The 288,358-nt window shown below is 41.5% G+C and overlaps 4 protein-coding genes and 2 long non-coding RNA genes across 8 annotated transcripts; 4 read left to right on the top strand and 2 right to left on the bottom strand.

Moving 5' to 3' along the window:
- Positions 1–13,131: 13,131 nt before the first annotated feature.
- Positions 13,132–29,762, bottom strand: BMP2 (bone morphogenetic protein 2). Its single transcript, XM_054061684.1, has 3 exons — positions 29,099–29,762; positions 27,861–28,219; positions 13,132–25,672 (listed from the first exon to the last, which is right to left on the bottom strand). Exons 2-3 carry the CDS (start codon positions 28,213–28,215, stop codon positions 24,828–24,830), a joined length of 1,200 nt encoding a protein of 399 aa, XP_053917659.1. The 5' UTR covers positions 28,216–28,219; positions 29,099–29,762; the 3' UTR covers positions 13,132–24,827.
- Positions 29,763–57,888: 28,126 nt separating this feature from the next.
- LOC128851763 (uncharacterized) lies at positions 57,889–229,815 on the bottom strand. The gene is made up of 3 exons (XR_008449195.1): positions 229,613–229,815; positions 133,513–133,627; positions 57,889–57,987 (listed from the first exon to the last, which is right to left on the bottom strand). It is a non-coding gene; the product is annotated as an uncharacterized LOC128851763 (long non-coding RNA).
- On the top strand, positions 64,905–74,392 carry LOC128851762 (uncharacterized). Its single transcript, XR_008449194.1, has 3 exons — positions 64,905–65,199; positions 70,441–70,584; positions 73,181–74,392. It is a non-coding gene; the product is annotated as an uncharacterized LOC128851762 (long non-coding RNA).
- Positions 229,816–232,053: 2,238 nt separating the features above from the next.
- Positions 232,054–253,536, top strand: FERMT1 (FERM domain containing kindlin 1). 2 transcript variants are annotated; one of them, XM_009556483.2, is made up of 15 exons: positions 232,054–232,165; positions 235,817–235,989; positions 237,246–237,479; positions 238,966–239,112; positions 239,690–239,903; positions 240,890–240,992; positions 242,570–242,677; positions 243,573–243,704; positions 243,851–243,900; positions 246,435–246,559; positions 247,855–247,961; positions 248,545–248,766; positions 249,415–249,539; positions 251,516–251,657; positions 252,922–253,536. In XM_009556483.2, exons 2-15 carry the CDS (start codon positions 235,839–235,841, stop codon positions 253,093–253,095), a joined length of 2,034 nt encoding a protein of 677 aa, XP_009554778.2. In that variant the 5' UTR covers positions 232,054–232,165; positions 235,817–235,838; the 3' UTR covers positions 253,096–253,536. The 2 variants fall into 2 exon arrangements, with proteins under 2 accessions (XP_009554778.2, XP_053918975.1); XM_054063000.1 differs by having other exon boundaries at positions 232,141–232,165; positions 235,817–235,910; positions 252,922–253,535.
- A 4,173-nt stretch (positions 253,537–257,709) lies between these two features.
- On the top strand, positions 257,710–267,276 carry LRRN4 (leucine rich repeat neuronal 4). 2 transcript variants are annotated; one of them, XM_009556482.2, is made up of 5 exons: positions 257,710–258,154; positions 259,483–260,206; positions 261,779–261,983; positions 263,439–263,576; positions 264,738–267,276. In XM_009556482.2, exons 2-5 carry the CDS (start codon positions 259,519–259,521, stop codon positions 266,059–266,061), a joined length of 2,355 nt encoding a protein of 784 aa, XP_009554777.2. In that variant the 5' UTR covers positions 257,710–258,154; positions 259,483–259,518; the 3' UTR covers positions 266,062–267,276. The 2 variants fall into 2 exon arrangements, with proteins under 2 accessions (XP_009554777.2, XP_053919913.1); XM_054063938.1 differs by having other exon boundaries at positions 259,479–260,206.
- Positions 267,277–279,595: 12,319 nt separating this feature from the next.
- Positions 279,596–287,291, top strand: CCT4 (chaperonin containing TCP1 subunit 4). Its single transcript, XM_054063734.1, has 14 exons — positions 279,596–279,835; positions 280,678–280,730; positions 280,984–281,073; positions 281,683–281,791; positions 283,016–283,158; positions 283,809–283,930; positions 284,017–284,149; positions 284,480–284,619; positions 284,915–285,011; positions 285,320–285,430; positions 285,683–285,813; positions 285,911–286,145; positions 286,717–286,830; positions 287,125–287,291. The coding sequence occupies exons 1-14, from the start codon at positions 279,718–279,720 to the stop codon at positions 287,137–287,139; spliced, it is 1,611 nt and encodes a 536-aa protein (XP_053919709.1). The 5' UTR covers positions 279,596–279,717; the 3' UTR covers positions 287,140–287,291.
- The last annotated feature ends 1,067 nt before the right edge of the window (positions 287,292–288,358 follow it).

The following is a 288,358-nucleotide window of genomic DNA, read 5'->3' as shown; positions in this document are numbered from 1 at the left end:
TGCATGAAGAAAATAATGCCATTACTCAGACACTAAGCTACTAATTTCAACGACTCCACATACTCATTTGGCTTGGATAACTTTCCTAACAGAAGATATGCTACTTTGAAAGACTAGCAGCCCAGCAGTGGCTTCTCTTTCTCTGTGCTCCACCTATTATTTAGTTTATAAGCCAGAAAAAGGAATTCACCTGCCATTAGCAATCAAAAGGAGAAGTCATTTAGAAATCACAATGTGGAAAGCAGAGGAAATGTAACTGAAATACCCCAAAAGACCAGAGACAGGGCAAGACAGATCCTGTTAAGCATTTCTCTTAGCAAACCCTGAATCCAAATCCTGGTCACTAATCTGGGAGAGGAATTGCTCCAAACTGAGTGAAAAAGAGTTCTCGCATAACCTGGAGAAAATAATTCCTAGAATAAACACGTAAATCCATTCTAACAGTCTGCAGGCCTGTCCTAAAACTGAGAATCTCTGCTTTTGTTGTGGCCAGATGATTCCAGCTGGCATGCCCATAGAACACCTCAAGCACTCAGACCAAATGAGCATTGCCATCATCTATTAATACATATGAACTGTGATTAAGTACTTGTAAAACAGGATGGGCTTCATTCTGTCCTAAGTGACCCGTATCCACCAGGAATAGCTTTACCAAAACCACTGGAGTCACCTCTCTTGAAACTGAGATTAGAATCTAACTCAATACCTCTGAAGGTTTTCTTTGTTGCTCTCCATTCTATACGAGCTAATGAGTAGCTTTGCCTCTACCATAAACTCTGAAAAATGCGTAACCTAAGGAACTGTGTTCTCGTTTCTACCTATTCTAGATCTATTGGGTCAAAATTGGTGAGTTTGACTTTACAACTACGCACAGTTCAGTTTTCCAAAAGAGGGAAGAATTACATTGAAAAGTGCTAAAAAAATGCTATTTCTAGGATTTTTTTCATCGGCTCTGTAGTGGCTGTTTATCACACTTTCTGTGGGAACAGTGGTAATAAATGCAATCTGAATTCAAAAAGTTGTGTTTTACTCGTACTTTGCTCTTACTCTGTAATGTGAGGTTACACAGGTAAGAGGACAGGACAAGATGAGGCTGTGTTCCTCGCTACCAGTCCTGCAAACCCACCCACATCAGAATACGTGACTGAGCAGGCAGGAAACAGAACTTATCAACCCTGTTCCTGAAGAGAGAGGGAATGTGTTACAGCGTAAAGAATCTCTTGTTCTCAATGCTATCATGCCCTTCAAACCAAGATCTTGAATAGGTTTTATTGGACCTTCGATCATCTCTTCAAGGCTGCGCTGATGAATCACAGCTAACGCTAGAGGAATTGGCAGAAAACTTGTCAATCTGCTTCATATTTTGTTCTCTTGCCATGAATTTGGGGGAAAAAGAATAAAAATTGAATAGTGCATGCAAAGGTCTTTCCATAGTTTCGGAAATTCATATAACACTCTTCACCCAGCCAGGCCTGTCAGAGCTTTGCAATAATTACATTAAACAAATCCTCAGTGGACCTCATCCGCAGCAAAGTTTGCTTAGCCAAGCTCACCCCTGGAACTGTGACTGAGAGCTGTCCCAGCATCCCTGAGCGTGCTGTCCTTGGAATCAAGGCCAAAGGAATCAGCACTGCCATGGCCAATGTTGGTGCTCTGGGGAGGAAGTAGGAGTTTGACACTTTCCCATTTACTGCAGCTGGGCAAATCAAACCACACAGAGAAATCTGAAGAAGGGACACAGTAAGTCAGGAGAAATGGCATCCAGCCGCCAAGGACAAGAGCTTAGGCAAAGCTTCACCTTCCCTCTCATCTCAGTTCTCAAGATGGCTTTCTGTTCCCCGACATCTCCATGGTTTGCCATCAATGTGCACTATACAGCAGGCTGTGCTTTCCACTGTGGGTGCTCCCACTGATCCAGAGGTCTCCATAGCCCAGCTCAGCCACCCTTCTCACCCAACAGTATCATTTACTTAAGCTATGATTCTCCTGACAGGAGCAAAATGATTAAGTCTAGGAATACCACCTGAACAGAGCTCCTTGGCATTTGCAGCTTTGGTAGCCAAATGTGCCAGTGAAAAAATCTAGTACAAAAACTCAGCCACAGCAGTAGTGTTCTACCTCTAGCTTGTACTGTCACTGACAAGCTGCAGTGCAGGAGAATCAAAAGCTAAGCTGTCCAAATTTAGGAATTCAGCAGAGAATGAGGTTTAAACAGTACACATTTCAAGGGCACCCACAAGCTAGCACAGCAGTAGAAATACACTAGTATTCATTACATCACTTAAAGCCCTGTCCTGACCCACTGTTGGCACAGGCAAGCTAGGCAGGAAGAACACAGGTACATTTGATCCCAGGAGCCAGGTTGTGCCTGATGGTCGCAAAGTAAACCAGGGAGGGCCCTCTACTTCAGCAAAAATAGCCACCTCTTGTGGATATAATTCCCTTCCTATCCACAGTAAGCTAATTGGGGAATGACTAATTAAGATCACATAGTTTGCATCTGGAGCAAAACTAAAGTTAAAAAACATGCAGGGCCAGATATATGCAGCTGGGGAAAAAAACCAAACCAATCCTCAAACCAAACCAAAAACACCCATGAGCCAACCACCCCAAGATCCGCAGTTGTCTCGAGAGCATTTCAAAAGCCCACCCAGTTACAGAGGATTTGAAAATCTCAGGTCAAAAGAGCAGAACTAGTTGCCTTTGCAGTGACTTTAGGCTCCCGATCTACACGGTGGCCCATAAAAAATGCTGCAGCAGCAAAGTCTGTTCCTTTAACCTTTTTTTCATCACACAATATGCCAGAATATAGGTATAGTTTGAAATAAGCCCACATTCACCAGGCTGTTGATAGAGTAGGCAACTGTGTTGAGCTCTGTAGCTATATTATATCTGGAAATATTTGGGTGCTGCTTTTGGGAAGAGAGGTTGAAGAGTTGTTTGTTTTTAAGCCGAGTGAAAAAACACTAAGAGAAGGGAGAGAAATCAAGCAGGCAGGCAAGTGATGAACTCATCAATAAACAGAATTGGTAAAAAAAAAATGGCCGAAGACTGACCCAGAGTTATCCTCAGCAACAGCAGATGAATCCAAACATCATCTCAGCATGTTTACATCAGCAGAGAAAAAAAGACACTAATGGTGTGGCACCTTTGTGGCACCTTTCTTAAACTGAATTCCTACTGGCTCCCTGCACCTGTGTGAAAAAGGCACGTTGAAAAGCACCACTTACTCAGAAGTATTCATTACATCAACGGAAGACCCCAGCATCTCCTACAAAGAATGATAGCAACTCGAGGTCCTCAGGCAATTGGAAAAGCAGGATGCTGTATGGTAAGGGAGACAAAGTGCAACCTTGCAGCTACCCTATAATGCTCTTTGGCCCTCTCTACACCACATCTGGTCCAATCTCCGTTTCTCCAGCACACAGTCATCTCATTACCCCTCTCCCAGTTTCTCAAAAACATTGAACATAAATTCCACCTGTTTCAGTCTTAGGAGGAGAGAGAATTCACAGTCTTCTACATAATTTTGTAGAAAAACAGCACAAAACCCAGCAGCGTAGGTCTTCCCACATTGCTGCAGGACAGCCCCACTATCGCGAATCAGCTTTCAAAAGGCTCATAATACAGGACAGGCTTGCACCTACACTGGCTGAGCCTCACACCCTGCATGCACCTCCTGCACAGATCCCCATGCTGTGATCATCGCACCTCCTCGAGGCCATAGCTCCTTCTTCCTTTGCCACTCCTCAGCTAAACTTCACATCTAGTCTCATATCCTCTCCAGCTGGAACACTGCTATCAGGATTAAGGCCTCCCTGAGGGTCCTGGTTTTTACCTGGGGACAGAAGCAGCCCAGGGCCAGCCTGGGGAGCAGCCTATTGGCAGCTCCCCAAGGAAGAAGACTGCTGGCATGGCAGAGAAGCCTGCCCTGGGGGGACTGTTCTCAATCAAAATTGCAGTGGTGCCAGAAAGTGCCAATCCTTTCTTTGGGGATTTTTCTTCCTCCCTTCACTATGGGCCTTTTTTTCATCTATTTATTCCAGGGAACTTTTATTTTTGTAAAGAACTCTGATATCATTCCTATTGGATGATAAACATTTATAAGCCAAAGCATAATTCCAAACACTTAGCCCTTAGGTAAACACTAGAAAGTAAAGGTCAAGCTGTAAGCATCAGTATTTTTGTAAAGATTATGCACATTCATGTTTTGAATTCTTGTTTTCCTTAAGTAAACCCCAGGCAAGAGATAACAGATGCCTAATTTCAAAGATCTTGAAAAGTTATAATTTGGCACGCAATGGCATGCGTTGTAATGAAGTTTACAGAAGTACTCTCTGAAGCATTCACACATGAAAAACTAAAGTGGAGATAGTAGTTTTATTTAAATCAAACCTATTTTCAGAAGCCTTTTATCCAGCCATAAATTGCTGTGCAGTAAAAGATCAACATTTGTGCCTCCAAGTTTTCTTCCTAATAACAAGCCACTATAGCAGCAAATTCCACCTTGAAAGACCATTAGGAAAGCATTTCTTTGCAGAGGGGTGTGTAGGGATGTTTGTTACTGACGAAACAGATAAAGAAAACATAATGTTCTTGCTAGGTTGAGCAGTCAAAAGTGAGAAAAAGCCAGAATTACCATAAATGAAGCAATTTTACTTCCCCTCATGCATGTGCATGATGACACAGCCTGTAGCGATATGACCACACTCCTATTTTCACTGCAGGGTGCCTGCTCTGGCCTCAGCGAGGAAGAGACAGGTCTGACCCTGTAAAGCAATTCAATCAATGTGAGCCTCACCACAAGCTGCATGCTCGCAGACCCACTCCGCTGCACATGACTCAAACCCAGCTGCAGTGGCAGAATTAGCAACGTCCTCATCTGTTTTGTTATGGTGCTCTTGACATTACTACTCAGGCACGTCACAAACTTCAATTCATCTTTAGGAACCAAAGAAGGGAAGGGATGACCTTTCCTCCATTTCAAGGGCTGGGAAGCAAGGAAAGAAAAGGGGAGCTGAAGAATCCATGGCTGTGAGAACAGTGCAACTGAGCACATCAAGGGCTTTTCGTTTTCCAGAGTGCTACAATGACGGTTTCTCTACTGCAGCTCTCCTGGAGCTTCTGTTGCAATCGTGACTGCTCAAGATGTCAGGTCAGACCCCTGGGTCTCAAGTCAGATACCCAGAATATGAGGAACACTTAATTAGTGACCACCCATGAAGAGTTTGGTTTCAGTAACTTGCCCGGAATCACTCTGGCAGAAGCACTGAAAGTGCTAATTCTCTAGGGTACATCTGAACAGCCTTTAATACTTTTTCCTCTTTCCACAAACCCTCGCCTCATTCACCATTCATCTTTCCACTCCTGCCAGAAGTGGGTCAGAGATCCTTGGACACAACCCTGATTCATTCCCTAAGCAGGTCTGTAATTGTAGTGGTCTAATTAAAGACTGTATCATAACACAGAAGATGGGAGCACGGCTGGGAAGAGAATTAAAGTTGTAAGATAATTTTGGTATATCCTAAGCATTTTTAAGTACAGCTTGCACACACACACGTGTGTGATGTCCTTAACTTCAAAAAAGAAAAAAAAAAATCAAAATGAATCTACAAAAATCCACTGCATAGCTGGAAGCAAATTCCAGTAGGGCTGGGACTCTTGGAGCTACTGAGGAGACCTCCAGTAGTTAAAGCTAAGTACCTGTGTGTAGGAGAGCACGTTGCCTTCTGCTGTGCAGACAAGAGGGAGCTGAGAACACACTTTGTCTGGGGACTTTGCAGACACTTACCAAGAGGGCAAAATGCAGGAATCGCCAGTTCCATTTCAGGTTTCTGGAAGGAAGCACCCTGAACACAAACTTTTCTACCACCTCTCCAAATTACAGAAGTCTCCTCTGTTTTGTACTCTATTCCATATGTATCTATGCATCAGGGGGACAGAGGAGCTCTTTGCAAGCATCTGCTCCCCTCCGATGAGTACAGAGGGAGGTACTCAACCAGACATGCAGGCTTTCCTGAGATTACTCCCATCCTGAAAAATACAGCTGCAATTACAGAGCAATTCCTCTCTCACCCATGCTCCCCTCCATCTCCCTGAGGGACAGACCCATCATGGGTGGGGGCTGTGGGAGAGCAGCCCCCACGCAGCAGCGAGAAGCCTGAGCCGGCTTTGCAAAGATGAGATTTTTCCCTCAAACATCAGCTGAGCACATGCAAGCTGAGAGGCTTGAAATGTTCATTAAGTGGCCAAGTTTGGCAGGAAAGCAAAGTGAAAGTCACTCTCCTGCCAAATCTCAACAGCACGGTGGTGCTAGAGCTGCTCAAATTGGCAGATATCTTAATGTTTCAAGGCATGCAAAACTTTCCTCCTTTTTCCAAAGAAACTGGTGGTGTCAGTCCCACACCAACCACATGCCATACACGCATACGTGCATAAACACACACACACGTACAGAGCTGCACTGTCACTGATACTTCTACATTGTTGAGTGAAGAGATGGGTTTGTCCTGATTTACAGTGAATGTCTGGGAAGTTTTATATTTCAGATCCACCCATCGTAATAACAGAAAACCCCATGATGGCTTAAAATCCTTCCTGTAATAGTTTAAAACGTTCCACTGTATTTGCCCATGTATCACCAATAAAGAAGACTTTTTGTACCAGTCTGGTCATGGATGTGTGTTTGATTTGGGTTTTTAAAATTATCACTTTAGATCAGCTGTCAGGCAAGAGCTTATTTCTTACTTTTCCTTCACTTGACGATGGTTGAGCAGCTCATCACCTGTCTACCTCAAGCTGAGAACTTTGATTTTAGACTCACCAAGTTGCATGTGTTTTCTTTGCAGACCTGCTGTTTGTAATAGGCAAATAATAAATGTGCTAAAATAAACTGCAAGTGGATTAACTGAGAATAAACACAGTAGACAAGAGTATACACCTTTGAATTTAAGCTGTTAGGAATAAATATCCATCTGGTTAAGTAGGATGTACATCCAAAAGCAAATTAACTACCCATATTTGGTTCTACAAAAGGAAACCATCTTGGAGACTGGGCCTACCAGCAAAATCTGGTTTTACTGGTCTCATGTTGGACAGTAAAGTTGGCAGCAGCTGCAAAAGCTGGAACTTCAAAGAACAGAGGATTTGCTGGAAAAGATTCAATCAAGTTCATCCCAGAAGCTCTTCCCTGACCCTACGCAGCACCAGATATGTGAGAGAAGAGGAGAAAAAATGTTAATCTTCCTGTCTGCTATACACACTTTTGGGGCTTGAGAGTCCCACAGAACTGCAATTGTTTTCTCAAATAAAGTTCATTATTAATATATGCACTTTTATTAATTCAGACTAATCAGTTTTCATAGTTATGCTTAAGCTCTGAAAGAACGCTGCCCATAAGGGTCTGCTTTCTCTTTGGGATACAACTGAAGAACAAAGAAACTGAACCAAATATAATGAAACAAAGGCTAAGGAGTACATAGTTTCACCAGATAGAAACATTAATAAATAATAGTATTTATCCCTCTCTTTTCTGTCAAGGGAATTTTTTAGGAGCAGGCAGAAACTAGTTATTTTTCTGAAAGCTCTAAAAAAACTCAGGTCATTTTCACCTCAACTGCCATCCAGATATTACAGATACATCCAGAAAGTCACAAAGCTTTTAACTTTGGTGGGTGGTTAAACAACTCAGTAGAGCAACACCAAACAGAAATGCTTCTAGAAAAAAGACAAACTGACAAGAAACAGAAAAGAAAACATAGGGGTTTCTAAATAAAATACAGCATCCATTGAAAACAATTCCAGGGGAAAATTTTCTTTCAGTTCTCCCAGCATCTTCCTCCTTTCTCAAAACAAGTATTTCAACTTCAAGCAAAGGTAAAACTGAAAACAAGAGGCAACATAAAGTAATACGATTTTCCAGAAGATCCCAATCACGGCAATCCTAAGAAACTACTCTTCAGGTGTCTAGATGAATGTGGCTCAAGCAATGAAACACTCAATATTGCTATTCAGGTCTGAAGTGTTTGCCAAAGTTTTCATTTGACTGGACAATTATTATTCCAAGGCAACAAAATACAACCACCTGGAAACCCATGGTCCCCGCTGGCTTGAGAGTCCAACTGAGAGATGGAAGCAACCAAGCTTTGCGATAACATTTTCTCAAGTTTATGAATCTTCCATCAAAACTCTGAGGGGAAACATTTGACTGTTTGCTCAAGCATGCACTGTTTCAAGATGGTTTTGCAAATAAAAGCCGATAACGTTATGCATCTGAGATGTCTTGCAGGCTGCAGTGAAACCTTCAAAAACTCTGCTCAGTTACATGTTCACTACACGAACAATGACGAGTTAGTTTGGATATCACCATATTTGGTCTGAATGAACCGAAACCAATACAAAATCTACCTGGTGTGAGCCAGTACTAGCCAGATTCTCAGCACTTCAGCAACTAATGTTTCCCATCAACGTCACTGAAGTTTGGGAAGTTTGCTTTGGTGACCTGTGGCCTTTCTTTCTTCCCACCCACCTCATTCTTTCTTTCTTTGCTATGTATGTTAATTTGTGGAAAATCATAGCCTAGGGCAACACACCTGACGGCTTCCCACCTCAAAATCATTTACCATTTAATGCACGGTTACATTCATTCTTCTGCCTTTACAGTTCCCTAATGAGCTTGAACTGCAATTAACAAAATGATTGTGTTCACTTTAGTACAATGCACCTGCAAATACCAGGATGGGAAGTCATATTTAAAACATAAAAATACATTCAATAACTAAAAATATTTCAGTAGAAGCTTCGTATTCCAGCATGGGCTTGAATTTTAACAGGTGTCAGTGACTGCAAACAGTTTGTTGTCTTGTTTTAATTTTTATTCTAATTGGTCAAAGATGTCCTTATAGCATCTTCTTATCCACACTGCAATGATTTTGTGAGCAAAAATACAAAATACTTCATTTTTCTACTGAAATCATTAACTATCCTGTGCTCAACAATTTTTGTTGTAAAAGTTCAGATCAAAGGTAGTATCATAGATTCTTTTGCCTGCATGAAGAGCTTTTTAAACCCACTGTGAGGATTCATTCAAAATCAGTATTTATGAGAAAAAAAATGCATGCTGGAAATAAATGATCAGCACTTTCTTACCTTTTTTTCATTTATATTCGACTCAGTGTTTCAGTAAATGTGACATTCTAATCTGCATACTGCAGCAGATCTCCTGCCTACAAATTTTTGATTATTTAGTGGGGGCAGGGAAGCATATTTTCTCTTTTTCTCTGCATGTTAAATGGAACACAAACTAGAAACAATGTGGTATACTGGGAAACAAGAACTTGCTACATTCATATTGCTCCATTTCTTGCTCAATGTTTTTTCTCCGTGTCACAAAATCAGAAATATTGAGGTTGGAAGGGACCTCTGGAGGTCATCTCATCCAATCCCCTGCTCATGTAGAGCAGATACACCTTCAGGTTACACCAGGTTGCTCAGGGTCTTGACTAGCCCAGTTCAGGAAACCTCCAAAAGTGGTAGTTTTAAAACTTCTTGGGGCTGAAGTCCTAAACCACTGTTGTTGTGAAGATTTTTCCTTATATTTAGCCAGATTCCCCCTTGCTATTATCTGTGACAACTGCACCCTGCTATTCCACTGTGCACCTCTCAGAAGAGTCTGGCTTCATCCTCTCTATAACCTGCTTTTGGGTCATGGAACAGTGCAATTATATTCCCCTTAGCTAAATTAACTGAAGTTCCCTCACCTCTCCTCACATGTTACATAGCGGCCTAACCACCACAGCTGCTGTCAGCTCTCCGATTTGCCAGTATTCCTACCAAAGATCCCAAACTGGACACAGTACTCCAGTTGCATCCTAACCAGCGCAAGCAGAGGGTAACAGTCAGTCCTCCCCAAGCAACCTGGCATGCAGTTGGATTCATTTCTGCAGAAGTCACTTTGCTGACAAGTGTCGGATGTGCTGTCTGCTAGGACTCCCAGCTCTCTGGGTGCAGAGATGGTATCCCCGTACCTGGTCATGAGGTGTTTCTGTCCCAGACACAGGACCTTGAATCCGTCTTTGTTCAATTTCAGGAGATTCCTGCTGGCCCATTCTTCCAGCTCATCTCTCACATGGTTCCTCTGGCCAGCAGATTCTCTTTCTAGCATGTGAACCGCTTCTCCTGGGTTGGTGTCACCTGCAAACTCACTAAGGATGCTTTCCACCTTTCTGATCAGGTTGTTGATGGAGATGTTAAACGGTACCAGCCCTTCAGCATCTTCTGATACATCCTGTCCAGCGCATGGGCTTATATGTGCCAGATTTACCTACGTGGTCTTTAATTCTTTAATGCAGGTATCACCACTTCCCCCCAAATTCTGCCATTATACATAAAGGCCTGAAAGCAGATCTTGCCAATAAAGACAAAGACAAGACATAGAAAACTTTTTCCCATGTCTTTATATCACCTGCCACGTTCAGCAGGAAGCCCACACCTTCCTTCATCTCCCTTGTTTTGCTGACGTACATGCAGAAGTGATCTGCTTACACTTCACAAGCCTCATCAGTTTCAACTCCAGCTGAGCTTTGACTTTCCTAACTCTGTTCCTACATGCCCAGGTAACATTTCTGTATTCCTTTTTGGTTGCTTGTCCCTGCTTCCACCTCCATACTTTTCTTTTTTGCATATGAAATCAGTCAGGAGCTCCCTGTTCAGCCAAGCTGGCCTCTTGCTATACCTGCTCAGCATCCTGAACATCAGGACGGACTGTTCTTGTGCTTTGATGAGACTGTCCTTGAAGATCAAGCAACTTTCATAGGTCTCAGCCCTCTAGGGCAGACTCCCAGGAGATTCTGCCTACCAGTTCCTTGAACAAGCCAAAGTCCGCATGCTTGAAGTCTTGAGTGATTATTATACTACTTGCCTTTCCCACTTTCCTCAGTTTCTTAAACAACCATCCCATGATACCGAAGGCAGGTCATCCCAAAACAGTTCTTCCTCATTTGTGAGCAGAAGGTCCAACACATTGCTTCCATCAGTCAACTTGTCCAGCACCAGCATCAAAAGGTTGTCCTTCATGCACTCCATAAGTCTCCTGAATTGCTTATGCCTCAACACCCTGCCCTTCCAGTTCTCCTGAAAGGGTTTAGCCTAGCTTCAGGAAAATGAGCCCACTTTTGATAAAAAGACTTTTGAATCTGTTAACAGCTGAACGGGTCCAGAGGAGGGCTACAAGGATGATCAGAGGGCTGAAGGACCTCCCATACGAGGACAGAGAGTTGGGGTTGTTCATCCTGGAGAAGAGAAAGTTCTGAGGAGACCTTACAGTGACCTTCCAGTACCTTTAAAGGGGACATACCAGAAAGCTGGAGAGGGACTTTGTAAAAAGGCATGTACTGACAGGACTAGAGGGAATGGCTATAAACTGGAGAGGGGCAGATTTAGACTAGACATACGGACAAAATTCTTTACAATGAGGGTGGTGAGGCACTGGAATGGATTGCCCAGAGAAGTTATGGATGCCCCATCCCTGGAAGTGTTCAAGGCCAGGTTAGATGGGGCCTTGGACAGCCTGGTCTAGTGGGAGGTATCCCTTCCCATCACAGCAGGGATGGAATTATATGATCTTTAAGGTCCTTTCCAACCCAAACCATTCTATGATTTTTTGAAAATTCCCATCGTAACGTTATAAGCTGAGGTAAGTACATTGTAGGATAACAGTCAGAATCCTTACCACCTAAATGCAACAATCATGAGCAACTTTGAAAGAAGTCCATTCAGTCAAATCCACTCCTAGCCTCACTTGTGCGGGATCCCTGGAATTCTTTACACAGTGTAGAAGAAGAGGCAGCACAACAAAGAATTAATGAATGAAGTGGTCACTCATAGCCAGTTTGGGCTTGCAGGTGAACAACATAGGCTTGTTTCAGGACCTGATAGGAAGAGGCATGACATGACCTACCTGAATGATGAAAGCTCCAAAGCCAGCCAGTCTGCCCACTGTCCAGATGGCAAGGCCAGGAAATGAGTAAATGAAGAAATATTTCTGTACTTTGTGGGTCCAGCCCTCCACATCAGTCAATTCCAATGACTGCCAGAGACTTTGATTTTTATGAAAAGAACAAGATCTGCAGAACTGCATCTGAATAACATTAGGAAACTGACAATCTCTTTCTAATGAACTTGGATACTGGCTGCAGGCAGCACCTTTGCTGGTTTATAAAACAGGCAGATTTTTAGATCTTCGGCCAAATTCCCACTCATAAGCTTTCAAACTCCACTGAAAGCAGAGCAGGCAAAAGGCAAAACTGGCCTTCCATATGGACTGGAGCATGCAGTTTGTCCAGGCTCTGAAAAAGTCTGGTGATGTAAACGAGTGCCTGATTTGACTGTGATTCACTTAGCCTGTCAGACAGCCCTAACGACCAGCCTGCCCTGGCTCTTTAGCAAGTAGAAACTCAGAGGAACTTTTCCTATCCATAAACCAACAATTAAGACATTCATATCTCCCCGTCATTGACCTTCATCCTACATGTCAGAAGTCCTTAACTCCCCACCCAACACCACCACTGCCACCATCTCTATTTGAACACCGTAAGCTGTACTGAATTTATCTTCATAGCAGCCATTCAGGATGGATTTCCCACGTATTAATGATCAGGCATTGATGAGACAGTAAGGGCCAGATACTTTTACATGGAATTTAGTTCAAGTTCAAGCAAGTTTCAATAAACATTTACTTTGCCTCTGAACTGGTTGAGCCTCATAGGCCTTGATTTTGCTTAATGCTCCTGGAGTCGTCAGGGTTCAGGCCATGTGAAAGTGCCAAGTTTCACACTGTTTTGCACATGAAACCATAAATCCTTCTCCAGAACCCCAGGGGCATAAGTGGGCCTGCTGTTCAAAAGGTTCATGAACTTGGATAAAGTTGGGCAGATATCAGTGTTTGTAACAAGGTACTAAATTAAGTTCTGTCTAAAAGTTTTTCATGGGCCTAGAAAACAAAATAGCTAATAGGAACATGAAGATTTTGCAGAATTGGGCCATTGATAAAAAAACCCAAACGTCACTATAATTTGTTCCTGGCTTTATCTTTTTCTTTTTCTTTTAATTCAATGCATTACTTTCTCCTGGAAAATCCAGAGGCAGTTTTCTTTATCTAAGGGCATGATCCTTTCCTGCTTTGTTTGCTTCTATTTTAAAACTATGCACCTACCAAACAGAGAAATGATCATATTCTACAAGGTGAGAGTGTCTGAAAATGTTTACTTAATCATAAATTATTCTTCTGCAAAATCTTTAGAGATTATATTTCCTTGTACACAATACAAAGTAATAATGTCAGTACTTCTTACCCGCTCACTTCAGTAAAACTAAACCAAAGTAACAGGAAAATCTTGAGTAATAAGGGCTACCACTCTAAATCCTTTAAGTCTGACAGAAAACTACAGCCAGAGTTTTCACTCTCTTATTTCACTGAAGTTTTACAGTAAAATTTGCCAGTCCATACTGAGGATACTTGTAATACAGTCTTCAGAATAAAACGGAGAAACACTTGGTCACCTCTCCTGAAAGCATACAGGTCAGCACATTAAAAAAGCACTGATTCATGGTTGCTTTGAAAATCAAATTTCAAGAGAAAAGCGTATCTTGACAGCCAGATTTGAGACTTCCTTATGATAAATAACAATTTACTCCATTGACATCCTAGCGTGATGCTAACAAGAAGTGAGAGAGTCAGTTTTTCTTGTCTACAGAGCAGTCATTATAGTAAGTCAATGGACAGAGCAATGAAAAGGACTCTGATTTGATTCCTACTGAAGTCACAGATGCAACTGTGGATTCAGTGGAAGCTGTTCAGAGCAACAGCTGTCTCTTTCCTTCATATTTAAATAGTGAAACCTCAATTCAACAAATATTTAGCACTGACATACCAATAACTTTTGTAATAAGCAGGATCAGAAGTTCCTACAGAGTTTAACACTGTAGTGTTTTGCATGCAGTCAAAGGCGCTGGGTGACAGTCATCTCAAAGGCCAGCGAATACCCCAAGTCCTAGGTCCTTTGAAGCATTTCTCTAACCGGACAGACATTCTTTTGGGAAAGACAGCCTCCTATGGACAGGCATCTCCCAAACATTCATCACTCAGCTCTGAGAGTAGCACAATGGTTACTGTGGACAGCTTTTCATTTCCTGCGTACCTAGCACACAAAACTGACGTGACTAAAGAGAGTAGTGAAAAAATGTAAAATCTGAAGGAACCTTTAATCTCTTAAGTTAAAAAGAAAAAAATGCAACTACTTACTAATGGAATGTTAAGATTGTGTGTTAAACCCACAAAAGTCAGAAAAAGAAGGAATTAAAGGCTCCCTTGGCTCTTTTAACCCTTCCCTCTGCCTGTGTGCATTACAGGCTTTTCATTACACAATCACGTAACACCGGGCAAAGGGACATAACCGTAGGTGATGTTAAAGGGGGGAATATGGCTTGTTATGAAGTAAAGCTACAGAAATGGAAATGTTAATAACTAGTCATTTTATCTTGTAAAAGTTTAATATTCCCTATTAAAGAATGGCAAGACTCTAAAGGAACTGCAAGATGTTGTTATGGAGCTAAATGAAATATTGAATAAATGAGTTGCTCCACTCAGTAAATATTTTGATTGCAGTTTACTTGCAGTGGTATTTATCTCCCATGAACCAATATGATGGTAATATATCATGGTAAGTAACTATCCCCCTGTTTATACCCACACATAAACAAATCTCACTGGAACAGGCTGTCTGTCCTGTGTGTAGCACCCACACATGTTTTTGAGACCCACACCTGCAAAACTCAGCACGCTTCCCTCACTAAACTCCCTGCAAGCTCTGCATCTGCTGCATTTTGGGCAGCTGCACACTTCCCAAACATTAACGCACGCATCCTCTTCGTGTGCAAGGAAATATCATTATCCTAGTTTTACAAATGAGAATCCTAACCATGGAGAGATTAAAGCTGAGCATTTCAAAGCATCCCAGTTAATTAAAATGACTGGAAAATAGGTGTCCAAATTGTTTAGATACCTTTGAAGTCTCAGAATAATTACATTGCTCAAGGTCACACAGGGAGTTTATGGCTGACCCACAACTTGAACCCAGATTTCCAGCGTCCCACTCCAGCACCTTAATCACAAAGCCATCTTTGCTTTCCAATTTAATACTGGCCAGACCTGGCCCACATGCAAACAGGTTACCAATGGACGAAACCTGTTATTATGCCATATAATGTAGTTATCTATCTCTACCCTACAGGATAAACAGCAGTGCATTCAGGCATCTCCAAATTCTTTAAGGTACATATCATTACAAATCACTTACAAGGCAAGAGAAAAGCTATTTGAGAATTAGTGCACAAGGACAGTGAGGGACTTTTCTACTGGCATGCTCCAGGTCTGTGGCAGAATAAAGTTTGCTGTCTCTCCTGTACTTGGTCTGGTAGACCTGCTTTTTCCCTGATGCAGTATTTGACTAGCAGCATTTCCTTTTAGCAGGCTTAGCCACCAAAAGCCATCTTGTTGCTGTCAGTTTAGCTGTGAATTCCACTGCCTTTTATGACTGGGCCCACCTGACACTGCAGCCACCAGTGATGCTATGCTTGTCGCCACCAGGCTTCCTAGACTACAGTACAAAATAATCCCTTAAAGTTATTCAGAGGGGTTCTGAGACTTCAGCAATGGAGCATACGGAGTAAAAGTCCTCACACAACAAAAAAAGCTCTGAAAGGATCTGTGGGAGAGGTCTCCACATCAGAGACAGAAGAGGTTCAGCACATAGCACTACCAGACATTAGCTCTGTATGACTCTCATTGGCCTTTCTCATGCTTCTGGGGTCTTCACGTGGAAGAGGGCTGTGCTTAACAAGCCAGTTTTGATATCCATTAATAAACCTGATCTCAACTTACTTTCTCTTGAGCACACACTCCCATTACACACTCCTCTCATTTAGAGCTGCAAGTCAGAAAGCTATGTTTTCTGAAGGTCCATTCCTACTGTTGGCACAAAGCCATCAGGCCTTGGTATGAGCTGATGTAGCTACATAAAATAAAACTTCCCAGATGGGATTCAGCCTCAGGTTTTCCCTAGGTACACCAACATCCTTTAGGTTGGGGAATGTAATGGAAGACAGATCAACAGAGAAAACACACACACACAGAGTTAACACACTGACTTTTTATCACTGAGGTTGTTCTTTTCCCATGCTAAGAACAACCTCTGGAAATGAAATGAATCATGTGTCTCATTCTGAGTGCATCAAAGAGTAGACATCCTTTTTACAGGAGTCAAGATCACCTCAGCTATGCTTTTGTTATCTAGCCCAAGGTGAAGGGTTTGGCCTTGGGCTAACAATTGGCTCAGAAAGCCAGGATCATGGAATGAGAGTTCCAGGAAGACAGAAAAACCAAAGCTTGGTAAAGGCATACTCTTCAAAGTGTCCCAGTATTTGACCCTTTTTTTCCCACTCCCTTCTCACATGAATGGGGTAAAGAGAGGAAAGGAGCCCCAAACCCTCAAGGAAGTACTTGCCTACAAGAGGAGCTGGAAAGACCTTCCCAGATGCTTAAGCTCACAGAGAATGTCCTGACAACAAATTTTTTCTTACCGGTTGGACTGAAAAGCTGGCAGCAATCCACTACACAGCTCAGATCTCAAGAGGAGAAGGCTCCAAGGAAGGGTAGAACCCGGTTTATTTTCTTTGATAGCACAAGTTAAGTTGCTTCTATTTGAAAATTAAATCTAACCTTCAAAAAAAGGCTAAGACCCTCCACCAGGCAAGAGCTGCAATAGCTACCTGTCAGCAGAATGACCTGCTGAGTTATATGGAGTTGTTCAACTACTGGGTTTTTTTAATGGTTTTCAGTTGGTTGGTTTGTGAGGTTTTCATCAGAACCTGCACAGAGCACAGTCACGGACCACTTTCTCAGCTTTTGCTGCTGACGAAAAACAGAAGGCTTCACCCATGCTCTCAACACCATTTTCCCAGGGCTTGGTCCCTTTCAATGAGGAATTCTGCAGTGGGCATGAATCAGTAACTCAGCAGGTGTGCACGATCTCTCTCTAAATGACTCTGCCCTCTAGGGTACATTTGGGTTATATTTTCAAAGATGAAAATCTTTTCATCTGCAAACCTGGGAGACTTCTTTGCCCAGCATGTCAAGAAGTAGTTAACAATTAACTTTTTTAAAAAAGAAAACTATTAAAAAAAGTCACCATGGCGGGAAATATGAATCAATTAGTCTTTGATCCTCCTCTCAGTAATAATATCTAGAACAAGTGTCTAATCGTAAGTAACCAAAACTGACAGTATTGTTTAAAACTACCACTGGTTAAGAAGATAACTTCAGTTCCCTTTCCTTCTGATTTGAGTCTCAAGGTGGCATTCTGAGGCTTCTCCACAGAGAGTGTGAGGAAAATTTCTTTTTAAGAATCTCAGGCCCCATGGCATCCTCACAAAATTCCAGCAGGGGAAGTTTTAAAGCAACTCTGCAAGATGCAAATAATCTGTGCACTGAAAGCAGTAAAATGACAACATACTTGCCATTCCAGTAACCAAGGTTTTGAACAAAAAGGATAAAAGAGTATCAATACCACCAGTATTTTGCAGAACATAATTGCTCATTTTTCACTTAAAGCTATTGGGCCCATCTTTTATTTACAGTGCTAGGGCTGGGAAAACAATCTCCATGTGCATTAGGACCTGGTCCAACAGTAACAGTTTGTGTCATCATAACTGCCTTCATGTTAACATTATGATGTCATCTACAAGATGAGGATTCTTCATGAAAATGGACAAAAAAGCTGGGCTTTTAAAACGAGAGACTGCTTTAAGTAAATGATCTTTTCATTCAAACAAAGAGAGAAAATGCAAGAAGAAAAAAAATCTTAAAACTGTCCTTAAAATAGAATATTTTAAAACAACAGCCAGAGCGATGTTTATAAGAAATAATACATACCCTGTCTCTCTTCCTAATTCCTAAGGAGTCAATAACTCCTTTGGTCTATGAAGTCCCATACGAAGTTATTGATAAGTCATGAGAAAAATGCAAAAGTCAAGATTATAATGAAATGAATCATTGTTTCTGACTGTAAAGCAGAGGCATTCTGCTCAGCCGGCGTGTTTGGAGCGGCCGCAGTCAGATATCCCTTCCCCCTCTCATCACCATTGGCCTTGCAATTAAGCTTCAGTACGCCTGTCTGTATATTATTGATGTGGAAACAGCCATTTCCATCATGCCACAGACATTCTATACTTTTAAAGTCTGTGGTTACAGAGTCATTATTCCATACAACACTTTCCCATCACTAGGGTGTGCAGGATGCCATAAAAAATGGTTTTCTGCAAGTGCAAAGCTACTACAGTTAGGTCAATAGTTACCTTAAATACATCATATTTTATACGTGGTGACCCTGCCTTCTAAGGTTTTGCTTTAATAAAAGAGACCAGATCATCTGAGAACGAAGTCCATAGAGTTGTACCAATTTGCAGATCTGGTTGATTATTTCCATCTTTTAATCTACAGGTTGTTTCCAGGATGATGGCAACAATAGTAATAATAGTAGCAGTAATATTAATAATAATACGTTCGGTTCCATTTGTAGTGAAACACTCCTGGAGTTGAATGCTCTGTTTTAATGAGACACACTGAATGAAACAGTATCCTGCAGTGCAAGAAGTACATGTCAGCTCTCCACTGCCTTGGCATTACAACTCAAGCTACAGTACAATATTCATAATTTTCTTGGTGATCTCCCAGAAAAACCTTCTTAATTTAATCTCTAATAGGATTATCAGCCTCATTAAATTGTAAATCTACCACAGTCCAGCTGTTGTGGGAACCTGAACTTTCAGAATGTTATCAATTCACTGCTCTGATCTCTCTACCTGAAGTCCCTCTAGAAACTTTTAACACTTTCAGCTTCAAGAGCCGTGGGGCCCTTTCCCACTTCCCTCCCTTACAACTTGTGCTCATAAAAAAACCCTGCCTTTTTTTAAACTACAAAACCACAGATATGCTGCTTCTCTGGAGCTAAGCCAATATACCCAACTGCAGACTTAACCCAGTGGCTCTGGTCTGATTTCCGTACAGGCAGCCAAGCACATTTTGCAGAAGCCCCCACTAGAATAAAGTAGGAAGAGTAAAATTATACCTCATCCCTATCCTGCCTTATGAGCTGAGAACCAAGCTGACCCACTGCAAGTTTCATACCCCTGGAGGAGCCAAACAGCTTTCAGCCTCTGTTCATCTATCGAGGGCAATACAAGCCTGGACACGAATTACAGCTGAGTGCCTTCACAGCACTATGTAAATACAGATGCAAATCATCTTTGGCCCTCAGACTTCTAGCAAGTTTCAAACATGGTCCCTGCTGTTACAAGGTGCCTCCTGCTGCACACAGTGGGTGCAAACCTTCAGACCCTTCCCAAACCATGATTCTTGCCGGAGGCAGAGACAAGTTCACCTTTGTGAAGGGCACAGAACAGGACAAAAATCAGTGTACCTGCTTTTCTAAGCGAGCATTGTACAAGGCTTGCAGACAGAAGGTTGCTAAATCCTGGAGGGCACTGACAGGTGACTAGATTCCAAAAAGAGAGGAAACTCCACCTTAGGAAACCATAACTGCTTCTTGCAGACAAGGCTGTCAGGAATACAGGTAACAAAGGATTAGTATTTAAGAGACAGTAAAGAAGAAAACTTAAAATAATTTTTGAATTCTTTTTGTGCCCAAGCAAAGCATATGTAGAGGACACACACACAGAGTTACTTTCTCATACACCTGCAAAACCTCTTAGAAGAAGTAAACAAAAGTATATGGAGTACAGCAGACTAAGGATATGAGCTGGATTTTTTTCCTTGTACATAACAGTCTGAAAATAAAAGACTGATGCTTTCATGCAACACTCTCCTTACAGGAATAATATGTAAACTCCAAGCGTCCTTCTGAACCTAGCTTCTTTTTTATTTCCTATGTAACTAAAAAAAAACAAAGTGGCTTGTGCCTGTAACAACCATTTATAACATTTTTAAAAATATATTTTAATGCCTTTGGCTTTTCATCATTATTTTCAGCAGCTTAGGTCAACTGGGAACAAGATTCAGGGTTCAAATGTTCTCATGTTGTAAGAACACAACAAATCAAGTTCTCATAGCAGCAGTCTGCCCTACCAAAAGGGGTAGCCTTAATATAAATGGGAAGAAAAATATTCTATATCCATAATTAGATAAATAATACTCCAGGCAAGATATGGCACCTTTAAAAGTGCCTTTTCAGTCTTGAATTTTTCTCTGCTTGTTACTACAGAAACCATCTAGCAACCAGAATCTAAGACAGACTCCACCCAAAACAGAGAAAAACAATACAGAGTAGGCTTTTCCTCCTTTTTTTTTTTTTCTTTTTAACTCTTTTCTTCTCTCCCTCCCCTTTTTTACAAAATGTGGGTGAGTGCTAAGGAAGAGTATCTTACTGCACAAAGGACAGGAGCATTTTGCATGCAGTTGAAACAGTAAAGCTCTGATTACAGATGGCAGAAATGAAACAGGGAATGAGTAATGAGCAATGAGAAATGCGTAATGTGGGATGAGGATATAATTTCCACACATCGGCTAAAGAAAGGTTTACACTCTTAAGCAATAAAAACAAACCATTAAGCCAGACCTGCACTGTCAGGAAGTATAAAACAGTTTTTGAAACTTTGCAGTTACTATACAAAAGCTTTTCATAAACTTTTGTTTCCTGATCTTCATAAAACATTAACATCAAGCTGCCATATGGCAATTAGCTGCCTCCTGAAATCAATAAAAAAAAACCCCTCAAAATCAACAATTTAGGAATAGCTGTACAATAAAATAGTTCAATAATTATGCTCTTCTAATAGCATAGCAAAGTGAGTCTAACATAAATGCAGTCCAGATGAGCTCCTTCTTCAAAACTGAGAGTACAGTAAATCACGTTCCTCTCCATGCCTCATCAGTACCGATCACATGAGTGAGACCTCTATCTGCCTAGCAGGGGGGATGCAGGTGATAAGCCTGTGGACACCCAAACTCAATTATCATATGAGCAGGAAAGGTCTCAACGCCTGGTTATGACAAGCCCAGATGAGCACAGTGGAGCAGATCCTGCTTGATGAAAATGGCCACTGCTCTCAGGAGAGCTTACCTCAACCGAAGATCTTCCCATGTCATTTTTACATGCTGCTGACCACAGAAGTCCAACTGAATTTTGCGCAAAAATTATCAAGCCATTCGACAAAGCTGTTACTGAGTCTCAAAAGGACAAGGAGAGATGCTGATCACATTTGTGTTTAGAGAGATGCTTATCTGAAATGCACAAAGGGTGACATTATCTATCACAATCTCTGCCTATATAGATTATATAAGTGCCTAGAAGCAATATGTTTAGGGGAAGCAGGCTATAGGATAATAAAGGCAGTATTGACTTCCAGGTCTTCTGCTTTTTCTCCTCTCAAGAGTAAAAAAATTTCATTTCTTCTTGTAGAGCACTATTATGCTAATAAATACTAAAGAACTAAAATAAGTACTGGAGTTCTGTGTTAACAGCATACCTTCAGTATTTACATTATTTAGCATCATTACCAGACTTAACGGATGTCAGAACGCTCAAATCTTTCGGAAGGACTGTCTGATCAGCAACCCTATTTAGCAGAGTTCAAGAACTCAACTGATCTCTAAGAGAATTTTCTACTACTTACATATGAAAGTCTGTTTTGTTTCTTTTCTTATAATCCTAAACAAACTATGCAGTGCAGAACTCTCACACCTCCAATCTAGAGAGGTTAAAGATGTAAAGATACATTATGAAACCAATTCTGCAGAAATTATTGATGTGCTGAGCTTGACACATGCGTATTTCCTCCTCAAAATCAGTATGAAATTGATGATTCTGCGACTAACACTAAGCAGGTATAAAAATACTTACAAGAGGGGATCTCAATAGGTTTACAATTATGCATTGGTCTCACAGTGTAATTTCACTAAGGATGCAATTCCTCGTCAAGCAATGGGAGGTTTGCCTTTACAAGGAATGCGGCATCATGCCATGAGCCAGTTACTGCTCTTGCTTAGACAAGCACTGTAGCCAATTTTTTTTGAAACAAGATTAGCCTCAGCGTGCTGTCATGCCTTAGAGAAGTAAAGCAGTCACCACTCTGTAAAAAGCCTCCCTCAATCTATTTACACACAAAGGGCTAGAAGATGCAAAACTTAAGCCTTGCAACACTGGCATTTAGAAACTGGTTAGAAGTGCCATGAGGACTTTACCGATTTTGCTAGGTTTGGGATCATACCTTTCCTGGTCACAAAAATGGTGCAATCTTCAATTTTTCAGCATTTCATGTCCAGATTTTGCAAGCTTGAGTTATAGAGTACGCTAGGACTGCTGTGACTTGACTAGCACAACCACACATTGCAATCAATCAATGAATTCTTGAAGAATCTTCATGGTGGCATATCCTGTGACTGATAGCCTTCCAAAAGCAACAGCCATAAACTTACTCATCACCAATAAAGCTTGCAACGTGCAAAAGGCAAACTAAATTTCTGCTCCTCCTTGAAACATTAGCCAACAGAACAGCAGTGGACTTTGGAAAAAACAAAGAAAGGCTGTCCACCCAGTGAACTATGTAGTATCAGCATGACCAACATCATGTACCTCTCAAAAATAAGCAGAACCAAACTGCAGAGAGGTGGATTGTTCTCCACCAGCTATTAAAAATACTGCTGGTACAAAGACATACGTAAGTTTTTTTCTTGCCACAGAAACTTACAGCTAGCCTAAGACATTGAAGCTCTCAAGAAACAATTGGAAGCATCCAACAGGAAACCAGTTTTTCTCTCCTACCCTTGGTACCCATTGCTTTTTGTGATGATTAGCAGTAATGAATTGTTCTATAAGACCTGTAAGACATCATCGAGTTTGCCTTTCTGATCAACAAACCTATTTAGTACCACCACTGTAACCCAGATGAGTCTAGTGATAGAGGAGTTTGGGGAGGGCTATAAAAAAGAAGTTCCTGTTAATAAAGTTAGGTTCATAGGAGGCCCAAATCAGAGATTCCTGAAGTTGACTTAAAGAAGTCTCTAATGGGCCAACTGTACACACGGCTTTAGGAAGTGCTGCCTCAGAAATGTATCCATGGAGCGCAAGGGAGTTCTGACATGTCTGGAGGTATCAGCACAGAGTCCTTATATATCCACTAAAGACATCAGAGAAACTCCTGAAACAGGCAGGAACTTGCCACTAGCAGTCTAACACAATCTCATCCTCTTCCCAGGATGAACAGGACTTTGCAGTGGGTCACCAAGAAGCCAATTTTAATTATTCTCCCGCTCTACTATTTCAGCACAGCATTCACAAGTGACCCAGTCTCTGCATGCTTGTCCCGGGTTCTATAGCTGTAACCCGACTGACATACCAGACTCCTACTCTACAACAGGAACAGTAAGTATTAGCTCTAAAGCTGTGTTTGCCTACTGCAAATCATGCTTTCGCATGAAGGATTTAAAAGTAAGAAGATGTAAGCCCAAGTTATCCTTGTGATGACTGCACAAGTGAATAATTTTTTCTTACAGACTGGACTTTTCGGAAAGTAATATCTGAGTTCTGTGATTTATTATCTAAAACAGATTTAAACATTGGGGGAGGTAGAGGGGAAGAAGCTTTTGAGCACAAAACCCTGGAAAGGAAGAAAGACAAGCTGATCTGCAAAACAGCAGGACCATCAGCTGAGTTTAGATAGGAGGCTGCATACAACAACAGCTTGTTGTACATAAACAAAGAAGAACGAAGCAAAAGAACGAAGATTAATTTCACTGTAACACTGCACAGAAGTGAGCTCACCTGAGGTGAGAAAATATGCAACACTTTTCCGACTGTTCAAGACAAGGGCCAGTACAAATAAGATAAGTATTCCTTTTTAGTATACATAATCACAAAAAAAAAAAGGATGACATTTTAGTTTTTATTATTTTATATTTGGCCAGGACTTTTAAAGGAAGGACTCTTAAAGGAAACATCAAACATTCACTTTTCTGTAGGTCTAGAAAGGATTCATTCCTCCCCCACCCCTGCCTCCCGTAGGATTTCTATTGTCCTTCTTATATTCACACTGCAAATTAGTTGGGAATAGCAGTATTTATACTAGATCAGCAACGTCTGGTTCTTATCCAAATGTTCCACCTAAAGAGGATGCCAGTTCTCATGGATTGGACAGCCCACCCTGCAGCATTCCTGAGAATTGTACAAAATAATAATCTTGAAAGTCAGCAGAGTGGATTATCCACTTTTTTCTGGACTTGAACTTGTGACCTTAACAGTAGCACAGCAGAAAGCAAATGTGCTATGCACTTTGCCATAGAAACCTTCCATGTATTCTTTTCAACTTAAATACACACAATTGAAACAGCTACAATTTTGGAAAATTATGTACAAACCCTATATTTTTTCTTTTTGATTACATATAAATACAAATTAGCTATTCTTCTAAAAAGTGGTTATAATAGTAAATAAATACAAAATAAGAATCTGACCATTATACTTCATGTGCTGGGGTTAAACCCATATAAAATGTACAACTAAAATACATTTAAAATCTTTAAAGGAATATTTCTCTGATTAAAATATTTGTTTTCCCAACTTTTTCGTAGACATAAATATATTTTCAAAATAGTTGTGTTTTTTTTCTTTCCATTTCATTACATAAATAAAGTCTTCATTGGGAAATATTAAAGTGTCAGCTTTTTTTTTTTTTTGCATTTGTCTAATATATTTGCTGGGTTAGCGGCACCCACAACCCTCCACAACCATATCTTGATAGTTCTTTAATACAACTTTTTCATTCTCATCAAGGTAGAGCATGGAAATAGCACTCAGTTCTGTCGGCACACAGCAAGCCTTGGGGATTTTGGAATTAACTGAATTGACCAAAGTCTGAACAATGGCATGGTTTGTTGAGTTTAGATGATCTGCCAGCGGAAAAGGACATTCCCCGTGGCAGTAAAAGGCACTATACCCCGGTGGGGCAACAATCCAGTCATTCCACCCCACATCATTGAAGTCCACATATAACGGATGCCTTTTGCAACTGTATTTGTGGCGTTTACGCTGTTTGTGTTTTGCTTGACGCTTTTCTCTTTTATGAAGCGGGTGTCCCTTGCCATCATGCCCAAACGTTACTAATAATGGCCTGAGCTGAGACCAGCTATCTTCATCCTCATGTAAAGACCTGCTAATCCTAACGTGCCTCTTGGAGGCACTGTTCGCTTTGTCCAAGTGAACCACCTCTACCACAAACCCATGATTAGGATGTCCATGTGCAATCCACCTCAAAACAGCTGGCGTTACATCAAAACTTTCCCATTTACTTGCATTATGATGCACCAACCTGGTGTCCAAAAGTCTTGTGACAGGGTCCTTAGAGGTGGCTGTGGCTGGCTTTATAATTTCATAAATATTAATACGGTGATGGTAGCTGCTGTTGTTCTCAGAGGCTCCATGCACCTGTTTCCGAAAAATCTGGAGTTCAGCTGAGGTGATAGACTCCTCATTAGGGATGGAAGTTAAATTAAAGAAGAAACGCCGTGCTGTTTTCCCACTTGTTTCTGGCAGTTCTTCCAAAACTTCTAATTTGATTAAATAGGGAAAATAAAAAAAGAGAAAGAGAAAAAAAAAACATCAGGAACTGAGACAAGCAACCAAACTGCGCAGATAGTCTGCTGCTGGCAACTTTCAAATGACAGTTAAAACATGTGACACAGAAGATCTAAAAGACTTTGAGGCAGAAAATAACGTCTCTCTTGTCCTAAAGTTTATTTGTGCAAACATGTAGAACAAAGTTAAAAATACTTCATTCGTTGTTATGCATTTTCATCGAACACTAGTGCCCTTTGCATTCCAAGTGCTTATAAGTGGCAAGAAACACACAGCATTACTTTGGAATCGAAGGACATTAATGAGAAAACTCAAGTGCTATGGTTAGCAGGGGTCTGATGAGAATCATTAAAACTGATTGAGGATGTAGGGCAACTATTGCATTTCTGCTTTTTTCAAGACTATGGCTATAACAATAATCCCTTAAACTCCATTCTGAAAAAAATATTACTCCACAATTTAGGTGACTTACAAATCTTAAGGTAAGGATTTTTGTGTCTTAGAGACGGTGAACTCATCATCCATAACAGGACATTAGGAAGCACAGGCTATGTATTACCCTAAATGGGCCATAAAAAGGGTCCAACTGCTAAAAAGGGGTGGATGGTAAAGGAATAATGAAACAAAGTTGCTTCTGAAGAACAGATTTCCAAAACCAGTTTGAGTTACCAAACAACTGAATGGAGCTTCAGAGGGAATAAAATACATCTAGAGTTGCTAAGAAGTACACTGTTGATACAGACATTGAAGAAATTAATAGTATTTGCCAAAACAAATCTCTCACAAATCACAGTTTTTATTTTTTGTCCTAAGCATCCTGGAGAAATACTCACTTTCTAAGGGAAAGCCATAACTGCTCTAAGCAGTTCTTAGTCTAAATCTACTAAGACTTTTTGGATAAGGTAAGGTACAGCTTTACAATATTTCATGACCAGACCAATATATGTAAATATGCACGTTTTGAGTGGTCACAAGACAAACTTCTACTTCTGAGAAGCCACTAATGCAGAGTTAGAAGTCTGTGAAAAGAATGGCGTCACACTGATTTTCTTCTAAATTTTGAGAAAATTATAGAATAACTTTTATGTCAAAGAGAATCTTTGCTGTAATAGTACAACTACTTCAAACTGCAGATTTTTACATTTGCCTAAAAGTTATAAACTTTGCCCTTTCTTGCAAAAACTCTCTTGCTCAGCTCCTTGCCTATCACACTCAGGTTCAACATGAATGACCCACACGCTGGCTTTTCCCCATTCACTGCTAAGTGTTTACTTTCCACGCAAGGAAACGCATATGATGAGAGGTTACGTTTCATCATTCATCTCCTTTCTCACAATAAGGCTTTCCACCAAACAGCACATTTGCTTCTCCAGGGCCACCTCCTTTACCCATCAGAAACACTAAATGCTAAGAAACTCCTTTTCTCAACAGAGCTTCGTACTAAAAGCATGGGGAAACTGCACGTTCGCTACTTCTACAGTACGGTTGCTGCGTACCAGCACCAGAGACTAGGAGCCAGGAATGATTACAACCTGGGGAAACACTTCCCAAAGAGCACACGAGCAGCACGTGCCACCGGCTCCACGGGCCTACCTGTGCTGTGGCTACCAGCACAGCGACCATTTGGGCTGGATAAGGCAGGAAACGCATCCAGGTGCTCAGTAAGAGCCTGTCCCAGAGGGTCCACTGAGTAGGGTGCAGGAGAGGAGAAGCGGAGGTGCTGCTGGACCCCTCGCTCTGCATTCGGCCGGGTTCCCTGCAAGGTGACACCTGGCCGCGGGGCTTCTACCACCCCGGGCACTGGGGATGGGGAGGTGCAGAACGGGTCCCGGCTGCATCGCTCCCCGACGGCGGGGCGACAGGGGAGGGCCAGGATTGATGGTTTCATCCATCTCTCACGGGGATTAGATAAGGATTAGAAACCTCCCCGTGTTAGGGAGACTTTCCTGCTCTTCAGCCTGTGGGAACGCCGCCCGCCGTGAACGAAGCGGGAGCGTCCCGTGGGATGCGGGAGGAGCAGCGCGGAGGGCGAAGCGGCAGAACCCATTCAACAACCCCCGCGCTCCCGGGGCGGAATCCTCTGGGACGCTCCTCCTCCAGCCCTCCTCCCCTCCCCGTCCCGCAGCACCGCGCCCGCTCCCGGCCCCGCACCGCCCCTACCTTCGTGGTGGAAGCTGCGCACGGTGTTGGCGCGGCTGGCCGCCCGCTCCAGCGGGTACCCGAGCGCCGACGGCTGCCCCGAGCGCTGCCCGGCGTGCAGGCGGTAGAGGTCCAGCATGTAGGGGGGGATGACGACGTCCTTGCCGGGGCTCGGCCGCCGCTTCAGCCCGAACATGTGGAGCAGGCGGAGCTCGAACTCGCCGAGGAGATCCTCGGGGCGCTGCGCGGGCGAGGCGGCGCGGCCGGGCTCGCTGAAGCGCCGCCTGCCCACCTCCGGCATCAGCCCGGCCGCGCCGCCCAGCAGCACCTGGCAGAGCAGCAGCGCCAGGAGGGAGCGGGTCGCGGCAACCATCATCAACCTGCGCGGAGGAGGAGGAGGCGATGGGAGCCAGTCGGCAGCCGGGACACCGCGCCGGGGGGGAGGGAAGGGGGGCGAGGACGGGGATGCCCCGCGGGTGGCTCCTACCCCGGTGCTTCGAGCTGGCCCCCGCGGTGGGGCGAGGTGCGGGGCACGGCGAGCATCCCCCCTACCCATCGCCGCGGGGTTATGGCAAGCATCCCCCCACCACGGCGGTAGGGCGACGTGCGGGGCACGGCAAGCATCCCCCCTACCCATCGCCGCGGTTATGGCAAGCATCCCCCCACCACCACGGCGGTGGCGTGAGGTGCGGGGCACGGCGAGCATCCCCCCCGCGGGACCCTGTGGGGCCGCTTGAAGTGCTCGGCGGCGGAGCGAGGCACGAAAATCCCCGCGGCAGGAGATCAAAGGGAGCGGGACGGGACGTGGGGATCCGCAAAGGAGCGCGGAGGTGAAGAGGAGGAGGGGGCGGCCGTGGGGACCGCTCCCTCGGCGGGGCACAGGTGTGCGCGCCCGGCCGGGCTCCGAGAGGGAAGGGGCGGCTGCCCGGGTTGCTGCGCCGAGCCGCCTCCCCGCTGCGCTCCCGTCCCGGTCCCTCTGCTCCCCCCTGCTCCGGCTCCGCTTCCCCCTGGCCGGGGCAGTGGCTTCCCCCAAGGGGAGAAAGAGCCGCTTTCCCTCGGCGGAGTGGAAACGCAAATCCTGATATGTCCTCAGCCAAACCCACAGGATATTCTTCTGCCCCGTGAAACTTTACGATGGATTATTATTATTATTGTTAGGATTAGTGTCCCGTCCCCCCTCTCTCTGCACCTCCGCCGTGGCCCACGGAGTCATCCTGCGGAGAAGGCTTTCAGCGGATCTGCGACCGCCGGAGTTATACCTGTGTGCAGCAGCAGGGGTTGTGTCTGCAGGAGGGTGTTCTGCTCTCGGGGTGTTTTTCCCGCATCACTTGGTGTTACTCCAAACTTCGCTGCTGCTCCTTTACAGCTGCCGAGCAGAAAATAGAAGTTCCCTGAAGTACAGTCCGCCTCAGAAACATACTTTTAGCAGCTGGTTGAGGAGGCAGAAGGCAAGTCCCGGCCAGGGAAGGGCTTCTCCCTTTTAAAAGCAGCGATCGAAAAGTTGTTGCTTCTTCTTCTTCTTCTTCCTCCTCCTCGCGTGTGTGCGCGTGTGCCTGCCCGTGAATGGGTCCCTATGTGTCTATGGAGTTTAAAGGCTCCGCTTAAAAAATGTCCTTTGCATCACCCGCATCAGACAGATGGGCATTTACTGAGACTCTCGCAGCAAACATGAAGCTTGACTTTTCTCCGCTCCCTTAAAAAAGAAAGAAGAAAGGAGGGAGGAGGGAAAAGAGGAGGGAAGAAGGGAGGGAAAAAAAAAAAAAAAGGGTGGGGAGTAGCTGCTGCCGCCGGAGCGTTCGGGTGCCCCGCCAGCCTCCCGCCTCCCGCACCGCACCGCACGATCGCCGGGGGTGGCCGCCGGCCGCCAGGGCTTTTTGTTGCTCGGCGATGTCACGACCCCGGAGGCTCGCGGGCCCGCGCCAATCACAGCCGCCCTGTGGGAGCGGGCTGCGGCCCCGCACGGCTTTTAAAGGAGACGCCGCCTCCCTCCCTTCGCTTCCCTCCTCCCTCGCTCCGCTCCCTCCCTCGCGCTGCTGCGGCTCCTGCCCGCCCGCGGGAAGAGGGATGGCACCGCCGGCTTGTCCCGTTAAACCCTGGCACCGGACCCCGTGGGAAGCCGAGCCGGCCCGGTCCCGCGTCCCGTTCCGGGCCGATCTCCCGGAACGGGACGCGGGACCGGGCCGGTGGGAATAATGACCCATTGTAGAGCCCCGAGCGCTCCCGGGCTGCGCCGCCGCTCAGCGCCGGGGTAGCAAGGTGTGAAGGTCACGTAAGGTACCGGGAGAACCCCGGTGCTTTAAAAGCAGTTCGAAGATATAAATACACTCTGTTTGCAGCTCTCTGCCCGGGCTGGAAAGCAGGGAGTTCCCTCGCTCTCCGAAAGGCGAGCATCCAGGCTCGGGAGGAGGCTCCCTCCCGACCGTGGGTTCGGGATTGTGGTGTTTTTATTTTATTTTAAGATGTGGCTGCCCTCCAGTGGTGGAAATGCGGCGGTCCCCGTCCCAAACACGGCAGCAGACCCATCGCAAAAGTCCTTGCTCGGCTCCCGCCGGCACCTGCCCGGGGAGCGGGGCTCAGCCCCGGCGCTCCAAGGCTTCGCCGCTGCCTCTCGCGGGTCCCGCATCGCGTTCGGGCACGGAGGAGGAGGACGGTGTCCACCCGCAGTGGGGTTGGACTCCCGGTCCCAGCTCCGTCCCTCGCTCCCTTCGCAAATCCCCTAATCGCAATGCGGTTCAGTAACGCGCGGGTAGGGGTGTCTCGGCTCTTGTTTGTGTGCCTGGGCTCTGCGGTGGGGCCTGGCCCTTCTTGCACAGCTCTGCCGTCCCTAGCAATTTAGGGCCCCCATCAAAGCCAAAGCCACCGGCACACCGTCATTATCCAAGGTCCCGGTGCTCGCCCAGGCTCCTTCCCAGTGCCCTGCGCTGCACCTCGTCTTCCAAATACCTCTCAGGGGCTTCATTTGCAAAAGGCACAGACAGCCTTTGACACCTTGAATTACTGCGGAGGAGGATTTAAAGCAATAGCGACTGAGACAGCTCCATTACCACCTCCTCCTTTGGGAGCGGCCTTTTGCCTCCATCTCACGACTTTTCAGAGTAGGAAACCCGTCAATTTGAGGCAGGGATTCAGCACATTTGGACCGGTCTCCTGTGGACCTTCTTCTCTTGACTTCTCTGGTCACCTTAGAGTGATTTCAGCTATAGTAGCAAAAGGTCACTGCAGGATGAGGTGCTCGCATACCCGTGTAACCACCCACTGTAGAACTACACCAGCGTAATTAAAGAGCTGGTAAAGTTCCTTCATACCATCAGCTCCCAACACTTGTTAACCTGATTTTTACTCGCTGCTGCGCATACAGAGACGTGAGAGAGAGGTGACACAGAGTGAGGTGAAATCCTTCGAAAGTTTTGCTAATTCTCCATTGCATTCCAAAGCAGATAATGTTTAATTTTATGACTTCCTGCAAGTCTTTAGCATGAACTGAAAGTGCAGTGTGACTTCAGGGTATGCCAATTATGTACATCGGCACTAAAATAACAATGGCAATGTAGTTTACATATCACTGACATTAAATGAGCACTTCAACTCCAAATTGCCATTGCAGTTCAATCTGTAGTGGGTCATGCCAGGAAAAAGTCATTTCTTGCCTCAACACTTACTCCTTGTGCCTGAAGCATAGACTGTACTGTATGCCCAGCTTCACGTTATCTCCAGGAGCTTTCTATATTGGGATGATGAGCCTTGTAAGGGAGAAATGTATTTGTGGTTGTTCTGAAAGCCTGCATATACTCTGATCTGATATCAAGAGGACCTTGTAGGTTTGCCTCTCTCTGATTTCAAACATAAATAGGCTTTCACCATCTTCTGTTCTCTTGGCCATAAAAGACAACATTTCGCCTTCTGGTTTGTCATCTCTCAGTCTGTTTAGATCAGGAGCTGCTGGGGCAGTGACTCTGCCTTTCCATTTATTTCTACGAGGTCCCAAGAGTCAACGCCAAAGCACTTTGAACACATTCTCTGAATGCCCTGGCACCCACACCTGAACGGCAGCCATGCCTCAGCACCTTGCCGATGCTGCCTGCCCTACGTGGAGGTTTCTCACCAGGGCAGATCTCATTCCCTTCCCTATATGTTGGATAAGGCTCTCAAGTGCCATCCATGAAGGTCCAGTTACAGTTCATGCCTCATCAGCACAACAATTGACTAAATACCCCTCTGCAGAGCCCATTGCCTTTGAGTACCCTACTCAGGCCTGCTCAGCTGCATCTCTAGCATCACCACACCTGAGGTTACAAGCTGAGAAGCATCTTTATCATGACAGAAAGTATTAGAGAGGGGTGCATTTAGGTATAATAAATGCAGCACTTGGTCTGTGGAGTGCAAACACACCAGGATGTGCCCACACCAGGGAAAATGCTTGGGGGGGGGGGGGGGGAGAGATTTTCTTCTTTCTCTCTCTGGTCTTAAAAAGGACTGTCCCGTGTTGTAAAACCTATCCTTATTTGGATACTTTTCTATAATTTTACTAAGAAAACGCAAGAATACCCAAAGTTCATAGCTATGATCTGTGTTTGGTGCCTGAAAGGAACATCTGGATCTGAAACCTTAGCAACAGGTGCTGCTAGCTGAGTATTTACTGGCTCAACACCTCTCTAAAAAAACACTATATCAAAGGGAAAAAAACCCCAAACCAACCAAACCTGGGAAAAAAAAAAAAAAAAAAAAAAACAGAAAAAAAAGACAGTGCACACAGGAAAAAATCAAGAAATTAATCAGTGCAGTTAACTCCACAAAGTTCAGGAGTGGGGAAATCAACTTTCACAAAGGAGATTAATAATATGCATGGTCAAGTTCCTAAAACCCCACATCTGTACTAGATCTTTTCAGTGTAAATGGGCGTCTTTTTCTCTGACAGGAGTTTAGCTGAAGAGCAAGCTTGATCTGAAAAATAACTCTGTAAAATGGAATGACATTGTGCGACCCCACCATGATGGGTGTGGATCTTCAGCTGATATACCACTCAACTCCACAGTATCACAGAGCTTGTGAGGAATTGCAGAACCAGGAAACACGATCGTTTGAGCTTCAGTTTCTTTATCCCAGGTGCACGGCTGCACTGCTGGTGGAGGTGAGAAGGAGACTAGGCTGTTATGACTCCTGCAAAGCCTCATACAGGGAGCTGGAAGCCGAGCTCCCCCCCCCCCCAAGCATTTTCGCCTTACAAATACTACATCAAATCACATTTATGTACTATCATGATATAGTAACTTTTTTCCAACATGGTTAAATTGCGATCGTCGTTGTCAATGGCTACGGGAAAAAGACTTCAGCTGGAAGACCTAGATGAGAAATATTGACCAGGGTCTCTGACCGTAATTTGTAATCCTTCACAAACTGGCCTAATTTCTGGTGTAGTTAGAGATGCAGGTCTGCAGAAACGCTTGCATTGCTCTATGCATGTTGATAGTCACCAGCTTTACTACTGACTTCAGCAGACCAGTTAGACCAATGCTGAGCATTTTTTTTAAAACTCCCACTTCAGACCACTGTCCCTGGATATGGTAAGTGAGATGTGAAATATGAATAGTAGTGAGATTTTTATACATTTTGCACATTTTAATGAATAAACCTCTTGATAAAAATCTGTGCTGAAGTACGAAACATATACATGGTATGGCATCAAATGCTAGAGGGGTGACTTCTGAAAATGAGTTAAGATGTGTTAGTGATGTTGAGGTTTTGGTTTCATAAAGTGTGGAGATTATCTGAAAGCTTTTCTGTTCCTGAACTGTGCTTCCTGTTGGCATCTGTGTGAATGTGATATGTGGCCATTCTTTAAAATATTACTTAGTGCTGTTTTCTGAAGACATATTTGTCTTTTGGTGGTTTGTCTTCTAACATCTATCAATTGTTTCCGCAGTGCAATCTGTCTCCTGTTCCATGAAGAATGGATTCTCACCCAAGAAGATAATATACAAGATGGTGGTTTGTTTTTGAAGAGGGAGCAGTTTATTCAGAAATGTCTATTTCTTTCATATACACCTTTGCTGAAATCTGGCAGCTTTTCAAAGCTGTTGCTCTGTTTCACAGTAAGCCTCAATTTTATTCATCAAATCTCAGTTTTCCTTCCATCATAGTGGCAGGGAAACTGGAATTTGTCAGGAAATACAATGCAGACTCAATATTTTATACATTTCCAGTATGTTTCCATTGCTAGTGAACAATAACCGTTGCTATTTGCAAATACAGGCTGCAGTTATCAGTTCACATAGCTGTGCAACTTGTATATTGTAAGGCAATTTCCTACAATTTGCGATCCATTTTGAGGGGAAAGAGGAAAAAGGGAGGCAAACATGAGAACCTTTTTTTTCTCTTTTCCCCTTGATGCTACAAACTTTCAAACTTCAAAATCCAGTATTTGGCCTGCGGCTTTTATCATTAAGAGGTGAAAAAATACTCTAACACCTCTATAGAGCCTGGAGAACAACTGAGCCGCCACCAGCCAGATTCCTAGGCACTGCCACCACTTATGTAAAATTTAATTACATGCAGTATGAATAGTCACAGACTATGGAGGTTCGGTACACAATGAACCGACTAAGGAGACATCAATCTCTTCCCAACACTAGAAGCATCCTTTTTCTTCCCTTTGTGCCTCAGTTTTCTCTCCATTGAAATAGGGATGATGATGTTGACCCCCACTTGTAAGACCCTGCAGGACCATCTAGTAAAAGCAATAAGAGTTAAGCATTGCTATAGTTTGGGGCTAGATGCTAGGATAATGCCATTAGTAATTTCAAATATCTGAAATCCCAGGGCTCAGTTTTGTCCTAAAGTCAGTAGCAAGATTTCTCCTAGTTTTGGTGGTACAGGTTCACATGTTTAAGCAGTATATAGACAGGGATGCTGACTATTCTCTTCAGAAGATTCAGAGCAAAGGGAGATTTTATAATTATGTAAGTTTTGTTAGGAAGATAATGAGGTGAGGGTGATCTCCCCACACAAAAGGGAAACAGCTGCGTCATGCATGGTCCACTTCAGAAGCTTATGATTTCCTCACTGCAGAGATATTGACGTCAAGTAAAATGGAGGATAATATAGTTACGCATATTGCCTTAAGAAGTGCATGTTTTAGCAGTGAAACTGGATAATGTTTTGCAATTAAAATAAAATAAAGGCAAGCGTGACGTTCTGTTTAAGCAGATTGTCTGTATGAAGGCTTCATTGTAGCTGCAGATTTAGGGCATATGAAAAGGTTTTCTGTACTTAGTTTCAGGATGAAAACCATTGCATCATCAGGCATTCTTGTTCTCTAACACTTCTTTGCCAGTATGCCTTTGATAATGAATGCTTGCAATTTTATTTTCTGGTGCAAAGTCATGTTTTCTCAGGTCATTATCATTCCAATTTTTAAATATCCTCTTAAAACTAGACAGAACTATGGAAAGTAATAGTAAAGCTTTGTCCCTGCCCTGTGGCATGTGCTCAGCACAAGCCATCAGCTGGCTGCACCTGCTTCACACTGGGAGTAAAGCTATTTGCAAGTTGCTTTCAATTATGACCCTTGTTCCCTGCACTGCCTAGTTTCCAGAGAAGCTCTCATGAGCTCTGATGGGTCTCAGTTCATCTGCCGCCCTGTAACTTTATGTGGTAGCTTGATTGCTTATGTGCAGCAAAATTTACTGACTAGAGGTGTTTTAGGAGAACAGAGTCTTTTGACTGTTCCCAGGCTGTTGTCTACTCCAGTGCTGCAGCACTCCCTCTATGGCATTCCAGAAAAACGCACTCTAAAGTGGAGAAACTAATTATTAGTGGCACACATTGAACTGCTTCATGGTATCGTTTATCCCCAGAACACCTGTAGCCCCAAAGTCATAGTACTCGTCCTGTATTTGGCATACTCATTCCTCTCCAAGCAGAGGAAGAAACGCTGCCTCTGTTTTACAGAAGGGGAAGAGGGGCAGAGAGCAGTAAACGGTTGCTTTTGTGAGAGTTATGCAGGGGCACGAAGATCTACATTGGTTAAACTGAGATTTTTCAACGATGTATAATCAGGTTAGACATAATTTTGGGGTTAAACTCCCAAAACTTCAATGAGACCTAAGTAGTCAGCTCACATAGACATTTTTGAAAGTCCCAGTACATAACCTATTACCCAATAGTTTCCTGACAAATTCCTGCAGTGCCTTGTCCACAGTTCTTATTGCAACCAGTAAATCCTAGCAGGAATATAATTATCTCCTTCAGCTATGGAGAAAATCTCTAAATTTGTAATTGTCTGTCTGCACTGAAGGGAGAGGGATTTTACAACCCTGGACAGGACAATAAAGATATTGGTCAGGATATTCACATACAGATTTGTTCCCAAATGAGATCAGTCTCTGTAGCAGAAGTGTGCGGTGCATCCCCTTGCCTGCTGTGACGTAACCTCCTCCCTTTTGCTTTACCTCAGTTCCCACTGCAAGATGGGTGTTGTATAGCCAATCTTCTTAGCACTTTAGGAAAGCCTGGGCCAACCTTTATGTTCCATAATGCCTTTAACTCCCTTCCCTTGCCACACCTGGGCTTTCTGCTGTATTCTGAAATTTGAATGACCCATCTACCTTCAGTTTACATGCTTGTAAAACTGTGTCCTTCAGCCTGTTCAGGATTAGGCTGAAAAAGCAGTACCATGAAACATGCATGATGTGCATCGTTGTACAATCACTAATTCCATTTTTCCCACCAAGTCTGCATTCTCTAACTGGACCTATGCCACCTTTGTGTTGTATTGGTGTGGGAGTTTGCCGTTTCTTACATGTTCTATTCTCTTTACAGTATTCAAAGAATACAGACTTGGTAAACGTTCACCTCTATTTAACAGAGGGATGCTAAACATCAAATACGTTCTGCCAGTCAGCCATAGAATAAAATCCCTTCAAATAAATCAAAATACTAAACAAACAAACAAATTGAGGAACCATGGAATCAACACCCTTTATTTTGCATCTTTGAGCTTTTCGCTTGCTCTCTGTTCCCTGCTGCACACCCCAAGCCTCTTCATACAGCCATGACAGCCATTGGACTTGAAAAAGAAAAAGGAGCTTCCCCAAATTTCTCCTGCTCCTCTTCATTTGCTAGAAAAAGCATCCAATACATGAGTCAGGGAAGAAGTAAGATCAAGGCAAGTCCAAAATTGCTACCTCAAATAATTTTAAACAGACTGACGGATTTTGGAAGTTCTGGTTCAGATGCTCACACAGCCTAGAAATAACCCTGAGGATCTAAAATATAATAATAAATCCTTGCAAAATCAGGGCCACTCTCTCTATACCAGTGGAAAACTGAAATTCCAAGTTATGCAATTGAATGTGACATTCATTTCTGCAGCTGGTGGGAAAACAGTTTCCTTACAAAATAAATCTAATAAAAGTAGACTGTTTTTTATCTATTTTTCCCCTAAGCAACTCCTAAAATGTCAGACATTAATATTAAGGAATTTTGATAGGTTAAAAAAATGCAGTACTTTAATAATATGCAAGTATTGTTATTTTTTCTTTCCTTCCATTCACTTACAATATTGGACAGGTTCTGATAAAACCAGCTGAGTTTACCCAAGCCAAAACTTTGAAAAAGCATTTCTACAAACTCTCCAAATTAATACATACACATATGATAAAATAAAGGTTTATTTTCCTTAAGCTGAAGGGATTTCACAACTAGCCTGGCTGAATGCTGTTTGTACCACATAGTCATGTGTGTCGAAACAGCTGTACACATATTATACATGTTTGCTTTCATTAGAAATAATGAATTCTAATTCAATTAGAAATACTAAATTCCTCTACACTGGATCATGATGATAGCTTCTACATGAAATATTTCTCCTGTATTTAACAAACCTTTTAGGTTTTCGGTTCTCATTCTCTTCAACGTATGCAAGAACTAGGGTAGCTCCCATTCACCACAGCCATAAAATTTGGCCAAAGTAGCACATGGGCCTTATGCTGGTCTGCTTTGTGTGTGAGAATTTTAATGACTGCACATCTCAGACATGTTACTGCAACAAGCTGTTTGTGTGCCTACATAGACTTACTACAAGAACTGATTGCTTTTGCTACTAATTCCGAAGCAATAACAAAGGGCAGGAATTGAAGACTTCGCTGATATCCTTGGTTTAACTGCCTGCAGAAAGTTTCCCCAGTGCATTAAGCTGTCTGATTTATCCATTCTGCAGGTAAATGGATGTGTACAAGCTACCTAAGTAACTCAAACACATGCTGCTGACATTATGGGGCATTGTCAGTCCCATCACATTTGGTATCAGCTGTTGCAGCAGTCAGCTTTAGGGTCTAAAGTCTATCTCTTCTGCTTTTGATCTGCTCCATGGCTTTCCCAAAACCCCATGTGGAAAGGAGGCTCCTGAGCTGCCACATGGTGATCATTTAAATGAAGCATTTAAATTAAGCAGTGGATTAGCAGGAGGAATATCCCCATTGTGGTCAGAGAGGGAGTATGAGTATTTTTTAATGTCTCGCAAGAGGGGTGTAACTGCTCTGGCAATCCCTTCAGTGTCTCTGCCACTGACAAAGAGGTTTGTCATATCACTACTTTGATAGAAATTATGTAATAAAACCAGGAGAGGCTAAATAACCCAGCCAAATGAGGAGGCTGTAGAGCTTTTCTCTAACTGTAATATTTCACATCCCAAAAGCAGAACAAACCTCTATTGGATTCCATCTTAAAGGGGGAAAAATGAAACCACAAGATAACTGTGGGGAAGTGAATCGCTATCCTACCCTTACTAGGCCAGTAGCCATGTAGCACGGACATTTGGAAGTTGGCATCTACAGCTTGGAAGGCTTCAGTCACCATGCTGGTCTTGCAAAGCCGACACGGGGCAAGGCTCTCAGGCCAGAAACTGTGGTTCAGTGGGCAGAGTGTGTCTAGTTTCTCCTCAGTTTATTGAAATTGCAACTCTTCCTTCACTTGTGTGGAAGGCACCATCGATATCGTTGTTAGAGCATTGACTAGAAATTCAGGCCCAGCAATACCGAAGCAACCTGTCATATCACTACCTGCATGACAGCTCAAACACATGACAAGAAATGCATCATATTTCCCTTCCCTTCCCTTCCCTTCCCTTCCCTTCCCTTCCCTTCCCTTCCCTTCCCTTCCCTTCCCTTCCCTTCCCTTCCCTTCCCTTCCCTTCCCTTCCCTTCCCTTCCCTTCCCTTCCCTTCCCTTCAACAGCACATCACTCTACATTCCTCCTGGGCATTTCCAGAGAAGAAAAATCCTCTCCTTCCAGAGCCCAGGGCAAAATTCCATGGGAGCAAGCTAGACGCACAGCCCTGTTTGTAACTCTTCCTCTAAGGCTACATCTCTACTGGTAAATTAAGTGCGCCTGGGAACATTCTTGGGCACGGAGGCCAGCTGGCACGGAAAAGCCTGCTTCACTGCTAGCTTCTGCACCAGGGTGGCTGCATGCAAACTGCTGCTTGGGGATGGTCCCAGGAATGTTAGAACAAACCACGGCTGGAAATCGTTTGGGAGAGAGCTTCTTGGCCAGGCCTAGAAGCATACCGGAGTCATCCTGACAGTACAACCCATCACTGGCTTTTGGCTAGACCCAAAAGCATTCCCAGGCACTGCTTTATTCACCTGTGCTGTACAGGTGTAGCCCAAGGCCATGCCTCCCTCTGCCTGCCCAGGTAGCATGGGGAGGGCACAGGACCTAGATTAACACTGTCATCACTTCAGCCAGCTGACAGTGATTTCATACACTTGTTGAATGCACCTTTTATCTGTACAGAAGTTGTTGATAAGGGAGTGTTTAAAGCAGCCTAGAGGGAAAACCACTTGAAAGCGAAGTTGCCGTGATCCAGAGAGCAGCTCTGGGGCAGGCCCGGGTGGAAACAGGGTGGGATCCCAGGGTGCTACTGGGCTGCGGTGAGGCAAGAGAACTCCTGAGGACTCCTGCGGGGCCATGGCCTTTGCTCGGCTGTTCCCACAGAGAGGCTGAAGGATATTTGCCATGGATTGTGCGCAGGCTTGCCAGCATCTATGGAGCTCTACATTGGCACGCTAATGGCATGTACCACGATGTAGTTTTGCATTGTATTTCATCCACAAACTGGCACCCAACTTGTGACTGGCTTCCTCTTTATCATGGTGTCATGCTACAGCCATAAATCCTGTTCTGGCTGCAGGGAACAGGGAGAGGGATCACCTTTTTCTCCCACATCCTCAGCAAGGGTTAGTGCCTCCTCCGCTTCACACACACACAACAACTCTCCGACTCAGTACTTGCCATATGTTCCAAGTTAGGATAAAACTTCATGCATTTAAGCTAACTCTGACTATTTTCTCTGGACCAGGCTAGGGAGTGCTTGTATGTGCTGTTCTCCTGGCATGTAAAAGGGGAGAGGCAGCTTTGGAAGGAGGCAGAGGAGAGGGGATGAGCAGCTGGCTTGGCAGAAAGCACTGATGCCATGTAAGGATGTGTGACCACCCTCTCTTTGGGTAGGTTTTTCTACCATTTTCTTCTACCAGGTTGTTCTTTAAAACAGCTCAGTGATGGGAGTGAATATGTTTTTATTCAGTTCACCAGGCAAACACACGGTCCCAAATCCCTTCCCCCAAAGCAATCTGACCACTAGAAACAGTTACTCAGTCAAACCTCATTCAAGTTTTATTCCTTCACTATCAAGCCATAACCTGAGCAGAATGTATCTGTGATCTCCACTCAAGCACTACCTGTGCCCGAGGCTTCTGCGCAACCACCGCAAAGCCACTTCTCTCATATATGCTGCAGCTTGATAGCACCTTGTCTGAGTTCAGGCTTTGCATTCCCAATGGCCAGTCTACCCCAGAGATGAAGGACCTTTCCTTTCTCTCTCCGTCTGCCCTCTATTCTACACAGGAACTTTCTGAAGCAAGCCCCACTACCAAGAATGCAGTCCCAAATAATTCAACTGCTCAAAGCACAGCCTGCCATGGTCCCTCCCTTCAGACACTTCGTTCCCAGCCCCAGCAACCCAGCCCTGCTCCATCACTTCTGCCAAACCAGTGCTCCTGCAGTGAACAGGTTCAAAAAGCTGGTTTGTCTGAGAAGTAATCCTTTCTTTGAGCGAGTGCACAGGCACTTCGCTTAGTGGGGTCCTGATCTCAGCTGGAACTTCAACATTACATTCTTTACTTTTATATTAAAATTAAATGTAAATTCATTAAATAATTACATGTCAGTTAAAGTCTTTAACTTGTAAACCAGGATTTAAAAATCTGTAGGAGCCACAGTCCCTTCTCTGTCACAGCTGAAGGTACAGGAGCTAATATTTCAGCTAACATTGTTTTGTTCAAAATCAAATGAGGTTCATATTAAGCCTACAAAAGGAAATCATGATTGATGATCTGTCCTGCCCAACTACAATTCCTTTAGTAACAAATATATTTTGTAAGTTCATTTATTATTGAGATCAAGCAATGACTCTGGAGGTACATAAAATGGTTCCAATTAGATTCAAGTAATTGCCATTTTGAGTGCACATAAGCTTTTCTGGATTAAAAAAAAAAGGGCAATAAAAGCCCAAGTAAGCTCACATCTGAGATTTAAGCCTTCAAAGCTTTTTTTTTTTTGCTTTTTTTTCCCGCTTTTATGATTTTTTTTGTGTGTGTGTGAGAGAGAGACACGCAAACACGGGCAGATGGGGGGAGGAGGAACAAGGATGTATGAAAAAAGGAGGAGTGATTTTCCCAAGCTGATTTCTTCTTCTGGGTGACCCAGTCTCCCTGGGAATGCCGCCCATGTGATCTGCACCAACTGGATCAGCAACAGCACGAGAATGAAGAGCTTCAACAGCATCATTAAAGTAAGTGGCAAAAGAGGGAAAACCCAGCAAAGCACAAGTTTAATAACCTCACTGAAACCCTCCTGCAGATGATGGAAAAGTGTCTTCTCTTGCAGCAGCAGCTTTCAGAGCAAACATTAGAGCATGTAGTAAATGAAAACAATTTCAGTGCAGTGCCAGCTGGATCCCTACCGCAGCTGAATTAGTCAACCAGAGAGAAAACTTCCGAATGTTGATGAAGGCACTTCCTCAGAGGCACCAAGACCCACACCAGGGCAGAAAGCACTTGACACTGAGATTTAAGATCCTAATTCAGAGTTAAATGACGGGCCTTTGCGCATCTTTCATGCTATACTGCGTGCTGAAATGTAGCTTGAAACAATTTTCAAACCACTGAAGGAGGGGGCAGGGCTGAAGCTGCCCTTCCACACTGTGAGGAATATCTTCCATCCATGGATGTAGGGATGCAAAAAGAAAAGGATGGGATAATATTTCCACACTCCATGAGCATCAGCCACACAGACTTACCTCATAGAGGCGTTTCATAGAGCACAGTGTCATCACCCACTATATTACCCGTCTCTCGCTGTAAATCTTTATCTTCAGTAAGGTATTTCACCGTAAGATTGTGAGTGACCAAGGAGTTATTAGTGAGGGAAAGAAGATGGATTATTTCTGATTTTAATACATTTGTTTCTTCTATTATTGCTTAGATGTCATCACCAGATAATTTTCTGTGCCCACCCAAAAGTCTTCAAAAGTTCTCTTCTGCTTCTGAGAATGGATTAATCTCTAGTGTGTGATTTTCTAATAATGACAATCAGCTCATAAATACAGATTCACATTTATATATAGCTTCTTTCAGGTCTGAATATGTATCAATACAAAACAGGGCATTCTTTAGCTCAGCTTTGGTTTGCAACTTCTATTATTCTTGTTTAAGTCTGGGAAAGCAATATGAAGTCTAAGTCTAGTGAACCTGTATAGCTCACCTGAAACTGTGCTGACTCAAAGCAGCTGAAGTCCTAGTCCATTTTCAAATGGTTGTTATAATATCTTGGTATTTCTGGAACAAATCTCTATTAAATATGACAAGAAATTAGTATCTTTTCCTTAAAGTCAGTCTCCCATGATTCCCACAGGCACTCTAGCTCCATATTTTGTTCTGAGATTGTAAATATTTTTCTTTAACAATGGTTAAAGAACAAAAAGTTTTGATAGGCAGGAAATGACAATATTTTATTTTGATGAGAAGCAAGTTCCTTCTTTCTCTTGCTTTTAATAGATTTCTTTCCCCCAGAGCAGTTCTCCCAAGAAAGCAGAGGAGTACCTATGTGCCAAGGCAGGTAAATACAGCCACCCAAAGCACTGCTCTAGGCACTTCCAGCTACAGCCCTATCTCCCTCACATGGTTGCTTCCCAAGGCTGAGGGAATGAACTTAGGTGTGGCATCACACCAGTTTCCATCCTCTGCCAGAAACACAGTGATACATGTCAATCTAGTCTGGGTCATGGCTTGTTCTACAGAGCCTTCTGGTGAACACATACAGAAGTAGCTGCAAGGTTTAGCGCCCGATCAGATTAACTCCTAATCTAGCCCTGGAAACCAAGACCAACAGTTCAGCTCCTGTGGTTTGATTTTCCTTCTGTTATGGGAGATTTAGGCTCTATTTCCTTGCCATTCTGCTACTTGCAAACATGAGCTGCAATTCCACAAGACCAGAGCTGCTAAATCCCTCTACATTAAAGGTAAGGACTGAGCTAGGATCATCCAGGAATTCACAAACCCTGTAATTCTAAGCCCACGGGCAGCACCATGGGTCTAGTGTACTGGACCACTCTCTAAATACTATTTTTCACTACAGCAACTTATAACACTTCATTCAGTGAATCCTTCCCAAGACCTGAGAGTCCCAAATTCACGTTACCATCTGGATTACCTACAATGACATAGACATACTCTAAGGTGTGCTGAACAGAACCGATCCACAAATTTCAAATAAGATTGATGACTTTCGGGGTTTTTTTGAGATTTAAAAAAAAAATAAGATTGAGAAAACCACACATGTTTTCTGCTCAAAAGAATTCAGTACCTTAAATAGAGAGTGTGCGGTGAGTGGAAAGTTCATTACCTCCAGTTAAGTGGGAACTGAGGCACAGGGAGGTTTAAGTCACACTGTCCAGCCACGGCCCAGGAAGGCTGTTTTTTGCTTCTAGGTTAGTGGCCTTTTGTTCTCCCTATTATCCAGGAAAAAAGAAAATTCTAAATGCAGTTGGCTGTCTGCTTCACCGAAGTTACAGTCAATTGACTGCACTGGGGAGTCTCAAATGTTTTCTTTCCTCATAAATTTTCTCCATGTAAACATCTCTATGTAAACAGAACCCTAATGAGATACTAATTGGTTGTTAAGATGCATGTTTTGGGTTCTTTTGCCAATGTGAAGGCATGTGCTATCAATTTGCAAATAACACACCACTCCTATACTGGCTTCTGTTGCTGCTGTGTACTGTGCACATGCTTCTCAGGGTTTTTAGCTACGTAGAGAAGATGGTCAGGTTTTGATCAATACCTGCAGCCTTATCCTCAAGGTAGTCTGGCTGCTACTAAAGTATATGTCAGTCTACATACTCAGATGAGATCATTTGCCCTTGCTTCTCAGGCATCAGGAAGCCTTCCTCATAGTCATTTTATTAGAAAAACTCAATCAGGACTAAGCACAAGGAGTTTGCAGACCGCCTAAAGGAGAATTTCACCAGTAACAACACAAACAAAATTAGTCAAATGAGAGATCCTCTGCAGGAGCTGACATTGATGTCTATCTAACTAAAATGAAGTATCAATAACCTAGCTCACATTTGATGAAAGAGCCTTTCTGAATTATTTACTGTATGTCATACTTCAGGTTTTAATTTCAATATATTGTGAGATGTACAATAAATTATTTAGAAGTGTGACAAATTAAAATGCAGTTTCAAATCTCCTTGCATTTTCTAGGTTGTTTCAAACAGTCCATTTTGCAACAATGATTTGCTAATCTACTTTTGCAAATAGTTTTTCAGATAGAGAAGCATAGAAGCATACAAGTTTTTCTTTGCAGCAAATCTTATTTAGTTTGAATCATTTAACATCCCAACTTCCTTGAGATGTACAAATGAAATACAGCTTAGGCAAAAGGGTCAAATGTACCTGCAGCAGGTTAACACGGGAGCTTGCAGTTTGTTTTTTTCCAGCTTTACCCCGGGGCATGAAAATGGTGGGAGGGCTCTCTTCCTCTCAAATTATTTTTCTGTGTGTGTGTGTTCAATAGCCTCACAGGAAGAGATGTTTTACTTTACTTTAACATTTTGTAGGAAGATCTGGAAAATATAGCTGGTGTTTTAACACAATCAGGCACATGTTCCTGTGCATTGGAATGGCAGGGAAGAATGCTGTCTTCTTCTAACTCTGAGCAGTCATGAGTTCAATAAAGGAGTTGCTTGTCTTGCAACTATTCATGTCCACTTGAAAAGATATTTTTCATCCACCTTATGGGAAATACAGTAAGGAAACAGATTCCATATACTCCAATATATTCCTCCTTGGGACCACCTTGGAGACATCTCTTTAGACATAAGCCCAGATGACACTGATTCAAGCTTTCTACCTCAATGGTTAACACTTCTGCAAAATTGCAGTCTGCTGAGCAACAGAATACACAATATTCAGTCTTGCAAGAGTGATAAGTTTAAGATCCAATATTTCCTGACTCATCAGAGCTCACAATGGAAAGCTTTGTACTGTCTTAGGGGAGAAATTCCAAGTTTCTGTCCATGAAAGAACCCAAGTCTTTAAAAATCATGACATGTTTATGCAGAGTGAAACAATTTTAGGTCAATTTAGGACATTCTGTCTCTCTAAATTCTGTACTGCTGAACTTGTGTCTAGATGATAGGAAATCTATATATTGTAATGAGAATTTTTACAATACTGAACTACATTTAAAACAAAAACCTTCAAAGCCTTTGACAGACACACAATGCTTTTTACAATGGTCTGTAGACAAAACCTTGCTTGCAGTTTTGTTTACATCTGACTCACAGCTTGTCTATTCTGCAATCATGGGTCTTCCCCAGAGGTACGATGATGAAAAACGGCTCCCGGTCAAAAGGCTCTCTAGGGAAACAAAGTTCCATCAGACATGATGGTTCATGGAGCCCCAAAATGTTTCATTTGAAATATCCTACATTCGATTCACTTTTACCCTATCAAAGGCAAAGCTACGGTTTAGAAAGAGCCCTGTCTATATTGCTGGCATACATGGACACAGCAGACGACGTCACCCTGAAGGGAGCACCCTTAGTCTTGCTCCCCAGCAGGGAAACAGCAGAAATCCCCTGCAGCTCCCCAGCGTGCAGGGATCAGCAGCAAGTTCGCGTCAGCCTGTTCATAGCACAGCCACTCAGCTAACAGCGACTACACAGTGGAAAGGCTGTAGAGTTGCTGTGCAGGGATGGAGCAAGGAGCCAAAGGGCAGTTGGGGGACCAGGAGTACAGAAACATTTTCCTCAGAGGCAGAAAAGCATCAAAGTACAGCCTCTACAGAATTGATACAAAAGGAAGATCCCGCAGGTACCAAATTCAAGAGCTGCTGCTTTACCTGAAGTTAAAAAGGGAAAGAAAATGTAGTTTCTTTTGCGTTATTGAGAATCAGAAACCTTGGATTTCTACCAGCCTTCAGAGAACCCTGTACTTATATCCTTATCTATAGATAATGTATCTCTATGGGTACCTTATCTCTGAGAACTCTCCAGCTGAAAATGCCTGGCTGAAAGGTGCCATATTCATTTTAATATTGGTCCCCAAGGTGAGTCAAACAGAGATCAGTTTGTTACTTCCTTAGGAAAACTAAGGCTGCAGCAAAGAGGAGTATGAGATGGCTGGACTTTTTCTAGTTCAGTGAAACATCTCATCAGACTGGGATCCAGTTATGTACTAAGTCTACGACAGGTTGCATTTAGGACCACGAGTAAATCATTCTTCACAACGTGCCTCAGTTTCTGCACCTGAAATACTAAGTTAAATAGCTACCAGGCATTGCAAAACCCAATGTATATATTTTAGGATGTGCAGGCATGCCATATTGCCTGAGTACATGGTCAGGAAAAATAACAAACACTACTGATATTACAATGATGCTAGCAAATTACAGATGTCTGAAATTACATTAAATTAAAACCTGGTGTGGTTCACAATAGTCACAATAGATGGGGTAGCATGAAACAGGAACTGTATTACAATCAAACAGTTTCAGATTAAATATTTGAGGTTTGGGGCATTTTGGAGTTCAAAATATAAAGCTCAGATTTATAAAGAGACCTCAGATAGTTCAGTTGAAACAAATCTTTAGTTTGTCAGACTAATTTTCCTGCTACTTCTGGTGTTTACTTTTGAACAGAGTTCAGATTTTGAATCTGATTCCTTCCTGTCCAGCAATCATCCATTAGAGTACATATATTTTTTTCCAATCAAAGGTAGGATTGCACCATGAACCAAATGTGTTGGCTGAAACACTTTACATGCAAGAAATAAACACAGTGGCATATGCCTGAAGTTACTGCTCAGAGCTTAATTAATACCAGGGCTTTTCACCCTGGTATTAATACTTTCCTTTTGAATTGAATGAGACTTGACCTTGTCACAACAAGATCAGGGCAAGTCTATGAAAATGATGTTATGACATCAAAGCCAAAACAAAGAAATGTCATCACATGTGTCGAGGAGGATATGATGAGGTCCTCTTACAGTAGCAAAATAATGTCAGTGTGACTCCTGAGAAAACTCTCAGCTACCAAGTCTCCCTTTAGAAGGGGAGTGCCTTGAGAAAACCTGGCAGATGACAATTTCTTTAAATACCAGAAGATGTGGATGCAGTCTCTAGCTGGAGTAAAGAGGCTGTAATGACTTTAATGGAGCTGGAAAGATTCACATCTGCTGGAGATCTGGTCCACTGCAACCAAACTGAGGAAAGGATGTATAAATTAAAATACCACCTCACTGAAGGGCATATAAATTCATCATCAGCATGCTTGGGCATTGCTCCCCATCCCTCATCATGTAAATAAGGCCACATCATTTTCACTTGTGGGTTAGAGCTCTCAGTTACTTGTGCCCCTCTCCAGTATGAAAACCCCCACTTACGGCTGGTTACTTTTCCGCCTGATGCTTAAGCTGGAAGGGCCACACTGTGAAATCCCTGTTCCCGGCAGCTACTGCTTCATCCAGGGGGAGTTCCCCTGTGCCCCCTACCCTCCCCTCTAAGACTTAACAGTACAGCCTTAGAAAGGGGATTTTCCAGTATAAACAGTGCTAAGCCAAACTCTTCTCCTGGCCTCTCTGTGCCCCAGCCCATATTTGCCCCACATATAATTACCTGTGGATTTCACCTAGAAGACAGAGGATTTCACTTATAACCCCAAATAGGCAGGCTCTGACGTAATGGCAGTCTGAGGAATATAGGTCAGGGAGGTGGCCTGGCCACTGGAAATGAATTTTTGAAGCAGAATGAGCAACCTTGTTAGAGGGGAAGATAGTAACCAGCAGTGGTCCTTGGATCTAAACATTTCACCTCCAGCACTCTTGCAGCTACAGCGCTCATCTGTTTCACTTTCCTATTTTAAGTTCCTGACTCACATCCTAAATATTGACTTCTATTTTTCTATTAGCACTGGATTTTCAGCCTCCATATTGACTTTGACTGTACCTATGGTTGATACTAAGCCTCTCAAGTCAACAAACTTTTATAGCTGTTAGCTGCTTAAACCACACTGGGCAGGAACTGGCACTATAGAGCAGTAGCTAGAAGCAATATTATTGGGAATTATAAATTATTCCTCTGCCTGAACTTTTCCTCTTATTCACATAGCTACATTCATTTTTAAACATGTGGCAAATTAATCGCACAGGGAGGACAATTGAGACTCTGTGATTTTGGGAGCACCCGCCACCACTAACAGGGATGGATTCTTCTCTGGGAACAGTGGAGTAATGCAGAAGAAGTTATAGTAGGGGTACAACAGTGTAATCCAGGCTGGTAATAACTACGAGGACAGACAACACCCAGCCAGAGGATCAGAAGCCCCAGATCCATCTTAGTTGCACACACAGACTCTTAATCATCTCCTTTGGCTAACATTTTAGCTGTACATGTAACTGAGCTGTTGCAAGCAAACATCAGAGAGACCTGACGATCCATCATCTGTAAAACACTTTATGTATACGAGAAACAATAACAACATTAAAAGAGCATTATGGCAGTGACATAGCCAAGCCTAAAAAGTGAGGAAATACAGCAATTAAGATTAACTTATGCCTCACAGTATAATATTTTTCTGCAGACCACATACTATTTTTTGGAATGGGACTCATGCTCAGGAGTGGCGACATGGAAGGTCCACATAGCCAAAACCTATGTCTACTATTTTACAGACACAGTACGACTGCAGCATTTAGATTTGAGAGGAATTGTGTATTGGTGCATCCCTTAAAACGTTCTCCTTTGGGTGCTGATGACCCTGGGGACTCATCAATCACAGGTCCCTGCACAAAGACCTCACAGAAATGGCTTGTTTCCTGCCATACCACCACCACCACTCAACCTCACAGACAGCCAAAATGTGACCCAGATTTATCTTAAATTTTAAGTCCATGCCATGTTCAGTTTAATGCTTTCTAAAACGTGGTTATCACTAAGGAAATGATTAGTGGGATGATAAGCTATGAATGACTTATTCATGCAGTATTTTCAGTCCTTCATCAGTCTACTAGATCTTGTGCTAATGTTCCAGTCCTTCACATACTGATTAATTTTTCATGTGGTACCAGGCCTTTTCCAAGCAAAGACTGCCAAACTGATGCAATCTGGCCATTTAGTAAGCTGTTTCTTTCCTTTTTTTGTTTTTCTTACCCCATACCTTGAGTACAAGCCTGTGGAAGGAAGGAAGGGTCTGTCAAAGAGCTTGTATGATATTTGTGATTTATTATTAATTGCTGGCACAGAAGTCCCTACAGGTCACAGGACTCTGCCTGTGCTAGGCAACACATTGATGCTGGGCTAGGCAATGTATTGACTAGGAAAAGGGCGTCCTTTTTCCAGGCCTTTTAACTAGGCAGAGGTAGTTATACCCCTCCTAAGTAATGGGAAGGGCAATAAAGGTGCTGGCTGATCAAGTACACGGGGGGAGTGGGGACATGGAATGCTACAACAGAAACCGTCAAGGCTCTCGAGCTCAAGCCAGATCTGCAATGCCTCTCCTCCTTCCAGATGACATGTTCCCACTCCTCCCAGCTCTCAGTGCAAACCTGAGAAACATGCTTTTCCCTTTCCTAAAGTCTGCAGAATTACAGTTTTCAAGGATTTACCACTTAATGGCAAAATTCCGGCCCACAATTATGCTGTGTTCTCTCTGCCAAAGCACATACATGAGTTGTAATCAGAGAGTGGTTTTTCCCTCCAGTTTTGCCATGAGGTGGAAGAAACTGTGTTGAGTTGCACTCACTTTCCCCTGCTGTGCCAGGAATGATGCATGCCTCATCCCAGAAAGCTGTAACTCAAATCCCATTGCAGAGAAAGCACTGGGTTTGCAGCATGCAGCCCATGGCCCCTCCAAAACCAATGGGCATTCTTCCACCCATATCTTGTGGCAGAATCAGGGCCACAAAGTACAGGCCATGCAAAGCAAGCAACACCTTAAATATTTTACGTTTGTCTTTGTCAGATAAAGGCTATCCCTCACCACCTCCTTGATGTAGAGGTGCTTTGGGCTTCTTAGATTGATGACAAATCGGTATAATAAGTAACATTTTTTCTACTCTTAACGGTTTGTTTTCATTTGTAATCCCAAATATGGTGTCTTGAACATGATCATTACATATTTTGTCACTTGCAGGAGGTCTGAACTCTTCTCCCAATGTTTTTGTGAGAATATGCTGGTGTCAGTGGCAACACAGACCATGCAAACGTAAATAATGTTAAGGAACATGGCCAGCACCAGCACTTAGAGTGAAAACCTACCTCTGTTTTGACAGAGGTTCACCGTACAACTTTAGCCAAGTCTCTCAGGTGTTTGATAGTTTGATTTCTCACCTACACAACAGGAAATAGGTAATCCTGCCTTCAGCAGAGCACTCTGAGGAAGACTGCACTAGGTTTTGGGCAGATTGGCAGATACCTAAACCTAATCCTTCTGATGGAAAGATTTATAGCCCTTTAGTTCCAGATATACATTACCACACCAGCAAGATGGAATAAGATAAGTCTCTTGTCTTAACCAGATCTCTACTAGCTGATCAGTTAACATTTTCACTGTGCTAAGCCAGCACACTTGCTTCTGCGCTGCTTCCCCCTATTCTGTAAGTGATGCAATTATCAGGCATTTGAAAAGAAAAGACACTCACACACAAAGTCAGCGCTTTGTGAACTGCCTGCTGCCATCATGGTCCCAAATGACCCAGCCCAGCCCTGTTGTGTGCCTGCTATCAGCATCCCCTGTGTGCTCTGAACAGCTTGTCCTTACCCCATCACTCCACACATGGGAGACTATCCCCTTATTACCCTCACCCAGGGCCCTGACCTCAATTATTAACTGCATTTAGCAAGGACATTATTAAACCTGACTCTGTGCTCCCAGATGAGCTATCATATGTCTCTCTTTAACCCAGCAGGAACCTTTTTCTCACCCCATGCCCTTCTTATTACCCTTTAATGTGCCCTGAAGCCTCTGGAGCAACCCCATCCATCCCAGATCATATCATTTCTAGGAGGAGAGTGAAAAAAAAAAAAAAAACCAGAGAAGTCCATTCCCAAAGAATTTTTCCTATCTGGCTCCAAAACATCTTTCCATTTCATTTCTGTTTCAACCATCCATCTCTAATAACAAATTCTAAAAACCAATAGGTCTCTCCAGTCACAGAAAACTGTTCAGCTGTGGATTAAAACACGTTACAGTTTTCAGCAGGACAATTTTTCTTTATACCTGTGAAAACTGATCACAACTGTCTATTATGATTAAAATCAAGTAGATATTAATAGCTAACTACTAATTAGCTTATATTTTAACCACAGCTTTTATGCCAAACTGAAACAGGAGTGTCACTGAAATGTAATACAAAATGTAAGCAAATGTTTCCACTTCTGTGCTTGGCAAATGGGAGGTTGCAACCTGCTCATGACATCAGGGCACAGGAAGGCATTGGGCAATGCTCCTTACTCCTCTTGGGCTTTGGCACAGGAACAGCTCCGCACCAGGCTGAGGCTGGGGCATAACCCCGGGTGTAAGTTAGAGCAGTCTTAAGTCAGCTTTACTTCATAAGCAGCAGTGAAAGCCCACTGGATTCTGTTCCAGTGGCTGAACTGAGGAGACCTCAGCAGCCTCTAATCCTATTTTCTCCTTCCTTGCTTCTCTTTTATACACTGGGTTTTATACACTGGGATCTGTCAGGGCTCATCTCATGTTGGCAAGGGAATGCCTCTCAAAACCCACAAGTGTGTGGGAGACCCTGGGTTAATTAGTAACCTTGGTCGGTTACAGATATCTTAGTGTGTCTGCATCTCGTAGCAAGGCTGCAGCCTTTGCATAACCTATACAGCAGCAAGGGTGGCTGCCCTGCCAGCAGTGCGTCTCTCCCATCTCCTTCATTTCCAGTACCAGACATTATAACCACAGCCCTCATTGCAGTTCCTCATGCCTTCACTCAATCACAACTCACACTAGCGCCGTCTACCTTGCTCCATCCACCTAGCCGGGCAATCTCACATCCCTACCTACACTTCCTTGTGTGAGAAAAAACTACTCTGGGACTGCACTTCTGATAACCAGCATGATTTTTAAATTTCTACTACCGTCCTCTACTAAACATTCACACAGTGCCCAGCATTCCAAGGCCCTCATCTCCTTCAAAGCCCCTAGGGGCTGCTATATTGCAAAAAATACATACCGGTGAAGAGACGGAGAGCAAACATTCATCAAACTTGTCTTTTGACTTATGGCAAGCAGCTAAGAAACGCAGCAGCCTTCAAATAAAACACTGTAACTGAATATTGCAAGCACGACAAACATTTTGTGGATAAGAATGCTCCCTTCCCTCAAAATATTTGTTTTCAATACCCACAAAGTAGTATAATGTCATTTAGTGAGGAAAATTCTGGCAGTCAATGCACAATCTGGCAGAGCTACAAGTACTGTAGGTGTTATGATACACACACAACATGTTTTACAAATAGAAAGTGGTTTCCAGAGTTCTTTAATATATTCTAATTTCCCCCACCTCTGCCTAAAAAAGCTGCAGTTATGAAAATACTGTTGCATACTGAAATATTAAACTAGAAATCTGAAGAGAGTTGGGTTTTTTTTAAAAGCTCTCTTTTCAGCTATTCCTTCTTCTCTTTTTTTTTTAAGTCAGGTATGTTTTTAGCAACTTAAACAGGTTGGGTTACCCACAAGAAGTAGTAATTTTTCCACCTAGCAGATTGAGGTATTCATACCCTCTTTAAACATTTCTAAATTTATTCTCCAGTATTATTCAAATAGTAATATTTGCATGTACACCCTGAATCGGATAAAACCCTTTCAGTACTAACCCATGGGTAGAAACCACACAAATGAAGATTAACAAAATGCACCTTCTTTGAATCCAAAGAGCCTTTGGAAGAAATTCTTTCAAAAATCCATCCTGTCTTAATTAGTTATTACTATTTTTTTTTCATTTTACAGGAGAATCCTGCTCAAGAGCAAACCTAGTACCTATACAACATGCAATGAGATCTACCCCTTTCCTGAAGAACTTGCTGGCTAATAGCCAGCTGGGTAAAGAGTTATTAGCCTAATTTACAGGTAGGACACCAAAAAAAAAAAAAAAAAAAAAATAAGAGGCCAAATGAACCGCTCAAGGCCACATAAGACACCTGTGTCAGCACCATGAGCTGTGGTTTTTTGCACACTGGTCCCATGCCTCAGTTACAATGAAAGGCTTCCTTCCCAAGAAATCATATCAGCTGCTTCTTGTGAATTTCCAAGGTGCAGAAATGCTGAGTTTGAATTTTTTTCAGGTCTCTGAGGTCACTAGCTGCCCTCTCAGGTGAAGTGACCACACTCACTTTCGGGAACAAAAACCCCTTGCAGAGCATTCCAGCGTGAGCAATGAGTCACACTGCTATTTGTCAATGACTGCCCTATCCAACCTACTCACCCAAAGAAAAGCACATCTACTCTTTGTGAGTGGGTACTTCCACACCAGACATTCACAGAGTGGAAAAAAAAAAATCACAGAGTGGAGACACCAACCTGAGCCCACAAGGAGCATTCTAGCGACATATTATGCAGTGCTAACAGTAACATGAGCACTGTACTAGCATCCTATGCTAGAACCAAGAGGCAGAAGTGGTGAACCTTAGTTTCTCTGGGCAGTACCACTGCAGGTTCATAACAGAGTAGGTCAGCACAGAACTAAGTCTTTCTGCTTTGGTCAGCACTAACTACGCAGCACATCTGCACAGTGACGATATGTCAGAAGTTTCTGAGTACCCGAACTGCTGGGCAGAATTTGGCTGGTGACATCCAACACCACTGTCTCAACAGTTTTGTAGGTATTTCCATGATCCTAATGAAGACATCTCATATTACTATCTCCAGGAAATACACTGTTTTCTGTTCACTTTCTTGAGATCGGGGACTAGCAAAGAGGCAATGGGTTCCCCTACAGGGAGAACAAGGTGGAGGAAAACTGCAATCGACTGTTGGTTTTGTCAGGCTGTGCTACCCCACACAGAGGAGGACCTCAAGGAGCAGGACCTGGAAACTACTGGGGTTTCTCAGGCTTCATGACTTGTTTATTCCCACAGCCTACAAACCTACCATGTTCAATCTGGTACATCTGTTCCACAAAAAAGAGCAGCCTTTCCAATTACAAATGCCTGTGCTGCCAGAATGGAACATCTTCTGGACATATTTTAATTGCTACACATGAGGCAACCATGGGATTTCACACAGGTTGTGATGAGGGAGAAGCTCTCATGCTGCACTGCTACTGAAGAGAGGATGGCATAATGCTGAGAACAGGGCTAGCAGTGCAGTACCTGTGCATCAGCTGCAGATCATGACCACAAGGCTTCTCTGTAGCCTGAGGACAAAAGCTAAGGGAATAAATTGGTGCAAATATCATGAATTACCTAAATAATGTTTGCTAAAAAATGACATCCCAATTTTGCCATCCATCACTCTGCAAGTAGCTCCACAGACAGCAGAGAAACTAATACTAAAATAAAATATTACTCAGCAAAAAGTAGGCTGAGTGATTGTGCCTTTAGCATTTCTTATCTTTTTGCAAGTAGCCTCCCATCTTTACAACTCTATTTATTGAGCCAGATCCTCACCTGTCCAGCTCCTGTGAGGTGAACACAACAATGCTGATTTAAGCTAGCTCTGAATTAATGATTTACAAGAATTTTCTGATAGTTACTGCAGCCTGTTTTCTGTCTCAAGGTTGTTTGTTAAAAATCAGTAGTATTGTTTTCCACCTTCCGCTCCTGCACAGGTGCCTCAAGTCATTGGATTACGAATGGTGAGCCCAGCTTCGCAGCACCCATCAAGTAATTTGTGCAAGACATTTTAACCTGGCTCTTTCCCTTGAAAATTTGACCTGGAGATGTGACCCTGACTGTCACTCCAGTCTCCAATAAAGCTGAGTCCCAACCCAGCAGACCATGTGGTTAAGTCCTGAGGGACTTAAGCATGTGCTTAAGTTCTCTGCTCGATCAGTACCTTCACAACCAGTCTGACTGCTTTGTTAGCAGTGCTGAGCACCAGGGCTGAGCTCCAACAGGAAATAGCAGCTTCCCTTTGAAGTCCTGCCACTGATGTTCACGTAGGTGGGACTTCAAAGGGGAGCCACCGCTTCCCCTCCCAGTATCAGAGGCCTCAGTATCGGAGAAGCAGTACTGCTGGTTTTAATTGCAGTAAGGGATGCTTTAGGGCGGACGATTCAGCCCTTCTCAGAAAAAGGACAACTTTAAAAGGTTCTCACCTGCTGGCAAGAGACCTAAGGAAAGATTAACTAGCACCCCAAAACACCCTTTAAAACAAAAGTCTGTGGAAAGAATTCCCTTTCCCTTCTGTTAACTGTTTTCCCCAGCACCACTGAAAACTCATTGTGTACCTTGTGAGCATCCAGTTTACTCTGAAGCTGTACTCCTGGCCATTGTAAAGGCCCCTCACCAATTGGGATGTGGATGAGGAATCGCCAATCTCAGCTCCCATAATAGAGATCACTGGAAAAAATGCCCTCAACAACAGCTAAACAGAGCCAACATGAAGAAATACCCCCACGGGCAACTTACACAGTTGATTCTGCTGCTGACTGACTGCACAATCATACAGAGGATCTCCTTTGACTTCTCTATATCTCTTTTCATTGAGGGAAAACAAAGCAGAAAAGTCCACATTTTAATAGGCGTAAATAAACTCTGCTGAAGTCAAAACATGGCTCCACCTTTTCTCTTTCCAGTTCTGCAGATTACCACTATCTAGCTCTTTAATTCTTGAACCAGGAGCAAGACCCAGTTGGATGGGAGAGGGAGCAGACCCCTAACAGAGAAAAACCTGAGAACCATTGAGTACTGAATGCATTAAAGAAGCAGCCAACATGCCCAAGGAATAAGAAACAGTGCAGAGTTTATATGGATTTCCAAAGTTCTTCCATGTTCATATTGTTTATTTTTCTCTTCCCTGGAATTCACTTAATATATCCAGATGCCACATACTTCTACATTCAAAAGTTAGCTACATAAGTAGGCATGGATTTTGAAGGAAGATGGGTAATTTTGTATTAAATGATGATGGAGTACTTTGTGATTTCATTACACAGAGTTCAGCTGAGCTTTGCTGTTCAGGTCACTGACTTGCCATAACCTGGTCATCACACTTGGTCATTTTGTATTTTGTACCACCACACACAACACTTGAACATTGTAGAACAAACTCGAGTCAGCAGTAAAGCAGTGTATGCCAGTGGGTAGTAATGAGAGGAGGACTTTTGCCCCAGTAAAACCAGCTAGGCAAAGATGTGCCCCAGAAGCGCAGAGAGAGCTTGATGCTAGACCCTGAGGCTGACAGCAGCAACAGCATCAGTACACTGTGACAAGACTGCACTTGTCCACTCAAATGATCCCAGCCCAAACCCTGATGTCTGCTCTGGTGTGAGGAATGACCAAAAAGGCGAACTGAAACAATTTCTGCCTCAAGAACTAAAAATTAGTATGGAAAGTCACCGGTTTGCCTTTCAGTGCACAGCTATGTGGCTATGGCTTTGCTTAACCAACTCAACTGCTGAACAGCTTGCATAGAAATGCTTAAAAAAATATGTTCTTATCAACAGAAAAGGGATTTTTTTAAGGCATTTTTCTTCAAGGTTAAAATTTCTATCAAAAAAAATCCAGTGTGCATTTTCTACCAAAATTATGCAACTATGCCATATTCAGCAGTTTCCCACTGAAGATTCTTGGGATTTGGGAGTCTGGAGGGTCTAATTGCTATTTTTTTCTCAATACTTAATCAACATTTTCCATCGAGGGAGAAAAAATATTCTGGCCAAGTGTAGGGTTCCTTGCAAGGTTGAGAAGGGCAAGGAAGAGGAGGAATCACTGTATTTTTCCTTAAAGACACAAACATTCTCTTATAACTTAAGTTACCACTGCACTTGTGAGCCTGACAAATTTAGAGAAATTAAAATCAATCAATAAAAAAAGAGCGTGACCACAAAGGAAGTTCTGGTCAACCCTTCAGCTTTGCATCATAGACAACATTTATTTTATCACAGCCTTAAAAAATTAAAATAGAAAAACGCATCTTCTTGGAAAACAGCAGTTATTTTCTTCCTCTGCTCAGATATTTTTATAAGCTCAGTTCCACTAGCCTCACTTATGTTGAGAATCACCTTACCCTGCAGGGCAGACCATTTATTTAGAGGTAAGATATTATGTCCTAAGCAGAACACTAAGATGCCTCCACCCAACAAAAACTCTACTGTGCAGCTGAGCTGGACCAGCCTACATCTCAGGTCCAAGTCTGGTTTGAAGCATTACCCATACTGCCTGGATACTTGCCTCTATAAATAAACAGGCAAGAAGGTTTGGAGAAGAGGTGAAGCCTTTCTCATTAGTTGTGGAAGGAAGTTGTGCCTTACCAAAGACTGCGGGAACTCACAGCTCCCTCTTCCCTTTCTGCTGGAGGCAGAGAGCAGCAGGGCAGAGCAGCCTTACAGGGATAGTCCAGAGAAATAGCCAAGACAACCTGTGAAATCAAATACTGCATATGAGTAAGGGCAGCAGAACTTGCCTGACAGATACCTTTCTTGCTGTTTAGTCATAACCACAATTTATAGCTCTTTCCATTAAATCTTAGCAAAAACACACAATGGCACAGAGAGTAATCTGAATCACTGGCAAACATATTTGTTCAGAGAGTTGGTTCTGATAGTTTGTCATCTCCCCTCAATATGTTTTTTTGGGGGGTTGTTTATACATATCCACTTCAGCAGAACTTCCAATGGGAAAAGGTTTCTCTAGTCCAAGGAGGGAACTTGCGGTCAAAACACACATAAACAAACCTGCCCAGAGCAGCCAATGGCTGGAGCACTCAGCTGCAGCACAGATGACATGCATTGGAAGGTCTGATACAGATGAGGGAGTTGAACTTGGACCTCCTGTATCCAAGAGGGATATCTTAAAACCCAGGCAAGAGGCCATTCTTGGATATTGCTTTCCTGTAGCAGTCATTTCATATTGGATATAAGTCATGAAATATTTACTGGTAACAGCAAGACCAGTTCTGCAGTCCAGAGGCCAGAACACTGAACCAGAAAGAGCAGGAACATGATGCAGGGTCTCCCATACACCAAGCGAGTGACTTGGCTACCTACTGGTTTATTGCGGTAAGGAGAAAAAAAACAAACCCTTTATGTATCCTGTGTCTTTCAAGCGGAATGGAAAAAACTTGAAATCTCACAACATCTTGTGCAACAGGAGAACCATTTCCTACCCACTGTTACAGGGGGTTAGAACTGCAGCGTTTATCACCACTTGTCGCCAAAATCAGAATCTGGCCTGCTGCCTTCCACCCTAATTCAGAATGCACTTTCATCTCTAGTATAAACACCGAGAAATATCAAAAGCCGTGTTGACAGTACTGCTCTCATTTTCTGCTTTAAGAAGTTGCCAAAATGTACAAAATTAGACTCTCCGAGTCACAGTAGGCTGTTTTGTCAGTTTATCCAAACGGTAACATAATACTATCGAAACCTTTATCATTCCAGTGATTTTCTTTTTTTCTTTCCCCACCCCCTTCCTTTCCTCCTTTCTTTCTTAAACAAGAATTTCCCCTTGAAGGGAACACAGTTCCTCCAAAAAATTAAATCACAGCATCAAATTTCAAACTCACAATATAAATCAAATATCATTCTGTTGACACTGAGGAATATTAATTTGCGTGAGGCATGCTGCTGAAGTATTGTCCAGGCCACAGTACGTAGCCTATGGATATTACCATGCTAAAGGAGTTTCTCTGGGAATTTTCCCTGAAATCACAGCAGTCAGAAAGAGGCTTGCTTCACTGTCTTTTACCTATGACCTCGAAGAGCACATTTGAGGCCTGGCCCTGTATTTTTTCTTTTTTTTCTTGTTCCTTTCAAAACTAATGGGAAATTCTGGGCCTCAAAAAATACAGAATTAGGTCCTTTCTTATTTCACTAATGAAAACAAGGCTAAAATAAGTAGCAATTTGTGGAAAACTTCTAGGAAAACAGGAGTAATGCCAAATGTTTCTCTAGCACCGAAGTTCCTAAGCAGGGACATATATCCCCATAGTAAGGCATGCATGACATTTGCAAATGACCTTCACTTGAAATCAATGCGTAACACACATTACCTCAGTACATAATTCATTCTTAATCTATTAATGATATGACTCATTAACATATTAGTAGCAGCAGCAATGTTAATACAGTAATACTAATAATAATGTCATTGTAGTGCTAACAGGTTTCAGCATGCTATTTCTTCTACATGCATATACCAAAGGAATTCGTGACCCAGCATTGCAAAGGTGGTGAGGGAGAAGTGTGATAGCCCTACCAGTTATGTCATGAGATGTGTGCTATTATCTCTTGTTATCTTCCCGAAGTATCACAGAAGAGTTAAACATGCAATCATAAGGGAAGTGGTATCTTTGCTGGACATGGGATGAAATCCTAAAGAATGGGGTTTTTTTTCATATTCCTTGAATGTTGCTATTAACACCCAATCAGGCGTGAAACGCCTTGTAGGACATACTGAGGTCTTGTAGAGATTTCTGCCTCTCCAAGTTGCAAGAATACTCTCACCTCAGGGAAAGGTTTTATGAAGGCATTTTGCAGAACTTGTCAAGAACTACTAGGGAAGAATAACACACAGCCTAAGAAAAGGTGTTGTACATCTCATTTGCTACCCTTGACTTCCCAGCTTGGAAATCTCACCTGAAAGGACCTGAGGAATCAACCTGCTAGTTGGGGATTTCTAGAAGCCTAGTCCCCTTGATCTTGAGGGAATATCCTCATACACCTGAGCCCACCTGCAAGGCTCAACCAGCACTGCCGCACAGCCAGAAAACCCACAGAGCACAACAAATGCACAACCCACAGCCCAGCTCTTCTAGAGAAGTGCTAGATTTGTGGTGGTTGTATTCTGCAAAAGGAAGATTCTCGCACAGGACAACTGAATGTTATTGAGTGATTTCTGATTTAACAAAAGTGTGAATATTGCTTGTAAGGTTTCGGGTGAAATCCAGGTTCAGGTTTCAAGCATGCTTAAAAATCTGCAGCTTTAAGAATCCAGCATTGGGGTCAGGATCTAGAAACCTGGCTATGGAAAGAACACTGGATGTTATCCCTGGCTTCACACAAAGGCAAAACCTGTAAACAGAAGTTTGCCTCTGTACCTGCATGGTCATGAGGCAGGTATAAATGAGCCATTCTGTGATATCTTGCCATGTATCCCTGAATCTGTGGGATCCAAAGTCCATACTGAAACAGGAAGACTGGGCAGGCTGGGAGCCACAGCTGAGGTGGAAAATATCCAGAGTAGCATTATATAAGAACAATAAAAAGCAAGACTATAATTACCATCCTGCTCACCCTTACTGCTCTGCAATTAACATCTTATCTACATACAAAGGAAGTACATCTTTGAGTGTGTTAGAATAGTGAAGGCACTACAGCTCTTGCCAGAAAGAAAAATTGCATGATGTATGTCACTTTGACACCGAAATAATGGCATTCACATGAGGTCTTGTCCCACTATAACTAGTGATAAAAAAAAAAAAAAAGTAATACAGAATTATTTCCCAACAGAAAAAAAAATTGTACCTAGGCAATTTTTCATGTCACATAAAAATGGCTCTTAAAGTAGCTGCCAGGAAAAATGCCTAATATTCCAACTCTTCCCCAAGTTTCATGGTACCCAGTACAGCTTTTAAAACCCCTGTCCCTGCAATGGCACCAGCTGGCCTTGGGGTCTGCCCAGAGACGCACAAGAACATAAACGCTGAAGGTGCAAATCCTGGGCACAAATGCAGGCTCTAAATCCACAGTTTCAAAAGAAGAAAAACACCATGATCATAGCCTATTTACCCATCAGGTGTGAGAGGGTAAAGGACACCCATTGAGGCTAATGAATTATCATGAGGTTGCACTGGTGCTGTCTCAAAGGAGTTCTGTGGTCCTGAGAACAGCTGGACACAGGTCTTTAGCCCCACAGCCAGTGCTGCTGCAGCCTTGCTGGAGATGGCTGGGGCCATCCAAGGAGTTGTCAATGTATACCTTTACAACTGGTTTATCTGGCTCTCACCTGCTGGCTTTTCAGAACCCCTGAACTGTTATTATCAAGGAAATTGTATTAACTACTATATGCCCAAGTGAGTAAGTAGACAGGTTCACCCACTGGGAACGGGAAAACAAATTCCCAAAGGCAGATCTCTCCTCCTCCCTTTCCTCAGGCTTACCCTTATTTTTAAAGACAGAATCAAAACCAGCCAAGGTCACCCCATGCCAGGCAGGAGGGACAAGGCCCCAGGATGCTCCTTACCTGTTTTAGCCTCTTTCATAGCTTCATCCAGATCACCAAGATAACGGGCAGAAACCTGCTAACTGTGCGCTTGCTGAAGTAACCTTGCAACCTTGCCACAGCTGTCTGCCTTCCTCCTCCAAGTTAAACAAGACCCTGCAGTCTCCACTGGGGTGAAAGATAGCAAGTGGTTTCCCCCTTCCTCACCATCCCAAAAAGAGGAAAAGCTTCTTGAAGACTCTCTCTCACTGTACTGCTGACTCTTGATAATTTGTCCTGTGCAAAGAATATACGAAAGATCCATGTTTCAACAGAGGGAATACACTACTTGGATCACACAGTGACTCCAACAACCTTTTGTGAGATCTGTAGAGTTGTGAACTTTACTTTTAGAGCACTTCCATGAAGCCTCCGCTGCTGAATCTTAATCTTCTCTAGAGGTGGGGGCAGTCTTTCCAATGCTTCTGAGCTATAAGAATGTGGGCTTTTACATTCAGGCTTCCCTTATGGAGTCTTTTGAGAGGAGGGCTCATAAATTGAAATGACATTGCCCAGTCTCAGCAACAGCCTGCTGCATGAGCCCTGTTTACTTCTCATATCTTTCCAGTGCTGTTCACTTCCCAGCGAGAGCAAGGAACAGTGGGGCTTACAGCTCCCATGAATCTGCCAGCACGGAAACAGTACTTGAGTAACAGCTTCCAAACTTCCACAAGAGCTCTGGGATGCTTTTTTGTATTTCCAGGGTCTTTGTAGGTGCAAAGTGGTCTGAACAGCAGTTTGCGTCAGTAGCTGCTGCAAGAGAAACACCCTTCCTCCTTTTTTCAAAAGAGAAGCTGTTGGGACGCACTCACCATCTCGCTCTGTTCTGATAACCATTTCAGCATCCTTCCGTTTTCTGGTTATTCATTTGTTACCCCTGAAATCTGATTCCTGATCTCAGCCTGCTCTTATCACCCCCTTTCACTGAGGAGTTCCAAAGCAACGGGTTAGTTTTAATCTTTGCACTCTCTCTCTGTCCCCGAGGCTTCATTTTGCTGGGGGAGGAGGTGAGTGATAGGACTCATGTTTGTTGGGGGAAGGGGCTGCCATCCATTAACTCACTGTTATCTATCTATTCATCTGCCCAGCAAAACAAAGGTATGATTGTTGCTCCAGCTCACAGACCTGCACTGGCTTCACTCCAGCTATCATGGGTCATAGGAGCAGAGGAGATATGGAGGCATAGCCTGAGCATAGCTCACCAGTATGGAAGGCCTCCTATATGTTCTGAGGTTTATATCACCACATCCTTCCCAACAGCTAGTACCCAAGCTGTGTTGCTGAAGCGAGCAGGAGGTGAGCTCATTCTGGCCATAAGCTTCCTCCATTTGGGTTTATAAACGTGCCTGTAAAATGCGGGATTGATTCTGCATCACCCCAGCATCTGGCAAACCTGTTTGGGGCTGTGCTCTTATTTAAGCAATTATATGGGATATAGGCTGCTACAACATGAGTTCCTTTATCTCTGTTTCCCACATTACGCCCTTTCCTAGGGCAAATTGATGCAGCCCCATTGAAGCCGAAGCACTGATTGACACTAGCTGAAGATCTGGCCCTGATCCTGTCGTGCTTTGCCTCTGGGTAGTCATTCACCTGTTCAGAATGCAAAGGACAACCAGTAGCGATTGCTGGAACTACAAAGCAGTGAAGTCCCATCCCATTGACTTTGGAGTCCGACATGCCATACACTGATCTGTGGCACAGGGCCCAGTTCCCCTTACATCTAAGTTGGTTTTGGCATCTCATATAGGCATCCACTCTTCAGTTTCTAGTAAACCTTGAGATCACTGCCAAGTCTCAAGAAAGAAAAAATTGTGACCCAGTTCCTGGAGGGTGTCTTAGTGTAAATAACTTTCAGTGGCATGATGACACCCTCTTGAAATCTAGCAGTGCATTGTCAGTCCATAAAATACAGAGCCAAGAACCAGTCCTGATTTAACATTACATGGTGCATATCCTTTCTTTTCCTTGCACATGCAAAATCTCTGGCAATTTCCAGAAGAACTGCCATTGTGTAAGCAAAATGAGGGGTGGCTTATTTTATGAACCATTAAAATAGTGTCAGTTTACATGGACAACATTAGCTTTTGAGCAAAGCTTGCCAATGCTGAAAAAAACCATCATGTCTGAATCAGACCCCAGTTCACTGCAGCTAACTGGCTTTCCTGGGCTGTCTCTTCAGCCAGCATTAATCTTGTGGCCAAATAGTATTCCAGGGACCAGGCAGACCATTCACTGCTTTCAACTCACTCCATTCACTGCTTGAAATACACCTGCAAGAGTTGAGGCTGAACTTTTCTTTGTCATTTTACTGATATCTGTGACAACCTGACTAGCCTGGCACTATTTGGTGGCCACAGAAGAGCCTGTGCAAACAATGTTAAAGCTGGATAGCTGTCAACAAGCATCTTCATGACCTCTATTTTTCTTGGAGACTTCCAGGCATGACAGTCACTATGGTTTTTTCCATTGCCATCCAAAATCCAGTAAAACTATTGGAAGGCCTCCGGAACCAATTTCAAATGAAATGTATCCAGTGTTTAGATCTAAGGTATCATGTTTAGGTCTGTGGGTTGCTTTGGGCTTCTAATTTCCATGGGGATTTGCATAATAAAATACAGTAATAGCATGGGCAAGTACATCGAACAGTGGCTGTGAGCCAGGAACTAATGAGCTCCATTGCAGACTGTTTAGCTATGGACGAGTCACTTGACCTTCCAAAGTCACATCATCCCCACTTGTGAAATGGAGATAGTAATACTTGCCTCACAGGGGTGTTGTGAGGATTAATTAGTTGCTGCTTGTACATCGCTTTGATGATGTTAAGAACTACATGCCTGTTAAGTATTGTTATTGTATCATGGCTGGGAAGAGATTGCAGTTAGGGCTAATTCCTGCCCTTGGATAAAGATGTGTCTTTCCCCACGTCTTGTAAAATCAGCTTGCACAACTTGCATTTATATAACATTGGTACCAAACATCAACATCCACCTTGTACCTTTGACATTGCCAAATCCCTGGAACAAGAGCCTGCTGGGAGTCACGTGATGCACCATCCTGGTGCAAACAGCCTTGGGCAGGAACCCAACTGCAAACTCTTTCTCTCTCTTCCCCCACGAACTGAAATTACTAAATGTTTCCATCAGGCATTTCAGCTGTGACCTCAGGTCTGGACCTCGGTGTGCCATACAAAGCCCATGGACACACCAGCCCACATAATACATGCTACACACTGCTGAAAGGACAGCCTGCATGGGATGAGGCGCCTGGGACAGCTGAGCACACTCCTGCACATGGCAAAGCCGCATCGGTTGCAGTGAGATGAGATGGCTGAGGAAAACATGGATATATGCACAAGCAGACAGAAAAGGTAAGCTCCCCTTGCCTAAACCCCAACCTTTAGGTGGGCGCTTCCTCTTCCATATGCTCCCCTAAGAGCAAAGCCCTTCTGCCTCTGTGGTATTTGGGCCTAAATAATGCAAAATAGTGAACAAAGAAAAGAATTCCACTGACTGCAACGGGCCACAGCTCGGGATCATTAATAGCCTCAAACCACAGTATCTAGCCTACTCAAGGAACACATAGGAGTTATGCATCCAAATTTCAGTGACATTTAGTGGAAGTTAGCCAAATGGCTCCCTTTGATTCCTTTGAAATTTGAGCCATAACTGTCGTTGTATCTTAGACGTGTGAACTGCTCTGAGAAGTCTCTCATATAGATTAGACTGCGATCAAAGAGTTTCACTAAACTGAATTTTATGAGGACAGAGGGTTGAGGTGAGGCTGATCGGCAGCAATATTATCTGATAAAAAAAACAACAAACCTCCAACCTAGCAAGTTTGAAAGGGTTAAAGAAGAAAGTTGTTTGGGTAGACGGTGTACATTAACTATCATTTTCAGTCAGCATGCAATGACTAGTTAGCAGGGCTTATCATCCCCAGCTATGCGAGGAATTACAATAAATGCCTGAAATGCAAGAAGGTTTCCGGCTTAGGCAGGTAAATAATGGAAGTCACTATTTTTGTCTGAGTTGCAAGAATTCCCCACGCACACAGGCTCCCCACCCCCTCCCCACTGTAACACAGCTAACTCTACTCCCTGCTGTTTGGCAAAATGAAGTCCTTTCATGCATCCTCGGGACTTTTGCTTTGTCTTCAGAAGTAGCCGAATCATTATTTCCCTTTTGGTGGAAAGTGGGAGGTTATGTTTTCTCCATTCATTTGTGCTAAATACTTCCAGAATGTAATGACCTAAGGATGAGCGGGAGGAGATACAAGCTGCTCTGAGACAAGGACTGCATGATTTGTAGGGAAAAAGTAACAAAACAAGCAACCAAAGCATAATTCTGGTGCTGTCAAAGCCTGGTAGTAATCCTCCCATTGTCTTCAGTGACATTAGGCTTCCCCTCTGCAGCACTAACCTCTGCAGAAAATACTCTCAAACTATTCAATGATTCAGCTGCTGTTTCAAGAGCCACTGAAGAAAAACTCTGGCTGCCTCTGCAGGATATAAACAGGATAAACTTTGGGTAGCACTTAGTAGTAAATAGGGAATAAAGTCATTACAGCTGCGGAGTTTATTCTTATTTAGCCCAAGGCCCTTTTCCCTGCCCTGGCATCCCTAAGCACGTGCCTGAGTTGGCCCCTCTGAGAGGCTCCTTTGAGGTTTGTGCCACACAGCCTTCACACACCAGCTAGAGAAAACACCGGGCTCCAGACACAGGAGGGAAATCAGGGTGGGATCCTGAGCTTTGCACAGTCCCAGGTTGATTTTGCCAGGCTGCAGGTAAGCCCTTGAGAGCCTCAGCCCCTTTTACTGGTGATTGCACATATGGTTTGTGAACCTTGGGGAAGCCTGGCAGAGGCATGCGGATACACGGTGGTGCCAAGGAAGAGTTAACCAGTGCCACAGCTGGAAGAGCATCCTCCCTCCCTGCTTCACACATGCTGAATTTCTTAGCAAAGTGAACATATTAACACTGGCATGCTCCCACACACCACCTTGGCTCTTCTCCAGGAAATCATAACCCAGCTATTTGGTGCACAAGGCCACAATTTTATTTACACAATCAACTTCTTGATAAACATAAAACTTACAAAATATACCACACCCTTAAAAGAAAAAAAAAAGGAAAAAGTGTGGGTAGAGAACTGCAGTAACCTGACCTTCTCAGACAGAAGGACGGAGTTGCTTTGATTTGAAACCCCCATCCCCAAAGAAGTCACCTCTGGATCATGAGGGTTTGCTCTGGCTTTAAGGCAGGGTCCTGCTCAGGGGACACGTGGAGGGGACTGGGAGCTGCCAGAGGGATTTGAGCTGACTCAGGCAGGTTTCCTCCCGTGCACCAGGGAGTGGAGGCAGGGCTGCCAGCACCTGCGACACCTATGACCACAGGTCCCTCATCCTCACCTCTTCACCTGATGCCACCACTCCTCCTTGCCAGCATAACTGTCCCCTCGGGAAAGGAAGAGGGCCCCACACTACCAGTAACCCCAAAACCATGGGAGCTGGCTTTCTTTACTGCTCTTATCCTCTTCTTGATGTGAATCTTGGCAGAGGAATCGGTGTGTCCTATGAACATTATAATTTTCAATTCTATGTTCCTTAGTCAATCTAACAACTGGAAGTGGAAGTTGTAGTTTTTATTTTGGGAGGAAAACATTATTCATCTCATGTGGCAACCCAATTTTCTGGAGACATGCTTCACTTCACCAGAGCACCAGTCAATTCATCCAGGAAGCAGGGAAACAGGGAAGCCTAAACCTTCAGCAGCTCTCCAGGGCAGCCACTGCCTGGAGTGAAGTTCAGCCTAAACATCAGATAAAACTGCACCAGCCTTGCAATGAATTGAGAGGCACACATATGCATGCTGCTTATATCTGGAACTACCTGAGCCCAGCTCCACAACTTCCTTCTTCACCTTTTGAGTTTGTATTTCTCCACCAATCCTTCAAAGCAATTGTCTTGCTTGGCTACATGACAAAAGACTCACAACCTCATTCCATTGTCTCTGTAGGCATTGGAGACCAGAGTGGAATTCGGTGAAGCTCTCCAAGAGCCAGAGCTAATGGTTCTTCTGCTAAGTTTCAAACTTGACACATGAAGACAAGAAGATGCTTAAACCGCCTAAATCCCACATGAGAAAAACTGCATGAGAAAAAATTATGGGCCAAGAGCATTAAACTAATTTATACTGGCTGGGGATCTGGACATATCTGCTTTATTCCTTGCAGATAAAAAGATCTGCCCGAGGCTAATAAGCTTTTGATAGTTTGGGAAACAAAGATTGATTCTTTTTTAAATTTTTTTTCTTTTTCCCACAAATAGGAAGAACCACCTTCAAATACCGGAGAAACACTGCAGTAATTTAGACAGATAAAAATCTTGATTCCTAAAGATAACAAGAGCTGAATGATTGGCCTCAAAACCAAGCATTTGTGACAATTCTTGAAACAAGAACATCATTACTGTTCATTTCCATAACAATTTACGTACAACTGCAGAGAAAATCTTTTCCCTTTTGCAGCTGCAAAATGTACTGTAAACACACTATCCAAAGTCTTGCTACAGTTCCTGAACACCCAGAGGTGGGTGGGTGGGTGGGTGAGCACGTCCCCTGGGCCATTCTCCTGGGCACAGCTCAGGGTCTACATCAGAGCCTGAGACACTGTTTCTTTTGGATGAACACCTGACTGATCTCAGTATAAACATCTGAGATATGAGAGAAGACCCCATCTCAGGAAAGGACAGGAACACTGGAAATGTGATCCAAGTCCAAGGGAAGAAAGTCTGCAGGACTGGGTAGACTTGTATCATGGTAAAAAGCACTTCCTTGAAAGGAAAGCAAAGAGTTTCTGAAATAATCTAGTTGTTGCCTGCCGGACTTTTTGTTTCTCTTCATGGACTGCAAAAAGAGAACATAAGTCCACCTAAGCAGATTGCAATTGTGATAGAAATTTCTCAGGCTGTCCATTACAAAACAACTACCATGCATTCGCTCCTCTCTCTTGCATTGCAAAAAGAAGCAGCTGAAGAGACCCAGTAACATCTCCCAGAGACCTTGCCTTCCAGGGACAGCACCTTGGCTCATGTGGTCAAGTCACAGAGGGATTCTGAGGACACTGCAGGAGGCTACTATAGCCAAAGAGCTTGTGAGTGCCTTCATATTTTTGTAGCATCCGCCCCATAAAGGCCTTGCACCCACCACTATAACAAAATATTTGCAAAGAGTAATTTAGAGCCATCGCTATATGTTCAGCTGCACATGAACAAAAGGCTCTCCTTGCATTGTGAATAATTTCTTCAAATATCCAGTCTTGCCCAATTTCTCCAGAATGACCAGCTCCTACAATTTTATAGTGAGTAGTACTACACATAGTGACTTTCCGCTAAAATAATTTTACTACCTAAGAACCTCATCTCTGATTTAAAGTTAATTTTTATCCTTTGTGAATGCAAGGACTTGAGTACCTCTGATGCAAAAGCTAGAAGGCATCTTTAGCCCAGCTCTAGATGTGAAAATCTCAGGATTTCTTAAGCCAATCTTAAGATTACACTTTTTTGGATGCTAACATGACTATTCTCATATAAACAAGAAACAAGTCTCTGTATGCAGGTCACTCATATAAGAGGTGCTATAAACTGGCAAACCAATGAACTTGCTTGCTGAAAGTATGTTCTATAAAGAGCTTCCTTAGTCCATCTGTTAATCTTACATAGTATGTATTATCTTCAAAACCTAAATGTCTTGTCAGGAATAACACTTAGATACCAACTATTTCCAGCTGAATATAACCACTTAGCACATTTCTGTCACTGTCCTTTCAGCCCAGGCATGTAGAAGTATGTTCCATCTGCAGAGAAATAGCTCATGGTCTAAGCTGTTGGCTGTGTGCAGACTCCTGTGTAGCTGCAGCAGAATCAGCAGCTTTTCTACAGGACAAAGGTGGGCTGAGGAGAGCCTACAGCTATCAGTCAAACCACCTCATCTAATGCAACCCATCCCAGAAGGGTAATACCACCAGCAAACAGCCTAGAGCAGCTCCTATACCACAGCTCTTTCTGTTGATAAACGTAGGGAGATGACACCAGCAGGATCAAAAGCAGAGAGTAGTCAGAGCTCCTTTGAGATTCCCATGTCCTCACCACCATTTGCAAAGTTAACGGGTTTGAGAAACTAAGCAGGCATCGGGAGAGCAGAATTTGGACTGGCAATCACTGCCCCTGCAGAGTAATGCTGGGATAAGCATAAAATATAAGAGATCTTCTTACCACCTGACCTTCACACCTCACAACTCACGCTGTGTTTTCCTCCTCTCCTTCTGCACTTCTGTCCACTAAAACTGAGAAAGAAAGACTAGAGGGAGTGAGGGCCCAAATCAGAAGCATTACGGTTCTGAAAAAAAAAAAAAAAAAAAAAAAAAAAAAAAGCAGGGGTCTTCAAGTTGAGGGACATTTCTAACAGAAACACTAAAGATTTCTCAGAAATGGGCTCCAAATTAGCTTTGTCAAGCCTATTTTAGAGCCACAGGAGGGCAAAATGTGGAGGAGGACTTCAAGGGTGCTTTCAAATGAACTGAATCAGAGGTTTACCCAACCCCACTCTTTCAGAAGTTTCTGAATAACGCACCAGCTTGAACCACTGGAAAGAAACAAATAAATGAGCTGGCAGCTTTCACAGGGAGGAGCCTTGAAGCCCAGTTCCCAAGACCACGCCAACCAGCTCCATGTGACAGCATACAGGAATGAAAATAGGTAGGTAACATTAACAGAAATACACTGAAACTTAATAACAGCAGCTTGTCAGGACATGCACCAAAGAGAAATGGCTCATAATAGCTACAGCTTGTATTATGCATGTTTCATAGCCATCTGGCTAACAGAGCTGCCTAAACTCAGCTGATGTTTTGTGCCTGCTGTGGTAACACATGGTGCAGGCTCTGGAAGGCGACTATCAAACTAAATCCTAACATCTGTATTAAAAAGAGATACCATTTCTCTTGTCAGATGAAAATACCTTAGAATAACAATGCAGCAACAAAGAGAGTCCCTGGTGAGGAAAGGCTGTGTCCTCCTTTGGCGTAAATTAGCATGGTTTGCTCAGGACAAATGGAGTTATCCCAACTTACACCAAACATAAGATCCAGTCCCATTGTATGAACCTCTCCTTGCTTCAGTCATGACTTTCGTGTGTCTATCAGTAGTATATAGCAAAGGCACAGTTTAAAAGAAAAAGTAATCCCCTGCCTTTCCTCTCCTGATCTGATTCGCATACAAAATGGGCTTATGAACTCAAAATTATGGGAGGGATTCAGGGAGGAGGAAAGGGAGACACAAGAGCCCTTTTATTTTGCATCTTATTCACAATGAAAATTGGCACAGAAGCCAACCACATACATTAACATAGTTTGGGCAAGTTTAACTCTCATGAATACATTTCTGTGGAAGAACTATGTGACTATGGAAAAACCCCCTCTTTTTTGCCATTTGAAAAGATAACAGGCTTCTATGTGGAACATACCCAGAACCTGCCTGAATCAGAGACATGGAAATACAAAGATGAATAAGGCTGAGTTTCCCATGCTAGGGGCCCATGGAAACTGAGAGGGGAGGAAGAAGTAAGGAGGCCCATTGACTTATGAGAAGGACTTTCATCCTACAGGTGAAGGAAGTATTTGAAGGCACCAGTAACATTGCAGACCTGTTCCAGAGTCCATTTAAGTCACTGGCAAACATCTCATTGACTTCACTGGGATGCGGGTCAGGGCTAAACAGTTTTAAAACACAATCCAAGGCTATTTCTACATCATTGTGTAATGAGTGGGATTCAAAACAGTTCAAGTGTGCACAACCCTGTGACTTACCTGCTTTCTGTCCACATTTCCAGCAGCTAAGCTGGCCACTGCTTGGGCTCAAAGACTTGGTATTGCACTGAGGAAGAGCTGAGCTTAGGACATTTTCGGAGGACTGTCTTAGACTAAAGTACACACTAGACTGTATGCATGTCTGAGTCAGGCAACCTGAAGGAAGGAAAGCTTTGCCCAAATATATTGTGGCATTAGTTGTACTTCTCTCCCCTCCTCCCTTCCTGAATCTCCATCGCCCCTCTCCAAATGCTGGCTGAGGAGACCTTTCAGTATGAGCTGGAGAGTTTGCAAAGAGCAGTGGGCATATCTGCTGGACAATGTGGGCATTCCTTTGTCTGATGATATAAGTGCACCTGGCACCCAAAATCTGGAATTTAAAGCTAGCCCCGCCACAGAAATTTGTGCTGGGATCCTCTGACCCAACTTCAGTCCAGATGTAGCCCTGAGAGTTCTGCAGAATTTCAGCTACACAAAAATAGTGGTCCTGCCTCATATGTCCCTAATTGTGACATACAAACTGTTGCCATTCCCATCAAAAAACCTTTGCCTTCACATACTGATGTCATACAGTGCTAAGCCCTGCTACAGTGCTGAATTTATGTCAGAGGACGGTAACCGCAGAATAACTATATTCTTTTGAATGAACCAGTTTGCTTTATTACCAACCTATCTGATACAATACTTTGCATTACAAGTCCTTCATCAGATCACTTCAGAAGCATGTCACTGCACTAGGGCTTTAATATCTTGCTAATTAGTTTCATAAATTACTAATTGAAGTCTTCAAGTGACTCATATTGGTATGGTGAGTCTCACCATACAAAAAACTCAGTGATCTCAGAAGAACATACCTCATAGAATCATTCTCTTCTGCTAGGTAACACTCAATGACACAATGAGGTAGGAGCAGGACAGGGAATTTTCCTCCATGATTAGCGGTTCAGAGCTCTTATCACCGTGATGCATCCAAGTACCACATATTTTGCACCCATCTAAGTGTGGAGTTTCCACTGATGTCAGTGTGTGGAAGAAACGAGGTATACACATCCACAAATTGACAACAAAGGATCTGCAGAACAGATCAAAAGGGAACATTCTCCCTCTGGGACAAGTCTATCCATATAGTGTAGTACACTTAAACACATAATCACTTAAAGCACATCACCGCTGATGACACTGCTAAATTTGGCTTTGCTGGAGGGACAGGGTTTGGCAGGGATCAGTGAACAGGATTTTTCACAAATTGTCCAATGCTGACTATTTCTAGCTTTTTCCCCACTCAACTCTCGACAAATGCAACCTAGAAACAATGCCACACCTGGTACTAGCTGGGCAGCTGGCGAAAGGTAACTGAGTATTTCGGTATCAGTTCTTCAAACACACAATTCTGTTGCTTACTGGACTAGGCTAGAGAGAGGTCAGCAGCACTTCAAGCAGATTTGTCTGACTGACCCTGCGCTCATTGACCTGTTGTTTTTCCCTAGGAACCATCCTGATCACCACTCGCCTTGCAGCAAAGGATGTTTTTTTTCTCACCTAACTCCCAACAATGTTGGTATCTACATCTGCTCAGCCACATTCAACTCCCACCAGAGTTAATGGAGTGAGTAGGCACTTCTGAGGAGCAAATCGCCTGGCCTACAGCAGATGCCTTCCTGAGGATAAGATCAGTATCACCCCCTGACAGCTGTGAAGACCATTTAGCTCTAGGTCAGCCGTACATGTACACATACAGCCAGATGAATCCTATCCCAAGTGAGCTGCTGCAACAAATCAAAACCACAGTTGTTTTACACACAGAATTGGCCTTGGGTGCATCCTTTTCTCCTTGTTCATCTGTTTTGCACTGTTCTAAGATGCTTTTTATGGCTGACCCTAAGACAGGGAACCCACTGCTGTTTCTACACCTCCAACAAGCAACAAGAACATGAAGACCTCCACGTGTGCACAGGCGGTGCTGCTTTAGCACAAAGGTTTGAAGCAGAACTGGTTAGCCAAGTTCTTACATGTAGACATAAAGCCCCAGCAGAGACCTTTGCAAACATCTCTGCTGGTCCCCTGCGTTACTGGTCAGTGTTTCACCCAGCAGATCTCTGAACTTAGAAAGTTACTTGGTTCACTGGTATAATTACAGGTATATTCCCGTTGGATTTGGCAGCATTTGCTAACCAAACATCATGCATTAGCTCCTAAGAGAAAGACATTATTTATTTTACCCACACAAGGTTTATCTTGTGGTAGCCATCAACTTTCCATGGAAAGATCACACTCTAATGCTATACATCAGTCATTAGAGGCAGCTTCTAAACTTTAATATCTCCAAAGGAACAATAATTGCAACCCTTTCAATATTTAATATTTGCAGACAAGCGGAATGAACTCACTGGAATCAGCAGGTGGTGTATGTTCAGCTGCTCAGAGCAACATTCGGCCTGCTTATTCCCAGCGAGGGCAGCTGACACCCGAGAAGCAATGCCCTGTGAATGTACCATTCAGCGGGTAGGAGAGCCCAGAGTTTGTATGGTAGACATCAAAGTGTTTTGTAACATGCAGATGTTTTCCATGCAGAGCGGAAAAAAAAGTGATGGACAAGATTTTGTAAATTCTGTGCTGTGCTTTTTTCTTCATTTTCTCCTTGACCTACCCCCATTTCCTTGTATTTTCTTGTATGTAAGAATGATACTATTAAAAATGATTTGTTGTATCCTTAGCTGCTATAATTTGGTGTGATTTCAGTAACTTCACAGCTACATCTTTTTACAGAAGCTGCAAATTTCTCCTACCAATTTAAATCTATACCCCTTTATATCATGAGGTATAGTGCTACATTTTTTTCCATAGATAATAAAAAAAAAATAAAACTGAAACACATAACCCTTGACATCTATTAAACTTGTATTGGGAGATAAAGATCTCAGAGGACATCTTCTCCCACTCTATCTCATGTCCTTCATCCTGCTCCTCTTTTTACCAGAGGGTCTTCCCAGTGCCATGTGAGCCAGGGGTGAGCTGAGTTGCTGAGGACAGTGCCCATGGATGAACCTATGGCTGGATTTGCTTGCTGACACATAGTTCTGTTCCCTTTCTATCCCCCCAAGTAATGGTGTGAATACCGCCCATCCCAAATGTCCCCAAGTTCTGCCAAGGACAGAGTCCTCTTCACTGCCACCCAGGCTCACACACAGGATGTAGGTAAAAATTCCTGCTCCGTTTGATAGAGGGCACCAAGTTCTACGTACAGCTCCCTCTGCCCAGGTGAATTCCTTAACCAGCAAACTAATAGTTATTTTAAAAAAGTTATCCTTCTCTTTCATTTTCATTTCATGAAATATTTCAAGAGGGATTGCTTTCATCTTCCTATGGAATAAAAACACATTCCGAAACCTCACCGTTTGCTATTAAATTAAATTCTTGTGTTCCCACTCGCCCTAAGCAGAAGCACTGTACCACCACGTCTGCAAAACATACCGTGCTGTGCTATGATCTTGTGCCATTCTGCAGAGAAATACAATGAGGTTTCACATGACATTAACAACTGACCTCATGCAAAACTTCCCTCCCGTAAATGAGTGTCAATCTATATATACAGCACACATGAAGACAGACACTTCCCATTAGGAAGCAGTTTGCTGAGCTGGCTAGAGAGCTTAAACACTTCTGAAAACTCAAGAGCAAAAAGTCTTCTGCTAGACAATGTGCTGACTGAGCCTGATTTTGGGATACACTGAATTACTCTGAAGACCCAGGTGACTCACATTTCAAATTCCTTACCACATTTACTGATTTAATTTGACCACTGAAGATCTCCAGGCTTTTTTTTGGAAGCCCCAGATGTGATTTCAGGAACCAGTATGTCCAAGACAATCCCACAGCTTGAACACCATCATTAAAAGCATGACCTGTTCCTGCTTGAGGCAAATGATGAAGTCCCTGCTAAAGTGGTAGTGAATTAAGTGGCTGTATCATCTATCTCAGAAGTAGCTCTGTACTATCAAGGAAGACCCAAGATGGCTGTAGATCTCTGAGGCCATGGTTAAAGTCTTGCATTTCTTCCAATAAAAGCTGAGTTTTACACCACCTGGGGACCTGCAAGAAATGTTAGATCAAGGAGACAGTAACCAAGATGATTAGGAGCAGGAGGTCACAATGACCAAGGAGACACTGAGAGAATTAGATTTGCTCAGCCTGAGGAGAAGGCGAAGGAGAGAACCCATTCCTGTCTCAGCTATCTCAGAAACAGTACCAAGAAGACATGGACAGGCTCTTCTTGAAGGTGCACAGCTCTGCTGGTCATTGCACTGACAATTCGCATCTCCTAGAAAGCACCCCAGTAAGGTTTCCCTGTAACCAAGCTTCTCCAGTGTTATGTGTACATTACGCTGCTTTCCATCTGATCTCCTTTTCTGAGATCGACATTCCCATCCTGTTCCTTTTTCCACAAGACTGATAACTTGCTAGAGGTTAAGCTGCCTTTTAAACAGCCTCCATCCCACTTAGCCTGTATCCCAGGATTTTCTTTCATGAAAAAGGCACTGTAAAGACTCTGGACCCTGTGCTATGATTTACACTTTTTCATCTCCTGTAGAAAGCCTGCTGTGTATGTGATGATACCATTCAGCTCCGTTTACCTGAGAACTTAAAAAAATACCATCAGAGGTTGTTTTTTCCATATGGGTAAATAGTAGGAGTGGGAGTATTCCTTATGGGAAACCTGGAACAGTCGCACTCTGTCGGCCTGACATTTCCTGCTGTAATTGAAACTTTTGATGTTAAAAATTCCATTTACACAGTGTGTCTCTAAGCCAGGCAGGGAGAAGGGCAGAGGTGGGTGCAGCATTAGCACACAGTTTCCCCAACTCCCTCACGGCAGCCAGTTAAACTATAGCAGGTGAGATGCGTAGATGTAAGGGAAGGAATATGAGGAAGGAAATACCAGCTGAGTTAGGTAATTTGGGTCAGAGGAAGCCAGGCATAGTTACAGAGGCAGGTACAGATTAAATCAGCTTGAGGCTCTAGGTCTCCACATCTGCCCATACCCCTGCCCAGGAGGGCAGGGAAAGGTGCACCCACGTGGTCCAGTGCTCACAGGGGATATGCATCTTGGACATCCAGGTTCTGCCTTAAGAGGACAGAAAAATAACTCCCTTAGAAGTTATGGGGACCAATGGGGAGAAATAATTTTGCACTCTTGCAAATTAAAAGACATCTGAGTGTCAGTAAAAAATTCAACCCTATGCTATACAACCTATATATTTTCCTCAATGAAAACAAACAAACAGCCAAATTCTAAACCCAATCCCAGCTGGCCTCAGATAGAAAGCCAGGGAGAGGAGTCCACTGTTGCCAAACACGAGCTTATTCCAGAACCATTTCCAGATTCCACCATATCCTTATGCGTGAGGACAAGCACAAACCTGCTCCCCACTCAAGACACCTAGAAGCCCTAGCCAGTATTGATTCAGTTTATTCACAGGGCTCCTTCCAGCTAGTGACACAGCTCACGAGTCCACGGGGCTTTCACCCAGTACAACTCACCCAGCTCAGCAGCCACCGCCAGCTCAAATCCTACCTCTACATCCAGCTCTACCCTACCCCGGGAGCTCCTGTCATTCCCAGTGCTCAAGTGAGCCAGATGCCTGTTGTCTTCCTCCATGAAACCAACAGCAGACTCTTCAGGGGTGAACAGCATCAACAAGAAGCATCTGAATAGTGATATCAACGCTGGCCCCAGCTCGTCCTAGCAGTAAATACATTAATAAGACAAAGCACAGGACAAAGTGGAATCCCTGTGAGTAATCGACATAATTACATTAGCCAGTCAAAGTAACTTTATGTTAAGAAATATTTTTGGCATGCAATGAAAAGTTTAAATCTTGTCACACCCCAAAAGTTACAAAAGTCAAAAGCAACATAACATGAGCTTTAACTGTTACATGCATTTGCATAAAAATGCTTTTTCAGAACGATAATGCACCAGTGCTTACCTGTTAAGTTTTTTGCTGTTTTCCCTTTTGATGCAACTTTCTTGCACCCTCAAAGGCATAAAGTAGAACAGGAAACAGTTCTGCCTGTGAAGCCTTTCTCAGGCACCTTAAAAAAACTAAGGCTCAGTGCTTTGGGCTTCTTTCACATATCCAAAGACAAGATGGTGAAAAAAAAAAACAAGTATCCAGACTCATGAATAATTTCTGAAAATTAGAGTTTTCATTCTCAAATATGAAATCTTACCCTCCAGCCATGAGACTGACAGGCACAATAACAGGTAAATTACATTAATTATTATTCCTCTTTGCAGTCCTTACAAGCAATGGGCAGCATGGACTGAGAAAACCAAAGCTGGATGTACAGAAACAGACATTTCAGAGGGAAAACAAATGAGTTATTTGAACAGATTAATTCTCATTTCTAACCCTGTAACTTAAATGATATTTGACTACAAACTCATTCTATTCCTTGGCGTTTCACAAAAAGTTCATTCAGGAATGGAAGTCAGGAAAGCTTCCAGGTCTCAAAAATACTAAAACACATTTTATGCTACAGACATTCTCAAACTCTGTCACCAAAGTGGGCAAAACAAAAACCTGAAATTACCTTTTGATGCTAACTCTAATATATAGATGCTCATTTTTATTTAAATATTGTAGATATTTCTGCAGAAACGTCTGAATTTCTGCATTCAAAACACTGCTCACTTTTTAAATTTACTTTATTTTTTGAAATAAATAAATTGAAAGTTTGAAAACCTAATATAGGAAGATCTTTGCTTCAGATTGTGCGATACTTTTTCTTACAGATGACTTTTTTTCAGTTTTTGACAGAATGACAGAATTTCAGTTTTTGACAGAATGAATATCTTGGACAAAAGTCATTTAGGAAGACCTAAAGAAACAGCATTACCAAATATCCCAATGCCTACCAGTTGTTCTTATGTCTCCCACCAAGGAATCTTTCACAAGAAATAAGCATTGTATATTCCCAAGCAAAGTTGGGATGATGAATTGCACAAAGATAATTTTCATACTACGGTGGCATCAAGAAGTCTCCTAAGACTGTTGCTTGTGCTCCATTATGCAAAAGACTGCCCCTTACTTGAGGGGCTCACAATTAAAAGAGAAACAAAGATGAGAAACCAAAAATAAAGATAATGCCCAGTGCCATAGAGCAGACTGATGGCACTGGTGCAAAAAGAGCCTGGTTCACCTTGACTCTTCCTATCTGATAGTGACCTATCAGTGGAAAATTATGTGAGATGGGCCAGAACTAAGTCATGATTGATGAGCCTTGGAAGAGCAGGACCTGGCTCTCCAGTGTTGGTTTTGCAACCTTTGATCTGATAGTGACCTATCAGATAGAGGGTATGGTCAGATTTGATGAATAAAGCCTTTACTTTGGTTTCTCCTGCTTTATTTTTAACTCACAGGCTGGCAGAGGGATGCAGAACCTCAGCAAGTGCAAATGTAGTGGTCTTCAGCAGATACCTAGGGGGAATCAAGGGAGATCTTTATCCTGATCTTATATATTGATCTTGATTTTTGCCCACCTGGAAGAAAGAAGAACTCCCAGTGTGCCACTAGTAGAAGCCATATACTTCAAATTATCTACTGCGAGATAAACAAAAAAGAACTGAGAAGGAAAAAGAGATACCAAGTAAACAGAAAAAGAGAAGTGCTGTCAGAAATTGATGGCAATACTTAGCGTAAGGGCTGTGGGAGTCTCTGGTCTACTGCTATGAGTAAACATTTGTCTGAATGACAGCACATGGTGGAAAATTATGTGAGATGGGCCAGAACTAAGTCATGATTGATGAGCCTTGGAAGAGCAGGACCTGGCTCTCCAGTGTTGGTTTTGCAACCTTTGATCTTTATAGCCACGCATTATAAAGCGGTTTCAACTTGTAACTAAATTCCTAACATACTCAGCTGTAAAATCCAGACATATCCTGAGTAATAAAACAAATACATAAACTGGAACTTAAGTGAGAGTCATCTTTTACTGTCACTTAATGCTGAGAACACCTAGAGCTTGTTAGACTAGACTCGATAGGGAAACACAATTTTAAGAGGAGCGTGAAGAGATTTTGGCTGGAAACAAATTAATTGGGCTGTACAGCCTATATCATTAATCCCATCTGGATCACCAGTTTACAGTGCCTCTGAAGAGCATCACAGAACAGGCACCTTTCAAACTGTTACACGTACTGTAACTATGCCACATGATTTTCATGAAATATGACTTCTATCGCTCCATGTATCAGAGCCACAGGCCTTCTGCAAAAACGTCATTCTACAAACTGTGGATACGACCAATAAATCAAGGCAGTTGCACAAGCCACAACTTAGGTGGCATTAATTAGATCAGTGGAAGTTATGATCCAACATAATTATCACTGCTACCCCACCTACGTTTAATTTCAGTGTTTCTTCCTATCTTTCCCCCAGAGGGTCAATAGGAGAGTTAAACTACATGCTTCAACAGTATCAGTCTCCAGAGGCAGCACAGAAGAGCCATGTTTGATAATTATGAGAGCAAGTAAGAGGAAAAGGACTATCGTGAGATGTGATCAGATGTCATACAACAATGGAAGAACGAAAGAAATTCACCCTTTGCCCCTTACACACCTTGAAGATTTGCAACTGTAAGAGAGGTTGATGTTTGGTGCTGCCTGATCTGACCTACCACCCATTCAGCAAGGTATTTATGGACAGAAATCACTGTAAGCATACGGAGAGTCTTGTCAAAGGAAAACTCATTTCCCAAAGTCTTACCTACATATTGAAAATGGCCTGAATGGCGTGGCCCAAAAAAGAGGAAGGGTCAATGTACTGAGTTTGGACTTCCAGTATCTCTGACCATATCTATAGTAGCAAGTAGTGCAGGAATGGACACACAGAGAGAAACAACTGGTGCCAAGGACCTGACACCCACACTGTGCATTTCCATTCTAGATGTACTTTACTTCAACCTATCTGCAATCTAGTGGCAGTAGCAGCACAAGCAGCCCCATGCCAGGTGCTGTCCTGAAGCACATCCACCAGCTTAGCGTCATCCCCAAGGAATCCAATTAATGTCTTCCATGACTGCTCTGCGTCATAAATGTGCAGTTAAGTGGAGATCACTAGGAGACTCATTTCAGAAGTACACCGTTGATCTCAAATCTAATGCTAATGACAGCCTACCCCTTGGAGGCACCTCCCTGCTGGGCATGGGACAGTTAGTGTGACACCATGCCCAGGATATTTTGTCTTGCTGAAACAGCCCACCATAACACAATCCTGATGTAGGTTTGCACTGGACCGACATGAGTGTCCCCAGACAGCAGTGCACTGTGTGACTGTACCAACACACGGGCAGCCAGGTGCCCTGTGCGGTGTGTGTTCTTTGTCTCCCTCACTCTCTGTCAATAAGGACAATTTTACAAGCCTGTGTCTCTTAAGAGTGTTCTTCAGGAAGTGAGAGTCATACAAGTACAAATACAAATGGGAAACGAAGTGTTTGCAGGACTGAACCCTGAATCACAGTCCAGGAAACAGTTGTAATGACAGTACATGGCTGAAGAAGAACTACTGCATTTGAATTGTCTGGAAGGACTTTATACGAAAAGGAATCGTATCTTTCAGGTCACAGCAGTTCTTTCCGATTGAAGGTTGCACCATCACAGAGATCAGAAGACAAAGAGGTTTTCTGCTAAAAATCCCCAAAAGATGCTCTGTTTTAGCAGGTTAATTGGTTCTCCTCTTCTTTGACCTTTCTTCTATGCATCTGCTCTTCCTTACACTTACAATTTGACACTTACTTTCCTTTGACAGTGTGCAGGGCTCTCCTTAAAAAGAGCTTGGTGTAATCAGGTGTGTTCCTAGTGAACTGCAGCCTGCAGCACAAAGACACCACTGCTTTTCATAAGGCTGTTCAGTAATGTTCACTCAACAGAAGAGACCAACAGTGTGGCAACATCCATCAGCCCCCTGTATTTGTTTGTCATTAAAGAAAGGTCAGTAGCTGTGACTTTCTGAGAATCACACTCACCTTTACAAAGTCAAAAACCAAACATACACAAATTTCACAACAGAAACTTCATTAGCATCCAGAATCATGAAACCTAAGACATGAAAAAATATGAAACAGCCAGATGAGCTAATCTAACAAGGTTTGTGAACCAGTTTGCCCCCGTGGTTGGTTACAGAACTGTTGGGCTAATATTTGGTACCTATCCACAAAAGCTGTTGTTTTCCAGTTTTTTCATGCCTCGCTGCTAGAGAAAGGCCCTGATTCACACCACTTCATTATCTTTCCTCATTTTTATAGGCAGCCAGAAGGCATGCTGGATCTTCAGTTTGTTTGTCTGGATCCACTCATTAGTAAATTACACATAGTGAGAAATGACATTCATCTGGACGTTTCGTCAGAGTAGATTCTTTAACATTCAAATTGGTTGTGCTACTTTGGCAAAAAGAAAAGCAACAGAGCTTTCTGAAATGTGATTTTTTGATTTCTGCTTCTATATTTCTAAGAGCCATATCATCAGCGGAGCAGAAGTACCAAAAAGCAAGAAAGAAAGAGAAGAAAGAAAAGCACAAGACTTCTCCATATGAAAGACTGTGAACAACCAGTTTGCTATGAACGCACAGATCCTGTGGCCAAGACCACAGCCAGATTATGGTGACAATCTGAGTGGCAGTACACTTTTGCTGTATAGCTACAAAAGGAATACTAAACAGGAACACATATATGTAGAGATTCAGCAGGGAAATTTGCAGTGATGTTGAATGCAAGCCTAACATGTTGCTCTGGAAATGGGGGAACAACTTAGAAATTTACTTTTAGGGACCAAGCCTTTAACCCCTCCCTGCTTCCCCTGGTGTTATCACTGCCTATGATTTACTAATGTAATTAATCGAACAGGATTAGAGATGGATAAATACAGGGTACAGACAAGGCATGAGGTATTCCAGCAAAATCCTTCTGACATGCAACCCTTGGAGGACACAGACAACTGGTGCAAGAATCAGAGACACAATCCAACAAATTCCCTGCTCTACTTTTCCCATCATTAGCTGGGCACCACAGAGAATGTAGTTAAAAATGTCTTCTAAAATAGCTTTAAGGATTGGAAATCTGATAAGGCAAATACAAGTGGCAAAGCTCCACTGACGTCAGTGAGACTTATATAAGGGACGATTTTGTAATGGTAAAAGTAATACTGGAACTGAAAAGTCCTGCACACTGAACAAGGAAGTTTTTCACGTTAACCTCAACACAAGCCACAGATTTGTCCTCAAAACTATTTTCCCCCTCGCCCTGCAAATAAAAACTGAACTTGAACTATTTCTGCAAAAATTGTCACTTTGTATGTACAATCACACAAGCATAATTTACTGCAAGCCTACTTTTTAGTAAGCTACTGAGATATTAATATTTAATGATATTTTTAAAGGTAAATTTTTAATTTATACATAATAAGGGTTTTAATGAAAAGATGTGACTGTAAATGCAGTACATTTAGCCAGTCCTGGGACAATATGGTGCAGGAGTCATTATTCCTTCATACAATTCTTCTTTTCAGGACCATCTAGTAAGATAACACTAGTCATTTGAAATCAACTGAAAAAAATGGAGCTACGCCAAATTACATCAGTGAAGGATCCAGCCTTTTGACTTCAAGTTATCCTCAGTTAACACTGGCGTAATCAGAAAAAGGCGACATTTACTTCTCTGCCCAATGAAAATAGCCTGGGTATTGGCTACTTTCAGAGAACTGCCTGAAAACATTCCACAAGCCATGAATTATTCACAGTATTAAACAAATAATTGTGACTAGTAAATAAATATTTGAAAGTAATGGCTAGTTCATACGCCATTCAAACCTAGCGTAAGGGGGAGATATTCGTCATATGAATTACCCATTAAGAATTATTGTCTCAGTTCTAGTTCTAACTGATAAACAGTCATGTGGATAACAAGGCAAGCGTTTGGCAACCCTCCTGATTTCATTCTCAGCAATATGGCTTCCTTTTCAACAAACACATAAAATCAACTATTTATCCCTCTTCTACCAGAGAAACTGACTTCAGCGCACCTGAAAGGCAAGAGCTGGCGCACGGCTTCCCCAAGCTCTACTTGTCTGGTTAAATTCCAGGTCAGGCAACAGCCCTCTGACAGAACCACATTCCTGCTGTAGTTTCAATTACCTAAATTATTCTTCACCTCCTGTCCTAAGCATGGGCATATTTTTGATGGCCCGAGCTGGGAAATGTGAACGCAAACTGCTACCAGATGTAGAGAGGAAGAATGATTTCATATCAGAGGCACTAGCCTCCAAGTCAAAATATCTGAGCCTCTGCTGTGCCACAGGCTTTCTGTAAGCCACTTAGGCCCAAATCCCCAAAGGTATTTAGGCTTTTAACTCTTGTTCATTTCAGTGAGAATTAAATGCCTAAATACCTCGATGGATCTGGTTAGCCTCTGTGGTTATGTCTACACAGCACAAGGGTATCCATAGTACCGAGTGGGCACATCAGAGCTAACTCTTAACAACCTGGCTCATGCAGAAGAGCAATATTCCAGTATTGGTCTTCTCTTTAGCCAAGAGTGGAATATAATCGGATTGTGGATAGCTCTCACCACAGCATTACCAGCTACAGCACTCTCAGAGTTAGCCTGGGTACCTCCATACAGTACTGCGTTCCGCTGAGTGGGTACAACCCACATACCTCAAAATTACACTGCAATTTGGGTAACAGTCTGCCTTGTTGGGATGCAGAAAGAAAGAGAGCATCCCAAAAGACTTGCATGGTGCCTGGGCATTCTGCTAGTGGGCAGCACGTAAAACGCCGAGAGCCAGCAGGCTTGGTTCAGCTGAGCAATCCTGCAAATTCCATTTTAATTCAACTTTTCAGAAAGCAACTTCCACTGGCCACCGAAAGGCAGCAGGGGGCTGTGCAACATGCTCCTAGTTAAATAGCTGGCATCCTTCACTGATAACACCAGCACAGTATCTGATTGTCTCTCCAAAAAGCAAATGGTTAATATGCAGTTATGGTAGTTAAAAAAAGAAATGCTTTGCTGCTATTCTATTGTCAGTATTGGCAAGCAGTACTGGGGAAGCGAAGCACAGATAACATTGCTTTATTGTTCATGTAGGTCCCAACCTTAACATGCTACATCTGTATCTTCTGTCTCAAGAAGTTGCTTTCTTTTCATCAAACACATTCCAGAAGTCAACAGTAAAAGCACTGACAAGAGACAGCAGATTGATCCATTAACTCTCACTCACTGCTAACAGTTCCTTGGCTGAAACCGGACCCTGCATTCCACTGGGGAAGATTTGGTAAGTTCAAAATGTAAACATGCTTGCAGGATTTGGTTACTGCTCTCATGTACTGCAGTGCCTGCCTCAGCTTAACAGGAGGTGCTGGGAATTTTTACAGGTGCTGTGCTTCTTACTTTATACATGCGTAATTAAATAACAAACAGGACAGGCCAAACAAGTCCTATGTGCCTCATGTTAATATTATGCTACATTGTCAGTTAGTGCTAATCAATGTGGTTGCAATGAAGGATATTACAGTGTAAAGCTCTTTCTAATATGTCTAACAATAATAATTAATAATAATGCACTCTCTCTTTGCCAGAGAAGATGCAATTAAATAAGCACATATTTTCCCTTTGGAGACAGGCCCTTAAGCATCTTCCTTTTAGAGGCAGATAAAATGAAAAGTCTTGCCCGTCATGGCTTTGAATTTGCCTTGCAAAACCAGCCTTTATTTTAAGTTAGATTTATCTAACAATGCTCCTTTGTTGAACTATTAATTCTCCATCTGTATTACCAAAGCATATAGGGTCTCTGCTCACATATCAACACCCCAGTGCATCAGTCACTGTAAAAACAATGCCATTTCTTACACATCTGCTAGCAAAAGCTGTAAAGCCCAGTACGACCTCATCTTCTAGTGTGGCACTCTGTCCCCCTCTACTGACTACAACAGTCGGTCCCGGGTCCAATTCCTGCATCCAGAGACTCAGGCTGGGATGCTGTTACCCTTGGAGAGGTGACAATACACCTTCTGAGAGGAGGCAAGATGCTGGTTCATCCTGGGAAGAAGCTGATTTTTCCTGTGCAGCAGCTGGAAAAACAGGAGTTTGTCCAACCGTGCCTCCAAGTTTAGCTTCTTAATTGCTCACAAAACAGAACAGGTTTTTGTGCTGAAAAATTTGACGTGGAGGTAAATCAGCACTGCAATATTATAGCAAATCCCTCAGTATTGTGACTTGAGATGGTGTCTTTAATGTCCCATTGGAAATGAAGTTGTGCTTCCTTTTGACTCCACAGGTCAGGTTCTTGAGACAAATGGCATTTTCCAGTACAGTCATCTACTTCAGCTGAAAACTTACTGCTTTTTTTTTCTTTTCTTTTCATTTTTTTGATGTGACTGTAGCAATTCTCAAAGAAAGTAAGCACTTTGCAAAAGAAACACACCTAATCAAAAAGCCATCTTTCTCTCTCAGTATACACGTGAATTTACTTATCACTAACCTTTGCTTTTCTTGCAGACTACAATACCACATACAATCCCACAGCTCATAAGCAGAAACAGTAGAGATTGCTGTGGCTGAATGCCAGAAGCTGCTACACTGACATCACCGGGAGTTTTGCCACTGATTTCAGTAGAGTCATGATTTCATGCAGAGCTTTGCTGCCATTGGACTTGAGGATTAATTAATCTTTACTACCTGTCTCTTTAGGTTTCTACAATGTTGATTTCCCTCCAATCTCCCCCCAAGGGTTAGATCTGACTTGTTACAGTGGCCTGTCTAAGAGCTTCATGGTCCTTATGCTTCTCCTCTTGCTTTGGTAGTGTACAATCACAGACACAGTTCCTTATTGCACATGTATCTGTGTACACATCATCCATATTCACATCTTACCACTTCAGTTTCCTCTCCTTTGTTGTCTCAAGTTTCAAATGTCTTTTGTCCTTCCCCTGCTTTTCTCCGCTCCATGATCAGGTCTTCTGTATTTAATATTCTTTTGTATCATAGGTCTATAAACAGATCCTAGCTCTCAGTGAATGACTTAGGGAAAAATATTTGTTGTTATTATTATCGGTCTTAATTGACAATTTGGTCTAAGTTTCCAGATAATTTTGGCCTTCTGGCATAGAATCATTGAATCACAGAATACTTTGGGTTGGAAGGGACCTTAAAGATCATCCAGTTCCAACCCCCCTGCCATGGGCGGGGACATCCCACTGGATCAGGCTACCCAAGGCCCCATCCAACCTGGCCTTGAACACCTCCAGGGATGGGGCAGCCACAGCTTCCCTGGGAAACCTGTTCCAGTGCCTCACCATTCTCATAGTGAAGAAATTCCTCCTTATGTCTACCCTAAATCTGTCCCTTTCCAGTTTATACCAATTTCCCCTAGTCCTATCATCACAAGCCTTTGCAACAAGCCTTTGTAAAACGGCATGACCATTAAGAAGTCACTCCACTATCAGATCCACGTCTGCCTCTACAGAGAGACACCCTGCACATTCAGACTGCAAGTTTTGAACCAGTGCTAGTTTTGCTGTCAGTCTGCGCAGTAGCAAAAGCAACAGTTTTGTACAGAACTAGGAGCATCTCCATAGTAATTCTGGATAAAGAATACCTATTGCTCAAGTTACTTTACAACACATTAATATGCAGCTGTGATTTTGTCTGCCTTGCAGTCGGAGGCACAACAGCAACATGTTGACCATCTTCGATCTAGCTACCTTGGATACCTTAAGCAGTGAAGACACAGTGTTCAGGCACCAGCTCTTGAACATGCATGCCACATCCCAGGCAGGCTTGTCCAGCCTGCCCTAAACCCTCTGAAGATTAAAGCTAGTTATTATTTATCTGCACTGTAATCACACCTACCAATTGCATTGTGGATGCACAGTTGGTGACCAGGAGCCCTTTCCTTTCTCTGTGCTGTATTGTGAGAAGTACGCACTAGCTGTGCCAGAAGTAAGGGGCTGGAAGGCTGCACTCAGGTGGCCTTCCCTGCCTGCAGCCTGCCTGTTTTGTTCCAGAGGAGCCCTAGTTTTGTTAGCAGTGCACAAACACTGTGGGATTTCAGTCTGTCCCTTTCTTCCCCACGCCCTGGAAGAGAAGGTAGACTTAGGACTAGAATAGCCTAAATTTATTATAACTGCTTTCTCAGTAACTTAACTGTTAAAGAGAGAAAAACACAATTCTGTGTGAAGTTGCTATTTGCATGATATATTTCAAATCTTGGAATGAGCACAAGATAAGCTTTCATGGAGATTTACAGAAATTTAATTACCACCTTTCTTGTGCCAGTTCAGAGTTTACAATGTGTTCCCACTTACAGAAGTGATGCAAATATCTTCAGTGATATCTTTATGATTTCTGACAGATTTGCCTTACTATTTTACCTGGTTCAGATCCTGTGGAGGATGCTCAGGTCCTGGAACCAGATGCTGAAAATCACGGCACTACTATCTGATGCGAAGAAGAATGCCACCAGCTGCAGCTGAGTTACGTGTAAGCATAATAAACGGGAAATAAGAATAAAGGCTGTAAGCGTCTAAGTCTGCAACTATGCTCTAGCAGAGCTAGAGCTTCTGCAAATTCAGATCCATAGATATGGTTATGTATCCTATTTGTACACAGAAGTGAAATAATAAGCAAAAGAAAGGCAAGAGCAATTTGGACTCTTCAGTTCTTAGGGGTTACGCTGAAACGGCCTCTTCCTTCTGAGGAAATTTCAGGTCCCAGACAGAGAACTTCAAAGTGCAAACCATTTCTAATAATCTTTGCCTAAATTTGCACAAGTCAAGACAGGGCTATCACTGACAGAAAACCAGCTTCCCTAACATCTGGATCTGATTATTCAGACACATTTTCAAAGTGAGAACTACGAAAAAATTAAGTCCAAGCACTTGTGAATGTGTCCCATATTCAAAATTGTCCAACAATGTACGCGTTAGCAGGGCTGCATCGAAAGCTTCAGTGTCTGATTTTGGCTAAGCAAGCTTAAGTCTAGTTACTTATTTAAAACTTGTTTGTACCTGTTGGTCTACAAAGCCAGGGTGAAAATTTTTTTGAATAATCCTTCTCATGAGGTCTCCAATAATACCTGTATCCAGCTGGGCTAGAAAAACACTTGGAGCAACCTTTCAGAAACTTTACTCTTTTCACCTTCCAGTTCCAGCTGATACCCGGAGGAGCAAAGTTTGGTAAGCAGGGCCAGCGACAGGAGAAAGAAAAGTTTGCTAAGTCTTGGTAAATACCTGTATGAGCCAGTGCTGAGTGTCTGCATCTGCGCATACCGAAAGTCCAGTATCAGGGAGAACCACAGGCAAGTGTACCTGGCTACACAAATACAGTCTCTTGGTAGAAAAATACAGTTGCCTGCGTGCTTGAGCCTCTGCACTAATGTAATTGAGGAAAGTCACTTTTAATTTTAAAAAGCTTTCAGCTCTGTCCTTAGTAATTAAGATAGCATGGATACAATAAATCAGTCCATGTGCCAACCCACAGAGGTCAAATATAATCAGGCAGTAAATTATAGTAAACATTTACGAACCCCTTGTATATGGCACATGACCCCACCCACTCCTTCTGGCACAGAAGTTTGCTGTTGATTGCACTGGTCCTTCTGGCATTTCACGTCTTCATGCAAGTCACACCAAGTAGCCTCCCTGAAACATTGTACTTGAACATGATCAGACCCATTTTAATCATTGTGTGTATTTTAAATTATGACTAACACTCCAAGAGGATGAGAGAAACCAAAATGGTCAAGCAGCTTTTTTGAAAAGAAGAACAAGGAAAATGTAAATTGAAGTTTCTATTTAAGCAACAAGAAACTCGATGCATCCTTCTGCAAAGGAAGGATTGTCTTGTGGTGGAGGCTAGAGTGTAAGACCCTACTAACCCACAGCATGTCTCCAGGATATCACAGAAAACCTGTGGCAGACTCCCCGTGTGATCAGAGGTCCTCAGCTCCCATCTGTGACATGGGGATAATTATGTTTTCTTACTTACATCCTTTATCTGTCTTGCCCATCTATACCAGAAAAACACTTCATTGAAAGGGACTGTTTTTAATCAGGTGTCTGAGTGTCCTCAGTACAATAAGGTACCAGTTTTAGCCAAGGTCCCTTAGTGCTCCTAGCTGGCAAGTGAAACAGGCATTTACTGCAGGGTTAATGACCAACTGAGATTACTTGATATTATTATTTCATATGTACTGCTGTCACACCTAAGAGCACCAGCCACAGACCTAAACCTGATCTGTGTTTGCATTTAATGCATACAGAACATAACAACAGTGCCTCTCCCAAACATCTTAAAATTAAGTCTTACTCTCCCTTCCTCCATCACCAACTCGCACGGTGTTTGTTCCAGGGAGTGTTTTTCAAATACACCTGCCAATGTGACAGCTTCAAGTATCTCCCTGTGCCTGTTCAGATTAGATACAGGGAACACCTGGGAAGTGCAGATGAAATTCTGATCACAACTATAAAGAAAGTGAGAAATATTTTCTACCAAAAGGTTTAAAGAAACAAAACTGTTTCCTGTGGTTTTAAATGCAGCAACATCCTGCTGATATTTTTTTTGATGAAGTGATAAAGAAAACTAAAATAAGAAAGACTTCAGATATAATCTGATATTTTATCTTCAGAAAAGCAATGCATATTGATGGGATTTCAGAGTTTTCACAGAGGACTGTCTTGAGAAAATTTTATTTCCCTGTGCAAAGCTTTGACCTCAAAATGTCCATTCACTGCTGCTATGAGTCTTGCCAGCAAAACAGAGACTTCTACCCAAGCACAGTGGGTTTGGGGTATGATAATCCACCACCTAATCATTATCTTGACTAAATATCTTGAAGCTCCTCTTGCATCACAGTATCCAGGGAAGCCTAATACAAGATCGCACATGCTGTATTTGAGGATATTTCAGGTGCTGAAGTACAGTAGATCTTCTGGTAGGGGATGAAAGAGATGGAGGTGTGAGCTGTCTTGTGTTATGATCCATTTCCTTTCCCTGTGGTGGCACTAAACCTTGAGAGAGAGGTTCTTTCTTCTACTAAAGAAATTTTTCAAAGGAGGTTCCTTACCAAATTCAGATGAAAGGACAAGAGCTGGCATGAATATCTCTTCAGCATCAGTGCCTCTTTTATACTTTACACACACCTGGAGAGTTCTGGAATACAAGAGAAACCACCTGTACATCTTTGGTTACCAGAGAAGTCCCCAGAGCAAGTCTCTTCAAGAACTGTCATTTTATCAATAAGTCACATGCAGATGGAATTCTGTACTTTCTCCATTGCCTTCTTTAAACTGGAAAGAGACCTTGCTGATTCATTTAGTTTATGTAGGTACCTCATCTTGCGCAGAGGTGCACAACAGAGGGAGCAGGGACTGAAGAGGATACTCATCTCAATACTATTCAGCTTTTCATAACTATCAAATAATGATAGTTTCTGAAAAGCAAACCGCTTTTATTTAAACAGTCAGCAACAAGAAGAGAAAATAATGATGTGGCCTTCCATTCTGCCTGGCATTAGTACCTCCCTACTGTAAAAACTGCCTTTCAGGCAGAACAACTTCCTGAATATCAAAGTGGATAAGAGCTGGGAAAAAGGAAGACCTGTGAGAAAGGCAAAGAATCCCTTTTAGGCGGGACATCATAGTGCCTATTATATTACAGGATGTTCTTCTACAGGTGTCACCACTTGCTATTCCTCACTAATGGTCACCAAAACCCAGATTCGATGAACTTGGAATATTACACAAGACCATACCTACTCAGACGTCCTTTTTGAAATGGTCAGCCCCTTAAACTGAGAGATGTGTGTAATTCATGAAGTATTCACTGCAGGACATACTCACGCACAGATGTGCTCACCCATTGGAAAATCTCCAAGCTCTTCAAGGGGTCCCCTCCACATGCCTCACTCAGACAAAACTTCTGTTGAATATGGTCTGACTAAGAAGTGATTAAAAAGATTTACAGATATAGGCTCTGAGAGGTAATATTGTAAGACATCCGATATCTTCTTAACATGGGTTGCTCAACGTTGCTCATCTAAAATATGTATCTGTAGATACACAGCAAATTATCTAACAGAAATGCTGGATGTGCCCCATGAAGATTCACATTCTCCTCATTGCCTTCACTGGGAGCACGATCTGGCAATGATGCATTTTAAGAAAGCATGACAGGCTTTATTGGCATGCTTAAAGGGGATGATACACCAGACCATATAATCTTCACAAGAATAGATAATTTCCTAGACTGTAATTTCTATCCCATGCCACACGAACCAAGTTAGAATGATATGGAAGTGCCAGCCCATAACCTGGAAATGTCTAAGCCAAGTATCTCGCCAGTTATCCCAGAAGCTTGTCTTAAAATTTTCAGGGCAAGGTGTGCTCAAGGCTGGAGTAAAGTTTGAGAAACCAGAAGGCGGAGGCCTCTCTGCCAATTTTTTATTTATGACTTTTAAGAAGACCCCATTAATGCAGACATGGCAGGGAATGATGACCAGAGCTGCTATAAGCAAAAAATCCAAAATAGTAAAACAGTAATTCCCACACCTGAAGAGAATGAAATACAGAAACATGAACCCAAATAATCACCAGTCAACTAAAACCCTAGAAGGCATTATTTACAAAATCTCATCATTCTTAACCAGTGGTAGGATTTGAGAGGCTTGACTCATGACTTCTTAATGCTTTGGGTTAGCAACACTAGATGACAGTTCTAGTGAGCTGTACTTACTATAAATTCAATCATGTGTCTACCTGGCAATTAGCCCAGAATCCTAAAATTAACAGCTCATTAGAAACTTGTCTCTGACATATTATTCACATGGACAAGCCCTTGCTCAGAAAAATCCCTCTGAACCCAGCTCAGGGAATGAGGGAGAGGACTAGTAATCCAGCACACACGCTTCCACAGTGGGGTCTGCTTCTTCCAGTAGTGTGGAGAACAGCATTTCAGCATGCAAGCAGGTTACAAATGGGTCTTACTCATGCTATAGCTCTCTCCTCCAAAGAAGAACTAGATTTAGGATTTGTGAAATGTTTCTCAGTTGTCTTGAGATGTTTTTCTGTAAATCAACCCCATGTCTGCAGACATTGCTGTTACCAATGCTGGCTCTGTTCCATCAATGCTATAATGCACCACCAGCAACCTTGACCCTACATTGAGGAAGGTTTGTTCTCAGCAGGATCCTTTGATAGAGCACCAGCAATGTTGGCCACAGTTACACAAAGAGCAGCAAGTCCAGAGCTGATTATTTCTTTTTATTGATTGAAGGGAAATTCTGCAGGATAGTTTTCTAGCATTGCTTATTAGAACCAGGCGAGATTTGAAGGATGCTGACTTCTTTAACTAACACAATTCAACTGTTGACAAAATTCTGAAGTTTTCATTGAAAACTCAATTTCAGTGAAAATTCCAAATGAAACATTTTGTGGATCAGAAAGTATTTTTGATTTTAAAATAACATATTATTTCAGATGTTGAAAATCCCCTTTATATTAGTTCTTGGTCTTGTTTCTTGTTGCAACACTCTCACAAAAAAAATTGGATAGAATGTTCATCAAAAATAGCAGATGAAGGGATTTTTTAATTGTATATTTCCACATGTAAAAGACATTTCTAAAGCAGTCCTATTGCTAATACATGTGGAGAACAAAGAAGTATTGTTAATGTTGTTAACATTTAGGAGACACGGGTATCATTTATCTCAGGATCTTGGAAAACATGCTTTTTACAGATATTAAAAGAACTTTAGCTGTGGGACAGCAATCTTCAGAACATATCCACAAAAACTAGATGAAATTTAAAGAAGGGAAATACTGGAAAAGTAATACATAATTAGAATCCATTGGACTTGACTTCAGGACTCAGTTTGAATATTCTTACCCACATGGAATGGCATTTTGATTTCAAGCCTCTGCACTAGTGAGATGTGGGTGCTGTTTGGGAAGAGTAAAGGTATTACAGCCTGGCCTACTGCTATTTAGAAATAGAATTGTAATTGTGTATTGAGTTCTTATCTTCGGATGAGGTAATCTACAGTATGCTGATGAACGTTTATCAACTGGGCTGGTAAAGCCCCAGGGAATGACAAAGGGAAGAAAGAATAGGAAGGAGACACATTGGCTATGAAACACTCCTTGCTAGAACAAGAAACAATAGTGCGCTGCAACTGAAAAAGAGAGAGACACTTCCTGGGACAAGATAGCTTGCCGAAGTACATTACTAAAAAGAGATAAGCACATTTGCAATAACAGGTTAGGGCATCAAAAACACAGCAATTCCTGCAGTGAGACACAAAGGTCTTTCTAAGGTTTACGTTTAAGGTTTCTAAGGTCAAGTGACTCTTGCTTCAGAGCAGCAAAGTATTTGTTTCTCAGGTAAAAATGTTTAAAACAACTTGTTATAGAAAGTAAGTACTGAGCAACTCTTGAACACCAAAGACCTGCAAAATCTCTTAAAATAGACACTCAAAATAGCGCACTACTTCAGATTTGTCCACATTTTTTCTATATAGTTTAATCAGTAATTTTCCAGACAGAAGCTTATCAAAACATTACACATCAACAGCTCTTATTTTTCTGCTGGCTACTCTTAAGTGACTAATGATAATCTCAATATTAAAAAGCAAAATTTCTTCAGATCTGCTGCTGGAGTCGAGCTCTCCATAGGAAGGCAGTCCAAATTCCAAACTCAGAGAAGGAATAAACCAATCAAGCATGCCATCAAGCATGCCCAAAATGGGCTTGGGATAGAAAGTGCTGCAAATCCACAGGGAAAACATGTGAGCATTACAGAGAAAAGTTAAAAGCAAGGCAAGAGTTTCACACACAAAGTATTTCTTTTTTAAAAAAACTTCAGCCAGTGCTGGTTAGATTTTTCAGGAAGCATCACCAAACAGAATGAGAACTCTGATAACATCTAGAAAGCACACATGCTGCTTGTACCGCTGCCCATCCCCTTTCAGAAGGAATTTTGCTTACTACTCCACACCACCAAATTTGAAAACCTTTGCTTTGATCTTTAACGTGGTTTCTGTCCAATTTTTGTAACCTCTAGACAGCCTTCCTGTCGACCCAAATAAGAACCAGGGTCCTGGTATAAACATCATTTCCAAAGAGGAAGATGGACGTCACACATATTAATAAAGTGCACAGAATGAAGATGCAGAAGAGAATTCTTTCCACACTTTTACCTACAGAGCAGCGTGCTGTCATATAAGATTAAAGTTCTTCATTGGTCTCATCACACATGGTGCAAAGCACGTGTAGTCCAGGTATGTTATCCATGATAAGAGGAAAACCCTCAGCCAACATTTTGCTGCAAATCCTGCCCTTAAGCAAGGGTGAGGCTCACTGAGAACTTAGTTGCTGACGTACCATGAATTTCAATTCTTGGGTGCCTGACACAATATAGTTTAAAGAGGTCTGAATTTTTATACTCCAATTGTCCTGCATTAGGCATCCAGACTCAAGACCTACTATTTCACCAGTGCTAATCTCTTTCAAAAATCTGTTCCCTCATTTCCAGACCTAATTTTCTGCCAGATAACAGGCTACAAAACCAACATCAGCCTCTGCCAGCTGGTTGAGTAACTCTACAGAAATATGTTCATGAAGTTCTCTCAAATCCCATACTTCACAACAAATAATTGATTCCTCTCGTGATGTTTAGGTCTCTTTGTCAGCATGACAGCTCTTCTACAGGCCTAACAAGAGGGACAATAAAGAACTTAGCAAAACTTGTGCTTCTTGTGCATCCAGGTCACCAATGTGACAGTCACCCAGCCACAAACTCCTGCACACATTAACATCTCTTCCTACTCCTGATCTGGACTGCCAGCTAGTGACAAAGTGAGCTATATTGACACTCAAAGACCTTGCTGAATACCACCATCTACTGGCATAACATGTAGAGGAAGGAAAGGAGTGGGGACAGCAAGGAAGCAAGGAGGGGAAAGTGACTGAAGAAAAAATAGCACAGTGAAGATAAAACCAAAGCCACCTGTCGTAAAACAACAGGCCATTTATATGAGTATTAAAGGAGCAAGAGGCAGGGGCTGGGAGTACAGTGGGCACAGAAGAAAGAAAAATGGTGGGAGCTCTTTTCCTGACAAATTGCTACAGGCACCATGCATTTAGCTGAGTGCTGGGCAGAAGCCTGTCGACACAGCACCAGAGCCTGGCTAATGGGAACCAACGCAGCTGCACCACAACAGGTGCAGGTAGGTCAGTCCGTACCAGGCAGGCTTCTCCAGAGCCTGCAGACCCTTAGATCATGCAAGCTGATGTTCTGCATATCATAGGCCATTACATCTCAAAATCCTTCTTTATTTTAGGCTGAAATCTTGTGTTTGCTTCAGGTACCTAAAATGTGTCTGGCCTTAAATGAAAGCCACCAAGACAAGTCTGGAGTTAGTCTGAATGAGCGGTTACTTCTTCTTCGCTGCAATTCCCATCTGTGCCAGTATCTCAACAGGAAGCTATTGTCCATGGAATCTCCTTGCTCAGGCCTGGCTTCCTGCCTTTGGCTGCTCCTGGACCTAGCAGTTCTGTGGCCAGCACCTCCCAATATAAAACATCCTCTGGATGTCTCTGTGTCACAGAGCTTCTCCACAAGCAATAACGTTCACCCCACTCTTGGTATAAACTAGTGATGAGGCACTGGATCAGGTTGCCCAGGGAAGTTGTGGATGCCCCATCCCTGGAGGTGTTCAAGCCAGGCTGTATGGTGCCTTGGGCAGCCTGATCAAGTGAGATGTCCCTGGCCATGGCAAGGAGGTTGGAACTAGATAATCTTTGAGGTCCCTTCCAACCTAAACTATTCTATGATTCTATGATTACTGTACTGCTCACGTCATCCACCCACCTCAATCTGCAAGGATGTTATCACACTGACTGCTGTATGTACACCTTCCAGGAGTGACTTTACAGAGTCATCTACACACTCAGGGTCATAATTTGAGACAGGAATGTACTATTGCAAAAGAGATTTAATATTAATTTGAATCCTCAACATTAACTTGCCTCAGCTGTTTGCCAGCCCCCTTTCCATATTTGCTTTTGACAAATATTTTAACAAACTAATTTTCTGGCAGGAATATTTGTAGGAATGGTACATTTTAAATCAGTACTGGGGAACGCTACTGGGAGAGAAAGTTAGTGTTCATAATTGTGCATATTCTCAACAGAAACTAAATATTAAGTGTTCTGCTTATCCAGTCCCACGTGCTGGGCTGCAGTTCAAGAGGCCTCCACACAGTCCCTTCATCTGCCAGACTCCCTGTCTGATCCTAGGCAACTCAAGGAATGTCTCCATTTTGGTCTGCTCCTGGGCCAGCACAGATATGCACAAGAGCTCAGGGCTTGCAGCACAGCCAAAGTCTAACTCTCCGATGGTGACTGTACAGAGATGCTTCCCAGAGCCAATAAGAGCATGGGTATGACTGCCTAGCACAGGGCAAGACTACAAATATGCACTCTTAATTGGGGCTGGCCAATTCAGGTTAAAATAACAGTGAGTGCTCTCAAATTGCTTTGGTTTATCTGATTTAATCTGAATTATCTAGCCCAGGTAAGCAAATTCAAATTAAGAACACACCTGTACTTTTTTGCTGTACAAATATCCATCAACCCTCATCTTTCCCGTCACATTCAGGTCACAGAAACTATAGGAAAGCATTTACCTCTTCTTCTCATCCCTAATTACATCACAATCTATTCCCTTTCTAGAGTACTATCAGCCCTGAAAGTCTACCCCTTTGCCCACAGAAGACCAAATGCAAAGTTAAAAAAAAAGGTATCTCAAACCGCTGTCTTACAGCTCCCTTCCAAGGAAAGGGCTCAGCCACACAAATCAGAAATTTCATCAGTTGTCTCTGCAAATGCTGGTTTTTCCCTCTATATGAGAGAGGATGGGAATTAAGGAAATAATTTTCCACTTGAACTTTCTGCTGCTATGATTCTTTCCTCTCTCCCTCTCTGTTACCACTTTCCTCATTCAGCCTAGCAGCATACACTTTCCTTTTTTTTCTATATTAGCATATTTTTTGCCCTGTGTTTCCCTCATTCCTTTTTAGTCAGCCGCGTGTCATCCTCATAGCGATTCAAGAAGAGATGGTAGTAAACTATCCAATTATTCCTTTGCAGTGATATGTCAGACATCACTGGCTGTGGCAACCTGCCCTCTGGCTTTTCATTCTCCTACACCAAGTCCCAGGGTGGAATATGACCTTCAGTCTGTGCCATCACATCATCTGTCCGTACATTGCCACTACTCCTCCACCTCCACAGCTGCCAACTTTCTGCTTTCTGTCCTTTGCTTCTCTGTTCTCATCACTCTTTCTGGTTTTCCCACTTCTGTCAGACTCCTGCTCTCTCCTCCTCATTTCTATTTTTCTCCCCAGGCTGTAAGCCAAGTGCCTCCAGTCTGATAGACCACAATGAAAAAAAAAAAAAAAGAGAGAGAGAGAGAGTAAAAGAAAAAAAAAGAAGGTCTGCATAGGATTAAACCCCATTTATCCCAGATGATTTGGAGACAAGAAAAAAAATAATTCAGACACAACAAGGACTAGATAGTCAGAATTTCTGAGTAAGCAAGTAAAGTCAGAAAACACACTGGGCTAATTTCATTCACATTGTACCAATGCAAATCAGTGGTGGTGGGGATCAAGGCTGGGATTTTCAAAAGGGCTAAAGCTCATGTTTTTGAAAGCTCTTTATGGACTTACGAGTCAAAGTCCCATTTTCAAGAGGAAGTTAAAAGTGAAAACCCCCTTCTGAAGCCAGTCCTAATACTACCAGTCAGACTGGCATTCCCAGGTCCTAACTTTGCCACCGCCTCATTTTCATTGGGAAAGTCCCCAAGACTCTCTGTGGGTTGGCATAGGCTGTGTCTTGGCAGAAGCCAGCAGCTCAGCGTCCAGCTTCTGCCTAAATCCCAGGCTGAATCAGAAAACAGGTGATTGCCCACTGGGTTTGGCTGGTAGACGGTGAATACACTAAAGCCTCATCATATCCTATGCTTTGTGTTGCCCCTCATGACAGGGCTTAATGGCAGTGGTTAGCTGTCCCTCAAACACCTCATTCAAACTTCATCATTGGCCAAACATGGAGCAAGATTTAAATGTCCACTCCCCCACTTTTAGGAGAGACCATTTTCTCTGGATGCAAGGCATACTGAAAGGTCTCTTCCTGCTGAAGACCCTTTGCTTTTCATAAAACACTGAAAGATTTACTGGGGCCAAGAGAAACCCAGAATGATCCCATAGCCTAGAGATCAATGTTCCCCCATAGGTTTCAAAACTCAGCCTTGAGACTTGGAGAAAGTTTTGGAAGAGGAAAATGCATCCGATCTCTTCTAGTTCACTTGTGGTTTAGTCGGTTGGTTTTTATATGAGATAGGACCTAAGACTTATTTCTAAGAGAGGATTAAAAGCAAGGTGAGGGAAGAGTCATATCCAGAGGTATTCACCCACCTCGCTTCAGCAATGCAAGGCAGGACAGGAAAGTCCTGTCCTTCCCTCTCACCATGTATGTGTTGGTCTGGGCATGCCTGAGATAACTTAAGAACTCTGGTGGCTATGCGTACTGTTCTATAGCTGCCTATAACTCCCTCATCAAAGCAAGTGGTACTTTCTGCCTCCTAAGTCATTTGGGGTATAAATTTCAGAGGTATCTTAGGGCCACACAATTACAGATATTTACATCTTCAAACTGCACTCAAATAAAATATTCCTCAGTTAACTTGGAACACAGTCTATCGATTTTCAATTGAATTTGTGCCTTTGAATCCTAGAGATGCTTTCTGAAAATCATAGTCTTAGAAGTACAGTTAGCAATTAGCATGAAGAAACTAATTTTGAAAGAGTTCACCATCTACACTCAAAGACACATTCTCACATGCACCCAGTTCCCTGGCTAATACATCAACAGAATGCCCAGACTTTCAAATGTGCCAAACACATCCAACCATTCTTCAACACCCTGTATTCTCTTTATGAAGGACAGAATTCATCGCTGTGTTTCTGAAGTGAGCTTGTGTTGAGTTTTTTTGAAAACCATGTTCTACTTTTTGATGCTCCTCTGAACAGCTCCAATCTTTTAGTATTTGCTGGTAGAAACTGTACCTTTGTCTCCAAAGTAGTCTCATCTTCCTTCCCAGATATCCTATCTCACTTCTGTAGCAGTAAAGGTAGATCAATCAGATATTTTGAAAATCCCACCCTGTAAACCATATCAGAGCAATTCAACACCAATTAAACTTTGGATCTCTACTCTTTTCAACAAACTGGCAGTTAATGATCTATAGGCAAAGACTGTATGACAAGCATGGCTGAAATATAAAACCATATGTGAAAATCACCATTCTTTCACACACAACTTCTGAGGAGAAAAAGGAAAATATGAATCAAATTAGCTATCATTACAAATAGTGGTCTGGAAATGAATCACAGATGTTTTGATGGAGAATGGGTTTTGTCGTAACACAATTCTTCTGAAAAGTGCCCATTCTGCATGAAAAGGATCCTTTCTTCCCCTGAAGAAACTGATTGTTCAAAATATTGAAGTATTCCAACCATGCACAAAGACATTTCTGCATGCCTTTGCAATGTTCCATGGGAGCTGGATTTTGTTCTATGGTGTTCATCTAAGCCAAACTCCTTAAATGAATTACATTTCAAATGTCATATATCTATCATCTTTAAGGGAGGAGACCACAGAGGATCAGTCCAAATAGAAGCCAGGTTTGAAGAATCTTAAAGAAAGAAGTTTAAAGCCAGGCACTTCAGCAGCTTTTCCAAACAGAAATATTCTGGTCTTTCACCTTACATTTTCTTGCTAATCATATTCTTTTTTTCTTCACTGTAGTTACAATTCTTTTCCTTACTCAGTATTTACTCTATACATGAGTAAGTAACACTCATGTGATAAGCAGAAAAGTAATTTGATAAAAGTCAACTATAACATGTACATTTGGCCAGAAGTGCTTGGACCCATGTCCGTCCATCTCTATGGCATAATTCTCTTATGCGCAATTCAAGTAAGAGCTAAGAGCCGGTGAAATCTGCAGGATGTATCCACATGTCCAGGAATACATATCTCCAGCCAGACAAGTGCTTTCTTCGTTCTCCTAAAAGACAGAGGGTTTTCACTTTTGTGGCCCATTCTTCCCACACCTGCCTCCTTCACAAAGCCATAGCTACTATCTGAGAAGAATCACACTTAACTGAGATTCAGGACCAATACATTCCACACCCACAACCACTAAAAAGTCTACTAGCTTGTCTCTTATCCTAGCCAGCAAGATGTTGTTTGGAGGTGGAAGGTATTTCCCTTATTAGACCAACTGCCATTATTTGAAAAAGCAGTTGAGCCCACTAGCCTTTCTTCCAGACCTAAAACATAAGCAGCAGAATTCAAAACTAAAGCAAATTGAGAAAAAAATTGCCTGGAGTTTAATTTAACCTGTACCAGTGAGGTCACCGTTCTAAGAAACTCTAACTGCTACGCATGGGGGATGTTAGCAGTATAAAATTAAGAGTGGATTGGGGAGAAGAAAGAATTTATAGCCAATGGAATACAAAGTTGCTGTAGGTAGGGTAGGAAATTCAAGTGTACCTTAAAACCTTTGATGTTGAACACTTATAGATTTTAGTTCCCGGGTATGACAATAGAAAGTGTGGTTTTTCAGTACAAAAAAACTCTGATGATTGAGCTGGGAACACTCCACAAGATAAATTACCAGAATAGACCAGCAAATTTGCATGTCTCATTTTTGGGGGACACATAGAGGTACTCTGAAATGCAGGCACCAGTAAAATTGATAGCAGAGTGCAGACTTGCCAAAATTCCCTTGGTGACATGTGGAAGAAGATGTCTACTTTCCTCTGACAAGCCATGTGGCTATAGCATGAAAAATCCTTGTGGCTCCTGATTCCTCTATATGAGCAACACTGTCTGTATAGCCACTCCAAAATGTGGCATGATTCCTTCCAAAGATTTTCTAAATCAAGTAAAACGGAGAAGTGGTCAAGTCCAGAATACAGCTAAGCTTAATATATTTTAATACAAAACAAAGAAAGCACTGTTTTGTACTGTATTGTTCAGGCTTGCCTTTAGGCACATGTGGAAAAATGTTTACTAAATAACTGAAATATTTAGCAGTGAGATAAGTTTTGTTTCAAACTGAATTTTCTGCAAGCGTACACATGCCAAAAGGGAAGCAAAAGGTCATCAAATTATTCTGTGTACCAAGTTGTCAGTGCTGTTCTGCAAATGCAAACCCTTCTATTTCACCACAAACGAGCCACAAAAAAAATGCAAACTAAACAGATTCTTCTCTTCAAAACAAAAAAGGTGTAACATCCTCTGTTATGAGCAGGAACGGCACAGACATGACTCAGTTGTGTGCGTGATAACCATGTATTAAGGGAATGCCTCTTTAAAACGCAACCAGACTTCTTGATCTGAGTTCAACCCTCATTCTGCCAGGTGAGTAAGACATTTTAAAAGTGTGTGACCAGAAGAACTGGAAGAAGAATACCTCTCTCTGGCCTAAATTAATTTTCTGAATATACTCCAAGCAACAAACTTCAGCACATTCAATCTTAAGCCAGTCCCAAAAACAAAGGAAAAATAGGACACAAATGCCCTCTCATCTCCTCCCCACTCCTTGCCAAATCAGTTATGGTGTTTATAGCTGACTTAGCTGACTTTTCTTTAAAAAATATATAAAAAAATAAGTAAAACAATACATCAAAACTGGCCACTGTAAAAGATTTTAGCTTCAAGTAAATGTTTCATTCTTTTGGAAAAACACCTCTCAAAAAAATGTCTAATCTTCTTTGCATAGGTCTCTACATCTTGCCAATCAGACTGAAATACTTGCATCTCTAAGTCACTTTAAGAAATAGAAGTAAGGTGCTTTTTTAAATACTGTTCTTGCATATCAGATCCCCAACCATAATGACATGGTTGGAGTTTGAATCTAATGCCAGGTAAACCTCAGGCAGGGCTGAAAACATCTATAAAGTACAACATGTACCTGCCAATTGCACTATTTCCAGCTGAAGTCTACAGCTCTTTTAAGTTATCTACTGCCTTAGTCATCTACTACCTGTACTTTCCCATTTTTGTACCAGCCGCAGCTAATTCTTAAACACTTTAAAAAAAGGTAGTACTTAGAGTACAAAATCTCTAAACCACATGTTGCTGAAAAATTTGCTTCCAGTTTAAGTAGAATGGTTAAACATACAAGCTTCTAAGATAAACACAACCATGTTGAGGTGACGTTTTTCAAAATCTCGTATTGTTTGGAATAATCACTTTCTGAGAAGAAAGCAGGGATCCAAATCCCTGCTAGTAATAAGCAGGAATGCTGCCTGAGTATTACCAGTGATCCTGCAGTCACCATCCTAAGATATCTATAATTAATTACTGCCAAAACCAACATCACTTACCCATTCACAGAATATTCCCAACAACTGCAAGTTTGTTCCTGGCTTCAATATCCCTTTTGTTCTGAAAAGAAATTACCACACTAATTTATTCAAAAGATGTGCTTCCTGTGGGTAATCAGTCTTTATAAGCATCTGCAGTTTCAATTGCTTCATTTCTACTGCTGTTAGCACTGCAGAAGGCACGTGTATATAAAGGAGCCAGCTGGATTCTTCTGGGTTTTTGAGCATCCTCGTCAAGAATCTTTCCCATCAGTTACAGCTATACTGTTCTATACCATGCTAGGCCCTTGGGGTACCAGGCAAGACCACAGCACTGTACAAGCATGCAGCAAAAGACAGTCCCTGCCCTGAAGAGTTCATAGTCTACACACACAAGGAACGCCAGAGGTAGCAAGGCATAGTGACTCACGAAACATCTGGCAGTAGCAAGCCAAGAACGGAGATTTTCTTGTGAGGCAGTTCTGTAACTTTGATCAGTTGCAAATAGCCTCTTCCCCACGTAGGTTGAAAGCCACTGCTCTAGATCCTAAGATCTCTCCTTCTGCAGAAATCATTGCAAATCATGACACAACACTTATATTGGGGAATATAAGTAATATATATGGGGAATATTGTAGGAGAAAATCCAAAGTAAGATTAATTGCAACTGGCAGAGCAAGGACATCCAGCTGATGAGCAGCTCCCATGGGACCGCTCTGTCTAGTTGAAACTAGACAACCTGATGTTTCAGCCCTTCAGCAGATACAAAGCAGAAGGACTGCTTCTGCATATGTGATTTGCAAAGACAGGACACAATAAAGCTGCCCTCATTGATGTGGTCTAGATACGAAGAAAAATGCCAGTGAGAGCCACTCCATTCCTTATGGGGATTTGAATTAGAACAATTCAGAAGAACAATTTAGAAAGATCATTGCTTTTCTCCAGCCACAAGACTATATATTGTCTTTTAACACCACTTCCCTTAATTCTTCTGCAAAGGTTGCTACCTTTTCTGAGTTAACAGGAGCTGTGCACTCAGATGCTTTTCTGTACATGAAACTCACTCTAAATCAAATGGGAGGACATTTGCACATGAGCTTCTGGGAGGCAGTATTTGCCATTCTCACGTCTCTTGACACGAAGAAATATTGATTTATCCGCAAATGAGAGAAAACAGCATTTTGCGTATATTAGTACAGAACAATTCAAATAGTGAGGAAAAGGGAGGTGTTCTTTCACAGTCTAGAGGCAAAACAAATATCATTTGAATACAATGGCATCTGGGGGACACTGTCAACTGTTCAATATGGGACTATGCCTGCTAACTGTTTATGCCTTTTAATGCTCAGGCCTGCAATCAAAGACACCATCTACCTACCATTCTTGAAGAAAAAATACTCTTTTTTTCATTTAAATATCTATGAGAGGTTTTTCCCACCTACTGACTTGCTGAAATGAGATGGATTTATTTATCAAATATGAAATGGGTTTGTATTTCCAGGATTACACACTTAAGCTTCCAGTGAAGATGGGAGCTTAGGACAACCAGTTGTGGAACTCCACAAAAAGGAAGCTTCAACGAGCTTCTCAGATCTCTCTTCAACTTCTACTCAACTATAAAGAACAACAAAATTACAGAAGCAGGAAACAATGCTTCCTACTCTTTAGTGAAAATCCTTTGAAACTCCTCCACTAAAGCAAAGATTTAAATAGCTTCCTAGTTACAAAATAATCTTTGCTTGTTTTCATCAGCATGCCAGTTTCAGCCTCTTGGAAAAACTCTTCTCTCACCTCAAGCAGATACATACCCACATACAGTTATTGAGATTCATTAGCTAGTTACCTAGATTCATTAGCTTTTGTTTGCCACAGGAAGCACTTCTAGTGCTGCCCAGATGGGTAGAAACGGAACCGCAGGATATCTGAGTCAATGAGTGAATAAGACTCAAGAGATGCAAATGTGGGGTTTGATTCTTTCTCAGGGTACCTGTGTAATCCTGACAGATCATGGGGAACCTTGCTCTGCTGTAGTTCTCCAGCTACAAAACAGAGTGGTAATTCTCTGCCTCAAAAGAATCCTACGGTGCTGAAATCATGAAGGCTCAGCTATTATGGGGCTGCAGTGCTCATAAATATTTAAAGAGAATGAAATCAGGAGGGAAGAAAAGACAGAGGGTTTTAGTCCACTTCAGATTTACTTTTCTCATTGTGAGTACAAGCATAAATTGTTAAAACCAAGCAAATTGATCTTACTGCAACAATGCCACAAAAGGCAATGGTAATCATAACATAAAGGCAGCTGCATGTAGAAATGTGTTTCTTTTTGGCCCTGTCTGTTCTGTTGGTTGTCACACACCCCAAGGAGCTGAATGAGTCAAGAGACAGAAAAAAAAATATCCCATCAGTACAACAACACTCAGTTTGCCTGCTGCTTCCATGAACTCTTCAGGTAAGTCCCAGTTTTCTAACTCTTTAAGGTGTGGACATAATGTGTTTGCAGATACTTCCTCTTTGTTCACAGTAGAGTTGGAACTTGACACCTGGTGGCATAAGTAACAGAAGGCCAGAAATATCTGAAATGAAGCTTGATTCTTACATGTATCAGTATTGACTACGTGACACACCCCATCCTGTAATAGACCCTGAAGAGGATCACACCTTCCATTTCTAGCATTGAAATTAGCAGTAAAACCCAACTCTAACACCATCCAGATGTTTTGGGAAGCCAGTTGCAGGTGCAGACAGTTACATCCCTTTTGTCATATCCTCAAGTGATGTGAACTAGTGCTGAACTTCCAGGAGTTACAACCCTTAGCTACGGAGTGGCCAGGAGGCATTTCCATGCCGCAAAGGGTAGGAGTGGGGAACATTAATTGTGACAGGCAGTTCAAGCCAAGGCTAGTACGGATCTTACTGCCCAGGCACTACTCCCAGTTGCCTTGTGGCAGCGGATTTCTCTTTGCTGATGGCAACCAGACAAGGGATGATAAATCTGCAACCACCTTTCACTGAAGTGTGACTTGGAAGGACACTGGCACTCACAAATGTGTACCCAAGAGGTGTAAGACTGTCTTTTTTCCACAGACTTCTTGGAGGATTACTCAGTACCATGTCAAAAAGCAAATACTAACCTTTTTTTTTTTTTGGAAAGGAAGACAAAAAATCAACGGATATAAGCATACACAGGGAGTCAATGAAGACTAGCATGCAGTTTGGCCCATATATGAAGTGACCGGTGATAAGGCAACAGGAGAAAAGACTTTTACATACTAGGACTAAGATACTTAGTGCACTGGAAGACAAAATGTTTGGTAATTCGATATACAAGACTTTCAGTGGTGAAGCTGAGATCAGAAATGCAAACCACCTTGATACAAGGTCAAGTTGATTTAACTGCTGGCACTTCAGCTTCTGAGTTTTCCCAGACTCAGATTTTGGTTCTCCCAAATAAATCTCTTTGGGACGAGGCAGCAGTGTGCCCTGGTGGCCAAGAAGGCCTGGATTATATGAGAAATGGTGTGGCCAGCAGGAGTAGGGAAGTGATTGTGTGCCAAGACTTGGCACTGGTGAGGCCACACCTCAAATACTGTGTTCACTTTTGGCCCGCCCACTACAATAAGAACATTAAGATGCTGGCGCGTGTCCAGAGAAGGGCAACGAAGCTGGTGAAGGGTCTGGAGAACAAGTCTTATGAAGAGTGGCTAAGGGAACCAAGGTTGTTTAGTCTGGAGAAGAGGAGGCTGAGGGGAGACCTTATCACTGCCTGCAACTAACTGAAAGTAAATTGTAGCAAGGAGGGTGTTGGTCTCTTTTCCCAAGTGACAGGTGATAGGACAAGAGGAAATTGCCTCAGGTTGTGTCAGGGGAGGTTTAGGCTGGATATTAGGAAAATTTCTTTATTGAAAGAGTGGTGGAGCATTGGAACAGGCTTCCCAGAGAAGTGGTAGAGTCACCATCCCTGGAAGTGTTCAAAAAACATGCAGATGTGGCACTTCAGGATATGGATTAATAGGCATGGTGGTATTGTCTGACTATTGGAGTTGATGATCTTAGAAGTTTTTTCCAACCTTAATGGCTCTATGATTCTAACTCCAGTAAGAGCAAATTCATTAACCTGATGCCACATAAAGTGCCGTGCTGCACTCTACAAATGCAGTCTTTGTAGCAGTTCAATATGGCAAGTTCAATGCCGCTTCAGTGACAGGCACTAAATACTGTATACTCACCGGGCTGCTCAGTGGTTATTAAGCACATCTTGTCTTGCAGAAAGCATAAAGCTAACAAATATAATGGATATTTTTGGGAAAGACATGGTACAACTGCTTTTTCACCCAGTGCCATATGCTCAGATCTTTTCTTTATGGCAGTACAATACCCAGCATTTCAAGCCCATAGAGTCACAATGTTTATTGTGATGGACTGCCAGATGGACTTTTTTTGCATGAGTGGAAGCACAAGGAACACATTATTGCATGGAACTACACATATTAACTATGATCACGTACCTGTATTTCTCAGCGTCCCAGAAATAATGAATAATATATGACAATGCAGTTACTATGAGTTACAGCTGTTAGCCTCAGTGCAAGAAACAACTACCTTTCTGGAAAACACCTAAGTTTGGGTATATGCTTGCAGTTCCTGAAGACGATAAAATTGTGCTTAAATGTTTATCTGAACTGCAAATTGTGCAGCTCACCTAATCCTCACATTACGATATTTTTTTTGTAATTATTGACATTCCCAAGGATTTGATGGGTTTTAAATACAGACAGCCTTCCAAATTAGCTGATTCCTCATCACTTCACGGTCAATGCTGCATCAGATTTTCATATTCCTCCAATCAACCATTCTGCCAGTCACCAAGAAACCATGACTGCACAAATAAACGTACATACCTTAAAAAGCAAGACTCAGCATGACTACTGCTGTTCCTCAAGTAATATCCACTGATGTCACCCATATATCAAAGGTCTGCCGATTTCACACCCATCCCTTTGTCATCCTCATCACTGAATCCTGATAGGAAGAGATTTTGAAATCCACCCACACTTCATCCACCAGCAAACACAGGGATACGTCTTTAGTGCCATGAGTGCCAGTAAGGGTAGATCTATTTCTTACACTGCACTCCTCGGTTTCTTGAGAGATAATGGTTTATGTGATTAATCTCTGAGGCTGGTTCTAACTTACAAAATTGAGTGTTGTTTGGAAATCAGTGCTTTGGAGTCTTCCAACTGCCAAAGCTCACCAAAGAAAAGATTAGAAGCCCCAATGATTGCCAATGGATTTAGATCCAGTTTCAGGAATCATTTATCTCCTTGCACTATCACAGCTGCAGAAATTAGCTAATGCTCTCACTACAATTTTCCAGATTCAAGCTCTATCCTCTGCAAGACACTCCTGGCAACACCTGCAACATACCCTTTCAGTATGAAAAATCCCTCAAGCTTTGAGCTTCAAGGCATGCCAGAAGTCAAGGATGTTGGTTGCAACTTTCAATATGCTATATTATTTTTTTAATTACCTATAGTTTGAACTAAGCTTATTCACACTAATGCAGCATCAGTCTGAAGGTCAAAGTGTTGGAAAGCCTCACTCACACATAGAACTAACATGGCATTCCTAAAGAAGTGTGAATGAACTTTAAAATGGTACACAACAGACATTTTTTATCAGTAACTCTGAATCAAACAAGCAATGTAAACTCTTTCCCCTCACTCTCCCATGAAGAATCACAACTCGGATTCACCCACAGGTGGCAGTACTTCAGTGGCAAACACAATCACACAATTACCACACTGGAATCCTTCAGAGCAAAATCAGTTGCAAAAGAACCTACCTACCTATATTGGTGTTAATGGTCCCTTAGTCAAAGCAGCTGTAAAATGAGTGGGAAAAAAAGAGTGAGTTTCTATGGGCTAAAGATATTACAAGGCAGAACAGGAATGAATAGTGGCCTGTAGCCACTTTTAGCAAGGTAAAATGTGGAATATTACCTGATTTAAAATCATGAAACTGAAGAGAATTAACTGATAGACCTTTTCCGGTTCCTGTCCAACTAAAAGGAACTAAAGGATTTGATAAGCTATGGAAATTCACTTACAAAAACCACAGCATTAATTCTCATGATAAGCAAGCAGTTATTTTTCTTGAAAGAGTTCATTGTTCATAAGTAATCTAAGGACAAATTCCAATTCAGGAAAATATATTTCATACCAAAATTTTATACAACATCCAAGAGTGACAGGAAATTCAGGGCAGCAGGATTATTTTATTTTTTAGGTCCAATTCTTGATGTCTATTTTTAATGTTGATTCATGAAAGTGTTGCTTTAGTCAAACATTTTTGAAGCTGTGATTTGCAAGTGGTTTGGCTCTTTTAGGGAGGGAGAGAACTTGAAAACATTCTTGGCTTGCCCAGAAGGTATGAACTTATTCTTGCATTTGACCTCCTCTGTACAGCATGGACTTAAATATTGGTGTAGCGGAAGTTCCCTAGAAATCCATTTGAGCAAGGCTCTGCCATGTCACATGTTGCAGAACGGTGTTGAGTACTTTGTGTTGGCAATAATCAGAACATCTCCACCTTTTTTTCTCTGCCACGTTCTCCAAATAGTGCTCCGGACTTTTTAAGATGTTGATTTTATGTCTTTTTATTTCCTTCTGAGAGAGCTTTAAAAAGTCTTGTTTTCCAGGTTTCCGTTACAACCATTTAAAATTGGAAAGTTAAATTCTGCTTTAACTCCTGGAGTTCATGTGTTAACACTATAACAACTGGGAAAGCATCAAATAAGAAATGTAAGGCAGATGCATTTGTGTTTTATTCTATTATAATCTGCACGCTAAAGAATTGTTTGGGTCCTGGTCAGTTGGAGGTAGTCAATTGAAGAAATGTGCAACATAGCAGAATCACAGTCACTAGTTGTAGAGCGCGACTGGCACTGCCAGGAGAAGAAGACTCACCATGCTTAGCTCAGTGCACAAAGCACCTCCCTTAAACAGGATGTCAACACCCTGAGTAATGGCTGCCACCACCTCAGCTTCTTCCCATTGCACTGCTATTTGGCAGGGGTCTCTTGGAGCTACATAATCAAGCCCTTATTTTCCTGCTAGCTTCATGATGACTATGTTTCTCCCAGACCACTCCCTTACTTTCTCATTTTGCCTCTCTGTTTTCTACCACTCCTTTAGTAAATTTAAGCCAATTCAGAGCTTTCAATGGGCAATAGCCAGTCACCCGGGAGCCTGATCACATCTGCTTGTCCTCAGAATGGGCACAGAAAGGGCACCAGCAATGGAAGCTTTACCATGTACTGTTCCATCCAGGATGCCAAGCACTACCTTGACATGCAGGTCTCCTCCCACAGGGACATGGGGATACTTCTCTATCTTGTAGCATCATTAGGTTGCTTGGCAAGAGCTACGGTGTCAAACAAGGGTGGGTCTTTCAAATGCTGCCAGAGAATGGAATGAGATCATCTGGCCAACAAGACAGCGCAGAGGCCATTTGCTTTTACCTAGACTTCAAAGGTCATATCGCTTCCAGCCATACGCAAAGTCTACTTGATTCTTGTAAATGATCTACAGATGAGGTACTTCACATTTCATTATTGCACCTCTGACTCACCCAATGTCCAGTCCCTATTTTCCCCCTAAACTGCCCAATTGGATACACCAAATTAGTACAGCATAGTGCCGAAGAATCTTAAAGTGTTGGCTTTCAGCTGTTCTAAAAGACAAATCCTGCACTCATATAAATATTTCTAAGCTCCAACTCAATACACAGGTATTCATGAGAGTATAAAAATGACTGAACCATGCTCTAGGACCTTTCACATTGCTGGAGAGGTGCAAAGAGTGTGCAGTGTAAATAAGAATCAGGTTCACAATTTCTATGCATGGTTTTGTTTTCAATTACACTTAGATTTGTTTCAGCTTTAAAACAAAGCTTGAACTGATGCCACACTTCTTTTTCTTAAATCCCAACACATTCCAGATTAGCTGTGAACAACAGTCACTCATTCCCACTCTCAGCCTATCACTTTTAAAAGGACAGAAGATGAGCTTAGGTTTGGGGTTGGGTCTAGAGGAGAGGACCTGATCTCTTGCGATGAGCACAGGTGCTTCTGTATTGAAGTATTAATCAACCAAAGTCCCAAATGACCACTTTATTACGTTGGTATGGCAAGGAGTCAGCTGTGGGGTTTCTTTGGAAGCTCATGAGGTCACTCCACCTCTTTAAAGCAAAAATAATGACTCTCCAACAAACAGTAAGAGTTGGCAGCTGTGGTGTTGAGATGATGTAATTGTATGCAGTGATGATGTGAGATTTTTCTTGGTTCCTAGAAGCCAATATTGCAGAGGTAATCATAATAACAACAGTATTTGCTTAAAAATTTTGGACAAGAAAGGAGACCAAGTTTCTCACAAAAACGAACAGTGATCATAGAGACTGAAAGGTCAGAAATTGGCTGTCAGAATTGGAAGCAGTTAGGGCCAAGCTCTGGTGCTGAAAATACAAGGTAGCAAGCAGTGCAAAGACACTGACTGTTTCTCCTGCACTAACACACATATCTTTATATTCTGAGTACCCTGGGCTACTTCCTTCTCCACATCTCTCCTGTCAACAGCTGGTTATCTTCTTAGTTTTGCCATGGGAAAAATGACAGTAGGGAATTATATACTACTAGTAGGCTTCTCTAGAGTAAATACATGGCACTGTATACCTTGGCAAAATGGGATGGACACCAATGCTTAATACTGAATCAGTGACTCAAAGAACCAGCCTTATTAGTTTGATTGCTGTTGGTGAATTTACTGAAAAATAGTTACTAAAAAAAGAACCATGTTTCTTTTTCTACAGCAGAAGAGAATGGACTTCAAAGACCAGGCAGGCTGAACAACTGGATAATGAAAGATCTGGTCAACTTAGCTTGTGAGGCTTCAGGAGGTTTGCATCTAGTACCCACATGATTCTTTATGTCTTAGGTTTGAAACATAAGGAGAACAACATTCAACTGAAACAGATGATGCTTGTAAGAAAATGCTGGGCCCCACAAGTCTGGCCGAACCGCTTTTGCAAGATGGCCCATTCCATTAAAGCTCCTAATTACTGCTGCACAGATGCTGCTATTTATAAGTGGTAGTAGTAGGCACTCTGCAGCTCTACTGTAAATTTCCTGGCCTGCTCTGCTGGTGGAGTTTGAAATAGTGAAAAGGTGCACTCAGCAACTCAGCGAACAAAAAACCCAACCAAACGAAAAAAGTAAACAAAGGTTACTTTACTAACAATTAATAAAGTAATCAGGAAATTTGTGTATTTTCTGCAATGATGGCCAGTCTGAGTGGCAAATAAAAATTCATTCACTGGGTTACTGTCTCCCCCTGTTTCTTGTGCTTTAAGTGGCATGCGAGGGCAAATTGTCGTGTAGGTATATAAAATTTTGGTTATTCAAAACTCTGCTTGCTTAGATTCACAGGGACCGAAAGTTATGCCTTATGTCATCCAAGAGGCCAGGGAGACAGAAGGGAGGCTGCGAGGGGAGAGGTAGGCAATCATTTTTTATTCAGATTAGGAAGAACTGGATTCATTAGAAACCTTTTGTTTTGTTTAAAATCTGAGATATTATCTGCAAATGATGACAAGAATGTTTTAAACTTTTTTCAAATTTGCTTTCAGTTGTTTTTAGATTTTGTATGGTTTTATTTTCCCAACATTAAATTTAGCTTAGTAATTGCTAAAGTTAGCTTTAATGATTGTAGAAGTATTGAAGTGCAGGAAACATTGCCACTAAGAGGAAAGGTTAATTTAAAATCTTTTGGGTTTGGTTTACTTTTACGGATCAGGTCCTCTCAACTTGACCAGATCCTACACCTGAGCTCCTCTTCTGAGGCCTTTCAAAAAGCCTACTTTTATGGTTTACAAGGATGCCTAGTGGTTCTGATAAAGATCTGTTAAAGAGGTTTTTTTTCCATTCAGTTACTTTATCAAGAGCTCTTGATGTACACATGTAAATATTTATTTATAAATATATTTAAGTAAATAAAAAGTATAACCTCTGTGTCTATTTCAAAGCTGGACGATAGAAGGATTAAATATTTGCAATATAAAAAAAAAAGCAAAAATCACACTTGATAGTAGTCTTTCCAGCTGTCTTTAAACATCATGCAGAAGCAAAGATGACATAAATAATTTTTTGCAGAAGGAACTTTTAAAAAACCAGCTGATTCTGGTGTCACTGGCTTTTAGTTTTGACAGGACTGTTCTGGCCAAAATTTCAACTCTTTCTGTTAGAAAACGTTGGCTGAAGAGAAATTGCCTTGTTGTTCTGTTTTAGTTGTCTTGTGATTCCACTCTCCTCTCTGGGCCAGGCTCTGCCGTGTTTCCCAGAATGCGGCAGGAGACTGGACCTCAGAGCTGTCCTCACCATCTCTCCGATGGCCTAACTGAGCAGGATATTCTGGTTCAGATAGGAGAAGACATCCAACTATTCAAAGGGCAAAGCAATATCTTTGCATAATGCTAGTTATTTTAGGCTAATTATTCTAATTTTACCACTAACACAAGTACTTAAAATTAAATTAGACATTAGGAAGAAATTTTTAACTGTGAGGGTGCCGAGGCACTGGCACAGCTGCCCAGAGAAGTTGTGGATGCCCCATCCATGGTGGTGTTCAAGGCCAGACTGGATGAGGCTTTGAGTAACCTGACGGAGTGGAAGGTGTCTCAGCTCATGGCAGGGGTGTTGGAATGGAGTGATCTCTGAGGTGCCTTCTGACCCAAGCCATTCTCTGATTCTATGATTCAACTTGTCTCAAAAACTGACCTAATGCAGTGGAAGTGAATCAGCTACTAAAATTCAATAAAATTTAAGAGTGAAAGATCAACTTTTCTGGGTTGCGAATCTCCTCTAGCAATTGCCTTTCCCACTCCAATCTGTCACATAGAAGGAGCACGGCAGCACCTCTCCCTTCAGAAAGGGAAAATCCAAAGGTCACATTATCTCTGTTCTTAAGATTACAAAAGAAAGAGTGCTGGAAAAAAACAATATATGTAGATATTTCATGTTAGATCTCAGAACACTACCGCTACATTGCTGCATCACGTAAACAGAAGAGTTGTATGGGTTATTGACCACCGCATTTTTTCCCACTGAATCATAATTATAGATTCTCCTTTACTGTTGTTGCTAAGCACTTCTGTTATTAATTGGACTCACTGTGCAAACACAGCATTCACCAGACCTGAAAGTGTCTTGCGTCTTAACAGTGCCAGCCTGGTGCACATACTGGCTCACAGTAACTAGTGGCACATGTCTTAGACTCACAAAATCCATTGGCAAGGTCTAGCTCTGGGGAGAACGCTGCATCAGAACGTGGTTACACGTCACAGACACCTACAGGTATTTGCTGAAATCTCTTACATACTGGTTCCCATATGGGTTATGTGAACAAGAAGATACTGCCTTGATACCACAGGACTTGCAAAATAGTGAGTACCAGCCACTAAAAAAACATCTAAAAAGGAAACACAATTTCACATCCATTTTTTTTTATCAAAAGGCCACTAAAAACCTCTATTTCCAGGAGGCTCCTGCTTCCAAATGCCTACAGAGGGAGGCATTTTGCATAGGGCCAGGCTTGTGCACTTCCTACTGCCCAAGTCAAAGTGCACAGCACACTGACATGTGTCACTCCTAGGGCACACACAGGGAGCCCACTCTCCTAATCTGAGCCTGCAGATGCCCTAATCCTTTTCCAGAGTCAAGTTGCTTAAGGAAATTTTCCCATTACTTCACAAGCTAAATCAAGTGAATGAGTACGCCTCAGAGTTGCTTTTCTCCAGTTTCCCTCTCCACCACAGGGACTCCTGAGCTGGCACAGGCCAGTCTCATTCCACTGAGGTCAATGGAACGATGCCCATTTGTATCAGCTGATGATTTAAACCCCTAGACTTTCTCTCTGGCACACATTTCTTTTCCACAGAGCCTGGATAGAAAGCAGAGTCCAGACCATATGGAGGTGAAGAAGCCCACAGCTGGTTTAAACTCACGCCTCCACCCTTGCAGCTGTATCACAACAGTAGGAGTTTTGCAGACACTACTTCAACTTAGACGTGTCTCCAATGGCAAGGACAAAAGCCCAGCACATATGTCAATGGTCAATAGATACTAGCAAGCAGTGACAGCACAACTGGCATCAAGGTGAGGTCCTGCCTAACTCCCAACTTTTCCAACTTTGCATTTTTTGCACAAGTAAGCACTAGAACAGCTACAAGGAAGATTCGGCATGCAGAAGCGGGGAAGAGACTCTCTGCAGGGACCTACCTTATAAAGAGAAGCTACGCTGTGGAAAAGTCCTGAGAACTATTGGCTGAAATAACTGTGTAATGCTGTAGCATGTTTGAGGAGGAATTCCAGCCTGATTTCTGCAATGATTGTTTTATGCCCGCAAGCATGAGATCTTATTACCCTTATCTTGGCTAGCATGACATTTACTTATTGGCCACAGCCTTACTCCAGGGAGGGACGACTGGCTTGCTACCATTCCCAGCCTGGTAGCTGCTAAGTCAACTGTCCCAAAAGCTGGAGGGAGAAGAGAGAATGTTGATGAGATCATGCCTCAGCTCATCCACTTCCAGCTCAGTCACAAAGAGGCAGTCTGAAAAGGAATAATTATCCAGCAAACCCAAGTGACCAGGCATCTCCTGCATTTGGAAACCAGTCACCTGGCTGGTAAACAACTGAGAGGGACTTTCTCATCAAAAGGAGTAATCCAAGGCCAATTCTGAGATCCTGTTTCTGGAAGGTTAAACTTCTGAATTCTATAACAAAATGGAAAGTTCATCCTGCCCTGCTGCTCACATAAATACTGCTTAAATTACATTTGACCATGGAGCGATAGTGACAAAGTGGCCTGGTGAGTTAATCACAGGCAGAAGGTGGGAGCATTTCCCAGGAGACCAGGCAGTATCTTACAATGTTATTCTAGTGTGGCATGCTATAAGAAAACAAGCCACAAGTACTACCTTCTTCTTTACAGAAGGGACAGCAAAGCCCTCCACATCTGGTAATGGTAAATAGCACAGGATCGCCTGGGTGGAGATATCTGAAACACTACCTGCTGCTTTTCACAGCTGGGCTTGCAAAACAAGAGAGGCAAGTAGAAAAATGCAGGTATAAATACATGGGAAAATATGAAAAGTTGTGACAATATTATATTCCACCTAGACGTCTGGTTCTCTGAAAACAAACAATATGAACAAAAAGTACCATTTCAGTCCACATGTCCACAACCTGACAGCCAACTGACACCTTAGAGATCAGCAGATCAGCACATGTAAAGCATATCTTCAGAGTGATGTGAGTGAAACGAAGGAAAACATTAAAGGATCGTTCAACTCCTGACCATCCTGTCAGGACCACCTGACCAGTTTAAATTGTCTGCAAATATCGATCAGTATCTCAACATTCAATGACATTATTAAACATCAGCAGAGACTTGCCAAATTTTCACAAGGGTCCTTCGCTGACTATTGTGTCTCTATGGGTTTATTATTTGTGTGGTTTTCATTCTAATTCTTACAGGAATAGATCTGTCCACAGGCACCATACAGTGCACAAGACAGAATGATCCTTATGTCAGTTAGGGTTTCCTCAGGATAATTTGACACAGGGAAAGCAATGTGCTTTATAAAATATAACTTAAGATTTGTTTTATAGATTAAAGCCAATCATTATTTAGCAGTAATAGTCTCAAAAAAATTTTCTGTAATTACAGTATGAAAATGATTAGTAATCCAGGCTGGAATTAAGTGTCTTGGATTTATTATCCAAACTGATAAGGAAAGAGCTACTCTATTAAACCACAGTTCTCTGGGTGTTTCCTCTCTGACTATAAAGGATAATAACTGGGTCCTTGAAGGCTTCAGAACAGTTCAATGCAAGTAGTATCACTTGTATATTAACAGCATCATGAGAGTTCACTGTTGATGCTGGTTAGAATGATAGGATAGCAGGCAATTTTGAGGATTTGGAGGAGATGATTTCAGAAAAAATCAAATATTTTAACATGATTTTCTTGTCAGAGCTTACTTTGCTTACTTCTTTACAAATTTCTACTGTGTTACATATTGTTTAGGCAGCACACACTACAACTGCAAGCATACATACAAGGAAGCATCTCTTCCTGATATAAAATAAGCATAAATGATTTTTAGCTAATATGAGTACTGAGGTGCACATGAAAGTGCTCATTGTTTGCTTCTGGATATCTCTAGATTTAGAAAACAAAGAACAATGCCAGAAATATAAATCAACAATTAATATTGGTGACTTGTAACTAAAAAGCAAAATTATAATTCCAACAACCAGAATTGGAGCATAAAGAGAGAACACTGCAAGAAGCAGTTTCACAAAAAGTTTTATTTGTTTTTTTTTTTCTTCTGAAATTTCCATATTGGTAGGGGTTAAAACAGAACATGCAAAAATGAAACATTTTCCTTCTCATTCTTTCTTTCCCCTTCCTTTTGTTTTATGGAGAAGAAAGATTCTGTTTCTTCGCTACACAAAGACTCTTTCATTTTCTTGGATCCTGAACTATTAAGCTAGTTACTCTGCCATGCTATCTATTCACACTGTCAAGAACTACCTAAAATAATCCAGTGTAAACAGGGCCCATACGTCCAAACGGTTGGAAATGGTGCATATGTAGGAGAGCAACATGAGTGAACCAGAGTTTAGGCAGATCTACCTTGACCTTGTAGGAAGCCCCCCAAGTAAGATTCAAAAAGCCAAGTTTGATTTCAGCAGAAACTGATTTTTTTCATAGTGAAAACTCCGGGCAAGTAGGAGACAACAGGGAAGGACATATAATGTCTGATTCGAGAGTTATAACTAACTGCCTGCCTCTGTCTCTTCATCCTTGGCCACAACAGCCTTCAGAGCTACAGCAAATCTTGCCCCACAGACTAGGGACTCACCCATTTCCTTCTGTTCCCTTGGGGCCTGACTCACAGCTCCGTGCTCCTCAATGTATCATCTTCTTCCATCTACTCCTTTACCAATGTTTCTTTCTTAGTGTGCATCTGACGACACCACGAGCAAACATAGCCCATATCACATGTCACAACAAACAACTCAGAGAATACTAGTGTCCCTTTGGGATCCACTGGTGCTGTTAAATGAAGACCTACAAAGAGCAGGGCGTAGGATCCTTGTGGTGTAAAAGCACCAAGATCAAGGCCATGAAAAGTCATCTAGTTTTTCCTATTACGTCACCTGCAGAACATGGGCATATAGATCTAAGTGTGGAAAGATGTGTCATGCTTTTGGTCCTGAGCAGAACTCTATCAGAGCCGTGCCCAACAGAAAATGACTTAATTTCAGACAATATCCGTCCACTGAGGTTACAAAAGCAAGCTGATCCCTCAAATACACAAATACGTAGAGAAGCCATTAAACAGGATTGGATAGCAATACAAATCACCGCTATGATCCATAGGTTTAGAGGCATGAACTGGTTGCAATTAGAGGCTTGATGCAGTTTTGACTAGAGAAATGATTACATCACAGCTAAGAGGGAAAAACCCACAAAGCACAACATCTCCCTAACCAAAACCCCAACATTTTTTCCTGTTTCCTCAGCAGAACATCCAAAATTCCTTGTTCTACATTGCAACAAGTCTAACTCCAAAGAGCCTGGACAGCAGAAATAATGACACAGGTTTAAGGAGGTAAAAAATCCTTCCTGCTCTTTGATTAACTGGGCTTCTTGATGGAGTTAAGTGCAAACAGCTGCCTGGACTTCCACTGAAAAGCCTAAATCTAAACACTCAGTGTTTACATAACCCAAACTTCTAATCAGGCAGCTGGATAATCCACCCATTTAAAGTATCCCTAAGAGTTTCAGGGAAATGTGATTTTCTTACAACTAAGCCAATCAACAACCACTTTAAAAAACTCTAGCTACCGAGTTACTACTTTGGAACAGCAGTCTCAGCGGGATGGGGTCACGACCCCACAGTGAATCACAAAGCAATTTTGGTGGAATCCTTCCCCCTTTCTTTTTCTTTTCTTTTCTCTTTCTTTTTTCTTTCTCTGTCTTTTTTTTATTCTTTGAGAAGTATAAACCTGAATCTCTAATTTCCTCTGTATTCAGATGCTGCAAGGTATTATAATAAATTAGAGAAGGAGAAAAGCATACAGCACAGCTTACATCCACGCTGGCATTTACTCACAGGACCTTAATCTAAAATCTCATGAAATCCTGACCATATCCATCCGGAACCAAGGCACTTGGGAAAAGTAAAGTACAATCACCACCAGCAGAGTCCATCATTTCTTAGGGGAAAAAAAAGAGAAAGATAAGCAGGACCTTGGAATGAGAACATTTCACAGAAGAAGAAAGTACACATATATACAGGACCACTTATAGGATTCAATAGTCCTTAAATTGACAGACAGGTTCGTAGTGACTTTAACTGTCCATAGCACTCCATGTTTAGGGCTCTATCTCATCACACAGTAGTGTTTTACCACCATAATTCATTATAAGGTCAGGCATTCATTTCTGGGTTTATGCTTGGCCAGAATTTTTTTCATAGTATCATAATTTATGTTTACTTAGCAGACTACTTACCAAGTCCCTATGCTAAATCCCATCCAGTTACACCTGTTAGGTGATGAGAACCTGAACACAAATATTTCCCCTGGCCAATACCAGTCCATATTCTGCTCATCCACACAATTACTAACAATTTGTCTCATAATTCAAATAAACTTTAAGTGTCCCCACAAAAAGTTGATGCATTTTAGACTAAGCATAGAAACATAGGTTTTAATTCTTAGTCTACTGCTGAGCTACAGGGTGATCCTGAACTGATACTTTGATATTTCTACACCTCCATGTTCCTACCTGTAGAAGGTGGACGGTGATGTTTAGCTTTCAATCTGAGACATAGTAAAGCAATTACTTAGTTTTAGTAATTATCCCTAATGCTCAAGACTGTAAGTAAAATTGTGGTTTAAAACTAGTGAAATAAATTGAAAACCAAAAAGGGTTTAACTTTTTCCAAGGAGTAAGTGATCCTTTTAGAATGCATGGTGACAAAAAAAAAAAAAAAAAAAAAAAAAGATATGCTTTTAAACAGAGCTGACACAATCTGGACATATAAGAAATAAATTTCATTCAGTGATTCTTCATTTTCCCAAGACCCCATCAGTGCAGCAGAGATATAGCACTGAAGACCCAACAATGGAGAAACAGCACCATATGATCCCTTTCAGATTATGTGCCAAATATTTTAATTACTAGCCAAAGAATTTGAAAGGTTTAGGGCTAAAGGTGAGAAAGAGCTTTTTAATTTTTAAGATTTGATAGAAACTTAGAAGTTTGGTAGAAAAACTTCACATCCTCCAAGTTCTTACTAAGAAGCCAGCTGCTGTATCTGCTCTCATCTCTGCCTGGTTCCTATTGGGACTACACAGCAAATTAGCTGCCCCCAACTGAATTGAGAGTTGGGATACCTGCATCCCTAGCAAATTGTTATGCCTTTTTTTAGGAGTCCATACCTCCTTTTATCTTTCCAGCTTCTTTTTCACTTTTGGGCTGATCAGCACAGAAAGTAGAAAGTTCAGCAAAAAGTTTAGTAGAACTAACCCCATGAGAGATAAAGTGGCAAGTGAAAGGAAATTGGAAAATTATTTATAAAACACCAAAATTACTTCAGTTCCTCCAAGTTGCAATCCTGGTTTTCATCTTTAGGACCTGACCATCTTTATTAGGCGTTTTGGAGATGTGTTTGAGTTTAAGGTTCTCATTTAATTATTTTTAAAAAGCTGAGAGGAAGGTTGGAGAGCTCTGAGCCACAGAAACAAAAGCTGTCTACACTCTCCTCTGTGTGAAGCTTTAACACCACACACTCTACAAGGTGAGCGAGCAGTTTGTCCCTAAGTCTGGCTATTGCATTGAGAAGGGACAGCAGAAGGTGACATCTAGCTCACAGACCAGCCAGTAAAACACAGCATCAGACACCACTTTCAGCCTTTGCTGGGAACACATCTGGCACTGAAAGCCCACAACACAAGGCAAATGCGCACAGCACAACACAATGGAAGTCATAGTCCCAGTCTGGTCCCTCCACCTCTAGTCCATCACCACTGTGCACTACCCTTCAGTCATAGACCTCTGGCAATGCTGTCAAGGAGCTCTGTTTTTATTAACATCACAAACTGCAGCACTTCCTTCTTCTGCTGAACAGCACAAAATAGTTTCATGAAGAACACTTGCAGCATTTGTGTCCAGTTTCTCTTGAACATCTTTCTAATGAGGTGGCATTCAAGATAAAATGTCTCAATTAAGCAACTAATTATTTTTATTAGGAATTCAGTTTGGCTTGCTTCCCAACAGCTTTCCTGACAGCCAAAATAATAGAAGTATTGCAATTCAAATAACTATGTTCTAAAACATAAAAATGTCTGCAGTGTTTGCTGTTGAACAAGCAGCCAAGTCCAAATATTATCTAGCAATTTTGAGAAATAAAATAAAATATAATGAATTTCAAATGACATACTCCTTTTGCTCTCAGATCTTTCCAGTGTCTCCATTTTCTGTATCTTGAAAATGCAAATAAAGTTTTATAACATGAATAAAATATAACTTTTTCAGCAACAAATATATTAAATCAGACTCATGTGACCATATAAGACTACAGTATACTCTGTGAAGCAAGACTAAGTTTCCAGTGTCTTAGTGTGGTCAAAGCCTGTACCTACCAGCCTTATATGTGAGAATGTGAATAATAAAGCCCATTCAAAATGAGCCTATTTAAATCTTTTCTAAACCTTATTTAAACCTGTGAAAGACAGTGTAAAACAGTAACATTAGTCTGTATGTGAGAACAGGAGCCACAACACTATTACAACTATTTATATGTATTCACCAATAACCATTGAATGGTGTCATGGCAGACAGCGTAGTTTGAGTTCTTCTTCTTGTCCTGCTACTTCTTAGCTGTGTTAAACTTAGACAAAACATTTCACTTTTCCCCTCTCTGGTAAGCAGTAACTTGTCATTAAAAAACTCAAAAAAAACCTGTCTTGCTTATGCTGCTGTATAATAGCTAACCTACAAACAGCTCTAGTTAAGATTGGAAATGTAGACAACGCGAGAAGTAATAGCAGTAGTTCTGTCTGCAGGAAATGAGGTGCAGAATACCTGGATGTTTTAAGACAGAAGCTTACCAGGTCTCAACTGTCAGTCTCAGCCCTGTAAACTAACATATAGCCCTGCAGTCTGCTTACAGCTGCTTCAGCCCCAAGTTGTTCATACACAGATCCAAACCCCATTTAACTTGACTGTTTATCTCTGTATTCACACCAGCATGTAAACAGCCCCTAGCCAGGGTTATGGTGCAGAACCAGATCCTATCTGCTCACTGAATTTATGCAGCACCAGTCACAACTGCAATGCAAGTACTGCTTTTGTTCTGTGGGGGTGTCTAAGAAAATCTATTTGAACTCTGAAAGCAATAAAGGGTCATTATTCTACATAGTAAACAATTCTCTATAGTAAACAACTACATATTCCACATCTGCTTATCATTTTCAAAAAGATGCTTCTTAAAATAAAAACATAATAAGAACCATACATACAGATTCAAAACTCAGAAATTTTTCAACAAGGTCTGCTTATGGAAGTTGGTCATTTTTTTCTAAAAGGATATGTAATTTTATAGAATTGCAAGCATCTCTACTCAACGTTTGTTTGTGGTTTTGTGTAACTGGAAAGAAAATGGTAGCGAAAGAACAGCCTCGCAAACAAAGAATCTCACCACCAAGGTTAGGTATAGCTTGCTCACAGTTTCAGTGGGTACGCCATAAGACTTCTGGAGGCCATAAAACATACTCTGATCCAGGCTCTCTAAAAACAAACCAGTGTATCAAGCCACAGCCACTGAAAATAAAACCCAAAAAACAAAGGCAGAATTTTTAGAACATGTAAAAATACCATCCAACTATTTCACATGTGCAGCACATCCATGACAGAGTCTTCCGAACAACCAGTAACAATAGGAAAATGAAAAGAAAAACGTAACTGTTTGATGTGCATAAAATAGTTTTTTACAAAATAGGAAAAAAACAGGTTTGTCACAAGGATTCAAAGTTAAGCTATCTACTATCCAAAGGAAAACTAGCTACTGTCTGTCATCAGTGCACTACTAACAGTTTATTAGTCTGCTGACATCTCCATCTAGAAAAAAACGGTAAATTGCCTCAGGATGAGAGGCAACAGTGAGTGAAAAGGACTTGCTGTGATGTGGTGGTGGCAAGCAGGATTTTTTAGACATCTACACTTGCTTTGTGATAAAATGCTTCTACGATGGTGTCACTTCCCTCCCAGACAGCCCAGCTTTTCTTAGCACCTGATACTGAATCAGTGACCTTCTGTGAATCAGAGCTAATCTCAGGATATGTCACATCTGTAGCAGGAGGAACAGCTGAGCAACACTTGTCCAGGCATAATTGAGCCTTAAGATTGCAGAGCAGTGCATGATTAATTGGCTGAAGGATTCTTGATAAAAAGGAAGAGGATAATGACCTGCCTGGGTCAATGGGTGGTGCTCTGCTTATCTGGAAGCATAACAGGCATTAGAAGAAATGCTCCTGAGCAAGGTCACAGGGAACAGTGAAAGATTCCGTGTGAGTGTGAATTTGAGGCATTTCAAAATCACATTCCATAGATGTGCTTGAGGGTAAGTGTACTTAGGAAGAGTATTTTAAAGCCTTTTATGGTTCTGGTTCCACCATCATTATTCACAAAGGTACTATCAGGAACCTAATCTTAAAAAGATCTACTAATCAGTTTTGCCACTACTTCCACATAAACTTGGAAAAAATAAGCCTAAACCGAGGTGATTCTCACTTGATTTTCATGTGGACATTCTAGTTTGTTCCAAGGTCCTCTTGTAAGAAAACGTGCAACGGAAAGTGCCACCTGGAACTACTTCTGTGGGCAAAAGCAGTAGTGACATACACATGACCTGGCTAGAGAACTACTTTGGCCCCCTAGGACTGCTTAGCTAAGCTGAAGAGTGGGTATCATTTCTACTCCACACATCTGGCTTGCCAGCAACCATGACAACCTCCCTGCTGCACTCTCAGCAAAGGGAAGCCTTAAACATTTCTAACAATGGACTTCAGAGCAAGTACTGATTGTAGGTGCATTGCAGTCTTGTGCTTCTGTCCACCAGGATGCCTTATGCAGATGAACTACATCTTGTGCAATCAGTCTGCAGCAGCAGAGTTGCAATAAATATCAGCTGGGTAAGTTCACATAAGTGTAACCAAAAGATGTTAAATATTGATTTAAAATAATAAAGCCAACAAAAGATACCTCTTCATAACACAGCAGCAGTCTGTTCTGCTGTCCAGAAGACTCCTTGTGTCTTCTGGAAAGTGCAACTTCTGGTACCTCTCCCTCAACATCCTTAGCAAATTTGACTGTCCAGGTGGAAATATCCCAGGGAGTTCACAGCTGGCTGATCTAGCCAGACGTCTTCATAGGGAAGAGTAACTCTTCCCTTCCTTAGTCTTTGGATGTACAAGCAATTTGTTTAGTCAAACAGCTCTCTTTTCTGGTTTGACAGGAATTCCGCCTCCATCAAACAGTTGAGTAGTTTTTTTCTCTTAAATTCTAAATATTCAGATTCTGTGGGAGCTGGACTTTTTACACTTCGTGACTGCACTCCAGCTGCTTCTAGTCTAATGATGTTTTTTTTATCTGCCACACAGATTTTCGTACACTGAGGTTACTGCTCAATTATACTTTTGTTTGTGGAAAAATGAAAGCATGGCAGTTTAGTGGAAATAAGTGTGAAGTAGGGTCCAATAGGGAGGAAAGTCACTCTTTGAAGCTTCAGTCAGCATTGGTTTATAGAGGCCACACAAGAGAAGGTGTGGTGGGTCACCAGCTGACATATGCTCAGAAGACATCAAAAGTCATACTGGCTTTGGCACAAATACAAATGGGCAAAACATCAACTAGAGCAGGATTTTTAGTCCTTAATGGAAAGTTTTCTACTTCAAACAACCACAACAAGTAGGAAAAATGAGCTTAGAAGTCATTAGGACTGAAATAGAGCAAGAAAATTAACAACGAAGTTTGCAACCTACAGCATTTTCACACTTTCTATATTCCCTCCCTGCTCAAACATGCCCATTCCAAGAAATGAACTGTATGCTGCTATTTGTATAAACCAGGCAAATGGGAGTTTATGGATTCACACAGTTGTCCCATCCCTTGGCAGGCCCATATAGCAGCATGTATCTTCTGAGCAAGCTGGAAATGGCCAAGTTGCCATGAGCAATCCATAGCCTCACCCAGGGAAATAAAACAGAATTCAGACTGGTCTGCCCTTGAACAATGGCATGAGTATTACCAGTCTCCAGAGAGAAAGGATTTGTCTACTTCCTGTTTTGCTCAAAGATTTATAGCTGATCATCATACAATAAGTGCTGGGTAAGGGTTATTAATCCTCCCAAACCCACTTCACATTAGTGACTAATCCAAAATTATTTGGTGCATAAATCACAGGGTACTAAAGCATTATGTTTTCCCTCCTCTTTGTCTGTAAATCTGAATCCTTGAAGGTGTTCTTTTGCAAACTCCTAATCTATTTATGTGGCTCCAAATGTGCTGAGCTGAATTCTAACTTATAATCTCACATTTTGCTCATGCAGCCCTGTCCCCAGGACCTACCTTTCAAGTGTCCCACTTTGTAGTGTGCTGCCCTCTTATGAGTTCTCAATAATAGAGCCCAAATCCAGCTCTAAAAGCAGGTCCCCTGCCAAAGCTCACTTACTGCTACAAAACACTACAGACCCCTCATATACTACTGAAGTACAGAGCTGAGAAAATTAACTAAGGGAATCTGCAAGGCAGGACACACACAGAAAAGTTCAGCAATATGCTGAGCAAACACGGATGCATTAAAAATACAAAACAGGTTATAGAGGACATTTGTCTTTGTGTCCTGAGGGCTTCGGTGTGCTCTAAAATAGAAAATGATGAAGTGCACAGAAATGGCCTTCTCCCTTAGACATGGCTGTTCCCTTTCACACTGAAACAACCCACATGGCCAGAGCCATTCACAAGAGTAAAATGCTTCTTCCAATGTGTGGTTTAAATGTTAGCACAGCAGGGGATGTCTGTTACTACTCATTTGCACAGCAAGTGCTTCCTGAGTTTGTTTGGTGAATCTAGATGTTACTTTAATGTATTTTCTTAAAATCTTATTATGGTTTTACCTCTTTTCATCCATTCTCTGCATTGATAAACCTAGTGTGGCCAACGCAGTACATGTAAAACATACGAGTTTCATTTTCTCAGAGTTAATCAAGTTTTTACTTTTAGACATGCAGATTGCTAATATTCTGATGCTGCCATTTTAATTCATGTCAACCTATGCATAAACTGTACGGCCACGAGAAAGGTCCTTCCTGCAGCAACTAGCTGCCACTCTTAGAAACTCATAAAAACACACATAATTTGGCCTCCCATTATACCAACAAGCTGTTCACTTTCCTCTAGAGCAGCACTTGGGTTTTCACATCTGGGCGTACTGTTACAATTCACCAATCTAATCTATACTTAGAATACAGTCATCAATCAATTCAGCCTGCAACTCTGATTCAAAGGTTTTATATGATAGATTCTCTCCACTATTAAAAATTTGGTACATTTTACTTATACTTTCTTCTATGCTCTGTATTTGTAATGCCTTTGCTTCTATTTGAGCTTCTCCATTAGATAAAAAAAAAATTTCTGCCTACCTTACTATCTTTCCATTTTCTCTTAGATAGATCAAAGTGAGTTGAAGCATAGGTGTGAAAGAAACTCCCAGCTTTTCACCACATCTAACAAGTAGAAAGCCAGCCGCCACTGCTCACTGCAAACCAAGGCAGCTGTTTACTCAAACAGCCGTGTGAAACATACTAGGACCTTTTGTTACAACTCTATGGCAAGATCCAGGTATTCGCAGTAAATTGTGCGCACTGGAGAGAACAGGTATTCTAAAAAGGGCCTTGACTCACTCTCTGAAATTCTCCTTGTTCAGTAAAACAGGAGACCAGGATAAGTAACGCAGGTGGAGATACCAGTACTGTAGCTATTTCCAGCACCTTCCATCCAGACGCTGTATGTATAAACCATCTACAGTCTTCATTTGCCTAGAATAAAGAGGCAAAGCCACAGCCTACTCAGGTTTTGAGAACCTCCAGTGGGAGAAGGGATACGTTGTTCTTCCTTACACTTAGAACAAGAAACATCCAGGAAAAGCCTGTCTGTAGATTAATACCTCTCTTTTCTCTGATATTTTTCATCTGTGGATCTCAAAGTATCTCACAAAGTAAATAGATGTTATGAATCCTGTTTTACCTTTCCAGGGTCATCCAGCATAGACTTAAGCTGAACTCTAGTCCTCTGAAATGCTGTACCACACAAGCCACACATTATCCCTTAAACAAGCATTAGAGTAATGTTATCTCCAGAAATATGGAAATCTGGGATTCACAGCATGAATCTAAAACTAAGTTTCTAAGATAAATGAAAATAAAACAAGCAACTATAAATGTAAATTAAATAAGAAGCAACTTATCTGGACTGATTTTAGGCATCTACCTTGAGATTTGAAGTGCAGAAATAACATCTCTATGACATCACAGGTATGTACTTCTGTGCATTGAGAAAATCCTATTGTTTATTTGGATCTTTTGAAGTCTAGTAGCAATATAGCTTCTTAGTCCCCAGGGTGTCCTTTAGGTCTGAGATGTGGATTTTTAACTTCTAAACTTACTGACATTCCATTCATGCTATTTGGCCGTTCTCCCCATCAGGGCTTCATCAGGTATTGCTCTCATTTTGGCACCACTGGGATTATTTGCTTTACAATTTCCTGAATGTCTGTGTGAAGAGGTGTGCCCTGCTACATCAGTTAGTTCACCTACAGAAAAACTGTGTTAACTGAAGAGCTAAAGCTCTTTGAGTGCATTCTCCTAGCCACATTATCAACACAAAACAAGGAAAACATCAGTTAAGTACTGATGCTCAGGCCAGTTGTACACACCATGTATTATAATACATGTCTTGTTGCTCATGAACTGCAATACCTACAGGCTCTCACTGACTCCACTTCCACACAACAAGCTTACCCTCATCTCCAGAATTCAGCCACCCACAATGTATTTGTTTGGTCCCTGAAGCACACGCACACACCATGGAAGGAAGTGGAAGCAGCAGGAGGGATAAAGCCCCTGGGGACAGCATGAAGTGGTAGCTCAGTGTAGGCAGGCATAGGGAGGAGAGGCACCCTGCCATTTGCTTGCAGTGCATTGCATCCTTCTCAGAGATGTACTCCTGCAGAGCTCAGAGTATATAAAGACTGCTGTTTGATTCCACTTTAAACAATTTTATTTGTACCTAAACAACAGACTCACTTAAGCCTTAAACAATTCTTTAAAAAATTCCTTTGTATCGCTCAATTTTTTTTGTTGAATTTTTCAAATCATACTGAAAACAAAAGGGAAAAAAATTAATTGATAAATTTGATTGTTGAAAAAGCCAACACACTTTAGTCTGAAACTACAATATTTTAGAAAGCTTATAAAACAAGGTGATGCAGAAGGAGGATAGAAAGTGCTTCATTCATAATTTATACTAATATTGAATTTCAAGAGTGTCATCGGGGAAGTATGGGTAGTGCCTGTCAAATTACAGGTCATCATTTGGTTTTAGTTAAGCAAAGAAGATTCAGAGTTTTCAGGGCCTTGCATTTTACGCTCCCATCAGAAATCAGATGCAGCCAGGAGACAGCAATCCTCAAGATAGCCCTGCTTGAGTCCTCTGTGTTTCACACCTTGATGGAGCATGGGACAGGAAGATTATGACCACATGAAATTTGAATTCAGTCTCATTAGCCACAGTCTTGATGACAAATAACTATTTTCCCAGCTGTATGACATTACTTACAATATACCCACCCTGACATTATGGTAAAGTGCAGACACAAGTAAGGTCTTATCTGGGTGGGGGTAACTACCCAGGAATAAACACAGTTTAGAAGTCAGCACTGTCCAAGTCATTGCATGTTGTCCTTACAAAGCAAAATGTAAAGAAGAAAAGCAAGCTGGACACACGAACCAAGTTGGCAGGAGCACAAGAATTTTTTTTAGTTGCCATAAAGACCTACTGAAACAAGAGCTTCCCAAAACTCTGCAGGTATGTCTGTGACTTTTCCATCATCAGTAGCCTGCTGCTTAGGGAAGCAGAGCATTAGGCTTTCTTTAAAGGAGTTTTAAAAGCCCCTCTGTTCACTTTCAACTATTCATCACAGTCATTTGAAGTTCTCTTTTGCACCCCTCCCTCTTCTTACATCTGGTGCTGCATGTTACTACACTGCAACCATAAATAATGAAGGAATGATATGGAGATACTGGATTCTCTGTTCCCATGTCCTCGGAGCCAAGCATTCAATAAAGTCCTTACATTTCCCCTACAATAAATATATAGGAAAAGGGGGTGGAGGTACAAAGTGCCTCATTCTAGAATGCATCTTTCAAATAGCTCTTTATTAGCAGAGTCAGCAAGCACACAGGCTAAAAAATAAATAGTGTGTTTTAAAAAGAGTATTTTCTTCAACAGTGAATACATTTGCATTGAAAACTCCAGAACAGACAAGATTTAGCAAAAGCATTTCAGGAAGGGATGATCTCTGCCAATAGTTGGTCTCCTGTCAAAATCTTGCATTTACATCTCCTACGTTCAAGAGGCTGAAGTGGGAGAAAGCCGTTTCTAATTGTCTTTGCTCCAGATAAATGATACCACAGTACTTGTCAAAACACATGAACTTGTTACAAGGTGACACTGATCATATCAGATAGTGCTCTGCACTTTCTGTAGGCGTGTGATATTCCACTGTTCTCGATCTCCACTGTGCAAGCATATCCAATTCCATGACTGATTTGCCTGACTATGGAGAAGGGGGGAAAACTGCAATCATTCTGCAATTTTTCCAAATGACAACTGAAATTACACTGACAGTATTAGGGTCCATTACCTTCCATTTCCATCTTCACGAGAAGCCCTTTACTACTGGTGTACAAATTTCTCTGGAAAAGAGGCCTCTTTAAGTGGAGACTTAAAGAAATAGGGTTTGGTCAATAGTCATTATATGGTTCTTTAAATGCAGAGTTATGGAAGAGGGCGTTTTCACTGGTGTATGTAAATCAGCCAGGTACAAGCACCTCAAAGTCTAGATTGGAGCTGTGGAAACTATATTAAAATCCCTTTTAAACTCTCCTTCCTGTACATTTATGGTCAAAAAAAAAATATTTCCTGAGGATAAATACATTAGGGCCTATCTCCTCTGTAAAAGCTATTTTTAGTTTACCATAAAGGGTAAATATATTGATTCTGGGTATTTTCTGAAGATTTTTTAGAATTTCAGAGTCTTGAGGATAATCATCACTGTAGAATTCATGTACTGGTGAGAACTGATCACAGAAAAAAATGTTCCAGTTCTATGATTCACAACCCCGTAAAAACCACGTCTTGCTCACAGCTTAAAAGAAATTAATCTCAAGAACTTGTCATCACCTCTACAGTTCCCAGGGAAATCATGAGAAATCTTTTTAATTGTCTCAGTGGACATTAGGCCCTCACCTTTCTTGATTACTCATCTTAATTTCTCAACCTTGTTTTAGTGAATACCTGTTTTCAAAAATTACTTGCATCCACATATGGGAAGTTGCCTGTGCACTCAGGCAGCAAATAGAATAAATGAAACTCAAGAAAAAGGCAAAAGCTGTAGCAATATAAGACAGTGAAGAATTTGGGGCTGCCTCTGAGCAGGGAGGCATTCATGAGTTAAACTGGACTACAGTGAAAGAAATCACTGGTGAAGGGTTCATTTATTTACATTCTCATTACAGGAGTCTACAAAGACATACATCAACAGAAACAAACGATTTTAGTACATTCATTGACTGAACATCCATCAGTGAACACAATCTATGCCAGCATGTCCTAGGATTGACAAGATATTATTATTGTAGTGCCAAAGGAGGAGGGGGGCAGGAGAATGAACAAAAGGGAGTGCTGATCCTGGCCTTAACAATGAGCCCCTATTCTCTTTCGCTGCACCTGAGCTTCAAGGCTTCAAAACCAATGAGCTTTTTTCATTGGCCACTAACAGATATGCAGTGGTTTGCTTCATGCCTGGTGGTATACTGGTCGTGGGCAGCATGCTATCCTGTTTCTTGAAAAGAAGGCCTTCCCCTCATAGCACCTCTCGACTACTGTATCACCTCTGATAAATAAAGGACACCATACTGCGCATTAGCCACTTGCAGCTTTACTCCGTCTCCCTCCCTTCCCACTGTTTGCACTGACTTTTTTTTTTTTCACTTTTTTCACTTTATTTTTTTAAGCACCTAAACCTCTATTATTTCACCAGACAGTACAAACGACCTATTTGTGAGAGACACAGATTAGAGCTGTAAGCACTCAATTTTTCTGTGAAATACCTGTTTCATTCAAATAACCAGAGAAAAAAAGCAGGAAGCAGGACAAACTGCTAGTGGAAATGGAGCTGGGGGAAAACTCCTAGTGTGACCAGAGCTACCAGACTTGGACAGCAGTCTTCTTGCCTACTTCGATCAGTAAGTAAAAAAAACACAAACAGCATCTACAATACCAAACTCATAAGCCTCTGACACTGATATGCTCATTATTGACCATGACACTGTCCGTCAACACTTAGAAGAGTGAAGAAATATGTAAACTACTTAACTGAAATACCTTCTGCAGTTATTTTCTTTATTATTATTTCCCTTTGCCTGAAATTTAAATTAAAAAGTTTTGCACTGTGTTAAAATCACAAATATTTCAACCATCTCCATTTCTGAAACATCCTCAGCACCAAAACTGGACCATTCCTTTGTCCCAGGTTTTCCATTTCTAATTCTAACAGCACCAAATGTGTGTTACAATTTCAAAAAATGAGTTCTTTAAGAGAGCATGAACATGGCTTTGAACATTCGTCACCATGTTGGTCAGTCATATAAATACACGTGTAGCCTTTGTATACATAAACATGCACAGAAAGAGTCAGTAATTAGATGGCTGTTGTATTTATCTTCTTTGAATACAAAGGTAGGTGACAATATGCAAACAAAAATACCAAGTGGCATAGCATGGCTCTGAGTCATTCCCTCCCTTTTATGAAACAAGAGAAAATTATACACCAGATTGAATAAGCACCACAGGTAATAACTAAAGCTGGAGGAAGGCCAAGCTACATTAATAGCTGCTATTTGATCTAGTTCAAGGCCCCTAAACACCCAATACCTGATGAAGTCAGTGGAAACGCTCCTATCAGTTTCAAGAGGTGCTGTATTGAAACCAACACAGTCGGCAAACAATAGTGCATGGAACAACGAACAGAACTGATGCTACAGCGATTAAGTTCATTGCCACACTGGGAAGTAGGCTGTGGTAATATTCCCAGTAACCATATTTCAAGACTGATCAGCTTTTCCTCTACCCAGAAGAATTTGTGCTCTTAAGTAAATTTAAGTCCTGAAATCATCAGGATAACTAAAGGAATAATGCACCACAGGACCTGAATATTTATGGCAAATCTACCACAGCAGTTTCTGTGTACTGTGATCCAAGAATTCTGAATAAAACATCAACAATGCAAAGACAGATCTTGAACTGATATAAATCAGCTGTTCCCTTTTCAAAGCAATGGAGCTGCAACAATTTGTAACCAAGAAAACCACAGCTTACGATTTTCAAATTAAAATAATTTTTGCAGTATTTACAGCTAAGAGCAGACCTTTGTGTTTGTTACTGTATAATAATAGCTCGTTTCTTGTAAAATAATAGATCGTTTCTGTTGCCTTGAATTGCAATTCTTTTTGCTTATTGGAAAAGTGCAGGCATTGTAGGAAACTTTGGATTCCAGTTGGTTTCTCTTAAGTTGCACTACTTATACATCAGTAACTTCTTCAAGAAGTCCCAAGAGGAAATGAAGCGTGTACTACATAAGGAGACGCGTACACATAAATGCTATACAACATACCTTTCCTTCTTTTTTCTAATAATTTTTGAAACCAGTTCTTTTAATACAATATAGAAAGAAATACATATATGTGTGTGCGTGTAATGAGTATATACGTATGTGGATACATAGGTATATCTATCAGCATCCATGGTTGTAGCAATAGCCATCCTTTCATACAGCTCATCAACAGCAGATTTTACTCACCTGATGGGCAATTTGCCATCGAGGCCATCCTGTCTGTCAGCGCACCTTATCTGCTATCGTGCCTTTCTTCAGATCCGGAGTTACAAGTAAGAAACGGTTGGATTTCTGTCTCCTCCTAAACACAATAAAATTAAAGCTGTAATTAGCAGCCTGGCCTTGACAATCAGGTTCCATTCCACTCCACGTGTATAGCCATGCAGAAGTGACAGGCCCCTGGGGATAACACATGATCCAAAAGGAGAAAGTTAGTGTAAATGTGTTCAAACTTGGAACCAGACAAAAAATAAATGAGAGCTAAGCTCCTTCCTTCAGGAATCTGAATTATAGAATGCTGTTCATGTTTGGATGGCACCAGGACTATCACAGAATCATTAAGGCTGGAAAAAACCTCTAAGATCATCAAGTCCAGCCATCAACCCAACACCACCCTGTCTACTAAACCATGTCCTGATGTGCCACATCCACATGGGTTTTTTGAGCACATCCAGGGATGGTGACTCCACCACTTCCCTGGGCAGCCTGTGCCAGTGCTTCACCACTCTTTTGGTAAACAAATTTTCCTAATATCCAATCTAAACCTCCTCTGGTGCAACTTGAGGCCATTTCATCTTATCCTATCACTTGTTATCTGGGAGAAGAGTTCAGCACCCACCTCACTACAACTTCCTTTCAGGTAGCTGTAAAGACCAATAAGATGCCCGTTCAGCTTCCTCTTCTCCAGAATAAACAATCAGGTCCCTCAGCCACTCCTCACAAGACTTGTTCTCCAGACCCTTCACCAGCTTTGTTGCCCTCCTCTGGACACGCTCAGGCCCTCAATGTCCATGTACTGAGGGGCCCAAAACTGGACACAGTATTCAAGGTGCAGCCTCGCCTGCACTGAGTACAGGAGGACAATCATTTCTGTACTCATCCTGATTCCCACAAAGTAGGCCAGTATAAAGAAACCGGCTTTCAGAAAAACAAGCTCACAGGGAGTATTTTCCTTTTAATACCAACTGGTTCTATTAAGATAAAAAATTACAAACAAAAAGAAAACAAGCAAAATATTATCAGCTTTCTGAAACAGGAGATTTCAATAACTTCCCCCAAACTGAAGGAATTATTTCAAGCATTATGAATTCTGTTAACCCTGTGTATGGATGTTATGCATCTGTGCCCTGTGGTGGAGCTGCTGCAGACAGCCAAAATCCGCTGGAACCAGCCGCGCCCAGTGGGGTCAGCCTCTGCCTCTCCTCACAGCATGGTCAATGCCCAGGCACCCACAGCCAGAGAGGGACCAGCACTGCTGCCATTCAAAAATGCAAAAATATTGGCCACAAATGGGTCCTGCAAACTTTCAGAGAAACCAGGCTCCTGTGGTGATTGAAACCTGCCCCATTCCACAATAGCAGTAAATCTGCTGTGCATCACCCAGCCCTGCTACACAGACCACAGCCTGCAGCGTTGCAGTTACTCCAGACTCCCAGCATCCCAGGAAACACTGCAATTTAAAACTTCTGGCAGAGATTTAGAATCATAGAATGGTTTAGATTGGAAAATACCTTCAAGATCAACCAGTTCCAACTCCTCTGCCATAGCCAGGGACACTTTCCACTGGATCAGGTTGCTCAAAGCCAAATCTAGCCTGGTCTCAAGCACCTCCAGGGATGGGGGCATCCACAACTTCTCTGGGCAACCCATGCCTCACCACCCTCAAAGTAAAAAAATTCTTCCTAAGATCTTATCTAAATCTTCCCTCTTTCAGCTTAAAACCTTGTCCTATCCCTGCATTCCCTGACAAAGAGCCCCTTCCCGACTTTCCTATAGGCCCCCTTTCAGTACTAGAACACTGCTATAAGGTTTCTCCAGAGCCTTCTCTTCTCCAGGGTGAACAAGCCCAACGCTCTCCGCCTTTCCTCATATGGCAGGTGCTCCAGCCCTCTGATCATCCCTCTAGCCCTTCTCTGGACTTGATCTAACAGATCCATGTCCTTATTGTGCTGAGGACTCCAGAACTGAATGCAGTACTTCATTTGTGTTCAATGATGCCACTTCTCAGCCAACAGACATCATTCACCTTAATTAACCAAACTCAAGTAAGCAGCTGTGTCAAAAGAATTAGCAACATGCACATAATCCTATCAGGTATAGGCTCATTAGAGTGTCTGTGCTTCAGCTGACAGATCTGCCATTAATGCAAACATACTTTAGTTCTGCTTATAATTGAAGCCTTACTTCTGGCCAGCCATTTGGCTGGGAGAGCCAGGAGAACTACTTTTTTCCATGTTCACAAACATCTCCGCTACTCCTTGGTGTCACCACCTGATTAGATCTCTGGCACCGCACACTTCTCTTTGGCAACAAGGAGAGCATCATCTCACCAAGCCTGCGTTGAAACCTGGACGTGAGGTTGAAGGCCAAACAGAAAGAATGGCAGGTTTCCCGTGTAACAAATCCACTTTTCTGCAGATCAGCTGGTTTTATCTTAGTAAAAAAGAATAATTAACTACTGTGGTAAACCAAGAATACATGGTACCTGAAAGTACTGTTCCTTCCACACCCTACCTACATATCTGAACAGTAAAAGTGATATAAAAAAAAACAGACAGAAGTCCCTGGTTCCACCAAACTCTCCTTGAGCCAACAGAGTTTAGCTGCTGAGCTCTAACACAGAGTGTGAACACTACAGAAGTTCATACCTTGGCCAAAGCAGGGTAGACACATGGGAAGCAAAAAGTGCATCCCAGAGTCATACTGATTTCCACTCTTCTAAGACTCTTCTCTGAAACAGCTGTAATGTATTTTAATGTAAGCAAAATAATGTATTCTTCCCCATGCTCAGTCTAAGAAATTGATGCAGCATTTCTGCTGATCATTTCCAAAGAAATTCAGCCTGAAGCAGACCTCAGCATGTATGATTTCAGCACGCATGGTAAAAGTTTAACAACATTATATGCTGCCACAATGGAAATTGTTGGCCATCACTGGTTTCACTTATAATAATGAAACTTGGTTGAAAGCTAGGAGCAGTTTGATGCAGTAGTTTTATATAATAAATACCATTTTTTCAAAACTAAATTGTTTTACAGAAACTGACTTCAGCTAAATGTTTTAACTTTCTGAGTTAATTTTGACTCATATATTTTATTCTCACAATATCACTGTACTTTGTTGTTTCAACTTATACATACATTACATGAAAACAAATGGTAACACATACCATGTGTGCATACTGTTATGCCCTCTTCAGTATTACACTGTTATACTATACAACAATATAAAATCACTACTATCATATACCATATTTTCATATTTAATAATCAAAATGTTTTAATGCTTTCAAAATGAAGCTTCTCAGAATATTCCCTGCACAGTGAGTGCCTAACTCACTCCAAACTCAACAAGTGCCTGATATCCTGACAGGGTGTGCGAACTCATTTTGAAACTTCAAATTTTACTTCAATAGACAAAGTTCTAGTTTCAAATCAATTCTACCAACAAGGCATAACAGCTAAACAACTACTTTGAGATTCCAAAGTATTCAAGTAAACAGAAGGTCAGTATCTGTGAAAAGAAGACATCTGGTCAATGAGAAGAAAAAAAAAAAAAAAAACGGGTTTCCTTCCTCCAATACTCAAAATTGTGAGGTTTTAGTTAGGTTTTCTTTAATACTGAAAATTTTTGGCCAGAAAAAAAAAAGGATTTAATTAGCAATGCTACCACGGGCAGTTTGTACCTGTGTTCCTGTCATTCATCTGGATGTTTTGCAGAGCTTAATTTATTGAAGGTTTGCAACTTATGTAACTTGATCATAAACAAAATTGGAGCAATCATAACACTAAGCTGGCAAGATTTCTTGTTTTGTTATTAAACACTAGCAAATGCCTCCCACATATCCATGGCCTTCCCCAAGGTTCTCATTATTGACTGTATCCTTGTTATCAATCTCCATCATCTAATTAAGATTCATAAAAGACAAACCATGACCACAAAACTGAGACCCAAAGCACGTTACAAGACATGCAGGGTTCTGCTGAAAATCAAACGTACTCAGAGGAGTAAGCCAGAAACTCAGTCTTGTGAAGCACGTCTAGAGGTCATATTGACATGTAAGGAGGCTGAGGCCATCACTGCAGTTGCTCAAGAGGGTTGTCAAGGTTTGGAACAGGTTGCCTAGGGAAGTGCTTGACTTACCATCCCTGGAGGTGTTTAAAAGACACATGTAGATGTGCCACTTAGGAACATGGTTTAGTGGTGAACTTGGCAGTTCACTTGAAATTACCCTGGCTTTATCTTGTCCTGCTGTTCCATCAAGTTCTTGGTTATCTTCTCACATCTGTCGCCTACACTGCATGGACAAGTCTGCTCCTCCCTGCCATTCCTTGTGCCATAGCGTCCATGGTAACAGTGCAAGGCAGGAACCAGCTCTAACTGATTGGTTTTTAACACAGTGAGTCTCTTGGGGCACTTCACTAATATAAGCTACAGTTCATGCAAAGCACCCCGCTATCTTCGGCATGCTGTTGATCAGGCCTTAATATCACATTTAATTCAACCCCATAAAGAAATATTTTGATTCAAACTCATAATGAAATACAGAGCTCACATTTGAGTACTAGTGTAAGGTAGTAATGCACATATAAGTGCTCATAAATACATTTATTACTTTAATATTTTACAGACGTCTTCCTTATGTGCAGGTTCTTCGATACGCAGCTCCATACAGTGCCTGCTGGTAACATTCACTGCTTCTGCTAACAATTCATGAGCTGAACAACTATCTGCATATTCTCCTTCAGGCTGCTAACAAGGTCCTCTGGTGCTCATTCTTCTACTATTACCACACAACTAGTTCCCTTTAGAATTAAAAAAAATAATAATCTGGAAGAAATAAAAACCATATGGGATAGCTCTGCAGCTGGCATGAATCATCCTAACTCCACTGCAGTCAGTGGGACAGATCTTAACATTGCGTAAATGGTCACACTGCCAATGAAACCAAAACTTTTCTCCAGGGTCGAACCTACTGACACCCTACTTCCCCGCTCAAACTCCTTTTTTTCATCTAATATCAAGAGCTATAGTCCATCCAGTCCTCTGGGATGGCAATTACGGTTATTAGCATGAGACTGTGGTCATCTTGGAATAAACTTCTATCTGCAACTGCTTTTGTAAACACTTCCTTGGAAGTGCAGCTCCTCTCTCCTTCTTTCTAGCGAGATGAGAATTGTCTATTCTGAGCTGCATCTGCTGCAACAGAGATTACAGCTCCCTTGGACTTCTGTGTCAGCTTCTCCCATCTGGGTAAATCACACAATACTTAGATCTTTTCATCACTTTCTACGTGTTTGCTACATGCCTTTTTGTTTGTCTTTGAGGCTTTCCATGGGCAGACCTGTCGAACACCTCTGTTGGAGAATGGTTTATATTAGCAACTCCCTATGTATTGCGGTGGTAGACAGTGTCTTAAACTTAGCATAGACTGCTGTTTCAGAAAACTTAATAAACTCAACTGAACAAGTGTAAAAAGGGAAATAAAAGTTTTAACGGTCTGGAATTTCTAATCCCTTCTGCTTTCTAAGAAAGATAAAATAAAAAACAAACAGTGGCTCAAACTGGAGTGCACACATAGATCTCCCCAAGAATACTTCCCCATTATCACAGTGTTTGTCTGTGTTACTTGTGAACCAACATGGTTTCAATTTAGCTTCTTATTTATCTTGTGCATTTTTTTTAAATAGAAATTCTTTTAAAAATAGAAATTTCATGTTGAACATTTCAATAGCATAAAGTTTTAAAGGCAACAAGGTGTTGTACTGAGTTTTTTTTCCAAAAACTTTATTGCCAGGTGTAAGTATGTGGATTTATTGATATTCTTTGCTTTTCCACAGGTTTCTCTTTTCTTTACTAAACAACAAATCTGTAGTTAAGAAACTCCATGAAAGTTTAGTGAGGTCCATGAGAAATCACTAATCACCAGCCCACAAATCCATACCACCTAACTTCAGGCACTTCAGTCAATTAGGAGTTTGCCTATACTTAATTGCCCCTACGGTCAGTAGAAACAACCACAGGACCACAAAGACTGTAGGTATAGGTACTTCCATCCAATCTAAATTTCTGAATTGCTTCCTGGAAGGAACTACTTTTTTCTCCACTGATTACATAGGGCTCCCAGGCCCACAGATGACCTGGATCTCCAACTTAAGCAATTAACTAAGAATCTAAGGCAAACTAGGATGAATCCAAACTCTGGGGTCTTGAGCAGTGTCAGCAAACAAGCAGATGACCTGCCAGAAGCAAGTTCTAGTTTCTAGCCCATGTATAGAGCTTTAAATAAAGATAGTGGCTATGCTGCAGCTGGAGTAGACTACCTCATCTAAAGGACAATTTCAGTCGTCTATGGATAAGACCAAAAGCCAAACACAGTCAACAGAAGTACATGTAAAACGTTGGTAGATTTTGGTACACATCAGCTTTGGATTTGTCTCTGCTCAGCATTCTCCCTCTCTCACAGAGAAAACCTAATGAAACCACACAGAAGCCACTGGGAATGTAGCCATTGATTTCATAAAGAACAGAATCAAATTCTTCATGAATGGACACAAGTCTGCTAAGAAAAATGGGTATTAGCTCACATGGGAAAATATGGGAAGGTAAAAAAAGCTGTGAATTCCCACCAATCGTTTTTGCAGTTTGGGGAGATGGCAGTAGACAGTACTGACCCTGGGGAACTAAAGGAGATCTTCACATACAGCTGTTAAATACTAACTGTGTGATAAGCGATCACACTATAACATTTTATTAGCAGTTGAAGATATTATTTCCAATCAACATCTGACAGTTCCCATCTCTTCAAAGAGACTGCAGCCACACAAACAGTGAATGCGGCATCCAGCACAGCTTCTTCCATCAGCAGTAGCCCTACTTCAAGGCTCTGGCCTTATTCTCATCACCTCCAATAACTCATTCCCACCACCCTGCCAGGCATTTCTATTCCTTCCCTTGTGCTAAATGCCAAATCAGCTATTTATGTAGCTGTGCTCTGAGGGAGCAGAAATTTCCAGTGAGGAGATTGGAGCAATAATCTTGGTTTCTATCTGTGTTTTCAAACAGTTGCTAGGGATCCTTACAAAATAAAAATAAACAACCTTAATTTCAAATTGTATAGCTTCCCTAGTAAACAACTGGGACAGGTAAAGGGAGCACTCAAAGACAGATCTGTTCTTTCTAGTGAGTAGGAAAAAAGCACCTAATGAGGCTGATCCAAAGCCTGCTGGAAATCAGTAAGTGGACTCCCACTGATTTCAGTGAGCTTCGGATCTGCTCTACAAAGCCAGCCAGCTGCAAAAGCTGCTACAGTCAAAGGAAAATACACTATGGAGGAACAGTGGCCTTGTGGTTGAGGTATTGGCGTGATTTCAAGAGATTTGGATTCAGTCTTCAGCTCTACCACTCCTGACCTTGTGCAAATCACTTCATTGCTCTGCACATCAGCTTCCCTTTCATAAGTCCAGGCTTGTTACGTAAGAAGTCCAATTATGGAGAAATGCAGGGAATACCTGAGACGGGAGACAAATGCATGGAGACACTTACCAGCACCATCTCAGTGGTTGTAACTCTTCTTCTATGGGTCCAACAACATCTGTTACCCCCATAACAGGATACAAAAGTGAGAATCAAGCCAATATCTTTGTTTACACCAAGCTCACTGAGCACCCCTGAAGGCTAATTTTTTTCCAACATATCCTTACCTAGCTGGCTGGACGCTGAGATGCATGGCTAGTGCAGCATGGAACGCAGTGCAGGTTAGACACATTCTGGTACCGTGTGCCAAGCTCCAAGTTCATGTGTGTCCATATTAAGAGCAATGCCCAAGAGACTCCATGTAAAGATAGCGTGAGCGTGTTTACAACGAGCTGCAGCCCAAAGCAGCACAGACATAGCTGTGTGACTCCAATCTAGCCAAGCAGATGAGCATTTATGGGTTGGATAAGGCTTTGCGCAACCTGATCTAGTGGAAGGTGTCACTGCCTGTGGCAGAGGAGTTGGAATTGGATGATTTTTAAAGTCCCTTTTGATCCAAACCATTCTATGTTTCTATTATTCTAAGATTTATCTAACTCTTGAGTACCTATATAGACCTAAAAAAGTCAAGGTAATACAAATTTAACTGTTTTCCTGGACTAGAGGCCTGGGAAAAGGTAAGCTATGTTTTCATGCAGATTCAAGGAAGCCTGTCAGTCTTCACATTATTTACACATTTGCTCAGAATATCCTCCTACCAACAGCTGGGGCTTCTGGCAGCCAAATGCAAACCATCTATTGTAATATTATTCTTTTGTTGCAGGAAATAAACTCTTCCAAGCAGAAAAAAAAATCTTTAAAAAATTATCCAAGCAAAGTCATAAATTAAGCCGCAGAAATTAAATACCGAAATCATTTTTATGGGATAGAAAGATCAAACTGCAAACAAGCTGCAAAAGCCATTACTAATTTAACATTCCATTATTCCTTTTCCCCAAAGTGAGATTCTTTTCTTCAAGCCAAGCATACTTTGCTGGGACCAAACCTTCACATTAGATTTCCTGTGCTGTGGACTTGATCAGATAAAGCAGTTACTTAGGACCAACAAATCACTTCATTAAAGAACCCCATTTGTAAATATTCTCAACAGCAATTAACATCCTGACATACAGGACTCATTTTATGATGCATTCCTCAATCAGGTAAGATCTCCTCTCTAATGCCATGACTGCAGGAGAGGGTCCTAATTTTTAAGGAAAGAAAGAAATCATCCTAGTTCTTGCTGCTGCCTCTGTGTTCGCTATTTTGGTTCTCCTAGGCAGGAAAAAGCAGTCAAAGGTCCAAGAGAGACGCTCCTCATCATTTCTTAAGCTGCATGAAAAAAGTATTCTCACTCCTGAAAGATGGAGGAGGTAGAAAGATTGGATGAAAAAATTGAAATGGAAAAGTTTTTTTTCACATCCCTTCACCTCATGTAAGGGCCTGTCCAGGGAGTGTAACAATAGACTGACTGGTAGGATATTAGTCAGCCCTAATAGATCTCTCAAGGCTGTACAAATTCCCAGAGTCAGTGTGGTCCCTGGTGAACAAAGGTCTAAAGCAGAAACTCAAGACTTATTAAAGAAGATTACTTTGTGGTTTTGTCTGCAGATATTAAACAAATACATCCCATTAAGATGCAGCATAATTCTTTCTTTTGACAGGAATACACAGAACCATTTTGAAATTGCTACATTAAAAGACAATATGTAATATTCTTCAAAAAGTCCCAGCTTTAGTCCTGCTCTTGCTGAAATGAGCATTCTCGTCTTGAGTAATCCAATATTACAATGCACTAAAAAAATACAATACATTGGAAGAGAAACTAAACAAAGCATTAGGATTCAGCAATTTATTTCAAGCCAGCGTTACCTTACCAGTTAAATTACTTCTGAATACATTATGGGGCTCTAACCTTGTAAACAAATCTATGAATAACCATATAGTTGCAATTCTTTAAGTTATTTCCACCTTTGAAATCACACCCCATTTCTGTAAGTAAAATCATTTCTCTGCCTTTTAGAATAGGAAACTAAATAAATGTGAGTATATGAACTGATTATAAAAGGCCTACTGAACTGGAGTAACAATAACGCCTCAGTCTTGAAAACATAGAAAGTAAATGCAATTTTACATTAAAGATCTGAAAACAAACTCAAGGCTAATATTTTAAGGGAAAAAAAAACTTTGATCTCTTTTTCTTTCGGGGGGGGGAGCCAACATCAACATGAGTGATTTTGTACTTTATTCAGGAGTCTTTATGTGGGTTAATAATGTTAAAGTTCTTCCACTGCTTTTTCAAACATCTCTGGAATCAGCTCCTTGGTGAAACAGGGCCCTATTGAAGACTCCTGAATTTGCATAGCATATGCAAGACATTTAGGTTTATATTCCATGTTAGGCTTGCGTGTTTAGAGTTTACTCAGGCATGTGCAATTCATTGGCTGTATTGTTATCTTCACAACGAACAAGAACACTCACTTCATCTGCAAGAAATACAGCCTTAAATGTAGAAAATTAAATTTCCATGAGAAAACGTGTTCCACAAAAATTTCCATCAATAAAGGCTTAGCTCAGATGTACTGAGGTCGAAAGAGTTTGATTTGAATTCATCAGGGTACGGTGTGACTTAGCTGGCAAAATGATACCATCATTTGAAAATTACTACTTTGAAAGTGCTCCTGTAATGACAATTACTCACGTTACAGTTATCTCTCTAAAAACATTTGCTTGTCATAATTCTGTTGTGGCCAGTGAATAATTTGTCCACAGAAACTGGCAGATTCTGCCTTGAAGACTTTACAAACTCAATAGGTAAAGGAATCATAATTATCTTGAAAGCACAGAGAATGGTGACCCCCTGAAATACAGACACCAGTAACCACAGAAATGAGCCATCCACTCAGTTTCCACTCAAACCAGATCCTGAGCCCTGTGTCAATGGTGTAGCCCACAATTAACCTTCCCGGAAGCTGGGAGAGCAAGATGATGCATTATGCAAAAAATCACGTGCAAAAGCAATGTATTTCACAATGTCCATATGGCAGGGTTTCTCTGGAAATTTTAGTGCTGGACAAAAAAAGTCATCTAAACAAACATGTAGTCAATGGTTGGATATTTGTGAGGCACCACAATTCATAGAATGTATCCAGTATATAAACTGGGGGGAGTTGGCCAGGAATTGTTTCTTGGGGACGGGATGGGCATTAGTCATTGGGTAATGAGTAATCACATCATGTGCATTACTTGTTTGGCATATTCTATTATTGTTATTCTTCACTCTGCCTTTTGCTATTCCATCAAATTGTCTTTACTTCAACCCATGATTTTTACCTATTTTTATTCTGTCTTCTGCATCAGACTGCATGGATGAGGTGAGCAAGTGGCTGCATAGTGCTTAGTTGCCAGCTGGGTTAAACCACGCCAGGCTGGCAATGAAAAGCAAGGGAGGGTAGCCACTGTTGCCATGTATGTCAGAAGGATGTATAGCAAAAAGGAGATCCATGCAAACTAAAGAACAACTTTGGCTCAAGAACAAAGCAGCATCTACAGACATGAATTAATTTGGGCAAAAAATGAGAAGAAGGTGATTCACTAGAAAAGCATGCCAAGGGCAGCTGCGAGGATAAAGAAATCTGACAATCAGTGATAGAAGTTTGAAAAGTTTATAGAAGTGATTTTTTGGTGCAGAGCCCCTGATAGTAGAAGGCTGGATTTATGTCTCAGCAGGTCTCATCTACTTCTGTTCCCAGTTTCCTTCCCAAATTCCTGATCCTGCACTATGATACTGAACAAAAGATTTGCCAACAGTTTCAACAGGATCAGTCCAACTACTGCAGAACACATGTGCTTTCTGCAGGGCAAGAGAAAGAATTCACGGATCATAAAGTACTGGCTACTGTGTGCTTTTCATTTTCATTTCTTTCATTAAGAACTTAATATTTGTTTTCTTACTGTTTCATTAAATCATAAAACTTTCCTTCAGGCCATTGGCCTTTTCTTCTCAAGGAGGTGGCTAATTTTGCTGTGGAGCTGGTGGTCTAGAGGAGAATAAAATGCATTCCTCAATAAGATACGAGAGATGTGAATTGCAGCATGCTTGGTAACTGCTTATGTCTTTGCTGAGGAGAGGTAGCCATCAAAACATATTTGAAGGATCAAAATAGGCATATGTGGATATGTATTATAGTGTGAGAAATACCATGAATTTAAAACAAGAGTAATGCACCTATTCTGAGCTACTGCCATCGTGGATCCAACTGAAACTGCTCAGATGAAGCAGTCAGAGTTTTTAATACCATAAGCATTTCAGGTGTTCAGCTCCCAGCAAGAAATCGGGAAGCAGCTTTACCTTCAAAACCACAGCCTCTCATCAATAACGATAGTATCGGAGGGCTAATTGCTCCTTTATTTACTGCAAAACCACTCCAGATCTGTTATTTGCATGTCAGTCACTCGCATCATTCTGAGCGGCTCTTCTGTGAATAAAAGGCTTTGTGACTATTTTCCAGCTACACAAAATCAATCAACAGAGAGCATATGGGAATAGATATGCCTGTTCTGACAGATTTGGACTATGGGAAGAAGGTGGTAGCTCTGTGTCTAGGGGGCTGCCACCATGTATGTACCTGTTTATTTTTTTAATCCCAAGCCGTAAGATGTATCTCAGAGGTCTATAAAAAGTTTGGGGTTTTTTATTCTTAAAGAATAAAGCCAATAATATTTAGCATAAGTATTGACCGGCCCAACTCACTCACTCCCTCTACATTTGGAGAAAGTGGCTACCCCAACATTACCTACAGATGATGTCATTATGCAGGTTACAAAAATAAACAAAGAAATTCTACGATTAAACTATAATGAACCAAAATACCTTGTTTGCCTTGGCTTAGAGACAGAGGTCTCCAGCAAAGCCTAATTACAGACACCTAATAAAGAATATACAGAATATCACCGTGGTTCCCACATCACAAAATCTGGTGACTATCTCAGCTATGACTAACAGGTTACTATAAATTTAATGCCATATCATTGAAGCAGGTACTAATCTCTTTGGTCTTTGAATAGAAAGCATATGCCAATCCTAAAATATATTCTGTTTTCTTCCACATCATTCATGAAGAAATCGTACCCAACTAGGCACCTTGACATCTGGCTCACCGCTACCAATCCAAAGGAGACATTGTCATGCAAAAATTCTATTTTTTCACTAGACCTGTTATTTTTTGTGATCTTACCTAAACTTTTGTAAATACAGTTTCAGTAACTTTATCACAAATGCAGAAAAGACCTTTTACATAAGGAAATGGATTGGAGATGCAGAGAGAAAAAGAACTGTAGATGGCAAAGAAGGAAGAGAAATTATACAGTGTGACTCAGATGAGTGAGAAATATCTGAAGAAAATAACTAGAAAGAATACAAGAAATGCTCTAACATAAAGTAACCAGTAATATATAGAGTTGATGGATATAGGAAATTGCAGAAAAGTCCTATCCCTGTAGAATCAGTGAGAATTTTCGACTCAGTTTGTTTGGGTTGGGGTTCTTCCTTTCGAAAGCAACAATTCCAAATTAAGCGTAATGTTAATGAGAGGTAAATAAGAAAATGTGGCATGGCAACATAAACTGCTGATGAACTGAAAGGAGTTACCATAAAGGAGGGACACACTGCTGTAGGCCCAGAAGCAGCATTGCTTGGAGCCCTCACAACATGAGCATATCCAGGATTAAGCTGTTTCGGTGTCAGGGTTCTTAGTGAAGACACCTTGACCTCATTTCAAATGTGCACAACAAGAGCCTGAACACCCCATGTAGCAGAAGGCAGTGCTGAAAAAAAACTTGTGTACAAGCAGCACCGTACTAGTTCAGCCCAGTGATGTGAGATTCAGGGACAGATGATAACTGTTAACATTAGGTTATATGTATACAAGTAAATTAAGTGTGCCTGGGAACATTCTTGGGCACGCAGGCCAGCTGGCACGGAATAGCCTGAGTCTCCGCCAGTAAACACCCTCAACCTTCAAAACAGGGAGGCTGCATGCAAACAGTCGACTGGGGACGGTCCCAGGAACACACTTGCTGCCAAACCATGCTTGAAAACTACCCGGGGCAGCGCTGGTTGGCACACGTCAAAACCTTGCCAGGGACTGTTCTAACAGTTTACCAGGGCAGGCAGTCACGCTCCCAGCCCGGGAACATTCCTGCACATTGTTTAATTTATTAGCAGAGTTACAGCTAGCTCCCTCCTTCCTCCTCCTTGCCTAGGTGAACCATTTCTCTCACACAAACACATTTCAGGAGCCTTTCTCATAGATGCACCCCTTCTCCCACCCCAAATAATCTCTCTTCCTGTTCCCACATGCAAAACATAAATGGGAAGGGCCAGTTAAGGCAATGGTTCAACTTGAACTGCTAGTGGCTTGCCTGTTCTCTGGTTCACAGAGAGTGCTGAAGGGTATACCCGCATCATGAGTAAGGAGCGGTTATACAGGTCAAGAGTATGAAATATTTCCAAACCTGCCCCACCTCCTGGTCACACAGGGGCCTCACTGCACAAAGGTGTCCAGGGATGCTTCATGATTTTTTAAGGTCATTTAAGTACTACTAGTATCAGGAGCACTCCGAAACACAACCTACCTCATATTCTTGGAGCTACGGATGGGCTCATCCATCAGCCTCACTGTCTGGACTGTTTTTCAACAGACAAAGAAATGATCCACAAAGCACATCTTGAGACTGTTGGCTGCAGACAGAATGCCTATTTTTCTAATGGCCATTACCTTGACGTTCAAATCAATGACGCTCAAACAATTTTTCCTGAAAATATATTTTGATTAGTAAAAGGAAAAATTCATTCCTTTGTCTAATTCACTAGAAAAGATAGTAATATTGGCTTATACACATAAGGGCAAGAACTTGAACAAGAATCTTATACAAATTGTGTCTGAAATGTGTGTTTACACAGATCCTTCGTCAGTTTAAATTCTATTTTCTGTTGCGGAGATCATTTACCTTCTAATAAACCCTAATCAGATCATGACTTCCAAGCCTAGTGAGAATAAATGTGCATTGACAAGTGTATTGAGTGCTGGGAATTCACAAGACTCCTACTTACAGATTGGGATATGTTGATACACGTTGCATGTGTAGGTTAACAATACAAGTAGTGCCTAACCTCTCACTGGTTTGCAACAATGCACAGTGGCTTGCTAGGCTTCATTACCAGGAAGTTTTTGGAAATGGGAGAGGAACGTAAGATGACATGTGCCAGTGACTCACAGATAAAAACTATGCGTTTCAGAGCTGTTCTTGGTGCCTTAAATTTAAAGGAACGCTCTCCCTTGCTGAAAGTCTTTGGATGTCTTCGTGGTAGGACTCCAGTTCACCCACAGTCATACTGATGGCCAGCTCATTTTGCACAGCCTCCCCATGTTGCTGCTCTGAAGCTTGGTAAAATCCCTGAGGTAAAGACTGAACAGTCTGAGCTACCTAGACACTGGAGATGACTCTGACATAGACCTGAGACCTGTGTTAGCTGGACATTCATCTCTTTGTGAAAGACTTGCTAGAACTACCCTAGTTCTCTACAAGGGCAGCAGGTTCACAGTACCGCTGCCCTCCCTAATGTCTTGCTGCCCTCTTGAGGAGAGATGAACCTACCGGCCCAAGATGGTTCAAAGACCTGGGATCAAAGCAAAGGTTTGATGTGCTCTCATGTGTAAGAGAGTGTCCCGTGTCCCCCCAAGGAAAAATCTTCGTTGGCCACCTCCCTGATACCAGCTGACATTCACCTTATCCTGCAGGAATGTACCTGTTTATATCACTGTAAGCCCAGGGGGAGGTGCTACCACTGCAGCTTCGCAATCTGAGAACCACCATGTGTGTACTGCTGTGAAACATCACACATGGTGCAAGAGAAGGGAGGGGTGAAGCCAGCATTTCTGAGTTGTTCAAGTCTGTACCCCTATTTAAGAAACATAATTTGGAAGTTCTTGGGTTCTTTCCTTCTTGCTTTCTAATTTTGTGAAGATTTCTCACAGTATACAATAGGTGAAGTTGGTTTGAAGTACATCTGAAAACACACAATATTTTAAAAAGAACACTAGGCATTAGGTAGCCTGAGAGCCATCATTAAGGCTACATTTACAACAGCAGATCCTGTGGAGGGATACAAGAGGGTCTAGGAAAAAATGACAGTGTTGAGACCTGCCCTATCCCTAAATGTAACCCATGAACTGAATAGCTGTCAATATTTAGAGTATGCTATGTGCATGTGTTCCAGCTTAGCCTCACCCAAAAGCAGCCCAGCACAACCCTGAGATGTTAACTTAAGTATTGTGGTAAAAAGGTTCACTTCAAAAGCTTAAGCATAATCCAAACTGAAGCACAGATGCAGATTCCCTCCTGGCACCTGTACAGGAGGCCCTTGGCAGATCTTGCGGGCAAGCTCCATTTGCCCAGCCAGGCATGCTGAAAAGATTCCCTGCACGGCCAAAAAGCAGAGAGGAGTTTCCAGACTCAAGATCTTGGGTCTAGACCTATAGCTCAGCCACAGCCATAGTCCAGGAGATGCAGCGATCTACTCCCTCATTCTCTGATGATTGCACAGAAGGAAAAGTGTGCACAGGCCCAGGTGGGAGCTAAACAGGCTGCCATTTCCTGTCAGTCTGGATGATCAGCGTGCCTGAGGCTGCAGTGGAGACATAGTTTATGTGACAATCACCTGTGTTCCACAGACAAGCACAGGGACTGGGGGGGGTGGGGGTGGGGGGGTGCTCAGACAGAGCAGTGAAGGTAGCACAACCATTACCAGTCAGGCTGGCACATAAAAATAAGCCAAGAAACCTGGCTGCAGGTAAACTTTAGCATGCCAGGCTGTAAATGGCAGCAATTTTCAAGCAGGGCAGACATCACTGTCTCAGAACAATAACATCCATCAGAGGAGCAGGGCAGACATCTGAGGGTAGTAATAACTTCAGCTGCCTAATTTTAACTGGCCATCATATGTCAGTCAGAATATATAGACTCCCAAATCATGCAGACACTTATGAAATAGTTTACCCCCAATGCCTACACCAGCACCAGGTGCAACGGGCTCCTACACTCTAGGAAAACAGTGCTTGCCACAGCAGAACAGCCCTTTAAAAATGTCACACCTTGTTCCCACATCTGTCCAGAATTGGAAGCTTTGGGGTTAAAATATTGCCAGGACACAACTTGAGGTCAAACACTGAGCACTGTATTTCCTCTGCTATGCAGTTACTTTCACAGTGGTCCCACTGGCTTCTTCTGTACTACCCAGGAAAATAACTCAGTCATCGTCAACAAAGGTTTATGGTTGATCCCCCTGAGGGAGACCGGTCTCTCAGACGTAGGTCTGTGTAACAGTCTCTTTGAACTTTCAAGTCATTCACACAAGAAAGCAAGTCTGACAAAAGCTGCGGAGTCTTCTGAACACCTCTTCAGACAGCAAAACTGAAAGACAGACTTCCTTTCCTGTGTTATTACACATACACACACACCCTGCCCCAGAATCGGGGTTTAAATCGAGTTCTTTGGCACACATCAGAAACCTTCAGTGTAGAATTTCTGAGAGACAACAAAATCCTTAAAGACAGACCTAACACAGACAACCATCTTCAAATTGTCTAATTGCTTTCATCAATTGAAAGTATCTTTTGATTCAAGAACAAATGCTTAGCAAAAACTTGGTGAAAATAGACATAACCTTAGGGCTGAAAAGCAGAGCAACATCTATAATTTTTTTCCTTTACAGATAAACAGAACTGCTTTTTAAGTAGCTCCTGAGAAGGACATCTAAGCATTGCTCCTGTGAATAAAGCAGACAGTTCACATGACGACCAGTTCCTGCCTGCATGGAAAAGCTGCATGCCAGCAAATCTAATTGAAAATAATCTGTGATCTACACTTAGCATTCCTCAGGAAAGTGCTTTTATCCCATATTTGCCCGTATCTCTTCTTCCCCTCCAATCTTAAATGAATCACATATTGAATCACCACAGCATGGATGTATTTGATCATGATTTATAGGGCACCGTCTGCCTTACTCCGTATGCAGTCTTCGTAGGGAGGAGGTATTTTGGACAGGGAAGAACAGGCTGTCAGCACTCAATAAATTATTAGTAACAGCCACTTCCTGAAGTAAAGACCAATATAAGATCATCCTTCTAAGTGGACAGGTGCACAGAGGTGTCTTACATCAACAGCTTGCCTGGCACTTAATCCAAGTTCTTAGTAACTATATTAAAATGTGGCACTGAGAAGCAGAAGGTTTTACAGACAGTCGTTAATAAATAAATGGAGGATCTACAGGCACGGCAGAACCCGTTCAGGGAGCAGACCCCACTGTGCTGTGTTGTACTGCACTGCTGCAGGTAACATAGATTAGTGTCTCTAGCTTCCTGTAGGCAATTACACAAGGCAGACTTTTTAAGACAAACCTTCCGCTCTCGTCTGATGGAGGTGTGCAATATTATGAGGACTGAAACTTCCAAATCTGCAAACTCAACATAAAGTTGCATGCAAGACACATTGATGTAATTTTTTATCATCTCTTCTCAGTCATCAGCATTCCCTTGACTATTGTTTCCCTGCTTTCAACCTTCAGTTATCTCCATCACAAACAAGTCTATAAGCAGCAGCATGCACAGACTTCATTGTACGCTAACATATTCGTACTTGAACATACCGATCTGGAACAGTTGTGCTTAAATCGGTTGTGCACCGTAAGAAAGAAATAATTGTAGGTAACCATCCTCAAATAGGACCAGTGTAGGATTATATAGCTGGCTTTTATCAAAAAGAATGGTAGTGAATCTGGTTTGTCTGTTAGATTAGATATTGGGAAGATATTTTTACTGTTAGGGCAGTGAGACACTGGCACAGGTTGCCCAGAGAAGTTGTGGGTGCCCCATCCCTGGAGGTGTTCAAGGCCAGGTTGGATGAGGCTTTGAGCAGCCTGATGTAATGGAAGATGTCCCTGGTCATGGCAGGGGGGTTGGAACTGGATGATCTTTAAGATCCCTTCTGACCCAAACCATTCTATAATTCTATGATAATGCAGGGTAAAGCAATGACAGTAGATCAAATACTCAGAGCTAAGAAGTAGCATCAGACCAACTACATGGCAGCTGTGTTACAGCTATAAAGCTGTTCAAAGCTTCTGGTGTTTTCTTCATGTACTGGACGAGGAACAATATTAGGAGAGGGGAAACAATGGGTCTGTTTTCTCTTCCTCAATACAGTCTTCCTATGCCCAAGCTATTGTTTGAGACGCAGCATACCCAGGTCCTTCCAGGCACAAGAGAAGGCTAGTTTCGCACTTGTTTCTAAGAGGGACAAGTCATTCTTGATGCATCCTGAATAGCCCCAAGGCCATTACACCAGAGATTAATTTGGCTGACTCTTACAAAGACTCTGCACTGTGGTTTTTGTTTGCTGAACACCACCAGAGGGCTCAGCACAGTACTTTATACAAAAATAAAGGTCCTGACCTGAAAAACCCTACTTAGAAACAATGATTTTTTGCCAAACCCTCTGATTATATCTCTACAAATTAGAGTTATTTTTAAAATACACTCAGTTTTCAAGAGACGTTACTGGTTTCACAGCAGAATCACCTGGGAAAAATTATTCCTTACTGTTATTTAGAAAGTCAAAGCAGATAATCAAGTGGCTTTAAACTATTTATAAAGTAAAAGTACATGTAGCATATTTCTAAGAAATATACTTTCCATCAGAATACAATGACTGAGAGATGGTAACTCTTGCAAATTACTGATAAAACTACAATCTGTTCTACTTCTACCATATACAGTTAATGTTTACAGACTAAGATCTTCCTCCCTGGAGCTATAAATCTGGCCATTACTTACCTGTGCTAAATGTCCCTAATTCTATCTATTTCATTGCATCTATGATTTCTGACAAATCTTTCTTACAAGTGAATTTTTCTTCCTGACTTCCGAGTACTGTGTGATGTATCTGACACTAACGAGACAAAAGCTGGCCCCTTGGGGTCTTGTCAAAAGGCTAATGTAAGCCGAAATGCTTGTAAGCTTTGATTGAAATACTTCCTCTCCACTAGCACTAGGTAATGATTCAGAATTATTTTGTTAAGTGTATATTTCACTACCTTGAAACAGACATTGTGTCAAGTAGGATTTATAGGTGATTTAACTCAATCATGCCTTCAAAGAAGCTTCAGCAAGCAATGAACATTGTATAAAGAGCAGGAAATATTCAGAGGTTGAGCCAGGGTTAAAGAGAGCATCTCTGATCACCAAAGCAATGAAAAGTGGTCAAGAATGGAAATCACTGCAACTACTTGTCCTAAGCTATTGTCTTTCATATTGGAATTGCCAGAACATGTAGGATTTAGGGATGGAAAAGACAGCTTACTATTCTGATTCATCAGCTGGTGCTTGGAGAAAGGTAGAATTTGAATCAAAGCTTTTAAGTGTTTTTGGTTTACAACAGTATCTTCATTAAAGGATGGGGAGGAGTGAAGAAATTGCCCACTGCACAGGACAACAGGCTAAAGATAAAAAAACCTGAATTCCATACTTGGCTGTGCCAAGAACCACTTTGTGATGGCAGGTAAATCCCTTCACTCCTGTTTTCATTTGTTTTCTTTCCCACTGTGTATCTGCCTTGCCTGTTGGGAAAGAGAGATTTATGAGTGTCTTAAGGACTTTGTGGAGCAAGCACTTCTCCTCTCAATTCTTCAAATGAAGATGAAAACCCCACCCTTTGGCTCAAAGCCTGTTGTTGCAGAGACACGTATAGCACCTGGTACAGACCTCAGTGGGGACTGCAGGAGCAGATCATAAAAATAAAAATAATGACCGTAACACTATCATCACCATCTATATACAAGTATTTACAGGAAAACAGAATACCATGAGTGTCCTCTCAAACACAACGTGAAGGTTGAAGCAGATTTCAGCATGAGAATAGTGTAACAAGTCTCAGCAAAAGTCCATCTAACCCCTGATTCTGTTTCTGACCATTAGCAAGTACCTAGAGAACAATAAAACAGCCAAGGTACACATGCTGTGGTATTTATCCAGAATACTCTCCCCTGCATCTGTTGATTTCGTGATTTGTGAATATCCTGAGCCACAGATGTTGTCTTTACATTAAACAGTCTTGGTGGATTTTTATTCTTGAACTTTCCAGTCTCTTGAGACAAGTCAACATGACTTCTTCTAAAGAAAGCACTGAAATAACATCTAGTGAGGTAATGTAATGCAGTACAAAACAGGGACCAGATCAATAGATTATATTTTCTGATTAACAAGTATTCTAGGTGGTGTTTCAACATCTTCGCATAAAACACAAGTAAAAGAAACAGCTTCAGAAATCTGAAGGCAATTAACTCCTTTAGAAAACACTTGGAAGTTCACAGGTACCACAGCCCCCTAGTATCGGCCGTTTGCATTCACTGGAATACTTCTGGCCCCAACATGATTTCTCTGAAGCCAGGAAGGAGTTTGGCTCAAATGAATATAAAGGGGGGAAAAGCCTTCTCTTTCCTAACACGATACACTTACTGTTGTGGAATTTTAGGCAGATATTCTCCTGAGACAATGGCAATCACAACTAATAAGAGCTCTAAGAGGTACACACATCACCTCAGATTTCCTCTTCCCATACTCTCATTCTTTTGTATGTTCAACAAACACACTGCGAGAGACTGTCTACTCTGTCCAAAAGAGCTAAAATATTCATAGATGTGGTAGACAATTTCTCCTAAATTTTAACATCATTTGGGCTGGAATAACATCTCTCACATCACATGAGAAGTTTATGACAGAAAGGCAATTTGAACTTTAAGCTCTGGTAGAAAAACCTTATACTGTCAAACATGCCCAAGTACACCAATACCACAGTGGAGCCAGCACTCACATTAGATTCAAAGGGTGTAGACCATGCAGTGTCATGACTAGCTAGAACTTTTAACCACCCTGTGTTAGTGCCCCTTTGCTGTGCTTCTGTCCTTTATTTAACAAGTATGCTTCCAGCAGAAGATTTCTTTCCCTAAAAAATATATATATACATAGTAAGACCAACAACTCGTGTGGTCTAAATCGTGCTCAGTAAAAAATCGAATTTACCTCTTCGGCATTCCTGGAGAATGAAGACAACATTCTATCAACATTCATCCTCCTAATCATAAGCCAAGATGAAATGTTAAGCCCTGAAGTAAGAAATTTCATCCAAACTGAAAGGCATCCAATTTAATGCATTCTGCATTTGACATAACAGTCATCTAGGAGATAAAGGACAGAGTTATCATCGCCAAGAAGAGATAAGAAAACATTCAGGCTGGTAGGCAGACCCTGAAAGGCACAAGCAGGGTTATCATGACCACAGAATTGTCTGCGTGGGGACAATTTGAGGAAATTATTTTGAAGTATAATTTGAACATAGGAAAGAATTTTTTAAATAATGCTAAATCCTCATGAGAATAGACTGGGTTTGAGTTTGTCACCTCAAATGGATTTTTTTTTCTTTTACTTCCAAACTTAAGCTGAATTGAATTAAGTGTCTTTTATTGCTGAAATAGATTGTTCTCCAGTGGCTCAAGGAAGACCACCTACCTCATTTTGAATCCAAACCTACAACTACTAACTTTTTGCCTTCTTACGTACGAAGACAAATTTTTACTTTCCAAATTTATTAAAGTGTATTTCTTCTATTAATAATTATTATACCACGAAGTCACAGCTGAGCTCAAAAACTCATTGTGCCAGGATTTATATAAACATATAGTAAGATTCATAGGCCAGATTAAGGGTGAGGAGAGATTATTTATATCATTTAGTCCTGACCTTTTGTTTAACACACACCACTTTTTCTTTATGGATTCCACTAATTTCTGTCTGACTACAGCACATTTAAAAAAAAAAAAAAATCCTTCATTCTTGAAGAAGAGACCATTTCACATGGAAAATCCACTCGTCCCCTTGACAGTGTGCTATACCTCCCTCTAGTTAAGATTATATTTTAACAAAATGCTACCTCTCATTTTAATTTGCTGAGGTCAATTCTAAATCCCAGTGGCTCCCTGTTACACTTTCTTCTCAGAAATTACAGCACTTTCAACATTGGTATTTTCTGCTTAAGAAGTCTCTATGTTGAGCAGCTTTAACTATTTCTCCTCCCCCCTCAATTTATTTTAGGTTCTTGTCAAAACATAAAACACAGCAGGGCTTGTGCTGTAAATAGAAACAGTCCACCCTCAGCTAATATCCATCACTGAATTTAATGGATATCACTGATTTAAATCATGTGAAACTCTGGCCTGTATAAACATATATCTAGAGATGGACAGGGTCTGATACACTGCAGTTCTTTCTATAAACTATATCTACTGCTACCAGGCAAAAGAGGGTAGCGGGCTTACATAAGAGTGTGCATGCATGCCATTTAAATGAAGATGTAGTAAACCGGGTTATTGTCAGATATCTTAATTCATAACTGCTTACTAGCGGCCACAGAATGACCCAGTCTGGATCCCATTGCAGTTAAAAGGAGATCTGTAATTTGCTGCAGATTTTTGAACAGAAATCTTTTCTCCATATTCTTTCTCCTGCATTCAGCAATGTGGAAGCTCTCTCACCTCAGACATACTGTGAGCCTTGGCCATTGGTAACTAAGCACAAAGTAACGGGGAAGTGGGTGTCTCAGACATACAGGGAGAGCTTGGTGAGACAGGCTGCCTCATGTGGGACATTTTCAAGATGAATTTTGTGCTAAGCTTTTCTCCTCCAGGTCAGAAGTGAGAAGGGAAATCATAGTAGATCATCAAGCCATTTCTCCTCTCACATAGACCCACAAATATAAATGAAATAAATCCCACACACATCAACTAAACCACAATTTTCATTAAACTGTGAAAAACACAGAGTTGCCAAAATTGAAGGCACTCAGCTTCAGCTCACGCTATTTTCCAGTGCATGCCTCATCATCCTCACAGCTGGGAGAATGACCATCCAGACAGCAAAACCCATTCAACTGTAAGATATCCAACTTAAAATGTCCCCTGAACTTAGGATTCATAGAAGATTTCAGAAGAACTGAAATGGTGGCATAGTACACCCCCAGATTAGGCTGAGATGTTTAAAAAGCTACTCACACAGTGAGCAGGGAATTTTGGTTGGCAGAAGTCCCAGAACAAGCTGAGGGCAGGCACAGAAAGGCTGCACAAGACCAGCGTTGACCTTGATCCAAAGGTCTCCCTGTTGTGCTCAGTATCATCACAGATTTCTGCCTTTGCTGCAATAATCAGAGGGCATTTGGCTCCTGACTCTAGCTTGTGGGCCCTGGAACTGGACTCCATCCTTCTGATCCGAGTAAGGGCAACTGTGTAATATACATATAGTCCACTTCTCTCTTTCACATGTGGACACAAATATTTTCAGACCTCGACAGCAGTATTCCAGGTAAGTACAATTTCCAGTGGAAAAGTAGAGAGGTTTAAAATGCCACCAGAGGTTAAATTGCAAGGCTTCTTATGAGACTTCTGGCCCCTGAAATTAGTTCTGCTGCAAGGGGCTGGAAAAGGTTGTAATGCACAAAATGTGGGGTTTTCAGAAAAACACTATGCTTGCTGTGGGCCCTGCCTTGGAGCAACCCCCATGGTCTGGCTCTGCCTCCCAACCATCACCAGCAATGAGCTCCGCTTGGAAAGCTGGGTATGGTGGCACTTTCACCCAAATTTCCTCTTTTTTGGTGTACTCCTTCCCATGTTGTGGTTTTAGTTGTTGTGGTGATTGATTTGCGTCTAATGAGCTCATGTTATTGGTTGAGATTTTTCTAGGGTGAGTCATGGAGGTTTCATTTGGTAAAATTCACAAGGAGATATTGCCATCTAGATCAGCACCAGATAGCTGAGAACTCCAGCTTCAACTCACCTATTTTAACATTCCCAGGTGAAGTCAGCTTTCTGATGAGGAAGATAATTGTCTCCAAAGTAAATATTCAGTTAATAATGTACCTATTGTACTGCTGATGGTGATGACGCAGCAGCAGCAGCCAGTTTTAATTTAACATGACTTAACTATCAAGCGATTCCAATGATATTACAGGAGCTTGTTAAGTGAAAATAACACCATTCACATTTGCATGTACATGTGCAAAGAGAAAAAAAAAAAAAACCTCAGCTGCTCCTGGGCTGAGAGCAACTGGAATGATGTCTTGTTTGAGTTGGAGACATTTAAATGCACCAGTTGAGCTACTACACTGTGAAAATGCAAACTCCATGGAGTGCAACCCAATGGTTCTGGTCCAAAGGACCAAACATTTGACTGGGAAATCAAGATACCTATTTCCGAGTCCAAATCTTTTCACTCTCCTGACAGATTATTTCACTTCTTTCTGCTTCAGTCTGTCCGTCTGTTGCAAGTGGATAACAATATTGAACTGCTCTGCATAGTGCTTTGAAAACTGGTTGCGAAGGGAAATACGTGAGCTAGATTTTTTTAAATTTTTTTGTTTAGAGCTTTTCACAACTTTTGATTTACTTTCAGTGTCTGGGCCAGATTAACTGCTTGTCCTTATGGTTTAGATATTGTTTTAAGTAAACCAAATAGCCCAAACTGCAGGGGAGGCAGAACATGGTTTCACATTAAAATGCCATTAAGTTAAGCAGATGTTTGATTGGCCAAAGTTGACGCTTTCCATAGGGAACCACATACTTAAAGCACATCTGTCACTAAAGGCAGTTAGTCCTCTCCTGGCAAGACTCACCTGCTTGTTTGGTGACCCCAATTTATTACCTTACACTACAGCCTGCAACAGGCTTTCGTAAAAATCCATTTTCTCTCTGAGTTTTGGATGTTGCAATCTCCATCCCGCAGAGTTGACAGTCTGAACAGAGTAGGAAGAGCAAAAAAGTGACATTCATCGTAGTTAGACAAATGTCAAAAAGTATGCCCAGGGAGTTTGAAGCATCCGTGCTGAGTGCCCTGTTACCTGCTGTGGTCCAATTTCTACTAGATTCCACCAGAGATGCAGAAAAGTAATAAAGTAGTATTTCATTAGGTACCTACATAAGAAAAGATCGTAGCTGGGCTGACCCGGGCTCTACAGGAAGCTTGTTGCACAGTGAGACCTTAAACTCGGATCCCCTGAGTGTTTCTTTCTCTAGCCAGCCTTCCTCACAGAGTTGTGAACCACACAACTCTTCAGGGCATAGCCCATACTCTCCTAATTGCTGAAGCAGCTTGTTTCTAGTTACATTTTTCAGTACTTTTCTTTTTAATCACATTGTGAGCCCAATCATATGGTAGTGCCAAGGAGCTTCTAACTACATAGTAACAGTAGCAATAGCATAACCCTCTTCCAGCTCCCTGCAACAGCTCAGCTCCACATTCACCAAAGGAATGTCACATTTCTCTGCATTTTAAGTATCTCTTTTCACTAATGCTGCAGCCAATTGCTTCTAATATTGCAGAAAGAACAAAAAATGCTGGGATTAAATCTTTACAAACCCTAATGGTGTGTTTACAATAGTCTTCAGGTTCGTTCTTAACCACTAGGTCTATGACCTTCTAGTAAATTATATTATACTGGAAGGTTTTAGTTGCTGTTCCAGCTCCACTGTAAACATGTAAACTTGAGCCATCTGTGCTTTTTTAATATTTCCTGTAAAGCCTATCACTACACCAATCTGTTGTTTCAATTGGCGGCACAAGAAGTCATTGTGTGCTAATTTTTCCCGAGGGCACTTGATGCACTTTATTAAATAGGGGTTTTTTTCTTCCTCATTAAGGCCTTTCCACAACAATAAAACTATATTTTCAATACCCAGGCCAGCAGGCATTGTGCTGTTTTGTATGAAAAAAACAATCCCAACCATGCTATGCTTTTACCAAAGAACAATATGGAGGGAAAGAAATATCTAAAGATGTTGCAACCTTTTCTTTCAGGGTGCATGCAGGAGATGCATCTTGAAGGCAATACAATAAATTACAGGAAGAATTTGGCTGAACGTCCCAGAGACAATCAAAGGATCAGGTTCTTTCAGAGGCGTCAAAAATTTTGCTGGGTAGAACACTTCTCACACACCTCAAATTGCTGTTGACTCCTGGAGTTTGGAGCATGCAAGGGGGAACTAAAATGCCAAACTGGATCAGGCCCATGGTTCATCTAGTTCAGTAACCTATTTCTGGGAGTCACAAACCAAGTGTTTCGGAACAAAGTGCAAGAAACCCTACTGTGGAAGCACAAAGGTTTCAGGCTTATTTAAAGAACTTATTTTACTATATCCACCACTAGACTGTCCTGACCTTTAATAAGCCTGATTTCTTCTCATTATGTTCATTGTCATAACACCTGTTAAAATATTGCATTCATTGTAGAAGATCTTTCAAAAGACCAAGGCAAGCATTGGGAATGGGGAAAAAAAGCAGCATATTATTTTGGTAATTTTAAACTATATTTAAAAAATAGAGCATCAGAATAAGTGACTCTCACAAACCAGTATGGGATAAATGGTAAGTATTATAGGGTAATCTTTGTCTAAGATATCACATTAATTCATTTTAAAATCTTTGCCTGGATTTGAAATATGCAGAGCATTTATTTACTTCTCTGTAATTTGACCTATACTCATGGTAAAACATTTCATTCACAAATGTGGGGGATTTTTGGCCATGGTAGTTTAAGCAGATTCCTAGAGTTTAAGGTCAGAAAAGAGAATCATGATCCTGGAGTTTGACTAGTTGCTTCACACAAAGGAACTGTTTCTCATTTTTTTTCCCCTGAAAGCCTTTTCTTTATTTTCCTTAAAAAAAAATTACTGACCCACACTACACACTTGCTATAGGTGACTTAAAGATACCTCTGCTCAAAAAGCTATGCTAGAAGAGGAGTTGAAGCAGATATTCAAATACTAAACACTTGCCAAGTGCCCATAAATTTAATCTGACATGCTGATCAGAAAATGCTCAGCAAAACAATTGAACGAAGTCCTCACACTTTGAAGCTGCTGCTACAAAAATCACAGCTGAAAGGGAACAGAGGGAGGGAGGGAGCTTCCTAGCAACAAAAATGCACCCGAGTCTTGCAGCTGAAATGTGTGTGTCACAGAACACCTCATGGATGCACGGGGTGGATTTAGGTGGAGGAGGAGGTTTAAAGCTTTGAATTTGTCATTTCTTTCTCAACTGGCTTTTAGTTCTGATCCTGATGGAGAAGAAAGGGGTCCTTGTTTGATAAGAAGGGATGATAACCTGCACCCAAGCCAATAAAAGGGATTAACCCAAGACTGAAGGCTCAATACTGGGTTCTTGCTGATGCATGGTTCAATTAGACTAAAAGCTGTCCTACAGCATTAAGGCAAGTTACCTTCATTTTCAGCTTCAGTGAAACAGACCCCAGATGACAGGATAGGCAAACAAGGACTTTTTCACTTTTCACAATTGCTTTCATCCTGCATTGCCAATATTATTAGACTTTAAAAAAACTGGAAAATCAGACGAGTGTTCAAAGTAGGTGGTCTCTGTGTATTCATTACATCCGGGCACGTAAGGCTGGATAACACATTTTGTAAGCACAGCAATGTGGCTTGCAGTTCATTTCTTCAGTTCATTTTCATTTTCACCTAATAAAATCAATTTTCAACCCTAAGTGATGGCCTACAGATATTACTTTAGAAGTCCAGGATGTAAACACTTCAGACAGTCATGCACCTCCAGCAACACCGAGCTCCCCAAAGAAGGGAGCCTGTTCCTCTAAGGCAGCCTGCTTTTATCCCATGCACCTGGGTAAATCATGAAGAGGAGTGTCTGGCTCTTTTCAGCAGCAGGGGTCAAAATGCTTTCAAAAAAAAAAAACTTTTAAAGAAGTCAGAATCATGGCTAACTTTTTACACACAGGGAAGCAGAGGCACAGAGAAACATAGCTCAGCTAAGGTCATCCCTGGCTGGACAGCAAAGGTGGGAATATCCAGGCACCACTCTGTGCTCTCTCATCCTGCTACCTAGGTCTGAACGTAGTAAGCGAGACTAAGCAGCTGATATACATCTTAGACTTTCATTTTTGTTTTAACCACAGTGTAAACAAAAGGAACAAACATCAGTCTGAGGCACCGGAAGCCTGTTTATGGGCACTATGAACAACCCTTTTGCTATTTCCCTCATAAATAAAGCTTGGAGATGATTCCTGGAACTATAACCCCTCCACATATGCTAACAACAAGTGCCTGTTGACGTTCTACAAAACTTAAAAAAAAATTTAAAAAAAAACCCTAAAATTTCTCCTACATTTCCCACAAAAGTGAGCTACTGGGTTGTTTTCCTTTTTTGATCAGTTCTTCCTTCTTCAGCCCAGGGGAACACCCTGTCTTCAGCATACAGAGTCACAGACAGGTATTTTGATCAACTCCATGCAAGAAATAGAAACAGAAACCTTGAACTTCCCCAGGAACCATGAAAGAGCACACACAGCTTGGCTGGGGAAGGGCAGAGAGGGAGAACTTCCTCAGGGCAACATATACAAAATGCCACATCCCAAATCAGCTGTAAATAGGCTTTTAATTTTAACATAGCAGCAACAACAAAAAGAAAGCCTAAAAAGCTGTGAAAATACTCCCACAATACAAGCACGACATAAAAGAACCAAAAGACATTTTCCCAAACATGTCCTCAAGATACAGGCATTGAAGCCATGGCATAAATGGGGACAGAGTGGGTGAGACACACAGGCACAGTAAACAGCCTCGCCTACAAGTAAATAAACTTCCCAAGAGACTGTACATCCAACCAGCACTGTTGGGTCCTACATGATCGACAGAAATTCACTTTCTTTTTCCGTTTGCCAGTCTGGGTTTGTGACTAATGGTAAAAGAGAAAGCAAGCTGCAGATTTCAGCTTTCATCATTTGGGTTACAGTGGACGGAAGATCTCTTCAATGTGCTCTGCTCTTCCCCCATTTCTATTTCAGCTTCATCTGATTCAGTCAAAGATAACTTTCTTCAGTCCCCGTCATCCTCCTGGATGCAGTGTGTTTTACAGGGAAGAAAACACCGCAGAATCATAGAATCATAGTATTCTTAATGACCATTCAGAATCCTGGGGATGCTATTCTTCAAGAAATTTGCCCCAGAATTCATAAATTCAGAATGAATCAGCAGACCACTAGAGATTAATGGGAAGAGCATGCAATGATACTGAGATGCTCCAGGAATTGCGTGACAGCACTCATGCATCCGTGGTGAACAACACTGAGAGTATTAAAAACTGCAAGCACCCTTGCAGTATATAGCCTTTTCATTGCTATAGGAATACCCGCATGAAAGGTGGCAAGGAGTAAATGAACATAGCGGCATTATAAGCACTAAAAACAGTTCAGCAGAAGCAGTTGTTTGTAAATTATCTCAAGAAAGGACAAATTTAGAGGTATTTCATTTGATAGGGGACTGCACTGACCATTCCTGGAAAAGCACTAGTTGGAGAAGTTAGAAAACAGACTGACCACAACTGGAGTGCTTTCCATTCATGGTTCTATAAAATGATTGTGTGGCAAAGATCCAAACTTTTGATATGCAGAAAAAACATGTTGGAAACTTAAGTATCCTAATAGCCCAGAGCAGTCTGTTTGCTTGAATTTTCTTGGTGTAAATAGAACAACCAAGCAACGGCTCAAGAACTGTTCAAGAAAGACTGCCAAAAGAAACAATTATTTTTTTACCCAGGTCATTCCAGAAATTCCTTTTTCCTTGGCCTGCAAGTGGAACAAACATCCTATTTGCTGGAGCATCCCTACCACTACAGGCAGGGCTTGAGACTACTATATTAATCAACTGTCTGCCTGCCCTGGGCAAAGGTTGCCGACTGCAATGTGTGGGAAACAGGAAAAGCAGCTTAAAATAAAGTTGTGGGACTGCTTGTTTCATTCAGGCAGACCTGTCTGTGAGAAAAAGAATTTATGAAATGTTGATTATTTTTTTTCTGACTCTTAAAACAAATTGAAGTGTGAAAATTTGCTGGAGCAACATTGTTTTTATAGCCTATCATGTAAACACCCCTGAGATTATATCAATACAGTTGAACTTTAACCTGGGTAGTGGTCAGAGCAGAAAGGTCACCACCCCAAGCACTGACCCTGCCCAGCACTCCGATTGAAAACTATTTGGGTAACTTTGACTTTCTTCTTCCAAAGTATTAGAACAAATCACATCTTAACACCTCGAAGGTGGTTTGATTTCATTTATCCACCACCAGTAGCAACAGGACTCCCGCCAGCAGATCACTAACTCAGAGCAGCATTTGATCTACAAGTGCACAGTGACACAGGACTAAGTGACACCCACCCGTTTTAATCTCCATCTCACTGCAACAGATAGTGATGAGGCAGATGTCACCACGCAGCTCTGTTCCTGGCTGCCAGCAGGCCTGTTTCCTGGCAGTGCACAAACTGTAAAGAGGCCTTGGGCTGCTGTATAAAACTCACTAGGAGAATGAGATGCATTCCTAGCAAATGAGCCTGATTTAAAATACATGACCATACTCTGCTTGGAAAGTTCATCTACAACATCAAGAAGACACACTTCTGTTCAGTCTTGGCAGCACCATGCCTGACACCAGCACCAAGATGCAATAGGAGAAGAATATAGAATATAATTAAAAGACAGTCATTAGTCAAATTTCCAAGGAGCAGGCCTTAATCACAATCTACAAAGTTGCGATTCTATCTTTTTGAAAAGCACCTTTGAGTCCTGGTTAGAGATAATGCGGCACTGTCAGCAGTTTGGACAGCCCACGTGGTACTGCACCATTCACAACCACCTGTTTTCCTTCAGGTCGAACCATATTTTTTTACTAAATATCTAAAGTGTCTCGTACTATGTAGCCTGTGGGTCTTAAATCATTATTTTTACAATTTATTACATTTTGCTAGCTAAAACTCAATATAATACTAACATTTGCATGGTACCTGAGATACCACTCTAAATTGGGAATAAATTTCTGCTTTTCACATGACATACCTAAGGATTAATCTTTTAGAGAGGTGAAATAGGTAGATGAGCCAGAGAAAGGTGCTACAATAACAATGTACACTACAGAAATACTGTACAGTGCTTCAGAACTACTTACTATACAGAAATACAGACTTTGAACACAAATTAATTGACCTGATTGCTGCATCCCTGAAAACAAACTGAGAACAAGAGAAGCTGCAGTTTAGATGACCATCTAACAGCCAGAAGGTCTGTGCAACTAGTAGCAAGCAGGACAAGTCTAATCTCCCTTTTTAACTTGACAATCTATGACCTGTGGCTGTGGCAATGTGTTCCAACAGTGTTTTAGTGGCAGGGATACAAATAATAGTATGAACTTCTTCATGTTCACAGCTTTCTGGCTGATTGTATAACAAGAAAAAAACCTACAAAGAGGTTAAGTGCAATGATGCTACAAATATATGACCTTGGGTCTCAGTGGACACCCATAATACTCAGTCTCCTGCTCTCTCTCTCTCATGGATTTTTTCCCTGTCATTGTCTGGAGCTTCCCCAAGAGCTTTAAAATCCTGTCCTCATAAAAAATGGCAACCTTTTCCTCCAACAAGAAAATGCTGAATTAGTCTGGGCTCTTCAGAAAGTCTCCCCATTTTAAGAATCTGGCCTTGGAGATTGTTTTTTAACAGTCTGTTCACTGCTAGATTATGTATTGCAGTTACATCTAAATAGGAATAAGTGTGCCTGATTTCAAGCCTGCATATCTGTTCTCTAATTTTGATTTTAAATCAACACCAGTTAGTGCTTTAGTACTGTCACTGTCTGGCCTTCTGTCACGCAGCCTAATTGTTCAATCCCATAAAGGGCTGGTGCATGAAATCACTGATGTTACAAATACTGTACTTAACTGCAAACACTAGGATGATCTTTAATACAAGAATCAGAGCTGACCTCTATATTTCTTCACATTGTCAAACATCCAGAAGATACAGGACTAATAGGTACGCTAATGCCCGAGGAAGAAAGTGAAAACTTCAAACTCATTCTTAATGGAGTTAAAACACATTCTTTAAAAGAAAAAAAAAAAAGTATTCTCTGAGAATGTGGCCTTTCACTAACATAAACAGTTTCAAAGAATGGTTGTGGCACAGAAGCAGTGACTGGAAAATTGGAAAATCTGTATAAGAACTGTTGTTATAGTGGATTTCCCATAGGGATTATTTTAATCTAGGGAAGCCATTAAAGACATTGGTTTGACTGGAGGATCTCAACTTTTTTTTCTTCCCCCTCTCCAGACACATACATCAAACTCTATTGGGCTGTCACGTTATCTCCAGTGCTCACTGAAAAATCTGTGGCAGTATTAAAAAGAAAACATTTGATGGTCTTGTGAACTGCTAAGAGTTATCAGTATTAAGGCATTAATAATGTCATAATCTGAGGCTGATAATTATTCCCTCCGTTGGTAATGCAATTTAGCTGCTTAGCACATGGCAGCAATGATGCATACCAGATTCATTGCAAAGAGCTTGGAGGAAATCATCCTAAGAAAAATAAAACTCCCAGGATTTCAAAGCCGAAACATGCATGACATACAGTGCTTTAGAAATGCAAGGCAAGGAAGGTGTTATGTAGTACAGTTTTAAAGAAAGAGATCTGTTGAGAGGGAAGCAATATAGGCATTGGCCAAAAAAAGAAAAAAAAAAAAAATCAGTCAAAATGGTCACTGTTTTGCATCTCTTAGTCACTGACATTTGCACATTCTTTATTTATAACCTTTTTTTTAAGCACTCAATTCTTATTGTCACAAAATTTCTGGTAAGACAGACTTTTCTCATACCCTAACACACGGAGTTAATCAATTAATATGGAAGTCCCTTCCCAAAACATATTGTTTTGATCATTTTACTACCTGCCCCTAAATTGACCCAAAGCATGAGTTTGGGCAAGATGGCAGGAAACTCTGTCATCCATTTGGTGGACACCAGACCAATTTATGAGAGATGCACGTTAACTTTCATTCTGGACTAGGGTAGCCATAATCAACGAAACCATCATGTTTAACTTGCTCCAAGTGAGTAAGATGAAGCTGACCCTTGCCACCCAGCAAATGAGGGAGAAAACAAAAGAATCGCATACAGTCAAAGGCTTATTCAGCTAATTCAATTGGGAGCAGCAGTTGTGGGAGGTTTCAGAGAAGAATTACTTCCTGCTGGTCCTAGAGCTAGCACGCTAGCATGCATTCAAGCCATTCAGTTTTTCTATATGTGACAGAGATGAAAATGTAAAAGCTGTCACTAAATGTAGGTCAAAAAAAAAAAGTTAGAAGTAAAAAAAAAAACTTTAAAAATTAACTTTCTGGCCACAGTACTAACTCAGCCACATTATACAACCTGTATATTGTAAAGCATAGATTAAATAATAAACAGTCACACATTACATTTAACAAGGAAAATTGAACTGGAAAATGCCTTCTAGTCTCACTCTGTGTATGAGTACCACAGCTGAATTAATGATACAAACCACTATTTCAGACTCTACTTGCTCTGAACTTCAGACTCCTCAGCTTTCATATTATTTTAGCACTGATTTTTGCAATTATTTAAAGCATAGGGGGATTTCTAAGCACTGCAAAATCTCAATGACTTCTTTCATTCATTCAAAAGGTACAATGTTTTAGGAATCAACACCTAATGAAGCTCTGATGGAGGCAACAGCAAAGGAAACATTTTTAACTCTAGCAGTCTTCACCTAGCCATCATGAACAGACCAAGGCATCTTGCCTTTACTAGCCTTCATGGAAATTCAGCTCCTCTAAGGTTTACCAATAGACCCCGACTGGAAAAGCAGAAATGAGAACAGCATAGTGAAAGAGAGTAGAAGATGCTGGGAGTAAATCTACTTAGTCTCAGGCTTATTTCTGCAACATGGAAGAGTCTCTTCCTTTCTCACTGGCAACCCCGGGGAAGTCCACAGGAGCCACTGAAGCAGTACTTTCTGTGCTTCTGGTATAGGTGGCATCCAAGGGTTTTAACAGACAAGCTCAAATGCAGTTCAGCTGAAGCCCTTTAAAATATAATGAAATTAAAAACAAACAGCATTTAATGGTATACACAGCTTAAAGTCAAATATAGATCGTAACACTTTCCCATGTAAAGATTCACTTTAAAGTATTTTTTTACTTACTCATCACATTTAAGATTAATGTTTCAAACCTCTGACTCAGAGGTGTAGATTCAACCACCGTGGCTCAATTTTTTGTCAGGAATACGGAATATTTCAAACTAAGTCTACTCAACTCTGTAGCCCTTAAAGCACACAGACCCTCATGGGAACTGTACCTGAGGGCTCCCATCCTTGCACAGAGGGGCAATCCCTCACTACACATTTCCAGCACTACACCGTGGTCTTCTAATATGACTTAGTTGGGCGGCACATGGGACCTGTGTAACTGTATTGCATTAACAGGTTCCTGATGCAACTTGAGGATTGAACCCCACACTTCACGTAGAGGGAAATACTCCTTGCCCAGCTCTATTAAAACAGTCTTTTACTTCCAAGAGCAGTAGGTTAGCAAGTCCCTCGATCCCATGAGATTCTATGACATTTAATCTTCTAAATTTCAATGCTGCTTTTGAAATGGGCCTAAATCATTAGATACTTTTGAGAATGTCATCCTTCATCTTTAAAGTTGCTGTGACCGTACAGTCACCATTGCTCTTGCAGTTCCATGCACCAGGATATTCTGAAGACATCAATTATTCTCCTTTCTTTCCTTACTCAGGGCTACAAAACACATCTGAACCTTCTAGCTTCAGAGACTTCTCTGAATGCAAAAGTTTCATTAAAGTACAAAGAGGAAAAACGCATTTTATTCATGCTCTCATAATTGAAAATCCTCTCAGACTTCCAAAAACATTCACCTTAGGGCTAACACCAAGCATGGAAAATTTCAGAGAAAAAAAAATTTTGAGAAAGTTATTAGTAAAAAGTTATTAGCCAAGAGTGGGGATTAGAACTCAGCCTTAACAACTGCGTTTGCTATTGCAACTACTATAATAATTTTTACACAAGGGCTGCAGAGCAAATTAATTTTCCTAAGGCATTGCAGTCAAACTCCGCAACACTATGTTTGTGTGCGCTGACTTACAGATTGCCACCTCATCTCCACCTAATACAGCACTGCTTTGGCACACAACACAAATAAATGACTCTTATATGGGCTGCTACACATTGGGCTTAGCTCTTTGTTTTCCTTCCAGAAGTGTGAAACAAATAGTTTAACTCTAAGGCAGTGTACAGAAGCTTTGCTATTCCTAATAGACATTATCTATTTTGTAGCACAACCACAATAAAACAACACTGACGTTAGACAAATGGCAAGGTGAATGGTGGAAATGCTGAGTGGAAGAAGACCTTGGTTAAAGAGACAGAGCAGTCACTGATACACAGACTATGCACATCCCTAAAAAGAATCCCCACTGACTTGAGCCACATCTGGGAGCAGTCTGTAACAGCTGTTTCCGAGGAAGGTGCAATGAGTGGTCCATGGGTGCTACGAGAAGGCTCAGGAAATCTGCATTCAGTTCTCTGCTTTACCATATTCCTATGTGACCTTGAGCAAGCCACTTCTGTCTGAAAGCTTTAAAGTACATGGGCACCCACAAACATATAGGGATCTATGCCTTAGCTATCTGTAAAGTTAAGAAATTATATTTCCCCCAGATCTGAAAGATTTAGGGGAAATAAATATATGAGCACGCATGAATCCTCACATGAATAAAACCCACTACTGGTGACTATGGAACTACAGTCGCCTACACATCGCATTTCTGCCCAGTCGCTGCTACTCAGATACTGAGTTTGTGCCCTGAAGCACGAGGAGTTCTAAATCTTTCAAAACTTGAGAGGTAGTTTTTTATTTTTCCCTCTGATGATTCACAAATATCAGATATTACAACTTACCATAGATAATGAAAATTTCTGCAGCAATATATCAAGTTGGGGGTTAATTTGGTCTCACATCTCACTAGCCTGAACCTCTGAACTTATGCAGTGGAAAATTGAGGACAAGGTTCATGAGTCCCTGTGAATTCAGAGCACCTCACCCATAACATCAGCGTCTCCAAAGTTACACACTTCAGCAGAAGAAAAAAAGCATGCTTCTCTCCAGGGGCATTATTTAATTGTAATGTCTGTTTATTTTGTATTTCTGTCTGTTTTCCTGCATTGTTATAGAAGTGTAAATCCTATTTGAAAAATCTCCTTTTACAAGTTAAAAATCTCCAAAGACTTAATAAGCTGATGTGAAAGATTGACTTAATTGAGCAGTATATTTTCATTTACCGAAGTCTTGATCCTTTGATTAAACTGATGTATAGATTTTAGAGCGATTAGCCAACGTAAAATGCATTACATTCCAAGGCAATAAACCCATTCTGACTGTATTAACATACATAAATGTAAAACTATGCAAAATGCAGCTAGTGTTGCCAGTTACAGTGAGCTCTGATTACCTTTGGGTTCTCAATTAAGTTAATGATTTTGTGTACAACAGAGATGGCATTTATTTTACTGTAGTAGTTATAATCATGTGTTGCAGTAAAAGTACTTACTGAAATGACCATAAACCTATTGACATCAGCACCAGAAGCCCATAACGTTAGCCATTTACTGACACAAAGATTTCCATCAGAAGTCATAAGCAAGCTAGAGATAGAAGAAGCAGCTCATTAAAACAAAAAAAAAAAATACAGGTAACATTACCAGCACCAAGATTTGTACGTACCATGCAGAATAGCAGCTTTAATTGAAAATTATGATGACAAGGGGATGGAAGTGGAAGCAAGGCCCATAAAAGCTGAAGGGCTGTCAGCTTTCCAGAGGTCAAAGAAATTTGGGGAACTTGTGTTTTATTTTACAACTAATATCACTAGAGCAATTGAAGGTTTTCTTCAAGGACAGCCAAAAGGACCAGCAGTCCCTGTAAACAGCCCTGGGCTGTGTTACTGCCTCACTGGAGGACATTTCTGTATGCTTGACTACAAGCTAGCATGGGCTGCAGGCTCTCGCTCCTCAACAGACTTTGGGCAAAGAGGGCAGTGACGTGCTCCGACCAACACTATCAGCAGCATTCTGTCTCCTTGCAGGAGCATCTTCAGGATAAACATACTGATGATTACAAGGTTACTTAGATCCCATGGCGGTAGAAGCCATGCAAATACCTCAGATAGATGCTGTCCAAGAGCCAGATAACATTTCCATCTACAATACCTCCCCAAAACACCAAATAACTGATCCTGGTGTTATTTTTAAAATATACGTTTTTCCATCTCGAGCTTTCTGCTGACTGATTTAGTCAGCATTGTCAGCTACGACTGGTAAGACAAGGCAACTCAGGGATCAAAAACTTATTCCCCTAGGTTGCAGCTTAAAACCAGGTTGCTCACTGATGCAAGGTAGTTATAGCAAATTTGTTATCTTCCTATCATCTCTAAGGTAAAAAGCACCACCTCTAGTCACATCACAACAATTACACGTTAGCTTGCCGAGGAAAAACAAATACACATATTTAAACACACATGTACAGGTTTTTGTGTCCAAGCTCTCTTTCCATCACACCATGTCTTCAACTATCTTTCCCTCACCACCAGAGCATGGGGAGAAGCAAATCAGCACTGCTTCTCTGGGTATAAATATGATGTATAAAATACAATATTCAGTAGATCCACCCTCTTACCTTTGGCAAAAAAAAAAAAAAAAAAAAAAAAATCATTTCTGAAAAGGATTTGTAGAAGAAAGCACTGGCTGGTAGGATTGCATTCCCAACACTCACGTGGCAGACACCAAGACACCTCGTGTTGGAACGCGGTGCTATTTGGAGGGTAAAGCACTGGTCCAACACTCCTACACCTTCTGTGTGACCTTGGGACTTTCAAGTCTTTTTCATCCTCTCCTATCTCATGATCACTTGGTTTCTCCAAAGTAGAAACAGTTTGCCACTACATGGATGCCCAGGCCTAGTACTGTGAAATCCTAATAGCAGCAAGGGCCCCTCCATTGCACTGGAATGTAAATAAAACCCAGCACTTCTCCTGGACCTCTGCAAGTTAAATAAAGTAATCACACAGCTCCTCCACCAAAGCACATGAAAGGGCACTAAGGGATTGATTCTGATTCGTCTTTGAACTTCCTCTACCCTCATCTTAACCTTCCAATCCCTTATTTATTTATTTTTTAACCTTTTCGCCAAACCAATGTTGGAAAACAGAGGAACCAGAAAAGGGGGACTAAAGAAAAGCAAATGAATAGACTAAAAATATTCTTGCCAAACATGGCAGAAAAATAAATAGGTGGAAAATAAGCCAAGCTCTCTTGAGGCCAGAGCAAAGCAACATATACTGACGGGTCACAGGGATAGCTGCAGTAATTACATTTTACATTACTTTAGGTTTCATTTATGCTGTCAAAACAGTTTTGTCACACTGGATTTTTTTTTAATGCATTTCAGATTTTGCTAATCTCTAGAAAATCTATATATCGGTCTAATCAGAGGATTGGGGGGCTCCTTGCTGTATCAAAAATATACTGCTCCATTAAGTCAATCTTTCATGCTGGCTTATAAGTCTTTGGAGATTTCCAATTTGTCAAAGGAAGGGGGCTTTTTTCCTGTTCATGCATTTAAGTTTTTCTAACGATGAGCTTGGAAAAAAAAAGGGGCAGACTAAAAGTCATAATCATTAAAAAAGCCTGCATTGAGCAAAACTTAGCACATGAGGGCCTGAAATCCTAAATATTTGCACCAAGAACAGAAAATAATAAGGAAGCTATCACTATGGAGAAATTCTTGGTTCCTCTTACACTCCACAGACTATTTATCTTCATTTTCGGGTTCCTCTCAGCCTATTCTTTACCTGCATTACCATATATCACAGACTTACAGACAGCTTCCAACTCCCATTGGCCAGCAAGAACAGCCTTGTGCCCACTTATGACTGCTCCAAATGAGCACCTTCATGCTTTCTTGCAAAGTGCTTCTCAAGCATGGAAGGGATTTATTCTAAACAAGATAAATCCATTCTACTATCAAATCCCTCCCTTTAAGCTCTCTTCTGCTCCAGTGACCACAGAAACACTTGGTGTTAACCAGGCAGCTTGTGGCCCTAAAATGCAAAGAGGGAGCACTCCGCAAACCTTTGGAGCAGAGAGACATGGGTTTGGCAAATGGCAGAAGACAGTGATTGCCTCTTCCACTTCAGTGTTCACCACCGCTTCTCTTAAAGGTCACAAGTTCCACAGTGGTGTTGCTCACATAAAGAATTCTTAAGCTACTAAATTTAAAATGAGCCAGATTAGTGAAGACAAACTAAACTGGCTCGTGTGGATTGAACCAGATTAGGGATCGCTCACATGAGCAACTGTCTTTCTCTGCTATGGGATCAGTAGCTCCAGCAGAGAGGCAGGGATCAGACATTGGGACAAGCTGTGAGCAGTGACTTTACTGCAGCACAACAGAATAAAGAGAACATCCACTTACAGCTATGGCAGCCTGTAGGCCAAGCAATAAAGTACCAGCTCTTGGAGACACGAAGACGCAGAGCATCACTGTGTAAGAAAGCCTCTAGGACAAGAGAAGGTACACCAGTGTTCAAACAGAAGAACTCACGTCCATTTTTCTTGCCACATTTTGGGACTTACTCACTTCTGGAGAACAGCAAGAAACAATTCAGTATTTTCCTGCCTTAGACACTATCAGAAAGAGCAAGCATCGTTCCTCTTCTAGGGGAAGTTGCAAGTACTGGAGGGCAATAGGTAAAAGACTGGCAACTAGGAGAGGAGAAGGGTGAAGTGGAAAAGGAAAGATTTGCTGTAACAGTTATACTAATATCCAAGACATATGAATGTTTATACTGCAGAATTTTTTAAGGTATTTCCAACTTTTCAGTATAATTTGCTGTAGTAATTTTTAAGCATAATCCCACACAGCAACTTGAAACTTCACTTTACAGTCCCATTTTTAATGCTAGTTCCTTTCTGCTCCTAGAATAACATCTGTCATATGTACATCTTGTTAACACAAACAGACTGAAATCTCTTTGGACTCTCCTGGTATGTATTTGCAAAGCACCAAGAAGTAGGAAGCCTGGTCTAGGACTGCCTAATTGATCCTGAACACAGAAAATAAAAGAATGACAATACAATAATCATACTCTGGAACAAGCTGTCTGCTGGTCTGCCTTGGGTTAAGCTCTCATATATCCCACAGAGTTATTGATACACAAGCATAAATTAATTACTGCCAGTTGTTAACTGCTCTGTCATTGCAAGGTCAGTACATTAGCACACATACGGAATCCCTGTTATACTTTGTGCCAAATCTCAGCCTTGAAAATTTTAGCTCCAGACTCCTCCATAGAGGATTTCGACTACGAAGTGTTTCAGAAATCAGTGTTCATCAAGAATGACTAAAATCCAGTGAAAATCAACAGAAAATTCCCCCAGCTTTCTTATCAGCACTGGTCCTCAAAGGACAAGCAACAGAAAACCAAAAGCACACTGTACAGCTAAAAAGGACAGTCAGCATCACTGAGCAGTAATGAAAAACTCACGGCCACAGTAGATGAGATATTAGCCTCTCAGTCACTTCTTGCTCTACAAAAATCCATTGAAAGCAAATGATTAAAGTCCACCTGCTGTATTTACAGGGCTTTGTGCTGATATGAGACTATTTATTCATGAGAGGCAGCCTTTTGACATGATTCAGTTGACTGCCCATGGCATTTGACACACACCTAAGGAGCCTAAGTGGTTACTGCTATTAGCAAAGACTTGAAAAAAGACGCTTGTCACATTAGGTCAGCTATCTCTTATCTTCATACTGTGAAATGTCACCAGTACCCCCAGGCTTCTCATTTCTTATCAGTCTTTCAGATATATGCAGTTATTGTTTTAATGCATTATGAAACAGAGAAACAAAGAAAGGAAAGTACAAGTCATTTATTGTCTCTTCCATAAGTGGCAAATCAGTTCATGAACCTTTAAGAAAAGAACAGACCGTATTGCATTTTTGCACTATACTTTTATAGGAAAATTTAAACTGCAACAGTTTCTCTCCTGCAGCAAAGCATCTGTTCAGCCTCTTTGCAAACAGGCAACTGAAGATTCCCTGCTGCAGTGGGACTGGCACTGAAACCAAGGGGTCCAAAACTGATGCCTTTGTGCTTCAGCAAGCAACATCATTGACATAATTTAGAGCAGTCTTGAGGGTGGTCTAATGTAGAGCAATGTCGAGACAGCTCAACAGCATGTACAGGAACAGGAAGCACCTTTGCCCTTCTTCCCCTTGGTGGCATAAGGGGCATTTGTCGAGCCAAAGGAGTCAGCCAGGTGTAGGAAGCGTTAGTGAACTTCTGATGTGCTTCACACAGGTATCAGCAACTACACTGGGAAACAGCAACAGAGTTGCCCTGACCCTGTTTCAACTAGTTGTTCTTCACAGGTTCAGTACCTTTAAGCCAATTAAGAGTTCCCTTTATCTACACAGTTTATACACATTGTACGCCTCATTTTAAACAAGCATTAACTTTGCTAATTCAGGACCAAGCTGTTCAGCTTCTTTTAGAATCAATCTCTAATATTAGATATCTACAACGCATACTGTGAACCTTCACCCATTACAATTACTCAGAACCATAACTACAACAGGGGAGGGTTGGTGGGTTATCCAACAGTTCATCGTAAAGACACTGATATCCTGCTCACAGATGTCACTACACTTGGAGGACATTTGGGGAATTGCAGATTATTTTAAGATAGTGCAGAATCTAGCTTTTCCGCCTTATTTAAGGCCTAGAAAACCTAAAGCATTGAATTCCTGCCTTGCCATGGACAGGCTGAACCTTTAAATTGCAATGGGAGAAGGATGGAAGTATGTAAAAAAAACTGAAAGAAATACAGAGAATGGAGACACAAATGAAAGTATTTTATGATATCTTGGTTGGAGAAGTTAGTGTTTGACAGCTTGAATTTATGTGAACATTAACAGGATTGACAAGTCAGGGTCTTGCTGACCTTGGTAATATTCCAGAAGTAATATTTTCTCTAAGGTGAACTATTTCTGGACATTTCTCCAATGTACTGAACACAAACATTTTTTTTTCTGACACTGGAGTGAGCACAGCTCCTTGTTTCTGTTCTTTGTTGAATGGGAACAATATATTCTTATTGCAGCCAAGGTCATCTAAATTCTTGCCCCTTGGCAGAGATTCACATTTTTCCTGCTAAGTGGATCTTGCTTTTCTCTCCTCATGCAGGCTGCACTTCCCCACAGACCTCAACCAGTAAAGCTTGGGTGTGGTCCTGCCAGCAGGACCCTTGACTTTCCTCTAAAACATCACTTTCTCTGTTTTACCTTGTTGTGCCCACGTGTTGTTTTCCTCAAGCAGCACAGCTTTGCTGGGACTATTTATCAGCAATCCTGACCAACTAAAGGACTCCAAATACAAGTAATTTTTTCCTTGGGCCGTGAATGAGGTCCTCAAGCAGGGCAATAAAAGGGATGGAGCTGAAACCAAGATTTCCTGAGACACATACCATCTATTTTGCTTTTGAATGTTTTAAGGAGTACATGAATGTTTTTCCTCATCAGTATGACCGACATCGGGAAAGCACAAAGTACTGAGACCTCAAGGAAAATAAGCACCTTTTCCTTTCCATTCTCAAGTGCCAAGGGGCACAGTCTCTTGGCCTAACCACGCTCCACTGACTGACAATAAAAAATCACAACAGCCAGAAATGCCCACTGAATGCAGCTTTCCCTGGTATGAATCAGCACAGCTCCCTGGCCTGGAGAGACACCGATTTATAGCAATTGAGAACATAAGCAGATAAATTCATTTAATAAGTAACCACAAAAACACTTTGTATGCAATCATCTCAAATAATCTGTAACAACAAAACCTGTATGCTCAAGGATATTGCTTGATGATACCACAGATATATATATTTTTACAAGCTAATTAAAAGAGAACTACTGAAGCGGTATAGAAGATATCTTTAATTACAGGCAGTTCTCTGCCTATGGCCCATAAATGTATCTCTATCATAATCATACTCAACCCTTCTCCTCTTCAAACTGTATCATAATTGTTTACTAATTAACCTTTAAGATCTTGTACCACACAGCATATTCAATCTTCTATAAACACTGACTACACAGTTCTGTAGAAGAAAGGGAGGAGGGGATGATGTGTTAAAGAAATTATTACATTTGCTGAAAAACTCGCTACTAAGCATTTGTTTTTATTAACATCTACAGAGTCCAAACAGTCAGCTACTAAAAATCCTGATTTACAGTCAAGTTCTGGAGAGTACTTAATATCTACAATTGCAGTCATTATCTACCTTCCTAGGTTGCACTTCAGCAAAACACTGCAGACTCATGCATCACTGAGTTCTGCTTCTAAGCAAAATAATAACTTCAAGTATTATCTTGAGCAGAGCCTTAAACTCTACTTGCTCTCATTACAAGCACTGGTATCTTAACTGTTGACATCAACAGGAAATGGAGTAAGCATTTAGTTTCAAAGGAAACAAACCGTAGGTAATATTACCTAGCACATCCTTCCTTAGAACAGTGCATGACTGAAACAGTTGCAGCTGTTAAGGCTGATCTTGTGCAAGTTTTATATTAACCTCAGGTGGAATTTTTCATATATATTGAGTCATTTCTGTAATAACGATAGAGAATTAAGTAATTTTGATGCCAGGTCAAATAACTCTATCATGGTCATGGTCAGAAATAACTTGAAATCGCACAAAGGAAGTATCATTCTTTCTGGGGAAATCTGAATATGGCTGAGCTACGAAACAAGACAATTATTAGTTTGAAACTAAATATTAGCGGGTTTGTGTCAACTCCAACATATACCTCATCTTAAGTCAACGTTCATCATCAAATAATTGAAGTTAGGAAATGCTGCAATTCAAGGTTGTTTGGGCAAATTCTGCTTAGTTGCATTGTCGGTTTTCACTAGGAGGAATGTACTGAGATCACCACACACTTCCCCCCACCTCTGCTGCTGCACCAGGTATGGGCAAAAAGAAGTTTCACATCTTTCTCCCCCATTCTGAGATTGGACAAAAATAAATTTTTCTACATAAAACTCAAAGCAAATACTAGAAGAAAGAAGCCACAGTCCTCACTTTCCTTCTCTACAGTGGAAAGAGAAGCAAGGCAAAATAACTGAAATCTCATACTGCCTGAATGAGCTCTGTACATTGCAGCCGTTGCCCTCACAAATGAAGTTGTGCTATTTATGCAGTGACTAATGAAGCAGGGCTTTACAAGACATAAAAAAGACCAATTCTCATGGGAGGGAGAATTTTACTTCTATGAATATGACTTTTCAAGGCCATAGAGCTGCTTGGGCAGGAACGTGTCCTCATGCATGCACGTACACAAGAAAAGAGAAGGGAAAGATTTCAGTAGCCCAACTGCAGCTTTTGGACTATATTGTGTTCATGTGTTGTTAAAGCTGTTGATGTGCCAGTATGAACCAGCTCATCAGATGGGCACAAGCTCTCTCTGTTCTTTCCTATGAAGGTGGCAGATAAAAGACGAGGCATTCAAGTAGCTGACAGGGTAACCTGTAAGTGCCTGTCCTGAGCAATCTACTTGTCAGCTTTCCTGGCTAAGAGAGAGACGTGTGCCACAGCTGTCAGCTTTGTGTCATCTTTCCTCTCCGCCTTTCATCGTCCTTCATCCCATGAATGGAGGTTTTATTTGACTTTCTTTTTTTGGCCCAGCACACAGGAGGAGCTCCTTTGTCCTGCTGCCCTAATGCATCTCGTGAGTGTGCAAATCTGGCCAGTTTCGGTAACAGCTAAATGAAAAATAGGACAGAAGACACAAGGAAGCCATCATCATTTTGTGAGGAGCAAAACTTTGGGTTCTTTGATCATGGGTTGACGGGCAAATCACCAAGCTTGCTATCCAATGATGGGGTACACCTGTCCCCAAGGGGCAAAAAGATACTCACCAAGAAGATAGGAAAGCTCATTATCAGATCTTTAAACTGGATGTGTAAGGGGAGAGGAGGCTTGATCGAAAAAAGCCTGGGAATGGCACTCCAGTTTCTGAAGGATGGTGTGCTGGCAAGGACCCTTGGTCTGCCACCTCACAGGATGTGAGGAATAGCTCTTTGTATGTCTCCACAGATGGGTTAGATAATTCAGTGAGTAGTCACTTAGGAATTAGGACTATTCCCCATAGGAGCATAGTAGGATCAACAGCCCAACCGAAGTATGTCTACACCAATGCATGCACCATAGGCAATAAACAAGAGGAAGTAGAAGTTATTGTGAGGCAGGAGGACTATGAAATAGTTGCCATTACAGAAATGTGGTGGGTTGACTCACATAACTGGAGTGCTGCTATGGCTGGCTGCAGGCTCTTCAGGCAGGATAGGGGAGGAAGGAGTGGCGGTGGGGTAGCCCTGCATGTTAGAGAGGGAGTTTCAACAGCCTCGAACTCATTGGTGGTGATGGTAGAGTTGAATGTCTGTGAGTGAAAATCAGAGGCGCACCTAATCAGGCAGATACTGTGGTGGGAGTCTGCTATAAACCACCCAGCCAGGATGAAGAGATTGGATGGGGAGGTTTAAATTCACATGCTACTCCACAGGTGTGCTAACACACAGTCTGCCCTTTGGGGCAACCATAATACACTGACCACCATACATGAAACTGAAAAAAAAAAAAAAAAGGGCTCTCTTTTTTCCTCTGGATGATTCCAGCAAACACTTCAACATCACAGCAAGAATAACCCCCCGCAAAAAAACAGGGAATCGCAAACCCACTTTTATTTAACAATGGCATCAACGATATCATAGATGACACTAGCTTTCTAGTCTGACACGGAAAATCTCTGTACCCAGTCCATTTCTATAAGTTTCCCTCACAAAAAGCCATCTAACCCAGGCAACTCCCTATTGTTGGATATTCTTGTGAGCACAATGAACACTTAAACATCCACCTCCTCAGGAAAGATAAAGAGTCAACTCCAACTCTTTTTCCATTCACCACCGTTATCTAACAGAAGATGTAGAAACTTATGAGAGTCTCTGGCTTTCAGCATAAAAGTCTATCTAAAGCAATAATAATGTTCATTAGGCAAAAGACAACTCCTTGATCTTCTAGATATGCCAATACACATGCAAGCACCCAGGAAGGAGACTATGGAGCTTCCAACCTGCATTAGTGTTCAGTTCTGTGAAGGTAAATGTCAAAGTAAATATTTAAATGTAGCCCTCAATGGAAATTCCAATTTTTGCTCAACTCTCCTGCTGGCTTCTGGGAGGCAGTAGATAAAAGTATATTAAACTCTCCTTTCCTTTTCAGACATCCACTAGCTTGCTGACATTCGTGTCAGTGTTCAAATATTATGCAAGGAAGTCTGAGCCTTTTCTGCTTTCAAACGTGGACTAACTACACGAACACAAAAAGGAGAATTGAATGAGAAAAAGCAATTATGATATCTTTCAGAAAGACAAGTGTTCAGGTGGCAGAGAGCTCTCAGTTTTCAAGAGTCAGTTGTCAAAGATGCAAGTTTCTGCATGCTGGGCTCTGGGCTTTTTTAAACTACCTATTAGACAGATGAATTTTTAGATAATTAACATGAGATTTCCTAGGTTGATATTGGTCATTCTGCTTGGGTGTTCCACTCTTCCTCTCATCCCATGTCGGCCCCACCATTTCTGCCTCTATCTACTGCCATTCTCTCGAGGTGAGCTCAGCTGGTGTTTTTTATAGTGACTTGCACAACAAAGCATCACTATTGGTACCTTGGAAATACCACTATAGCCATCCCTGCCATTGCAAAAGTTCAGAAACGGCAAGAAAGTGAAGTAAAAAGAGCATTTTACCTATCTTAGATCTAATTATGATTCCTACCTGTAAAACTTACACTACCTGGTCAACTCACAAGCTTATCCAGTGGGGGAAGTTAGGCACAGAGAGCCTGACTAGCAGATCTGCAAGGTATTTCCAGTCCCTGAAATGCCCTTTGGAACTGACTTTTACAGATTCATCCAGTTCCCTAGAGGAAGTCTGTTATAGGGTATGTTAAAAAGCTCCTGAGCACTATCATTTTCTAAACTTCCCAAATTTCTAGAGAAAAATTGTTTGTGTGGAAAAAAATGTGCTTTAGAAAATAAGTCTACAGCACTCCTGCAGCAAGGAGCATCTTGGCTCTGGCTGGAGAGCAAGATTTCTGAGTGAAAAGCATATAACGGTCGAGGGCTTTTTTACATATGAAATATTGCTTTACATAAAGTATAAATTAGTGCTTTTATTTAGCAGAGTAAAATAATTTTTAAAAGAATAATTCAAAATCAAGTAAAAGTGAGACTGGAATATTACAACTTCACTGGCACCTGCCCCCTGTTTTAAAAAATAAAGGCCACAGTTGGACCATAGCTGATAAATGCAAAGCATTCTAAAAGATAATATAATACTACTCAATTCATCGCTATTACTTGGAAGAAAACAAACAAATGCAGAGGATTTTATCACAGCACTTATATTTGATCAAGGTCACAATAATCTCATTCTAATTAATGCCATAATTAGAAAGTAATTGCTGTAGAATCAAACATCAAACAGACAAAATCACCCTGGATGTTTCTAACAAAATCAGTTGGTGTCAATTTAATTCTAAGTCCTTTGGAGGCTTTACTCAAAACATGAGTACTGAGACTTCCTGAACCCCCTTCCTCGTTCTTTCCTTGCAGCAGGAGAGGAGATGCAGAAATCCAGTGTTTGACAGCTTCTGACCAACAAACTGTCATTGCTGCATGGTACAATGGACACAGCACATTGCTGCTTTCAGCTACAGTACCAGAAATGCACACATGCCCAGCTCAATACCAGTCCCCATCTTCACGTCTGACCCCTATACCCCAGATTTAGAGACTGCAGCACCAGACCGAGAAGTAAAAAAAGAGAGGCTAATGCAGGAAAAGTATCTAAGCCTCTTCCCAAGTGGATGATAGATATTCCCCTGTGGACATAATATGGTAGCTCAGGTCTCCTAGCATATTACCTGACACTGTGCACTCTCAGTGCAGGACCCAACATAAACAAGTTTTTTATCACACACGGCATGCAAACGCTTTACCAACACTCCAACTGTTCTTTCCCTCTCTCTAAGTAAAGCGCTAGCAAGCAGCAAAATACTTGTGCAGAGCCAGCTTTTATCCATGGTCTCTTATTCTTGAGATCAACACAATCTCAGCCTGGAAGCCCTTTCCTCTGTCTCAATCAGGGTGATCAGAAGAGTGGAAACCATGGTAGGTGCCAATATGAACAGCAGGTGCCAATTGTTACACAAAAAGGAACAGTTCTATGTGAATATTCTTTTGTACTGTGCATCAAATAGCCTTGTAATAATTGTATCTTTTCTTCTGAACAGCCTCAAAGCAAACTATTTCAAAGGCAGGAAGAAGCGAATACCTGAAGCTCTCTAATTACAGAGTCTGAGATATACACAGCAAAGTATTAAAATAAATGATATAGATGAATTATCAGAGAGCGGGGCTGATAAACCATATTTAGTGCACTAATCCTGAATGTTTGTTTTGCATTCTTTGAGCCTTTTAAGATGACAGGTTCTGATCAACTGCTTCCCTTAGAGGTTGGCAGCTTTCCTGCTCTAGCATTTAATTTCTGTTTGATGTTCTCAACTTTGTGTCAATGTACAAACTACTGTTAAGATATATAGCAGTGATTAAAATAATTCATCCATCTGGTTATAATTAAAGACCTAGTTAAATGTAATGACAACTTGATCTAGCAAAGCCAGCTCTCATCTTTTAAAAGGGCTGTGTACATTCAAAAAATAGTGCTGTAAATGGGTGACAGACTATTGCAACGTGGCCATTAAATTCAAGTGAATTAATTAAACTTGTTTCGTAAAAAAGTCTTAACGACATTTACTGGCAAGGCAAGTAAGGCACAAATTGCAAGTATCCGCAATTGCTCCCTACGGTATCTCACTGTCTCCAGAAGGCCTCAGCAGACCCCTCCGAGCACCACAGCATATGCTTCAATTGAGGCAAAAGGGGCTTATGAATTTGCTGTCCCACAAGGGTGGTGACTGCTTAAGTAACAATCAAACAATATTCTCTGCAAGACAGCAGAATGGTTAAAGCTGTGTGCAAACCAGTCTGTATTCCTTACTGACCACAATGGCAAACTGCATATTTAAGTCAATACTGGCTGGTACTCGAGTAAGGAACATAAACATAGAGAGAATACAAATATATATATATATATGGCAACTTGAGGCATCACACTGATCTTCTTGAATGAGTAGTATTTGCGAGTATCAGAAACACATCAAAACCATGCAGCCAGATAAAGATTAATTAATCTAATGAAACTAAACAAGGACATTTCCAATAAGCCAGAAGAGCTGGCATTCCAGTTTACACCTCTGCCTGCTCACAGTAGGAAAGAAATCCCACTTTTCCAAAATATTGTATATTGTGGCAGCAAAGGCATAGACTTCCATCACCTTATGACAGATCAAGGATTTCTGTTGGCTTGAATAAGAGCAGGGTTATATTCAGAAGCTGAACTACATAAAATAACTGATTTTGACTTTGCTGCAGCCTCTGTAAATTGGAGAACATTGTTTTGGCTTTATCCAATCCAAAGGTATTTTAAAAACTCCAGCAAAGAAGGAAATTTTACTTAGTTTGAGTCCAAACTAAACACCAACTTGATCTGAAAGGATTACTTTATTTCAATTATTAAGTATTTTAAAGAGGCAATTTTGAAACACAACTCCTCTTGGATTTCAAGATCTACTTGATTTGGGTGATTTTTTTAACAGAACAATAAGGCATAAGTGATATATATTTGTGAAACACTTCCAATAGCTAAACCTGCTTTTTTTGCTGTAAACACTTGTTTCCACTGATAACTTTCGCCCAAGTAAGGAATTGGGAATAGTTTTGAGATTTTCACAGTCACAAAGAGATTCTTACCTGATTCTGTTATACCTTGTTGAATGAAATCTGCAACTATAAAAATGTACTCTCTTTACAGAAAATCAAGGCAGCTAAAGAACCTAATCAAGATCTTTGTGATCTTAGTGATCTTTTTGCATCGCCAAAATAAGCTCCTGATTCTACTCGTTTTGCTTAAAACCTCTTGTCAACCATTTTGGGGGGGTTTTTTTAGGACAAAACTTTCATGCCGGCTGGGTTTTTTTTCTTTGCTTTACACACATTTCAAATATTTTCTCTTTAATTAGAGGACTGTGAACAACCTGTCCCACTTTTTCCTTCCTCAGCAGATGCTGAAGTTTTCTCACTTCAATGCATATTTTGCAGTTGCAACTGCTAGTAAAGTGCCTAATATGAGATAAAATTGGCAAACTGCAATCATTGTTTCACTCAGATTCAGTCTATGGATCATACACTACAATTAAAGTCTTCTGCAGCACATGCCTTTCTCCCAGTGTCTGGTCCAGGTCCAGAAGTAGTGAAACAAAGGCAGCTGTTAGCATTTCTAACCAGCCAAGGGAAAACCTGAAGAATAAGAAATGAGAAGACCTAGAGACATGAGATTTCTAGTTAGATAGTCAGACCAACTTTCAATGACCTTTCTGAGAGAACTGAAAACGTCTGGCCACTTGTCAAAACTGAACATCCAACTCTGTTGCTGAAGGAAACTCATAATAAGAGATAGCCAAAGCAATATCAAAGGCACGAAATCCATGGGATCTAAGTAATATAGTTGTTTTGGGAATAGCCTTTTCTGCACTGCACGCTCCATACTGCTTCATAATTATATGCAGACACACTAGTTCCTGTTCTGCCCTAATCATGCTATCACAGGACTTACTGCCTTGAACACACAACCTCAGCATCCCCTTTCAGACATTTCTTAATGGGAGAAAACTGATCCAAAATGTCAAAATATTACAGGAGAGACCAAGGGTAGAATTGCCAATATTAACACAGAGCAGTTCTTCCATCGATCTTGCTTTTGCCTCTCTCTACATTAGAGCCACAACCTCCACTTGCCAAAATTAGTTCATACTACAGAACATAAGCAAGGATATTAAACCCTAGCTCCTAACCCTTCCAGATCAGTGGTTCGTAGTCTATACTAAGTATTATTTAACAACTCTTAGCAGCATAAGCCCATTTTCTAAGCTGTGAGCCAACATATCCAGCACCTGGCTAGATATGGCAAGGCACAAGGTGCCACAAGGCACCTGGATTTGGAATCTAGAGATAGATCATCTGGAGATGAGTGAGAAGCAAGGAAGGAAGACAAGGCAGTAAGCTTATTAGAAGAGCAGCACTAGGGAAAAGAAGCAGAAATTGTGGGCATACAGGTCTGAATTTCCATGCTTTGGTGATACGATGCCAATAACATTGACTGGCAGAGACAAATCACCTGCAGTGGGAACTAGATTCAGAGCCTGCTGCTCTTAGCTCTCAAAGAATAGACACCCTCATTGCTTGTGTTCTACTCTCAGAGTCCGGAGCAGCCACTGGGCTTTAACCTGTCTCTCAATATTGCATTCTGCAAAGATCCAAAGTCCAGAGCACCATGCTCCCCACCCAGGGTAAATCTCTCTCCTAAGACGGATGCCAATGCAAATTGGATATCATTTGAAAATAGCATCAAGGGAGCAGAGTTGTATTTAATTCCTTGAGTTATCATACTTCAAAAGGTGAAGTCATGTTTAGCCTGGAGTTTTGTAGGAAACAGACTTTCCTGCAATCACACTGTGCTACTCAAATCTCCCAAGGTAAGGTTCACAGCTTCCTATGTTGACGTGCCGGCTACAGGACTCCAATCCAATCTGCTCTCCAATTCCTTGTAATTCTTATTATTTATGACAAAGTATGAAACAGAGGTGAATGGACAAATAATCAGAGGTAAGGGATACAACTAAATGATAGCAACTTCTCAGCAGGGAATAGGCAATGGCTACAAAGCACTCGCTGTTACTCTGAACACCCTACCTTCTGCCATACAACAGACCTGCCTTCAGAGGACTCTCCAAAAGCCTACTTTCAGCCATGAATACAAATGCCCTAAGAACCTGACTTGTTTCAGCCATTCCAGGACCAGCTGTTTTCAATTTATCTCACTATTCAAAAATGAACCACTTGAATTTGTAATTTTTAGTCCAAACAATAGGGTCTATATTTTGGGGCTGGGGTGGAGGGAGGAGGGGAAATCTGGCTCACCTTCAGCTACTGCAGAATCAACCAGCAGAGAAGTCAGGGTTAATGTGCAGCAGGAAACAGGGAACCTCAGCTGCAAAACACAGCCTAAGTCTCCTGGAGTAGCTGTTGTGTACCTTCTTCCTTGAATAAGAAGTCTGCCATAGGCTTCCATTGCAAACCTTTATTCACAGTTATTTCTCCTATCTCTATGAGTTCAGCACTAATCTGCTTAAGATGAGGTGTCATCTAAATTATCTTACTGAGATTACTGTCTGGGACAACAAAAAATAATTCATCTACTAATTTTTATTACAGCAAATTTAAACAAATCATTAGGATTTATCAGATCTAAAGGGAACAGATGTATCCAGGAACCTTCTTTATTGGCAGTCTCAATGTAATTAAAAATTAATTATGCTTGGAAAGTAGGACATACAGTGTCAGGACAACACAGAAACGTATACCACGCTCCAAGAAGTCTACTAAAGATGGAGACAATGTGGCCCAGCCATGCCTGAAAAAAGGCTGACTTTTACAGCAAAGCTTGACAAATCTGTGGCACCTCTCAGCGCTCTCCTCCACACAGCTCTCACACCATTGAGCTGTCCCAGACACACACACTGGTACCCTGGGGAGACAGAGCTATGGCATCCAGTTGATTCATCTGCCATCTCTCCTTCATGCAACACCAAGGAACTGCCATCTGAAATAATTCACCAACACCTCTGCCAGACCCTCTTGCTGAAGGAAATTCAGCTGGACTTTTACCCTAACACTCTTTCTTTTACGCAATTCCTATCTTCTTCTTCACAGGACCTCCTCAGCAAAATCTCCTTGGCACAACCCAAGTTGATCTTCTATCGCCACAGGAAGAAAAAGCTCAGTATAGAGGCAATTTGTACTGTGAAGCATACATCATTTCTCCAGTCAACACATACATCTGGCCAGGGTTTCTTGGACTGCTTTACAGAGCAGTGGACACTGTCCAGAGCGCTCTGCTCAGTGTCCCTGACAAGATGGCCATCAAAGACTAGGTTAGAGGTCAGTCACCCAAAGCCATTAGCACTCCAAAGTGATTGATTGTCATCATGTGTGGTCTCAATCAAGAGCCAGTAATGAGCTGCATTCATTAATCCCATTTATATGTTCGCGTAGTCCAGTCTTGAATTTCAGAGAATAAAAAGGCTCCGTACTGAGATCGGCACATTGCACTACCTGGCCAGGACAAGAAAGTTGCACAATAGATCAAGGATTTGCATATAATTCCATATTTTGAGAATTTCAGCCCAGGTATTTCTAAATATCAAGCAAATTGTCTCCACAGCATGAGCTGTACACTTTCAACCAGCACGGAGCAGCAAGCTCTCTTCCACAGCTTTGTACCGCAGCTTCATCTGTACTTACTTAGTTCTACGTTTTCCTTGCACTTTTAAAATCACTTTTTATGAACAGAGCTATATCCTATAATCTACATCAAAAACCTTATGTTCTGAATATGCCACCACTACATCCTTTGATTGTCCTGTCTTCCTTAAGCTGTTCCACACTGATAACCTTCTGCATGGAGCACCATCAGCAAGTAACTTGACTCCACGCCCTGCCCTCAGACACCCTTTTGAATGGGCCAGACTTCCATCATCTGCTGTGTCCTATGTATGAATCCAGGCTCCTTTTGCTAGCATTAAAGCCATACTTTCCTACCTCTCTCCCCAAAGATCCCTTTAAGGAACCATAAAAATAAATGCTGAAATTCTGGCCCTGTTGAAGTCAGTGGGAATGTTGCCATGGACTTTAATAAGGCTGATCTCAGCACTCAGAGCTTCAGTGTAAGGCTCTGCATATCACACAGAAGGAAGAGGACGTTTTCAGCTTCACTGCTTTTGAAAATAATGCACAGATTCTCAATGAGGACAACTTCAGTTCACTTCACACTGTCAGAAAATATTCATATTGATAAACTCACTGACCAGAAGAAACATGCCAGATCTCCAATTCCTTGCAAAATACAGTAGATTTGAACCAGTTAACTCTCAAGAAGAAACCATATTATCTGGGAAGACAACTACATTGGAAACTGCACCCACCTTAGTAAGCTCAAAGAATTAACTAATTGCATGGTTAGCTATCCGGAAGCTGTCAAAACTTTCCAAGGAATAAGTTTAATACAAGGTGTAAAATACAAAATCTTTTCTAGATGGACCGCTTGAGAAGAGTTTGTTGGTTTGGTTTTTTTTTAAGAGTGCATTAGCTGGTTAAAAATAGATCTGAATAATAAATGCCTTTAAGTGTTCCCAGGTCCCCTTTTGTAGAAATGTTTTTAGCATTTCATGTAGGGGATGAAAATATCTGCCAGTGGAAGGTGATGATATTTTGCCTCTTAACTGCAAAAGAACAGCAAGCACGTGAAAGGTGGCCAGCAAAGAGTTGTTTAAGCAATTCAAAAACTTCACAATTATGCACTGAAACTTAAAATAAACAGGGTAAAGGCGATATTGACTGCACAGTAAATGGAAACACATTTTTATTTTTCTTTTGTAAATCCCTTAAAGACCGATCCCATGGGTTCTCTTTCTATGTGATGCCACAACATGTGTTGTGCTGATGCTCTGTGCCACAATGTTTTGCTGGAAGCAATCTGTGGGAGTAGACAAATGTCATGCCCAACATTTAATATCCTTATTTCATACTCATAACCCAGAATAAGGAATTCTTTATTTCCTCAAAGGAAAGACCACCTCTGCTGAATACTCTTTGTCTAATAGCAAAAAGTAGGAGATGCCTGGGGTATGCCCAGTGGATGCCAAGATGAAAAGGTGCTCTCCAACAAGGGGTCCTTGAAGCACTGCTCTGTTAGCAGAAGGAACAAGAGGAACGTAGCTCCTGGTAATGCTACCACTAATTATGTCTAGAAAGTTGGGCTCAGGCAGAGGCATGACCCCCACAGTTTCTCATAGGAAATGAACTGGAAAGATGCAGAGTTGTAGAATAAAAATATTGATCATAAAAAAAAAAATGAGACAGGAGAAAAGAGTTTGTGATTGCTTCACTGAGAGACAATATAACAAAGGAGACACAAACTAGTCTTCTGAGAAGTTGTTTCCACTGGGATACAGTGATTCAAGAAATGACCTGGTACAGGTTTTATAGACTGAGCTACCTGCTTCTTAGGACGCACAGGGATAAGTGGTCATTCTTCAGAAAAAGCCAGGTGAGCAGTTATCAATACCGACAACCAGCTGTTGCCTTCAATCCTACCTTCTCAATGAAAAGAGATTAAAAACTTAGAGCTGAACTTAGCCTTGGCATTTAAGAAAGGCCAAACAGAGCAGAGCAAACACAGCAGTTACAAGTGTACACCAGACCACAGCCTGGCTGAATGACTTCAGGCTAACTGTTTTGTTTTGTCTTCCTTCTTGCTTCTCCTAATTTAAACTGCTTAAACTAGCAGCAAGACTGTCTTTCCTCTCTGACCACAGCCCCCTAAACAGAGTTTTAGATGCAGTTACTGGGAAAGCAGTGCTAGAGCTGTGTTGGTATTGCTTAAAGAGGGTTTTGTCTATGTCTTGTCTGACCATCTTTGTTCTATGAATGAGTTTAATAGGTAAATTTGAGTATACAAATCAACAAGTATTTCTAAACATACATCCTTATTTCATTAACTCCAAGAGACGAAAGGAATTGTTGCCCCCCCTTTCTCTCCCTAAGCCCACACAGCAGTTGCTGATTAAAACATAAATACATAGCAGATTCCACAACTCAAGAGCTACAAACCCTCCCCATCTGGCTGGTCTGTCTACCAGGGGTCTCCAATCAGGAACTGACTCGCAAGGCCCCAAGTTGCAGCCATCTCTAACAGATTAGTACAAAATTTACTCTGACATTGAACATTTAAGAGCCGTGACAGCTTAGTTTGCTATTTATTGCCAAGTGAGCAAATACGGAGATGGACATTCATACACAACCCTTCTTCAAAAATTGGAAAAAAGAGAGTGTTACTAAAAACCATACGGACAAAAGGTCTCAACTGCAACATGATAGCAGCTTAATGAATGAACCATGTAAGAACTCACCACTCGCTGGCTCATGTCTGGAAAAATATCTACTGCTGTCCCCAAGCACAATCCAGCTGACTCTGAGGGGGAAAAAAAAAAAAAAAAAAAAAAAAAAAAAAAACACCACTCAAATGGTGAGACTGTAATACAATCATTTTGGAGAAGAGCACTTGTATTCACTCGCATCGTTAAGTCTGGAGTTCACACAGCTGTTCTAACTTAAAGAATGAGGTTTTAGTATCTGCATGGAGTTTTTTTATGTTTTCTCAAACTGCAGCAACAACTCAGGTCACCACACCCGCAGGGAGACAGCTGCCTGCAGGCTTTACCTTCAGCAGCACCCAGACACCTGGCCTGTCTCACTAACAACACAATCACTGCCTATTCCCAGAAGAAAAAATGCATAAGTGGGCTCTGGCTATTGCTTTCATATAGAAAATAACCTTTTGCTGTTTCAAAATTATGTGGGAACCAGCGAAGTTGCTCAGAATCACCTTTGCTCTCCAGTCAAGGAGCTTAAGAAAAATTAAAGGCCAGGTAGAGAGTAGGTAATTAAAAAAAAAAAAAACATTTTGACACTTTTGCCAGCAATAGAGAACCTCAGCCATGCAGCAGCTCAGATATTACAGGTAGGTTTTAGCAAAGGAACAAATTTAGCACAGGAAGGTTCAGATCTCATGCCTAATTGTTCTCTGTTTCTTTCATCTCTCCTTCCCAGCCCCCTGCAGGTTTCTCCCCCAGCAGTCAACAGAAGCAGTCAACAGCAGAAAGGCAGATCATCAGCTTCCAAATTCAACACCAGCGAAAAATCAATTCTCAACCTATGTAGTTTCAATTTTACCCTAAACCTACCAGTCTGCAGTTGAAAGGAACACAGTTAATTATAGACATGACTGAAAGGAAGCTTCTTTGCTGTTCTGAACTAATTTGGGTGTGTCTACACTCACATTTTAATGCTAACCAGCAAGTACCTTCCTGAAACAAGTCTTTCAGCCATCTTCATTTGCTGTGCTTCCGTCCCATCACAAATCAGACTCAGGATGCAGGAATCAAATCATTTCTCTTTAAACTAAACCAGAAGATGTGCTCCAACTATTAAAGGATGTTAAGCCTATGGGTCCATTACGTGTCCACACTGAAACATTTGAGCTGCACAAACTGTGGACATCTCTTCTTCAGCATCAATTTGTCTACAGACGCACTCCTCCTCTGCTGCACCCATTAGCACAGGCGTAGCTGGAAAGGCTAAAAGATAAGTGTGCTATAGTTCAAACACCAAATAACAAACAGGGCAGGACCTCTGACTGACGTAAATTGATACTGCAATTTTTATAAGCCAAAGTTCCGAGGATCTATTTGATCTGGCTTTTTCTTTTTTAAACAGTCTCATAACTGGTTCTACTGTCGTCTAAGACAATCTGCACAAACTTAAACTCTGTAAAGCTGAAAACGGGGATATTTGCAAACACGATTATTTTGATATACATTCATCCATCTTAGCTTCTAAAAAAAGAAACCAAACCAAACAAAAAAAAAAAAAACCAAATTGAGAACATTCTGTTTCTCAAAGTTCAGAGATACAAGAAAATGGAACATAATACAGAAGGTCAAGTGATGGATCTTATAAAGTGGCTCCTATAACTTTATTGTTTTTCATCAAGGTTCAAAGAATTCCAGCAGGGCACAGGGTGGAAATTACTCTTCGCAGAAACTGCAAAATTTATAATGCTGCAATTGTGAATAGAAAAGGAAAAAAATTTGATCAACAAATAAGAAGACACTAAAGGGCAAGACACTCTCACCAGTCAAATATCAGTCTTTTGAGACCTGACTAAAAGATGTTGGCAATCTACATTACATAGAAATTCTAGATAGAATTCTAGATTGCTTCAGGAGATTTTGAAGCAATTTTTATTCCATAATGGAATTAATTTATGTTTAAAAGATCTGCAAAACAATATTTCTTATAAAAATTAAATGCTAATATAAAATGTTTACAATTTTTTTAAAATCATATGTTTTAAAAATATATAAGGCTATTACATTTTTTGTTCTTTCTTATTATTTCAAATCACATCCAACATCACTGTTGCCAACTGCATCTTTTCAGCTTTTAGTCTTCTTTCAGCTTTTACTTAATTATTTTTTAAAAGTCTTCTAGACTTCCTTTTGTATTCTGAATTTTTTTTATAACTTTGTTCAATTGCATTCAGTAGCAATAAAGGAAAAAAACAAAGAGGTAGAAATAAAATGTTAAATTTCCACAAGAACAACATTTCTATTTGTAAAGAAGTAAAAAGTGTTGTTTCTAATCTAGCAAGAAGGCTGACTTTCATCACAAATGTTTTGAACAGCAAATGTGAACAAGATATACTGACAACATTTCATTTTGGCTTATCTAGCTTCAGTTAACATAATGCTTAACATATGAAAAGGAAACAGTTTGTAGAAGAATTATTAGTGTCAGTGGAATTAAACTCATGCTGGCCACTTTGGGAATAAGAAAACAATAAGGAAAAAAACCAAAACTTAAAAAAAGATGCCTGTTTATATGAGGTGTTTCTTATATTTACAGATCTATTTACCGGTTAAATATTTCACAGCCCTAAAAAGTGTACTACTAAATTAAGCTCTTTGATGACACATATCACTGAAGAAGCAACTAAACTGAACTACTAAGAATTCAGACAAGAAAACTAGAGCAGGACATTGACCTCTTATGAAAACACAGAAGTAAAACAGAAGGATCATGTTTACTCTGCATGAATTTTCTGTCAACACTGTTTATTATTGAGCAATAAACACACTTGGATTGTAGAGATATGTCTTTAGAAGAGGTATTAAGAACCAAAGAGTTTCTGTAAATCTTCTGAGTGGTATTAACATTTAGATTTAAACAAGGTTCCACGCATAACACGCATTTGATCATTTAACAGGTCCACATTCAAAATATTTCTGGCTGCAGATGTACAGTAAGTATCTGATTCTTCTCCTTAGCTTAGCCAAAATGCTGAGATTTAGTCTTATTTTAACTAAACATATCCTAAGTTATTTTTATATGTGTCTCTTGGGTCTCATTTTCACTGAGACAAATTTCTGCTGTGGTGATGGACTGTAAATGTTTCTTCTATTTCCCCTCATTTATCCCACTTCATGGCATTATCTGATAAAAATGCAGTGGACACCCTCACTCCTTTATGCAAAATATAAACAAATAGTACATCAAGAAAAGGCACCACCACATCACTGTCCCAGCCCTGCTATTACAACTGGTTGGAGTCCTGAGGGTAATTTCCAGCACTGAGCTGGTGACATTGAGATAGTTAGGACTAGGTAACATTGTTTCCTCAGCACAAAGTAAGCCCCCACAAAACCTCATATATTAGCATCAGCACATGTGCATGATAGACCAGAGCCTGGATTAGGGAATGATCTAGGGAATATCCTTCCAGGTTTTTCATTCTAATTGTTTAGAGTCACTCTAAAAACAAAACATCTCGGTTTTCTTGTCCGGTTTGGTAAACTTGGGAGAAAACGCTTTTCAGACTGAAAGAAACGTTTCCTAATGCTCACTACTGGTAAGTTTCTTTCTCTGTTTGGGGGTGCCTCTTTACTTTTTGAATTTTACTTTTTTTTATTAAGTTTAATTGAATCTGATCTTGGAACCCCATTTTGAAAGAAAAGCCTAAACATTTCATGTAGGAAATGCTGAAGTGACAGCTTTCACTTCACTCATTTTTTCCAGGGTGGGAAAGTTTGTCCAAAATTGCTTGCCAAGTTTGACAAGGTTGACTGCAAACAGTTTCAGCTGAACTGAGTCTGATTTCTCAGCAAATAAACCAGATGAGTGACTATTTGTTTTGCCTATCTGTAAAAATAATATTGGCAATTTCAATATAAACATTTTGTCAATAGCTGATAAAACATAACATGTGTGGAGTCATGATAGACACTGCCTTGCTTTGACAAGGGCCTTGGCCATATGGACTGGTGCTAATGAGAGGTCTAAATGCTTATTAACCCCTCCCTGGTGTTGTGCTTGTCCCCTACAGTGTGTGCCACAGCCCAAGGTGCCAGTCAGCCTACCTCTACCCAGCTCCGCAGTGATTTACATCAGTTGGGACCATGGCTCCAGGTCCTCACTTTCTGTTATGACTGTCGGTTACAGTGCCCAGATAGTGCAGAAGTGGACTCTTCAAACCAGTTACACATGTAAGAATAGTATCTAGCAAGTGTGTGTATACAACCAACCTTCTCCCACTCCTCAGAAAGTCAATGTTCAGAGCAAACCCCTCCTCTGACTTGTCAACACACACTGCCTCAACCGCTCGCTCTTTTGAGATTTCAGGCCTGACAGAAGGTGATGGGAATTGAACTTCGGCTCCCAAGAGCACCTGGCTTTGTTATCTCTAAGGGTCCAGGAAGATTTCAGGCACTATCACTCCATGCCATGTCCTGACACTTGACTCACAAAGTGGCACTGGTGTTGGCTTACCTCCAGGCTGTAGATAGCAACTGTCAGCAGCGAGGTGAAAATGAGTGGGAGTGGAACAGAAGCAGAGACCCTACTGCTTCTTTTAGGAAAACACTATATTCAGGATTGCTGAGGAGTCCTCTCTCTTATGAGTCTCTCTGAACATCAAGATCTTCACTACAGAGAGTCCAGGAGGCTGAGTTCACACATGCTTTTTTAGTTCATTATGTCTGTGTTGGTGGCCACAGCGAAACAAAATAAATAAATATGGTCAATAATAAATAGAAACTGACAGATTTCATAACAAGGCTCCAGGTGGATCCTAGAAACACATCAGAGTTTTGAGCTATGATAAATATTCCAAGTATCAGTGAAAGCACAGAAGCTCCCTTTTTTCCTGATGCAATTTGTCTCTTCTTCCAGAAGATAAGTATACTTACTATTTACAAATATATTCTGTATTTACTATTCAGAATGAAGAGACTTATAGTCCATAACCCTAGACAATGTAACAAACCACATCTGATAATCTGATTTGGTTTTAATACACTTAAGCCAGAAGCTATAGACTACTGATAGTAGCATGACATCTCTCTGGAAACAGATACCAGACTACTAAACTGATCTTCTCCCCTTTGTTGATGCTTGCCTGTGTTACGTGCATAAGACAGACGTAGGAATGCTCTAGGAAGGAGGGAGATACTGCTTTCAGTGAGAAACCAGATAACAGTGAAGAAAGCAGCTGCTTCAGAGAAACTTCATTGCTTCTAAAGCATTCAGAACCGTAGAGGCATTTAGTGTTTGCTCTTTTATCAGTGCAGCTGCAAGTGATAATTCAACCTCCAAGTGGTCAGTGCTTTTGTTCCATTTGAATTGAAAAATGCCCTAAGAAAAATCCTTGCTTTCTATTCAGGATTATATGCTTGAAAAGAACTGAACAAATTGCATTTAGACTGGTCAAAATGACCCATGCGCCTTACCATGTTGCTGGCAGACACAGGATACGTGCTAATCAAATTTTACCACTATCACTATTACTGCCTGATGCGAGTGTAGTGATATAGCTTTATCAGTGAAATTCCAAGACAGATTTACCCAAAAGACAGTTATCTTTATTATCCTCATCTCACAAACAGCAGTTGCCAGTGTCACACACTGACAACACTTCACTAGACATCCTAAGCATCTTTATCATCTCAATATCCCAAAATAGAATGTCTTTTGTATACTGATGCCTCCATAAGACGACACTTACAAATGCTGTTTCTCCTGTACCAAAAAAAAAACTCCACATGAACATTGCTTCTCTCACAGTCTCATTCCTTGTAACATCCCAGTGTCCTACAGAGCAGCCAGCGAGGCAGTAAAGAGCTCCATTTTGGAAACAGACTAAGGCCCAGCTTCTTGTATACTTAGGAACCTCATTCCAACCAAAAATCAAGCCTTTATCCTAGTTCGAATTAAATCTCACCTTTTGTGGAAGTGGTACCACTGCGTATGTAGACAAGAGCTCTCCCGCTGAAGAAATCTACATGCACAACATAAGGTTGGTACTGTATCTTGTGATGTAGTGATCTGAACTCACTGCCCACCCCAACAGAACAGCATAGCCAGTGTTAGGGAGCTGTATTTAGACAGGTATTTGAGTCCACAGAGAGACTCTGCAGGAAAAACATGCTGACAGACACGCCTACTGGATGCTCCCCATTTCCCAAACAACAATTTCCCCCAACAGAAACGTTGATTTAAACTATTCATGCTAACGTGAGTGCAGGGTAAGGTTATGTGATTCTTGGAGCCGCCACATCAGGTCATGAATGATGTAGTAATGAAAAGAAAATTCCTTGCTCATTGCACAGTAAATAAAGACAGGATTGTGAAACCACTCACTGCCATGCTGAGCTCTGCCCCTGTGTATGCACAGAGCCAGATTCTCAGAAGAGCCAAGCACAGAGGATGAAGGAGACTTTTGAACATCATCTCACAGTCATTCCTCAAAAAACTACTGAGTGCTAACCACTATGAAAATCTGATTATAAATGTGAGTTCTGATATTTATAACCCTGCTGCAAAATCCAGGCAGCTTACCTGTTCACAAAAACTGATGTCCCCATGAATTCTGCTGTGCCATGCATCTGTGTCCTGGGTGAGAAACTACTAAACCCTCTTGGGAATTGCCCTGGGGCATGATGAAATACCTCCCCTGTAAGGTGGCAAGCTTTGACTCTCCTAAATACGGATGAATCCACAGAAGTTACAAGATAACCTCATCATAACCCCAGGTTTTCCTTGTTGAGCTACTGTACTAAAATCTCTCCTCTGGAAGAAATGGTGTCCACATGGGAGCAAACAAGGCTTTTTGAATCTGAATTTTAGGAGTTGTGCATACCCATAGTTTCCACTGACCTCACTTAGAAATAAAAGTGCTCAACGGCTCTAAAAATAAAGGGTCACCTCCTATGTAGTGTTAAGATTATTTAGATTCTGCAACTCCTCATATTACCATGTCAAGAGGGTTTTTTTCAGGACATCATTATCTCCCATTTCCTAGGCTTTCAATGTTTTTTCTAGGGATAAACTTCTATAATGCAGGGGGGTTTTGATACACATGTTCAACAAACACTTGACTAGGTATTTCTTGTGTATGGAATATAGATCGGGTTTTAGATCAACTTTCTTAAGGAAAACAAGAAAAACACTTCTGTTTCAGCTTGGCCTTTAGAGATGTGCAAAAGCTTTGGTGGATGGAGAGTGTGTTTTTAGAAGGGGAGCATTAGAAAGGACTTTTTTTTTTTCTTGGCTTAACTGACCCCAGACTGTAACCTCAGCCAAACTGATAATTGAGAAAGTAAACTAATTACCACGTATATCTAGAGCCTGCCCTGCCACAACTTCACTGACTCTACATTGTCACACTTCACCTTCTTTTCCACACTTTCTCAAAATTCCGTTCAATGAATCAAAGGTGCCCCCAGGCTGAATTATCCGCTACTTTTAGGCATAGCAACCACCAGCCCGACACGCCTCTGTGCAGTGGTTTTAGATTATCTGTTGTCTTTGCTCAACAAGCATTTTCATGACAAAAGTCAAGAAATAAATAACAATTTCAAGAAGTTCCTGAAACCTCTATTTAAAGTCCCTTAAGTTGTAAGTTCAAGGAAGGCAATGCCTTTGTGACAGCACAGCTGTAGATTAAAAAGATTCCCAGGGCCTCCTAGCTATTCTGACTCTTGGTCTTTAGAATTATATGAATATAGGCTTAAGACCACCCAAATCCTTTTTTTTTTTTTTTCTTTTTTTCAAGGAGGAAAGAAAGAGAGTGTGCACACAAGCACATGAAAAAGAAAGAGACCATTACCCTCCCGTTGGACAACTGTAGTTTTACAGTAACAAAGATCTGACAGGCAGCACTGACCTGTGACAGCAGCTGTATTTACATTATAGCCTAAAAGGGAAAGCATGCTAGAGCGGACAGTATATACACTGCATGAAACAGTCGCCTTTAGAGAGATACTTTAACCCACATGTGCAAAATCCAGTTGCAGGAATTTAAGTTCCCTTCCAAAGCACACCCAGGGGGTAACTGACTTTTGCTTAGTAAGTATGTGGCTGATTTTGCACCTAAATCTCTACTTTCTATCAGAAAGGATTCACAGCGGAGTAGGACATGTTCTACTCGAGAGACAGCATTTGCCTGTGACCAGGCAGCCCTATTACCTTCTATTTTATTAGGATCATCAGCACAACTAACGTGCTGAAAGAAAACAGGACAACAGCACACACACTAAGCAGCCTCAAGTCTGCATGGCAAGTTCAGAAAATGGAAAACTAAGAGCTTGAAACCCCCAATTCATTCCAAAAACAAACTAGTCTCTGAACAAACTAGTCTCTTTTCTTAGCAGAGAGGAAGGAGGCAGAATTCTTTCAAATACCACAGTTTAGCACCTTACTGAAGATAATCTCCCTGGGCTCCCTAGCAGTTGGTGGAGAGACAAGGAAGGTTTCTCTGAAGATGATCCATAGCTGAAGCCCTCACCTCTCCAATGATGATACAATGAGCACAGGGACCTGAGGTAGCCACCTGAGAGGCAGAGGATGCACCCCCCCTTTAGATCCAGGCTAAAAGCAATCAGTTTGCACTGGGTCTATTCCAAACTGAAATTCATTATACAACCTATTGACAATATTCTTTTGTTTTCTAATTGATTCAGGCTTTCTTAGACTGATCTCTAAATACAGAGTCTAAACAAAGAGAAACATAATCAAACATTTGCTTTTTCAGCAGGAAAAAAAAAGAAAAAGAAAAATCATGAGCATTGCTCTGTCTCACGCTGCAGCTTTCCTGTGCTGCTCCCATCTTTATTTATTGTTCTTCCTTCACACCATGGGTTCTTGTATAGCAAAGAAAAACAACCCCTGTCTTCAAGAACAAGGGTTGGCAGGGAAATCAAATTAAAAATGGCAATCACATTCGAATGAGTATAGTCAGCTAAAGTAATCAGCATTGTTATTTCTACTGTGACTTCACTCCAGGTATCAAGTAGCTCAGAGTCCTGTTATGCCAGCACCCTGTGAATGGAAAGGAAAGAGCTATCACAAGCGTATGGAAAGCATACCTGGCCAGTATCTTCAGGGGCTGAAGCTTTAAGCATATGCACATGTCCCACCAATTCCTTTATTTCCAGTTACTTTTAATCACCTGCCAGAAGCAGGTGCTTATATACTTCCCTGAATAACAGATGTATCACATGTTTCAGGAATCAAGCTGCAAGAGCCAAGACAATGTGCCATGAAGATGATCAGAGGGCTGGAGGACCTCTGCTATGAGGACGGGCTGAGAGAACAGGGATTGTTCAGCCTGGACAAGAGAAGGCTCCAGTGAGACCTTACAGCAGCCTTCTAGTACCTGAATGAGACCTACAAGAAAGCTGAGGAGAGACTTTTTACAAGAGCATGTAGTTATCACAAGGGGCAATGGCTTTAAATTGGAAGAGGGAAGATTTAGATTAGACATTAGGAAGAAATTCTTCACACTGACAGTGGTCATGCACTGGAACAGGTTGCCCAGGGAAGTTGTGGATGTCCTATCCCCGGAAGTGTTCAAGGCCAGCTTGGATGGAGCCTTGAGTAGCCTGATCTAGTGGGAGGTGTCCCTGCCCATAGCATGGGCATTGGAACTAGATGACCATTAAGGTCCCTTCCAACCCAAACCATTCTATTCTTCTATGTGATAGGCAGATGGGACAGGTTGGTGGAGAAAGAAGAGAGGAAGAGAAGAGAAAGTCATAGCAAGCTGTACTACAAACTTTCACATGGAAGACTGCATCAGACAGTTCTCAGTAGTGGCAAATCCAAACCAGTTGTTTGGACGCAAGTTTTCAGCAGGGGAAATACTTGAGTCTGCAGGATCAGAGCAAAGGTATTGGTGTAGGCAGAGCAAGAATGTGCAGCAACCTTGTTCAAGTTTGTTCTCCACCACAATTCTTCATATCACTGGTGTCAAGTCACTTAGCCTCTGCCTGCTTCAGCCCCACAAGAGCAAGACCATACTAATACAGACCTTTTACTCACAAGTAGAGGCTTGCATCAGTAGAGGCAGCATGAAAGACCAGGATGTATTCATGTCACCTGGCACTATAGCTTCTTTAGGTATAACCAACTATCCTCACAAGTCTCTAGGAAAGAGGATAATTACTCCAAATAGACCATTAAAGCCACTTATTGATTTATGAACTTTTCATTTCTTAGACCTGAGGCACTCAGGTCAGTCCCACAGAGCCAGGTGGACACCAAGCTCTCATACATAGTTTGAAGAACAATATCCTGCTTCCTATTTGCCATCATTCACCTTGAAGAACCAGTGGAAGTTTTTCTCTTCATTCAACCAGGTCCATCATGCTGGTGGGGGCTTAGATACCTGTTGTATAATCAAATCTTCCATTTCTAGTGAAATAAAATAGAAATGCAGGGTAAGTGGTAATGTGTGAGTTCAAGGGCCTAATTTTTGTTTCACATACGGTATTAGCAAAAGCCAACAAGTCAGTGGATGTCAATTCACAACAGCCATTCCTCCCACACATGGCTACCTCATAGATGAGGGGCTGGCTGAGCAGAAGGGAGCAACAACTTCAGCTGACACAAGGATCCTCCAGACAAGAGCCATTCCAACAATGCTCCACCCATCCCCTTCACCTGTGCAAACAGTGCCCACAGCCTGTAACCCCAGAAAGTTCTTAGAGAGGGGAGCAGGGAAACTGCTGCAGCTGTCACTGATGTAGGTAAACCCACCATCCCTGCTGCCAGAAAGAACCATTTCAGGGACTCCTTTACACGATACCGGGAATTCCTGCAAAACTCCCATTTCTGACATGCTGTTCTTATGTGAAATATCCGCAGTGTTTGCAAAGAAGTGATTATGAATGACTAACCAGCCCTGCGTATGTTTCAAGAAAACTTGGAAACAACCTTGTTATTTTTGGAAAGACTAACACTTGTTCAGGGCATGCTGGCAAGGAAGAATTACTGTGGAAAGTTACCTAAAGAACAGAGAGTCTGTAGTGCCACCTACTGCTTTGCTCTGGATTTTAACTTCTAGTTTAAAAATATATGTATATAAGAAAAACAGAGGCAAAAAGTGCCACCCTAGAGCAGCCCCAGGCTCAGACTGTCACCCAGACCTGACAACCACCCACACCAGATTCCTCTCCTGAAAGTATAAGAACACTGCCACTGACAATGTAGGAGCTAATCCCACCTGGGATTAGCAGCCTAAAGCATGACAGCCCTTCAAAAAGCACTGTTGATTTTTGTTATAATGATGCTGAGTATTCTCGTTGTGCACACAAATACCAAAGCTGATTTGGACTCTTAATACCTCCTTGACTTCATCACACATCAGTAGTAGTAAGTTCCAAAGTTATGCCACAAGACATTCCAGGAATACTCCAAAGGTATATTGTATGAAACTGTGATTTATTTAAATATTTTAAATTCTTTTTTGGAATAATTTAACCTTTTACTGCAATTATAAGCCCTCCTACTACATAAGACAACTTCTTGCCCTCCAGTTCTGCTAGTCAGTCATTACTGCATAAACTTTTGCTATGTTCACAGCTTCTCAGCTATTTGCACAGAATTTAAAAAAGAAATAAGTTAAGAAATCAAAAAGTAAAGCCCCTTTGTATTCATTTTGAAGTACCCAGTCAAATATATGGTTGTTCCTTGAATACATTTCCATTTTCCTAACCACAAATTCACAAAACATAGATGATTCCACAAAGAAAACAGATACTCCTTTCAGATTAGGAATTACAAACCAGAAAACAAAACATGCAAAAAGGCAATGCGAAGGTTACTTTTCTTCCCCAGCTAACAGAGTATCAAAGAACCATAATTAGCATTCGCTACTCGGTACAACATGTTATCAAAATCACCAAAGAGAACATATCCATTTATTCATAAATGTGGTCTGGATTATACAGGCATTGTAGATGCTTGGTTGTATGTGTCTGGTCTGTTTTGTGTTTGGTTTGGAATCCATTCATTTAGCTCTTAATTTGCCATTAAGGAACTGATACAGCAAGTGTGCACATTAAACATTTAAATACGGGTGCCCAGAGGCATATATAGTTAAACAACTGCAAGTGGTTATTGCTGAAAGTTTAAACAAGAGATTTTCCTTCCTCTACAAAGATGAGGTTAAAAGGTTGGACTAGACAACCTCCAGAGATCCCTTCCAACCTAAATTGTTCTATAATTTATTCACATGCAAGTGCAGGAATAGACAATCAACAATTAGATGCAATACAGTGTTTAGTGCTCTGGAACGCCACTTCCCATTTATATCAAGGGGGGATAGAGTTCATACATGCAGATCTTAGGAGACTTCACTCTACATCTTCAAAAGTATTTAGGTGAGAATTTGCCACTGACATCTACAGGACTTGAGCTCCTGTGTCCCCAGGGAAAGCCAGGACATCCAGGGTCTCGTACAAGCTTCAAAACTACAGACCTATCAACCAAGCTCAGAGACACCATGTTCACCATAGTCTCAGAGTCATGAATTTAAGAGTTTTCAGTCATCTGGAGCATAAAACAACACAAATGACATAGTCCTGAGATGCTGGGAAGCCTGCAACTGACATAGTTTGCTGTTCACTGAAGAAAGGTTAACCCTACTGGAGGGCATTTTAGTAGCTGGTTTACAAAAATTGACTAGTTATATTTGATTATATTTTATCTGTATACTGTAAAAACTGACCTTAATCCCTCTTGTGCCAAATCAAAAAGTCCTTTGACACAGATTAAAGGGATTTCATTCCATGGCTGATAAGAAGTTTCATCCATTTATCTTGGCTAAAAAAAAATTCTACATGAAAGTTAAGCATTGAATACTGTCATACTACTTAGAGTGATAATTTGGTGGGATACAGCAATAGAAGAATATATCACATTTCACAGCCTGTCCCTCCAAAAACCTCCTACAATTTGGCCTGTCTTAAATAAAAAAAATAACAAGCTTGCTTCGGCAGTGCAAAGCTTTTACTAGTGTCCCAAAGCAATGTAGCTTAGAATAGAAAATGAAGAATATCAGAGTCATACAAGAGAAGAACTGGGACAGAAGACTTTACTGTAATAGAAGAAAGGCAGAATAAATGAATCACCAGGAACATTCTCCCTCTACTTAGCACTGATGAGGCCAGCTCTGGACTCCTTGGTATACAGAAAAAACATGAGGTTTTGTCCAATGACATGCCACAAAGGTGATTAAGGGACTGAAGCATCTTTTGCACGAAGAAACACAGAGAGAATTAAGACTGTTCAGCCCAGAAAAGAGAGGATTCAGGGAGACCTTATGAACTGGTATAAATACCTGATGAGAGAGAATGAAAAAGAGGGAGCCAGACTCTTGTCACTGGTGCCCAGTGACAGGACAAGAGCAACAGGAACAAACTGAAATGCAGGAAGCTTCATCTGACCACAGGAAAAATACTACTTTTAACTTGAGAGTGGTGAAACACTGGAATGGTTGTCCACAGAGATTGTAGGGTCTCCATTCTTGAAACAAGAATTCCCAAAACTCTACTTTTCCTTGGTTCCATTTGAAAGTGCTGATAGAGATCTAATTGAGTAGAATTTGGTCATGTCAGAAGCATTAAACTGCAATAAAAATCATCAAAATTGCAGACCAGATGTAATATGTACTGAAGAACCATGACTATTTGTCTACTTAAGAATGTTCTCTGCCCGATCCCTGTGTACACATAAGAGAAACTTTAAGAGAGGGATTCAGACTGACTAATGCCCAACTAAAATTATAGTGCGTAAACAGGACTTATTCACCTAGTTCAGTGGCAGGTACACATAAAAACAGCATGGACAACAAAGACTTGCTTTACCTCTGCGTTTGAATTACAAGGAATGAGACAACTGGGTTCTGGGTACTACTGAATTTAAGGCTTAGAAACAGGTCTGATCAAATACAGATTCAAATAATCTGCAATTAAAAGAATGACAAGACCTCCTCAGTTTAATTCCATTTGTATCATTTCATGTAAAATGCCTGAATATAATAGCAAAGCTTCTAGAATACAATATACAATATACCTAAAGTGTCTTATTCCTACACAGGAACTAGATCTGATCCTACATCCATTCAAGAAATCAGCAGGATATATTAATTATGTCCCCAAGAACAAGGTTTGGCCAACTATCTTTAGTGCCTCTGTACAACTAAGCTTTAAATAAGTCCGCAGTATGTAGGCAACAGTGTGCAGAAGTCAGCAAGTGGCACTTAAAAAGCATAGCATCAATTCACAGTACTTAGCAAACAGCCATGGTTTCCGTGGTGGTTATAAGGAATTTGCCTTTGAATCTGCATTAAATAGCTAAATTTTCTACATCCTGTTTGATGCATTTAGAAAACATCTGTTTTTATTAACCTGAAATCAGTGCAGCACGTTAACATCTCAGAGGAAATTAGGTTCATTTAATATGGATTTTAAGGCTGTGTTTCCCTTGCTATAGTCATATCAGAAAGGGCTTTATATTCAGATGTTGTGCTTCTGCAATGCCTAGTGATGTTGGAAACAGAGTATTCTGAGCATAGAGCAAGATATGCTGAGCCAAGACATGCCTCGATTTACTTCCCTGGGTGGTGGGTAATAATTCAAGGGAGAAACTGGCCAGAAGAAAGTTAAATTCTGTGAGATTCAGATTCTAAAAGGGACTCTAAGTGGTGTAGTTCCCCCTTTCCTAGCTTCACTTAGAAAGAAAGAAAGCAGCAGGAACCTTTACCAGCTGATCTGCTTGGTTTCAGGCACTAAAGAAAAGGGGTGATACCAAACCATTCTGAGAACCACATCCAGAGTGAAACAGCTTTCCACAAATCTGTTGCGGTGCAGCAAGTTGAAAGATGGGCTCTCTCTACAGAAAAGGTAATTTTCTTCTGGAGAAGAAAACGAAATGCTAAAACCAGCAGTAAAATCTTTTGAAAATGCCACTCTAATATTACAGGTGTTGGTAATTTGGTTGCCTCACATTCCAAGATAGGCAGCTACCTCTGATTTGACAACAGCTCTCAAGATATGCCACTGTCTCCTCCCAAGGAAAGGTACATCACAGGAATCTCGGGAATCTTCAACTGTATTTGCTATGGGTATTTGGCTAGGCAAGCCTGCCCAACAGGACCACATCAGCACTGAAACAGGTTTTTGAGGTACTTACACAGGTTAGTAACATCAAAGTATAACCAGTGTTAGTGCCTATGGAAAAACCTCAGGAGGCTGTGACCAAAATCTAATTGAAAATACAGCATTAAGAGTACTGCAGGCACAGCTTGGAAGGCAAAGTCTAAAGCAAATGTTCAAGGATGTCCATTTGTAGCTAAAGTACATTTTGATCCCCAATTTTCTTAGACCACTCTGTCATGTTTATCTATTGGACATTATCAGACTCCTGCAGTTCAATTTCCAAAGCAGCCTGAAATTATTAATGAGTTTCAAAATCAAGAATAAGTTTCAAGTTTGGGTAATAAAGCTCCCTCGATCTGATCTAAAAATCTGTCCTTCTCAGATGAGAACTAATCTATTGTGTATTTCTTCACATAGGGTCCAGCTCAGCAAAGGGGCTTCAACTGAGAAGTTGTGCCTGTTGCCATGGTAGGATGGCTAGTCCAAGTTCTCTGGTGAAGCTCAGCAGTTGGTGAAGTATCTAGGGTTTAAGCTTCTTACTATGGCAATCGTAGTAAGGCAGTTTTACAGATCTTAGTTTCATATTTTCCCTCTCATTTCAAAAAAACATCTAGTTTTCAACACAGCTCTAATGATAACTTCACAAAACACTGTGGTTTTACTTTGTAGAACATTTAAGTATTTCGTCTCAAGTTACTCCACAGCTCTACTGTGTCAGCTCCAAACAAATCAAAGCTCAGAGCAAAAGCTGTTTGAAACTGGTAATATTCTTCTGGATTCTCAGTGGAACCACCAATTTTGCCTGATGAGATTCACTCAAAAGACTTCATTGGCTTAAGCAAATCTTTCAACATGCATGGCAGGAGTTTAAAGTTTCTAATGAACCATGAAACCAGGCAAGTTTCATAGGAACTTTTTCGAGAATGCTGTTCATAATTCTAGCCCCACATCACCTAACAATTTTGCCACCAATCTCATGATGCACAAGACCCATGGGAGAACTGTACAAGCTCTCCATAAGGAAAGCCATGACAATGATATTAGAATATACAGCAGGCCCAGGGAGATCAGAAGTTATTCACCCTCTTGTAAGCTAGAGCTCCAAGGGCTGGTCAGAGAGCAAGAAAAGTACTATTAGGAGCAACATTGATCTCCTGTAACAAATAAGAACTAGACTACTCCTTTTCTTTTCAAATAGGATTTTGTTGTAGAATGCAAATTCATCAATACCAACAATGATGCACTTGGATCCAGAATACGATTTGTGGATGGAAAGAGGGAATCTGAATTGAATTGCCACATATTCTCTGGAACTCTCCTGAAGTGGCTTTTAAGCTCATCTTTAGAAAGATTAAAAGCTACAGAAAACAATTTGACCACTAGAATCCAGGATCAGTGTTATGCTTTGTCACAGTGTTCCTACACAAATTAGTTTGTGCTGTGTCTCCTCATTTCCTGAGCAACCGCGATTTCCTACCTCACAGAAGTCATGTAGAGTTAGAAGCATTAAAGACTTTCCAGTGTCTACCTGCTACAAGGACTGGCAACACTAATACTTCATGTGCCTTACAGAGAAAGACAATGAGTTTCACTGAGGCTATCAAAACATACTAGCGGCTACTGGGCAACACAGGCTTTTTGAGTGAAGTTGGAGACTTCACCAGTTAGAAGCCAGGTTTTAGTTTATGACAGTGCTCCATTCTAGAATCACGCTAAGCATAAGTAGAGTGATAACAGTTTTATGTTCATTTTGGAATCCAGAACACGCATCAGCCTATGGCAGCTACCTCCAAGCAAAAAGATCATTTTTATTTCTAATTGAACCAAAGAATTCACATGCAGATTCTCCCACAACAGAGCTTGGAGAGGTTTGTTTAGCAGCAAACCTGCTAAACTTCTGCCTCTCCTCATGTGAAAGATGTTCCAGTCACAACTGCCTGGTGTACAAATACAAATTTGCTGCAGCTCCTAACGGCAGCTGCATTTATCCTTTTGGTTACAGAAGCAGCAGCTCCACTAAATTCCAGTTCTACTTCACTAGCCAGCTCCTCGCTGATCTTACATTCCCTTTTACTTCAGCTTAAACATTGTAATCTGCATTGTCTTTGTTTGTTTCCCAAAATTCTTCTGTATCTACATAAGAAAATATACCTGAAAGAGAGAAGCCTTATGTTCTTTCTAACTTATTAACCCAGGACAAAGATTAGAAGTCTCTTGGTGACACAGACTGGAGTCATTTAAGACAAAATATTCTGTGTGCCTACTGTCCTCAAGGCAATATCTGCAGCTAGTATGTAATGCAAACCATGTTAAGCAGCTATGTCTAGCCTGATTTCTGTTCAGCTACCTAGGATTCTGACTGAATTTCATCAGACAGAAATGTGCAATTTTTTTGTCATTAGAGAGCACCCAAGTAGCCAGCACAACAAAATGCTTCCTACTGCTGTTAAACACAGGAGGGTGTGATTTCAGCTCAGTCATCTGCTCCCACGTTGAGTAATCCACAAATATTTGAGCTTTCTGGCAGCATAAGCCCCCCAACCCCACCCCCGCCATTGTGGAGTCTTTTTCTCCAAGTGGTCCGAGACATTTCCATGTTTGCCTTCTCAGGCTATTGATAGTAAACTGCTTAATAGGAGAGGGCATCTGTGATGCTTTTCCTGATTATCAATAACATCTAGAAGGCTTAAACATAGCCTTTCCGGCTTCAGTTTTTAAAGGAGGTTAATTGAGATCAGATACTTAAAGCCAAACTAAATAGCAACAGAGTAAGTGCACAGTCCAGACTATGGGGAATGGGGGGGGGGAGAACATGTTAAAAAGCATTTGGAATAGTTAAATATATCCAGATCAGCCCCACATGATAACTTCAGAGCACTTAAGAAGCTAAATGAAGGACCCTGAGCCATTCCTGGTTATCTTTAGAGTGCTCACTGAAGACATGTATGGAACTCCAGGAGACCAGAAAGCATAATTTTACTGATTTTTAAGAGCAAAGGAACAGTTAGAGAATGTTTAGCCTCGTCTGTATAACTGATTATAACCCCTACCATACAAATAGGATAGTAAGAAACACTCTGTTTACATGCAAAAAAACAAATAAAAATTTTACCCTTTACAAGACAACTGGCCTACAGTACATGAAGAGGTTATACTCATGCTTGCCTCTGTATAACTGCTCAACACCTTTAAGAAAACAAGGAAAAACGTGGGCTTTGTGAAATCATTACAAAGTAGCAAAACAAATGGTTGAATAGTTGTGTTCAAAAAGTCGTTGTTAACCATTCAGTGGGAGATAGACAATGCATTCACTAGAGTCCTCATCCTACACACATCTGTCACAGTGCAATAGTACTCAAGTCTTTAAAGTGCCTTTGAGAAATGCTTTTTTATTTAAAAAAAGACAAAAAAAAAAAAAAACCAAAAAAAGCCAAAACCAAAAAAAACCCCTCGATGATACCAAGTCAGGGAAGAACACAAGTACTTTGGGGGACAAAATCTGAGTTTAAACTAACATTGGTCAGCTGGAAAAGCCAGCAGAAGAGATGCCGAGACCTGTTAAAGGCCTTTGGAAAACAGTAGATTAACAGGAATAACAGTGAATTTTAACAAATCAGATGATATAGAGAGTAGGGAGAGGGAAAAAGGGGGACATCTTGCAGGACCCAAAATTTGGTGGGATGAATCAATTATTTGTTCTCTTCCTCACCCATGGACAGGACAAGAATAAAGGGATAAATTTTAAAAACAAGAGTTCAGTTTAGATATCAAAAAGATTTTGAAACCTTAAGTAATAGTTACTTGCAGAGATTGTGAAATCACATGTCACAGATTTCTAGAACGTGTCAGGGTGGCCTAGGCTAATTATTTACCTCATTAGGGTATACTTCCAATCTGTCCCAGCACCTCCTCTTGTCCCTGACATCCCATGTCATTTCTCTTTGCCTCACAATCTCATCCTTGCACCACTTATTCCCCAAGGGACAGGGAGAGGAAAAATCAGACTTCAATGAATTCTGCTTCAAATTATTAATGAATTAGCTAGAATTGGTGTCACTATTAAGGATACTTTTCAGCATTTGTTAGACCAGGGGCTACAATGACCTCTTATATCAGGATTATACAGTTGCTTCCATTCCAGCAACCCTAGTTTCGAGGGTCATGAACAACATAAAAACACATATATTTTGGCTAAAATTTTCTAGGCATGAGGTAGAATTCTTAGGGACACCAACGTCTCCTGCTTGTGCAGCCTCCAGGGTTTTTTCAGGTCAGAAAAATTAGTGTCATTGTCAAAATAAACCTGTGTTAATAAACCTATAGTTAAAGTCAAAATAACATATAGTTAAAGTATATGTGATAATAATGCATGGGCAGAATGCAGCAGAATTACAACTATACACTTGACTGTGACATTTCTTACCTCTGAGAGCTTAACAGTATAACTTTAATGCTGTATCACCATCAGTTCTTTCTATGGGATCTATTTTACAATGAACTTACAAATGGCATATGTAACAAATGATATCTATTGCATTTTATTATTCATCTTTTTCCACATATTGACATTTGAGATGTAACTAGGGACTTTGCACAGAGTACGTCTGGCAGAAGTAGTGTGTACTGATTAATGTCCTTTCTGTGCTGATATGAAACACATGGGTTATATTAGCAAAGCGATGTATGAAATTATACATTGGAAATTACTTACCTATTCCACAAACATGACTTACCGAAGTCAGGAATGTTCTAGTGATTAACTCTTACGAACGTATGTGAATTAAACCACCTCTTTTAGGAGAAAAGGTAGTATTAGCAACTACTGAAAGGCTGTAATGGGTCAGCCCTAAAATCTTCTGAAGCAAATGGCTTTGACAGTACAGTAGCAAAAGTGTATATTCAGACAACTAGTAAATTAAAACAAAGGGGTATTATGATTCCTATTCAGTTTGACAATATGAAGTGATTTCTTCTTCATGTGTAGGCCATGACTGAAAAAAGAATCCTTATAGAAGTCCTTAGGCATGTGCTTAACTCCTATTAGTAGGTTCAATGGGATGTTGATTTTAAAGTTAAGCATGTCTTAAATATTTTCCTGATTCTGGCCAAAGTTTTATTTTCTTTATTAATACAATATTAACTCTAAAATGCTGTGGACACATAAATATTAGCCAAAATTATTAACTTTTTCTGGATCTCTTGGCCTTTTAAAAAATTTGGTCTAGCTAGAAGACTTGCCTTATCATTAAACCAACATATTAAATTTCTCTGACAGTAAAATCTATCTATAGACATACAGTAACAACAAATTAACCTCAATCTGACATGAATGAAAACAGCTTCTAAGTGGTTATAGTTCCTAAAACAGAATCTATATGCAATAAATATAATTATTTCACTGAAATTGTTAGCACATGTTTTTCTCTTGCAACAGACATGTTCGCCGTACCATCTTTGTTGTATTGATATGTTCTTTAGTAGCCCATTCTGTGCCTTCATCCTTGATTTAAATTTATCATGACATATTTTTAAACAATAGCAGGAAACCTCACTTATGACTTTAATTATAAAATGGTGTTATAAAATTATATCCACATTTTACTTTTGGCAGTTGGCAATCCTCATTTAACATAAATAACCCTTCTTGGCCTCAGCAGTTCTCTTTGGTTGATTTCAATGCTTACTGTATGTAATTGATATAAAAACACAAGGTTTAGGAAGCAGTTATTGGAACTTGTTAAAAGAAGTAGTCAAGTTCATAAACGCAGTCATTTTGCTAGGTTACATGCCAAGAGTATTAATAATGTACTTTTGGGAATAAGGGAGAAATTCTGGCTTTTTAAAGAAAGACTGATGTAACTTCAGTATTCCACTCCTATGTTAATTGTTTGGCTCACAAACCCATGGCTTTGTTTCTCTTCCACCCACAGCTGCTTCCAATAATCTTTTTAAAACTGACACATACAAACACACACATCCACATTATATGCAGACATATATTTTAAACCACGTATATGCACTAATACCAACATAATTGTTGTTCTATATTAAAGAACAAGAGCAAATAAGTTAACCTTGCCGTGTAAATAAAAGGAAAAGACAATCACATCAGAAGAGGTTGTCCTCAGAAGACTTAAGTTTAGCAATACTAGAGATGAAGCTACTTCACGTCATTTCCCGGAGAGAATTCCCAAGCACTTCACACAAAGGGGCTGATTTTCAACTGAAGACCCCAAAATTCACACAAAGTCCTCTTTGTCTGTCTTACTTTCATATGCTGGCAGCACCGGTACATAACACGCAAGAATTACTGGTCTGCACAATTGAGTAACTCCAAAACTGAATACTCTGACACATAATGGTCACACAAGTGTATGAAAAGTCATCTGTGCGTAATTCAGACATAGACCATCATTTGAAAAAATGAAGTTTAACATTAAAACACAACACCTTCTTAACTTGTGTTTGACTACCACATAGCCTTACTCATAGGATTAAACATAAGTGTATACTTCTGAGACTTTAATGAACTGGAGACAAAACCCAGTCCAGTTCTCAACAGCACTGAGCCTCAACCTTCACTGAGCTGACAGGAGCTACTTATCATCCTTCACTTTTGAAAACAAATCACCGAGGTTAGGCCCCACTTAAAGTTTTTCCATCTGCCATTCTAAGGCTCCAGCTTCAAAAATTCTGACCTACTAAAACTAATATATAAGAAAGAATTGAAAAACACCACAAATGTTATTTTTATGCTTCTATTTAAAGGGTTTATCTCATAGCTCAAATAAAAATCAGCTTAAGACACAGAAAGGGGACTTCGTGCCCGTTGTGCCAGGACCTACCACTTCAGATCATGAGAGGGATGTGCCCTAACAAGCCAAGTCATACAAGAGGACATAGCCATAGCACAGGACTGCATTTGTGCACAGCCAGGCATCTATGATGCCAGGGATTGTCCCTAACAAATGCCAGATGTGGACGGCTAGAAGCAGAGGCCACTGGGGAATTCAGAAGAAAGCTGAGATGCTTAAAACGTATGCGTTGTCAGTAATAGGATGGGAAAGCAGAACAGAGGGGGCCAGATGTGTGTATCTCGCACAAATAAAGAGACTAGAGAGACCTGCAAGACAAAGCTAAATAAAATTACTAAGCAAATGAATGTTTAATTCATGGGCCACTCATTACTTTGGGGTAAAGGCTCAGCTTTAGGAACAGAGAAGGGACAAATCTTTTTCCTGCCTCCTCTGACACACCCACCTCAGCTGTTCTTATATATTGCAATATTAATGTAGTTAACATTTGCTTAGTCAAGGCCAAAAGTACTTACCAGTCACATATAAACAGCCTCTTAAGCCATACCAGGTACTAAAGTGCTTCCTATACCTTTCCAGTGAATAGGGAAAGCACATCAATACCATCAATCCTTACAAGAAATCTCTCATCTGTGACTTGCCACTTACAACCAATGCTGGAAGCAGAAGCCAGCCTGTGCCTTTGGCCACTCGTTGAACCACTCAGCCAGGAAAGCCGAAGGACACCAGGATTTAAGAAAACTTGTATCCTCCATTCTTAACCATGCAAGCATGGACATGACGCTGTCACAGCAGCATGATAAAGTTCACTAAGTAGATCAATCCCAGTAGTTTACCAAACTATAACTCCATCACAACCTCTCAAAACTCATCCCTAATCAGCTAAGACCTCCTGACCTTGACTGGGGCTCTGCCCAAGAAAGAGGTGCCAGATCAGCCCTGCTACTTGTAGAACACTAGAGGTCCCAAAGCCAGTGGCTCCCACCCTAAAAGCAGAATAACAGCAGCTGCTAACTCTTTGGTTGAAGTAGTCTAGACTGCCTACTTTCTTCCTTGGGTATCACCAGGTCTGTGCAAGTGTTAAAAGCAAACCTCAAAAAACAGTGCCAGGGAATACATCGCTTTTTCCCCAACTGCCAGGCCCTGAGGTTCGGCTGAGGAGGCCACGTATAGTAGCATGTCTTTCTCCCACAGATGTTACAGTGTTCCTGAATAAATAGGAAGTTGACTACCTGGCAGTGGAAGAAATTACTTCAGAGGACACTGCAACTCATGGGACTTCCACACTTCCTAATATAAACTTTGATTTTGCTATTTTTATTGAAAAGGGGGTGTTCAGCAAAGGGGGTAATGCTTCCTCCTCAAACTTCCTATTGCTATATGAGATATTAATACTTTCACCTTATAATTAGGTATGGTCATATTTTGTGGAACCTGAGGTTTTGCAAACCTCTTGAACTTTGCAGTGGGGAGGGAGTAGGAAGTTACAAAGCATGAAGCTCACCACATCTTTCCTTATAGGTCTGTGATTTTCTTTTCCCCTGTGAAAGGAGAAGTTTCTTCCTTTTTAGCCATCATATTTTTCTGCTTAAAGACCTATCTCCAACACTTGCTCTAGATATACTTTTGAAGTCAAGCCTTAAATTACCGTGCACTGCCAGTGTGCCTGATATCAGTGCTACCAGACCATACTGACAATCAGTCCCGATGTGTCTGCCTCCTTGCTTGGCAGGGGAAGATCAATCTCCACTGAGGAATTCACCCATCATGCTGCAGGTATCAACTACTAGTCAACTACTACTTCTTCTCTAAAAAGATAAAAAGGCAATCAATTGGCTTTGGCAGCACTCCGGAGGCATCTTGCCATGAAATCCCAAAACAGAACTAATCCATCAGAAGAGCAACTTTTGATTCTTTATATTCCACATTTAAAAGCAGATTCCGTGCAAATAATAAAAAAAGGGCATCCCAGCTGAGAAATTTGGACTTCCTGACTTAACCAACAACAGAAATCAAAACCCAAAGCCACATCCTCAGCTAATACAAATATGGTGCAACTGAAGTTGATACAGCAAGGCCTGTCAAACACATCCCAGTCCTGCTGTAATCCTTTTTAAGAGTGCCGAGGCAGAATTAACTTTCCGAAGGCACAAGAGAAAGAAACAGTATTGCTCTGTTTGCGTGCTTGCGATAGGAGGCCACAGTTTAGGGTTTGCAGTGGCATCAGGGCATTTTCATTCAAGTACTTATTAGAAACAAAGTAATGGAGGATGGTAGGCATTAGAAGTGCTGAAGGAGAAGCAGGACAAAGAGTATGTTTGTTGGCTTGCTACTAAAGAGTTGAATCCCCCTTGTTGACCTAATAGTCTCAGGAGTCCCAAAATATTTCAGTCGAAGTCAGCTTAAAGCCCTGCCTCCCATCTTAACTTCAAAATTTTACAGTCAATTCAAGGATTGTCCTACTATAGCGAACAACAGAAACGTTTTTTTAAGCATCAAGCATTTAGTCTGCACATTAATTTATTTAGAAAGTAATTTAACAGAATTTAGGTGAATTCTCAAAACCAAAAAGTACGGCTAGATCTCTATTTTCACTATCAAAGCCGGGGCGGAAGGTGGATTTTGGGGGTTGGCTTGTTTGCTTTTGGCAAACAAGATATTTACACCCTTCTAAATTATGGGGCCCACCACCTACAGAAGATGCTTAACTGGACATATGTTCTCCATTCAGGGTACAGCTAATCACACGTCAACAAGGACTGCTTGCCAGATTCATCAACACCTCAGAGCACCTGCCCTGCTGCGTACATGACTCAAGGCTGCTCCGTGTCTGCAGGGACTCCCATTTCTCTTGCTGGTCCAAGAAATACTCCTTTCCATATAGAGGCTGATTTTTTTTGTCTTAATTGTACCCCAGCTCTCACCTCCACACCTGTTGTCGGGTAATGGCTGAACAAAGACACTTTTTCTCCCCTGAACTCTCTGTGGCAGCATTAACCCACTTCTGCCATTGAGAGGCACTCTTGGCATAAGGCACACATAAATTCACTTTTCTCAAAGCAGTCAGTTTTAAAATCCCTCCTTAATTTCGACTTCAACCATGATGCCTACTTATCCTTCACATGCACATGAAAGCTTCACTAATAACAGACACACAATGCTTCCCTAGAAGTCTATTCCTCCCACTGATTTCTCACCCAATGCACAGTCTTCACAGTACTGGTGCCAATCAACGGCACTTCTATAAGCAGTGCTTTACTGGCTGAAAACTGGCACAACCAAAAGGAGAGAAGCTCACTGTCACTTTGCACAAGTGTTCTACTCACATTCCCCATTGTTGAAATAGATTAGTGACGTGACTGCATTCTGGTTTCAAATCAGCACAAGAAAGCATGAAAGAGAGAGAAATACTTTATGGAAAGATTACTATGAATTAGAAAAATGCAGGGGCATAGTTCTTTCCAGCCTGAAGGATGGACTCGTGCATCTGCCTTCAGAAGTTCCTGTGGCACATTTGGTATTTTCAGCTTATCACTGGGATGAAAATCTGGGTCTAGGGACTAGAAATGCTGGTACATCCAAGCAAGGTTTAAACTACCTAGCCTTGGCATCAACACTTGTACAGGACAAAGAGCCCAGTTACAGCACAAGATAGAGACCAACCTGGAAACTTAGGAAGTACTGAGGTTCTAGCCAAAACAGATCCATAATGCACAGCTTCAAAGCTATAAAAATCTGAGCTGCCTAGCTCAAAGGCAATCTATATATGGCCTTGACTCGTATCTCATCAATTGTAAGAAGAAGTGTTCTGAGATGCACTTACAACAAAGAAGGAAGAACAACAGACCCACACAAACAAGCAACACCATCTGTGTAACAGAACAACAATTTTAAATCTTAGGACATTTTTCCAAGAACTTACTTACAGACATCCCTTCTCAAGAAAAAAAAAAAGGGGGGGGGGTTGGGAGGGGAAAGGGAGAAGATGATAAATTGGTCTTGCTTGGACTCCAGTAGATAAATGCTCTTTGCTTATGCATTGAATAGCATGAAAAATGGACTTGAGATGTGTTTACAATGTCTTTAAGTAGGCTTCCCAATGGTATTGAAGATAATAGTACCATTCAAATGACAGCATCAAGGATTTTGATATTTTCCTGCCAGAACGAAAAGTACTCTGCTTCCAGACTCTGGGTGATAATTCAGTTACAACTGATTTTCTCAAGTCTCAGAAGTTCTCATTCTTCCACAAAAACAGGCTCTCCTCTAAGTGTAACAAATTGCCTAACTATCGAAACTTTATTAAACATCAGTCTAAACAGCCACAGAAAATGCCAAAATATACCCTCTTGAAGAAATTTATTGAACAACAATGTCCTCTGCTGGCAGGAACAAGACTCGTAACACCGATTTGCAGTACCTTCCCCGTGATTCTGGGGACATCAACATGAATATGTCATTAAATGGCCTGAAAAGGAAGCCAAGAATAGAACAAAATCAACACAATGATAAAGCATTATTTGGATAGTCTTGTGCGGTTTACCGCAGATGAGGACAGAGGGCAGGGATTATTCAATTCATAAACCTCTGATAACAGGAAATAGATTTGAACAGGATTCAAGATTAGCCTATATGACTTCATGCCCCAGTGAACAGGGCAGCAACATGGAAATGGAATCCAAATTCTCCTCTCAACATTACCACTCGTCCTCCACATGTCTTTGGGAAAATCAGGTCTCTTCCACCTAGTTAGATTTTGCAATCATCAGAAGAGTGAAGACATTATTTAGACTTCACCACAGAAAAGGAGCAGAGGCACTTCCAATTACACACACAGACACAGGAGTCTGGGATTTATTTACAGATGTTACACACATAGTAAAGACTAGATTTTCTGAGTATTCACATTCCAAAAGAGGCATAGGGCCCTTACCTGACCCATGCTCCCAGGAACTCCAGTAACAACTTAACTCCTGTTAATCCTCTTTAAACACAGAGGAGTTGATAGCCGCTTTGTTCAGTTCCTTTATGCCCCTAAGTTCTGATTCTAAAGAGACTATTTTTTGGTAACACTTCCTTAAACACCTGCTCCAATTCTTGAAATAAAAACCAGTGTAGCTGAAACTCCAGTTTAGGTCCACCACACCAGACTGCTTCTGGAAATAGGGAAAAAAAAGGGAAATCTTCCATTTTCATGCTTGGTAGGCAGCTGTCTGGTGTTCCTCAAACTCCTTCTGTGCCTCAAAGAGGCAGTCACACAATCTTACATGGAAAAAAGCTCATGAATCTCAATTATCATAATAAACAAGCACTGTTACAGTTCTAGTTAGTTCTAGAGTCCTAAAAGCACATAATGACATGCTTTTCCTATCCACAGAGCTTGACAATTCTGTTGAGATTCAGGAAGGTAAACAAGAATTATCCAACATATTTAGAAACAACAAACAAACTTTTCAGCTCAGAATCACTTTCTCAGGTCCCTTGAGGTTCTGAATGTTCTTTACAGCTATACAGGCTGGTCTAAGAAAAGCTTTTACTTCTACCAATAGACTTTATTTCTTTGATATCTTTAGAGCACTGCAGCTACACCACCTCTACAACAAGGGCTTTTCTGGCTTTCTTCAGCAGCCAATAGAAGAAGTCAGTGGCAGAAAACCTCCAATACCTGCAAAACTACTACACTGTTGCTTAAGAAGGCAAAAGCTGGGCTCAGAATAAGAGGATTGTGAAACAACGCAAAGGCCCAGAATTGGCAGGTTTTAGGAGTCACAATGATGGTATTTTGGTGAGGAACAATGAAAACCACACTGTAGCATTGCATGAGACAAGGTGATCAAAATAAAGCGAGCAAAATAATTTCTATTACTATTTCTAATGATCCTTTCGCTTAGTCACCAATTCTATTTATATGTTTTAAGTGACCATAAATATTTTCATCTGTGTTCAGGACACAGAGTTTCCCAGTTTCTATATAAAGAAGTCATTTTGGACAGATCAAAACAATAAAGGCACAGGACTCCTGGATGACAGATGCCAGGATGTTAGTAACCATAAATGGTTTTCAAATATGGCCCCATCACCATCCCCCACAGTAGCCCTTTCAAGTGGGAATTACAAATTACTTACTTGGAGAGGAAATTTCAAACAGGCCACTTATCAAAAAGTGCCAAATAAACCTGTCATTGGGATAGAAGTTACAAACCATTCCTAAACTCTGCAGACATTTCCTGAGCCTGTGAACTCTGATCTTGACTTCTAATAAACATGACATCAGTTCCCCAGTACTGCAGACACAAGACACATGACCCACCACTATGTTATCACTTCCTCTGCAGTTTCTTCTAGGATCTGTTCTAAAGCACAACATCAATTGAAGACTTTCCGCTTATTTCAAAATTGATTTTGGATCAGGTCCTTAAAGGGAGGTCAGAACAAGCACAGCATGGTATCAGTTTGTGAGCTACAAATATTATTGTAAGTATCCACTTAAAAGCAATACTGAATCTGAGACCTTTGAGCAGTTTTCCAGGTATTGAATTAGTGAGTGGGTTGAGACAAGACTTCTGTTGCTGTCAAAGACTTATTAACTGCTCACCCCTCATCCTGGTAATGTAACCGAGTCTTCACAAACTCTGAATAAATGTGTATATACTGAATGGCTACCGAATAACATCTCGAAACATGTTAAGAATTATTACAATACGCTAGAGGATTTCAAACACTGATATGACAGTCACCTTAATTTCCAGACAAATTCTAGGAAAGGATTAAGAAAGCTCTACAGTTTACGTTTTCCATGTAGGTACTTCCTTTGCAGCTATGCTTTTGGGTTTGAGACTAAAGTTGGAAAAGTAGATTTAAAAGAAAATTTCCCATTTATGCCTGTGCTGGAAATCCGACCGAGAACCCTACCTGATATGTCAGACAAAATGGGCCATCAAATCTATATACTAAGATGTCAATAAGCACAGACCTAAAGTAACTTAAAAACATATTATCAAAACAAGATATTTGGAAGGACTATGGAATAGTTATCTAGAAACTGAGCTTCTAGTTCTGCCTAAATGATAGACATTTCCTTCACATCTGGATATTCCTAGGACAATTCCAGATCGAACACGGGTCAGAGCTGGCAGGTTACACCATGCAATGAGTGAGAAATTTTATTTAAAAGATTCACAATTAACACATGAATCTTGCTGGAAAGATCAGCTCCAAAAGCCACCATGAATCCTCTCGGACAGTAAATTACAACAGGTACAGATCTAGAAAGCTGTCTGGAATCCTGGGAGCATGATTGCCCATTTCTCATTTCTGTGTTTTTTCTTTCCATTCTCATCAGTTCAGAGCCTGCAATGTCTAAAACTAGGGAAACCTCATTGGTCTGTGTAGGTCAAAAAGGAGAGCTAGCTGCCCCATTGTGTAAACTGACTGTGAACACCTCTAGTCCAGTTTAAAGCAGCTGTGTGTAAACAGGATTCCAGCAGAAAGCTGCAGAGATACCCTCAAGTCATGGCAGCCTTAATGCAAACATTCTGCCCTTCTCATGGCCTGATATCACCTGCCATCCCCATGGCACAAAGAGAAGGAAGTCACTCTGCGTAACAGATGCACCAGGAGACAAATGCGCCTACTGCTGTCACAAAATTGAGCAAGTCCTCAGGAACCTGAAAAGCTCAAAGCCCCTCCATGCCCCGCTGCAGGGAAGGGGAAACTCCTCCTTGCTCTGAAATGGGCAACAAATATTTGAGTTTTGAGTTGGTAGGTTTCATTCCAAGGACTTTTCTTAGAAAGGGAAAAGAAATTCATAGACAGCACAGGATCCCTGGCCTGTGTACACTGATGATCAAAAGGAATTATCTAGTTTATGTTATCTGATTATTTAGCCTTCTAGTTTCAAAGGTGTAGGAATACATGAATCTAACCAGTACTGAAAAGGACTGGCTATTCTACACCAATGTCATGAATCTGCAGAATTTTAGCAGGAGCACAAAGAGCAAATGGTGAAACCAGACTGCCAGGGAGGGGACTACACCGGGAGGGGAGCTTACTGGAGTCAGGGGTTAGTCAGAATAGCCAGGCAAAGCCATGCTCTTACTGAAGGAGCCAAGTGATCTTTAATGACCAGGAAAAATTCAGTGCTTTGGATTTAATGACTCATGGAGCAACGCAGTACCTCCTACCAGTGTGCTGTGGCATTCATACCCAGAAGGAAGTGTGTCACCTACTGAGTCATGCAGCTGTGAAGGATTGGCTGACGCCAATCTAAATACAAACTATGCCCAGCCCTGTTCAGTCCTGACATTACCGTAGCCCAAGGTTAAGCTCATCTCCCAAGAGCTTTCTAAAATAAAAACCTTTCTGGTTATAAACAAACTATGACTTCTAAACCCAGGCTACCGGGACCATGCTTGAAAGCCCAGGAATTTCCCTGCACACACATCTAGCCTTCTAACATCAAAGAGCCTGGAATACAACCTGCCAAAGGGACTGGAAGCAAAACTGATTGGCCACTTAGGAGCCAACTTTAATATAGGAGTGGGATTTATATTTTTACGCTACTGACCTACATTTGCAAATCTCTGGAGGTAATTTTGTCCAGCCTATAAAAAAAGAAGAGCTATAAAGGCAGCTATATTAAGTTGTTATGCAATAGAAAGCACAGCTGCACTGAACAAAAACAGCCTACAAAAAGAGAAGCAAACAAAAGCCATGAAGTTCCGTGTGGAAAAAACTAATGTTTCAGCTAACAAAAGAAGAGACTTTTAATTAACATGTTCTCATTGAGTGCAGAGATAATTGAATTACAGAAACAAGCACATTAGCATAATCAGTTTAGAAGGGTCCACATTCAGAGACAAAGGATTTTTCAAGATCCATTTATTAAAAAAAAAGAAGCTCCATTTAAACTGCTTTCGCTCTTCCTTTGTTAAATGCGTTTACGTGCTTTCTTTTGGAGGAAAAGAGATCCTAACTCCAATTCAGTTGAATTAAATCCTTGAAAGCCTACCACAACTTCTGACTCATTCCTTCAGTTATTTTGTATTTTTAAGATTATTCTTTTCTTCTATTCATGCAATTACTCAGGAATCTCACATTTCAATTAATCAAGATACATCTCGCTTCTTTTCAGCTGCACTGTAAAGACTTACAATAAGACTTGCATGCATCACAAGGGCTCAAATTCATGACTGAAAATAAGTGACAAATAAAATAATGAAACTGGGCAGTGTTATTTTGACAAATCCAATATTGAGGTATGGTTTAATATTTGGGAAGGTGCAGCTTATGACTCGAGACCATCAAGGCTTGTTTAATTGCTTCAGAAGGGAGCATATTTGTTAAGCTGAACATATCTATATGAAATCATGAGGAATCTGCACTGCTTGAACTGCAGTATTCTTTAGCCAAAACAATAGCCCACCTTTAGCCATAGTAAAATTTACTCATGTTTTGATCCATGAAGGTCCAGCAAAGAGTTCATACAAAGCCAGACCACAAAGTAACACTTTCAACAGGACTATTCATACTCATAAGTTAAGCATCTTTTGAAGTGCTTTGCAAAACTGATCCAGAATACATAATCTTACCCTTACGAAAAAGGGTTCACGTTAAGAGGAACTCAGGCTAGGAAAAGAGAATCCACTGATGGTGTGCTCTTTGAGGTGTACCCAAACCCGTTACAGATGCTCATGAGCACTGCTCCTCCAGGAGCATCCACAAATCCCCTGTGTACACTTGCCTGGTAGTGATGATAAGATGCGACAGGAAGGAGGCATTTTCCATCTGAAAGAAATTGACTCAAACAGCATTTGCAAGCCTGTAATAACTCAAATAGAGATTGGTACAACAGCCAACTCCTTATGCCCTTAATAAATTCCAAATGAAAACATGAATGATGTAGACCAAACACCACCACATCCTCAAGTTCTCCCAGCATCTGTACAGTAGAGCTGCACTGGTTCTAATCCTGGATACTCTCACCCCAAAGTCTTCTCCTAGCAATTTAAAGCCTCTTCTGGGGATATCATTTCTATGAGTAGCAGGTTTTACACTTTGGTTTTTAAGAGGTACTTTTTAAACAGATAATGTTCCAGACAGACTATAGTCAGGTAGGTTAAAAATATATATTTATATACATGTGAAAATTAGAACTGCAGAAGAAGCTGCGTGGTTTCCACTATTGGCTTCTAAATAAAAAAAAAACAAAAAACACACACAACCCTATACATATAAAAATATTATCATTATCATAACCTATTTTTTTAATTAAATAACATTTCAATGGAAGATATTCTCTTCCAAATGTCATCTTCATACTTAAAAAAAAAGTACTAGTGGCTCACACTATTTCATGAACATGCAACAGTCAGTGTTTATCAAATCATGAATGTGATGCCAAGCACACCCATCATGACAGAATCCTTTAGTGTTTGCTGGACCCAAAGCAACAGTAACTTGGAAAGAAAAGTACATTGCAGTCCTTCTTGTGGGGACAGATACATTGTCATGTATCTCACTTTTATATAAGCCAAAGGCAAGCGGGAAACCTAGCCAGGAAAAGCAAGCTTCCCAGAGCCCTAAAGGGGAAGGGCATCATCTGTCCTAAGAATTAATAAAGAGGAGACTGGGGGAAATCTCATAGCAGTTTACTGCTTCCTCACAAGGGAAGTGGGAGGAGCAGGCGCTGATCTTTTCTCTCTGGTTATCAACGATAGGTCCCGAGGGAATGGCAGGAAGATGTGCCAGCGATGGTTTAGGTGGGACATTAGGAAAAGATTCTTCACTCAGAGGGTGGTGGAGCTGTGGAACAAGCTTCCCAGGGAAGCAGTTGTGGCATCGAGCATAATATTCAAGAAGCATTTGGACAACGTACTCAAGACAATGTAAATTCTGGGGTTGTCCTATGCAGGGACAGATATGTAGGTAAAGTGATTTTACCCATATCCATCCTACACACTCCCAGCACCAGGCAGTGTGGCACATGCTATGATCGACTAACACCACAAAGAAGGCCATCAGATGTCCCCTTCCTATGCTCCAGCTATACTCAGTTGTATCCCTCTTGCGAGCACCCTGTTAATAAGGCTGCAGCGGCATCTACTGGTCACAGCCCAGTGAGGCAGACAGTACTTCAAAAGCTTCAATAGCTTCTCCCATGACAAAACAGCTTTTCAGGCTTCTTGCACAATTTTTTTTTTTTTTCTCCATTACTGTTCCTCATTGTTGTCATTTATTATTGTTGCTGTTAAGTTGCTTTGGAGATGTTAGAGCAGGGGGATATTCCATCAATGAAGAGCAAAGTAAAAAACTTGGGATGTAAATAACCATTCCAGACAACCCGCAATTACTCTGTATCCTACCAGTAGTACGACAAAGGTCAGCGCTGTTTTATGACTGGATTAGCTGGGCTTCTGAGCAGGCCTACAAAGCCAATCATTTCCAGAGACTGAGCTAAGACATCTGGATCTCCTTTAGAATTCCTGTTTACTACATCGTGCAGTATTCATATTTCTTCAGGTACGCAGAAGGATCGGCATGGGTAAGACGCAGAATGTGATTCAGTTACAGGTAGAGAGAAAAAAAGCTGAGCCCTGGCTGGCATGAACAACTAAATTAATCTTGTGTACATGTGTGTGTCCGTGCAGGAGAGTAGTTTACCATTAGGGAGTTTCTCTCTTATCAGTGCTCAACTTTAACTGTAAAGAAAACTAAAACAAGGTCCAAGTTTGAAGACTGCAGTTAAGCATCGCAGTATAGCTCTTGGTTTGTGGAAATTCAAGTATCCATCACTTGTGATCTTACAAAGAAATCAACGTTTTGTTCTGTCACGAGGAAGAAAATAACAACCGGTCCAACCCCACGTGCAAGCACAGGCAAGAAGGTCAACATTGGGTCAGGGCCAGAAAACAGAAGAGATGCAAGTAACCCCACTACTATGGCAACTGCAGTTTTAGTCATCTTCAAAGATGACTCCTTTTTAAAGAAAAATTCAAAGCAGTACTTCAAGGCTTGAAAATTTTACCAGTTTTTACAGAGACATTCTCTTATGAGATTTATTTTTTCTTCAGTTAGTTTTTAAATAAGCAATACAATATTTGCTATTCAGTTTGGAACACATTTGAATCATCTTTCCAAATTTTCTTCGCTGTTCTCACAGTCTAGACTTGCTCTCAGAGGTAAAGCTCTGAGAAACATTAATTAACATGGATGTAACAATAAAATCATAAGAGTTGGTAATCCAGCCAGAGACTTGGATGGCGAGATGCACACGCTACATTTAGGTATGTAAACCTGCAGCATGATTTTTCAGAGTGTTAACTATGCTACAGCTTTCACTGGTCAGTCACTGGTCAGAAACCTTGCAGGGAGCTCTAGGTGCCGTTCATCTCTTTCAAAAACACTGACACCGATTCAGGTGCTGGAATAGGGACAAGAAAGTCTTGTTTGAAGCTTCCAATTTTAAAAGGCTGGGTGTAGCATTTAAAAAACACCTAAAAATCTAAAAAACAGAGATGCATGTTTGGATGGGAGAACCAAGTTTAGCAACACAACGTTTTGCATTGCTTTCATCAGAAACTGTTCGTTCAGGATAGTTGCACAACCCACTTTTGCAAAAGCATCATTTAGAAAGTCTGCTAATTGCTTACTTCACACACAGATGCAGATTCTATACCAGGTGGCACAGACCAAGGAAGATCTCTTCACTCGAGCCCTTCTAATGTAGGCCCACAAGCCTAATCCAGCCCACACGGCACAGTTACGTGACCCCCGCAGGGGCAGAGTTGTTGCAACTCTGCTCTCCCTACAGCTGTGACCCAGAGGTCAAGAGATGGGCAGAAGCAGTTCTCAGGGCAGAAGATCCTTGGAAGTCATCATAGGTACCAGCACCACAAGTCCTCTGTGAGCCCCAGGACTGTATGCCCAAGCCTTGTCCTGAGGGAGAAGCACTTGGCTCCTACCATTCTGACCCAGAGCTGGGGTCTCTGGGAAACCTCCCAAAGCAAAGCCTGGGAACATGAGGTGCGGATAAAGTCACATTGTCTGTTCAGCCTGGAGAAGGGGAGACTGAAGGGCGACCTCATCTTGGTCTACTGCTTCCTCACAAGGGGAGGAGTAGAGCTCTTCTCTCTGGTGACCAATGACAGGACTCAAGGGAAAGGCAGGAAAATGTGCCAGGGGAGGCCTAGTTTGGATATTAGGAAAAGATTATTCTCTCAGAGGGTAGCGGAGCACTGGAACAGGCTCCTCAGGGAAGCGATCACGGCACCAAGCCTGACAACATTCAAGAAGCATTTGGACATCACCTTCAGACACATGGTGTGAATTTGGGTTTACCCTATACAGGGACAGGAGTTGGATTCAATGATCCTTGTGGGTCCCTTCCAACTCTGGACATTCCGCAATTCTATAACTCTGCCTCTACCACCTGCGGCTCAGAAACATCCAATTTACAACTGAACCTCTTGGCAATCTCCAGTCATTCTTCTTTTTGTGCAAACAGAATAAGAACACTTTTACCCTGAGAGGTCCCCTGACTGCAGCTCCAGTCTCCTTAAAGTGAAAAAAAACCTGTCTTTAGTCAATCTGCATAGACATATAATATTCAGTTCCATCTAGAAGTAAGTACAGCTGTAATATTTAAAGTGTTTTAAAGGGATGAAGAATGACTTAGGATTCATTAATATGAACAATCTTAAATTGAAAAGGTCAAAAAGAGGTGAGTCTTTATCTTAAAAGCTACCATCCAAATAGCCCAAATCCAGCTTCAGATAATATCTCAGAATATCACTCCAACTGAGAAATAGTATCCTAAGGAAAACAGTTATAATAAAAGTATGTAATCAAACAATTATTTTGAACCCAGTCTCGCACATTCCAGTTTTGGAAGGAATAGTACCAAACACTACATTTGCCTTTGGGACACTTTCTTCATGTGTTCCTACAGCTAAGAGTACAACTGCAAGGCAACTCCATCAAATATGGTACAATACCTTAATAATAGACACTCACCCTGAAACATCAGGATACATTTTTAAAACATAAAGGAATGCTATTATCAAAATGTAGAACCAAGACTCAGTTATTTGCTTGGTGAGCACCAGACTCCAGACCAACACCTGTAAACCAAACCCACACACAACTCTGTAGGACACAGACACTTTTTATTACAAATACGTCATCCTATCACCTAAAGGCTGTTGCAAACAAAAGATGTTCAAGCATTAGTTTTACATACAAGAATTTTTATGTGCATGGCCTTCAAGCTAAAGTTCCACACTTGACATCAGGATTTTAGCCTTAGTCCCATCCTCCAAAAGGCATGTAACTTTGCACAGACCTGTAGCCACTTTGGTCCTCCTATTTCCTACTTGCAGAATGAGAACTGCTACTTCTTTTCTCAAACGTACAACAAAGTTGTCCCGAACATGTTAAAATCTTACTTGAGATCTACAAGAAATACAACAAGAGTGCAGATTAAATCCACCGCCCAGCATTTTATATAATGCTATATCTTGCAGCCTATAAATTTTATGTACACAGTCAGGCATAACAACTTTTCACTTGTAACTTTTACAATCCCACAGCAGGTGTTTGGGCTCTAAGGGTGAAGAAGAAAAAGGTATTTCTTTTAATTAACCATGCAAATAGTTGTTTAAAGGCAGAGTTTTCAAAGCTGGCCAACATTCACTTAGTACCACCTCCTTGTAGCCCTGACTTGACAGGAGCACAGAGAAGTTAACGCCAAGAATTTGAGTGTCTTACACAACCTAGCACATTCGACAACCAAGCCTTTAGTTATTTTTTTTTTAAAAAAAAGCCTGAAAGACCATCCAGACCACCATTTTTTGCTTTGTGTTGGAATCACTGGACTGAAGGACGGTAAAAGTCTGAATGGCGAGTTCATCCTTGGTCATGAAAAAGCAGTTCTGCTTGCAAATAAAGCTTTGCAGAGCTTCACTGCTTCAGCTGAAAGCACTATGACAGAGCTCTGAGTCATTAAATCAGCTGTCTGGGGAAAACACACATTGTTATGGTCCATTTCAGGCACTATTGTCCTTGGTCTCTTCTGTGTAACAAGACCCCTCCCACCCATCCTTCTCTGTTCTTCATATCGAAGGGGTTTCTGATAACACTCTTAAACGACTCAGACATTGCACTAGACATGTCAGAGTTTCATCACGAGTGGTTTTTCAGGCATGAGACAGCCAGAGACAGAGGGTCGACTTTCAAAATCCTTCAGAAGCACCTATGCCCAGAGGGCAGATACACTCTTTGCCAGCTTGACTCATTACAGATCTCTGTTGTCTGCTCTGAAGTGAGGGGAACCCAGTCATATCAACCTCAGACCCCAGTTCAGATCTGTGACAGAAGCTTGAATGGTCCTAAACCAAGAGTAGGATCAGGGGATTTATTTATTGTTGCTTTTAATCTGAGTTCCAAGCTGAATTCTTCCAGTTTCAGATATTTAGACTGGCAGTATAACCCAGGGATACCACAAGAGAAAGTATTACTCCCTCTCATCTTGGCCATTTATTACAGAGTAGATTTAAAACCTGGAGACAGATCCACTGTGGTAGAGATCAGCTTTTCTCAACAACTGTGTTAGTATTGGCTGGCACTCCTTCCAGGATATGCATTGATTTTTTTTCTTTCAGTGATGGTGGGGGGGGATACCAGAGACATTCACATGACTTCTTCACCTCCAGCAAATGAAAAATACTTTTCTTAGCACAACAAAAATCATCTGCCTGTTTAGTGTTTCTCCAAGGCAAACTTCAGAAATCACACCACAAAATAACAAATTCTCCTCAGGGAGAGAAGGCACCACTCTTACATCTTCACACTTTGGTTTTGATGCCATTATGTGAAGAACAAGTCCCCAGTGACTAGCTACAAGACACAGGATGTGACACTGACATTCTCTTATCAGCTTTATCAGAGTTTTCACCTGAAATCTGAGCCAAGATAGTCACTACAGCAAAGATAGCTTCTTACACCTTAAAGGCTTTAATAAATTCAAAGGTGCTAGATATTTACAAGGGCATCTGTAAGTATGCCCTTTGCTACTGTCTTTATGTAACACATTAAAGATGTTTGGGCTCACTGCAGGGAGTTTGGTCTAGATGACCTGTACGGGTCCCTTCCAACCCAATCCATTCTATGATAACGCTCACCCTTCAAGGCAACACACAGAGCTCACGTACTGCTCTCCAGACTCAAGGCACAGTCATTGTTAGTTACTTGGAAAAGCCGAAGTGAGTAAGTGTCTAAAGAGACTTTGGGGAAGTACAGAATTTGCAACGAGTTGATACAGTGCCCCACCCCCCCTGCAGTTCTGTTCTGGATCCACTTTTGACTCAGTCTGACACAACCCCAATAGGGAAGTCCGCTTACAGAGAAGGAGGAAGTATTACATCCACTACATGGAGGGTGTGCAGAGAATCTGTATTAAGGCAGGTTGGATAGGAATGGGAATTTGGAAAACAAATGCACCTGTGAACTGAAGTGACCCAAACAGTATTTGAAGTTTGATACTGAGCAAATTTTTCTCCTGTAGTTAAGGTAGATCATGGTTAATCTACAGAGGCCTCCCAAGAAGAGAAGAGAATTACTCTACACCTTGTGTTTGTTAACATGAGCATAAACACAAGAAACAATAAAAGTAGTCTTGCATGCCCATTTAGTGATAGTTTAAAACACTAGCCTAAAAAAAAAAGCATTCAGAGGAGTTATAAAAAGGGAGAAGAAATACATATTTTACAAAAATTGGAATATTTGTGATTCTTTGTCATGTTACATTCCCATGCTCTCAAAATATAAAGTTGCCTATCAAGAGACTCTTAACTCTAGGCATTTAGTAGACCCTATAGGAAAAGGTATCAAACTCTAAACAGATCACATTGAGTCTTAGCTGACTAACTCCAGGCATGAAGCCATGTGTTGCCAATATCCAGGAAGCCTCATTCTTGACTAGAGGAGGAGTTTAGCATACAAACCAATTAAAAAGTTGCAAATGGAAATTTCCTGTTTCATTTCAACTACTGTTTTCCCCTCTTGCAATCTCAAAGAATGAGAGAATTATAGTCCTCCAAATCTGATTTCACCAACCTCACATGAAATGAGTGTGCTGCCTCCAAAACATACTTTGCAACTCTTCAGAAGTAAACCATCATTGCCTTTAATGCTGCGGATATAGTTTAATAGTAACTGAAAACTCACCCATTTCCTGACACCCACTCCTTCTAACAGTTTGTGCTAGATTCAAAGAGAACTTACCCAAACTTCTCCATCTTCTTGCCTTTTTTTGCAGGTATTTTCCGCTTCATCCAGCTCCTCCAGTGTACAGTGATCTCAAAGGGATCTGGCAGATGGGCATCAGAGTTATCTCCAGCAGTCCCAGAGCAGTTCAGAAGGAATATGTGCCATAGCACATAGCAGAGCAAGGCTAGCCTCAAACTCTACAGTCTCCTCTCAGGCTAGTCATTCACAAGCAACCTGGGAGAAAAAAAAAATACTGCTTACACTTTGAAGAGGTTAAAACTTAGACCAACCCAGAGATGAGAGTCAACCTTTATTAATAGTTCTGGCCAAACAGTAGATACAAGCAAAGGGAGCTATCTCCAGATCACCTATTTCTCCCAATTTAATCAAGGGCCTGCAGTTTTGGTTTGTTTCTTTAAATAATGAAATACAAGGAGTTGTTTCTGAGCTGAGCAGTGGCAAATTTGGCTGTTTACAAGCACCCCTGGACCTGTACAACACGTCTTTGCCTAGGCTGAACGTAGCACCAGGAAAAGCTTCTTAGTTCTGTGTCCTAGGTAAGGCAAAAACAAGCTCACATGGCCAGGAAGAACACATCAAAATATTCTGGCCCAAAAATAAGCTTCTAAGGTTTTCTAATTGCTTTTCTAACTGTTCAAAGTAACTCAGACCTGAAAGCCATTGTGTTAAGGAACTGCCAAGAAACAGCAAATGAAGAACTAGTCCATACAGAAGGATAAGCCTGGATTGGAGGGCGACCCTTTCAGTACCCCCACCAACCAGGGCACCATTCAAGCAAAGACTGAGCACCTGGCCTGAACTTTAATGGAGTGCCTGGTATTGGTCCCCGGTGGGGTAATTAAAGGCCTATCTGTGCCCTCAGGTGACTGAGGGCCCTGAAAGGTATGAGCTCTCAAGTTCCTGCCTAAAAGGATGTCTGATACTTGCACAACCTTGGTGCATGCACAGACAATCTCAAGAGATGAGTATGGCCAGAGCAGCTCCGTGATCGAGTCTGGGAGATTGAAAAGCAAATACTCTGTGGTTTTATTTGTGGTTCAACAACTTCACAACTGCTTTGCTATAATGAAAGTAACTTTGCTGCGTCAAAGATGTATCCTTTATACCTCTATAGCCTCTGGAGGCTCTTTCTTGAGGACATGAGTTTAACCTGAAAGAACTTTTTCCTTTATTTTCTTCATCAATCTTTCCTGTTGATCTTGGGGTGGGGGCAGGGGGGTGTGTGTCCTGCACTGTGTCATATATGGTCACTATGCTACCAACAAGCCCTCTTTGATACAGCATGCCTGAGCAGGCCTTGTGTGAGCATTTTACTGTCAGTCCTATCGGTTTCACATCCAACATCCAGCAACAGACAGGAAGGCTTTCACAACAGGAGGAGGAAAGCTTTTAGCCATGGTCACTACAGAGTGACTTATATCTACCTAGCTACATTTTCAAACACTAATCGGTCTTAAAGTATCATAGAATCTCCTGAGTTGGAAGGGACCCACAAGGATCATGGAGTCCAACTCACGTCCCTGCATAAGGACAATGCCAAATTCACACCCTGTGTCTGAGTGCACTGTCCACACGCTTCTGGAATATTGTCAGGCTTCGTGCCTTGGGTCCTATCATTTGTTACCAGAGAGAAGAGATCAGCGCCTGCTCCCCCTCCTTCCCTTGGGAGGAAGCTGAAGACAATGATAATGTCTCCCCATAGTCTCCTCTTCTCCAGGCTGAACAGACCAAGGGACTTCAGCTGCTTCTTCTGTGACTTCCCCTCTAGACCCTTCACCACCTTTATGCCTTCTCCGGACACTCTCCAGTAGCTCTAGATCCTTTTTATACTGCAGCGCCCAAAACTGCACACAGCACTCGAGGCGGGGCCGCACCAGTGCGGAGTAGAGCGGGACAATCCCCTCCCTCAACTGACCGGCTGGCAATGCCGTGCTTGATGCACCCCAGGACACGGTTGGCTCTCTTGGCTACCAGGGCACACTGTTAGCTCACGTTCAACTCGCCCTCAGCCAGAACCCCCAGATCCCTTTCTGCAGGGCTGTTTTCCAGCCTCTCTCTCCCCGGTCTGTATGTGTACCCAGGGCTGCCGCGTCCCAGATGCAAAATCCGACGCTTGCCCTTGTTGTAAATTTGACGTTTCGTTCTTACCCTAAAGTCAAATATTAACTTTTAATTCGTATTGCTTGTATCTTTGCACCGGCTTTCACTTCCTGAAAGGGAGATAGGGAAGTATTTTAGATACGACTTGTCTGCTCCTTGTTCCTCACCAGCCACCTCCAACAGAAAAGGCTTTTCCACAACGCTGCCTTTCCCCGGCAGCAGCCTCCCCCCCAGCCTCCCCAGCAGCCCCACCCGCCCCAGCAGCAGCCCCGGGGGCGCTGCCTTCGCCCCGCCCGCCGCAGCGGGGAGGAGGGGAAGGAGGGCTGGGGCAGCAGGGCAGGGCAGGGCAGGGTGTCGGCTCCTCCCCTTCCCTTTGCCTTTCAGGCGACAGGCGGAGGCGAAGGGAGCGGCAGGCGAGGGACACGGCGCTGCCACCGGAGCCCGCAAGTGAGTGAGCGCTGGGGCGGGGGCTGCCGAGTGCCCCGCCGCGCTGCTGCTGCAGGAGGCAGGCGGGGAAATCCCCTCGGGGCTTAAATTTATTTGGGTTTTTTTTTTTCCCTTTTTTTAATCCTTTTCGAGCGGTTGCGATGGGCCGGTCCCCCCTCCGGCGCTGCCCGCAGCAGGTGCCTCCGGAGGGATGCTGGGGAAGCGTAGAGATGAGCGCTCGTACCTTTATTTCTGCGTTTCTCCTCCCTTTACCCTCTAGTAGATCTTTCCCCGCTCTGGTGCTTCACATCCTTCCGTATTTCCACGCGAAGTTTCAAGTTCCGGGCTGTAAAACTTGCGGGCTGCTCGATCCGTAGGGCGATTGCTGCTTTTTCATCGCAGCCTTGGCTCGAGACGCTGTAGAAACAGTGACGGGAGCCAGCAGGAGCCTGGGGGCATATTCCTGGGCTGTTTGATCTCCCTGTGCCAGGCCAGCCAGCTGCAGCCCCCGGGAACTGGGGTGCGTTCCCGGAGCAGATCCAGGCTTGACCTGAAGGTTTGGAGACCTGGAGCCTTTTCCCCTGGCAGTTCTGCTTTTCATACACGGCTCTTAATTGCCCTTTTCTTTTTCGACACTAGTCTTTGTGCTGCGCGCTCTGATAGATCAACTTGTGTTTGTGTCATCTCATCATCAAACTAAAACCTCCTGCTTTGAAGAGGAAGTAGAGAAGAGAGAAGCTTTAGGGGGTGATGGAGTGCCAGGATTCACTGCGCTGAGGCCATCATTTTCCAAGCCCTGTCAGCCAGCAGGATGAGTGAAAGAGCTTCACCCACCCCTAGGGCTGCTCCTTTTCATCTGTGGCAGCACAAGCATTTGCATACTGGATCAGGCTGGGAAGCTAAACGAAATTTAAAAAGGGAAAACAAAAAATCCAGATCAGCTCCTAAATGTCTTTCCTGGCAGAAGAGAGGAGATGAGGCTGTCTCTTTTCATCAATACTGGCTCATAGTGTACAGTCTGTAACGATAGTGGCTTATAGTGGTCTGGAGCATGGGCACAAACACAGTTCCTCTGCCAAATTTGATACCCGTGCTCCTGAGATGAAATCACATAGTTCCCAAGCTTAGGCCACCTGTAGACTTATTTATTTGTTATGCTGTTATTGCTGCTTAGGAGAATGACTAGTGGCATTTTGACTTTTCTAAAGCCAGGATTTTTGTTTTGCTATGAATACAGTGTAACAATAACAATTGTTCTCTACACCGTGTACTGCCCTTGTGCTGAAAGCCTCATCTGTCTGAGACCACCTCAGAAGCTGTCTCTTGGGCACAGTTTCTTCAAGAGACACACAGCCCTTCCCCTCCACCAGGTGCCCACTGGTGTGGTACGCAGCAGCACCAATTCAGAATCCCAGCTTTATCCCAGAGGCAGGAAAGCCATAGTGTTTTCCGGCGTCCAACACAATACCTTTATTTACCAAGGCAAACCAAACAAACTTCTTGGATAAGTATCAACCCTTGTCAGTTTAATAACTGTTTGGTGAAAAGGTGTAGGCTGGCACATCCAAGAACATAATTAATAATAGCATTTGTTCCTTGGCGTAAATTGTCCCCTTGGCGTCATATGATTATGAAGTTGCAGTTTACTGAGTTAGGGCTGTCTGTCAGTCACCGTGATTTTACAATTTCGGGGCAGCCCCCCAGCACTGCTCTAGTGAAACTTCTTGGGTAAGGTGATTTTTCCCCTGAAACAGTGGGTTTGATCTGGGCAGACTGTTTTGTTTATATCGTCATTCATTTAGGGGAGGATCAATCTAATCTTGAACAGATACACTTTCATTGCCTTTACCTTTGGAATCACTTTTCCTTATTAGTAGAATTTGGCATTAACACCATATTTCTATTATCTCACTGATATCAAAATCTAAATCAGTAGTGTTGGCAGCTGGCAGTGCCTAGGCCCAACAATTCAAGGAACCAAATATAGAACATCAGTATCCTGGCAAACGATTTTAAAAAGATTTCACTGAAATGGTTAGATGATTTTGCTTTATGTTGTACTACGTAACGCAAATACTGAATGATACATAATTTAACAAAATATGAAAAATTTTCCTGTTGAAATTCTTAAGACTTTAAGAAACATGAAGAACACCTGATAGCCCAGCGAAGATTAAGCTGTAACAGGCTGTGTGTTGAGTTGTAAGAGCCTCCTTGCACCTCTGGAAGGGGACCTGAGAATGAACATTGAATTGGGCTTTGCCCTGGACTAGAAACTTTTGGTACTAAAACCCTCTTTTATTATCTAATAGGTAGCATAAAGCTTTGTTATAATAAATTGAGTAAACAGGTGAACTTAAATTTTCACTGTGTTTCTAGGCATGCTATATTTAAACTTTAGCTTAATTTTATATTAGTGTAACCTAAGCTAGTCTGATCTTGTCCTGCAGTCAGTCCTAAAAAAAGTCATTCCTTCTCTCACTCCTCACCTGTGGCAACTGTCCTGAATTTTTTCTAGGTTTAACCTAACTTTTAGGCTAAAGATTTTTGATTACTAAATACTTCTTTTTAAAAAGATCTACAAAAGTCTTGTTAACATCATGACATCCCCTCTAGCCTTCATAAACAACTCCTGGTTATTTTTTATGTTAGAAGCAGTCTGTGTACAGCACCTTTAACAGTCTCTGTGGCCTGGTTCCCAGGTATTGCTGAAAGTCTGCAATAAATGAAAGTTATCCACTTTACTGCCTAATCTTCAACTGCAAAGACTTGTTTCTCAGTGTTCAGTTTGAGAGGACACTGAGTGCTAATCTGCTATTTTCTCTCACTGGTTAAATATGACAAATCCTTCCTGCAGCATCAGTCACCTCATACCTGCAAGCTCTTTCTACAGTAATTAGCAGAACTCTACTGATGACAACCAAAGCTTCTACTTTGAGCATCTTCTCTAGTTTGGCTTGGCATGATGACTGTTACCTGTCCTGGCAGGAGCCTGGTGGGTTCTCAGACACTTCACTCTGCTGAGACAGGATACAGCCCACATCTCTATGCAAGCAGACTGTCAACAGATACTGCAGTTATGTGTCTGGGTATTGCTGGCAGAGAGCCACTAGAGTTATTTTTCTGCCCCCACATCTACCCAAATAGGTAAAACTACTCTCTGGTTTTTGGTCCCCTGGCACCAAGCTGGCAGAACTCATCTGCTTTTTGCTACAAGTGTAAACTCTCATATGCAGTGAAAATTACAGCTGTAAGTGGGCAAGTCAAAAAAAAATCCATTGTTCACTGGGTAGGTGCCAAAACAGAGCCCACCTGCAACTGCAGGCTTTGTGGTGTCCAAACAGGCAGATTAGTGTTGTATAGCAGGTAAACTGGGTAAACTAGGTAAAACTGGGCTACCACTACCCAACTGGAGACACTTGAGTTGGGGGGGACAAGATGGGACATGGTGGAATCAGAATAAACCCAAAAAATTTCATGTGCCTTTCTTGCAAAAGTAATTACCAGAGCAGAGTCTAGTTCAGAGGTAACCAGATAACACATATGAAGTTCCAGCCAAGGCCACTGCAAAGTCTTGGCAGTATGGAGGTATTTTGAGACTGTGGAGAGAGACCTTTTTTTGAGGGTATGGAGGAAAAATATCCTTTTTGCTTGTTTGTTTTGTTTTTGCAGAGCTTACATAGACCTTTCCAAAATGATTTCCTCAAATGAATATGGGTCTCACTCCTGGGAGCTCTTGGTGACAGTTGATCATCAGCATGAAGAGGTACAAAAGGAATTTTTACTGCAGGTGACAGGGGACCTTCATATTGGAGGACTGATGCTGAAATTAGTAGAACAAATCAGTGAGTAAAGACCTGTTTAATTTACATGGTGTTATTAAAATAATACACGCAGCTTTCCCTCTACAAACAGATATGCTCCTGTGCATTTTGAAATGGTACTGTCTCATTTACTTCTCTGTAATGGTACACTGAGCAAGCAAGAGCTGCAGACTCAGGGGTTTTATGTGGCCAGAGCCCCGTTAACAGTAATTATAACTAATATTCAACTAGTGCAAAAAGCTTCCTATATTAAATAATATTTAAAGCAAGTCTGTAACTAAGTGTTTGTGTCAGCAGCTGTCTTGAGACACAATTTTTTACCAAGAAAATAGGATAGGGCTCTGCCGTGCTCTAGACAGGCTGAAGATTAGCCTTTGCCTGGTGAAGAGGAACAAGAAATGATGCAGAAAACGGAAACAACTTGACAAAGATAACACAGAAACTTCACTTGCTACTACATATCACTGGCATCTGGGAAGTTATCTTGACATTTCCCATGGAACTGAGAGCAGCAATACATTATGTCTTTCCTTGTGCATGTGATTTTCATGCTGATCTAGTCAAGACAACTCTCAGGCCAGGATAACTTACTGCTTAAGAGTAATCAGACAAAAGCCACTGTTCTTCCCTTCCAAAATTCTTAATATAAGTTATGAACAAAGTCTTCAATCCGTTCTTGATTCAGCAAGCTTTACTTTTTCTGCATGTCTTCAAAGTGCACAAACATTTTTTACTTGAGCAAAACACAGGAAAATCCATATTAGTGAAACAAGACAGGCATCTCTTGACAAGCCTGTCTTCCCAGAGAAGTTTTTGTCCCTTGTTTTTGACCACTGTAGAGATGAGCTGTTCAGTGGTGTTTCCCAGAAGATTCTGGAAGAACTTGTGTGCATGTGGATGCTCACAAGGTTTTGTTGGAGGACTTTCAGCTTGCACTAAGTTGTGAAGTAGGTATCCTTGTTATTGGTCCATATCCTAGCACAATCTAGGCAGCATTGGACCACATATAGCACCAGCTTCAGGAAATGCACTTTCCCTGTGCATATCTGCAAGATTAAGGCAGTGCCACAGTCAGCAACCAGGTTAAGTCTTCAGGGAAAACAAAGTTAGTTCCCCGTGACTGCCGCAAGAATTCAGCAAACAGGGTGTAAGTCTCGGGAACTGTAGTTCCTACTTTAATGTAAATAATTATTCATGTTTGCAGACCACTGTTTCCAAACCATGTTTTTAGTATATTTTCTCGATAGTTTATTAATAACCATGTTGTATTTTCCTAGAAATATCACAAGATTGGTCAGACTATGCTTTTTGGTGGGAGCAAAAAAAGTGTTGGCTTCTGAAAACCCACTGGACACTCGACAAATGTGGGGTGCAGGCAGATGCTAAGCTGTTCTTTACTACTCAGCACAAAATGCTGCGGCTTCGCTTGCCAAACATGAAGACTGTGAAACTGAAAGTCAGCTTCTCTTCTGTGGTTTTCAGAGCTGTCAGCGACATCTGCAAAATTCTCAGTAAGTAAAGATAAATCCCCTCTGGCAGCCAGGTTGGAGCATTTTATTAAGTAACTTTGTTTTGAAGTCCTTACTGGTAAAACTGTTTAGCTCAAGGAGAAATCTGATTGAGTTGACCCAAGTTCAAATGTCAGATTTTTTGGGTTTTAGTATCCCATGCATGTCAATGGTTCTCAGTCTTTGTGATAACTGATGCAAACAGTGTCAGAAATGTGTCCCATGAGCTGCAGGAGCACTGCAGATAGTAAAGTCTCGTTGATGGTTTTGTTGGATCCTTGTCCTCCTTGAGCAGAACTCAGTCCTGCTTAGTCTATGCCATTGAGTAGGAGCTTCACCTTATCAATCTCCTAGACCAGCTTTCGCCATAGGCACTGTTTACTGGCGTCAACTAACTTATTGCCTATTTTCACTAGCATTAATGATATTCAGCTTGGCCTATCGGTTATGTGTATTTACTTCAGAAGAGGCATGTTTGAAACTTTCAAAGCTTTTATATGCACACAGCTCCTCAGGGCAGTGCATATCCAACTACCTCATGAATGTGTTGCAGCACCGAGTCCCTGTGTTTCTGCTCTTTTGAGTAATGGAGCACTTCCAAGCAGAGATGAGGTCTTGGAGCATGCCAGACCTATATGCCTGTGATTGAGTCTGCAAACGATCTTCAGAATCCCTTAGTTTTAGGGATTCTTTAATTTAGGTCTTCAAAGCTTAGACCAATAACATTCATCCTAAGGAACTGGCAACCTCATACAGACCACAATGTAGCTTTCAATTTCATCTTCTAGCATTGGTTTGTGAAGTGGACAGTATGTCTTTATTATGTTTAACAGCTCTGATAAAATGATGCCATAATTGTACAACTGACATTTGGCCAAATTAAATATTTCCACCCACATTTTTCTTCCAGATGGAGTCAATACAGGAACCTTGTAACTTTTTTCATAAGTGAATACTGTCAAAAATGTCTGCTTACCACAGAATAAAAGCGTTTTTCAGGAACCAAGTGTCAGGTTTGCAACTGACCATACAAGTCTGAATCAGTAGTGCATTAGGGAATAGTCTATAGCTGAGACAGAATCTTGTAGGTGAAATATAAAATTCTTAAGTGAATAATAGAAGCCATGAACTTCAAATACAGTGGTTCCATTTGTGTTCTTGCTTATTCATAAGTCAGTCTTTTTATCAAGGTTATTATGCTCAAATGGGATTGCAGACCCATTAGGGAGAAAGTTGTTCTCTGGTGTTCTAAAATGCAGTTATGCTTGCTACAAAAGCAGGCTTAAATCCTGTCAAAACTCTTTCTCACAGCCTGAAGTCTTTTGCTGTGTTACTGCATTTTCCACCGCTACTGCTTTCAACCTGCTAAAAATAAAATTGCAATATAGAGCTTCCCCAAATGCTATTACCAACCATGAGCTTTTTTTGGATGTAAGCTGCTAAGTTTCAAATGTTTCGTCTTGCTTCACTTCCCAAATTGCCATTGTAGATATTAGACGGTCAGAAGAACTCTCTTTGATGAAGCAATCGGAAGGTACACTCAAAAAGAAAAAGAAAAAAGACAAGAACAGCAAAGAACCAGCTACAGAAGATATTTTAAACCTATGCAACTCTCCAGTGAGTTCTGGATTATCAGGTAATAAAAAAACCAATAAAATTTTGTTCTTCTGACTGAAAGTCAAAAAGAGGAAGAAATCCTTCACTACACAATTAAAACCAGGGAGAGCAGTTTAATGTGGGATGGTAGTCAGAGTGACACAGTTGGCCTGAAATTAGAGGCTTCAAGAAGTTGCTGGAGTCTCCAGTATATCAATAGTTTTCTGTTGTTTTTCAAATGTTTTTGTTTCCATTGACATGAGAAAGGCTGTACCAGAAAACAAGCAATCAGCTGTGGCCCTACATACAGAATGTGCTGTGGCTCTTTAAAAGTGTGAAACCACTCTTAAAATGTGCAGCAATTTTGCCAGCCTTAAAGGAAAAGCAGAAATGAAGGCTTGAAAATGTGTGTTTCCTGTCTCCAACACAACTGAGATATCTCACAGAACAAGGAAGGGCACTTCTGTCCCTGAGGTCACTTCCCCTATGAAAGGACAAGGCCTGCTGTAAACAGCAGAGATATGAGACTGTCTTGAAAGAAAAGGGTTAGTCTTTTATGATGGAAAGTGGTGGAGGCAGTTTTCCCTGGAATAATACATTACTCTTTTAACTTGCAGGAAGTCCAGGATTATATAGTAAAACCATGACACCCACATACGATCCCATCAGTGGGACACCAGCTTCTTCTACAATTACTTGGTTCAGTGACAGTCCCTTGACTGAGCAGAACTGCAGCATCCTTGCCTTCAGTCATCCCAACTGTTCTCCAGAAACGCTAGCAGAGATGTACCAGCCTCGGACTTTAGCTGACAAAGCCAAACTCAATGCAGGGTAAGATGCCTCTTTTTGAGATCTCCCAGCTTAACATGGGTAGCATTAATCCATCTTTTTCAGTATAAAGCAGAATTTGAAAACAACCCCCTGATATATGGCTATATCGATAGTTAAAAACATGCTTTGATCTAGATTTTCTTTCAGAAATACTTAACTCTTTTTGGTCTTTTTTCCTTATCAACATTCTTGGTTAGGCATTCTGTTTTAAAGTGATGAATGGTGTAATTGTGCGGGCTCTGAACTAAATTCTGTTGTTAGATGAAGGCAAATCCAGTTTAGCACTGTGGGCACAACTAAGGGACAGTTCAGACTGCAAACTCTAAAGGCTTTAAATGGACAGTCGAAATACAGACATGGATAAATCCAGTAAAGCTCTAAGGCATTACAAAGAGGTGACTTACTGAATTATGCACAAGCAAACATTGCTTATTGTACACCACAGAAGAATACAGAGCACTGGGGCGTTCAGTGGTTCATGCAATTGAGAGCATTGTCTCTGTAGCATTCAAATATGGATTGCCGTTTTTAGATCTGTGAGCATTTAACAGTGACTTTGATGTTTTCATTGGATGTCACTGGAGAACAGAAGTAGCTAGAACTATAAAACAGCAAATACAGAAATGAAAAGCGGGCGTTCTAAATATTACAGGCAGACTTTTGCCATGGTCTAAATGAACCTCCCATTTCTGGAGATCTTACTGGCACAGGTCACCGCACAACTAGTTACTGCTCAGTTTCTGTATCTACTCTTCATGTTTTGGATAGTGCTGGAGAAAACCAGGAAAATTGTAGCTACTGAGTTTATACAATGGAAGTTGGAAATCCATATGAACGTTCCACCTTCTTGAGTTACGTAAATTTTCCCCAGAGTTGTGTGAATTAGAGCCGTTTGTTTCCACTTTCATTTTACAAGTATGTTATAGTTCTGCAGGTGTGATAGTTTTTCCTGTACAGATGAAACTGTGGGTTGTTTTCTTCTGCAGTTGGCTAGATTCATCTCGATCACTTATGGAACAAGGCATTCTGGAGGACGATCAACTTCTTTTACGCTTTAAATATTACACTTTCTTTGATTTGAATCCAAAAGTAAGAGCTTTGTTTTTATTGCTATTCATTGTTTCTCTACTTTCATGTCAAAGAGCCATAGCACAAGGATACTGAATTTTAGCTAAGGTTTGTCACGGGCCCTTCAGAGATCAAATTCTACTTCTTCCCCTCAAAGGCTGCACTTTTCCCCTCTGGACACTGTTCCTCATCTGAAATAAGATCTTAAGTATAAACATGAGATCTGAAGAACACCAGAAACAGTATCCCTATTTCCAAAGGGGCCGGTTTACTTTCTGCCTCTTTTTTAACAAGAAAAATTAAAGGAAAACTAAACCAACAGTATCCTAAATGATGTAAAGCTATAAGTCCTGTTCTTGATAATGGACTTTAAAATAAGTTATGTTCCACTGCCCTTCACTGTATACTCAGATTTTCTGGGCTGAAGCCCTCAGAAGCCCTCAGGAACTTAAATCACATTTGTTTCAACGTAACTGGGTCAATAAATACCTCTGGAAACTTCAGTGAAAATGCTTAAGTCCCACCTGAAAACAAGACTTCATCTTCAAAAATTACTTAAGTGTTTTTCTCTAGTTGCCTCTCAATTGCCTTTATTTCCACTAAAAGTCAGTCATTGTGGTTGTGTTAAGCCAGTGTTTTTAAGGCTTTGGTGATACTTTTTGTGAAATTAAAGCATGATCATTGACCAGTGTAAATCAAAAAGTTCAAATGTTAATTTTAGAGGATTTGGCCTTCACACTTATTTTCTGTAAATTCTGTAAAACCCCTTCATTTCAGGCATCTCAAATAAAAAGAAGAGCACTATCTTCTTCAGGTGGCATGTTTTAGGGTGAAATGCCATCCCCACTAACATTCAAGTACATGTTTCAACATCAGCAGCCCAAACATTTCCTTTCTTTGCAAGCCATGGAGCCATAGGACGAAATTACCCCAAACCAGCTTCAGGCAACTTAACAGCTCACCACTTCTGGGAGAGGTCACGCTCCAAGGCTTACCCTCCCATCACTTACCTTTCACCAGCTCTGAGGCTTGGATATTTCTGTGAGTCACTTCAGCTTATTAACCAAGTAAATAATAAGAAACAATCACTATCCAGAAAACGGACAGTGAATTAACACAGTTCACAGCAGGATATGACAAATGTCAAGCCAGTGCAAAGATAGAGTGAGAACCGAAAGAGCCAAGAGCAGAAGAGGGTAAGAGAAGAATAAAGAGTTTCTGGCTTTTGGCAGTAGCAAGCTGTTGAATTTCAAATTCATATCAGGCGTGTCGTGTTATTTTCACTCTCACAGTATGGTTTCACATTTCAGTTAAGCCAGTACGAGGCACAATAACACAAAAGGGGATGTATTAACCTCCCCTTCTGCTTCAGCCAGGGACTCCTGATTAGTTTTCTGTTGGATCAGCAAGCCACCGTGACCCTACACACAGTCACCCAAGGTAGTACAGGAGAAGGATGGGAAAAAACAGCAGGGCAGAGATGGGAGGAGGAAGGAAGTAACCTCTATGCCTTCAGGCATAAAGGTCAGCTACAGCTGACGCTGGGTCTTTGTCTTGATGGTCATTAATAACCAATGTTGTTCTTTTTTTTGCTACAGTATGATGCAGTGCGAATAAACCAAATATATGAACAAGCCCGTTGGGCCATCCTGTTAGAAGAAATTGACTGCACAGAGGAAGAAATGCTGATCTTCGCTGCATTACAGGCATGTACTTGACCCAAGTTGCAAAACCTGTTTCCTCAAGAGGCAGGTACAAGCCAGGACAAGACTAGGATAGAACCCAGGCCAACAGCTCTGCTTGGATTGGGGGTCTGCTATTTGAGGGAGAAACAATAAGCAGCATCCATCAACCAAACCAACTAAATCCAGTAGCAGCACACCATTATTCAAACTGACACATACAATTATGGAACCATTTACTAACATTATCTAAAACAAACCATTCCCAGGATGTAACTTTGATACCAGCCTATTCTAAAAGGGATTATTACAACGTGTTTCTTCCCATACCAGCTACCACTCTTTCACATCTTCTTCCTGGCCATTTCTCTAAGACATAAATGCATACGTTCACAACAGACCAAAAAAAGCTATAGCCCAATGTGAAGACAGGGATGCTATGGAGTGCTTAGAAATGTAACACGACCTAGTGTGGCTTAGTCCCTGGCTGCAGGTTATAAGGCACAAATGTTTGTTTATTAATAATAAATTTCTTCCTTTAAAATGTAAACAGAGCTGCCAAAAATTCACGGTCTGCCACTGCGGAAAACCACAGAACCTTACTGCCAAGTTTCTACCTGGTATGGACAGTACAGTACTAGGGAAGGAAATGCTAGCACTGAGGCAGTGTCACAGAGCAGGGACGATTAGAGAGTGAAGGAATACAAACACTGGCAACAGGAAGCTACTTTCAGCAATTGCACTGGAGATCCTACTGGACTTACCTGTTTCCTTGTGAAAAAAAAAAAGCATAGTTCTGTGCTGCAGAACTTTACATACCTGTCCAAGACCCAGAAGACCAAATGGCGTATTTTCATATGCTGTGCTCATGTGTTGCTAATTGGTATGTTGACTATTCAACGTTGATGTTTTATTTTAGTATCAAGTAAGCAAGTTATCACTGTCATCAGAGGCACAAGATTTCACCTGTGAATCGGAAGCAGATGAAGTAGAAGCTGCGCTTTCTAATCTGGAAGTAACATTGGAAGGTGGAAATTCAAATAACATTTTGGTATGCTCTTTTGGATCCCAGAATTTCCTTCACTGTGTCAAATGCATTGAATCTGATGAGCCTACCCAGTTCCTGATTTTATGATAGAATTAACAGACAATTGCAAAGTGCATTGTACTAAAATTATTCCTAATTATTCCTGATAGGAGGACATCACAGACATCCCGAAACTTGCTGATAATCTCAGGCTAGTTAGGTGAGTTATTAAAACTAATAATAAAATATACCAAACAAAAAGATTAACCATACAAAAGCTCTCCTGAGTTTTTCTTTCTAACCTAACAGTCAATCCTATGGTTATAAATTAACAAATACACCAATAGGTCTAATTAGCCTAATATCATTCTCTTCAAACCTTTCTCTTCCTGCTTCTGAGCAATCTTTCTTGCTCTTGGGGTACTAGGGTAGCTGTATATCTGCTTATAAAAGACCAGGCGTTTTTATTTCCTAGTGCTCCTCGATCATCATCTCTAAACAAAAGAATCTACAATTTTGCTTTCAATCACATTTTACTAGGTTTTGCCAATGAAAAACTAGAAAAAACTTTCAGCTGTCCTTGAGAAGAACTTATGAAAGCAACCTTGGGGATTTATTTGGTTTTTTTTAAACAAAAGAAATTAACAAATTACCCCTTTTGAACCAAACATAGAATCTGTTTTTTTCTACTATCATAGAACCATTAAGATTAGAGAAGACCTCTAAGATCATCCAGTCCAACCATCAAATATCAAAATGACTTTCTGTGACCCCACTGTAATAATCTTCATTTATGGGTTATTTAAAGGACTGTTGTGACCTCAAATCTGTAATGCCTTTTATCACAGAACAGTCTTTGTGTTTTAGAAAGATAAAGATTTCTATTGCACAAATATTTATCAGATTTATTCTGTTGATAAATCATATTTGTAGTCTGTGAACTGAAAAGTTCATCTGAACATTTAACTGCTGTTAACTGTTAAGAATTGTTAATTATTCATTTCCAATTAGGAATTTTATTTGGCATTAAAATTACTAAGGTGGCTTAAGATGAAAGGGAATTGAAGGCTTTTAAGTTATGTCAGTTACTCGCCTCTAACAATGGATTATTTATTTTTTTTTCCCAGCAGTAGAGCAGTTTCCTTTTAAAAGCATTCAGAGTTTATCTTTCATCATGAAAAATTTCCTCTATAGATGATAAATCACTTACTAAACCTAAGACATTGTAGAAACTGGGTAAGGTGTAAAACATTTTTTTAAAGGAACATTTTGTTACTGTAATTATTTGCTTAACTGTAAACCTAACTGCAAAGCTTTACATGTCATACTGCTGACTCTATTCATGTAGTGAACTTCTATTCACATTTATTCATGGTATGCGTCATATTAGCATACTAGTAAACACCACCTCCACGTGGATGATAATAAAGTGGAGAATTACAATATTTTAAAAAAAAACACCTTTATAAAAAGTTTTCAGTGACTTGTGGAGTATATAAAAATATTTTTTTTTAGTCTAAAAAGATTTACAGTCTCTTATTTTTGAAGATTTTTTTTTTGTCCCTGTATTGGAAAATTAGAAGCCAAAACATTTGGCAGTTTTAAAAATCCAAATTATTTCTTTTAATTTAAACATTAAAATCTCCATTTTCTATAAAGGATTCTAAGCTAGGATTTCTGAAAAGACTCTGGAGAAAGCAAGAGGGGGATAATAAATCAGTGGTTCACAGCTAGGTGTATAATCTTTGTACCATCATCTTAGATTAAAAGGAAATTAGGAAATAGCTGTGGGGGTGGGGGTGTTATTCTTTTTTAATCTAGCCACACTGATTACCTTTGTAGCCAGTTGTGAAGTATTTCTCTACAAAAGTAGTGCTAATACCTCTGGTTTTGTCTCCTGAAATATATTGAATGCCACATCCTTTGTCACTTTGTTAGGTTATTCTTAGTAGAATTAATTATGATCTTTTACTGAAGAGAGGTAGGGCTGGCACAACAGCCATGTTTGACCATTAGTATCTATCAGTTAATTCTCAATTCCAAAGCAGATATTTTTAAATATATTCCCTGAAAGAAATCAGTTTGCATTAACAAAGTATTGAAATTAAGTTAAATCGTTAAAACGGGGATTATATCCATCTGTCTACATGTGTGAGGAGCTGGAATAGCACTGCCCTAGTGGAAGAAGATGGCTTAAACCATTATCTTTTCTTGGAGGGCTACAGAACTTTGTTGTGTTAGATACTATTCAGGTAAAGCCAAAAAGATGGTCTCTGCTCCCTTACAATTTAGAAACTACAAGTTCTTTTCATGGGTGCACATCTTCCAGATAAGGAGCTATGAAAAACTGAAGCTAATTTTAGTCAGTGTGAACAAATTAGTGGATTACATTAATGTTACTGAATTCATGTAAAAAAAGAGAATTAGCTTTTCTTAGAAAGAAATGGCTTTGATTAGGAAGGGAAGGTGAAAAAAAAAATAAGAAAACCCACACAGAAGGGAAAGAAAAAAGCCTGAGAGAAATCATAGATGGAATTCAGCTAGAAGCTGAGGTAAAAACCACATCCATACGTGGCATAACTTGGGTGCCATGTTGGTTCCAGGCATTTGCCATCCCCTTCATTGACACAAGTATGAGTAACCCAACTGAGGCCATGTATGACCTCAGAGCAACTTGAGATCCACAGTATTATTTGTGACTTAGCAGTTTGTACATTTAAATATAAACAAATGTCATTTCTTTTTTTCTTTTAGGCCCAGGAAGCTGTCACTCAAAGCTATCAAGCCATATTGGTTTGTCTTCAAGGACACCTCAATATCATATTTTAAAAACCAGGAGTCTGCACAAGGAGAACCTATTGAGAAACTAAACCTGAAAGGTAGGAATTTTCTTTTCCTTTCTTTCCTTTCCATTGCATTTGTGAACTGAATAAATGAAGGAATTGCTGTAAAACTTAAGAAGGCAAGCACAGCAGCATTTAGTCTTGGAACTTCTTCAGTTACTGATCCTCCTAAGCAGGCAGACACATCTGCAGAAGAGGCCCACAAAAACAGGAGTCACTAGCTCAGCCCAAACCAACATTATCTAGACCTGGCTTGTAAAATGCCATGTACTGCTGATTTCACTTAAAGATGAGCCAGGGAGAGAATGTGATCTATGTGACTCTTCTGTTTCCAAATATTTTTACTCTACATTAAATGAGAGTACTTACCTCTGTCCTTGGCAAATGCATGCTGGTAGGGGAGGATTATGGATGTTGGACTGGACAGGAACGCCAACTTGCACCTATATACTGCTGCGCAGGGACAGCTCCAAGACCTTCTGTGGACCTTGCTGGGTTTGTGCATGGGGATTTTCATAGCTGCAACCAGCTTTAGGTACTTCTGGAGGAGAAACCTCAGGTGTACATGGCAGACGCCAGCACCATATATAGCCTCCATCTACATCTGCTCCTGCAGGGACATCATTTGTTCAGCATCAGGGAACCAGTGATGCCCAGGATTCATCCTAGAAGAAACCTTTGACATAAAAAGAAGATTGATCCCTGTGAACAAAGGCTCTGCATACCAACCTGCATATCCTCAGTAGGTCAGATAAATGCATGGAACTTCACGAGTAGCCCACAGCCTTGGTGTCCCTTGACACAAAGAGAAACTGTAGGCACCCTCTATTCCAGCTGAATCCAGGAGGCCTGTAACAGCACCATCAACACGAAATACCAGGTTCCCAGAGTTCTCTGGGCTCCCCGAATTGGCTAGCTCTGTTGTAGATGTCACCCATGTTCCATTGTCAGTACTAAGTTGCTTCGGAAAATATAGTCCAGACTTTCAAGGTGATTAGGCTAACATTTCCAAAAGTGCCTATTTCATCAGCTCCTCTCCATTAAGGGTTAAGCGTTTCCTAAGATCAGTCTGAGGTTTTGAGAGCACTTGGATCCTTTTTTCCACAGTGACTAACATGCTTTTTTAGCTCAAAGCATTCAACACCTTGGTAAGCCAGACCAGGCAGTGAACTAGAACAGAAAGGTAGAACAGGCCTAGGCTTAGAAAGTCTTGGCCCTTGATCTCAAAGAAAAACAACCTTTAAATATTGTTCTTTAGTATTACATAGTATTTAAAGTTAATGACATAGTGATTTAATACATCTATTCTTTCCTGATTCTCTGTGAACTAGGATGTGAAGCTGTACCAGATGTAAATGTTGCAGCGAAGAAGTTTGGAATCAAATTACTAATTCCTGTTGCTGATGGCATGAATGAAGTATATTTAAGATGCGAAAATGTGAGTAATAAGAGAAAGTTTGCATTCCAGATTTATTGGCAGATTGTCTGGAACACCCATTGTTTTGTTCTGTAATTTGTACAGAAAAATAAGGATGCTGGAGAGGGTTTATTATTGACGTGTTTAGTAAAAAGTTTTTTCAGGGGACTGTGGTTTCAGGTTGGTTCTGTTTGTTCTTTTTCCTTACCTAGAACTCTCCTCATTCAGGTGAGTGTCACCTAATGAAGACCTTACATTTGTTTTCAGTTTAAATTTGTTTAATTTGTACTGCAATATATGAACCCGAATTGTGTAAAATGCTCATTAGGTGGAAAATAGTCATGCAGTTAAATGTCCAAGAGAATCTATTCAAAAGTACTAGATTTCCTCGAAAATTTAAAACCTAACTGTTCAGCAAATGCAGTCTTGTAGGTGGAACTAGCCCAGTCAGGGGAGAAACAACAGTACTTTTGTAACTGTACATCCACACAAATTAAGCAGAATAACTCTGGAGTGTTTCTATCACACAGTGAAAGTTGCATGAGCAGTTGCAATCTTCATAAATAGTTTATCCAAAAATATCTAATAATTGTCTTTGTTGCAGGAGAATCAATATGCTCAATGGATGGCTGCTTGCATTTTAGCCTCAAAAGGCAAAACTATGGCCGATAGCTCTTACCATCCTGAGGTGCACAAGATCCTTTCATTTCTAAAGATGAAGAACTGGACCATGTCTCCCCAGACTGTCTCTGATCCAGAAAGCACAGACATGAAACCAGAATGCTTCATCTCACCACGTTATACCAAAAAATACAAGTCCAAGCAGGTATCCTGAGCGTGACTTGATGGTTGGGGATGGGTGGTTCCAATTGTTACTTGGGGTGAAGCTGGCCCAAAGCAGCATTTGGAATCCATACAGCAGAATCATCTTGCAACGCTCATATGTCCCTTTGATATTTAGCAAGAGGCCTCTTCCTTAAAATGAACACACAGACAGGTCTCTTGGTGCTTCTTCCAAGTAGTCCTACATCCACACTGCCTAAGTCATTAACACTGTCCCTGAAAGTCTCTTCAGAGTAAGAAAGGAAGTTTTTTAAGGATGGGAAGTTTCTGTCTGCATCTTAAATAACAGTGTCTGCCTGCCCTCTTGGCCTCAGTGCTTCTTCTTCCTCTCCACCTAATTCTTTGTCCGCTGCTTTTGCTGCAAAAGAATTCAGCCTACCCTCAGGACACAGTTTCCAGAGCTGTATGCTGGAGCTAGTGCAGCACAAACCTAGACACAGAGCTTCCTGCACTGTTCTGTACTTGTAATTCAGGGTCTGTCCCGAAGCACTCTCGGCAATACATTTGTATGAATGGTGACCACTAAGTGTGTGAATATGGCATCAGAGCTAATCATGCTTGATTTAGTGAAAGAAAGGGTATTTTTGTTCTCCAGTTAACTGAAATCTCTCTTTCTTCCTGCGTTTCCCAGTTGGTTGCTCGTATTCTGGAAGCCCACCAAAATGTATCCCAGATGACCCTAGTGGAAGCCAAGCTGCGTTTTATTCAAGCATGGCAGTCTCTCCCTGAATTTGGCTTATCCTACTACATCGTAAGGTAATCACACTCTTACAGTGATGGCCAAGCTGCTGTAACATGTTCACAGTCGGTGATTTGCAGAATGTTCTTTGACTCCCTGTTCTGGAAACACACTCTTTTCCCCCCTCCCCCTAGACTTCTTTAATTCTAGTAACTTGCATACTATTGTTTTTTTCTATAGCGGTAACAGTCAGGAGCTCCGTTCCTGCAGGAAGACTGTCCCTTACGTCTGCCTATATACAGACCTGTCAGGTTTTGCCTGAAGTAATTTATCACTAGGATTAAACCTTTATTGACATAAACTCACTAAAATGTAAAAAAATGCATGTCTTTTTGGTGCTCTCAGGTTTGCAATATATTTGTTCACTCCAGCTCCTGCTCATTGGATCGATGAGATTGTGTGATCAGACTTTTTTTTTTATTTTGGATCAGATTTTATGATAAAATGCTTTTTGCAGAGCATAATTTCTTTTAGCATTTCATTAAGGAAAGAGCAAACACAATCCCTGTTTTAGGTGAATCTGGAAGAGCAATCAGCACAAGAAAGGTCCTGTTGCATTCACAGCAGTTTCCCTGGACATTTACCTTGAAAAGACCTGCAGTCTTTTCTCGACAAACCACCAAAAAACTGAAAAGTACAGACACAACCATACTTGGAGGCACCCTCCTTAGTTTGTGCTTAACACGTCTTCCAGGTCCTCTTGGGAATCTATCTGTGGTATGAGTTGAACCAGCTGGGAACCATTCTCTCACATGGAGGCCAGCTGGCATAGAACAGCCCACATCTGTGCTGTTAAACTTTCTGACTTCCCAAACCCCGTAGCCTCATGTGAACTACTGGATCATGTTGGTCCTTGGATATTCCAGCTCTTGAGCTGTACCTGGAAGTCATTTGAGAGAGTGCGGTAGCCAGCACTTTGCCAGGGACTCTCCTAGCAGTGGAACGGAACACAAAAGTTCAGTGCCCAGGAATGTTTCCTGTCACTATTTAATCTACTAACATAGATAGAGATGTTTTGCCCTATCTGTCTGCACCAATTCTGTTGAATAAACAAACAAACTCAACACCTAAACTGTATTTTGTTGCGTGAGCAAAACACCTTGTGGTGTGTTTCTACAAACTCGTGGGCAGTATCTCAGCGGGAGCATTAAGTGAGGCACAAATTGTAGCCCGGGTCACGTTCTTTCCCTAAAGGCCGGCTTAATCTAAGGAGAGAGGGTTCAGAAACGGAATAAAAGAAATTGAACATATTACCAGCAGTTAGATGAGATTTCTTGTACCTTTCAGCAGAAAGGTAGAGAGGAAGGAAGTTTCTTTACCAGAGTAATCTTTTCCTAGTGATTTCAAACTCAGAAATTTCTGTCCCCTGAAAGTTTTGATACTTTTTATGTTATTTTTTATGTCTAATCAGAAGAAAGTTGAAACGTTAAAATAACTCAATCTTTTTTGTGATTATACTCATAAACATGCATATATTGCTAACAGAGTTGTCTCAATAAAGCAGTGTTGAAAGGAAGTCCTGCAGTTGCCACCTGCTGTCTAAACAATCTGAACTTGTGAATGCAGAGCAATATATTAAATATATTTTTATATGCTTGTATAATTTAGGTGAATATAACTAGAAGAACATGTTTCAACATTAGTGAAATGAAGCAAGGAAAAATTATTGTTGACACTTTTCCAGTAAAAATATAATCAAATTCATGCATTTTGGCAGAACAGTATTTTTTCACAGAAAACAATGGCTTGGAAAGGTATCAGTCAGATCTACCTGCCCGATTCTTTTACATCTTATACCATTGTTCACCAGCCTACATTTTTGCTTTATTACAAGTACTGATCTAAAGAAGGGTCCAAGCTCTTCTCAGTCCCAGCTTGCTGTAACTTTTCCCATGTTTTTTTCACTTTCAGAGGAAGGCAGGTGAAATGTTTCTCTAGACAGAAACCATAGCAAATCAGATCTGCTTAAAGGCTTGGTTACGTTTTTTTTCAGGTTTAAAGGCAGCAAGAAGGATGATTTGCTTGGGGTGTCCTATAACAGGCTGATACGAATAGACATAGCCACGGGAGATCCTATCACAACATGGAGGTTCTCCAACATGAAGCAGTGGAATGTGAACTGGGAAATACGCCAGGTAAACCTGTAACAGCTCTCTGCTCAGTCATTACATTTCAAACACTGGAGGATGCTTTCAAAAATATTTTTAAAACTTCAGAGTAGAAGATTATGAATGTGTTGTGACGTTATTAAATAAGCCATCTAAACTTTTTCTTAATGGAGCCTATAGTAAAAAGTCAGAAAGTGAAAGGTCTCCAGCTTCCTACAAAGCTTATTCTTTATAAGTTGCCCTTTATTTTGAAGGGATGAAATACAGAGGATCAGAAGTAAATTACAGCTCATTACGTTTACTGCTTTGTCAGTAAAAATCTCATTGTGGATCTCTGTATAGTCTAGCTCATGCATCATCCTCCACATTGTGGTGATCAGTCTCTAGTATAAGCTGAAAATACAGGAATATGGTTTGCTTTTCACATCCCAAACTGAGATTGTAAGGCTGGTGTGCAAGCTCCTCTGTGTCAGTACATGGTTGTAAGAAAGAAGCTCCGTTGTGTGGTTTACACCAGGGTGCTCCTGACCCTGATGAAGGCGGCCTCAGAGGGGCCGGTGTAGCACAGCAAGTCTTCTGGAGAGTTTGGCTTAGAAGGCTTGTAGCCGGCTCTGTAAATTGTAGATTTCTGGGGTGGAATAGCGTGACCTGCTGTAAATTCAAGCAGCCTGGAAAATGTTCCTGCTTATACAGTTTTCCGCATCTGTCTGTAGCAGCCAGGAGAGACCAGATACAATCCCTAATACCATCCTGCAGTATTCCCTGTGCCAAAGCCTGTAATGCAGGGTAAAACTGTTGGGTTTTCTTTAGATCCCTCCCAAAAAAGGACAGAATCCACAGTTAGCAATTAACCCCAGTTTGCTGGGGTTTAGAATTGGGAATCAAAACCTGGGCCCCAGAGTAGATTTAAGGTCAGCACATAAAAACGAACAGTATTAAACATTGCTGGTTAAGGGTACAAAGCATGAGGAATGCCATTCCCGCTCTTCTCGGTGTTCACTATATACACTACTAGAAAAATCTAGTTGAAAGCATGGTTTTGTTGCCGGGCTGAACAAGCAACAGGATTTTGACCACAAGGGGGCCCTGCCATAGCAGAAAATTCAGAAACAAGCAGCCAGACATTCAATATCCAGCAGACCCAGAAATCTTTACAGCTCCTGGTTAGCAGAAACAGATACTGTATTATCACAGTATCACAGTATCTGTGGTGCAGCTGTGCTCTCACTCATGCTCTTTTTTCCCAGATGCAGCTTATCCCTGTTCCTGATTTTGCCATTTTTTTCTTTAGGTTGCAATTGAATTTGATCAGAATGTATCTATCGCTTTCACGTGTCTGAGCGCAGACTGCAAAATCATCCATGAATATATTGGGGGCTACATCTTCTTGTCAACCCGCTCCAAAGACCAGAATGAAACACTGGATGAAGATCTGTTCCATAAATTAACTGGAGGTCAGGAATGAGGTGAAGTAAACTCTTCCCTCTGCCTGCTTCTCCCCCACAGCTAAGAGGATCAGAGATCAAACAAAAATGCCTCTGACTGTTAATTGCTGGCTAATAAATATGTTGTACATGTCAGTCCATCTTGTAATACAACTGGACTATTCTCAGGTTTTGTTAAATAATGAAACCAAAGTCACTGGACGCGGTATGGTAACTTGATCATCAACACTGGAAAAATTAAATTGTCTTTGTTTCCCTTTTGTACAGCTAGAGGTTTTTAAATAAACAGTAGCTATGAAATAGGCATTTTTTAATCCAATATTTTTAATTGCAACAATCCGCTTAAGCACCCACAAGTATTTTAAGGATATTGTACAGCAAATTTTCTTCTCTGTTACAGCTGTGCAACTCCCACTGCTGAAGTGGCCATTGTTTAAAAGGCAGCATTTAACAGCACTGAAGCTGAATAAATACATATTTTAAAGCTACATTACTTGTCTAACACTTGCACTGGGAACAGAAAACATTCCATCAGTGTTTCAGAGTCCTGCAGACTGAGCTATCACAACCCAAGTAGTGATTACACAGTTGCTCAAAAATGTAGCACCCGTGACTACCTTCATCCACTGAAGTGGTTCCCTTAAAGCCAGAGGAGCTACCAGGCACCTAAAACGGAGCATTTATCTTGGCAAAACTGCATTCAAAACATTGCTCTTTTGAGGAACTTTGTTAATTTCCAAGTTTAAAAAAAATGCTCAAGGTACTATTTAAAATTATTTGCTTGGTAGAAAGGCCTCGGTGTAGAGCTTTCTGTTTTCTGTCCCTGTTACTCTATTTCACCATGACATCTAACTCTAAACTAAACTGTTTCATAAATTGAGTAAGGAGGTAAAATGCCTGTAGAAATGATCTTACTCATGTATGTAATGCAGAATACAAAGAGATTATTCGGTGATACTGAGCCTGAGAGATCAGAGCTGTAGCCGCCAGCTCTGCCTCCTGGAGGGAGCCACACACATCCACCCACCTGAAAGAGCTTTGGTTCTGCCTTGCGATGTGTAGAGAGAATGAAGCTGCTGAACAAGCAAAAACTGCTTTCACGTATCTAAAGAAGTGCACTGAACATGTGCTGTCACATCACCAAGAGATGTTGCAGAAATCACTGCACAATTTCTAACCGTCCCCGGAGCTGGATAGCACTAATTTTTCTGCCATGTCCTTAGCTCTCTCAGTAGGCTACGGTGGGATTGCTCCCAATTTGTCCCAGTTTAAATGAACTATAGCTTCATGTTTTGCAAAAGAAAAAGCCAATACAGTCTGCTTCCCAGCCCTCCATACTTCCCTCTCCTCAGCACTCCTTACACAGGGGCTGAGGGACCATCCCGTTTTGTTTTCCTTCAGTAGAGGACTTACCCACTTCTCACTTGTTTGACACAGGTCAAGTATCCTCCTCATGGTGCAAGCACCACCACAGATAATGCAGGTCCAAACACTTGCAATATTTAAGACCTTCCCAAGAAAGCTGTAGGAGAGCTGAATGCACATCTTAGTGCCAGCCCTTCTTCAACAGGCAGCTCTATTCCAGACTGTGCCTGTGTCACAGCCCCTCATTTGGCAATGCCAGACTCACATAAATAGTTCAGGGACGAACACAGTCCCATGCTTGCCACTCGCGGAACAGAGCTTGTCGCACAACTGTTGAAAGGAAGTCCTGCAGTTGCCACCTGCTGTCTAAATGATCTGAACTTGTGACTGCAGAGATATGGGAACTTGGAATGTAGCTCTCATTAGCAGAGCGAAAGCCTCATTTTTTACTGCTAAGCAAACACGCCTACTTGCAGTCCAAGCTGTCTGCACTAGGATTTCAGAGAAACTATAAAATATTTCCATCTTCTTTCCTGCCCCTCCCTCAATCTCACTCCATGTGTCACTGCCTTCCGAGTAAAGACTTCCTCTGTTCTGCAAAGAGCTCTGCCAGCTCATCCAGGCTGGTTCTAAGTCCTACACTTGTCATTTCAGCTTTAAGGGAATGAACCCTTACTGCTGTCCTGTCTACATGTTTCTTTAGATCATCAGCTATCCTTCTTGCTCCATTCACCTTGCAAGGCTTTTCCATGACAGGTAAGGAACAACTAGGAAAGGAATCGGATTTTATCCAGCTACTCTCAGTGCTGCATGGGACTGTAGCTCTGCTTCCTACAAGCAGCCCCTGGAGAGATCTGAGCAGGAAGGCACAATCCAGGACAGTCCTGAACCTCTGCAATTCCAGCCTGGATGCAGTCAGCAGCTCCTGAAAGGAGGCCTGCATCAGCCTGCTCTGCCTGGCACCTGCATCAGCCCAGCTCAGGGCCAGCTACAGCATCCAGTCATGTATCATCCCTCCCCGAGTCACCCTGCGTGTCCCAGCCAGGCTGCCGTTCCCCTGTTCCCCTTCATGCCTCTGGGATACCACACCCTCCCTTTACTCAGGCAATGATATGATTAGACTTGGCTTTCCCTTGTTTGTAACCTGATTTATACACAGGGTTAAAGACCATAGATTCAGTGGTCTGTAGTAACCAAGTTATTAATTGCACAGCGCCAGATGCGTGAGAGACATTTTACAGAGAGAGCAAAAGCAGGACGAGGGCGTCTCCCCTAAAATTTCGCAATGCAGAGACCAAATCCTGGACAAGAATGTTGTTTAGATGAAAACAAAAACCTCTAGGAAACTAATACCTCGGCTGAGCTGCAACCCTGTTCCGGACACTATGCTTAATTAAACCAAAGTCAGGTCAGAGTAAAACACTACCAATGTCAGATGGCTGCTCTCTGTTCTTAAATTCCACAGGGGACCTCATCGCTGCCTTCAGCACATGTTACTGCAGCAGACAACCCACACAGCCCATAGGGGTTTTTTCTGAACCTCAGGCTAAATAATTCTGTTCTTGCGTTCTCTCTCTGTTCTCTGTAGGAAAATGTCTTGTTTGTACTTGTTCTGTAGACTGACCTGAAAAAATACTTCTTTTCTTTTGTTGGCTTTAAAAGCCATTCGCCAGATTTTTTCAGGGTATTTTCATTCTTAACCATCACTTGGATCATGGCCAGTGAGAAACATTCATCTCAAACTTTACAGCCTGGTACCATCCTCGCCTTCTCCTGCCCTCCTGTGGTTCTGCTTATCTCGGTGTCACTAAGGAATGCAGAGTTCATCCCTAGCATTCCTGCAGGCAGAGGGGTTTTGTGTAGAACTGAATCAGCCTCGGGGAGGGGGTGTCTGGTTCAGCTCATTGTGTATCATCCATGTGTAAAAGGCTGACCTAAATGCCTGCCTTTACTAAACATTCCTCCAGGTTGCCACTGAAACTCTTAGAAAAGCAGAAAAAAAGGAGAAGAATAATTCAAAGAAACACAGCAACGACGTACCAGGTTTCATAGTTTTTTAAGACATTAAAGATCAAATAATGAAAATTCACTGTCTGTAAATACTGAGCTGAAAGGCAGCAAATGCAACATGGGTACTTAAATCGTCCAAGGCAAAAATGAGTCCATTTTCCCACTCCACAGCTTCTCAGAGGAACTTTGCAGCCGGCAGCTCTGCAAAGCTAAAGGGAAGGTAGGATTTCCACTGGCAGGCACTGGGCTTTCCACCTATGACACCAAATTCTTGAGATTTTTTTCACCTGCTCCAATTTGCCCTTTGAACCTATAAGAGTGCAGATCTCTGAAGGTACCTGTTGGCACACACATGCCTGGCCGACCATGCTACCCTGAACACAGACCTGCTGCTCCACCAGGGTTTATCTGTGGGATTAGCCCCTCATTTAGGAGACTATTTGTCTTGCCTTAGAGCCATTCCACACCTGAACGAAATGTCCCTCTCGACCAGCCTCCAAGGGAATCGCATTGGCTCCAGAGAGCCCTACTAAAAGACGGTATCTTGTTCTGTGGATGTTCTGGTGTTTTTCAAGGCTCTCTCCCCAGCAGATAATGAATGACACAGTCAATAGATAAGGTCTGCGTACATGCAGACTCAAGGTTTTTGGGAAAGCAAGACCTTTATCTGCACTTTAGCACCAAAGCCTACAGGTCTGTGTTGCCTTCATGTTATGGATCTGTTTTGTTGTCCTGGCAAATGAAAAGCACTGACTACTGTTCTCCCTGGAAATTTTAATAATTAATTATCTTATAGTAGCAACTGAACAACTGCCCTTTTGCTTTTACTTTGGAACAATCTCTATCGATCCATCCCCTTCCAGTTCCTGGCTCTATTTTCAGCCCCGAGTAGCCTAATTACTATTTGAGTTGTGGGAATGCTGAGAAAACCAGCTCGGGGCAGCTCCCTTGGGTAGCAGATGTTCTACACTGTCCATCTTACTTATCCAGCAAATGATGAGAGAAGGAGCTAAATGGGAATTCTCCCAAGCCACGGTGTTGAGATGCCACAGGCCCTCTCCATCGGCTGAGAGAATTCCTCTCTGCAGGAGAGGCAGGTGAGAGCTTTGCTTTTGGCATTTCCCAAGGGTCTCCTTAGAAAAGCCATCCACTCTGCGCGAAGATTTTCAGGACTTACTCCCACGTGTAAGAGCCTTAGAGAGAAATAAAAACACTTGAAGCCTTTTATCGGCACCTAAGGAGCGACCAAAGCCCGTGTCAGCACAGTCTTAGCTTTACATCATCGTGACCTGTCAGCAAAGAAACACAACAATTCTTCTCCCTTCCCCCCACATCAGTGGAAGACGGGAGAGCTGGGACTAGTCACAATCTTTTCCCTTTACCCCTCTCTGCTTAGACAAAGCCGGAGTAGCCCTGCCTGAGTGTTGGGAAACAAGAGCCTTCCCACCCACCTCCTGCTAGGGCCAAGGGAGCAGGGAAAGCTGCCCAAGCCATCCCCTCCTCAGGCAGGGGAAAGCTGGATGCGGGGGTGCGAGCCTGGAACAAACCTCGCCTGCGCTTGTGGGCAGAGCCGTGAGCAGGGGAAGCCGGGAACAGAAAAGAAGCATTTCACGCTCTCGGCTGAGTCACCGAAGTGTATAAAATCAAGGCCAGGCAGTCGGAGCCACCCAGAGCGAGACACGAGGCATCAGGACTTCTGGACAGGTACGTGCAAGCGGATGCGGTTTAGAGGCAGGGACTAAGATTAAATCTAAGATTGGGATCCAGCAGTCTGATTCCTCCCATTCTCTTCCTGCCATGTGCTGGGAATCCAGTAGTTCTGGTGACCAAGGAGACCTGAGGCTGCTCTGCTTTTGCCCGGTTCCAGATGACAAAAAAGACACAGGCAACCAAATTATGCCATTTTGCTGATCCTTAAAACCTGGGGTGGCAGCAACAGATGATGGTCTGGGCAAGACCTGGCTTTGTTCAGGGAACAGCAAGTAGCTATTAAAGTTTGGAATAAGTCTGAGTTATTTCACACTACACAGGGATCCAGTCCCCCACACACACTGTCACTGATATATTTTTGGATGATGAATGATCCTTATAATGCCTGGCAGCACAAAAGAAACTGAGTAAGAAAAGCAACAGTTTGGGGCTGTGGTTAATTCCCTCCTCTGACACGTTACCTGTGCAGCCTTGGACAAGTAATTTAGTATGTCTTTCTTTCTTCCCTCCTTCCTTTCTTCCTTCCCTCCTTCTGTTTTGGTTTTGTTTGAAGTTTTTTTTTATGACACAGACAAAGCAGGATGAGGAGGGAGCACAGAGGGAACTGTAACACTGAATAACTTGCTTCTTGTATCCAGGTCTTTAGGGCCCTGATCCAGGTACATACTCTTAGTTTCTGACCACTTCTCACTGAAATGCAGTTCAGGAGCTGCATTTTCAGCACATCCTTTCCCCAGGAGTCAGAGTATGTTGTGCGTCTGCAGCCCTCACCTGCAGCAGAGCCCCCAGCCCTGCCACTGCCTGACAGACAGGCTGCTGGGCACTGCAGCGGGTCAGGAGCAGAGTCTCTCTGCAGCACAGCTCTCCTGCAGCTTCTCCAGTACAGTACCAACTGGTATTTTCGTACTGGAGCAGCACTGGCACTCCTACGTACCCTTGTACCGCAGAGGAAGCCCAGTGGGGGCCAGGGAAGCCCATACTGTTCTGCGTGCCAGGCTGGTCCTGGGGTACTGACTGGCATAGGAACCAGACACATGATACAACTAAATGCTTTGAATGAAAACCTGTACCTACGCTTAGACTGAGGTGGCATGATACTGCTGTCCTCAAGCGTTTATGTTTACTTAAGCTTAATTACAGAAGACACATTAATTATCACTTCTGCTGTCTGGCTGCAATAGAGAAGGATTTAGAAAAGTTTCAGTAGGAAAGGACTTAAAAATGTTTCACTTTTAAATAGCTTCTGGCTACTTGGAGGGATTTTAATTTAGCTCTTAATGCTGATGTTTTGTTTTCCCCTCCCTGAAACAAAACCCAGACAGAACTTGCAAGTTAATTGCAAGCCACTTCGGAGAAGGATGTTTACAAGCTTGCTCATCCTCTCTCTGCTGGCGAGGAACACGGCGTCCAGCCCGGTGAGCAGAGCAGAGTCTGCAGCATCCAGGGATGTCGCCACGTTTTTCCAGCTGGCTCAGGAAGACCCTTGGGAGAGCATTAATCTCACCAGCATGTCCTGTGAGGACCGGAAGAACAAGACCTGGATCACGCTGCAGTTGACCAACAGCAGCCTGACATCTTTCCCCATCTGCCTTCCGGGGACCCTGGAGACCTTGGATCTCAGTAACAACCTCTTAGAAGAGGTGAACAGCACGGAGATAGCAAACCTCCCACGGCTGCGCGTCCTCTCACTGAGGCAGAATCATCTCTGGTCAGTTAGATGGGGACCCGAAGCCCTCAGCAGTCTCCTCTCCCTGGATTTAGGCTTTAATAAGCTGTCGTCTGTACCATCGTGTCACAGCTCTTCCCTGCCTAACCTGAGATGGTTGTCCCTGGCTGGAAATCCACTGATTGAAATCCAGCCACTGGCTTTTTCCTGTTACCCTCAGCTACAGTTCCTGAACCTCTCTGGAACTCTGCTTGGGCAGGATGACAGCAGAGGAATCAGGGAGTCTGCTTTTGCCATCAGCATATCTCTCAGTGAGGCAACGAGCAGGCCTGGAAACACCATCAAGACGCTTGATCTGAGCGGGACCTTTCTTGAGAAAAGTAAGTTTCTGGATTTCCCCACTATAAATCCAGGGCTTGGTCAGGCCGGGGTGGCAGAAACCTTGCTGGGATGATGGCTCCCATCCCAGTAAAGCCTGTGGTAGAGGGGGAGCAACCCAAGCTGAAAGCTGCAAATAGCTGATCCAAGCATACAAGGCACACTCTTCAGCTGGTCACACAACTGCTGGGGGAAACCCTCATGCAGACCAGCCCCCTAAAGTAAGGGCAGAGACCAGACACCACCAAACGGGACTCTTGTCCCACTGTAGTCCCCCACCTCCACCGTTATTCCACTGTCTGCTACTTGCAGTCATCCTGCTGTCGGCCCTGAGATTAGTTTTGGGGCACACAGGAGGAAATTAATTTCTCTTTCCAGACACACAGCTGAAAACTTTCTTTGTCTATGTCCACAGTTAGATTCTGCTTTCTACCACTGTATTGAAGTGGCACAGAAAGGCTTTTTGTGTCAATCGCAACCAGCCAAATAATTTCCACACAGGGAGACAATCCCTGCCCTAAGCAATTTACAGGATTATTTTTTCCTTTTATCTGCCTCCCGTGCCAGCCTCATTTTACAAGCAGAGATGCGGTAGATTCCTTGCCCAGCTGCTCTCAGCCTGGGGCAGTGCCAGGACACGCTGCCCATTCCCCTGGCATTCCACAGGGTCTCAGCCATGGCAGAACCCTTCCTGGCCAAACTGTCAGGCCATCTGACATAGTTTTCTGTCTCATTTCATACCAGTTCTATTCATATAAACCAGTTCTCATTTCCCAGGGGTCCTGTAGTTTTCACTGGTGGGTTACTTGATGTTGACACAAGAACCACAGCGTCGTTGCGGAGACCCCTTGGAACAGTGTCCTCTTTCCACAAGCACCCACCAGTGGCACTTGCCATGGAGAGAATAGAAGAAATAGAAGAGGCACAAAGGGATTTTTTTCCACGTGTACGTGCCCTGTTTCTAGTAACCAGACGCTTGGGGACTCCCCAAGCTGGGGATTTCACCTCAACTCACAGTTAATAGAGAAACCACATTTCCTCCATGAATTTGCCTAATCCATCTTATGGTAATGAGTTACACAAATCAGTGATGAGATGGAAAGGCAGTTTTGTGTAGGATGTATTCTTTCAGTTTCATTTCTCTCAGCTCTTTTTCCTGTCCTGGGAGAAAAGGGAAGGTATTTGCCTTTCTCATACCCTTCAGGATTTTGTACACTTCTCTAATCTCCCCTCATCATCACTTCCCTGGGCAGAGAAATTTGTGTTCATTTAATCTCACCTAATAGGAAAGCTATTCCATACCTCTCATCAGCTTTACTGCCCTTCTGTCTTCCCTTCTTTTCCTCTGCCCTACGACAGCGTGGCTTGCCCTGCAGGTAATATTACAAAAATGTGATTGAATGATTGTTTATAGGCTGGTGTATTGATTTTTGTTATATTCCTTTCCCATAGAAAATAGCTGCAGAAGACTACAGAGATATTTCATCTCTCTGTGAATTCAAAACATTTTTAGGCAGAAATCCAGAGGAATGCTGTATTCAGGCAACAGGTATAAGCCTTTTTTTCTGCTTCAGTTCAACCAGAGTGGACCAGAGACTTGCCCAACCTCAGATCACTTCACCTGACAAGGATGTCACGATTAAGAAGCCTTGACACCGACTTCATCAAGTCCATGCCTGATCTCAGAGACCTAAACTGCCAAGACTCCTACTCACTGGATTTTGTGAGGACAGAGATGTTTGACAGTGCTCCTCACCTGAGCCATCTCTCCTTTGAGAAGTGAGTTGGTTTTTGGTTTGTTCTTCTTCACATAAGGTTGCCTTTGCCCCACAGCACCCTGGTGCCTGGGAGCTGATTTTTATGCAAAGCGGGAGCCGATTTTTATGCAAAGTTTGCTTGTTATCAGATATGTAGGAAAGAGGTTGGGGCTTGCACGCTATGGAGAAACACACTGTCTTACACTTGAATATGCTGTGTAAAGCCTGTGATGTAGACCTGATACAGCCAAAGAGCTGATACAGCCCAAAGAGGTGGCACAAGACTCATAGCAACAGTACAGTTAGTTACTGGTAGCTTGAGATCGCATTGATCGTGCTCCCACTCTTTTGCCTTCCAGTCTACAGGATGAAATCATCTAGTGATGTTCGGATTAGCATAGATCCACTGATGCCTACTTCTTGTTCAGTGTTAGTAAAAGCAATATTTTAGTCCTTATTAGAGGTAACCCATCAGTGCAACTTACTTGGTATGTCCCATACCTGCTGAAATACTAAAGGAAACAGAAGTCTGATGGTGATTTATCAAAATGAGGGCGGGTAAACTGCACACAGAACAATCAGCATAAAGAAAAATATATGGAGAACATCTTAAAATATTTCTATGATATAGGCCCAGATTATAAGCATTTCAGAAAACAAACACTAAAGTACTGGCTGTGCTGTGCTCTAGAAAACACTTTCAGGAAAATAAACCCATTTAAGAAAAAAACCTCAGAGTCTATCCCCTGCTAGATTGCCACACTGAATTTAAACAACAATTTATGCACAGGAATACCACTTCAAAGTGCCAAAAATCATGACCCAAATTTAAAAGATAAAGGTGTAGCAGTTAAAGCCGTAGACAAAAGAGAACATCTGGGTACTCAGACTGCAGAGAGGTCACATTACCACATTCTTTTCCTGCAGCTGGGACAGCTAGACTGACAACTTCACAATAAAGGCAAGCAAGGTCTTCCTCTGTTAGTCTTTTGACTTTAGCAGGTGAGAGTTTATATCACGAAAGAGACAATTAACGTAAGGATGACTGGCATAGAGAAAGTCAAGCCATTATAAGCAGAGAAAGAAGACTGAGAAAGAAGCTGGGGAGATCCTACAGTACAAACAGAAGTGTAGTTGAATGCATGATGGCAGGGAGAAGATCATCTTTCACAGAAGACCTTTGCCAATTGCTAGGTCCTTTCCCCTCCAGTTCCATCTCTAAAGGTGTTCCCCCCTTACAATGTTTTTGTTACACTTTGACACACAGCAGCTACACTGCAAACTGGAGAGATGGACAGGTATTACCTTGGAATTCAAAGCACTAATTATGATCACAAAGTCGTGATCGTAACTGGCTACTTCCAAGGGAACTGGGAATATTGCTTTGTGTCTTACACACGTGCTGGCATACTAAGCATGCTCCAGTCCTTGGAAGGTAGCTCAGTGTTTGCTAATTATTGTATTTGTCATCTTGCAGCTGTAACCTGAGTTCCTTTAATCCTTGGAATATCAATTCATCGGACAGCATCACCATCAACTTGTACGGAAATCCTCTGATATGCGATTGCCAGCTCTCCTGGCTGCTCTCCAATCCCAATAAAGTTGTACTGCAAAAGTAAGTGAGTTCAAGGAGATAAAGTAATGCCCTTCAGACACAATTTAAACTTTTATGTTATTTGGGGACCAGACATTCACTATTATCTAAGTTACTCAAATTCCTTGGCACTCTTCCTTTCCACAAGAAGTAGAAACATAAAATAAAGTCCCCTTCAGAGACAAAGCATGGCTGATTCATACTCGAATGTGGACAAAGGCAGTGGGCACATGCAGAACAGTAAAAAGTGTTATTAGCTGTGGATTCTGCTTTAACGTGAGAATAGCTGTATTTCGTTTAGCATTTCTCTATAAGCTGGAATTAAAAAAAAGAGCTGACTTCATAGGCCACCACTGGGAGCAGGAAATGAAAGACTTTGCAAGATATTTAGCATATTATTTCCTTCTTGCCCCTGCATTCCCAAAGCCTAGATCAGCACAGGCAGTCAACAAAACTCTTTGCAAATAGCTCCATTTGCCACCTATTGTTTCCATTCTCTTCTGCAGTTTTACAGACTAATCACAAGAAGCTGTAGTTAAGAGAAGTGCTTTGCATATGTATGATCTCTCTGCCTTTTGAAAGGCCACCAAGAAGATCAGGCATCAGTAGAGGAGAGAGCGGGGAAGCAGAGTGTTAACATTAGATTGTTTCTTATCAGGATAACTCAGCAGTTGCATTCTTTACGAAATGAAATGTCCGAGTAAAGAAAGAACTTGAGCTTGATCCTTTAAAAGTACCTCCCATGTCAACACAGCCCCAGCTGCCTAAACCAGCTGACTTAAAAGGACTGGGGGGCTCTGTTAACATCTCTCTGCATGGGTTCCCCTCCTAGCGTGCCATTAAAGCTTGACCCTTTATGGCAAGTTGCCTTGAGCCCCACCACTTAAGTTCAGAAGTCCACCACTTAAGAAGTTCACAGTCCTTGTACCAAAAAGGCAAAAGATACTCCTGCACCTTACAAAACCAAAAAGCCAGTCAGCTAAGTTCGCAGTGCTGTATGAAGCCACCTGCCAAGCACAGGACTATTTTTAAGACAACCTGGCTTTGGTTTGGGTTTCATGTCTTCTTTGATATAAAGACTGTTTTGGAACAGCAGGTTGCCAATTCCAACCCAAGCAGCCTTACACAGGAGCCTGTAATGTTCTTGTGGATCTTCTCTATTCTAACTTGTACCCTTTGCAGGGCTCGGGAGACTTTTTGTAACACATCCCAAGAAGACTGGGACAGACCTTCAGCATCTTTTTCACTGCTAGAACTCTACGATAAATGCCAGTCTGAAAGAAATGTTACACTTCCCGATTCAAACACATCTTCTCCTGAACACAATGCCTTCAGCCTTACCAGTTACGATGCCACTGCTGTCACAACAACAGACTCTGCTCTGCTAACCAAAGATACTTATACCAGTTCCCTGATTCAGGGGAATGTAATGAGCCCAACAGCAGCCAACCCAACTGAGCTGATGCTCACGGAGGCCAACAGTGTCTCCCACCGAGAGGGGGCAGTTTCCGAATCCACAAGCAATCCCCCTTCCTTCACATCTGTAACCACCTCCTCAGGTTTTCTCCAAGAGCTCTACAGTCAGTCCTCAGATTACAGCTCCCCAACTCAAACTGATCAGCTAAAGGGAGAGCTCAGAACAACTGATGCACCGTTTCCCCAGGAAGGCTTATTCAGACAGCTCAGCACTGATTCTTCTACTAGAGTCACAGGAAACCCCAATGCCACTGACCATTCTATCCACTCCGTTGCCACTCACGCTGGGGAAGGTACACCACAAACGAGCCCACCACAGCTGAACTCCACAAAGATCAATGTTTGGTCAAAGCCTGTACCCACCAGATCACTGATTCACTATGTAGATGACTATGATTATGATGAACAGTCGACAGAAACCCCAGTGCAACTGGCACACACTGCCTGTGACTACAATCCTTGCAGGCACCTTCAGAAGCCGTGCAGTGAACTACAGAGTGCATCCCATTGTTTATGTCCTGGCATGTCAAGGGAAGATGAGATTCCCGATCCACCCATGCTCAGAGAGGTGTCTGAAGTTACAGACAGTTCTGCGCAGATACGCTGGTGCGCCCCAAATTCAGTTGTTCACACTTACGAGCTGATGCTTCACGCCCAAGGCAATGAGGACAGACAGTTTGTCCTGGACAATATTTATTCCACAGCAAGGCAGTATACGCTGTATAATCTATTACCATACACCACTTACCACATATGCGTGACTGCTTCGAACAAAGCAGGGTCAAGCCAGACAGCAAGTCAGGGAATTCCACGTAATTCCTGCACCAGATTTAAAACAAAGCCCAGCTACAAGTCCATCTTTGCTGCTCTGGCTGCAGCAAGCGGACTCTTTCTCATTTCCACAGTAATTTTGTCTCTATGTCTGTGTAAGGCACGTAAAAAGCCTCAGAGTGAGCAGTACGGTACACACTTGGTCTCTTATAAGAACCCCGCATTTGATTATCCATTAAAACTACAGACAACTAATTAGCTGTAGGTGATTGTTCTATACTTCTACAGCTCACTGTCTCTTATCACCTTGGTATGTCTTCCTGAGACTCTCAAAATGTCCTTCAGCAAAACTACGAAACAACAGACTTCATAGCCCTAATGTTTCCAAGAGAAAGAAAAACACACCAAAAAAAGAAAAAATAATGAAGGTAGACAAAACAGAAAAAAATTTTTGGACTCTTGTTCATGCGCTAAGCAGCAGCAAATCTGGACATTAACCTTGAAAAGTTGTTGTTATAATCACCTACAAATACACCGGTGTATATTTTACACAGTGAGAGGCTGCTTTGCCACCAGCCTGCCTCCAGGATCTCTCCTGAGTACAGTCCACTGACAGCCATGATCAATTTCTTTTGGTATCTCTATGAAGGTAATACCCAAAAAGCAAGTATTACCAGAAGGAGTGTGAGAAAGGTCTCCTTGGGCTCAGTGGCAAAGTGCTGTGCACGTCTAACTCCATTAACTCTGTGACTGCAACTGCTCAGTGGGGAAAAAGCAACATGAAGATTAATTGAAAAGATTAATTCAAAAAAGGAGAGCAAGACACTGCAGTATTCTTAGAGCAGGGATAATAGTTTTGTTCTGATTTCGCATGTTGTTTTCCACAACTGAGGCTCCTGAGCACTACCAGAATATCAACGCACAGGGTTTGGCAGTACAGCAATAACCCGTGGAAAGGGGGAGAGTGCATCAGCATTTGCTTCACAACTGATTGTAAGCAGAGGTGATTGCTCAGTCCCATCTACAGATTCAGCAGGCTGATGATTTACTTCATACAGAGGCAAAGAGCCAATTAATGAAACAATTAAATGCTTACGTAGCTGAGACTTGAAAAACTGGAACCCCATCTACTAGTAGCAGACATTTTTTGAATGTACTCTGGGGTGCTACTTGCTGCTGTAAAAGAATAACAGATGCTGAGAATCCTGGTTCTTCAGCAGCTTTGAGCTTGCCATTAAAATTCAAAGAGATGGTTTTGTAGGAGGAGGCGTTTGTCTCAGGTACTTCCTGTTCAGACCCACAGGTTTATGTTCCCTTAGCTGCCTGTTTCTGCTGCTGTATAGATACAATATGTCAAATCCCCCCAGATGTCAGAGAATGAAAGTTTCTGTACAGTGTAAGAGTCTCTGTTCTGTCCATTTTTTTAATGTTTCCAGTATTAATGGAAATAAAAGCTACAGAGTTGAATTCTGGTTCTAAAGACCTAGATCTTTGTGTTGTCTTTACCATCTACAATGTTTAGCCCAAGAAATTAATTCAAACATTTTGCTGTTCTGGAACAAACTTATAGTATATAGTAGTGTAATAGTAGCAGCATATAGTAACATCTTTATTAAGGTAAATTTGTATTATCTGATGCTATAGCAGCTTTCATTTCACATGTGCATAAGTGGCCTGTGTGATCCTCACTACTGTGGGCTTGCAGCCCTTTCATGCATGTTTGTCCTTTCCAGTATACCCATCCTGGGAATGACAGCATCATTGGAGAGATGCGTATTGCAAATTCCTGCCATGCCTGTCTGGAGCTTGGCTGAGCCCCATGTCTCAAAACGTACAACAGAATAGAAGCAAACTGCAGAAGAAAAAGCTGAGGTGGTGTCACCTTTCACTTTGAAAATCTCTCACATCCTGGTAGTTCAGATCTCTTTTAGGTTTTTTACATGTATTTCCAGCCTGTTTTTTTCTGCATTCTCTAGAAGTTCTAGAGAACAGGCACAGATGAACTTCATTTGAAGTCAGCTGGAATCTCGAGTCTTTGACTCATAATTCCAAACTGGGGCAGAGATCACGTACTCCCTTGTGTTTGTACAACATGGCCCTAAAAGACCTTGGCTGGGGTCTTTGGTATTACCAGAAACAAACAAAGCGGAGCAAAATAAGAGATTTGTGAATAGCAATTTATATAGTCTTGAAGATTAGCTGTAGGGAAGGAGGACAAAAAGATATTGCACCTGGAAACAGATTGTTGCAGCATAACTATGAGTTAGTCAAAGCAACAAGACATCATTTAAAACAAGACCTTGAGAGGATGTGTCTGACTACCCTTTACAACACTGCAACTCATAATCACTGCTGCCCCTAACCAGAAAGCTCAGCAGAAGATATGCCAGTAATGGGATTTGACTTCCCCGAGTCTCCGTGACTAGGGGACACTCCAGCTTGACACTACTTCGAAGCGCAACCTCATACCAGCCTCTTGAATCTTTCCCACTGTGAGATGCAGGTTTATCACAACTGATTTCTCTCCAACCAATTCTCACTCCAGCCTCTCCTGGCATTTTGAGTCTTCACTGCCTTCAAGCCAAAGCAACACGACAGATTTCCCATTCTTTAAAGGTGCCCTTCTTGGCAGCCAAACAAATATTTAAGTCCCACTCCCGTGTTTCCCGCTTGTTTCAATTTAAAGTAACCCTCAACAGCCCAGTTTCATCTGGGCTGGTGAACCATCCAGAAGCACAGATTCCCGGCCAAGGGTAGTGCCTCTCTCTTGCCTGATCACTCTCTACCCTTTCGTAAATCGTTTGTACGAGATTTAGCAGCAGGAGTCAAAACACAGGATTTTTATTTATCAACACCTATGGCAAGTCTCTGTGCTTCAGGTGTAGAAGTTCTTCCCCCTCCCCTTTCCATTTTACAGTTTCATCAGAGTTTATTTTAGTAAGGAGCAACTTTACTCTGTTGTCTTTTTTTCCTCTATTTGATCAGTGCTCCTCTTAATTAATTTTTTCCTAATATTTGCGCTAAGCAAGGATAAGCAACCACTCACCCTTAGATGTATTGCATACACACTCTGAAATTCAAATTTTCAGGGTACAAAAGCTAATGGCTTTATTCTGCCATACTTCAAAAATTTCAGCTTGGATAAAAAGTCCTCCCCTGTTCTCCCACGCAGAAGTTATGTGTATTGTAAATAGCTGCTGCAGCCCAACAACTGGTAAAAACACAATTATTTAAAAGAGCAACTTTAAGTTGAGTGAGTCACAATATTTCAAAAGTAAGTATTCAAGTATAAGACCTTTCTTTGAAAGCACTGCCTCTTGCTAATTCTTAAAATTGATATCATAGAATGTCTTCAGGTGGAAGGGACCTTAAAGATCATCTAGTTCCAACCCCCCTGCCATGGACAGGGACACCTCCCACTAGATCAGGCTGCTCAAGGCCCCATCCAACCTGGCTTGGGACACCTCCAGGGATGGGGCATCCACAGCTTCCCTGAGCAACCTGTGCCAGTGCCTCACCACTCTCATCAACAAAGAACTTCTTCCTTATTTCAAGCGTAAATCTGTCCCCCTCCAGTTTATACCCGTTCCCTCTCATGCTATCCCTACCGGCCTTTGTGAACAGTCCCTCCCCATATGCGCTTCTACAAAAGCTGAAACACCATATTAGCCCCTCTAGATTTTTTTATTATAGCTGCACGTACTGATGTAGAAAGTAAACCCTAAAAACAAGCAGTATTTTAATCAATATGGTAAAATTACCGTGAAGCCCATTTTCAGGCTTCTACATAATCCAAGTATAAATGCAGAAAAAAATTAATATCATCCTCATTTCTTAACATCAAACCCCAGAGGTGTCATTCTTGTAAACACAACTAGTAACCAGTTTGTGTGTTTCCTGTATTTTCATTACTGTAGATCAACACAAGCAGCAGAGCCGGCTCTCACAGTGCTCTTGGGACTGGGGCAGCAAGGAGAGCAACCAGGGACCTAAACGGAAACCTCGCCTACGCATAAAGCCATGTTAAAAAATTGCCTAGCACCGCTCTGCCTGGTTGCTCCTCCCCCTCTTCCTGTTTGCACACATCAAATCCTGTTCGTACTTCTAGCTTCAAGACAGAAAACTTTGACAGTGAGTGGGACACCCAGACATCTCTGAAACAATTTTAAAAGCTGACAAAAACCAACCCGTTCAAAAAATAGGTAACTAATAATCCACTTAACTGTTTCACAGTTCAAGTCATCCTGTTTCTCTGTGAGAGGATGATCACTTGGAGGACGTGCAGAGAGCATTTAAATATATATTTTTGAAGAGCTTGTGAATTTTTTTTCCCTGTTTTTTTCTTTATAAGAAGAAATTGTTGTCTGCATACCTAAGAATCTTTTCCACTAACTTGTCAATGTTTTTTTCTTTCTACAGAACTAAGTTCAAGCAAAGGAAGTCGAAAATAGCAGATGGTGCATGTGGGTGCGTCGCCTGGGTGTCGTGGCAAAAGTGCATCCTGCTCTGCCCCTAACTCAGCATTTGAAAATCAGTCACCGAGTCTCATGGAGTCCCCCAGCAGAAACGCTCTGGGCAAAGGAGCTGATCCCTGAAAGGGCCTCCATACAGAAAAAAGAATCCATGTGGGGAAAGGCCTTGCTGGTTGCAAGGGAACAGACAGGGACCACCTTGTCTTTAGTGCAACAAATGCCATTTAAAGAAGCAGTCGTGCTTCAGCCAGATCCACCTTGGTGAGAGAAGGGAGCCTACTTTTAAGAGTTGTCCCTAGCCAGAGGTGTGAGAGGCATCTAATGGGAGCTGACATCATACCAGTGGCTTTATCAGCCTCTTTGTGGCAGCATGCAAAAATCCAACCAGCAGGCTCGTTGGGCAAGCACTGCACTGGCACAGGCATCCACCTCAGCAGTGGCTCCAGAAAACTGCGGTCACGTGTGTTTGAAAACGAGATGCCTCCGAGGGTTCAGGATCTCACTCATCAAGAAGTACCAGCTTCACACTTTACATATTAAATAGAGATATTTATCACAGGTTCAGTCATGTTTTGTATTTGTGGAAACATATTCCTAAAAGAACATGTTTAAACTGCTGGTGTTTTTCCTTTTTATGAGCTACCCAAAGCATGCAGAGTGTGTTCTGAAGCAGGGTAATAGATCACAACAGTAATTCCAACCTCTTTAAAAAGTTATCAAGCAGGACAACAAATAACAGTATCCTTTTGAAGGACGTGCACAAAACAATCCCTTCGAGCAAGGCTGGTGTTCTGCTGTCATCTAGAGGGAGAAAGTGGAATCATCTCCCCAGGTACCCTCCCCTGTGGAAAAACTCATTCTTTCACTAAAGAACTTCAGCCTGTGTGCATATGTGTATCCTTACCTATTAACAACCACATGGAAAGAAAGCAGAAGTGCTAAGAATTAACAGTAGCAACATGCCCAGTCCCATGGACTCTTATTCGACAACTTACCTTAATATTTTGTGGCCTTATGACCAGGAGGTTCTCTGCCAACCTGACACTATGAAAGAAAAATATAGATGAAACTGTCAGTTTCGTAAGAGCAAAGAGGAGATGAGTGCCTGAGAAAACCAGAACTAGTAAATCAGTCTGCAAGTGCAATAAGATTTTTTAAGCATCAAAGATCTAGGAGGCAGAGATCAGATCGCATTCATGCGCTTACAGGAAAAAAAAAGCAAGAATCGGTTGTGTTTCAATTAAGCACAGATAAAGATCACTAACAGTTACATATGTTTCCATTATCTGGTATCTTGAATTTTATTTGAACTGAGAGTTCAACTGGTGCTTCTGGATTTTGTAGGTGCAGGACAGAGTGGTAACTTGCATAGCCCAGGGCAGACAGTCAGGCCATGCACAGAGCCATCCCTTTCTTCCTATGCCATATGTCTGGCCAGATAGGATGTCTCTGCAGCATTTAATTACTCAGTGTACAAGCAGATCAGTGCTCTGGGCCCACCAATACATATAATTGATCTGCCCCTATGCAAAATGTAGTCTTTTGCATGGCCCAGCTCCAGCACCTCTGGAGAGTCAGGGGTTGCCAAGAAAGCATGGAATAAATCATCTCCATTTTCACTGCTAGAGTTGACCAACCCGTAACTTCAAGCTGACATTTCCTGTACCATAACATGTTTTAAAGAGTACTTTGACAATGTAGATACCTTTAAAGTACAGTCTTCAAAAAAAAAAAAAAGCTCCGAATCCATATCAAATTATATCAAATATCCCTTATAGCAAATTCCTCACAGGATTAGCAACGTTTACCCCAGTGTCTTAGCAGAATAAAATCACCACAAAGAGGCTATTTTTCTTCTCCTTCAAACCACAGTGTAGCACTGTATTTTGTGCTGCTATCTAATCCTCACACTTTAGTGTTGGATGGTACCTTCTAGTAGTACATGTAAGAAGATAACACTCCTATGGCACTTTGTGCATCTTCCGACATGCTAACACAGTGTATAGCTTCATTTTTACAAGCTCCTTGGGCGGGCAGCCTTTTCAGCTGCTTTCTAGGACTCTCAGGTTGTAATCATAAAGGAGTATAAGGGAGAAAAAGACCTCAGAAAATACTAACAAGAAATGGAGGGAGTGTGAGAAAAGGGACAAAAAGTCAAATTTCACAATACAAGGTCCATGGGATACATCCAGAGCAGGAGAGAACCAAAGTAAAACAAAAGAAATCAAGTAAAAGAAAAATGCCAAGAAAAATGTATGAAAACAAGGATCCCTCTTTCACTGTCTCTCCCAGAAGGTGGAAGCAGAGATGCAGCTATGCCTGCCATACAGGCTGCCAGCTCCTGCAGGACTCTAACAAAGGCAGGCTGCTCAGGCACTGAGAGTGATAACTTCTGGGATGAAAGAGAAAAAAAAATAATTAAAAAAAAAAATCACACATTCAGCGCTAGGTAGAGACTTTCTTCTTCTCTGAAAAACAAAAATCTACTTGGTGTGCAAAATATTCTGTGCTGGAAAGGCATGAGTTTTGCATTTATTAAATGTTTAGAAGCTACTCGCTCTTATCAGAGCATGATTAAGTAGTAGTACTTAATAACTTATCTAAGGCCATTAGGTGAAATTATGTCACTCTCTTTGGCAATCATTCGTTATGCTGTCATCACTAGTGCCTTGATAATACTCAGTACGTTATCTCCAGGAAAAAAAGACTCTGGATGAGACTGATGTTCGTAGCCAGCCTGACGTGAGCAGTAAAGATACACATCCCAGGCATTCTTCATCTTGTAAAAAGGACAGAGATGCAGATCTTCCCAGAAGCCCCATTGTCCTAATAACACGATTAGGTGCCCACTGGTGGTATTTGTGCTGCGAAGGTTGTTCATGTTGTTCATATTGCAGTAGAACTAGCAAGGTCCACTTGATATTAGGGCTCCTTTTAACAAGATCCTGCACAAATGGCTATTAAAATAATTTATCATCCAACCGCACCAGGCTGGAAAGAGTTGGGAAAGAGAAATTGAGACAGAGATGATGTGATCTGCCTACAATCACAGTCACCTTGTACAACAGTGACTACCAGAAAAGCTTCAAGTCAATAGAGGTTCATTGCCTCTGCCTGAGTAAAATGAAACTTTGAAAGTCACAGAAACATTGCGCTGCCAACTAATATCCCAGAAGGACTGAGCCCTGTCCTCAGGGTGCCTTTAACTAAAAATCCCTTTTCTCTGTGCAGCTGCCTATTTACACAAAACCAGGAAGCACAGAGTTTGCTCAGAATTGGCTGTAGGTGTAAGTACTATTTGAAGGACAGAGTACTGAGCTCACAAATCTCATTTGTTCAAGAAATTAAATAAAAAAAAAGATATTACAACACCAGGATCATGTGTGGGGGTGTTTTCTGTATGATTTGTTATCACCCACTGCTCCTTGAAAATGCTGGAAAAGGTCAGAACAGCCAGAAATTATGATAAGAGGGCAAGAAAAATAATACAATGTGCCAGCAACTTTGAGTCTAAAATCGGCTCTAAAACAAGTGTTGAAGGCTTCTATGACTGCTGGCTCTAGACATGCCCTAACAACGAATCTGGTCCTTTGGGTCTGCCGTCTGAAACCTCAGTCTTCACCATGGCATGAAGCTGCACTTCAACAGCAAGTCTGACTGATGTTAAGCCACCTCAGATAACTCTCCCACAAGCAACATCAAGTTATGAATACCTAAGAAACATCTATCTCTGCCCGAATCAACATTAACAACTGGATAGGTAACGAGGGGTAATGCTTTTAAGCTGAAAGAAGGTAGATTTAGATTAGATATTAAGAAGTCTGTCTGCCTTCCTGTGTGGGTGGTGAGGTACTGGCATAAGTTGCCCCTAGAAGTCAATGGATGCCTCATCCCTGGGGGCGTTCAAGACTAGGTTGGATGTGGCTTTGAGCAACCTGATCCCACGGGACAGTGTCCCTGCCAAGGCATGGGTGTTGGAACTGGATGATCTTTAAGGTTCTTCCAATCCAGACGATTCTATGATTCTGTTAATTGACACCCAAGTCAATGGGCCATTGCAGGAGGAAGCCCAACGACAAGGCTGTCCCTAAATACCCACCAGTAAAATGAAAAAATAATCTCTTTTTCACATAGAATGAAGCAAAAACCTGAGTAGTCTCCAAAGCCCTAAACAAAACTCAATAGCCCTACATATCTTCTCATCTAAATTACTAGCTAGCAGGCACAAAACAAGTAATAAAGCACAACGCACACTCGGTGACAGTCTCCACCTAGTGACATCTTCAAATCTACAATGGAGTAAGATCAAACCAAACATTTCCCAAGGAATTTCTATTGGACACAGAATGAGGTGGCAGTGGATGACAGCCTTTAAACAGCCAGACAACTCCTTTTACATCCAGTGCAAATGTGATCACACAGATTAACATCACCTCACCAGCTTCGTTGCTGGTGCTTCGTTGCTTCGTTGCTCTGGACACGCTCCAGAGCCTCAACATCCTTCTTGTGGTGAGGGGTCCAGAACTGAACACAGTATTCGAGGTGCGGTCTCACCAGTGCCAAGTACAGAGGGAGAATAACGTCCCTGGACCTGCTGGTCACAACGTTTCTGATACAAGCCAAGATGCCATTGGCCTTCTTGGTCACCTGGGCACACTGCTGGCTCATGTTCAGTTGGTTGTGGACCAACACCTCCAGGTCCTTCTCCTCCAGGCAGCTTTCTAGCCAGACTTCTCCTAGTCTGTTGCACTGTATAGGGTTGTTATGCCCCAAGTGCAGGACCCGGCATTTGGCCTTGTTAAACCTCATGCCATTGGCCTCAGTCCAGCGGTCCAGCCTGTTCAGATCCCTTTGCAGAGCCTCCCTATCCTCCATCAGATCCATGCTTCCATCCAGCTTAGTGTCATCTGCAAACTTGCTGAGGGTGCACTCAATGCCTTCATCCAGGTCACTGATAAAGACATTGAACAGAGCTGGACCCAGTACCGAGCCCTCAGGAACCCCACTTGTAACTGGCCTCCAGCTGGAGTTAACCCCATTTACCACCACTCTCTGGGCCCGGCCATCCAACCAGCTTTCAACCCAGAAGAGTGTGCGCCTGTCCAGGACAGAGGCAGACAGTTTCTGAAGCATGTTACATACCAAGTAAAATCTCTGGCCCTCCATCCAGCCATGGAACAAACTCCAGTCCCAAGTGATTCTTAACACTAGAGAGGCTGTTTTTTTGCCAGAGACAGAGCTGTGTGTAACAAGGTGCTTGCGATACCACCTAACCAACCTTCATTTCCTTAAAAATCCAGAAAAAACTTGTTCCTGACCCTACTGCAGCACTGAACAGCATGTGCTCACTGATGGTGAGAGTAGAAAATCATGTCCTTTGTGCTACTCTCTGGCATAACCAAGTCCAAAGCCCAGTTCAGCATCAGTGAAGTAATATCTGCCACGGCCCAAATTTACACAATACCATGAAATGTAGTTATACCACTTACTATATACCTCTAGGAGAAACTGGGAACTTCTTGTGATACCACAATTAATGCTAAACGATCCCTAACCTGAAGCCACATGGAGGTGGCCAGCTACAACAAACTAAATGTACTTCCATAGCTCTTTTAACAGCTTGGCTCTCTAATGATTTTAGCTCTAGTATTGCACTAGCGTTAAATGTCCAGGATTTAGTAGTGTTGCCATTGCTGCTCGATGTATTTTAAGATCAAGGTCACAGACCAAATTGATCTGGCTTGTTGATGTGTTTCTGATGGTTTTGAAGGTGATATAAATCCAGGTAGGGCTCTTACTAGTAGACCTTTCCCGTCTGTGACATGGATGTATCTCCATGAACCTTCATACTTAAAGCTGTCAGCTTCTCTGCCTGTTAAAAATTGAACATAAAAAGGCAAAGACTTCCAAAACCTTCTTTCTATAAACAGTCTCCAATAGACAAAGAGCAGTTATGTTTCAACAGTGCATAAATACAGTGAAAAAATTCAAAAGCACTGTTAGAAATGGTTGAAAGGTGATGAAATCATGTGACTATGGAGTACTTTTTTCCTATTTTTTTTTCTGACAACAGAACTCTCCAAATGCTTGATTTCTCCATATCACCATACCAAGCCATTGCTGGTGCTAGAAAATAGCTCACCATGAGGATATTTCATTTGCAGTGAGTCCCTGACAAATGCAGACACCAGGAAATGGAAAACAAGCTCAAGAGTTCACGTCCTTTGCCAGTTTCTTACCAATGTACCCTCTTACATCAGCAGGACCTCACTAGTGCAGAAACACATTTATTGTATAACTCTTTCTACATGGGAGCACTTTACTGGCACTGCCATATTATAAATCCCAACTTTTCACATGCAGTCAGAAAAAAAGATATGCCATAAAAATTACAAGGTTTAGATACTACTTGGGCATTTTTCTTTCACTCAGAGCTCATTTGAGCTGCTGTGCCTTACTTTGTGTCTTACTTTGAAGATAGTGCAAAATTAATTCATTTTGTGCATTCAGGTATGTGCTTTGCATCTAAACCGTATTTAGTTCATATTCTGTTCAAGGTGAAGAAAATAAATAGCTGTCCAAAAACCCCCAAAATGCAAGGCTACAGAAACTACTTATATCAATACAGTAGTTAAGGCAAGATCAACATAAGAGATATAAGTTATTTTTCAACTTTAGCGTTATTTTTATTGCTAGCAATACTTACCTTTTTGCAATGTGATAAAAGTGGAAATAAGATCCCCTCAGACACATTAGAAGGTCAGGATGTTACAAGAAACATACATTGTTCTTCCCTTGTAATTCAAGTCTGTCTAACTTTACTTGCGATAGAGCTGCTGCTTAAAATCATTTTGGGTAAGGGGTTCCACAAAAAAAAAGAAAATAAGTGCCCAAAACTTACTTAAAGCAGCTGAGGTCACATAGCAGGTCTGGGTCTTAGCAGGAAAAACCCTGCAAGGTGCCACACCAGGGCGAATAAAGGCTAAAGACAGGACCTGCCCTGAACAAACAAGCTACAGCCGTGTTCTCATCCTCCGCTGCTGGTTTCCGCTGCTGGTTTATGGGTCACTAACATTAATTGCTGCCTAACAGTCACTTGTAAAATATTTCAAATGCAGCTGAATTTCACACAGGCCAAGTGATTTCACGGTCATAATACAAGGGAAGTTATCCCTCCTCACAACACCAGGTGCCCTCAGGGGATGCCTTCCCTCCGAGCAGCTGCTTTGCCAGCAGGATCCTTTCACCAGCCACTCCACAGGTGAGGAATCTTAGAATGGTTTGGATTGGAAGAGACCATGAAGCCCACCCAGTTCAACCCCCCTGCAGTGAGCAGAGACATCTTCAACTATATCAGGTTGCTCAGAGCCCCATCCAACTCTACCTTAAATGTTTCCAGGAATGGGACATCCACCACCTCTCTGGGCAGCCTCTGCCCTCGGTGTGAAACATTTCTTCCTAATACACAGTCTAAACCTCTCCTTTTTTAGTTTGAAACTATTAACCCTTGTCCTACGGCTACAAGGCCTGCTAAAAAGTTCTCCTCATCTTTCTTATAAGCCCCCTTTAAGTACTGGAAGGCCACAATAAGGTGTCCTTAGTGTCTTCCCTTCTCCAAGCTGAACAACCCTAGCTTGGAAGCCCAGGAAGCCCAGCCCCTGTGATACTGAAAATGCTGGCAAATCAACTCTTTAAAGCTCATTTTGGATTTTCAGAAAGTAAGCATATTTCATCAGGCCAAAATTGATGTCATTAAAAGCCGGACTCAATAATCAATGCCAATTTGATTATTAAGTAAGGTATCGTTTAATGTGATGTTGGTCATGCAGGGGATCGCTCCACTTAATGTCCATGCGACTTCCAGCACAATTCAGAAAGGCGATACACAGTCAAAGCATAAATGTTCATCGCTTTTCCTGGAACAGGTGTGTCTATTATAATCAGTTCCCGGAATTTATTTACATAAGTTTCCTCTCCTGGGCACATGCACTCTGCCCTCTGAGGGTCTTCTTCAGGGGTCTCTGGATGAAGGCCATAGATCTTCCTCACAGTTGAACTTTTCAACTCTCCTTCTTGCACATGCTCTCAAACTCCTTGGGCTTGGGCACCTCTTCAGGGTTGCATCTGGTTCTAGCTGGTTCTTCTTTCTCTTATCATTGCACTAGTCCTTGCTATCTGGCTTAATTAGATACAGTCACATTCTTTCCTACTCTTTTCTAACTGTAGCCTTGTTAAAATTACTTATTTAAGCATAAATATCCAGGCACAGGCTAGCTAAAGGTTATTATTCAAGCTAATCCTATGTTTTAATTCTAAAATCACAAAAACTATACATAATACTCAAATATATAATAGGTTAGCAACTTAAATCATTTCTTCCTTCAACACAAGGCAGTCATCTGCATCCATCATGTCCAGTGAGACAAGAGCTGGGACAGGACGCATTTCCCATTTACACGCATGAGTATAAATTTTCATGGAAATCTTAGCACATTCCATTACTTTCCAAGGACTAATTTTAATATTATTATGAAACCTTTCAGTACCTGGAGGTGCTACAAGAAATCTTGGGAGGGAATGTTCACAAAGGCTTGCAGTGATAGGACGAAGCACAACTGTGAACTGGAGAGGGGCAGATTTAGACTAGACATAAGGAAGAATTTCTTCACCATGAGAGTGGTGAGGCACTGGCACAGGTTTCCCAGGGAAGTTGTGGCTGCCCCATCCCTGGAGGTGTTCAAGGCCAGGTTGGATGGGGCCTTGGGCTGCCTGATCCAGTGGGATGTCCCTGCCCATGGCAGGGGTGTTGGAACTGGATGATCTTTAAGGTCCCTTTCAACCCAAACTACTCTACGACTCCATGAACTTCATGACAGCCAAAGCTCGCTATTTGGTGCTGGCTCCAGCTCTGTTTGACCCTGCGTTTAAGACAGGCTACAAACAGAGGTGATGGCAGGAGACACCTCTGTTCAGCACAGATCACACTGAACACAAGGCATTGTCGTCTCCAAACAATGAACACTGTCTGGAAATATGCTGCTTGCAAGAAAACGTGCCGACTTTCACAAAACGCTATAACTCAGCCGAACCTCCCCCCGCCTCGATTAACCCAACCCATCTCCCCCCGCCCCGAGAACCACGTGGTGTTCCCCACTTCCCCCTCCCTGCGGGTCAGCGCCTGGACTGCGCCGTGCGGGAACGCCCGAGGCCCCCGGCACCTCCTTGCTTTAGGCGCCCTCGCCGTTCGCCTGCATGTAGGGCGCCCCCCGCCCCGTGATCGGGGCGCAGGCGCGCGGTAGGGCAGCCCGCGTGACGTCAGGCGAGGCGCCGGCCCGGCAGGACCCCGGGGGGATCCTGCTTGTGGTGGAGGCGGCTTCTGGAAGGTTCGTGACGGGGAGGCCGCATCTGGGAGGTTCATCCGTGTCCATCGGTGGCGGGAGGCCATGCCGGAGAACGCAGGGGCCAAGGCCCATGGTGGGGCCGGGAGCCGGGCCAAGGGCACCTATCAGGACCGGGACAAACCCTCCCAGATCCGCTTCAGCAACATCGCTGCCGGCAAAGGTGAGGCCCCTGCCTCTTCCGCAGGGAGCTCAGGGTTATTGTAGTGGGCTGTAATGGCAGGGCGCTGCCAGGGAGGGGTCGTGCGGGTTGGGGGAGTGTCTCTTTAGGGTTTGGCACACGCCCAGGTCGCGTTCCTGGGAATATTGTGCGTTAACGATGTTATCCACTTTTAAAATGGCTGTAATCTAGTGATTGGATCCTACTGGCTCAAAAAAGAACAGTGGAACTCAGTCGTGATGTTCTAAGCTTTTATGTCATTCTGCTCTTAAGGGTAATTTAGTAGTGGTAATACTGGGCTGTATGCTTTTTCTTTTGAAGAAATCATAGAATGTCTTCGGGTGGAAGGGACCTTAAGGTCATCCAGTTCCCTCCCCTCTGCCATGGGGAGGGACACCTTCCACTAGATCAGGCTGCCAAGGCCCCATCCAACCTGGCCCTGAACACCTCCAGGGATGGGGCAGCCACAGCATTCCTGAGAAACCTGTGCCAGTACCTCATCACTCACAGGAAAAAAAATCTTGTAATACGTAATCTAAATCTTCCCTCTTTTAGCCTAAAACAGTTTCCCCTCGTTCTATCGCTGCACTCCATGATAAAGAGGGCCTTGCCAGCATTCCTGTAGCCTCTTTTAAGTATTGGAAGGCTGCTATAAGGTCTCTCCCGAGCCTTTTTTCCTCTAGGCTAAACAATTCCGATCTCTCTCAGCCTGTCCTCGTTTGGGAAGTGATCAAACACTGATTATCTTCACAATCCTCATCTGTTTAGAGTGATGTTTACAGTGATGGGGTAAATGCTTGTAGTTCCTTAGATCAACATGAAAACTTACTTTTTTCTCTTTCTAGCTGTTGCCGATGCAATTAGAACAAGCCTTGGACCAAAGGGAATGGATAAAATGGTAAACCTTAATCTTAAATTTTTAGAACGCCAAGTTTATAGGGGAATGGTGTTAAAAGAACGTGTTTTATATGAGATGTCATCTTTTTACCTTGAACATCTTTTCCAAATCTCATTTAGTTAAGGGAAAGTGTGAGCTAAATACACGTCTCAGCCTGAGAAATAACATCAGGAAACACATTTTACATTTAGCATCTAATTAAAATAAAGGGTTGTAGCCACTGATCGGAACTATGTTCTCCTTTCCTTTTCAGATTCAGGATGCTAAAGGAGATGTGACAATCACTAATGATGGTGCTACTATTCTGAAACAAATGCAGGTTCTGCACCCTGCAGCCAAAATGGTAAGTGTTTTTTCCCATTGCTTAATTAGAGCTTAGTTTCTGGGACAAAGAAAGGTAGTAACGTTCTGTGTGAATTTGAGAAGCACTACACACTAGTCATAAACCAAGAAATTTTATGGGGTGTGTTTTGGGACTCCTTACTTTGATTGTAAGATAAAAGTTCAGAGTCCTTATATTTTACCCAGTATTCCTTATGCGTAATTGCTGTGGACATGTTTTAAGACCTAGAATAATCTAGCCCAAACCTTTATTTCTTAACTAAGAAAGTCAGTGATGCCCTCGACTGCTAGGGCAGAAGATGATGAAAGAAGAGAATGAATTGCTTTATGGTCAGGTGGTCTGAGTATCAGTAGCCTGGTCTGTGAACAGGTTTAGTGTAGACCTCTGGGATTTGATTGTGGCTGGAAGTGAAAACAGGCCTCCCATGAACTGTAAAAGTACATGAAAGGTACCTCATTTTTTTCTGAAGATCTGTTTCAGAGTTGTATTTGGCTATATAGGCGTACAACTACAGAAAGCAAAGTAAAGCAGAAGGTACTGACTTCTAACTGTCTATGTTTGCAGTTAAGCAGCATTATATATAAGCTTCTGCTATAATTTGTCGTTTAGTTGGTAGAGCTGTCAAAAGCACAAGATATTGAAGCTGGTGATGGCACTACATCTGTTGTTGTTATTGCTGGAGCTCTTCTGGATGCCTGCTCCAGACTTCTTCAAAAAGGTAAATAAATATATTTAATACAAAACCATGACTGGACAGTAAGTCCTCCACCTGCTTGCACGTGGATCATGGAGCTTAGAGTAGCTGTTTCCATTTTAAACATGAAAGGTGACTTGAGTCTTCACATTGAAGTTTCACTCAAGTCCCGCTTCTGATTAAAAAATCTGGTCAGCTTTTTGGTTTTTCTTAATCGAATATGCTATTGTTGGTATGGGAAATAACGGCTAGATGAGTGTTGAATGTTTCCTGGTAAAAACTTACCTTGATTATACTTGTACTGCTCTCATGGACAGACAGCTAATGTAAAGAGGTATAAATGGAATTTCAGACCAGTGATTCTACAGTTATGTTATACTTGGTGAATTGCCTCTTATCACTTACACTCTAGGGACCTTGAGAAAGTCTGATCGGGGAAGACATGAATTATGGAAAGCAATAGTTTGTGTAGCTTCTGTCCCATTAGCTCAGGGTACTCTCTCGCAGTCATCTTCCATGCAGTTCAGGAGCTTTTTTAGCTGTCCAGCCAGATAACACTTAATCTTCTGTGTGCACTGGAGCTAGAACAAAGGTGATTGGACCTCCAGAGTTCTTGTCTGTCTCGGATCTGGACTCGACAGCAATTTACTTATAGCAGCCTCATCTCAACATGTAGTTTTGCTCATTGTCTTTCTGGCCTCTACCAGTGGTTCACTTCTGTTCACTTCCTCTCCTGGTACTGTCGTACTGCTGCACCAGCAACCTGGCATCCTCTTCCGTAAGAGGTAGTTACAAGATGCCTGTCCCATGTTTGGCCATAAGCTCACTGCTTTGGAATCATAAAGTGTTTTATCGCATACTCCAGAGAAATCAAGGAACTTGATACAGAACTGTGGGAAAACAGTGCCTTGCAGGCACTACCTGAGCGGTGGCAGCTTTAGGAATGCTGCGGGAAACAATTTTGAGAGAAGGTATGTTTTTGGGATTTCGGTCATTGCAGAGAAATGTGCTATACTTGCCTGTGAGGACAAATTATCAGAAATTTTATAGCTTTTCTTTCATCAGTTTTGACACTGCAAAGTAGTAAGGGAAGTCATGAACTCTCATATTTTGCTAAAATGTCTTCAGTTAATTCTGACATGAGTCTCTAATCTTAACGTGGAAAGGGGGGGGGGGGGGGAAACCAGACTCAAAACCCATTGGTTTCAAAGCTTGACTGTCTTAACAACTATTTTATACAATCCTCAGGAATTCACCCAACCATCATTTCAGAGTCATTCCAAAAAGCTTTGAATAAAGGAATTGAAGTGTTGACCAACATGGCACAGCCAGTCGGGCTGAGTGACAGAGAAACCTTGTTGAATAGTGCAACTACTTCACTGAATTCAAAGGTATGAACTTCCTGCCTCCAGACAAGCTGAGCCTTCAGCATTTCACAGTCCCTGCTACTGCTCAGTTACTGAGAATATCCTGCACATACAGATGTGGTTGGTTTTCAGACACTGGCTACCTTCTCTCGTAGAGGCTTTTCAGACAGCCATAGTTGAGATTAAATTGAAGCAATCAAACAATTTCAGTCTGAAATACATAGTGATCTTAGATGTTGATAGTTAAGTGTAAAAATGAGCTTCAAATGAAAACATCAGAAACAGAAAAATCAGGTGATACAGAGACCTGTTGCCAACTATTTGAGTAGACAGTTCTTCTTTGTGTGGCAGAAACTCCTAAACCAGCATTGAAATCTGGAGAAATGCATTAGTTTCCTTTCCAGCAGCTTAACCTGGGAAGCTCTCAAAAGTCCTGTCTTAAGATTCTAAGAGAATAATATTAAAGTTTCTTCTGTAAGTCCCTAAGCATAGGTTTTCCCACCATGCTGTGGTTTCATGTAAACAGAGTAGCCTTTGAGATAAAACATCTGGCTGATAGACGGGGAGGGAAGACAGGTTTGTTTCAAAATACAGCAACAATATTATTCTGAAATTACTGTTTCTCAGTGTTAGATCTTTCACCAATTTTTTTTCTTTACTATGAAATCCCTTAGGTTGTGTGTCAGTATTCTAGTTTACTTTCTCCAATGAGTGTGGATGCAGTGATGAAGGTGATTGACCCAGCTACAGCGAGTAGTGTGGACCTCAGAGATATTAAAATTGTTAAGAAGTTGGGGTAAGACACAATTTGTAACTGGACTGATTTTGTCTCTGAAATCTGCTTCCCAAAGCACTCAAGTCATGGATTGTTCTTGTTTCCAGAGGCACAATTGATGATTGTGAACTGGTTGAAGGACTAGTCCTCACTCAAAAGGTGGCAAATACCGGTGTAACCAGAGTGGAAAAAGCCAAAATTGGCCTAATTCAGTTCTGCTTATCTGCTCCAAAGACAGATGTAAGTTTTAACTATGAAAACTTTGACTAGAGAGAAACCTTTTACTCAGTATTGGGGGATGCAAACATAATGATAACACTGTTTTTCCAGATGTTCTAATGTCAGCTCTATTCCATAGCTGTAACAAAAGTCTGCTAGGTAATGCCTGGGTACTGGTAACTCTTAAAAGAACTTACAGTTAGTAAGAAGACATATTTCACTGTCGTGATTATTTGCGTAGACTCACAGGCTCTTAATTTGCAGAAGGTGGAACATCTTGACACTTCTATGTCAGCAGTTTTTTGTAATACTTGCTTTTCTCTTCTTTCTATGTTTTTTTTTTTTAAATAGATGGACAACCAGATAGTTGTTTCTGATTATGCTCAAATGGACAGAGTACTGCGTGAAGAGAGAGCCTATATTCTAAATTTAGTTAAGCAAATCAAGAAGGCTGGATGCAATGTGCTGCTGATTCAGAAATCTATCCTGCGGTACGTTAATAAGGGTTTGGTTGCTTACTGTCTGTGCTTGGGGGAACAGTTGGAATAGTTTGGAATACCTGGGGAATTGAAGCCAAAAATGAACACTTGGCAGAGTCTCAGACCATCTGTAACAGTGACTGTCCTTTTGGAAAGCACTGTGTTGTCTACATTTTGAGTTCAATGACATGCCTACTTTGTAGCCTGAAAAAAATTCCAGCACTGCTGGTAAGAAGCATGCCACTGGCTAGCGTCACCCAGTTTCTAAAATAGCTCTGTGGACTGACTACTTCCCTCTTGTTTTTAGGGATGCTCTTGGTGACCTAGCCCTCCATTTTCTGAACAAAATGAAGATCATGGTGGTTAAAGACATTGAAAGAGATGACATTGAGTTTATATGTAAGGTAAAGCGAGTTCTATCAATGGCTGTTAAAGTAGCAGTGGTGTTTAAAGTCTGCTCTGAAACTTCAGTACCCAGCCAGTGCCACTTAATACTTCACCAGTTTACGTTTTGACTTTAATGTAAGAATAGACAGTTCCCTAAAAAAAACATTCCTGGTCTGTTGAGCCGTTGCATTTCTTGCCGGGTTGGGGACAGCTGTGAAAGCCGTAGTCCTAACCACATTTTATTGTAATGTGCAGAAGGGTATGTGCTATGTTTGTTGACTCTCCAGTGCAGCTCTGGATTATTTACTTCCCATTGTTTTTTTAGACGATTGGAACTAAGCCTGTTGCCCACATTGACCAGTTTACTCCTGACATGCTGGGCTCTGCTGAACTGGCAGAGGAGGTCAACTTGAATGGTTCTGGGAAACTAATAAAGGTGAGTGAGTGACAAAATGTTAAGGCCTACTTAACATATACCGATTGTTTTAATAACAACTGCTGGCTTTAATGTTTTTTGACTCCAGTAGTTATTACACTAAAGTACCTACTACTGATGCCTGAGTAGCCACCACCTTGGGAAGTGTAGTGGTTTGCTTAGCCAGATGTCAGTACTTGCAAATACCAACTGAAGTCTTGTTTTGTGTAGAACCCTTTTTTTCAGTCGTAGTACTTGGGTTTATGTTTTTAGATTACAGGCTGCACAAACCCTGGAAAAACCGTAACCATTGTGGTACGTGGATCCAACAAACTTGTTCTGGAGGAAGCTGAGCGTTCAATTCACGATGCCCTGTGTGTCATAAGATGCTTAGTTAAGAAAAGGTAATGGTTTGAATAATTGATTATATTAATAATACAGAAAGCTAATCATTTATGCACTTACATCAAATGAGTTCTTACTTTTAATTTCTGTCCTCAGAGCTTTAATTGCAGGAGGCGGAGCACCAGAGATAGAGTTGGCGCTGCGCTTGAACGAGTATGCTCGCACTTTGAAGGGCATGGAGTCGTACTGTGTCCGTGCGTATGGAGACGCACTGGAAATCATACCATCTACTCTGGCTGAAAATGCAGGTCTCAATCCTATTTCAACAGTAACAGAGCTGAGAAATAGACATGCTCAAGGAGAGAAAACAGCTGGCATTAATGTCAGAAAGGTAATGGAAAACCGTATATATGCATAGCATCACTTAAAAAACATTTGGGCATTAAAAAGAAAATGCTTGGCAGCAGAGCTGAACGAGGAGAGGGTGAATTTGTATCTCGCAACAGTATTCTCCCTAAAATTAGCATTCAGGTAGATCATAGCATGTTCTCTGAGGCTTTAATAGTTTTTGAGTGTAGTAATCGCAGACACTAAAATGCCATGTCCACAGGACAAGGAACTTCCATCTGTCTTTTCAAAAGCATTGTTTCAGCTCCAGATAGATGTGGTAAGAATATCTGCAGTGGAAGGTGCTCATATGTTAAAAGTAGCATAGTGAGATGGCTACTTTTAAATCATCACCTTGTTCAAGCTGGCATAACTATGTTATCTATTCCCTGGGCTGGTTTTGACTGGATATGTCAAATGCTTGGGGGAGTAGTAGTCCTGTTGGGAATGGAGGAGTACAAGCTATTTGGTAGTCTAAATCGGAGTTTGTTCTTTCCAGGATTCTGCTGAAAGAAAACTTGCTAAATCTAACTGGAGTGTGCTTTGCACAAAATAAAAGCTATTTGTTCTCGCAGGGTGGCATTTCTAACATCTTGGAGGAGCTGGTTGTCCAGCCACTGCTGGTGTCCTTGAGCGCATTGACTCTCGCGACAGAAACTGTGCGCAGTATTCTGAAGATCGATGATGTGGTGAGCAGTGTTTGCATCATGTTCTGTCTAATCTTTCTTTGCAAGCCCCAGGACGGTTATTCTTTTAACTTCTTGTGCTTCAGAGGATAATTAGTAGTCTCAGTTTACATGCTATTTAGACCATCTGGCCTTCTAATAACTGCAATTAGAACAAAATAATATGCATTATGAATATGGTACCTTAAAGTAAGGGGTTAACAAAATGACTAAAATGACAAGGTCTTTAAGTGGAGGGGAACTGACTGTTGGGTGTCCTGTGGACTGCTTGTGCCTGACTGTGTGAACTCTTTGCAGGTGAACACACGGTAAGCTGAGCAAAGGAAGGAAGACACTGTGTCCTGGAGCTCCTTCTCTGTGGTCTGGGATTGTCTGTGGCCTGTGTGAATTGTCCTAAAGTCCACAAAGGCTTCTGTACTTCTGTCACGTTAATTTAATAAAACTTCTGGTTTCAAAAAAGGAAATGCTGTTTATCAATAAACATGCAGTAGTCTCCCTGAGTTTCTGGTTTATAATTTTGTTAGAAGTAAGGTAAACTTTTTTTAATGTTATGTTTGCTTTTCTGTGCTACATCCTCCTACTTAGCTCTGTAAAGTTTAACAGCAAATCATTAGCTCTTGGAATTGCACTCCAGTATTGTGCTACCTTAGAGCTGCTTCTCTAGAAGAAGAGGTATTACTGCCCTCAGCTATGGCCACAGCAGGGAAGTATTTTTGCAGTGATAGCACTTAAAACTACGTTCCTTGCCGTTTTGTCTCTAAAGTCTGCAGTGATTTCTGATCTAGAGTACTACATAGAAACAGTCTTTACATGCAGATTTTGGTGCAATCATCAAAACTAAACCTAGCTCTAAAAAGGTCAGGCTTGTGTTGCTGCCTCTAAGCTTATTGATAGTAATAGGGATTTATTTAAAGTCGGGTTTGGATAATGGGTGTTCTCTGGCACAGTTGTAACTGTTATTTCTGTCGTTTCCATCATAGCAGCATTCAGCTCCCCATTCTGCTTAGGAAAATCCCAGGAGTGGAACAAGGGCAGTTTCAGTTGATATACACCCCCCTCCCACCCTCCTGGAGTAGTCAATTTTCCCAAAACCAGTTGAGAAGTACACAAGTTAATAGAATACACATGAAAATCTGTTGGTACTAGAAGGAAAGGAGTGCCCCTTGTTCATGTCACTGCAGGGGCGGCTCAGCTGGAGTCACTTTTATCAGGCTGAGCTGTAAGGCAGAGGGGTTCTTGGCCACTGGGGAAATGCCATCTGCCCCACAATTAACTCAGTTTAGAGTTAATGTAATTGTTTTTTAATGTTACAGGTCATAGTTTAGAATAAACATTTTTCAACCTCTAGTTCTAATCCTGAAATTTTGAATTAACCCTTTTATCTTCATTAGTGCTATACTGATGACTGTATTCCTCTGTATTTAAAAGACAGTTTGTTACTTCCATGCCTCTCAAACTCCTGTTTCTGTTTCACTATTATTGAAATACTTTGCTGTCACTTAGAGTCAAGCAGAACATTCAGAATAATTCA

The sequence above is a fragment of the Cuculus canorus genome, chromosome 3 (assembly GCF_017976375.1).
Source record: "Cuculus canorus isolate bCucCan1 chromosome 3, bCucCan1.pri, whole genome shotgun sequence".
Taxonomy (NCBI): domain Eukaryota; kingdom Metazoa; phylum Chordata; class Aves; order Cuculiformes; family Cuculidae; genus Cuculus; species Cuculus canorus.
This window is presented reverse-complemented; position numbering and strand designations above follow the sequence as displayed.

What these genes read in the sequence shown, in the direction of transcription:
- LRRN4 (XM_009556482.2), top strand. Translation starts at nt 259,519, where the DNA reads ATGTTTACAAGCTTGCTCATCCTCTCTCTGCTGGCGAGGAACACGGCG. An exon ending in CGGGACCTTTCTTGAGAAAA is followed by an intron (nt 260,207 to 261,778) that starts GTAAGTTTCTGG and finishes TTTCTGCTTCAG; the next exon opens with TTCAACCAGAGTGGACCAGA. An exon ending in AATAAAGTTGTACTGCAAAA is followed by an intron (nt 263,577 to 264,737) that starts GTAAGTGAGTTC and finishes TACCCTTTGCAG; the next exon opens with GGCTCGGGAGACTTTTTGTA.
- CCT4 (XM_054063734.1), top strand. Translation starts at nt 279,718, where the DNA reads ATGCCGGAGAACGCAGGGGCCAAGGCCCATGGTGGGGCCGGGAGCCGG. An exon ending in TATCTGCTCCAAAGACAGAT is followed by an intron (nt 284,150 to 284,479) that starts GTAAGTTTTAAC and finishes TTTTTTAAATAG; the next exon opens with ATGGACAACCAGATAGTTGT. An exon ending in GTTCTGGGAAACTAATAAAG is followed by an intron (nt 285,431 to 285,682) that starts GTGAGTGAGTGA and finishes TTATGTTTTTAG; the next exon opens with ATTACAGGCTGCACAAACCC.
- FERMT1 (XM_009556483.2), top strand. Translation starts at nt 235,839, where the DNA reads ATGATTTCCTCAAATGAATATGGGTCTCACTCCTGGGAGCTCTTGGTG. An exon ending in AGTGAGTTCTGGATTATCAG is followed by an intron (nt 239,113 to 239,689) that starts GTAATAAAAAAA and finishes TTTAACTTGCAG; the next exon opens with GAAGTCCAGGATTATATAGT. An exon ending in AAAAATACAAGTCCAAGCAG is followed by an intron (nt 248,767 to 249,414) that starts GTATCCTGAGCG and finishes TGCGTTTCCCAG; the next exon opens with TTGGTTGCTCGTATTCTGGA.
- BMP2 (XM_054061684.1), bottom strand. Translation starts at nt 28,215, where the DNA reads ATGATGGTTGCCGCGACCCGCTCCCTCCTGGCGCTGCTGCTCTGCCAG. An exon ending in GCGCAGCTTCCACCACGAAG is followed by an intron (nt 25,673 to 27,860) that starts GTAGGGGCGGTG and finishes TAATCAAATTAG; the next exon opens with AAGTTTTGGAAGAACTGCCA.